The sequence below is a fragment of the Strix uralensis genome, chromosome 4 (genome assembly GCF_047716275.1).
Source record: "Strix uralensis isolate ZFMK-TIS-50842 chromosome 4, bStrUra1, whole genome shotgun sequence".
Lineage (NCBI taxonomy): Eukaryota > Metazoa > Chordata > Aves > Strigiformes > Strigidae > Strix > Strix uralensis.
This window is the reverse complement of record NC_133975.1, coordinates 124,099,382-124,387,739: the sequence shown is the minus strand read 5'-3', so window position 1 is coordinate 124,387,739 and position 288,358 is coordinate 124,099,382. Positions and strand designations below refer to the sequence as shown.

General features: G+C 42.9%; 5 protein-coding genes across 15 annotated transcripts; 3 read left to right on the top strand and 2 right to left on the bottom strand.

The window, feature by feature from the left end:
- Positions 1 to 60,202: 60,202 nt before the first annotated feature.
- On the bottom strand, positions 60,203 to 105,216 carry SLC38A6 (solute carrier family 38 member 6). 6 transcript variants are annotated; one of them, XM_074868996.1, is made up of 16 exons: positions 105,053 to 105,216; positions 104,129 to 104,250; positions 103,280 to 103,353; positions 99,025 to 99,077; positions 96,149 to 96,188; positions 85,112 to 85,190; positions 80,300 to 80,382; positions 79,771 to 79,829; positions 74,969 to 75,034; positions 74,721 to 74,774; positions 73,090 to 73,169; positions 72,328 to 72,428; positions 68,455 to 68,579; positions 67,453 to 67,597; positions 67,236 to 67,330; positions 60,203 to 66,085 (listed from the first exon to the last, which is right to left on the bottom strand). In XM_074868996.1, the coding sequence occupies exons 1-16, from the start codon at positions 105,188 to 105,190 to the stop codon at positions 66,005 to 66,007; spliced, it is 1,395 nt and encodes a 464-aa protein (XP_074725097.1). In that variant the 5' UTR covers positions 105,191 to 105,216; the 3' UTR covers positions 60,203 to 66,004. The 6 variants fall into 6 exon arrangements, with proteins under 6 accessions (XP_074725097.1, XP_074725101.1, XP_074725098.1 ...); XM_074869000.1 differs by lacking the exon at positions 67,453 to 67,597; XM_074868997.1 differs by lacking the exon at positions 74,721 to 74,774.
- Positions 105,217 to 105,311: 95 nt separating this feature from the next.
- On the top strand, positions 105,312 to 111,783 carry TRMT5 (tRNA methyltransferase 5). 4 transcript variants are annotated; one of them, XM_074868994.1, is made up of 6 exons: positions 105,322 to 105,394; positions 105,913 to 106,049; positions 107,113 to 107,762; positions 108,167 to 108,291; positions 109,831 to 110,485; positions 111,465 to 111,783. In XM_074868994.1, coding segments are annotated over exons 2-6 (1,500 nt in total). In that variant the 5' UTR covers positions 105,322 to 105,394; positions 105,913 to 106,047; the 3' UTR covers positions 111,533 to 111,783. The 4 variants fall into 4 exon arrangements, with proteins under 4 accessions (XP_074725092.1, XP_074725095.1, XP_074725094.1 ...); XM_074868991.1 differs by lacking the exon at positions 105,913 to 106,049 and having other exon boundaries at positions 105,312 to 105,394; XM_074868993.1 differs by lacking the exon at positions 105,322 to 105,394 and having other exon boundaries at positions 105,826 to 106,049.
- A 2,724-nt stretch (positions 111,784 to 114,507) lies between these two features.
- On the bottom strand, positions 114,508 to 239,204 carry MNAT1 (MNAT1 component of CDK activating kinase). 3 transcript variants are annotated; one of them, XM_074868989.1, is made up of 9 exons: positions 239,065 to 239,204; positions 204,421 to 204,573; positions 202,943 to 203,016; positions 194,140 to 194,243; positions 189,718 to 189,858; positions 184,025 to 184,150; positions 154,743 to 154,864; positions 139,289 to 139,420; positions 136,479 to 136,502 (listed from the first exon to the last, which is right to left on the bottom strand). In XM_074868989.1, the coding sequence occupies exons 1-8, from the start codon at positions 239,151 to 239,153 to the stop codon at positions 139,300 to 139,302; spliced, it is 930 nt and encodes a 309-aa protein (XP_074725090.1). In that variant the 5' UTR covers positions 239,154 to 239,204; the 3' UTR covers positions 136,479 to 136,502; positions 139,289 to 139,299. The 3 variants fall into 3 exon arrangements, with proteins under 3 accessions (XP_074725089.1, XP_074725090.1, XP_074725091.1); XM_074868988.1 differs by lacking the exons at positions 136,479 to 136,502; positions 139,289 to 139,420 and adding an exon at positions 114,508 to 115,703; XM_074868990.1 differs by lacking the exons at positions 136,479 to 136,502; positions 139,289 to 139,420 and adding an exon at positions 148,635 to 148,704.
- Positions 239,205 to 239,701: 497 nt separating this feature from the next.
- Positions 239,702 to 251,795, top strand: LOC141943517 (homeobox protein SIX4-like). The gene is made up of 3 exons (XM_074868987.1): positions 239,702 to 240,979; positions 242,663 to 243,351; positions 245,818 to 251,795. Exons 1-3 carry the CDS (start codon positions 240,114 to 240,116, stop codon positions 246,609 to 246,611), a joined length of 2,349 nt encoding a protein of 782 aa, XP_074725088.1. The 5' UTR covers positions 239,702 to 240,113; the 3' UTR covers positions 246,612 to 251,795.
- Positions 251,796 to 273,499: 21,704 nt separating this feature from the next.
- SIX1 (SIX homeobox 1) lies at positions 273,500 to 276,539 on the top strand. The gene is made up of 2 exons (XM_074865249.1): positions 273,500 to 274,230; positions 275,249 to 276,539. Exons 1-2 carry the CDS (start codon positions 273,671 to 273,673, stop codon positions 275,535 to 275,537), a joined length of 849 nt encoding a protein of 282 aa, XP_074721350.1. The 5' UTR covers positions 273,500 to 273,670; the 3' UTR covers positions 275,538 to 276,539.
- The last annotated feature ends 11,819 nt before the right edge of the window (positions 276,540 to 288,358 follow it).

Here is a 288,358-nt window from a genome sequence, read left to right as displayed (position 1 = left end):
GGAGTATTCTACCCAGAGGTACACAGACCACAGGCTGAAAAACACTGTTGCAAAGGAAAAAAAGCACAGGTTTAATAACATTGGCTCATTCTCCTGAGGCCTTAAGACTGCTGCCTTTATAATGCATGTTTTGCAGAGCTTGGCTCTGTGAAGACGGAATATGAGACACAATCTAGATGTTCACCTGCCAAGTGAGGAAAATCCTTTCCCTTCCCAATGAGACACAAGTATTGGCACAGGAGGTCACTAAAACCAAGTGTTTGCTGTTGTGGTGATGTGGGTTTGAAAAAGACAGATCTGTGTGAAACAAGATCCTCTGTTCCATAAGATCCCACTGTACTATATAAGAAAGTCATATGGGAACTCTGACACAAGTAGAGACTGTTAAGTTTTGAATTGCAAAAGACATGGCTTCCTCCCCTTGCCCCTCCCTGCAAACAAAACGGAAGGGAAAGAGACATGTCCCTACCTGATGTTGATGGAAAGCACATTTCAGTTAATCTGGAGGCATTTCTGAGCTATGGCTTATGGTAATAATGTCACAGCTACAATACCTGATTGTTAGAATCACCCTAAGATATTCATGATGAGTAGGAGCTCAGCCTGAACATGGTGAAAAAAAAATACAATAACAAAAAATCAGCAAAGTTGCAGACATTCTGACATCTTATTTCTCTAAGGAGTTAGAGTGGATTTTGCACTCAAAGGTCTTATTTGTAATCACTTTATGCTCCCTTTAATCACTAGAGAATGAAGATGAATTAGACCACTTCCAGGCCTAGTTCATCTGAATTGCTTCAGATGTCTACAGTAAGATAAATCACACACTCCATGTGTCTCTCTCTCCATGGACTGTAAAGAAATGCAGAATATTAGCACAGTGTACAGGACTACACTGTAGGCACTTCCATTTGGACAAATGAAACCCACCCCTCGCATTCAACTTGTGCTGATTCAAACTTTCTGGTGGAATAGCAAAAATGCGATGTCTTCAGCAAAGAAAACATCCATTTCTGTAATCACTTTGCAGTCACATTTTTATTTTCCTGTTGGGAGCCTGGGATATTTACCTTTGGTCAATATTCATTTCTGCAGACATGACTCACCAAAATAGGGGCTGCAGGCCAAGTACAAGGCCCTGTAGGTTGCGATACGTAGCTGGACTATGTTTCCTGTGATGGACTGTGGCAGTTTTGGCAACCGGGAGAGAAAAATCCAGCTACTACTTATCTGGAGCTGGAACAAACTCCTGTAATCTGGGCTTGCATATGAAGGGGATTGGGATGAAAATGCTGAAGAGCTGAAAGCCAGATGGCTGAGGAGCAGAGACTGAGCTTATTCAAAAAGAAAGCCTCCTGGAAGCAAGCAGGGAACTGAAGCAGCTCAGGAGTCTAGTGACTGTGGTATAATCAAAACAAAATCCTGCTTCAAATCAATTACTTAAGTACTTTGCCTTGGGCAAAAAAATATAGGCATTTTAATCAATTCCAGTGTATTTCTGCAGCTCATAGACTACAGAAGAGTAATTAAGACCATAATTAAATTTTCAGTAAAAGGCTAAAGCGGGAATATAAGGAATAATGTAGGTATTGGTGGACATTGCATTGCTGTGTTTTTCCACTGCATTGGTTATGGTAGGTGTTTGCCAGCTGGCACCAAGCAGAACAGTGGCCAGTTGTCAGATGATTACCAACCATGACATTGTCGAGTTTCCTAATTTCTAACTCCAGAACAGCTTGCCCAACAGTAATCACAGTTACACTGTCTATGGAAGGGGAAATCTGTGTGCTCATAGTTGGTCATTTTTTTCTACCTGAAGTAACACTTCTTCCCCAAATAGTATTTTGAGTGTAAGTTCTTCCTTAGCTACATCCAATAACATAGTGCAGAGTTAGGAGAATGAAAGTGGTATGCTGATGGCCATAACATGAATATAACATAAAGTGGAAACAACCAGTTCTTTGGGGGAGGGAGCTTGTCCTCCTCTTCTGGGTTTGTGCAACTTCAACAATGGTAGGAATAAGGACAATAACAGACAGTATCAGGGATAGTGAACATGAAATAATAGCAGGGACTTAAGATCTTCCTGGCCATTCAGGATGCAAGTCCTGAAACTCCACAGAGGTCCAGAAACATGACATCCAAACCAGAATCAGAGTGTCATTGTTGCCAGCTGTGGCTCTGAAAAACAATCAGTTGGAACAGAATTGATGATTACCAGTCCATCGCAACAGAAGCAGGAACCAAGGCTGTGTTTCTCAATGCCAAAGAACCACATACAAAATACCTTTGAGAACCAAGAACTTTCCAGCACTTAGAAACCAGGTCTCACAAGCTCCATTTCAACAATAATATGTTTTTTTCAGTAGCCAAAGCCCAGGCAGTGATATATTAACAGATTTTTAGGCCACAAGGAATCATTGTGATAACCAAACTAGGTCTCCTGCATAACACAAGCACATAACTTTTCTCTGACGCTCCCATATCCAGAACAATGACATGCACTTCGCCTAGATCTCGGATGTAATGTCAGTAATGCTATTTCGCCATTTTAAAAAGTGAGACAGGCATACAAATCTAATAAAAACCAAGATTGACACATAGTAAAGCTGTTAAGTGTTCATAGAAACACTACCTCTTCCATGGAACACTATCCAGCACCAACTTTAAGAGTCCAAGTGATGGAGGTTTATGCATCCTTAGGCAATGTTTTTGGTGTGACCTCAGGACCATTGTATTCTTTGCCATGACTTCCCCGCCGCTATTTTTCAAGTGGTAATTTGAATTTTTTGTTAAAATTCTCATGCCTGGCTCCACATTTGAGAGCTTGATGTAGTTGCAAAACCTCTTTGCTCTGTCTGCCTCCTTCACTATTCTTGCAAAGTAAGTTAGGGTTGCTGGAAAAACAAATCTTCATGTTTTTACCACTGGTTTTATATTTATTCTTCTTTTGCTAGGTATCAAACCCATCACCTTTTTTATAGATAATTTTAGCTTTATTTACTTAAGAAAGGAGGGTTGTGCTCTCACGGTGTCTGTGGCTGTAGTTCAGTGTGCATTTAAAGCAGGCACTGCCAGTGTAAAGAAAAAATACTTGCACTCCCTCATCCCACTCCTCCTGGCCACACCCTTCTGCCTCTGCAGGAAGTGTTTGTGCTGCCTTGCAGCAAATGAGATGAGAGAATGGTGCTGGCTGAAAAAAGATAAACCATGCAGTTTTATTAGCCCAAACCTAATATCCAAACCCAATCATTCACACATTTTCACATGCGATCAGTTCACCACCCAGCTGAGTAAATGCTTGTGCCAAAAACACTCAGAGAGGAGCCACGGGCAGCCTGCAGTGAACACAGAGGGAGAGGGGCGCTGCATTTTTTCAGTGGCCAGCTTAAAGGGTCACCAAACTACTCCATGTGTGCATGTGTCTGCATGCACATGTGTTCGTCAGTCTTTGCTTTTCCCTCCCTCTCCCTGTACAGCTCTTAAATCTGTCTGGCAATCTCAACCAAACCTTCGTCAGGGCTGAGGACTCATATACATCAAGTTCCTACTTCTTACATAGACATTGGAAAAGAGGAGAGATTGAAGTCAGAAACTCCTCAGAGAAGAAAAACCACAGTGTGACCTCACCTCTTATCAGCCATCTGAGAATCCACATGTGCAACCACTTCAGAGACACTGATGTTATTAGACACCAAAGCATCCACACTGGAGAGGGACAGGAAGCCTGGCTTCACAAGTTCCACTGCTCACTGAGCAACTTGTTAGATTTACTAGCTTTTATTCAACTGTTTTGGAGTCTCCAAAGAATCTGCAGCGCTGACTGTACAAGAACAAGTCACTCTGGCACTGGCAAGTAATTAGAAGGAAAAGAACCAGAACAGCCATTAAAACAGTCAAGGCAATTTTTGATCCAGGTCCCTTAAAAAAAAAAAAAAAAAAAAAAAAAAAAAAAAACAAAGGGAAGAAAAAAGACTTAAACTAAATTTCAGCATGTAGGAGGAGAAACACTTCCCAATCTGCCACACACGCACGCCCTGTCTCCATCTCATGTTTGGTCTTAGGGGGCTTGGAAAAACGTTAATACCCTTTTCAGTGTTAGGCTGAGCTTCACCACTGTGTGACCTTTCAAATTCATAGCAAAGTGTGGCCTATCCTAGGGCCTGACAACCACTTTGCAAGGAGCTTTTCACCCTGAATAAAACTACTGACAAGAGTTTATTACCCTTCAAAACCATTCTGTGCATCAGTGGGAGCAAATGAAACCCTCTTTGAGGAAGGCCAAAGCTCACACAGAAATTTCACGTGCCCCTTTCTGTAAACATACACTGTGAGTTTGACTCAAGAAAACAGGGAAAGAGGAAAGACTTTCTCCAAGAAATGGGAGAACACTTATTTTTTATCACTATTCCTACAAGCCACAGTCCCATTCAGTCTAGTTTTCCTTAGTCTTGTTTCACTTTGTCCTGCAGAGGTCGGTCTTGCCTGCAACACTCTGCAAAGCAGCAAACCTCCTGCTCTGCAAACAGCAGGTCTGTTCCGCTCTCCTAAAACACTTCAGGGATTAGGAGAATTAGAATTTGGGAAGGTTTCATCCCAGTAAAAAAGCTTTATTGGAGTTTCTCTGTACAAGAGAGATGCATTGTTTTTACAAGAATTCATGTTAAAAAAAAAAAAAAAAAAGTGATTATGATCTTCCTAAATTATATCATCTATTCCAAGAAAACCAAAGAGCAAAGGATAAATCTTCTTTCCCCAAAAACTCTGGTAAATGTAGAACAAACTAGTCACAGCTAATGAGTTTTGATATAAATATGCTTAATCAAGTCTTTTTATTGCCTTTTTCAACCCAACATTTGCATTTGCATTAACCAAGATCTCTGGACATAAGATATGAAGTAGAGCAAGCACCTAATGCAATCAGCTTTTCTTCTCTTGTAATGAACATACGTGTTCTCCATCTTGAGATGCAGCCTTGCTCCTCAAATGATACCAGAACACAATCTCAGAAAGAAAGCGTGCTTTGAATCTCGCTCTAACTCTGCAATTCTCAAATGCATGACTGTAGACATCTTTTCCTGACATTGCACCCCTTGGATATACTGCACAAAACGGACTGTTGTCCTTCAGGAGGAGAAAAAACCCATCCCAGTTCCAAAGCGATGAAGCACTGCAATTTTGCTTATTTACCCTAAACAAGATTTGATGCATCAAGTGCTAAAAGCTCCTTGCCTCTGCACTGTGAGGGGGAGTTTCTTATCTCCTCTATGCCTCTGAAACATGAGCTGAGTGGCAGCTCTCTGCTAAGCTGGTTTCAACGGCGATTTCACTAACATTTTCCAAACCAGTTCAACTTTCCCACCATCTCAGGACCGATCCCCAGCTAGAAGTATTTAGTGTGGCAGCTGCTTCCTGAGACATTTGGCCTCCTGAATGCATTCCTTTGGGACTAGGAAAAGGATTTGAAGGAAGCCGGAGGTAGTTCACTTTTCAGCATTTTGTGGTCAGCCTCCTTTCCTCATCTGTAGCCCTGTCAGTAGGGATCCTCACATTAGAAGGAAAGAGAAATCCCTGTCAGCTTAAGTAACCTGGAAAGAAGCAAGGGCTCAGAAGAGAGATGGATCTTCAGCTTGCATTTGTGTGAGGGTAAATTAAGTCAGGAAACTTGTTTAAGACCCAATTGCTGTCAGAGAGAGGACAGCATCTTTGGATTTTTAGTAGGAAGATTAAGAATTCATGAGTAGGAATGGAGGCAAAAGTTCACCTGAGGAAACAAGGGGTTTGTCTGGAAGGCAGCAGGATCCTTTATTTAGACTTTATCCTGCTTTGTACATTCCTATCTATTGCTTCATATTGTCATGTGCTGGTTTGGATGAACAGCTAATAGCAGCTGGCCTGATTTAACCGACAGCTTGAGATTACCTTCAAACCAAGCAGTAGAAATTTGTGCTACCGTAGACATGGATGTAGACGACCTGACTCCTACCTATGCCTTCTACAAACAGGCAGGATTTCCTTATAACCTCTCAATACTTTCCAGGTGAAATCACTGAATCCCTGCTGGGGATTACACATAGGATGGATCACAGAGAAGTAGATTTTTGTCCATAGTTATTACATCTCATTATTCCTGTCTGGCAAATGTATACTCTCACCTTTATTTGTCACCTTTCCTGCTCTTACACTTGTAAATGCTCCCCACAAGTTAAAAATATTTCTGAAGTGACTAGTCAAATATATAAAACAGATGCACAGTTGCATCTTGGGATGAATTAATTCTGTCTGTGTGTGAGCAAGAGAATAAATGTGTGGGTAGATCAGGGAATACATTGGACTAAGCACACCAGCTGATTTTTAAATCTCTAGATCTTGATCACTGTGTCTTTGTGTCTATTTTTCTCCCCTCTTATGTAGAGGGGGAGTCAAACAAGGACCTTTTAAGAGGTAATCCCATGTCGAGTATCACATTTTAATTTAAATCAAACTACCTTCAGATAAGGCCAAAATGTATCCAACACTTTTAATTTCTGTTTGTCTGTCATTTGAAATATCACTTTAAAACAGCCAAGGCAAGGAGCCAGCTCTGTAGGCTTTCTTTCAGATCAGTTCCTGAAACCCTCACTATCAGCAGGCAGTACAAATACCTACTGGGATTTGTAGGTGTAAATTAGGCTACCACATACACTGTGGTGGACATTCACATGTGGAGATGCAGGTTCCCTCAGTGTATTTTGAACAAATGTCCTTTGTCTGAGAGTTTGACAAGCTGGCCCTGTCTCAAGTGTCAGGGCTACAGTGAGTTTAATGGCTAGGCTCAGATCTCCTCAATTACATACATCATCCTGTATTGAGAGAGACAGTTGGACGTGGCTCTTTTAAGCAGGCAAGCAACACTTGTGTAATTAAATCCTCACCTCTGAAAATCTGCATTACATATTCACATCCTCCAAAGAGAGTACCTCATGACAGAAACATTAACATAGCAACCAACAAAGCTATAATTAATCGCAAAAGGTATGGCTAGCGAAGGAGGTTCTGCATAACCATATGACCATCTAGGAACCTGGATGAGGCATTCGGATCACTGAGTCTAATTTGGGGTACCATGAGGAAACCTGCCATCACCTTTTCCAAAAATTAAAAGCCACATGCCCAGGAGACAGCAGCCACTAGCCACTTTCATTAACAACTGAACATGGCTTGTTTTCACATCATCTGCTTTGTTACCTTCAGCAGGACAAGTGTTAAAATAAATGATGGTTTGTGTGCATGGTATTGGTTTTTACTCTCAAGAGAACTGGATTCATTACCTGATACCTTCTCACACAGCCTTGGGCATGAGAAGCCCAGATCCATTAGATACAGTTAGTCCATTTATGTCAACGAAAATTGTGCACTTGAACTGTTTTGAGGTGATTCAATTTTTTCAGTTTTCAGTGATTCAGTTTTCAACTTATAAAATTCCCTGTTTGTTCATTATCTGTGATCTATTTTCATGGGAGGATTGTGGGGATGAATGTATGTTTTGACATATTTCATGTACACATGTTTTGCTCACATGTTACACTGATGAGGCCAGGACAGACAAACATCTAGAAAAGTAACAATAGCCATACTGAACAGGCAAGATTTGATCCTCTTTGTTTATACTGTTTCTTCTGCATTCTGTGTTAGAAAGGAGATTTGAAGGGGCCAAATCCAGTTTATTTTCTCACAGGCTTATTATATAGTTGTGTGTAAATATCCAGACTCATGCAATCTAAAATAATGCATTAATGCCCTTGTAAAAATTCAGCCCTTCTACTTTTCTAAGGAGCCTGCTAAAAGAAACAGCTACAGGGTCAATCTCAGGTATAATAGATTTTTCTTTTAGGCTTCAACAATAAAATAGTTGGTGGTCTCTAATGCTACTGCCTTTAAAACATTCCTAGGTTTTATTAGGATAACCCATAAGTCTGGAAAGTCCCACCCTAAGAGCAGCAGCAGCTTTTGTTCAGAGAACACAAGTTTCTTCTTGTACAATGTTGGACTCAAGGGTGTCTGAACTATGAATGGGTGGCTAAGGGCATAATAGGCAACAGGTTTCAGGCTTTTATGAGGGGGGGAGAAAGGCAGCCCTGCATTATGGTGCTAATGTATAACACTACCTGAAACATGAAAGGACTTCATCCAGCTCCTGTTATACATGGTCAGATCCTCAACGGGTATAACATAATGAAGCTCCATTGATCTCCAGGGAGCTGTGCTGATTTACATTCCCAGATCTGGCTGTATATCTACACACCATATGCTGTCCTTAAGCAATCAGAGAATGCACAGTTCTCTTCAGCGAACTTTTCTATGAATCCACATGCAAACGAATGTGGTTTCTGAAGTTCATGAAACATACCTGTGCAGAGCTAAAAGACAATTTCTGAGATACAGTCATTTGTTTCACTGCAAATGACCAAATTGTTCTCTTTCTTTCTAAAATGCCTAGAAAATAATGCCATGGCTCACTGTTTTTATGAAACTGCATTTCTTCTTGGTTTATTATTGCTGACTGACCTCATGAGCTAACTTTTCAGAGGAGCACATGTGAATTTATTTACATACGTGCCAATTATATTAATAGAAGTTGCAATGACTCATCATTGCACATCGCTAAAAATCCTCCCTCATCTCATCTTCAGAGAGAGATTTCTGTTCCATGTGAATTTCCTCAGCTTACCTTGCTAGAAGTTCAGACATCCTTACTCTCTTGGGAATAAAAGTGCACTTTTCTTTCTGAGATGGCAGGCACTCAGCCTGAACAGACCTGCAGCACCTTGACTTTGTTGCAAGGGCTACTGTAAACTATAACCCTACTTGGGATTCAAATCCCACCTATCTTCCTGACAGAGAACAGCTGCTCGCTCTACCTCTTCGTCCTTGTTCGGTGATGCATTAAGACCACGCACGCATACAAGCAATAAGAACATATTCAAATTTGAAACTCTTTTGCAGTATTATAACATTTGTATAAGATCTGATATATACCTCATAAGGCTGGAGCTGACTGGGCTGTTACATACTTTATATAGATAATATTTGTTAATTAATAGTTTTTCTCTATCCCCATTTTGGTCTTTCACATAGCTCCCCCACATCTTTGTTTTTTCCCATCTCTCTGCCTTCCTTTTTCTCAATCCCACTTGATTTTTCTCCCTGTTCTTTCTTCTCATGGCCTCACCTTTACAAAATACAAATCCAGCCACAGTCATACTGAACCTGGTAACCTTACAGTGTTTGCATACATACAAGCTTAAGCAAAATGCTCAGTATGTATAAACACCTGCAGGTAAGTGGGCAGCATGACTCAAAGTACTTATGGCAGGCTTTACAAACTGCTCTGTGTTGGCCCAGCACAGCTTCCAAAGAGGACTTTTGAAAATCCCACTGCAATATTTTAAACTCCTGATTTAAAGTCCAGAAAGATTCCTAAAGAATATAGAGGCCAGAGTCTAGATAGGGGGTTCTTCTTCATGAGGTCTATGAACATGTTCACAATTTAGATGGTCAGTCTGTCTGAGTGAAAGACAGAACTGGAATAGCTGAGCTGTTTTGCATGAAACTGTCTTGACAGTCATATTTTAGATATGCACCCACATGGGCAGCTATTTCAGTGCCCTCTTTTTAGTTAAGTATCTGCAGGTAACCTTAGAGGGTAAAAGCAGTAGTTTTCAAGTGAGGTTTGGCAAAAATTCCTTGATTAGAACTAATAGATGTTAACTGTACGGTACATCAATAATCAGATTTGTTGATGTCACTGCTGTTAACAGAAGATTTCAGACAATTTTACTTTCTTGTAGAAGTAATCAAATTAAGAAGTGGTCCCTGCCCCAAAGAACTGTCATTCATGTCAGACCAAAATAACAATTGTTTCCACTTCTGTAGTGGTGCGAATGGGCAGATAAAGGACTTTGTAGCACAAAACTGAAGGAAAGGAAGGGTGTAAGTGTTGCAACCCAGGACTATTGTGGAGCACAGCTATGGAGCCTCACAGAGCGTAAGCAACGTCTCCCAAGAGCTCACAGGTCACATCATGGAGCTGAGCTGAACTGAACCCAAGTCCATCAAGTCCCAAGCCAGTGCTTTAACCATCCTTCCACTTAGGCGGCTTTACCCAGGTAGCCTCAGAGGTCCAAATTCTGCCCTGAGGTACGTGCTGGCCTCATTAACTTGCTCTGAATAAGAGCTTCAAGCAGAACTTAGCCCACAACAAGCAAGATTTATGGACTGAAAATGCCACATACTTTGCTTTTTATTCAGTAAGGAAAAAAAGCTTGAAACAAGCCGAGCAAAGTAAATGAATCAAGACTGCATATTTTTCATTCTGCAAACAAGAAAATATATACATGTGAACATAAAAAATACAGGTGCCCAAATACTGCAGTCGCCTCCTAAATCTGCTATAAAGCACCAATGGCTATGTTATAACTGTCTCCAGACAGATACGCAAATGACTTTTTTTTGGAGGGGGAAAAAAATCATCTTAAATAAGTTTTTTTTTTTTTAATCTTTTCCCCTGAGGCCCTGTAGTGTGTATAGGTGCCATGCTCTTTGAACATTAAACTGCACAACAGTTTATTCTCAACAGGAAAAGGCAAATCTTTGGTTATGCTTCATTCCTAATATTTTTTGCAGTTTATGGAAAACTCCCATAAATGGAGTACAACACAGTAAGCTTTCTCTGCTAATATGCTGTCTAGACTGCTTAAGATATGAGTTCTCCTTGCCTACCATGTATCATGGCTTAAACTTTTGACCTTGTTTCTTTTCCCTTTGACCACTTCATAGGCTTTGACCCTTTTCAAGTATTTAATACCCAAATGGCACATCACCCAAACTGCTGGAGATATAAGAACAAGAACACTTAAAACCTCTCCTTTATTGTGAAGTTGAGAAAACTGACTGCAATCTAACATAAAAAGTTAGAAAATGTCTTCCACCTTCATACAGCACCTTCCCAGGCTGGGTGACACTGATACACTGATAGAAGGGACAGCAGACTATTCTGTAACACCATCACATACGTGCTAGAAGGGGCAGAGGGTTCATCGTGGAACCATACAAACACAGGGGCATTGCTAATGCATGCCTTTGATTTCTGTTTATGGCCCCCAAGTTGAGTGATCTGTCTTGTTGGCACCAACCTGACTATTTTTAAATGATGCAGCAGCTGGCTCAACACATACTTCAAAGATTTATGTTCATGTCGCAAAGGCCTGTTACTGAAAGGGAAACTTTGGAGTAGCTTCTACAAGCTCACCCCATACGCAGATACAGTTTACATACTTTATCCCAGGCCATCGTAGCATACATTTTAACTAAAAGAAAGCAGTGAGATATATAAGGGAAGGCAATTATGGAACAACAACGGCAACAATGAAACATTTGAGGGTTTACAAACCTTGAAGTTGCTGAACTACACGGCATAATGCCAGAGCTCTCATGCTGCAGAGTCAGACAAACTCTTGATGGGCCTTAAGTGCAGGAAACTGGCCCTTCCTGTGAAACGAAATACAGAAATGGAGTTAATTCCTGCACTTGCAGAAGTACATGGATAGACACACATCCACATGACTTAGATGTGCTCGTATTTCAGGAACAGAGCAAAACAGCCACACTGGAGATCATTGTGCTGATTATTATAATCAGATATCAATTCATGGAGAATATCTAGCAACACTCATGTCTGATGCAGAACCACAGAATGTTTCATCTAAGCTTTTCACATGCTAGCACTAACAATTACTAAAGACAGTGTCTTGCACGGAGGCATTTAATATGATATTTGGCCTACAATGCCTCTCCATTACAAATAGTCTGAGCAAAATCCTGTGGTTAACGGTCATTCCAGAAGTGGCTGATCAGCCTTGCCTTCACAGAGGTCTAGAAATCCAAGCATCCATAAGGGAATATTTTTCACTACTGACTAGAAAAATATACGTAATACCTGGCACTATTTTCCTAGCTAACTCAAGGTGGACACTTGTATGAACCAGAGATCTGCAAAAGTCTTAAGCGTCCCTACACAAACATGGGAAACCGCCCCAGTACAATCAGTATATTTAGGTCTGTTGCAGTGGAACAGGCACTTACCAAACAGGCTTGAGATGTGAATCCCATCCTCAGAGACCCATGTTGATGGGGGAGGGTTCTACTGCTGTTAGCTGTCACAAATTGCCCTGAGTTTATTGCAGCTCTGACACTACAAGGGAGGACTTCCCTGCCCCAAAAACCTGACGAAAGAGAAACAACGATTCCATCTGACTTGTGTATGGGTTAGCTTTGATTCAGCTCTGTCTGTTAAAAGTTAGTTTTAACATAAAGTAACAAAATGTGGCTACTTTGAATTGGAGAGCAAAATCTAACTGATTGAATGAAATCGTGACAACCTGACACCTTCCTCCGCATTACCACACAGCTGAACTCGTAACACCGACTTCAAGCAAGCTGCACAGACAATGATGTAAACTCCTGAGCCCAAGAGAGCTTAATCGAGACTGAAGTATGATGTGCAGCCTCTCATCTCATTTCTGAATCCTCCCAGCAGGTGTACACAAGGCAATAAGCTCTCCATTCAGTTTACTTACTAAGAGATTTCAGCCCTTTGGAGCCTGGCATCACCCTGCCTCCTACCCCACCCTCCCAATCCACCTTCCGCACCCACACACCCCAGTCCCTAACAGCTTTGTGCATCCCCAGAGCAGCCCCAGCTCACAGCTCTGAGCTTTGCCCCTGAGCCCACCTGGGCAGCACAGAGGAGACACCAGAGGGAGGCCGAGCGCTGGGGTAGATGCAGCTGGGAACCCTGCTCTCCCTCTCACCAGCTTGGATTGGCTGCTCTCACCCCCTGGAGGCGGGCCTGTGTGCTGGACAGCCAATCAGGGGCGATGTTCCTTGCTTCCTCCCCCCAGCACAGGTGGGCTCTGCTCATGGCGGGCATCCTGCAAGGCACGAAGCTCCCCCAGCACCAGGGGTGGACATCATGGCGCCGGGAGACAGTGACTTTGGGCATCCTGTTAAATCCATGCCATGGCTGCAAAGCTGCCATTAGAAGAACTGGCCAATGGTATCCTGGCTTGCATCAGCGATAGCGTGGCCAGCAGGGACAGGAAAGGGATCTTACCCCTGTACTCGGCACTGGTGAGGCCGCACCTCGATTACTGGGTTCAGTTTTGGGCCCCTCACTACAAAAAGGACATTGAATTACTTGAGTGTGTCCAGAGAAGGGCAACAAAGCTGGTGAAGGGTCTGGAGCACATGTCGTCTGGGGAACAGCTGAGGAAACTGGGGTTGTTTAGTCTGGAGAAGAGGAGGCTGAGGGGAGACCTCATCGCCCCCTACAGCTACCTGAAAGGAGGTTGCAGAGAAATGGGGATGAGTCTCTTTAACCAAGTAATAAGTGATAGGACAAGAGGTAATGGCCTCAAGTTGTGCCAGGGAAGGTTTAGACTAGATATTAGGAAGTATTTCTTTACAGAACGGGTTGTTAGGTGTTGGAATGGGCTGCCCAGGGAGGTGGTGGAGTCCCCATCCCTGGAGGTGTTTAAGAGTTGGGTCGACATAACGCTGAGGGATATGGTGTAGTTGGGAACTGTTAATGTTGGGTTGATGGTTGGACTGGATGATCTTCAAGGTCTTTTCCAACCTAGACAATTCTGTGATTCTGTGAGAAGGAACAGATCTCCAGGACTCTCCTTGGGAGAGTCTTGTCTTTGGCCCTGAAGCCCATCCTCTCCAAAACCCCAAGCTAGACAAGCTGGAGGCCATAGAGCCCTTTTTCTCCTTTAGCCTCTCCATGTCGTTAACCACAGCAGCAGGGTTTAATCCTTTTGGCTTCATTTGAGAACTGAGAGGAGCTGAAAGTGGAGGAGGAGCTCCAGCCATGCCGTGATGGGGAGATCCTGAATTCAGAAATTCCTTCTGCACTGAATCTTGCTACGGAGGTAGCACTATAACTGCATCTAATTTTGCTCGTTCGGCTGCTCTCTAGCTGTTTCCTGTGCTGTCTGGTTCACTATCCTAAAATAAATCACTTTTAAAAGAGATATTTCATAAAAATGTCCAAAATCAACTGGTGTTCAAACACTTGGATTATGGAAAAATTTTAACAGTATAAAAATTTAAACCACAGGGAACAGATACTAGGAGATTTTTCCTCCCTCTCTTAGTCTTATTATATGGTTGGTATTGGACCCGTTTGGACGTTGTGGTGAATTTCTCACCCGAACGATTTCTCAGGCACCTATGCCAGTGGTCATAGCTCAGCATTAGTGGGTGGTGTGTACCTGAGAGGTAACCAGACCCAGCTGTATTCTCTTTCCAGGCTCTTCACCTGCTCCAAAAGCATTTTACTCACAGGAGGTTTCTGTTAGCAGGACGAACACTGAGAGATTCCTACATATATTAGCCGAGCCCTGCCAGTCAACCATAGCTTTCTCTCCTTCGCCAGTACCTAACTAGTATTTCTTCTCCACACTGTTCAAATCTCACAGTCTTAATGACTAACTTTTAGCTTGTGATCTTTGACAATACAAGCAAATAAATCTTTAGTTTCTGTTCTTCTCTGGCTGCAGTTTGTGCCAGGCTTTTCCTGTGGTAGAAAGGGAAATCCATCTCCTTTCCTTTCTCATGAACCATTTTTCAGGGGTTTTATACCTTATATAGGGACTTTTTTTCCCTTTCTTTTACAGTTTAGGAGGTTCCACATCTGAGAAGCTAAACAAGATGTAGCTCCTTATGCTAGTGCCAGCAGTTCAAGCAGTTCTCCTCCCCTCTGCCTAAATGGGCTTTTAGCTCCTTCTCAACAGCCTAGGGACCAGACGTACACCTAGCCCATCACCCTTACTCAGGGCTGGCCACTTGTGAGGCTGGAACATGTTCGTCTCTGGCTTCAGAACAAGGTAATTCCATAAAACCTATGCTAAACATATATATATATGCACATGCATACACACACATTTAGCATCCACATGTCTGTCAGCTTTATTCGAGCCTAAGCAAAAATCCTTCTAATCTGTATCAGGCACTGTGGCTGTCACCCCTGTGATATTTCAGTGCCTCACTGCCTCTAATTTTTTTTAGCTAATATTAGGAAATATTAGCCAAAAGCCTTTGAGAACAATAGGAATCTTTCCATCAGTCCCCTTGGGTTTCAGATCAGGACCTGAATTCCTGGTCTAAGCCAAAATCTGTACATTGTCCTCTCTCTTTTCACTCTGATTTTCCCATGTCTGCCACAATTCCCTGTCTTTCTTACAACATCTGGTAGAGTTTTTTATGCATCTATATCTGAGGGCTGAATTAGACACATGACTTCTGCATTGCTTAAAATATTTTTACATCTTCCAACCTACTCCTAAATCCTACAGATGGGTCAAATTATCTGCTCAGATCTGCTCAGTGGGTCTCACTCTAGTGTTTTCTTGTTCCTAAATGTGTGAAACAATTATGTGAAAAGGAAAAAAGCTTAAATTATAATTAAAGCTTAAATTTATGGTGCCAAGCTGAGGAGATAAGTTCAGCTAAACATTTTGTCAGCATGTAGAAAAACAAATATGAATAAGGAGTTGATATTCTCTGTACGTCTTCTTGGTGCTGTTGTATGCATTTTTACTTGTACAGCTCAAGAGCTAACATTGCAGTGATACAGATTTCAGGCATGTATAGGATATGTGCACAACATAATATTGATACATTTATAATGGTCTTCATATGGAAAATTCTAGCAAGTTCAAATGATTCACTAAATTTTGTTTAGGTATTCATGTCTGAACCAGAAACTCTCCAGAGGGTCATTTGCTTGTTTGATAAATCAGAAAAGAACACATTTTTATACAAGTAGTTTAATACAGGAAATATGAGTCTAGTCAGTATCTTTCCAAATACATGTGTCTGAGTGGTTTTTGATGTGAAATGCTGCTTAATGTCTTTTAAAGTACTATTTAAACAACTTCACATGAACAACTACCAATCAATGTCTCCCATTTTCTAACACTAAAAGACCAATGCTAAATAAATGCTTTTTAGAATCACATATAATGAATAAAACAGAAAGAAAGAACAGGAAGAAAAAACAGCAACAAGGCATTATTTAGAATATGTATTACCCCAAAAATGTAAATGGTCACCCCTAGTTTGGCTCTCTAATGGAAAAGAACTAACATGAAATTGAGCAATTACAGACCTTTTGCTGAGGTATGACTCAGCCTGCTGCGTTTTGTGAGGGCTGGCAGGAATGGCACTGGGAGTACTGAGCAGTGTCCAGGCAGGGCAGAAGCGACTGATTTATGACATAAAGAAGGGTGTAGCCAGAGAATAACTTCTAACAAATGCATCTAAAAATGAGCTGTAAAGAAATGATGGATTGATAGCAAAGAGCAGGCCCCCAGGAAATGCTGGGGTTTGAAAGCTCCCATTTAACTCTGGTTTAATTCTGTTTTGAGTAGAACCAGCAGAGGGAGAGGAGGCTTTTCTCAGAAGCCATATTTTTGTATTGTAAAGCGTAGAGCAATTCAGAGTCCCAATATCTCAACAGAGGAAATGGAAAACAAAGCTGCTTGCTAAACACTGTGTTTGCAGAGCTTTTCTTTCAGAAAAAATAAAATCTAAGCCTTTTGGTAATATGGCTTATCAGAAGGATTTCTGAACAAGCATCCATATGTGGCGTGGGAAGTGTGGTCTATAGTACAGTAAGCCACATGAATGGGAGTAGTCACTCAGTGTTTTGGATGTTGAGTTTTTGTGCACCAAAAATGCTGATCAAAGGCTGGAGAAAATGACAGATAGACACTTAAACAGCTCAGACTGTTTCGCTCATCAAAAACAAATGAACAGAAGACTGAAAAGTTAAACAATGACAGTATATGAGTCTCTCCATCAAAATGCCAAGTACTGAAGGATCTCTAACCCAAAAAGGAATGGCGTCACAAAAACCCATAGGTGGAAGAAAGAGTTTTAACTCTTGGGAGGAAATATTGAACAGACAGTTAGTTGCAGGGTCTCACCACCAAGGAAAGTGAGAGCCTTTCTCTCCCTTTATGTGTTCAGATCAGGACATGATGCCTTTCTGGAAAAGAGGTTTCAGCCAAACCCAGTTTAGTCTTGTGCCAAAATCAAATTACTGGTCTCAAAAGACAGTTACCCTTAGTAAGTGGATTACTCTTTGCTAAACTAGACTACATAATCTAATGGTCCAGTCTGACCCTAAATTATCTCAGTCTTCAAGTCTTTATCTACCCACTTCAGTGAGTGCAGATACAAACGGTAATATTAAATTAACATGCCTATTGAAATTTGTAGCAGTATATGATTTCTGGGTTGGAAAAGCCTCAATCCAGTTTAAGGGAGTATTTAAGCATATATTAAAGTTCCACTGAATCCACCATGACCCAATCTCACACCCTAATGTGCATTCCTGAAGCACACTGTAGAAAATAAAGACAACCATGTAAAGTGAAATACATAATGCCTGGTAACATAGCATCCCTGGTTTCCACTTTTCCAGGGTTCTTAGTGTATACACTTGTTATTTTAAAACTTCTGTCTTCCCAAGTACAGGTAGTTCCAAAATAAGAAAAAAAAAAAAAAAAAAAAAACGACATAATGATATTGATGTTAATTGCAGTACGTGAGACCGGTTGCACTGCCTTTCATTACAATTGTTCAGCATTTGCCACTGTAATGTCCTGATTTTGATTGCTTGTAATTTATGAAAATGCAATTGCATGCACTGAGATTGCTCATATATACCAGAAGCCTCAGGTTGAATGTTTGGGGCTTTTTAATAGATGCATTTATTAAAAAATGGAGTTGTCTCTTTCAAAAAAATAGGGTTGGAAGAAACATACATGTTAAAACAATTCTAGTGCCTTTTCTATGAATAACTGTTGTGCTTCTTACCTTCTGAGCGAAGAACTCGAGAGCTGGCAGGTTGTTGGAGGGTGACTCTTACTGTGCCTATGAAAATGTCCCCATACAGTACAGACAAGAAGCCACTGAAAAACTCACAGTTCCCACATGCTCAGAAAATACTTTTTAGATGTCTGCTAAAAAAAAAACCCAACAGCGCAAAAACCAAACCAACACAAAAAACGCTTTTACTGAGCACGTTCAACTACCTTACAGCTCCTAGTGCTGCTCAGACTGGACTGGGACCTCTCCACAGGGCAGTTATAGATGCCTGTGGGGACTCAGAAGGAGTGTCTCTGCAATTATTGCACGGTCATTTGGGTATGAGGACATGGGCACTGAGAACAGGTCCTTGTCTCTTCTGTGGCTTCTCCCCTGGTGTTCAACCAGCACAAAGTAGAGAGCAGCCTTATTCAAATGTAGAGGGGACGAAAGCTGCTCTGGGCAAGGCCAGAGGAAATGAGATGTGTGGGTTAATTTTGTGAAAAGCACATGTTTGAGTAATTAGACCGTAAAGAACAATAGGGCCAAATTAAGTTTGCACAGGCAACCCTGGTTTGGGTAGTTTCTGTGTTTTGTAGACCCTGTTTTGGGTCTATGATGTTATTCCTCCACTATATTTTTATATGGGATGCGTAATGAATGCCTCAGCACATCCAGTATGCAGTAATGAACTGTCCCAAAGCAGTATTATTCTACTACCCCCAGCATATAGCTGTCTCTCCTTGCCAGACAAACAACAGTCCTTACTTCCCTGAGTATTTTTCCCCTCTCATTTTACTTTATTTTTTTTTTCTATCCAGCAGTTTCCAATCCTGGTGGTCCTCATTCCCACCTGTATGTACCTTTGTGGCTTTCTCCCCTTTTCCTTCACATCTTCTTTGGTCTATGTCCCTGTACCTTCCACATGTATTTTACAACCCTTCTTACATAGCTTGCAAGTGCTAGTAGTCCCTTTCCAGATCAGTTGTTCTGTCTCCCCAGTGTCTTCTCTCATTTCACTTGCCCTTTTCCATTGCTATTCTCCTCCTCTCTAGATATTTTTTCTAATGTTTCTAGTTTTTCTTTTCTCTGGCAGTATTTTCTCTAGTTCCTATCTCCTGATTCCCTAATCTATTAATCTCTTCTAAATTCTCTAGACTAAACCACTAAAGTTCTTGCATCCATAACAACCTCTGGTAGGGATTTCCACAGCTCAGTTACCACCATGTGAAGAAACACTTCCTGTTGTTTTTAACCTTGCTCTTACTAGCTCCATGTCATGCCTACTAGTTCTTGTATTGGAAAAGACAGTGAATGGTTGATCTCTGCTCAACTGTTCCCTACCATTTGTGGTGCTGTAAACCTCTGTCATACCCCCACCCCCAATTTGTCTCTTTTCCAGATTCAATCATGTTTCATATGGAAGTCATTCCAAACCTTTGATCATCCCTTTTGCCCTTTTTTGAACCTTTTCCAGTTTACTATATCCTTTTTTTCAGATGAGGGGACAGAACAACACACATTATTTGAGGTGTGGATGAACTATGGCTGTAGAGAGTGGTGAAGTGATTTTGTTTTGCTTTCTATTCCTTTCCTAACCATTCCTAACATTTGATTTGCTTATTTTCTGCTGGCTTCTGAGCCCTGAGCTGATGTTTCCATTCAAGGTTCACTTCTTAGTGGTAATAGCCAGATCAGAGCCCATCATTTTATAATGAATCTAGGATTGTTTTTCCCCACATGTATCGCTTTATGTTTATATACACTGAATTTCATCTGTCATTTTATTGCCCAGTCACTCAGCCTCGTAAGGACCTTCTGCAATTCTTCACCCTTCACGATCCCCACTGTTAAAAACCAACAGGAAGCCTGTGGCTCCTTTTTCTCAGGAAAGGTTAGCAGGGTCTGAGCAAAGCAGAGGGAGACTCATCTTTGTGCAAAGTAGTCTGGATGAGCCGCTGTTACACTTTTCTCAGGACAAACTGGGCACTCTCAGGGAGGCTGGGCAAGAGCCTGCAGGCAAACAAGAAGACTATCTAGCGCGCCTCCACGAATGCACTGCGGTCTTCGCCTGAACAGGACCTGAAAGCATGGGTATATGAGCACGGGGAGGAGCAAGGCAGGCTTACCCTGTACAGCTGCACATGTTGCTTGGGAGTTAGACTGGCTATGGTACAGCCACACGTCTGCTAATGTCAGCTCATAAAAGAAAAAAAAGAAATCGCCTTTGGTTTAAAGTTTGCCCCCTCTGTGCCCCCCTTTTTTTTCCCCTCTCTGCTTCAAAAGAAAGACAGGTTTGAGTCTGACTCTGAAGCACCCTCTGCTACAGTATGTGCCATTTACTTTAGTAAGGCTGATTAAGTCATGCATTTACAAGTAGACCTTCCATCAGACCTAATTTAAAGCAGATGTTCTGGGTTCCACAGCCAGGGAGGCATCAATCTGAGAATTGCAAGGGTCTCTGTAAGAGCACTGTTTTTACTGCACTTTATAGTGCACTGGGAGGAGGTTAATTGGTGTAAAAGTTTAATTTCAAATAAGGATCCCCTTTTAAAGTTGCATATATGCATATACTTTTTATGGAGCGTTATATTACAAAGTCAAAGTGGGGGAGAAAAATCATCCAAAAACATTTCAGGATCAAAGACACCCAACCTGTCAAATGCTAAGATATTTTTATGAGGAAATAGGACTCACATTTTCTCCAGAAGACGCAGAGAGAAGTAAGGAGTGGAAAAATATTTAACTAGATTCCATGGTATATTAGAAGGAGGAGAAAAAAAACACCCATGCCAATATGTTGGTTTCAGAACCTTCTGGCTTGGCTTCCGCTGCTGAAAATATTGGCAAGAAAATGCTCTGTGCTGGGATTATTTATTAGAAAAGCAATAGATTTGTACAGTTTAACAATAGAGGGAGGATTCAGAATCATCCATTTGCTCCGTGTTCTAACTTTCAACTACTTTTGTTTTTTATTTGAGAGCCAGAATAACTATACTTATCCCTTGAAATGATCATCAGCACTGGCTTAGCATAATTTTATTATATGATTAATTGTATTGCCTATGGAGGGGTTATGGCCTGTTTCTTACACTGAAAACTGCACAGGCTACTCCCAGATGGGAGACCAGTTTTCTTACGAATCTTAAGTTATTTAGATTTACATTTTATACTTATTAGAAGTTATTGGATTTTTGCCTTTAATAGAGACAACAACAAAAGAAACTGTATTTAACTTGAACTTCAATCTAGTTTTGCAGGTAATACAGACTATGGCAGTATTCAACTCTAGAAAGGCTCTCCCTCCCTCCTGAGGAGAGGGATTCTCCCTCCTTCTCCCTCCTGAGTGAGGGAGAATCTCATCAAATTTTGCTGCTGCTCTTCATGCCTTGTATTACAGGAGCACCTATGGGCCTCAGCAAAACTTGCTCAGCACTTTCCAAACCACGGCCTTGACAAAGCACTTCCGAGTCTACCAGGGTAAGATGGATAAAGACAGGCCTACCATTCCTTTCTGCAAATGAGAAAGGAGTGATTTACTCAAGACTGTAAGAAAACTATGCCCGGAGACTTCATACATGCTTCTTACATCCCAGCCTAGAGCCCCAGTCACAGCAGGTTCAGTTCCTGTTTCTGCTGAAGACTTCTCATCAAACAGCAGCAAAACGTGACAGCAAAGCTCTCATCTGTTACTTCTGCTTTCCCACCTGTTCAATGCACAGAGCCATTTCAGACTTCCATAACTGAGTGAGATTTTTGTGGAGTTCAGTCTACAGGGTCATTTCAGACTTTCTGGGCTGTCACCAACAGATTGAACTCAATCAAGTCTTGTGCGCTGAGTGTAAGACACACAGCCCTGGCCCTATCCCATGCTCCTCTCCTCCCTGGCAAGGACTGTATTTCAGGCATCTGTAGTGTTGTGCTACAGCAAGACAGACCTCTGTGGTGATGTTCAGACTCGCGTTTGAATCTGCTACATGGGAACCACATCACATTAGCCAAAGTGCCCAAAGTGAGTTCCTCACTTCTCTCCGTCTGTCCATAAGAGGCTGTTGATATGGGGAGAGGACTGTCTGAACTCTGTGCAGCTCAGGAGCAAGGAATGTGTGACACCTGGGAAGGGAAGTTTACTTTGGAGAATTCCCAACAGGAGCTGAACACTGGGCAAGCTGGAGGTGCAGACATGAAGGACATTTCCCAGACAGCAGAACAGTGCAGATGTTGTAACTGCACTGGCTGAATGGGCACTTTTATCATGGGCAATGTGGTGAAGGAGTTGGCAGGATTTTATTGTTTTTGAAAAATTGTTCTCCCAAGATTAAGGGTAGCTGTGTAGGAGGACTCAATCCTCAGAGCTTTCATGACTGGGCAGGGCACACCAAGCCCATCACTAAATACAGTCTTTCAAAGGGCAACTCAAAAAGGTATTGACATGATCAGTGAAGTTCCTGTGCAGGGTTTGCACCTATTCTTTATAGTCTAGTTTAGTGGTACACAGAGACCTGAGTGGGCTTTGTGCCCAGGGAAGAATATTATCCTTCAGGGGATATGGAACTAACAATCTCATAATGTGCTGGAGCCAAAACAGGCAGAGCACACCAGGCCAAATGCATCCTGACTGGAAATCCCGCAATTTGAGAAGGCTACAACATAGATGAATTTGACCCAATGCGCTTTGAATTTAGAATAGATGCCAAGTAGTAACCATTCCCATGTGAAAACAGCTAACATATCTCTTGGAGACCGGCATGTTCCAATGAAGTGCATGAACTTAAGGATTTTTTTCTTTCCAGGTGAATAATGCAAGAATAAATTAAAAGCAGGAAATCCTGATAAGTGCTACAAGGATGTCCATGCTACAAAAACATCAATCCACATCTTCTCTGGCTCCCTTTTTCAACACCTTCTTCCTCATTAATCTCACTTTCAAAGTTCTGAAACAAGTTGCTGCCAAGCCTGGTATCTGGGGCCAGGAAAAGTTTTTTATACTACAGCCATTTGGAATATGTATTGCAGCTTTGTTAAAATACAGGGAGACTGCCCAAAAAGCAATTACTACCCAGTTTATACAAGACGACAGTGGGGTTCAGGTTCTTTACTTCTGTTTTGTCTTTAAAACTCACCTCTGAAAAGAGAGCTTCCAAATTCCATGCAGTAATTTTCAGCCCCCTAAAATGCAAACTGTGAAGTCTTCCAGTTAGCAAATACTGAAATTTGGAGTCAGCTTTTCCAAAAGGTCTTCTGGAGCACATTAGAGTCCTTCCGACTTTAATGGGTCCTTTTGGTTTAGCCCTTATTGACATCAGTAGGCCCCTAGTAACTTGGGATCTCTTCACCTTTTACACCCCAGACTTGCAGTTCTCCAAATATCTCTTTTCCCAGATTAAATATGAATACTTACCGAGACCTTTGAGAGCTTTAGAAGTTGCATCTGAATCCAAACTTGAGATCCCCAAACTCCTGTTCATACACTTCGCATCCTGCAAGTGCCAAGGATACCTAGTGCCCACCAGCAAAGTTCCCTGGACACCTAAATCCATGCCTCAGATTAGGTGCCACCTCCTCCTTCCAGATGGTGTTAGACATCACCAGCATCACCAAAGGAACACAGTCTGAACCAGAAATGGTAGACAGAGGAAAGTGCTTCTCTGAAGCCAGGTTTAGGGGCCTAATTATCAAATCAGAAGAGAGATTACTGCTGCAGCCTCATCTCAGGTTTTGCTGTTGACCAGTCTGTGCAATTTCCAGCTTGATGAACTCCTTGCTTTCTACATCCCATTTGCAGGTGCATGCATTTCCTCATGAGTTGCCAAGGAAAAAAAGTCAGTAACTAACTATGTTTTGTGGCTTTTTCCAGTCCTTTAAAGTATTGTAATGTCAACCTAAGCTTTACTGCCTCCCTGAAATGGAGGAGAAAAACTGACAAATGTTGATCCATCTTTCAAATATTAATACTATGCTGATAAAGGCCAGAGCCAGTAATTCCTTTGTTAGATGCCTTTGATATGGAATTATCCTGCAGAGGTTATAGACAAGGGTAAGCTAGTACTGTGACTTTCCCAAAAGCATGGAAAACTAAAGATAGGTGTAAGCCAGATATTCTCTCCTCCTTATGCTGCAGTGAAGGCTCCAAGTTGCCAAGAGTTGGGCAGATCTGCCCAACTAGAAGATTTCTCCATCAGAAAGGGGCAAAAGATGATGTCCTGAAACAGCTTTCAACCATGACATTCACTGCTCATTAGAGGCAACTTGTGTTTTCTCCTAATTTTCAGCTGCTCAAATGTCCATGAGGAACTGAAAATACCTGAACTGCTTGTGTCCAAGCCAAAACTTTATGATCCGAATGCAAGAGTGGGGCTGACCCTGGAGGTCTAACATGATCATTTCCATCAGCTACATCTTTTTCCTTTCTTCACGTACCTGTAACTTGTCTCTAACATCGGTGGGAAACTGCTTGCCTAGAAATACCAACATGGGTAAGACTTCACAGATGGTGAGATAATTCTTAAAAACACTCAACTTATATACTGAAACACGCTAAATAACCAGAAATGCCACCATGCTACAGATGTATGTTTTCATCATTGTTTTTCCTTCCTCCGTTTCTAAATACACGTATCAGTTTGATGTTCATAAAAACAGGAAACAAAATGCAAGACAGTGTCCTTGGATGCATCTCTGTAGATCCTGGAGTCTGGCTGCTGGTGCAAAACGGACTCTGTGCACAGCACCCCATTCAGCTCTGCCAACAGATTTCTTGCTCCCCACTAACTTATGATGTCACTTGGAGCAAAACTCATCTCAATATCTTACTTTTATTACAGTAACTGTGTTGCAAAGCTGAAAATAAAAGCAGCGGTACCCTGGCTTCTCAGCTGGTATAAAAAGGAGAGCTGCATCAGTTTATGCCAGCTGGGAATGTGGTTCGAGCTGCTTGGGGAGTTTGGATTTGGGTTTTTTTTCCCTGCAAGCTGTTTGCCATAATCTCAAGGACATTAGAAAGATGTTAACATCAGCCAGTTGGGGGCAGGAGTGAAAAAACCCTGAAAATTTAATATAGTTGCAGAGCACTTTTTGTTTTTTCCATTAGCTGATACTCTCAGGTTACCAGAAAGGAATTCATTGTACTTCTCCACATTCACTGCTAGAGAAACAGGAGATTGAAAGATTTTAGAATAAATGGCCAGGCTGAAAACTAGCAGTGCTTGTGCTGGGGTTTGGGTTAAGGCCTTTACAAATTCAAGGCTGATTAGGCATCTATTTCCTGGTCGTTGGCAATAAGACTAGGAAGTGCAGGAAATTCCTTGTCTTCAGCTTGCCACTGCTGGCTTGCTCCAATAGCTATACATCACACAAAGGACTGACAAGCTCAAAATGTCCATATCAATCTGCAGCTGCCTTTAATCATATACAGATTTATGAGACACCCCCCATACCCCCTGTGGAGATGTAGAAACTGTGCTTTGTTTTGACTTGACATACATTTTTCCATTTAAGATTAAGAAGTATGAGCCCTATTAGACTGCATTGCAGCCACGAAGCAGAAGGGGTAAAGCTCCGTCTGAAATGGAGGAAATGATGATGTAATTTTGAACCGTTAAGGACTGAAGGGATTAAAAGATTTGGAGTAGGATTTGGAAAGTCTCTGGTGTTGCGTACAGTAGGGCTATATTGCCTGCCTCACCACCTGGACAGTGAAGGCCTTTTTCCTATTTACCGGTTTGGGGGTTGTTGTTATAGCTGTGCAGCTCACGAGCACCACTGCACTTAATACTCCATCATCATTTCCATCGTAAACCCTGTTTTCCCTTGAGGGACTACAATGTCACAGTAAATATTTGCTGCAGGGTAAAGCTTGCTACTAAGGTCTAGTCTCAGGCCTAAGAGTAGCAGGGGCATGAGGCAGGATCAGGCTTGGAAGCTTTCCACCTTATAGTAACATTACACTTACCTCATTTTCTAAAATGAACGTTTCTAGCCATTATCAACAACCACGGACCAAAGGCTGATGCTCCTTTTCCATGTGTTTGGACAGCTTGCTGTCCAGCCTGTGCAAGGATTTATAGCCTGACCAGTTTGGTGGTAGGACATGTGCCCTGGGTGATCCTGGCCAGCCACATCTTGCACGAGGGGGTATGTGAAACCTCAGCAGCATGCTGGCTCAGCTGCACGCTGGCTCAGCGGTGCTGGTGACTCCAGGCAGCTGGCCTCTTGATTCACTTCTGTGCTTTCTGATGCACCAAGCAGGAGCTGTATGAAGAGGCAAGTGGCTGTTTTTCCTCAGCCTCCCCTCGGCCATTCTGCTCTTACAAAAGAGGTCCAAGAGAACAGGGATGAAGTCATTGTGCTCTATAGAAATTACACTGATGTTCTGTGCTGCTGAAGTCCTATAGCTGGTCCTTGCAGTGCTATCTTCCAGCAGTACAATAGTATTTGGGATCTTGGGATCTCACTAGGTTTTTTTTCTATTAAGAGAAGAAATTAACTTTCTTTTTTTTTTTTTTGTCTCCATAATTAAAACCTCTTTATGAACTCAAATCCTCCTTATTACCCAAATCTAGTTTCTCTGAGCAGAGCAGGAATCAAACAACATGGGGGGCAACACCTGGTCCTATTGCAAACAACTGCTCACCCATACTCTCTCTCGCCTTCTGTGTTATTTTCTCAAAGTCAGGCTCTAAGCACAGCTCCAGCTGCAGCACAGGTCCCTGGCTACCTTTTCCGTTTGCTCCCTTGCCCACTCTGCTGCTCCTCTCGTGTACAGACATGCAATCACAACTGGAGCTGTACGCTGCCCTGCTTGTATTATCAGAAATGCTTTTGTTAAGTTTTTCATGGAAACCTGAATTTTCCAGTCCATATCAAGTACATGACATAGATATCAAGCTAAGAATAAGTTAACAAATGGCAAGACAATAAATTATTTCTTAGTCTCTAAGAGCAGAAGTGATATTTTGACAAGTGTTCTTGCCAGGCTTTAAAGGATAAGCAAACCCCGTGAATGCTCTAAATACATGGAAAGTAAGTATACATGCAAAAAAGTGGGCATATTCCCTAGCAAAAATCTGCTTGAGAAACTGCATTGCAAATACATTTTCAAAGCCTGTTCTGCAATTACTCTGCTATATGGAAACACAGCATGAATTTGTGGTCTGCTCCCATTAGTTTTAATCACAAAGCAAGCAAATAAAATCAGCTATTCAGACATACTGAAATAACTTTAAGGGCCTGATAAATTTGCAAGACCAATTACAGTTGCAAATCAGAAGTTATTTAAAAACCAAAGTGCATCGGTCTAATTCAAGAGGCTTCCAAAGATCTGCTTTCTTATCTGTCTCCAAAGTCAGAAAAAATTTAGTGTAATATGCTCCCATAACAACTTTCATAAGTTCCTTATCTGAACAGAAATAGCACAGGGACTGTCTCACTAAGGTGACTGTGAGTCAAAAGTGAAACAACAATTTTAGTGGAGCCTCTGGGATTTACATCAGCTGAAGACCGGGCCATACCATTATAGCATACAATCTGGTCATAAAGACAGCATTAAATGAATCTTAAAAACTTTAAAAGAGATCCAATTTACTTTCTGTATTATTTTTATTATTATTTTATTACATAGTTCATCCAGGGTCAGTTGAGACTCCAGAGCTCTCCAAAGATGAGCTGTGCCTGTTGCAGTGGCTAATATGAAACCTGATACTGAGGAAGGGAAGTCATTTCTATCTGTCCCGTACCTGGGCATACATTTATGCTGGGGAGTGGAGTGCTGCTTGGTAGAGAAGACTTCTCTAGAGCACATAGCAACCTTCGTGGGTACCAACAGGAGCATTCTGAGGTTGCCCAAAAAGAGCAGCATAAAACACTCTTAGCAGGTACGTCCTGCTTGGCTCCTGAGGTACTACTGCCTGGTAACAGAAAATAATCCTATGTAAGTGAGAGGACAGCTTGTGGACATTGTCCCACATTTCTGTTTGGATTCATATGAATCTGGTGATGATCTTAATTAAAAAAAGAAGGGCTGGGTGACACAAGTACACACATGGATTTGGTATTCTTATTTGGAAAGGCCAAAAAACCATAATTCCCCAGAAGAAAAATATTGGGCCAAATCCAAAAGTCCTCTTTGCTCAAAAATATTCCACAAAGACAAAGAGAGCGTCTATCGAGGGATCACAAGCTGTATCCCTTAGCAAAGCTGAAATAATATAGGAAACTAGTTTTATAGGCTGCCCCACTGTATGCAGTTAGGGACTATATGTACACAACCAAAACCAATATTGCTTGCCAGTGTCTGAGAACCAGAGAAGATACAGTTTTGACTCATTTTTTCTTCTCTTTCTCTCTCTCTGTGCCATCCTCAGAGCAACTGCAGATAGCCATCCAGTGGAATATTTCAATTCTCAGACTGAGTTCTGCAGCCTTTTTGCAGATGTGTTGTGCTCATTACGGGTACCAGAAAGAATGGTGGAAAAATATCTCAAGATACTTTTAATACTTTGAAAATTATCTCAGGATACCTTGTAATAGGTGATGCTTTCATGATTATAAGCAGCAGTTGACTGGTAGGCTGAAAACAACAAGCAGTTTTACCCACACTAATTTTGACTCACAGCTGTCACCTGGATAGATATACTGCACCATCAGTTAGTCCTTATGCCTGGAAAGAGTTTGGTCCCTCCTTCCCTGAGCCCTGATGGGCAGGTGGACTTTTGCCATCAACCTGGGGGAAGCTCCCCTTCAGTTCCAGATGCATGAAATTAAGTTTGTAAGTTCTGGTCAGTATTGCCATTGCTGGCTTTCACAGGGTTATTTAAAAGGGCTTTTTCCCATTGTTTTTCCAAGGACCTGCCCAAAAATGTTTCCATCCAAACCACCATCACGCAAGACTCCAGCAGAGGAGCTAAGAACAATAGCACACAAGGTTCCAAGTTCAATAGCAATTTCAAGGATTTCAGCTGTCACAGTTAATTAGCAGCAGTTTCTCTCAGGCCTCCTTTGCTTAACCCCTGAAAGACAGGGCTTGGAAAACTGCTGTTTGAGAGGGCAAGAGAGGTCAAAAGACCAGTTTTGTAGCAGCCAGGAATTATTAAGAAAGCAAAACTAAAAAATGGAATGTGTTGTGCAGTGAAAATTTCAGACAAAATGAGATTCAACTTCTATTTCCACTTCTGCTAAAGAAGGAGGTATGAGCCTGGAGGGTGGGGTCCGGAGTCTGGATTTTGGGCAGGGTTATTTTAGAAAGCTGAACACAGTCCAACTGTTGTTCTAGGGCAAGCCCTTCCCAACTTTAGGGTATTTAAAAAAAATCTGGACCCTGATCTGAAATCTGTGGCTTGGGCTTGTTTCTAAACATTTATTTTTCTTGCAAAAAAGAAAAGGCATCATATGGTAAGCCACTGCAGAAAAACACTGGAGCTCTGCTTCCTTACAGGAAACTACCTTGGCATGCCTTCCCTTCCAAAAGGTGTGGTGTGGTTGCTAGATACAAAACTGAAAGCCAGAAAAATTGGGAAATCCAATGTTCCCAAACACTGATGCACAAACCACTTCTAAATGATAGACCAGAGCAGTTCCTGACTCCTCTGTGTGAAGACCCCTGACATCCTGAGCAACCACCTCCACGTAGACCATGTCAGAGGATGCTGTCTGGGCACAGCCTCTTCCCTCGCGGCTCAGGGAAGTAACTGCTCTTTCCCAGCAGTTACCAACCCGCACCATGAGGGCTGTTGGCCTGTTGTGCTCACCACCTCTGAAATAATAAAGCCGAGGCCCACAATACTCTTTCCCCAGTCCATAGCAGGTATCATGACATGGCACAATCCCCATCCTGTGGGCTGACACAGGACAAGCACCACCTGAGCCATCCCAGGTCTCAGAAGACAGCCATGTCCCCTTGGTTGGATCAGGTGGTTGTGGGGATGCTCCTTCTTTCAGGTCTTATCACACATTGCACATGTCAGGATTAAAACTTGTCCCCTGACACAGCCAGGGGACTGTGAGAGCTCCCCAGGCCAGAGCCTGAGAGAGGGGTCAAATGGAAGCAAACATGCCACAGGATTTCAACCTGCAATATGAGAAAGCCCATATTTTATGGGAGGTTAGCAGCCCTGCCAGGCATTGCTTGCTATATACAACCCTCTGAGCTAGTCTGTTACTCCTGCAGCATGGATTAAACCTGTGGGACAGCAGGAGCATCAGAACAAGAGGGACACAGCAAGATGTAGCGCTTCTGTCTCTCCCAACACTGAACTCAGCCTCTTACATCGCTTAATACCCAGACACGCCACTACCCCTGCCCATGGGCTTGTCCAGTCTATGCAGCTACTGGCAGGACCTGCCTCCTCCAGGGCTGTCCCCTTCTTCCCCACACTGACACACACCTCGTGGGCAGAAGCAGCAGCTCAGCTCTGCACGGGGAATCGGTACAGTTCTCCTGCACAGCAAGATTAGAGGCCCGAGTTCTAGTTTGTCACCAGTCCCCTACCAGAGTGGGATCAGGTGAGTCCCTTTGCCCGACTAGTGAAATGGGGGCACCCTGCTGCCATCCTGCTTTGCTGTGTGTGCAGCACAACACAGAGGAGGAACCCCTTAACCCAGACAGCACTGTTTCTCCAAGAGGCAGCCTCAGCTGGCTCTTAGCCTAGCTTGCTTTTATCCTGAACACGCATGAGGGCAGGAGCTGTCCCTTATAACATGTTTCTGCCACACTTTCCTGCACCTCACTGGGGTATCGGGGCCAGCAGTGCCCAGTCTTTGCTGACCCCATCCAACTTTGCTCCCTCCACCTCCATTGTAATGCATTCACATCCTTTGAGTGTGAATGGTGTCACAGATGGGAACAGACCAAAATTAGAGGGTGCCCTGCAGGACACAGCAAAGGTAGCTCAGTAGAAATCAAGGGTCTATTCAGAATATCTGCACTTTGGTGTTACCTGAGATACATAATTTGTAGTTGCTGGTGGTATTCCTAAGCCTTCTGTCCATCTTGCAAACAACAACAGCTGAAGTGTGGGTAAATCCTCCAGTACATCTCCAGAGAAGACAAGAGGCCCTCACATTCACAGGCTCTCTGTGACAGCTCAGCATTTGATATGAATGAGGGGGGAAGCTGACAGCAGGTGGAGATCTTCAGGCTAATTACCTTAAGTAATTTGCCTGCAGGTGCTGTGCAGGTGGTCTGAGTCCTTAGGCATTGACCTAGGAAAAAGGATGGGAATCCTTCATCTGCCACGACTCCTGTCTGAGATGCAGGCCTGAGATGCAGAAAAATCCAGATTCCACATTTTAATCCACAGTAAACAGTTTAGGGTTCTTTCCCTAGATGTTCTGAAAGAGGAGCAAAAGTTTGATTCCATGGAAAAGTTGAACTCTATGCACTTCAGTAACTTGCTACATGTCAGCTTTAAAATAACTCCTAAGTGGAGAACTTTCTTGCAGATTAGAAGATTATGCAGCAGCTAAATGCAGTAGGCATTTAAGAAACAAACCAAAACACACATTCTTTCCTGAGGCTGGCAAGGCAGCTAGTGGGAGTCACACCCTCTTGAACAACTGCCCTCTGATGTTTTAAGATATTCTGGGGTTTTAGTTAGTTAGTGACAAACACTTGTGAAATGTGCTGGAAGCTGATTTGTGGGCTACTGTGACTGCGTTAAGGTTTACAGCTATTTAACAGCTCTTTATTTTATGTGAAATTCTCAAATCCTATGAACAGAGTCAGAGTGGTTTCTAAAGTGAAGTAGTCATTTATACCAGTGAGAGCTAGACTCTTGGATTATCAGAAAAATCTCATTTCTGGAAACAAATTAAAAAACTACACTGGTATTCTATGCTTTGACATACAGGAATATGTTATGAAATAAGGTTACTAGTTTGTACTACATGCTCTATTGGTTTCTAAAATCAGATACAAGTCTGTGATCAAGTCAGACTTTTATCACACATTTTTTAATGTTGCATGTGCAATGCTTGGGTTTTATGCCAAGAAGCAATTATAATCCTTTCCACACCCAGGGAGCACATTGGTCAACTCAGTATAGGCTGATCCCAAATTCACCAAGAAACTAAAGGCTTCGCTCACATTCTTAGGGCCAAACTTCTGGGTGGGGGTAGAAGAATACTTCCTGGCCAGTTCTCATGCAGATTGCAGAAAATTCCCTTAAACCCAGCGTGGATTGAGGACGTGAATGCCCCGCCATGAATTTTAGGGTGAAGAAATTCAAAGTATTCAGAGTCTGCTTCAGAATTAACTTTTTTCACAAAAGTTGTTCTTGGTATCAAAAGTTGAAATGCAACAGAAAAGGATCAAAAGAAATGACTGTTCAAAGAAGGAGAGAGCAGGAGTATTGAAACAAAAGGAATTCCAGACTGTTTGGCATATCTGAAATTCATGTTCCTCCTTTACAACTGGGAACTTTACCATAGAAGAAACTGTTATTTTTGCACTCTTTTTGTGATGTGAGGGGCATCTTGTGCACACAGTGGGCTAGATCAGACCCAAGAGGCAATGGATTTTAAAATTTTTTGGAGAGGAGCTGAAAGCAAATGGGTTTTGGTTTTGGTGCAGTTACAGAACAATTCTGTAGCATATAAATTTTTTAATAATAAATACGTGGAGACCTGTAGCTGCTAGTGTATGTACACATGGGTGTCTTCTCACCTCCCTCGACCCGGATGGTTTCAGAGTGTTTCCACGAGGAGAATACATATGCTGAGTTGTAGTCAGATGCCACTTCACTGCCGTTTTGTTTATTTTTAGGAAATGCAAACTGATCCCCATGTGCCAGGACACAGTGGGATCAAACAGCGGGAGGCCATTTCTTTGCTCACCCTTTAGGCCTTGTGCTCGCTACCACACTGCCCCAAAGCTTTTGTTCTTTGTTCTCTTTCAGGATGTGCCTTATGTTTGCTTTATCCCTTGCTGTTCTTGCCCGCTCTGCTCTATCAAATAGCATCAGCCCCTTTATTATAGGAAATAGAAATGTCCTGGGAATGTCTTGATATCCCTCTAGCCTCAGAACTCTGTTTTTAACCATTTGCCCTGTGTTCTGCTCTGTTTTTTTTCTTTTTTCAGCTGCTGCTAAATAAAGGAGCTGTTTCACAGGAGAAGACAGCAGTTATGCCACCATCATTAACCTGAAACTAAACACACTCTTTGGGAGCCTGATTTCCAGGGGAACAGCATGCTCTGCCCATCTTCTCCCACCTCTTGCTGGGTCCACACCAAGGAGAGAAAAGGACTGTGGACAGATTACAAATGGCACAAGCATAATCAAGCAGCCACTATTTTTGTCATGATGTTTTCATACCACGAGCTCAGTCTGAGCTCTCTCCTATACAAACCTCCTGGGGAATTTTTAATCTTCCTGCTTGTTTTTGTTCCATCTGTCTTTTCAGAGAGTCCCTGAGGAATATTTATTCTTTCTTTGGAATCTGCTGTCTCTTTCATAAGCTCTTTCTCACTTCTCCTATAAAAACATATCCAGGACAGAACTCCTTCCAGTTTCCAATTTAATTTTATTCCTGGGCAGTTTATATCCAGTTGTTTCCATGCTGTGGTTGTGCCTTAAGTAGCTCTTTTCCCTCCCTGGTGTTCTCCCCCACAATGTGTGAAAGGTAAATTATTTCTTTTCGGGGTCCTCACATTTCTTCTTGTTTCAGATGGGCTGCCTTGGCCTTATCACAGACCACTTATAAAGGGTTTATGAGTCCCCCTTCAAAGACTTCAGCATGCGTCAGGATATCAACTAGATACAACACACTGGACAAAAGACACATATCACACGGCAGCCTCTTTATTAGTGGATGGTGCATTTTCAAGCTGAAAGCCATCTCTTTAAATGAGTACAAGCCTTGTCTTGCACTAAGGACAGGGCTTTTCTCTTCCCGTCTTTTGTATCCACCACTATTTTTCCAGATCTAAGAAGGAAAGGCTGGATGAATCCACCACAGCATTCTGAAGGCCATCTCTTCATGAAAACAATAGCCATCTTTTAAAATGGTCAAATTTAACACCTATACCTCTATGAAATCTGGAAAATAAATTCTGTTTCCTTTACAGAAATTGTCCTAAACTGTTGTTTTCCCCCTTGTAGTGGTACTGCCCTGTGCTGTCACTAGTCCAAGGACAATTCTGAGAACTAATTTGCACTCCACCCTTGTCTTCAGGCCTTTGCCCCTCCACACACACATCTATGACAGCCATGTTTTGCAGTCATTCCTCATTTTATAATATTCTGCTGTTTATCAGAAGTGCTCAGCAGGCAAGCGGGAATCCATATGTGCTCCACAAAAGCCCAGATTCCCCAAACCTCTGTGCAGGTCTCAACCATGCTGCTCTTCTCTCTTGGAAACCTATCACAGGAGGAAGTTGTTATGATTGTTTCTGTCCCTGGAGGCGAAAAGAGTCATGCATGGCAAATGAGGTGCATGTACCTGCCCTCCCAATCCTGAACCACATGTTAAAAAGGGAATTTCCACCAGATCGTTGTGAACACCTTTCCTCACTCCGGCCTAATGAAATTCAGAGTGGTCAGTAATTCCTTTGCTACCTTGGCTAATGAGTCTTTGGGCTCAGACCCCAGAGAGTCAGTTTTTAATTCCTGTTTAAGCCCTTTTTGGACAGATTCCCCCATCACTGACACCAATCAAAGACTTGGTTTTGAATCCCTTGTTCTCTACCTGTTTTCACATGCCTACGTCCACTGCCTGTGCGTGCTCCCAACGGTTACGTTCAGTTCCCAGCATACCTCCTCTCCTGCTGTTTGACTGCCATGACATAAACCCCCATGCGCTGACTCTGCAGCTTTGTGTCACCTCCATCTCTAGCTCTTGTTGGGGCAGAAGCTTGTATTGGGCACTTCTCAAATTCTGTTCTGGATTATTTTGTATGGTTAAAGGCTTTTTCTGCAGTTAGGATTTCTTTTTTCTTTAATTGCAAAGTAAAAGACTGTAACAGAACTATTTTTCCTCCTTTTTATGCCAGTGCAATTTTTCTTGTTTTATGGGGATGTTTCAAGTCACAGGGCACCAAGCATCCCCTCTCAGCAGCACTACTCAGAATGTCCTAAGTGCATCTTCTCTGTAAAAGCTGCTGCTGCTTCTAATGAAGAGCTGCAAAGACCAAATCATGTTCTGTAAACCATTTCCACAGCCTCTTGGAGTGGCTTTTTTTCTTTTGCTGATACTGAATGTCAAAGCCCACTTGTGAATTTATAAATAGATCCATTGCCAATTCATCCTGGAAGACCTCACTGTGCCAAGAACACACATTTCCTCTGCTTCTCTACCCTGTTAAGTGGGGCATCTCCCTTCCCTCCACTTCAAGCTTTTGACTCTTCCCAGGTCAGCTTAGGTTAGTGGCTGGTGTCAAACTATATATGAAGGACTTGTACAAAGTCTAGATAATTCAGCTTTTTTTTTTTCTTTTTTTTTTTCAATCTGGCAGTCAATTTCGCAGCAGCATCAAGTTGCGCTACTCAGGTTCATGCTTCCCAGTCAGCCTTTTAAACCATAATGTTGAGTCAAGCCGAAAAACCTTTGAGGAGTCTTCCCCTTCCAGTGCAATTTTGCATTATTTGAGGAAAATAAAACCTCCCTTATTCACACTTCTCAGCATTACTCGTGGGTGCAGAAAAGTGCTACAAATGTCTTGTTTTAGCCAAATTCTCTATCTGGCTGTCCTGGTTTTGGCTGGGACAGAGTTAATTTTCTTTTGAGTAGCTGGTACAGTGCTGTGTTTTGGATTTAGTGTGAGAATAATGTTGATAACACACTGATGTTTTAGTTGTTGCTAAGTAGCGCTTATCCTAAATCAAGGATTTTTCAGTTTCTCGTGCTCTGCCAGCAAGGAGATACACAAAAAGCTGGGAGGGAGCATGGCCAGGACAGCTGACCGGAACTAGCCAAAGGGATATTCCATACCATAGGGTGTCATGCTCAGTATAGAAACTGGGGGGTGTTGCCAGGAGGTGCCAATCGCTGCTCCGGGAGTGGGTGGGCATTGGTCAGTGGGTGGTGAGCAATTACATTGTGCATCAATTATTTTTGCTGTGTTTTATTTCCCTCTGGTTTTGTTATTGTCCTTTCCTTCTTCATTATTATTATGTTTTATGTTTTATTTTATTTCAATTATTAAACTGTTCTTATCTTAACCCATGAGTTTTACTTCTTTCTGATTCTCCTCCCCATCCAACTGGGGCAAGGGAAGGAGTGAGCGAGTGTCTGCGTGGTGCTTAGCTGCTGGCTGGGGTTAAACCACAACACTGGCCCAGCTCCTACATCAAGCAGGCTGACTTTCACTGTCCTCTGTGACCCTTCTGTCACCTTAGTCAGGCAATTTTTCAGCTCCCAAAAAGCAATTACAGAATCAGGAATTAATTTGCTGCATCATCTTCTTCTGCATCATCAAGCAGGATCACTGGAGGGACACAAGAAAATACATCAGTCTTTTTTTAGACTATTTTTTAGGCTTTTTCAGGTTATATCGATCTACTTTTAGACTAAATAACTAACCTCCTCACTCACCTTCTGCTGGTTAGTCATGACAGCAGGAGGATTGTTGAAAGACATGCATGTAGCCTATGTTGAGAGGTGAGTGTACAGGTCAGGCTCTTGTCCTCCATTCCAGCTGCCAGTGCTCCTTGTGCTGAAGTTGTGCACGGGGCAAGGGCATAATGGAAAAAGCATATCTGGCCGTAGCAAAAGAAGGAGAGGACCAGGAACCACCACATTTCCTTCCACATAAAGTTAAAGTGGAAAATGTATCAGATAAGTGAGTTTAAATGTGTGCTGCCATGCACTTGTCCAGAAGGTTCACATAAGAAATGGTAGTTCCTGTAATGCAGCATGACCTGAGATGAGATTGAGTTTTGGTTCAAAGTTTGAGTTTGGTTTTTGGAAAGAATAAAAAAAAACCCAAAACACTCTAAAGAAGTCAGTGATGCAGCTTTGTTATATGGTGTACAATGTCTAGCAGATGAAGTGATGACTTTACCACAGAAAGATAGTACTTTAACATAGAAAAAGCAATAGTGAGAAGCAGGGACTAGACATGAAAGCCCAGCAAATTCACATGAGCAGCTCTGCACACAGGTTTAAGTGAGGGCCCTTACACATCAAAGCAGTCCCCGGAGGGCAGAGGTGGATTGGTTTGTATCTTGTCATCTCTTCAGATGAAGGGATGGAGCTTAGGGTGTGGGAGGGGACAGTTACCTGTTAGGCAAACACAACATAAACTTTAGTCAAATATAAGTTATTTAACTCAGAAAGGAGGTAAAAGTGGATGAAATTTAATATCCAAGACATTGGAGTAGATGTTAAAGTCCCTCTGGACTTCAGTCTCTCTGTTCATATATAGTCCAGGATTTTCTGGGTTAGAGCCAGTTTTTCTGGTGCAGCACCTTGCTCAAAGTCTTTTTGGGTCTTTTACTCCTTTGGGACACAACCCAAACACTGCTTATCTGAACTTGTCCACTTTGTTCTTTTCTTTTTAAGAACCTGACAGGGAACATATGACCCTGTAAAAGCATTGCATTCCTGTCACAGATAGCCTATTACATACCACCACAAAAAAAAAAAAAAAAAAAATCAGTGCAAAGGGGGATGAGCACTTTATAATTAAGACCCCTAGTTTTCCTGGCTCTGTTTTAAAAAATCTGAGTCACCCTGGCTCAAGTTGGGAGAAATCAGTGTTCAAACCTGCAGAGATATTATCTGCCTTTGAAATACTTAGGAAAACTCTCAACCTTATTTGGAAGAATGAAATCTGCCATGATAACCAAGGCCTTGGTTTACTGGGAGGAGAGAAGGGTCCTAAACACCTTCACCCTCCAGATTAACTCCTGCTCTGTCTGTGTGGCACCCTGTGGGGCTGCTGGCACCTCAGATATCTCATACTTGTTTCCAGAGCCCCCCCAACATCCCAGGCAACCTCTCCAAGGACTAAAGCCCTCATTTCCCTATTAATGCAAGACCATGTAACACATCAGTGATATACACATGAATGCACAGCCCTTCTCCCATGCCTCCCCTCTGGGACCAGGGCCACCGGGCTGGGTTCAGGCTGCGGGAGGGAGAGGGGGAGCACAGCTATTCCCCTTGCCAGCCATAGGCTATCACTACCATATAGCCATTCTCTGATGTCTCAGTCTCCAGCACACAGGACAGGATGAGCAGGTCACATGCGGGGATAAAAGGACACTTTGGGTCTTCTAGCAGGGACAGGGCTGGAGTGGAGGAATGTGCCTTCTCCTGGGACACCTTTGGCCATAGTGGTTTTGTTGGTGGCATGTCCTCATCCTCCCTAGCAACACAGTGCCACCACCCTGCTCTTTGCTGGGGACCCCAAACACCGGTGGTCCCTCAGCAGCATGAGATGCTGGCAGGATTATGGTACTGGGTTCATGAGGCAGAATAGACGCCGTGGTGCTGTGCTGTGGCAGCAGGAAAGCCACCCTGGGCAGCCAGCGCTGGGAGCTGGCTGTGCTCACAAGAGTCAGCGGGGTGTGCGTAATGGTTCTGCATCCAGAAGACCGGCAACATATCATTTACATTTACATAGTCACCAGTAACACAAGACCTGGCAGCTCCTCAAAGATGAGCAGAGGTTTGGAAATCAAAGATATTTTTCATTCCCGAGCATTTCCATCATACCCACCGGGTGTCTTTGATTGTATTCTGCAAGCAGAATAAAGCAACCAGAAGTGTGTAAAAATGGTGGAAAAAACCCACCCTCCCCAATTTGACACAAATTTTTTACCATTTGCTAGAGGATGGGTAACCCCCCCCCTTAAATGTGAGTTTCCTTCATTATAGAAATACTTTTTTTTTTTTCCCTTTAAAAGCCAATGGAATGTGGACAATGAACAATTTCACATTTAGAAGCCAACTTTTCATCAGGGTTTATCCTTTTGATTTGGAAACTGGCTCATTTAAGCTGGAAAATTCTGTGAAATGTTGCAATAAAAGAGGCTCTATTTTTGCATTAGCTAAAATATGCACACACAGAAACCCAAGCAATACAAAAGCAAGCAAACAAAGAAGTGCCCAGCCCATAAGCTCCAAGTTGCTTAAAATTTCTTATTTCAAGAACAAATGCCACATAGATCCTTGCCATCTCCAATAATAATGCAAGCTGCCACCCAACAACAGCATAACATTTCCACCAGGCAGTATATTTTTCCCTGTGAAACATAACTTAGCGAATGTGGCTTCAGCTGCCTAAATGTCATCTAAGTAAGTCTGTTGCAATCTGCTGTAAACTTTCAAGATACTAGTCATATGTCATAAACTCACAACAGTTTCTGGATTTGCTTTAGGACTAAAATGTTCCTGGGCAAAACCAATTCACTAAGGAAGAAATCCTATCCTCTGTTTTTTTCCTGATTCCCTAGAAGTAGCTTCTCACTGATTTTTTTTTTTTCCCCCCACTTTCTTTCCTACTTCTGTGCATGCCATTTTACTGTATAAATCAGATCCATCCCAGTTCCAGTGATCAGAAATGGGAGTATCTTGCTTTTCTGTATTGCAAAGTAGAGCAGTAATTACACATACTGTTTGAGAAAAAAAGAGAATCCGAATCCAGGATAGGCTTCTGGCCAAAGCAACTCAGATTTTCCATCTCATCTGCAACTGAAACATGAAAAGTGCAGGTTAGGACTGGGCAGCAGCCTCCAACAGCAGAAGCCCTATTTCTGGCAATCTTCTTTTCAAAGTTTGTGTATGTGACTCAGTTAGACCAACTACAGTAAAACTAAGTGCGAGGAGGGTACATTCAGACACTGAATCAAAGTTTCAGGGATGGGTAGGTTTTTATGTTCATATGAAGCCCACATATACTTGCTGGCAGATATTTATAGAGCATGACTGTATGAACTCTGATCTACAGTCAAGAAGTGGGATAAGTTACATGAATTCGGTGCTGCCAGTTCAACATAATTCCCTTTCAACACCATGACCAAATTGCCTTGATTTTCACACCTGTAAAATGGGGATAATACTTATCCCTTTTACAGGGGATAGTGTTATAAACATCAGTTAAATTATTTGGAGAAGCACCGACTTCATACTGTAAAATAACTTTATCTCTACTAGCTGGTATTACATAGGAGGAGCTGAAATCTAAACCAGGAATGTGAGGGAGAAAGGAAGCATAATTTCCTGTCAGTATGATGTACTCTGCAAGCGCAACTAAGAATATAAAACTGAGGGACCTTGCGAGAAAAGGTTTTTTCAGCCTGATTTCCCCCCTTTCACCAGGTTGTGCTCATGCAATGTCACGGTTCTCAGTAAGAGCATTCCTCAGTTACCCAGTGTGTGAGGAGAATCCAGTCCTTTCACCTAAAATCAATTTTCTTTAGATTCCAGAGCAGCTGTGGTGCTACGTGCCAGTGACTCTCTCCTATCTCGCGTGCCTGTGCTGTGTGCAGTTGTCCCCTCTGGTTGCAGAATAAATTAGAGGAGCCACCACAGTGCAGCTGAGAAAGCAATGGAAAATCCAGTCAGCCAGGAAGCTTTTTCTTCTCGATTTCTGTGAAGTTCTCCACGTTTGGCAAGCTTTGTAAACTCAGTAGTGGGAACTGAAAAGGAAAAACCATCACATACAATTTTTCTGTGGCTTGCAAAAGTGAAATAAATCAAGACATAAAACAGCAAGGCATCTGTGATAAAAGATTTGGTTCATGAATGTTTAAAGCATTTAATTGCTGTCCCTCTGGCTTCCAGTTCTAGTTGCTGGGACTTTATTATTTTACCTATTTTTTGTAAGGTATAATCACTTATATCTCAAGAATTTTCTGGCTGTGTTTCATATTCCTCTTTGCATGATTTGGCTAAATCTCCGTAACACTGTCCCTCTGTCCCTCTTTTCTGCCTTCTGATTTATCATCTGAAAATTTTCCACATGCCACCAGTGAAGTCCCCATTGTCACCAGTGGGGCCAGACGTGCTGCCTTGCTATTTCCACCCCTTTGCTGCCTCGTCAGAGCTGGGCCAGGGGTCTCTATCTGAGCCATGGTCACTCTGCTCAGGCAGATGGGCACCCCCATGTCCCCCCATCCAAGGGGCAGGCACAAGGTGAGCTTATTACCTTACATTGCCACCACAGTCCTGTCCATCCATCCACTGTGCCATAGTACATCCCTTTTTCCATCTCTGCACCCGGAGTGATGACATGTAGCTTAGGCGTGGCTTAGGTTAGTGTGGAAGACCTGGGGAGCCACTGCAACCCCAGCATGAAGCTGAGACTTTACCAACAGCCCCTGGCCCTGGCAGTCTGCACAGAGGAGACAAGCAAAGGGTGAAAGAAGGGTCAGCAAACAGCCCAGCATGTATTTGCAAGTGGGCGGAAGACCTGAAAATAGATCCTGCTGCCTTGTCTTATTCAGTCCCACATGGACTCCCCTCTGTCTCCAAATTCAAGATATCCCAGGGGTCGTGCAGGGACCCCTGCCCCCAGTAGGTCTGTCGTGCCCGTTGTTAGATCTTAGCTATGGCTGCTTAATTCTCATTACATAGAGAAGTTTCTTTTAATCTTCTTCCAAAACAAGGAGCTTAAGCCCTACAACAATATCTCCTAGGAACTTTCAGCTCTTCCTTGGGGAGATATTTCTTTCTATTGAAGGGAAAATTTCCCAATAACACTCTTCTGCTGCCAGGCACCGAGACCACAGGCAGCGCCGTGCCACTCCCTCATCATTTCTTAAGGGACTTACACATCCCAAGCTGTGCCCTCTACCTTTAGTTTCCCATTGTCGTTCCAGCCTGTCTGCTTGAATTCATTCAAAGTTGTAAGAAAAAAAACCTCTTGGGACAGCCTGTCCCACACTGCACCCACCACTGTAAAACCTCCACTGCCATACTACTGGTTCTTATCAGCCATCACACCTTAAAGTATAGAAGGTGTGTCTAATATTAGCCAGGAAACGTCACAGTGAAGACCTGGACTTTTTCAGCTAATCGGTATTAATAACTTCCTATGTTTGAAGACAGCCCATAGGAAATGCGGCCTGACTCATCTACCCTGTAATTAGATGAACTCCTCGAAAAAGTGCAGGTGACTGCACCACAAAGGCACATTAGCCAAGGTGCAGAATATGCTTCTGACCAAAGGGCAGATAATAGTGGCGATAATTTCCTTCCACTGATATAATCCAAAAAAGCAGTATTTCTGGCAGATTTGGCATCTGGATGAGGCTAGAAACTCAGGCAGTCATTTTCTTTCTCTCTCTTATCTCACTTAGGGAAATCTGTAATATGCACAAAGCCTTGATTTATTTTTTTTACACTCTCACAAATTACTAGAAAACAATTATGCAGTGAAATTTCATGAAAAGCAGAAGATATGCAGGCCTATTTGCTATATAGGTTATACCTAGACTGTGATTCTTACCAAAGATATTTGTTTCCTGTGTTCTTTTTCCCTGCCAAGTTCAGCCATATATCACTTTTATGTATCTGAAGGCCACAGTGTAATGCAATATGAAGCTATGAATGGGATAAAGTTACATATTCTCCATTGATTTTCCATTGTATCCATTATCTTTAATGCTGGAATGCAAGTTAGTGCGAGGGCCGGAAGCCTCCGCACCTCAGTGCTGACTGCTGCCTTATGAAAACCATCCCCTGGGGACAGATAAAATCAGCTGCAAGTTGCAGAGAGGAGACAGGAGTTCCCCAAAGTGTCCAGCTTAATGGGGGAAGCGGGTCCGTCTGTAGGAAAGAGAGAGGGAGAAGGTAGACTCAGGGAGGGGGACATGAGAGGGGCTGGGAGAAAACCAGAGAAGGGCTGGAAGAGAAGGCAGGGGAAGGAGAAGAGAGAGGGAGAGGAAGGGTGTACGACAGATCTGCTTCAAGGCTTCTTAGCAGTGGAGAAATGCTTTTTGCTTGTGTAACAAAGGAGGAAAAGAAAGAGATCTGTGGGCCATGATGCTGCTGTGATGCTGTGGTGCAAAGTCCTCCAGGCACCACCAGCATCGGTGCCCGGGAAAGCAGTAGCGCGGCAGCCAAGGGTGCTCAAAAGCCATTGCTCCCCCATCCTGGGTCTTGTGGAAAGCAAGCTGAGGGCTCCCTGCCATTGCTGTGCAGCCCCATGGGTCAGGATGAGCAGGGAGGATGTTTTCAGGCAGCACCCGAGCTTGCCACTATGGCAGCTCAAGCCAGAGGCTGAGCATCAGCGCTTGGGAGCGAGGAAGATGAGCGGGATGGGAGGATGCAGCTGCATGGGGAAAGCAGGGCACTCGGGAGGCTTGCTGCCCAGATGGGCCCAATTGTGCTGGGACTAGATGTTAACACTAGGTCTCTAACAAGCTTCTCAAATCACATTTTTTAAGGCCGTGTGTTAACAGAAAACAACTGTTCAAATTTAGCAAGTTCCAGCACCACTTTCACCCTTGTTGCATCTGGGCCGCTGGAGTAAGAAACACCACTGCCACTTAATTTTTCATTCCTCTCGCAAAGGGTTAGAGCGGTTAGTCATGCGAGTGGTCGCCTTGAACGATCCCACGCAAGCAGTCCCAGCAGGATTTCTCCTTGTGTGACTAATTGCTTCTCCCGGGAGGCCAGAACTTCCCATCAAGAAGGCAAAGAACTCCCCATTTTAGGGGCAGAGCTGTCTGTAATCTTAACTCCGCAGCCACCGCTGCTGCCCCTGTAATGTATTTTTAAGATCAAAATTCTTCTGCAGGACAAGTGACCTGTTCATCTTCATCTGGCCTTTACTGCTCTGGCTGCTCTTGTTGACATCTGTGACTAATTCATGATCTATGAAACCAAGCTGTGACCAATACAAAAAATCTTTATTATAACCCTGTCAGGTTGATCGACAGACATTTCTTGGGAAAGCTTCTCAAGAAGAGCCAGCTCTGAGTAACTCCACGGGACAACACTTCTGGAACGAGCATCTCATCCCAGCTTACCTTGAAGCACATCAGCTCACAGCCATGGACAAGCCACCTTGCTTCACCTGTAACCCTGGGGACAGAGCTTAAGAACCTTCATGCAAATTTTCCTTCAGTTATTTGGTCTGGTAGAAAAGAGGCTCAAGCTGACACAGAGCAAAGCCTTTCCAGCTAGCGCAAGAAAAATCTGGTACCTTGTTTTGCTGTTTTAGCAGGGGGAGAGCATGAGCCAGGCTCCTTCCCGCCTGACCCCCTCACTTTATCTGTGTGTACGTGCCTGTGCTGCGCAGCAGGACCCCTTTTCTCATTTAAACAGCCAATTAAAGCCTACTTTGGCACTTAGCACATGACATCAACTTGCAGTACTTAAGCTGCCTAGCACAGTGTGAATTTAATTTGATAAAGGGGCAACTAATAAAGATCTTGGAAGGCTGGTTAAAGTTCATTAAGCCTTTCCTTTCAAGGTACACTTCCCTCCAGTGCAAAAGCTTGCGTCTATTTTTTTTTTTTTTAAAGCTGTGTTATATCCTGCCACCAGAAAAAGGTGCCTGTGTCACATCCCGACAGGGTATATTTAAAGTCTCGCTGTCAGAGTCATGTCAGGCCTTGGTTCTTTGCCCAGAAATGTGCAGAAAGAAAAATAAAAGCCCCTTTCCCTGAGTACGGGGCGAGGAGCGCAACGCGGGTTGGTGCAGGCAGGCTCCTGAGAGGGGAATTGGGCTTCTGTCACACTGAGCTGCATTCATCCTCCTTCTCTTGAGCCTATCCGTAATTCCAGATGGCTTTCATAAACAGATGAGGAGGCTCCTCTGAGTTCACTGGTTTAATGAAGCCCGTATGGCTGACTCATGTAATAAGTATTTAATCATGCTGATGAAAATCATTTTAAAAACTTCCACCACACACAGCGCTGTTCCCTGCACAGCCATGGAGCTGATAGCCCATCACCACAGCCAAGGAACCTCCATTTTCCAGAGCATCTCCAGGTGCCTGCCTTGACTTTCATCAAGGAATTATAAACATGCGCAAGCGTTTGTGCATTACCACCCTCTAACAAGGAGCTGTTCATCTTTGAAAATACTCATCAAATCACCTACAGAAGTGCCACAAAATGATTTTTTTTAAGTTCCACATTCCCTGTGCAGCTGTTTCAGAGGTCACTCAAGGGTTAACACTTCTGTGTTTATATTTTCTCATTAGTCTCTGTCTGTGCTCTCAAATGCCCATGCCTTAAAAATTTGCAGAGCTTGAGTGGTCTCCATTTGTAAACAGAGAAATGTCACAATACCTTGCAAATACTGAGTGATCTTAGGTGGAAATTGCTCCTCTCACCAACAGAACTCATCAATGCCACGAAGGACATGGGCCTTCATCATTTCCAGAGCATGGACCTAAAAGAACACGTATAAATCCATCACGTGGCAACTGGTAGTCCGCACAATTTCAGTACATTTTAAGCTAGCTCCAAAAAGTCAGTCCTCCTCCTCTCCAGAGAAAACCCAGAGCTGATGGTCCCTTCAGAGCAGGCTGCATGCAGAGGGTGGGGGTGACCCTCCCTGGGGCAAGGCTTGGGGCCTTAGATCTGTTCTCATGTGCTGTTACCACCCAAATAGTCCTATGTGGGCTGGAAGGTTCAATGTCAAAATTTGAACTTATTCCTTGGGGGACAAGGTCCATAAATCACTACCTTGGAGGGTCAGAAAGGTCTGGAAAATTCAATGAGGTCTGAGAACAGGAGAGGCCACCTTGCATGGGCTGTAGCACTAAGAACATTCAAGGTCCTCTGCCAGGTGCTGAGTTTGTTTCCGTGAAAGGCAGAAAGAGGAAACATTAACACCAGGGCTGGATTCATGTTGTCATATTTGTCCTTACCTTTACAACTGATTCATCACCATTTAGCAGGTCCAGTCACTCCTTCTGAGAGCTCTGGGAAAAGGAAGATGATGAATCCCATACTGCTCTGCACAGGCTCCCGGCCACAGATAGAGAGAGGTACCCCTGGTTTTATCTACAGGGAATTTTGTGGATCAGCCCAAATTTTGACAGGCAGATAATTTTTATCATCAGTCAAATTAGTTTTAATTTTAAGTGTTGGGGGCAAGGCCACTTGAAGAGCTTTGATTTGTAAGATCATCTTTTCCAAAGTCTAGAAATGTTGAAAGCTGAAAGCGTGTTTGCAGTATGTTATCAGTTACAAGATTGCTTACATCCTGATGGGAAAAGGCTTATTTTCTGACATTAGACCAAACAAAATCTCCATTCATTTCTTTTGTAAGCAATTTATTGTTCAAATCACTGAAATATAGCACAGTGTTCATGGCTTTAGAAACTGGATTTATCTTCATTTCCCTCACTTGATTTTACAATAGACATTTTTTCACTTCTAAATATGCAAATATGTTGAAAAGATACCAGGATAGGCTGAACAGAAAGATGACTGTGATCGTGTCTCATCCACTTATTAACAGTGTGCCCAGGAATTACCCCATGCTTTCTGATTGACTGAGATGCCCTTCGTGCATAATAGGTGCTGCTATAAATAGTTGTTCCTTGGTGGTTAGCATTTAAGTCTTCAAGATTGGGAAGTCTTCTGGTTAACTTTGTATCAGATTACTGTACGCCTAGATATACACAGCTCCAAATAACTGGAGCATTATGGTCTTTAGAGGCTTGATAACAAAATCCAGAGTTCACTTCATACAAGTGCTTCATTCTCCCATTCATGAACTTATGAATCTTGGAGCTGCAGGATCAAACTCTGCAAGCTCAGGAATTCTGCAGCCCTTCTTGTATCTCACTTCAGAGCACCTAATTAAGATGTCACCATGACTTTTCAGAAGAGCACCTTAAATAGAAAAACACTGGAACAGCAAAGAGGTCTCAATTTCCTTGGTTATGACTAGAAACTCCAGAGCTAAAGACACCAGAAAGAGAGCTTAATGCCTATAAATCTTGCAGTGTGAACTGATTCATGACTCAAAGCGCCCAAGCCCCTAAGACTCAGGAGAAAAACCCTTTAAAATAAAGTTTGCTGCTATCGCTGGAAACTTTAACCCACTGACTTCACACTCAGAAGGTTTAAGCTGCAAATGGCAGGAGAGGATTTATGTGTTCCTCTGAACAAAATACATCAGGGTAGGAAAACTTGACCCGACAGTTTTGAGACATGCCTGCCGTAAATAACCGATTGATTGGCTGACTCACAAAGCCATTAGCAGGCGTGAGGTGCCTGCTGAGATTCAGACACTGCATAAAATGCTGGAGGTGCCAGCAAAATGGACACAGCAATTGGACATGCAGTCGTCTTCCAGCAGACTGCTCAGGAGGGCTCGTGAAAAATGGAGCGGCTTTCGTCTCACTCGTTTGACACCGTAACTCTGGAAGGGGATTGTGTGTGGGATCCAGTCTGTCGTGGGCAAAGGGGAAAGAGATAAAACGACCACCTTGTGCTTGAGGAGTAAATCATGTGGAGGAGTAAAAGTATTTCAAATGAAGTTGGCAATCCTGCCTTGACAGTTACAGATGATGAGTCTTTTCTGCTGTAAATCACCACAGCTGCCAAGTGGCACTAGTAGAGCTGAGCTAATGGGGCTTTCCACCCCCTGAAAAGTGGCAGCAGCAGTTATAGGAGGGAATTTGATGACTCTGATCACAGGCTGTCAAGTGAGAGGACCAGAGGTTATGTTTTACTATCTGAGAACAGGCCATTTTTACCTTTTCCCTCCCAAAGAATGCATGTGATACATCCATCTTCACTCTCCCTGCTGCAGCCAAGGTTTCTGGACTTGGGTTGGTCTTTGTGCACTGTCCCACCCTGATGGCAAGGGAAAAGCTAAGAGCAGTGGAAGGCTCCTGGAGCTCTGCCTACCAAGTCTTTCATTCTGGAGAAGAGCAGGCAGTAGGAAGCAGAGCAGACATGATGCTGGTCTACTCCAGACACTCATTTGTACCAATCTGAGACATATGCACCATGCAATTGAGTAGGAATCTGGGTGTAAATGGCTACATAAACAGCAGCGTAATGATGAACCAGAGCCAGCTCCTCAGGGAGGCTGCGGCTTTGGGCATTAGCCTTGAACAAGAAAAGATGGGGCATTGTTCCAGTATCAAACACAAGATGAGAAGTGGCGGCTGGGAAATAAAAAGGCAGGTAGGAAGAACGTGGGTACGTGAAATTACATTATATCTGATCCTGCTCAGAGTCTCAAGTTCTTTCCAAGCTGTTCCTACTCAAGGAAATAGTGGGCCAGTTCACAAGGACCAGCTCCGTGGGTGGGTATCTCCTCCTGTAGCCAGATTGCCTCTTGTACTGGCTTCTAGCAGAGTGAAAAAGTCCTCAGTTCTGGCACTGCCACCACTCAAAACCAGTTGCTCTTTCAGAACTAGAGGACTCCTCCACTGTGTAGGACTTGGTTCTCCCAGACTGTTTTTGTTTTATGGATCAGATTCAATGGCTTTTTTTTTTTTTTTTCCCCCCCAGGGAGCAAAGGCCCGCAAGGGAAGAATTGGTTCCAAATAATTGCATTTACACAGTATGCAAATATGCACTTGCTGAGTATTGACATGCTGCTTCCCAGGTGGTTTCCTGGTGGCTCCTAAAACATCAGAAATGGTGAACACCAGCAGAGGATTCATCTGCTTATAGGGATATGGCCCTATTCCTACAAACTACAAGACTGTACAAGCATGACTGTGCCTGAAGTCTCACTAGCTAATCTCAGGTTTTATAATAGTACTCTGCTACCCCAGCAATGTCTTTCAAAGAAGCAAAAATATCTTAATCTCCTCATCCAGCTCTGGTCCCCTCATTTTAATGCCACCAAGATACATACTTGCATGCAATGCTATCAGAAGAATCATCTGCTTGAACAAACCTTCCAGCAGAGCAATCTGCAGGACAATGAGCACCACTGCAGCAAAGACCTCATCCATGCTCAAAGCACGGTCCCCAGAACTCATGGCATCGCTTTAGTCAGCACATTCAAAACACTGAGGGTTGGCATCGCCGGAGACTGGTATTCCTGACTGTTCACAATGGTTTGGCCTGTGGTCTCTAAAACTGGAAGCTGAAGTAACAGGTACAGAGAAAGAAAGAAATCAGCTAAGTATTTCCCAGCTGTGTAATATGGAAAGATGGGGGTTCCCAGGTCAGATGGGGTGTCTCTGCTATTAGGAAGAAGAGGGAAGAGCAGGTCAAGGGAGAGAGAGTTTGTATCTGGAAAACACAGAGTAAACTTCTGCCAAATCCTTTGAATTTATTCTCCCTTTCTTGTTGTGCTTCTTTTGAACTGACATCAGCCATAGGCAAGAAATTGGAGGCAAGAAGCTTTGGGGATCTTGATTCTGTTTTGCAGGCAGTATTTCCTTTGAATTCATGGGCTTTTAGGGAGATAAGAATGATCATATGTAATGAGAACAGGAGGTCAGCACCTCATCTCTGACAGTAGTCAGTAAAAAAATGCTTTGGAAACAAGTATCAGAAAGGGAAGAGCAGTTGTCCCACACCCAGCCGGCTTTTAGCCCACAGTAGCTTAGGGTTTCTGAAGACAGATGTTGCATCCATATGGCTTCTGCAGTGAACAGGCACTGTTTGTGCTGTTTTCCATGAGTTTGTTTAATCCTACCCTTTGGAAGTTTTAACCACCACAACATCACCAGTGAGGCATTCTGCAGTGCCATGAAGCCTGTTAGAAAAGTGGTTCCTCCTGCTTGTTTTGAGATTGCTCTTGGGCCATTTCCTTAGGCAATATCTAGTCCTGGTTTTATGGTATAAAGTGAATAACAGCTCCATGTTCACTTCATAACTACCAAGGGCTCAATCCATGTCCCCTCCTTGCTAGCTTCTTTCCAACAAGTGTCTTACTCTCTTTGAGCTGCCCATTTTTTTTTTTTTTTTTGAAACCTAACGCTACATTTTGTGCAAATATTTTGCTACAGAAGAGAAAATACTTGATTTTGGAAGTGTCATTTTAATACACACAGCACAAATGTTTATAAATACATACCTGCACACAGACAGGGCACTTGTCAAAACACATTCAAAGGATACCTAGGTTCTTTCATGTATTACATACTCAGAGTGAAAATAACCAGCTATATTTAACCCAGATCCAAGCCCAGACTAAATTATTTTAAAGGTCAATTAAAGAACAGAAAATCTCACTAGCTAAGAGATAAAAAGCTCCCATTCATCAGCAATTCCAAAAGCTTTAACAGAACTAAAGCACAGAATGAGAAATTGTAATTAAATACAATTTCATATAAAATCATTGACATCTCCAAGTTTCTATACCTGCCAAGACCTGAATTCAGATGACTGCATTTGGCCTACAGCAGTTGATGGAAACTCCATCACTCACCACGCTGATGTAGTTGTTTGGAAAGCAACGGCTCTTGGCAGAGAAAATACATTTCAGCTTCTGTTGAATGACTGCACATATGATGAGCAGAAGACGAGATAGACCAATAGCCAGTGCTCAAATTTGGATTATGTTTTGGCTAGTGCTTAAAGTTCAGGTCTGAGGCCAAGTGAAGGCTAGAATTTAGCCTGCAATGTAATCCTGAAATCACATGGACTCTTCTCCTCAGGTATTGGACTCAGTGGCAGAGACCTGGGGGTATTTTATCCCTTGCAGTTGTGAGTCCATCACTTTGGCGGGCGCCGCTCTGCTTGCTGCATTCCTGTTCTTTGGCCCTATGTGAGTCAGTTCTGGAAAACTCTTATTTGACCACAACTGGAAAAGAAAGAGAGAAAAAAACACAAGCCAAAATCCACAGATCAAATATGTAAGATGGGTTTGAACCACAAAGTCCAGTTTTCTACCCTGACAGAATGCATGATCTCAGCTCAGAGATCCCACTGCAGTCCCCGCAACAGCCACAAACTGCCGAAGGAAGCACTCACAGAGCCAAGACCCCGCTGCAGTCACCCAACCTGAGCCAGGCAGGTGAGAGCAGTCCAACCAGGAGAGCAATGAACACAGCGAGCCGAATCACTGAAGAAACGTTGGGATTTGTTCTCTCTGACTGCTTAGAAAAGCTATTTCCAGAACTTAACACCTTCCTTTAACCTTAGAACACCTCCTTGGGTAAATATAATCACCTTCCAGGTTTGGGCCTTACACAGAAAGAGATCAGTCCACATAGGAATGATATTTAGCACAGGTCACAGTTTAAAATGCCATCAAAAATATCTGGAAGGGCATTCACGTTTCAGCTTTGCCATCAGCCCTAAGGTGAGGACACCTTGGCGTGCCTGCTCAAGGCATGGACTTGTGATGTGCACCAGAACATTTGTGCAATAAGCAGAAACAACAGCCCAGCTCCATTTCTTGTGTTGTCTGCGATTTCTTAACGTGTCCAACACACTGGGAACCCGTTTGAAAAGCAGGGATGGAAAACTTGGAAAGCAAATGGAAGTGAAGAAAAGCCCTTGGTGTAATTTTACAGCGTGTGAAAGACTTAAAGCAAGAAACACAACCAGACGCCACAAGGAAACTACTTTCAATTAGTTCTGCTTTGTGTTATACCTACTGATGAAAAATAAAAACAAATTCATTCTGTCAACAGCTCTATCTATAGCATAATCCTTAAATGAACTCATCCGTCAAACTGGTCTCCTCTGGCAAAACACATTACAATCCCTGTTTCTCAGCTGTGTGAATCAATCATCTGTTTCCCAAACCCATTGGTCAACATCTTGGGAACCCAATATATTTTTATTGCGCTAAACAAGCCAGTTGCAGGGCACCAACTTCACCACACCACCTATGTACAAAGTGTCCATCTATTAGCAAACTGCGATCTCAGGGGAACTATTGCCCCGTCAAGGTTACATGGTAAATGTGCCTGACCTGGAGTAAAAGCAAACCTCAACCTTCCCGCCTCAGCAGTGTATGTTGGATAACCAAGTTACGAGGCTTTAAAGAAAGATCATTTTAGCCACATTTTTAACAATATCAGAGTCTATTGAAAGTCTGGGCTACCAACAGGTTGGAGAAAAGCAAGATATGTCCACAGTGTGGCAACCAGCCTCTTCCAGGATGAAGACTGACCATGGACAAACTCAAGGGAACTGTGTGCCCACTTCAGCAGGTACTAAGCCTCCACTGCAGAGGAACACTGAAGTGGCCTGTTGGTGCATACAGATACCAGTAAATTTCACTGCAGAAAGCAGCAAAGGCAACAGGACTCATACTTTGGTGTGGATTTTGACAGCTCAGATGTATCTGCCCAGGGCTTCCAGACCCAGCCGGTCTCGGCGCCGGGCCTGGCAGCCCAAGGAGGAGGAAGGGAGGAATTCATCTGAGCTGAAACCAAAGTCAGACTTCCCCGAGGAACAAAGCCATGGCTCCCGGACACGCATACACTGGGGGAATCTCAGGGCAGACAGGTGCCTGGCCCGCGTCCGCACGCAGGGACAGACGGGGAGTTTTGTCAGCTAAATGTCTCCAGTGCCGATACCCTTGGGAGGAATGAAAAGTTCCCAGCAGAGCTGGCCAAAAAAACAAAGCAAACAAGGCATGTATCACTGGAGAGTCAAATAATCCCTGTGCAGCGAAGTCAGGTTCGAGGAATGAAACCTCACTGCTCGCAGGTAGTGGCTGCCGAGGGTGTGTGCTGTGGAACCAGCCTCTGGAAAGTCATCTGGTGTTCATCTTCCCTAAACCCACAAATAACCACCCCAAATCCCCTGACATCACCACGGAGAAGCAGCCTCACTCTCTTTCCTCTGTCAGAGGAGCCACACGCACATCAGCACAAGCAGCAGATGGGATGCACTTAGTTCTACCCAGGAGCTCCCTCCCTTTTTTACTGAAGGACCTGCTGTAATTCCCTGCCCTGCACGGTGGGCTGAGCCATCTGCCCTTCTTACCCTCACTGGCTCATTGTTCAAAAGCTCATCTGTAAACAAAGAATAAAGACCTGCTAAGGGCATCACAAGATTCAAATATTCAAGCCTCCGAGTCAGCCCCACATGTCACTCATGAACTGTTGTTGAACACCATGAGGTTTTGGACAATGATGCTTTGAGCACATCTTCGCTTTGCTTTCTATGTCTCAGAGCTGCTCTGCAGTTGCAAGAAGTAAAAGGGTTTTTCTTTTCAAAGATGAAATTCTGTCTGCTGGCACAATCTTAGAGCCTAAAGCCTCTGTACAAGTATCCGGTATTGCTAATTCATACCAAAGTGGTGAAAACCGGTGACGTGGCACAGTTCTGCTGCTTACCCAGGACTCCAGAGTCAGATTTCGGTGTAGACATGGGATCACGTAAAAAAAAAAAAATAAAATCCACATCAGTGCCATTAATGAAGCATCAAGCAGGTACTTGAATTCTGATGGAGATAAACGTAATCTGTTCCACTCAAGGAAAAGTGAAAAATACCTTAAATGTTCATAGCATTTTCAGAAAGAAAAAGTAATTATTTAGATGAGGCAGACAAGAACTAACATCAAAACCAGTCCCTGTTGGTCACTTCCCAAAGTCTCCAGAGGAAGACAGCGGGTGTCTGGGGACAGATGTGGGCCTGGCTGTGTGGCCGAGGCTGCTTTGGGCTTTTCCCACCATGATGACAGTGGGTGCAAGGGCAACATTTTCCTACCTCAGAACAACCTTTGTTTTGCTGAGGATTTTTGGCATAACCAAAGAAGCACGATCCAAGGCAAATCATTAAATCCTCAAGAACAGCTTAGATAAACAAGGGTCAGCTTGCTCAGCATAAAATATCGATGGAGGGGCTGGGGGCTCACAGAGGACTCTGCTGCAGACCCCCAGCTTTACCATCAGGACATTTGTGCTCCTGGTCCCTGCATCCCACTGTCCTCAGGGAGCTGCCCTGAACATTTGTGCCCTTCACATCCCTGGGGTGGCGATCACCCCCCAGGCCCGGCGCTGAGACAAGCTATAAATATTCCTCCCAACCTTCCCTCATCACTCAAACCCCTGGCACCTCGGCAGTGGCTGCAGCCTCTGTGGAGCAACCCACAGCCCCAGGCCAGCATGGGGGCACCACCTGCTTCCCACTCCCAGCGGGATGCCCGCGGATGCTCCAAGCCCCAGGGGAGACGGGACATCCCGGCAGGCTCTCCCAGAGACACTGGCAGATTAGCAGCTCTATTTTTCAAGCTGATCCTCTCCCACCCCCTCCAACTTCATTCAACTTACAAGAATTTAAGATAACTTGGCAGGACAGGCAGGACCTATATATAAACCCCAGTGGCCATTTCGTCAAACAGACCCCAGTGAGCAAATGGCCTCTGTACCTGGAATGTGGGTTTATGCAAGTGACAGGTCAGCAAAGCAGCTGCCCTCTTTCCTCGCAGCACAATGGGGATAGCAGGGATGCCATCAGCACTATTTTTTTCCTACCCTGCTGTGCATAAAAAATTTATTCTTGGGACATTATGGAGCAGGGGAGTAAAAATAGATATGCAGGTTCAGCAAATGGTTCTCTCCACTCCATGTGTTTCAACTTTTTTTGCAGACACTAGAAGCAAAGAGTTGTTAAACTAAACTATTAAACTCTGTGTTTACTCGACAGCTCCTGATAACGACACTGGCTGCTTTCTGGGCTCATTTTAAAAGTGTTTCCAGGAACCTGGGCATTTCTGCAGTTCTGATCAAACCAGAAAAGATGAGTCTTTAAACAGGCTGGCCTGGGTGGGAAACATCAAAACACTTGCTGCAATGGTCCCAGCTGAAGCTGAATTTCACTTATCACTATCAGCAGCAACTAACGTTAATCACATGGTAAAGAAAGTTAGAAGTGAGGTTTACTTTGCTCCAAGACCTCTTGCCTGGAGGTGAGCAGCCTGTAGAGCTGTCCTGGGCACAGGTCCCTGTCCCTCATGCTCCTGCCACCCCAGCCCAGAGCCCCACACGTGTCCCTGCACTGAGGCCAGGTGGGAGGCAGCTCCTGCAGCCACTTTGGTGAAGTTTTGGCTCAGTGAAGCCCAGCAGAGACCAAACCAGCTGGAGCTCCTGGGATGCAGCAATAAACCTTGCGGCTGCTGTGCCCATGCGGTGCCCGTTGCAGAGGGCTGTGATGGCCAACTTTGCCTGGTCCCCAGAGAAGCGACAGTGGTTAAATAATCCCAGCGTTAACGCTGGTGGAGTTGTTTTGGTGAAGCAGCCTGGGAGGTGCCACACTGGCGATGGGAGTGTCTCCCACCCACTGAGCCACCCCCTGTGACTTTTTTAGGCCCTTGGGGACAGACGAGTGTGTTTATGATCAGCTCAGAAGGGGCTGAGTGACAGGCTTTAACCTCAGGCTCTCCTCTGGTTTCCTTGAGGGCAGAGGATGAGGCTACAAGATGGGTCACCACAATAGGACCATCGTGGGGGGTGAGGGCAGACCAGAGAACCATCACAGGGAGGCGCAGGCAGCTGAGACACGGAGGGTGACAGAGCAGCGGGGCTGATGTCTCCATCCCAACCCCACAGACCCCCTGCACAGCAGGGATGGTGCCACATGCCTGTGAACATACACTCTGCTCCAGGTCAGCAAAACAACGCAGTTTCAAGAGACAACCCAGCAAATCCTTCCTCTCCCCTTGCTCTCTCCTCCCTTCCACTCTTGGCTACCTTCCTCCTGCCCCAGGTAGGGGACAGCAGGGCCAGGGAATCCTTTTGCCTTGGTGAGCTTTAGCAACCTACAGCAGTCCCATGGCTGCTCCAGGACCAGCCCAGTTGTGCCAGAGCCCAGTCCGAGCAAAGGGAGCCCCTCTTTAGGGGCTGGATCCAGAAGATTCAGGCTTCATTGAAAGTCTCCAACATTTAGGCTCCTAAACACTTTCCCAGCCTCAGGACAACAGCAGAAAAGGGGACCGATCCTCAGGCACCCATGTCACCCTTTATCATCACTCAAAGCCCCCAGTGAGCGACGGGGTGCTGGGTTGGGACTGGTTTGCCAAAGCTGAGCATTAAGCAAGCCCCGGGGTGAGCAGTGTCAGAAACCATGCAGAAATGGAGGGCAGGCTCAGCTGTGTCCTCCCACCGAGCTGGGTTGGCACAGGACAACAAAGATCTTTTAAATTCACCAAATTACTGAGAAAACCTCACCTGTTTTTACAGGCAATATCCATCAGACTCTGCTTTTTAGGTCTTCCCAGTCAAGCACGTTCCCTCTGCAGTGCAGAAAGGGACTTCAAGCCCCAGATTCCCAAGAGCTCACTTAACAGCAAGCTGTAGGGACTGGAGAGACGACAAGGAATTTTAATAGAAGGCAAATTAAGCACTTTATAACTCACTTCCAAATTGATTTATATGGCCAAGGCTGCTCTGCTACCCTTTCACAGAGGAAAGATCCCTAAAGCAAACACTTTCAAAGGACTGATCCAACTCTCCTTGAAATCAGGAGAGGCAAACCCTGCAAGTCAAAGCTGGGGCTAAAACGTTCATAAAAACCTCAAACCCCTCAAAATCACCACTCAATAGATTGCTTCCACAGTCCCCTGAATCTGAGATGCTGGTGCCTAGTGGATAATGCTGAGCTATCAAAACACTAATGTACGTGGAGTTTCTTTATGCCTAGTGAAATGCTGTGCTTAGCATTACATTTTTAAAAGACTTAATTTCTCGGCATTAAGGTTCATTTCAAAGCAAGGAATTTCACTCAGTCTCTCCTGGGACCCCTAAAGCCCTCGTGTTTGTATTCCACCCCCACAGAAGGAGTGAGGGGTGGCGGGGAAGTGCTCAAGCCAAATATTTCCCCCTTTGCAGCATGCTGGAGAATGTGCGGTGACACCTCCACTCAAAGGGAAAGGCCTTGTTTAGACAAGACGTGGCAAACACGAGGCCCCTGCCCTGGTGGAACAGCTTCAGTGGCTGGAAGAAGGTTGAATATCAACTTCCAGAATTTGTGGGGAAAAAATATCTGTCCATGGTTTCCATGTAGTTCCAGCCTGAGGCTTTGCATCCCCTGGGGAAACGTCATTCCTTGGCTTCTGACCCACCAAATTGAACTGTCAGATTAAGGAATGGCAAGACAGACGTCTTCGACTAACATTTGGCAGCCAGGCCGAGACAACATCTCTCCATAGAATTCTCTGATTCTCTGATTCCACCATCATTCGAGTAATCTCCCCTTGGAAAAGGACCAGACGAATGTTCCCGTTGCTCAGATGGTTCCAGAAGAAATAACTTGTAAACATCAGCGGAAACTGTGCCAGCAAATACCAAAAGGAAAACTGTACCATTTCAACAACTACTTTGGAGCTGGCTCCAGCAGCAACACTCTGACGAGCATTAAAAATGACCGTATCCGCGCAGCTCCCTGTCCCACCACGGCTGCCAGGGAGCATCGCAGCCCTCATGAGGCGCACCTCGTTGTGCAGTGTTGTCCCCCAAGACATTGACCTTTCTCCCTAATCCCATCTGGTGATCACGTTGTGCAAGAGGCCTGGTTGCCCTTGACAGTATCATGGCTCACGTAACAGCTGAGGCTCTTCTTACTCATCCCCACCTCAAACCCTTTCTGACCCTTGGGATGTGCTGCGGTAACAGCCAGCAACCCCAGAGTACCACGGGAATGACTCAGTTGGTCTCAGCACCCACCAAATCCAAAGCACCTCACTTTCGTGAGACAGTTTATATCCATTGATACAATAAAAGGGCTCTTAGCGCTTCACTCTGCCTTTCCTTACTACTAGTGCCTGGCAAGTCGCAGTCCGCAAGCAGGACCGTGCTGTGCTGCATCACTCCTGAGAAGAGCATGTGTCCAGGAGGGGTAAAAGGACTCAAGTCCTGAAGATGCAGCAATATTTGGGGCATAAATTCTACATATCTTCATTGAGAGAAATGCACACAGTGACCCTGTACTCAACCATGTAGATATCAAAAGGCAGCAAAGGCTATAATCCCGCTCTGGAGCCTGGGCAGAGGAACGGACTATGGAAGTGTTGAGTCTCAGACGCTTTCTAGCAACCTAAACTCTCCCCATTTGAGCAAAGTCACCTCCAGACAGACCTTCCATCTGCACCCATTAACCACCACATGCGATTTCACCTATAGCTCTCCGCACCTCTGAACTCCAAGCCCTGAAGAACTGTTCCAGCACCCGGTCAGGGAGCAACAGTGGAAATTCCTCTGCACCCCGACGCAAAGCTCAGGGGTGAGGGGGCCTCCAGACAGGCTCTTGTGACCGCGCAGTGACTGGCAACTAAAACAGACCAAGAGGAGGAGGTCAGTGCTATTTCGGAAGTTCACCCCAATGCCATACAGACACAGGTAAACAGGTTGTCCCTCGGCACAGCTTCCCCCCAGACCATCTCTGTGTCTGCATTTGGTACCCACCAACATGAGCCTGATTCTGTCTCACTGCTCAGGCTCTTCAAAGCTTAGGCCTGAAGGATCAAACATCAATTTATATATTTAGAGAGGTAAACAGTAAAAAGCATGAATTCAGCCATTTCTCCCTTTAGCAGGGATAGAAGTTGTTCATCAAAATTCTGAAACAAAACCCTGAACACACCTCCCATGAGCTATCCCCAGTGCCAGACCTCTAAGAAGTTATGAAACACACGGGCTACTTAAACCCTTCCTACAGGACATTCACAGCCACGAGCTGCACAAATCCAGCTGGGGAAATGCTACGCCAAAGCCCTGCTTCCGGGCCAATGTACAAAATGAAACAGCAGAGCACGACCGGAGGAGGTAAGAATAAGGCCTGAGATTTTCATGGCCCTCGACTCCAGCCCTATGGGTTCTGCGCCATCATAACCACATCCCAAATCTTTTCTCCATCCCTGCGTGTAAAGCCCATTATTGAGCAAAGCTACCTGGGAGGGTGGAGAGACTGGGCTCCTGGGAACACCATCCCACTCCAGTTGATGGAGCAGCAAGACAGGGCAAGAGCCTGTAACAACTGCCCCGAGCTTTCAGGGCTCCTTAACTCACCTCTGTGATGTGCTACATGATGCATGGAGCAATTTCCACCCTCAGTATCCAGAAAAGTAGTTCTCAACCTAGGCTGATTAGCCACCACACCAGGCTCCCCGTTCGTCGTATAAATCTAGTGCCTTCGATTACATCATGCCAGAAAACTGAAATGGAAGTCAGATGGTGAAGGCATTAATGGCAGCACTGTAAAGGCTCAACAATGCAAACCTTCCCAAAATGAACTGTCTTGACCTTTGCCGGGCTGACAATAAAAGTGTGACATCATGTGCAAACGAGCTTTAAATTTAAACCAGGTGCAGAGAGCTGCCTGGTGTCATGCGGCTGCTGTATAAACCACTGACATGCGAGCAGCAATGCCGGAGGCAAGAGAAACGCCAAGCACAGAGAGGACCCACTTGGCAACAAAACCAGGTACCAGCAGCTGGTGTTGTGCACGACCAAATTCTGCATCGCACTTGAAAATGCCGGGCTTTGGGCTATTTGGTACCAGTTCTAGTTGGGGCAAACATTTATTAAGTAAAACATAAATTTGCTGATACTCATTTCCACGTGTGTGAGCATTCATACAGCTCTGGAATCAAGCCAGCAACACAATAATGAGGGGTTTTTTTCCATTTAATACTTGTATTCAGAACTCCCTTAGACCTTGCAAAGCGCTTGGGGCTGTGCTCACAGGTTGTCAGTCCCAGCTATCAGAGCACACTGCGATTTACAGCCAAAAAGCACGTCCCTACCCCAGAGCCCTTCCAGAGCAGCCATCATCCCTGTTGCTACTACCCCACAACAAGATGTTCTGCCTTCCCCAGCTGACCCTAACCTTGTGGCACAAGGTGGCCCTTCCCAAACTGCCCAAAACAGCCGTTTTTCACCCTGCTTTGTGCTGCCAGGCCAGCCGGGCACCCACTGTCAGTGGCCGGGAGGCAGGGCTGGCATGGGGCGGCATGCTGCACAGCTACGGCCTCCGAGATCTCTTCTGCTGCATCTCTGCTTTTACACAGAGGAGCAGAACAGCACAGAAGAGGCAGGTTTGTTGTTGATGAAACCAATACCTGAGAGGACGTCAGCTGCGGTTCTCGCTGGAAAAGTTATTTTCTGCATCCTTTCTGTTTTGGAGAGCATCGTTCAAAGAGTAAAATCAAGCACCGAGAGCAGACAGGTCCAGGAGGAGCAATTCATAACTGCTTCCCAGACGACATCTCGCATCCATTTTGAGCTGGGTGCTGCGAGACATTGCCTGCAGAGTGGAGCAGGGATCATACAGAACTATGTAGATGAACGAGAGCACATGTAAGTGCACAAATACGCTACCACCACCAAACCAGGAATGATTTTTGAGAACACCCTCCTTCCCTGGCAAAAGTGATGCCACCGCCTGAGCTGGGGCTAGCAGGAACACCACTGCGCATCAGAAATGAACCGCAGAGACAACGCTTGGTTATTTCACTAACCAGGCACATTACGCACAAAGCAAAGATGACAGTCGCATGAGTTAAGCAAGTACTGTTCTTTATTTTCTGGTTTATGTGGAACATGCCCTGCCTGTTCCACAGGGAATCTGAGGGAGGGAGAATTCAAAATAGGAAATCTGTTGTACAACATACAGGTTTGACATGAGCTAGGCAATTTTTACACACAGATAATTTTTTTTTAAGAATTCCAATTCCATGAGGCATGGTTGGACGATCACTATTGAAACACAAATACAAAAACCACCACCATAAACTGTAAAAATTAGGCAGCACTTGTAATACTGAAAATTCTCTCCCATCGGCAGTCATTAGGAAGTAGCAGTAAACGTGTCCAAAGGTTTTTCAGTATGCAGAGCACCTACAACTGATGTTCAACATTTTCAACATGAAAGTCAACAGTAAAACCATAGTTTCATGTAAAGTGTTAAATTAAATCTAATTGAGAAAGGAGTTCTACAACAATCAATGTTACTTTAGCTCCTGGACTGATCTGAATTTCAATCTTTAATTAGAGAGCACATTGGGATGCCCACTATAGAACTAAGATTAATTTTCATCTCCTTAAGTAGGGACATTTGGAAACAACTGGATTAATCTTCAAGTACTTTAGTGATGCATTGGTAAGTATGTCCATCCCTATTTTTTATAGAAATATGAGTGTAAGCCACGTGCAGACCCCAGGCTGCTGAATTGGCAGGACTCCGAATTCTGAACCTCCCTTTGGCTCAGGAGGGGCTCAGGAGCTGGCCTGCCAGAGAGGGACACCTCCATGGTAACAGGGACATTGCTGACACTTCTATCCAGAACAGACATACTTCTGTCCCCCCCCCCCACCACATGTAACGCTGAATGTACTCATGCTAATGAAAGCATTTCATATTCTTCACAAATAATCCTCAAAATTAATTTTAGGAATTTATCTGAAATGAGACTGGCCATACTGGGTCAGGCAAAACGCCCACATCAGTCCACAACCCTGCTCTACTTCTGTCCCAAGAGATGCCCACGGAGCCTCCAAAGAGGCAAGCGGGGCCTGACAGCTGCCCTGCGTCCTCGCAGCCCCTGTGGACTACTGCTGCTGGAGCACTGGCTTCCAGAGCCATACCCAAATGGTACTTTGCGCAGCACGAGAAACACACTAATAAAGTACAGGCCTGTATTCTCTCATGCAAACAACGTGCTTGCGAGCTGCTTGAGGATTTAACGTTTACCCTAGCAGCTCCATCAGAGAGATCCCATTGCACCATCGTGTTTTCCTCCTCATTAGGCGGGTTGCAAGGGTAGGAAATACCAGCACCTTGAGCATGACACAAATGATTTAGGAACTCCACATCAGCAGTCTTCCCATGTTGCAAAGTTAAGACTTCTCCACGTTCAAAAAGACAAATACACGAACAGACAAGGTGGGCACACCAAAAAGGTCTGCCTAGGCGTAGCACTGACCTCCTGCGATGAGCAGTGGTGGGCACTTAGGGAAGATAAGCCTGCAGGGCATGGATCCGGCAGTGCTTTCCCTGACCTGTACCCTCTCGCCCAGGCTGCACGCCCCGTAACAATCACTCAGACTGCTCAGCTAAGGGCACACTCCTGCTCAGCACCATGTAACCAACACTGAAGCAAAAACTGAAGTGAAGGGGAAGGTGAAAGGAGGGACAGTGAGAGGATAGGACAGTTTCACAGTGTCTCAATTTTCACTGTATGGGACACATGAGAGAATTTTAAACAAACATTGCCATGAAAATCACTATATTAAGATACAAGCTGCTTAGAAACATGGGAATAAAACATGAGCATTTCCCACAATACAGAGGCAGGTTTATAGTGCTTTTGTTTTGTGGTACTCATTCCTACAATGCTGTTTACAAAAGACACTCTCCACACCCAGCTTACCACTGTTCATCTGAAATCTGAGCAGCCTTCAAATGGACAAGGAATGGAAATAGGAGAAAGAGAGAAAACAAATCAAAGGCAACCAATTAATTATCATCTCTTACATTGTTGTTCTTGTTCAGTTGGGAAAAGGCAACCTTTCTAAGTGAGTTCAGAAATGCTGTGGGCCCCTTCACCCATTCCTGTCAAATCTTCAGAAAAGAAGGTTGGAAAATGCTAGCTACAGGTAATAAAGCAGAACCACTGAAACTTATAAATCTGGAAGTTTGGGGAAAAAAAAAAATATGTACACAAGAATAAATATATTTAGCAACTGTGAGCAGAGAGTTCCAGATTGGGGGCCTGTTTTGCTCAAAAAAATTCATGCTAGTGCACAACTGTAGTGAAACCTTTACACAGACACAATGAACAATCTGTGGCAGATGGGAGGATAAAAACTCTCCTTACTCTGCTTTTTCATTGTGGAAAACACTCATAACTTTTTCTAAATTTGGAAACAGAAGTTCTTTCTGCCCCTCTCCCTCTCTCCATATTTTATGTATCATAGAAACATAAAAGTAGCAGTATTTCTAACTCTTTCTCAGGTGAAAGATACCACACATTCTGTAAGCCCCTGTGCTGCTACCCTTTCTGCACCACAGCAAAATGTAGCAGTAGAGCTCCAGCAGAGGTGTGAATTGCTTCCATTCATCCTCAAGGAGAATTAACTTCACTGGTATTCATCATTCCAAACTCTACCCCTTAGGATAGTTAGTTTCTAACCAGGCTAGTTAGGATAATACTCAGGGATGAAAAATAGTAATGTAGTGATTTCCGTAGCATTACAGGAATCAACTGTAAAATTAACACTGTATTTCAGGTATTTTCTCAGTCACATTTTTTAAGACAAATGCACACAATCCCAAGTGCCTGTGTACAAAGAGAGCGTTACAGTGCAGGGCAAGACTGCTTTTTCAGGGGGACGAGGAAAGGACAAAAGCTGAGCAAAAAAACTTTGCCATCTTTCTGCACCTTCACAGATAATCTAAGTCTTCAGTGTTAAGTCTTGCTGGTTAGAGTTTAAAATAAAGTGACTGCAGTGAATACAAGTATTACTCTCTTGTAGCATACTACTGAGTATGATAAATGAGAAACAATTTCCATAAAATTTCTAATAAATACTCCTCCTAAATTCTAGTGTCTGAAAAAAAACCTATAGTTCATTCACATGAATGTAAGGTCTCCTGCTTTCATAAAAAGTTTTGGTTCAGTCAGAAAATCACTTCCTGATGTACAGCTCTCATTGCTTTCCCAAGGTATGCTTTTATGAGGTAAATATTCAGCTTTTTACACTACTGCCAGAGATATGCCGAGTGGCTGAATCCCTATAGCATAACGAAGCCTGTGAAACACAACTATTCAAGGGGAGCCACAGGCAGGAAAGCAGCTACATCTGGTTATCAGGAGTTAAACAAGCTGGGAGAACTGCAAGAATAAAGGCAAGATGAGGAGCCTCAACCATTAACACTCACAGGATGCTGGGAAAGCCTGATCCATCCCTTGATCAAAGGATGCCAGAGACCTCTCAAGTGAGAGGCATCCCCTGTGAGCACACACACACACACACACACACTTTAACCTGCTGAGGCAAAACTGCTGGGCAAAGTGTGAGGTTTTATGAGAAAAATGTGCTACCTAATGGCTGCTGCTGCTCAAAAAGGTGGTCCCACTCCTACCACACCCCTCACTTTTCTTGTCCCCTAAGTGAGCTCACTCAGTTCCTTTTTTCGGCAGAAAATGTGTCGCACCTTGCGGTCACGTTGGTTTTCTGCCAGTTAAACACGCCGGCCACGAGCCACTGCCAGTGCCACAGTAGTTATGAACTTCTGGCCAAGAGTGGACATGCTGTTTCTGGTACTGACAAACTATTAGATGGCTCACCTTGTGTCGTAAAACCTCTGCTAGAAACTTTATTTTAAAAATAACTGCAGGGATCCTACCAAAACTTCTGAGTTAGTTCCCAGGCCCCACCGCACATCTCTATTTCTATATTAAACTCAGAAGTACAAGAATATTCCCCAGGCAAAAAGGATTCCTGAAGCAGTAGTACCAGGCTGCACCACCTGGGTGCCTTCAGGCCAGCTATCAAAGATGAAAAGTAACTTATGGATCCCGAGAGAGCTGAGTGATCTGCTGGCATCCTAGTTTGACAGCTCAGGAACAGAAAAGATGATTCCCACTCTGCTACTTGCTGTTTCTCCCTATTAGACAGGTGAGGATCAAGCACATTCAATCAGGGTTATGTTAAAGTTGGCACATCAATCAGCATTTCCCAAATCCCATGTGACAATTAAAAAGGTTAATAGCACAGAACCACTGCTGAGAAGTTAGAAATGCCAGGCTCTGAGGCACCGCCCCTATCTCAATTGATAAAATATAAGTCAACATATTAACAGAACTGTCTCAGCAGGACTTTCTAGCACGTCAACTAATTTGCTAACTGTGCACATTACGGACTGAAACATTTATTTAAATGTCGCTTACGAGCTGCTTTCATATTAGATAAATGTATTACTGCGCTCTGATTCACTTGTGACTGATTCCACTTCTCAGATGTAAAAGTGCTAAGCTAAATTAAAAGAAATATTGCATCTGGAAATAATGAAGAACTCTCCCACTCTCTGAGGCTGAGGTCTAATTTCTTAACTTTACACAAGCCATTTCTGTGGGCTTAGCTTCCTTAGGGCATAAAGTCTCTGAAGAGATTAGGCTATTTTAAAGACAGAAGATCCCATCTGACAGAAACAAATTTTAAAAACCTTACCACGCTATCAGCCACTGTTTTCATTCTACTAATATGAGGAACTTTTGTGGTGGGCACTCAATACCATATTTAACAGAGCCCAGTTGGTGTTCAAAACTGCATTCACATTTCATGAAAAAAAAAAAAAAAAAGGAATTATAAAAGGGTACATGGAGGTTTATAGAGATCTGAAGTAAAATTACAGTTCCATAAATGTAAAGTTTCCTTTGTCTTCAACAGAGGCAGAATTTTACCTTTCAAGCCCAAACCTTCTCTGACACACAACAGTACATAAAATACAAAACCACTCTATTTCAAATATGAAAAACTTGTACAAATGGGAATAAGAGAGAAAAAGAAAGAAGTCTTTCACTGGGAGGAATACTGAGGTACACTGGATAATATTCAAAAGTAGATATTAATAGAAAAAATGTCTATTATTAACTGCAAAATGGAAATACTTCCTAATGCTACTAAAAGCTACTATGCTAGATGGGCAAAGCCTTCTAATTTAAAAATTACTTCAGTATGATTCAAGTACACTGAGGTATAAAAACTGTATTTAAAAAAAACAACAAATATTATCATGATGTGCCCATTAAACTGGGCTAAGGTGGCTGGTTTCTGGATCCATGTTAGGATAAGTTAGGGTAAACATTTGGAATCAGAAGTTCTTATTATGAACTGGCTGAAATTTTGGAAATTATTCAAGCAATAGAAGTCTTTCACGGTTTACATGCACACATCATAATATGCACACATCATAATATGCACATTGTGACTGATGTATATCTACCCATCTCATTTGTCTTTAGAAGAGAAGTTATTTCAAGGTTCTGCTTTTGTTCACCATGTGCACTAAACCATTTTTGCATTGCAGAAATTCTCAAGAGACCTTTTTACCTGTCATGATTACATCATTAAAAACTAATATTTTAGAATGGCAAAGACTAATTGTCCAATAACTGAAGAGAATAATTTAAGATTAAAGAAGGAACATCACTAACGCAGTGAAAGAGAGTTATTTCTTCTGTAGGCAGCTTTGGTCAGCGTTTTCTTTAGGATGTCCAGCATGCATTTCAGCAGTTTTGACATGTCTCTGGTTCTTGCTGTCCTTCTGAAGCTCAGTTCAGACAGTGACAATAGGCTGTTATTGATCAATCCAATTGAAAATTATTAGAACTAAACTGAGAAGGCCAACACAAATGCCAAAAATAACCAATGCACATGCCTGTGAAGAAAGAAAAGCAAAAATTAATGTTTTACTGAAGGAAATATTTTACATTTCTAAGGCCTATTACTAATGATGAAAAACCCTGTATGAATAGGCTTAAATAGTGTCTTTAAAAATAATCTTTAATGTTTCAAATTACTCAGTCATCAAACACAAGGTATCTGCTTAGGGGGAAACTAAATGAAGCCTGCTCTGGGATAGTTTCATTGGGAACTCTCAGAGCAGTCTAGTTTGCTTTGCTCACACTATCTGTCAGAAAAAACCCAAACCAAACCAAAAAATCATTTGCCCTTTACAACGCTGAATGAATTAAGAAACTGAATTTGTATTTTACTCAAAATAAAATTAAAGTTACAATGGATTCTTTACATTTTTGAACAGCCAGATGATTAGATGATAATAAAACTGCAGTTCAAGAGACAGTAGCTTGCTGATTTATAACAAGGCCCCAGATCTGTTGGAAGTAGTCAAGACTTTAACTGGTCAGAGAGCACCATTATTAGATTTTTCTTTCAGATTCCTTATTTTGTCAATACAAGAGCAGCCCTATGAATCATAAGAATGCCAGAAGGACTATGTATAAACAGTTTGTCAGCATTTTAGCCACTGTCATGAAGTTGCTGTGCTGAGCAGTGGTTAAAATGAAGACAAACAGTTACAGTGCAAAAAGCAGGCTGCTGCATAAATTCCAGTTAGGACTAAAAAGGAGGGGAAAAAAAAGAAAAAGGAAGAGGAAAAAAAAAAAAAAAAGAGATGTTTTTGAGAAAGCTTACATAGAAAACAAGCATAAACACTGTTTCACTTAAATGCAGTTTGGCTTTGTCCCAGCCGTCCAGACAACATCAGAGTAACGCGTAAAAACTGAGGAGAAATTGGATTAAAAGTCAACATCTGAAAACTATAGGGAAAAGCATGTATTCAGATAAACGGTCCAGCATATGGACATACTGCTAGTCAAAAATCTCTTGTGAAGGAGTTTCAGAAAGACTAGATCTATCATGAAGGATAAAAGAAAATGCTCACAGATTTTGTGAACTGCAATGAAAACAAGAACTTTGCCCCTTGGATTATGTGCTCTACAGTGTATTAAGATGCATCTAAAATGAGACTGTTTAAATACAATTAGCACACGTGAAAAAAAGCATACCCCAAGCTTCTGTGGTGATAAAAAGTCCTCTCTGCTAAGTTTAAGATAAAATAGTCCAGGATATACAAAAAGCAAACATGTTGATGTAGTTGAACCTTTAAAAAACAGAAAGTAAGACTTTACTTAGAGCAAGATTAAAGTATATTAGTTTATCATAATATTGAATTTTTTGAAGAAAATTTAAGAAAAAACGAAACAAACCACCACAACAACTTACCAACTACTCCAAATACATTCTTAATGTCTGGCACGTACATTGCAAACAAAACAACAATTGTATTCAGTGTTAAAGTGACAAGTATATGGCAAATCCATGACACAGGAAGATGGGAGAAAAATACCATCAATACAGCTTTCCTTGCCTGCATAATATGAAGAGAAATATTGCACGGGTAAATACATACATATACATGTATTTTAATCTTATCTCAACTTCATAACCTTAAGAATTACATCATTCCAGATGTGAAAGAACATTTTAAAAATGAAAAGAAATAGTAATAGTTAAATGTTTTGCCTTTCTGTAGCACAGAGTTTACTTTAGTATTAAAGCAGTATTTATCACTCGGCCATTAGTCTTAAGGAGTTATTCCTTTCTTGCAGGGATAAAAGAAGGTCTGGGGGATAATGCTTTGTCTCTTTGAACATGCTTGGTAGCAAATGTCAGCATGTTACCTAACTGATACGTAATCTATATACTAGTTCTATACACGTAGTTTTTCATGCACAAATTTTTTTTGGTCCTAACTGAATTAATTTTCAGTTCTACCACAGTACTGATAAACTAAAGTACGGTTTTTTTTGGTGAAATAGGTCAATATGTGTTTTTAATTTACAATTAAATTGAGTTTTCGAGTGTAAGTGTATTTGTGTGTGGGTGTGTGCATGTAGAAAGGAAAAACCAAGTCAGCAAAACTCAATTTAAGAGGGGAAAAAAACCCCCAAACTAAGAAAACTTTAGAAGTTCTGAATTCTCTAAATTAAAAACAATGCTGTGGGCTAGTTTAATCTGAAATCTGTCTCAAGAGCACAAATTAGCTTAGTGGTTAGTTGTTATTTTGGAGCTCTCATGGAACATATGCAAATATGTGGTCTTTGATCAATCGCTTGACAAGTGAATAAGATACACAAGACTAGATGTGACTCAAATCCTACAGTCTGCAAAGCATTAGCATTACCACTGCTTACTGCCAGCTTCAAAGCGTTTAGGAGTACTCACTGGGAAATGGATGAGAGGGACTGTCAAAAGCACAGCAAACAGGATGGCTACTTTAACAGTCATGATGACAGTATCATGTGGCAGGTACCTGCTGTAACCTTGTAGCAACTCAGAGTCCACTTTTTCTGAAAACAAGAAAAATTAATTGCTTTGTTAATCATTTGAGAAGGAAGATAATTAGCAACGCACATTAAGCTTACATTCAGATTGATCAATTTGCTTGTGACTAATGAGTGGAGGGGAGTTGCAGATACGCATCACTTCGGCATTACTGATACACTAGGATACATAACCTCGAGAAAACTGAAAAAACTTCAGGAGGCAAGTCTCTGTAGAGCTTCTGCTGAAGCCAAAGCTACCTAAAGAGAAGATACAAATACAAAGGAGAAAGCATTAAAAAGAAAGATGATGTGACATGAAGCCAAGTTTGCAGTAAAACTCGTTCTATGTGGTTGAAACAGTCAACACTAGATTCTTTTGGTCAAACTAGAATCCAGAAACAAATTCGTTTTGCTAAATTGGCTGAATTGCATTTCCCTTTTTTGCCCAGCAATGTTAAATGACATGCAAGGTAAGATTTCATGATTTGAAAGAAAAGCTGCAATTCTGATTTCAAGGAAGAAAGAAGTGTGCAAAACTACACTACTATATATGTTTTTACTGGGTATAGTTAGCAATATATTACTGGATGAGGTGGAGAATAACTAGCATTCGTTACACTTCTGAAAGAGATTTCTTATTTAAGAAAAATAAAAATGAACAAAACTATTGACAATTGAAGACTTATTTTTCCCTATGCCAAATGAGCAGACAAGTGCAACACAAGGACACCTAAAGGCTGTCAGTCTGGATTCTTACAGCACCCAGAGAACAACAGAGGACTGCACTGGCAACACATCCAACCAGGCCCAACACTCTCAGATGACAGCTCTGTGTTCTTCAGCACTACGAATCTCATGTGCTCTCCACCACATGCATATTTAGCTTTGCAAAACTGACTCTACTACAGAATTACCACAGTACTGTACACCATGGATATGCCATCATAAGTGTTATTTTTGTACTATCCAAGGTAGAAGTGGGGCAAAAAAAGTGATGAATCAGTGATGAACCCTTCACCTTTGATTTTTGCCCTTTTAATGTGAAATTTTTCACTGTTAACAACAAAAGTCAGAGCCCTGAAAGTGGTCTGCTACCCTGACTACTATTTTTCAGCATACCTTGACACTATGCTTTTCTGGACTTCAGAACAGAGAAAAATTTCCACCAAAGTCCAGTTGCCACATGAAGTTTCAAATTCACAGAAAACAGAACAAGCCATCTGAATCACAGAAAGATGAAGTATGTCTCATTTCAAAGAAGGAACTCTTTTTTTTGTTTTCAATTTAAAATAAAATGGTTTACATTTTCTCAGACTGCTGTTTTAGGAACAGGGAACAGATTCTCTCTATTTAAAGAAGTTAATTAAACAAGACAACCAAAAAGTGAAAAAAGGAGAAGCAGCTTGCAAAGGAAAGGGGGGAATCTCTTACAGACATCCAGTGTTGGTTCCAGCATTTTAGGCTCTCAAGTCTAAGTTACTAAAAGAAATCAGGCTTGCAGAAAACCAGAAACATCCCCAGTGAAACAGACTAAAAGACTAAGGTCAAGACAGGGTCTACTCCCAAAGAAGTTATGACAGTGAATGTAACAGGAACTGGGACGGTTTCTAGGACTGCTACTGGGTTTTTGGGGGATTTTTTTTAACTTCTTGTTGAGATCTCATCTGGAGACAGATGGCTATCCCACACAGCCTGCTGAATCTCTCAGACTCTCACAGTGGTACTCAAAATTGTATTTTCCTACAAACCACACAGAGACAGTAAGTGGCCTATATGCTACTAGGGGTTTCAAGATTCCCCATACAATTTTTCAAAGGATTCTGAGTGTCAAGGGAACATTTGCAGACAGTTATGGGGGGGGAAAGGTGCAAAGCTCCCTAGAAATCTGGAATTATTAGCTGCTGAAAGTCAATATTCTTGATGCCTTGTCAGACGCTATCTCAGCTCTACAAGCAAGAAATATAAAACACTCTGAAACGAGAGGAAATCCTAATTGGAACACTTTTGTCTTACTGCCTCTTACAAGAATTTTTATTTATTCCAATCCACACAGGTTAGCATGTGATCATCTTATAAAAAGGGTGAGTTTTCAGAAGATTAGAAGAATTCTCATAAATGACTGTGATGCATTTATGTGACAGCATTTGTATGAAACTACTCCAGAAGACAGATCACCAAGTAGAGGTGACTCAATTTGACAATGTGCGCTAAGTGAGCAAAACACACCATAACACAAATTTACAGCAGGATACACAGAGCCAAATGACATTTCTTAGAAAAGGCATCAAACTGTGATGTTATATGACAGGACACTAAAATTGCTGTATGAAACAGACACCTACTTTTGCCAAGGTTATGATGGACCTTTAAAAAAAGGCCACTATGTAGATAAGGGTTCTGAACTCTTTCTGTGTACTTGGGAAATGCAAGAATGCCAGACAGACGAAGTCATCTTTCTTTAAACTAAAAAACTGTACCCAGAAGTATTCAAAGTCCAAATGCAGAGTTATTAAACTGGTACTGCAGCACATTACCACATAAACTCTACAGCAAATGAAAATGTAAGATGTCTGTAGAATTTGGTAGGGCAAGTGTCATACCCCACCCACTTTTCTGTTTGGTAAATAAAAAGGTATATTTACTTCATTAAGCACTATGTCAACATCTCTAAGAAATGCGCATTTCTTGGTTCAGTTCATGTATCAAACAGATACCATCTCTGGCTCAGGAATGGCATGCAACACAAATTACTAAAGACCAGAAGCATGTACTATGAAGCCCAACTCAAAGCTTTTCCTTTTAAATTTTTAAATCCTTTCCTAGTCTTTTGTCATTGCCCTCTGCTGAAGTCAAGAAACAAAACTAGATGGGCGCTTTCTCTGATTCAGACCATCTAACTGTCTTAAGTTCCTTGTCAATTTTCTTCAGTAGTCCTCTAGTTTGTCTTTACATTACACATAAACAAAGATATGATGAAGAAGTCACTTTGTGCAATCCTTTAAAATAAAAAAACTTTCATAAATTGGATGATTCCTGGAAAAAGTTTTTTTCCACTTCCAGCAGATTTCTAGTGGAATAGCTAGTGTTAGTTCCAATTAATTTGTAAAAATACAAAACCAAATCAAAGAAGCCATACATGCTTTGTACCCAAGCTGTATTGGACAGGGAAAAACATGCTGCAAACCTTCATGCCCACCTAACATTAGGGCTAGCTTGCTGTGGGTCAAATTCCCCTCAGAAAAGGCAACAGCCTCAGTGTTCTCAGTGCTTAGAGACTACAAATGTGCTGGGATATTACAGGGTTCATAAGTGATAAATGTTGCTAGAAGACATAGCCTCAGAACAGACCTTTCAAATGTATTGGACAAGCAGACTATTATCAGATCTCAAAATTTCTCAGAGACCATGATAGATCTGTGCCCAGCTTTTAAGTGAAGATATTATACAGTCCAACACATAGTGGCAGTGAGTAGTCTAATTACATAGCGTTAGAGAACATCACCAGACCATCAGCTAGTTTAGGGACTAGTATCTTGTCTATATAGCATTTTAGGGCATAAACCCTGCAAAGTTTAGCGACATTACACGTTGATAAATCAATGAGACTGTAATACTTTGCAGTGTTAGGCACATTCTTAAGTCTTCACAGGCACAAGATATCTGAGGATTCAAGTGTATCAAAGCACAAACAAGCCTCAGGTACTCCAGACAGAATACATTTATCATTTATTATTAGCCTTCATTCTAAAGAATACTTGAAGAATATACTTACCATAGAATGTCAGGTACCCAAACAGAGCAGACATAAAGTAAATTAGGAAACTCAGACCAATTCCTGTGACAGTTACGTTCTGCATTCTACTTTTGGATGGACTAAAAGGCAAAAAAACCCAGAAAATTAGTGTTGCTTAATCTGTATTATGGACTATTAAACACGATGCAATCTATATAGCAGCTTGCCTTTCATAAGAAAGCATTGTCTTAATTTATGGCCACAGAGTATTTCCTGAGGTCTGTGCTGTTAGTAATATTTAGGCTTTCTAAAAGTATTTTTAATCTGGTAATTAAAAGGCACTTTTCATGCAGACAACGTTGTTCCCATCTTGTAGGGAATTCAGACATACCAGAGTATCTTTTAAATCAAAACTTTGATTTATACACGATATATTCAGAGCCAGGAACAGAATCTGGGTCAAAAATACCCCACTGAATCAGATGCGGTCAAATGCAGATTCAGTTACAGCAATAAAAATTAACTAGTAAGTACCTTAGCAAATGACTTTTTTTCTCCAGATTGTCCAGGCCAGGACAATGAACTGACATTGATGATGGAACCATATTTGCTACTTTTCTCTCCTGTAAGAGAGGAAAAGCCAGTACAGACTAAAACTGTACATTTCCCAAAAACATACAAGCTACTTAGTTTGCATTGTTCGATGGCACTGACTTGAAAATAAAAATTATTCAAGATTAATTTAGAGAAAATATCACAGAAACACCATATTTTAATATTGCATATGTTTTCATACATTACCTTCGGAGCTCACAATAGATGGGTAAGACCGAGGTATGGCAGAGAAAAGAGAAGGCCATAGTTGGTATCGCATAAGCACTCTAAAATAAAAGAAAAACACCTTGTAGGTTGTTTGTTATTACAGATGGTTGGAAAAATATCTGGATGAATTCAAAATTCAGTTCAAGCATTGGAAGTCAGTGGAAATCTTTCCACATTAATGCTTTGACATAAATCTCCACAACACAGAATGGCATCTCTGAATCATTTCACAAAAAATAGACCTTTTCAACTAGTATCTCTTCAAGTGGTGGTCATAACTTACTGTTTCATGATCAGGAGAGGTCACACTGTCTATAAGCCAGCTACTGAAAGGTTCTTTTTTAGCTATATAGAGGCCAAGTACTTGGGTAAAAAAAGTAGGATTTGCCCCAAAGTCAGTGTATGATTCATGAAATTTTTCTATGAAGTATTCTACATTCTAATACCCCTAGCTACCTGTCAAATTACCAATTCCTTCATCCCGACTTCACGATTTTCTTATTACTCCTTCACAAAAATTTGGATACAGCATCCAGAAAATATACCATGCTTTGGCATCTAAAGTTTTAAGATAGTTATATAATTAAAGTTGCAACCACGCAACTAGTGGTATATTATTCCAAAAACTTGTAATAGAAGAGATGAATCACCTATTATAGCTTACTTCAATTGCCAAGTGGAATAAGCTGAACTATAACAAACACTTTTGTGCTGACATAATCAGGCCCATACTGGTAAAAATATGCCACTTTCTACTGATAAAGTTAAAATTAAAAAAGAAGTAGAGATAAGTCCCAAGATTCTTCAAAGCACAAAAGGCCAGAACCTCACAGTAGATGTTTCTGGTCAAAGCAAAATTTCTTCTTTGATCTACAGATAACATTTGTCTCATGTTTGCATTGCCCAAGCTTCCCCCCCCACCCCCCTTTTTCTTGGGAAGGTGGGGGTGTTTTTTTGTTTTTCAGACAAATGCAACCAACTGTGTCCCTCCTAAATTCCACCATGCTACAGGCCTATCCCAAATTCATTCTTTCCTTCTTCTCCTTCTTCACCCCACAGAGACTAGAGTTCTACCACAACTAGAGTTCTCTCCTGCAAGCCTTGATGGGTAGTGACATGATTTAAATGCCACATTAATTAACAAATACCAAGCTGGAATCCAATGAAATGCACAAGATTGCATTAGGCCTGAAGAATTAGCTTCAGGTAAGAAAAAACTAAGTTTAGGTCCAGGCAGTTTCAGGAAACCTGTTCTACCTCGCCAGGAACTAGAAGTGTCCATATAGCCAAGTAGAGTTGACTTCCAGCTGAGGGCATATTAAGTTGGCTTGATCCGACTGCATCATGAGGCTGACCACTGCTGCATCTGTTATACTTTATACTTCGGTCATATTTGCAAAATGTTTTCATAAATGCTAACTTGGACAGCCAGCCTTCACATAAAAAAGAAAGAGTGAGACTGGATAACACTTGGCAGCAGGTATAGGAAATATTTCAGCAGCCTATAACTAGTTTTACAGAAGAATAGCTTACCCTGCATAGAGTTTAAACCCCAGTTCTTTAAAAACCACCACCCCCCTTTAAGTTTGCATATTGTTAATAGAGATTACCTCTTTTGAAAGATGAAAGAGCTTTGCTTTACAATCCCCAGTAGAATTTGAAACCTGTAAGACATGCATGTAAGAAAATGGCATAATGAAAGAATAAGCCCAAACCACAGACATGAAACTTTTTAGATTCTGTGATGATTACGAAAAGAAGGAATTTAAATTACAAGTAATTCTGAAAGTGCTAATGTAAAAAAAGCATTACAGTTACTAATAAAATTAGAAGAACTTCAAAACAGCATGCACTTTACCTGTAAAGTCTCTATGGCACTACTTAGAGGTAGAGGACAAGGGATCGACCATTTTTTTATCATGATCTGCAAAGACAGCATATTTAATGTATGAATGATACCCTAAAGATCAGTTTAAATTTAGGTATACGTAGCTAAAATATCAGACTGTTGGTATACAAAGCAACACCCATATGGGAGCTACACCCATAGTAAATTAACAGGCTTGACCAATAGTTAGGCCACAAGAAGGAAACTTGACAGAAAAACTTGTCAGTGCCATTCCATCCAGCTGCTCGCTACGCACAGCTGGCAGCCTTATGGTGTGCTTATCTGGAGGTGGTGCACTGAAATGAGCCCTGACATTAACTGAAATACAACCAGTGCTCCGCATTCACTCTCTCTGTGCTCCACACTAACTGCCTCCCGTACAGAATAGCTGCTGTGTTAGCTATCCCAGGCTCTTTTCCCAAGTAGACAAGCTCTTAACAGAGATAGAGCAGAGCCTAGGGCTAATCTTAAAAGGCAGAAACATATGGTTTGGACTAGAAAGCAAAGGAAAAACAATAAATGCAATTATTGTCCCAGAATGTCATTGGGGCTTTAGCTACACCCTGCTGGTTTAGGGACTGCCAAGTAACAGGGCTGAAAATCAAAGGGAAATTAAAATAAGAAATGTTACCTCCTTTTTCAGGAGCCTAGTTTAAAGTGATAGTTGCATTGCTCTCCTCACCCTAATTAATTTCCTATTGTAGTTGCCTGGCTTTAGAGTTTATAATTCTTTTGAAGCCTAGAGCAAATAATTAAAAACTTAATTAAAGACTCAGATTCATGAGAAGAATAACATGGAAGATAGTGCTTCTCCTGGCTCAGAGAACTACTTTTTGCTTGCAGCCAAGTGGTGTTTCCCAGAGGATAAGGATTAGATGCTCCCTCCTGTCACCAGTGCCAGGAGAAGCAAACAAATGCTACCTCCGGACAAAGCGTGGGGAAAGGAAACTGCGGGTACGTGGCATGCCGAGTCCGTTGTGGCAATAACACACGTCTTAAATGGCGTGACTAAAGAACTCACAACTGAAGGTATAGGACTAGGTAGTAGCTTGCTCAACAGCAGTCTGCACACTTTGTGAAAAAGGATTATCAATGGAAATCCTCCAACCACGTTTCTGACACTAAACTGGCACCGCTTTATACCAGGAGATCTGTTCTTACCTGCTTATTTCATTGGCTAAACTGCCTGCCTCCTGCAATGCGAGCTGCAACCTCATCTGAGGAAGGGTGTGAGAAGGGACAAGAACATGCTGGTAGTACATCAAGAAGCTCAACTGAAGAGCGAGAAAAGGAGAAGCAGGAAGGGACCGAACACTAAATATATAACTTGGGCCTCTATCGTACGTAGGCATGACTGTCATGTGGGTCACCCCTGCTCCATCCCTTCCTTGCGTGCACTGAGCAGCAAGAAGCTACGAGCTGAGACACTGATGCAGACCGCTGCTGCTGGAGTGCCACAGCCACACACCCACGGCTGTGCTACCTCCCCAGGAAGCCCAAGCTTGTTGCCTAGCTGAAGACATTCATGAGGCTGAGAAAAAGGCTAAGAGTTTTTTTTTAAGGAGATCTCTGTGTATTTAAAGGCACCCAGATAGCAGAAATAAAGAAGATGCTTTGAAGGCTCCAAAGTAGGCGGCTTTGTGGGAAGTCTGGCTAAGGTTGGAACAGGCTTTCTGAGCGATGAAAAGGGGCATGAAGCTAAAGGGCAAGCTTTGGGGAAAAGAAAGTGTGCCTGGCAGTGGTGGGGGCAGGGTCTCCTGCAAGCTAAAGAGCAAAGACATACATAAACACTGCAGAGGGAGGTCAAGACAAGCCAAACCTAAAACGCTGAAGAACATTTTTCTAAAATTAAATTAATACAGATTAAGAACAGATTGAAATGGAAAGAGAAGGAGGGAAAATAAAATGCACTAGGTGCATTTAAAAATCTGTAATTATATTTGCCCACCTGCTTAATTACTCAAAATCTGTTTGGGTTTCCAATTGTAGTCTAATGAGGTCCTCCCCAACAGGACGAGATTTTTAAGCTGGCAGCACAGCCCAGTTAGCTGAGCAGTCATGCCTGCAGCACAAGCTTCCTCTGGAACTTTAAGCCTATTTCATAGAAACATTTTGAGTATAACAAACATTTGGTTTTAAGTGAAAATAACCTGAAGAGAGATTCTAGTTGAAATAAGGTATTTTAAACCCACACCAAAACCATTGCTAAAAAATAAAGTTAGAGGCTCAAAATGTTCTAATATTCTCAGTCGCGTTGCTTTTTCGGATCCTGCGGAGTGAAAACAGGAATCCCCTTATTCCAGCTGTACTGACAGCACTCAGCAAAGAGGGTCTCTCTCTGTGCATAACATCATTCATTACACGTGGCAGGTTCCCAATCTGCCTTACATTTTGTTCTGGGAACATAAACAAGAGATTTAGAAAAATACCATCAGGAATCATTAACACCTTTGTTGAACAAGCTACCAACAGGGCTGCCTCCATGAAAAAGGAAAAATCTGTCTTTACTCTTCACCAATATTCAATATAGCAAGAGGGGAGGCAATAAAAAAAAAGTTTAACGACTGCATTTAATATCTTTTTGCTTAGGATTCAAGTCAGGGAAGTATTCAACAATCAGAAACAAAAATTGCTCAGGACCTCACAGAATCTGGCTTTGAATTAATAGTTACATATATTTGTTTTCCTCCCAGATCAGTTCATCTCAGTGTTTTCACTTTTTTCCAAGTGAGCACTACAACAAGTATATTAACTTTAAAGGAAAAGATGCTAAAGCACAGAGAGGAGATACGTGACCTGCCAAAGCCCCACAGCAGAGCACAGAGAACAAAGAGTAGTCTCTAGACCTTTTGCTCCATGAACTCACTAGACCATACTGACCAAGACATATGCTGTCTATTGTACCTATCTTTTCTGCAGGCTGTATTAAAACTGTGGCTTGCTGGCAAAAAGCTGAACAGATGGTATGGACTTGAAAATGCACAGAATTATTGTATATGCAAAATATAATTGTATTACTTCCATATGAGTAACACAGTTTTCTTCTGGAACAAATTAAAACATATCTACCATACAGAAATTAACATTGTGCAAACTAAAACACCATTTCAACAGCACATATCACCCACTTCAATTAAATATGAAAACTAAACCACAGTTAATGCATTTGAGTTTCAGTGCCTACAGAAGTCAGAGAGAACATTCTGTGAAGAATACTAGTTTTCTTTAAATATCTGTAATGGCTTTTAAAAATTTTGACCTCAGTTGGATTTACTGTGGCTGTTTCTTTGTCATTTAACAACAAAGAGGAAGCATACAAATTTAACCATTTTGTAAGAAATCCATTAGTCTTTGTACTCCTTCATAGTACTTTCTGCCTACTTTTCTGATAGTCAAAACTAAACCCATTCCAGTTTGACACGTCTGCACACCAGTCTTGCTTACACACTTGCCTTTGAGTACAAAATTGTGTTCGAATGCATCCACCCATTACAACAGCTTTCTTCAGAGATGCATACACACATTCCCACTGAAATCCAGGAGCTGAATTTGTTTTAAAACTCTTGCAACCACCTTCAGCCAAAGGACTATTTCAGCATTATAGTTAGTGCTTGCTTTTTTTTTTTTTTTTTTTTAAGATAAATTTTAGGGGAGAGGTCAAAAGTTAAGGTAATTTATAAATATTACAAATGAATTTCCATTAGCTCTGGAGAGGCTGTGGCTGCTCCTCAGTGCTCAGCTTAGGAAGAATACTTCCCAAGGTCCTACAAACACTGCAATTCTCCAGGGATACCCTAGGGAGATGTTTTGACAGCTTTGAAGTTTGGTTTTATCACATGGTTTAGTTCCTAATGGATTGCCTTGGTCTCCTGGATGGCATGTTTGTTCAACTTGCCTTCAACTCTGTTTATCCCTTTGTAAAACAGGTATTAAATGCAAGTCAATGCAAGCCAGAATGACAGGGGAGAGGGGGAACATTTTTCCAGTCTCCCAAATAAGATCCTTGTTTCTATACCTAGATGACAGAGTGCGAGTTGCTTGGTTGTACTACATATTACACATGCGTAAAAAGAAAAACAGTAAAAAGAAAAATAGTGCAATTTAAAGGCACATTTTCCCTCTTAGATCTGCCTAGCAGGTCTCACTTTTGATATTTGGAAACATCTACCTCACAGGGGCCTTGAGAGGGTGAACATCAGGGTCAAAAAGCCCCACATGGCTCAGAGAAAAGAACTTTTCCTTTCAGCGGGAAAGAAGAATAAGGTCATTGACGTATTAATGAATCTTGTAAACTGCCTTAATGAAGTTCTAGTTTTCTTTGCCTTTTTTTGAACTCTGTCACTCCATTATACATGTAAATTTAATTTATTTGGAGTATATTAAATTTTCTTCTGCACTAGTTGCAGTAAGTAATAGTTAGAAGCTAAGAAAACAGAATTCCATTCCACTACTAGTAGAGAAACAAAAGTATACGTGCCAGCTCCCTTCACTGCACCGTCAGCAAAACAAAAATATTGTTACATTTACCAGTCCAAAATATAATTATTTTAAATCTTTTCACATGCTTGAAAGTTCATATACATTTCCATGTCTCAGCAAAACAAGTGTAATCTGTCCAAGCAAGCACATACTGAACTTGAGGAAAACTCTAAATTTCACACAAAAAGTTAAGGGGGGGAGGGGATGACAATCCATTTCAAACTAGGCTTATGAAAACATTCGAACAATAAGAAAAAAAAAATAGATAAGCTGTGCACAGATTTTTGACTTACCACAAGAGCAAAGTACACCATAAAGAAAAATGATAAACTACTTGTGTAGCCAAGAAAGCCTGTAAAATAACAGTAAAAATAAAAGAGAATTTATAAGGAAAGTGATCCTAATGTACAGCTAAAGCTTTACATTTTAGGCATGTTTTCTATTACAGTGCTTGGTATCTGGGGCTTAGGACTCAGAATAACAACATTCCAACTGCCTGTCACAGATCATTTATGTAGTTTTGTAGGGCAGAATTAGAACTGGCTTACCACTAATGGCATGCTGTAAGTAAATGCAGCTCTTTAATGTTCTGCTGTAAAGATTTTATTTTAGTATTGCAGACAAAATACTACTGCAACCCAAGTAATAGGTTAACTAGGCAGGGCTGGAAGGCAGAACACACTACAACAACTTAAGTAATCCCCACCATCACCAGCCCCCTGCCAGTTAAAATAAATAACTAACCCATTAAGTTTTTAAAGTCTTCAATTGTAATTGCTACTAAAGTAGAATAATATTCGCTTCTCTCCTTTAATTACTCACCAATTTTAGGAAGAAGCGCAAGAGGAAAAACAATGCAGACTGAAGTAATCAGTAGCAGCAGTCTCCCATCAAGGTACCAAGACCTGTTGGAAAATCTATTTACGATTGATATAAAGCTTGAGTCTTAAAGAAATATGTTCTACTTTAAAACTGTTATCTTAGACAAAATAACTACTAAGACAAGAAAAATAAGTAATTTCCAGTCTCACATGCTATTTACATGAATTTGTATTCCTAGTTTCTATATTGCGATACAAAGCAGAGCTCCCAGGTAACGAGAAAGCACAGCACCACCCCGTAACGAACCAGTGCTGCAGGCAATGCTCCACAGGCAAGTGGCTGTGTGGATCAGGGGGCTGATGTGTGTAAAGTTATTTCTCAGCAGCATAATATGCAAATCTGCCTTTACTCAAAGCAATGATCAGAGTGCAAGGGTATTTCTTACTCTACAGATTTCCAACAGCAGTGCTTATGTAGTACACTACATAGATCCTGGATTACACCAAGATGCATATTTACACAACTGGAGGAAACGGCAATATTAATTCTCACTTACTGCTGAAAACTTCCCTTCCGGTTTATTACTCCTACACAGCTTTAGCTACTGGCCGTTTCCAAGAGGTGTGAAATAGAAAGCTCAGCTACCCAACCTATTTGTTTGAAAATTCAGTTATGTTTTCTAAACATACCAATTTTCTCTTCTGTCCAAGTTTCATTACACCTATCATCACAGCATTTAAATAATCTAAGAAAACAAGTAAATCAACTTTCCATTAATTTGAAATTATGTTTGCTGTTCAGAGGTGATATAAGAAAGAAAAGCAATAACAAGGACTTTCTTATCTTTAACGTTGCACAGTGATCACTCCTTCTTTACATACATCCACACAGGAATTAAAGGACAGAAGGGATGGAAATTATGATAATGAAATTTGCTATAATGTTTAAACATAAAACTAAACATATAAAAAAGCATCGTAGAGGCATACAAAGTCTTAATGCATTTAAAATCTATTCAAAGTAACAAAATCTCATCTCCAAACTGAGGAAAGTACATATGGGTAAATTGTTAAGAAACAGAAACATCTTGAGGGTGGCTCCCCCTAACTTGGTAATAACCATATCCTGTACTGATAAACATCTTGCACATCAGCCTCTGACTTTACTACCTATAAACACCCTGGCCTTTGACCGTCAAGTTTATTTAGTCCAGGATATGGTTAGCACCTAATAAACAGGCAGCACCTCAAGTTATCATAAGGAAAGTAGCATAACACCTGTGTTAAAGAAAAATTACCACAGACATATATTAGCTACTGTCATACATTGTGGACAGCCTCTGGTGTCACTCATTTGAAAAAATATGTAATATAAATGAACAGAGAAGTTTCAAGGTTGAGGCCATCTTCACTGTATCAAAATCAAAGTAACCCTCGAGTGACAATGTCTACATCAAAAATTACTCAAAGCACATCATTCTTCAAAAATATGTATTACTAGCCTAGGTCTGCTTCTCCTGCAGTGAAAAAACAACTTTGCCAAGATCAGCTCCCTGCTGTAGCGTTCTTCACATTGTTATCACTTAGTGTTCACATATTTTTAAACATTTTCTTTCTTTCTAGTATGGTGGATGTTCAGATTCAGAGGAGCAGTATCATAGCAGTAGGCAAAAGTATACTGAATGCTGCGCTGTATGTACATGTGGGACGTCTCTTTTAAGTCTCCCAATTCTAAGTGTGCAGCAAATCCACAGTTGCCATTGTAGCTCAGAAGCTCAGCAGGACAGAGAAAAAATTATTTTGGTTACTTTATGGTAAATGAAAACATTTGGAGGGGGAAGATATAGGAAAACTGCAATGAGGTGATGGGAAGGAGCAAAAATATTTTTGTAAACAGCTTAGTTTTGGAATACCAATTCTTTTATTTAAAAATATCTCAAAAAACTGAATAGTGGACCATTTACTGGTTATCAAAAAACGTGTCTACTGCTTTCCTCAAAATACTGTTGTAGAAATACACTTACTGTCCAAAGGCAGAATAAATGTTTTGATATTGCCTTGAGAATCAGTTTGATCTGCAAATTTAATCCTATATGATAAAAGCATTCCAAATCTGAAATATGGAATATAAATCCTTGACTCTACTGAAAATGCTTTGGCATGCAGATGTTCCTCCTCCCTCCCCCCTATTTTAACTAAAAGCAGACATTTATAAATTGCTTTAATTTCATTCCTGAATGCAATGGGACAAGAGATTCATGTGTTCTAAATTAGGATCCTACTCTCAGTCCATACCAATTATATAACACACAAGCAAGACAACTTAATTGCATCAATCATATCCTCCTGACAGGGTCATTAAATGTTAACAGAGGGCTCACGAATTACAACTTTTAAACACAATCCTCATTTGAAACTATGCTCATGACATCAAAACTATGTGGCAATCTTGTAATGCAGACAGACTGAAACATCTCAACTCACAGTTAACAAGTGCTCATATTGTATGTTTTTGTTTTTTAATAAAGACACGAAGATGTATTACACACTGGCTCTGAGCCTTTCAAACACATGCACACCTGCTAACCTTGATCTATAAAAATAATTCAGTGCACAAACTATTCTTTAAATGGCTTTCCCAAATGTATGGCTTGGGAGGGTTTATGCATATAAAATGTTTTCACAGATAGTTTAAATGACACTTGATACATTCTAACTTCAGTTAAAGATAAATTCTGCACCCAAATGAACGTGTATCAGACGCTATAATGACGTAGAACAGTTGTGCAACCACATCTGAAAACAAGTCGTCCAGTTAAAGGAGTTTGATTAAACTAGTCAATATTTATGCCCTTTGCATAAATAAGTTGCTACTTAGGCTTGATATTTGATTATCTATTTTTATGGAACAATTTGCTACAATTTAAAAACTCAGTAAAAAAACTACTCAACATCTCCAAACAAATACACAAAAACAAGATTATGATCTACCATGGCAATTAGTATGGCAAAATATATGAAATATCGATGTGGGTATACAGAGAAGGTCAGCTGTGTGCAGGCACCTGGAATACTACTTGACCACAGCATTTGAAACATTTGCTTGGGCAAAGAATAGAGGAGTCAAATTGTGTCAAGTAGACATCTACCAGTGGAAGAACTCCCAATAACAAGAGGCAGAAAGGCTGAGACCTGGGCTGACAATCAGCTTACCACTTGAGTTGTGGTTAGTATTCCTATGGGCAATTTCAGATATTTCTAAAAGCACCGAGAATTACAATGGCTCAAGATGAGCTCTAATAACCACTTCAACCATATTAACCTGTCTGCCTGTTCACCAATGTTCTCATCCAGAAGATCTGCACTGGGACCTTGACAAAGAAAGCTGGTTGGAGTGTTCTCAAATAGGCACCTTAATAAAGAAGTTGTTTATAGTGCCTTTTTTAGGCAGAACAATCCTTTGAGCAGTATGCATGCACACATAGATTCTACCTATTACGAGTTTTCATAAGCTGTTTGTTTAAAAGTGTATCTTTGTTGGGAAAAGTCACTTTTCATAAGCAGAGCTGACATAAAATTAAGAACAGTAGTAAGTGATGTTATATGCTAAATCTGGGGACAGACAGACTGGAACACACATGCAGCAGATACAGCAGCAGGCTCAACACCACTGCAGATGAAGACTGGAGTTAGAAGTATGATCTTGAAGGAAAAGGTGATAGCACCCAAGTGAAAAGCTGATGACTGCCACAGCTGCAAGAGATACAGTAGCAGACTAAAAATGACAAATACACAGAAAACATAATAGTTAAAAAAAAAACAAACCACGAAAAAGCCTGTTACTAAAAATGTATTATTGCAAGGGCCAGGAGGGCAGAACAACAGAGCACAAGATTACCACCACACTTCATTTCTCAAAATGTTCTTTATAAAATGGAAAATTTATAAATGACAAAATATAAAATGAACTAAAGTACCTTTTAAAAAATAATTTCAAACTTAAAATTCACCCACAACATTCAGGAATAATACATGCATCACACGGCCTTGAGACAATTTCACCACATTTCAATCCAGATAAAGTGTTGAGCTCAAAACATCTGAAAACAGCAGTTTGGAAAAACAGCCGTAACACAATCTAAGACACACTGTTATGAATGACAGCAGCACTGGAACAACTCGAACAAGATACTTCGGTGCTGAAGCTGCAATGTTTGTCTTAGCACAGGCAGAGATTTCTTGTGACAATTCTGATAGAATTCTGAGGCACTCACTCCTTACACACAGCTTTATAGCTCAATTGCGAAGAACAATTTCTTTACTGGGAGCCAAGTTAAGGAATTACAAACCAAGTCTGGAAACCTGGCATTTTTCCCAAGACAAGTCCAATTACTGAAGCAAGACAACAAAATGTTTAAATTTAAATATCTGCCAGTTTTTGTACTGTGGTTTTGAAATATGTGAAGTGATAACATGACAGCAGTTTAAATGTTTCTCCTCCTCTCCCTCCTGTCCCCTCCTGCTTCCCCTTTTAAATTTTTACAGAAGGGAGATTTCTGTAGATGGAGTTTTGCCACTGATTTTAAGGTCGTCTGATGGGAAATTGCTATGAGGAAAGAATCACGCTCTGTGTGTGTGCTGCAGAAGGCTTGCACATGCCAAACACATTTCATATTCCAAGAACTCCTGTAAATAACTAATTTTTTTAGCATGTGAGATCGGAGGGAAGTGTCAGTACCCATCTCCTTCAGCTGTCCTGAACCACTTTCTTCTTCAAGAGGAATACAGAATAATATGAAGCATTTTTCCTTACCCACTCTCGTCTCCACTTAAGAATCCCGCAACAGCACCAGGAAGTTCAGACTTAACAATTAAAAGATAAGATGACATAGCTGCAAACAGAAGCAGAACAGATTTAGTAGACGAACACCAGTATCTCTGGTTGTAACAATTAGCACGGCTTAACCAGAGTGGTTATGACTGGAACATCTCAGCTATATATCAGACACCATGGCACCAGAATCAGAATTTATTTTCTCATATACTTCCTTTAAAATTAGCTGCAAATCCCTGAGTATTGTACTGATGTTAGCTAATGCCTCCAAAGAGGCGGTTACGATGTGAGTCTTGAAACAAGGAAAACATAATCCAAAGGACTAAAAGGCAAAACAATATGAAAATATAGGCCTGACCTTTTACCTGGGAATACGGACCTACAGCCTAGAGACAAACTACAAGGCTGCAGCACTACTCCTTCCTCTTTACTCTTTATAAGACATTGCTAATGATGAGTGTAAATAATATGATTTGTTTCTATCCATACAACCAGTTTTTTTAAAGACTCAGTTTTTAATGTTGTTCAATAGCCGTTGTACTAAATAAATACATGACAGAAATTTAAAGACAGGAATTGGACTTGAAAGGTTTTTTATATACTGCATGGTTTGGCCCTTGGAAGTAAGAGGATTATCAGTGACAGATCTCCGCTTCTCATGCTAAACCCACCACCAAGATGATCCCAACAACAACACCAAGCACAAAACTATACAGGAACTGCAAATCAGAAGAGAAATTGTTAGTTAGTCTTATAAGGAGTGTCAAACTGAAATTAAGCATTTATAATTCTATTCAGAAGAAAGCAATGATGCATACACATAAATCCAAAAGCTACTTCACTGTATCACTTTTCTCCTTTACTATATAAAATGATCAAAGGCATAAACAAAAGGGTTTTTAAATTACAACTTATACTAACCTAATACCTTCACATACTGTTCATGTCACCTTTTTCTTTTACATAAGCAGCAAGTATTTGTATGAATCAAAGAAACATCAGAGAAGTACTCAAAAAAAAAATCAAGCTTTACAGCTTCAAGCAATATCAAAACCTATATGAAACTAATTTTCATCCTTCAGCAGCAATTTTAATAATGTGCTGACAAAAGTTTAGTTACATTTAAAACTTCACAAAAATTCATCTGTTCTGTTCAAATTTTACTGTTCTATATTTAGTAATTATTTAGAATTTTACCACGCTGTACTTGTTAATGTTTTAAAATTAAAACATAGATTTTAAAAATGTAAACTAGCAAACTTCCACAAGCTGAATTTTTAATAAGTTTGTGGGGGTTTTTTCAAAAGGAACGTTTTGAACCATAAAAAAAACATGTGGACTCAGACATTGTTGTACTAACAGCAGTTAATGCTAAATTTTGAAGAAAGGTAATGTGGTCTCTATGTAAAGAAAGCGAATTCTATTAATACAAAGTGACATCTACCTACCGCAAGGTTAAATTAAAACCATTTGGTAGGTCACTAAATAAGGAAATACTCACTTCTTATAATTAAAAGCTCTGTTTTTTCCAATATTCAAGTATATTTCCCTGTTGACATGTAGCTGTTGATTGTGGCTGGCGAGGTATTTATCTGCTGTCCTGATTTTACTCTATTTGCATACAACAGAATGAAGATTCAACCACAGAGAACCTTACAGAATGCATATTTCTAAATCACCAGAATTTGTAAGTAAATTAACATAATTTCTCATACTAAGCTACAGGCAGATGCATATTTCACCCTAAGCAAAGACAGATTTTTAAAAAATTAAGTGGGAGGAGGGGAAGAAGGAAAATTCCTCTAAATTATAATTCAACTCTACCCATTAGCCTTCTTTCTTGTATTATACAATACTTTATACACAAGCAAGTCAAGATTTTCATATATTTATGTCCTTCAGAAAGATTTAAAAATTAGTTCTTTTGCAGCCTCAGCTGCAGAAAGCTTCAAATTAATTTCCAGATCAGATTTCCTCCTAATATGCAATCTGTCACTCTTCCCTTGCATTCCTATTAGCCTCTGGCTAATCATTTGATCACTTATCCTTTGTTGTGTGCTTACTCTTTGTTTTTAAAAGAGGAGTCCTATTTCACTGAATTCCACTCCTAAGTAGGGAACCAATCATGCACCAAGAAACTTGCACATGCTAAACATTTGTATGCATCTTTCTTCCTTTCTCTGGACATATGGGAAACAATCTCACATAGTAGGATTTTTTTTCCTCAGTTTATATTCTTTTATTTGTTCTCAGAAGATGAAAAAAAGAATTTTATTTATATCCTGATGGTTAGATAAAACATGAATTTCACACATAAACCTGAGCAGCACACCCCTGCTAAATACAGTTTTAAAAGTCAAATCCTGATTTTTCTTCACTTACAAACACAGTTGTAATTCTCCTCACGAGCAACAGCTCCTCGTGGCTTTACTCAGCATGAAAGAAGAGACACTAACCACTGTATAACTCTCTGAAACACACTACAAATGAGCAAAGAACATTGTTTGTTTTTTAAAGCTGAAACCAAAACAGCAAAGCATCTTCGAAAAGGGCAGAGTAACCTGAAAAAAATTCTCTCAAGTAAGAATAAAGTGCATACAGTATGATATACAAGAAGTCATATATCCTTTGCTCCAAATAAGAAATTTTACTTAACTTCCCTGGTGCCTGTCACGATCGAAGCCATGTCAAGTTATATTGTAAAAATTAAACATCAGCTATCCTTGGCAGTCTTAATGTATAACGGAAGGAAGAGATTACACCGTCACAAGGCTCAACTGTGACATAAGTGAACACAACAAAAAGCATGCTTTGATTTATTCCACTGTGAAATACTGACTTCCTCTGTCATTTAGAAAATAATTTCAATGTTTTAATGGCTAACTTTTAAGGCCCCTTTTATCACATGCAATAATTACAATGAACATACATTGAACTTTAGAAGCCAAGCGTTCAAAAAAAAAAAAAAATAGCAAATGTCAGAAGCAACATTCCCGTCAGAGTTCACCCCCCTTGCATGCACATAGTATGAGAGAGCAGAACTTAGTGCTCTTGCAACCCAGTCTCACTCCCTAAATTAAAAGTGTTATGTTTTCTTGCTCTCAGCTTCTCTTTGCAACACGAGATATCTATCTTTAGCACCGCATGAGACAGATTTCCTGCAGAACGAATGGTGTACAACGATGTAGTTGGAGGCTTTATAGCAATATGCCGATGCAACAAGTGCTGAACTACATGAGCAACCTTCATATAGTCGCTTTTTAATTTTCATGTCCTGAATTTGCATTATTATGTTATTTTTAAATAATTTTCAGTATGCACTAAGAGCTACTTGATGGAGAACCAAGCAGGTCTGAACTTCTCAACAGGCCTTGACACAAAAATGCCATAAACCAGTATTTAGCAGAAATTAAAATTATATTACTACTTTATTATCCAACAGGCTTACCACTGTCTTGAAAGCAGCAAGAAATTATAATCTTAAAATACAAATCACTTTGCCATGTTCTAAAAACTTGGTATTAGCTCTTTGACAGAAAAAAAAAAAAAGACGTTTGTTACAATATGAAATAGGGTACTTGCTTTACACTTTCATTATTATAACTTGTAGTGCCAACATGAGATATGACTCTCTATAAATAAATATACCATGCATATGTTATTCAGAATGTCCTTACTGTGCTGAGCATATGTGCCCCTGCCTGAGAAAACGTTAGTTACTGGAAAAAATGGGAAGCCAAGGTTATGTTTTTAAAATAGCCCCGAAGTACCTTTTCTGAGGTAGTCCAATCTTGAAAATCAAGTATGTGAGTGGCTTTTTGGTTACCAGGAAAAGAAGTGTAACTTTTTCTTATTATCCTACCCAAAAAAAGATCAATTGCATCCACAGCAATGATGCAAGAGAATATGTACATTAAACTTATGTGTAAACATATAATTTATTCCTTCCTTAGAAAATGGTTGGTGATAAATCCCTTCAAATCATTTAATTGAAGGGACTGAATCTAACTCTTTGGTTAGTTTTGCCTTATCTACCACAGTAGCTGATCATATCAGAGCGCTATTAAGACATCTTACATTATTAAGCACTATGCAAAAATGGAACCAAGCTACCCTCCAAACTTCACACAGGAAGAGACAGGGGGCTGGGGAAATCCAGAATCTATCAATATAGCCACACTGGCACTTCAGCTCCCACTTAAAAGAGGGGTGCTGATCTGGGAGTCAGGACAAGTAGATAGAGCAATATTGATCCTCATCTGGGGAATACCAGATAAGACAGAGATTCCTCAACAAATGCCTATAGATAATTAAAGCACATGAAAATGCTTGTAACTCTCATCCTCTAAAGAGTCCAGTCAGTAAGATCCCCGTTTTTCCCAAAATACTGAGAAGATTAGAGGCTGAAAGACAGAAATAGCAGAATAAACACTGCCGGTCAACTGCACACTCCAGCCTAACTGAGCTGGATCTTTCATAGCAACTGCACGTGACAAACCCCTCTGGGCTTGTGTCTCCCTGTGCTGGTATGGAGGTTGTTTAAAATTGAATCTGTCCTAATCCAAACAACTTGACAGAGTTAAAAAGGCAAGCAGGGAAGGATTTCAAGAAAGAAAATGAAACTAGAGAGGATTTTGGGCAAGCTCCCATTTTTCCCGTCAAAGAATTAGAATGGAATAGCAAGATAGGAAGTACTTCAGTGTGGCACTGAGCTCCTCCTAAGTAATTCGAACTGTGGAAACATCAGGAATGATGCATGGATGCCACTGAAAACCATCAACTATTTTAGCCCTCACATCATAGGGCCTTAAGAGCATGCTCTTTCATTTTCATTTTGCAATCAATCCCCCACACACTCGATTTTAAGAAGTCTCCCAATTATTGCATGTATTGTTTTTAATATTTCCTCTTAGTGGAAGCTTAAAAACTGAAAAAATTTGTTGGGATCATCTGGATTTTTTTAAATGCAGATGTAGACTGGAAATGTAACACTTGTCCATATGGAGAAGTTCCAAGAACAGAAATAAATTGTCAACTTTTTTGCTAGTCTTCACGTTATGGACACACCTAGTGATGAATTTCTGCTCCCCTGCTTCCCTTTTCTTCTAACTTTAGCTTTTATCTGAATTATTCTGGAACTTACCTATGGCAAGCTTAAAAAAAAGTCCTTCTTATTCTACTGGGAACACATGTGCAGCAGATTTATTTTGGTGTAACTTCACTAGTTTACAGTTATGGTAATAAAACTGAATAAAACTGTTTTCTACATAGCTCATCATATATTCCATTTTGAAGTACAGCGGTAGGTTGGGATTTTTGTTGGTTTTTTTATTTAAAGCAAGCTTAATATTCTTTACAATATCAAACCTTCCAACAACCATGCACTGCCATATGAAAACACAAGAGCATGGGTCATCAATTGTTAAATTAGTACAGGAGCTGACAAACCTGCCCTTAATTAAGGCAGCTCTGCACTGGAAATCCTCACTTTGAATTGGTAAGGATAATTAGTCTTTCAGGTCAAAAGCAAACTGCACTGTGAAAACAAACATTCAAGTTTGTTTGAAAACAGAATTAGATTTCCCATGCTTAAAGGAAACTCAGTAATTTCTTAAGGTATTAACAAAGCAGGTCTCAGCATGTAGCAAGCTGTATTTTATTCCTCCATGATTTGCACCATCATTTATTTTCAAAGTTGGTAGTGTACTCCAATTACAAAAAGATTACTCCTGCCCACCCCCCACATTCTTAAAAACTATTTGGTCCATTTAAATTTGAGAGAAATTTTGTAAATATTTTTAAAACTAAATTTCAGAATGGATGAACTCTAGGAGAAAAAACCCACACAAAATAATTTGCAAAGCAAGAATGCCCAATTAACTTGATAAAACAAGGGGTTTTTTTTTAATCCATGCACAGCATTGAGAAGTACTGACACACAGAGAGCGCACATATAACTCCTTCCCCTGCAAATCCGTAAGTTAAATATTTCATTGTTTACCTCACACACACAAAAACAGGCGGATATGGGATGTGGAATAATGGCTGGAGGTTCCCGAGGCGGCCGGCAGCTCTGCCGGGAAGGCAGCCCCGGGTGTGTGCGGCCGGGCCAGGCCAGCAGATGGTGGTGCGAGAGCTGTTATTTAAATACATGCTTTTTCCCGTGGTTACGCCTCTTGATTTACTTCGGGAAGCTTGAAAAATATGAACTATGTAAATACATATTTAGCACGTATGACATTTACAGCATGGTTTCTGTGTATTGTCCATCACGTCGACTGTATTAACAGGCCATAAAATCCAGCTCAAGAACTGAATCTCCCATCAGAACTAATCCTGTAACTTCTATTTACTGCCTATAGCATTCAGGTAGAACCAAGGATAAAACAGCGCTCCAGGGATACAGAACAATCTTTTTTCCTCATTCCTTATTCTTACAAGGAAAAAAAATGTGTACCTTTGAGGACATGTTAATTGCAGAACACTGAAACAAAATCCACAAGTACCAGTTACAGAAATTACACCCAATTAAACTGTATTTATACTAGAAAACAAGTAATTCTTTGCAAAATTAAGATAGTTGTCTGGAAAGCTTAGTTCCAAAGAGTGACTGCAATGATCATTTGGGTACAAGCCAAGACAGGCTAGTTACTCATACTGATCCACAGCACGAGAATTCCCCTGTGTATCTCAGCCTATCGAAATAAATTGGAAAAAAAAAAGGTCTGTTGCAAAAAATCCTCACACAGACCACCTATGCTACATGGCTGTACTGCAGGTTCTACTGTTGCACTTAATCCCACTGCTAATAAATTTTAAATAATTAAACTCATGTTCTCAGCAGTTTCAATTTATGTCTCTGTGTATCACAGCTACCAGGCCCTCTGGGCCCGGCCGTATCTCCCTACAGCAGTGACCTTCAGCTGATACCAGCCCGCAGCCCAGAGCTGTACGCTGTAAAACTCTCCGCATACTTCCTGCTAGACCTCAATGCTGAAGATTTGTTAGTGTTGGCAACAGCCTGGGAGCTGCTCTTGTGCAATGCTTTATTGTGTTTGTCTCCATTTTTCCACCAGCCTTGCTAAAATAATTCCTTCTGTAACTTCATTACATGTGCTTTAAGGTTCCTACTGATCTTCTCTTGCCCACATGGCTGTGGAGTGTCCTCCTTTTCGGTCACGTCCACTGACAGGACAATTCCAGGAGGAAGAATTCCTGTCTTCCTTTCCCTCTTCGAAAAAGATCTAGGAAGCTCCCAGAACTTCCCTGGCAGAAGAGGGGGAAGGGCTGCATGATGCCGAGCCACAGCTTTGGCCCACTGTGCCTCATCCATCACTTCCTAGAAGCACAACACTATTAAAACAATAGCAGGGACTCCATCCAACTCCAGCCGCTCCTGGGAAGGATTACAAAAAGAGCCAGCAGAGCCATGTAACAGCGTTTTCAATAGCAGCCTGCCTCACTCCTTCTACGCCTTCAGGCGTACAACGTCCCCAAGGGACCTCTCTCATCTCAGAGGGCACGTGACAAGATCTGACAACCTTCAAGATCATCTTCTGCATGGCAGGCAAGAAATGGACATGTGGAAGATCACTCCACTTACAGACATGGGAGGGAAAGGAAAGGAAAGGGTCGGGAGGAGTGGATGAACAGAACAGCAGTCTGGCACATGCAATTTGACAGTTTCCTTTCTAGTGTCTAGTTTGCAACCCCACAAACACACTAACTAGCTCTTTACAAACAAGGTAGTTCACATGTAACTAATCATTAGTTATTTAGATTAAAGGCCTGCTGGATTGGGCTAAAATACTGACAAATAGAACAATCTAAAAATTAGTAGCGCTGGCCAACCCATTCAACCTTTTGGTTTCACTTTAGTAACAAACATCTGTATTGCAAGACCAAGTACATATTGATATAAGGAAAGCTAAGCAAATATTCTCAGTTTAATCACTCTAAGCTAAGAATTCATATATGTTCTATAAAGTCTTTAAGTCACAGTATTTAAGATGACCTTAATTTACATTGGGCTATTGCAAAATTAACGCATTATCCTGATGCATCCTTAGTTAATCCTTGGTACTTAAATGGAATTTGGTATTTGATTTGTGTTACTTGCATTAACATAACACAAAGTGTTCCAAGAGGTGATTAAAACTCTGCAGGAAAGTTGAGCACTCATGTTAAGAAATGGATGTTAAAATTCCAAGCAATGTACTTGAAATCAATTTTTTTTAACCTTTTAAATTCCAAATTTGACCAACCAGTGCTTTCCTGGAGCTGTAGAACAATCTTTTTTTTTCCCCTTTGGGTATCCTGCTAGCGAAAAATCAACTCCCCCATCTACACAAATCCATAAGCATATGCAATTAGGATACCAAATTCAAATTTGCACTTTAAGGTCTCTTTTTAAAAAAACACAAGATGACAAATTGGAAAGCACAACTATATTAAAATGATTACTAAAAAGCTCTCTCCACCCCAAATGAATGTGAATCACTTATGCATTTAAATTATTTTTAGAAGTGATCAGACCAAACTTTAAAAAAGCCCAGACTAGATGCTGATAGTGACAATAACCCTAGTAAAGTTGCTTATTTTAATCACAAACCATCATTCATTATCTCATGCTCTCCAATCACTTTTGAAATAAGATACTGTATGATGCAATATATGCAGGACTGATGATGGAGTAGGTAACAGAAAACAATGTTATTTTTAGCCTTACTCTGAAATTAAAGATGTTGACAGAGCCTGGACATCTGCCCAACAGGCACAGTGCTGCTGGTTCCTTCAAACAGACAGAAAAGCAGAAAGAGGGGAACACCTACCAAACTGCACCAAGGGCAGAACCTAAGTTTTACACTTAATTCCAGCACGGTTCCCATTCAGGACAAACTATGCTCCACAGTTTCACCACTCCCATGTAAAATCTGCAGAAGGACCAGAAAGAGAAGAAATGCATAGAAAGAAAAGAATTTTTCTTGAAGAGTCAAGGTTCTGTGAGAGGTGAAGAGAACTCTTCATCCCTCTTTTTTTTTTTTTCCTAAAGAGCCTGTTAGCCTACAGTATAGTCATCTTCTAAGATGATTCCTGACACAGTGCTGCTCTGCTGACTTGGACTGCAGCATCACAGGACTCTGCCAAAGGCAGTTGTTAAGGAGAGAAATAACACAGCTGGGAGCTCTGTTCCCAAACAGAAATCTAAATACTAAACAGAAGCTGTGATAGCTCCTTGCAATGACACTACAATACATCTTCTGTATGGCAGAAGCTGCCAAGGAGGCCCAACTTGCAACCCGTGTTTTCACAGACCTCCCTTCCTCACAGACTGGGGTACCACTAACAGATTCAGAGAAGGAAAGTCAGCTTTCTCTTTTCAGTGCATTTGAAACTAAGGAATCTTTGCAAGCAAACATACTGGATGCATGAACCATCTCAATGAAAGATATATTGCCCTTGCAACCAGAAGGACCAAAACAGAGTTCTGAAAACTTCCATCAAAACGAGGTCATTACAAATACTTGAAAGAGGAGTTTCAACTTGCAAAAATCTACTTTTAACTAGTTAAACAGAAAACCACTGGTTGGCAAACCAGGCCTGACTTGTTGGCAGAGAAGGGCACTGCAGAAGGCAGTTTGATAATATCCAGCATGCACCAGTTAGGGGCTCTACAGTTACTGAGCTGAATTTTATTAAAAATGACACAGAGAAGGTTATGAACTGCTATGAGGAAGAAATGAGAGTCATATTTCCTTTGACCACAGAGTCTTGTACACAATCCCAGAGTCTCCAGAACCTGCACAGTGTAACCCTCCTTTCTCTAGTACTGTTTATTTAGAGGTCCACTCAAACAGGAAAGGAAATGAAAAAATTTGTTCATTGCTATAGAACATCCTCTAAAACTGTATGAATAAATAATCCTTAATCATGGAATTAGTATGTTCATTCCTGCCTTAAATTAATGCTTGGGTTTTTATAGCCATTTCAATTAGGCAGTTTTTATTACTGGAGCTTTTAGTGTAAGAAGAGATTCCAATTTTATAAAAGCAGTTACTCAGTCTAGTTCTAGGTCTCTACATAGTGACAAAAAACAGCAATCACTGAATTATCTGGACTCAACAGGTAATCCTAAAGGCAAGAACAGCAGCACTGGAATGCTGTTTCCTTCTGTCAATGTATGTGAACGTGTATCTTCTTGGGGGTCAGAGACGGAGAGGAGGGAGCTTTCACGTAATTCCCTCATCTAAAAGAAATTATCTAAAACATTTACAGCCAAAAAAAATTAAAATTGTTCTGTTAAACACTGTCTACTTTCAGACAATTAATTTCTAAGGGCACTACTTAGTAACTGTAAAATATTTGAACAAACTGAGCAAGACTTTAAATGCTTCGGCAATTTTTTTAATACAAAGACAGCTAGTGTTATTTTATTATGTCATGCACCAAGGAAGGCAAAATAAGAGTAATGTAACTGGACAGCCCAGCATATGACAACATAGACTATCAGCCCACATGATTGAAGTCAGCAAACTAAACACCACCCTCAAAAACCAAGGTATTGAGCTAACAGAAAGCTACCATTAATAACAAACATATGAAACTTCGTGGCTAAGTAAACATTGTTACACAAATCACTAAAACGCATAAGCAAGTTCCAACAGCAGAAGGCAAAACACATGATATGATAAAACGTAGCTACCAGATGCAAATGTATGGAACAGTGGAGAGGAGATTATGCTTTGTCAGCCCCTCCTAATTAGCCATGCCAGCTACAGTGGGTGTGCTCCACATCCTGTGATGCAGTATGAGGCATACAATCCGACCCCCCGTAAGTCCCCCCATCTACCCCACAACTACCACAATCACCTAAGCCTTTTCTTTAAGTTTTCTGTCCTTTTAATCAGTCTCTTAAGAACACTTTCATTTAATTACTGCCTTTGGTGTTTGTGGAGCTTTGTAGACTGTAGAGGTTATACTCCACTCAGTTAATAGTGAGCATATGAAGTTTCTTACCTCCAATATTCTGGATAATTATTGTAGTTGCAACAAGGACCTATAAAAAAAATTGATTTCTTTAGAAAGAGTAAGGATAACTAAAATCGTATGTCTATAGCAGTCATGAACCACATATGTATTATCTTAAACAGACCAGATGTAGAAGCGATAACTAGTACTGAAAGGAAAGGCATCTTCTCTTTCCTGAAGAGTTTAACACATGGAAACCAACACAATCGAAAATGAATACAAAAGCAAAAAATCTCCCTGGAAGTACTGCATTTTCATTCTCAGATTACAAAACAAGTGAAGCCTGTTCTGCAGAAGATGAGTTTTTTAAAAATCACTGAAAACATGTAAGTGCACTCTGACAGACATTAGGAGAGTACAAATGAAAACGATCATTCACCTCTGAAAAGACAATCAGACAGCAGGGATTTGTACAAGCTACCACCTCACTCACTCCAAAAAACCTGAATATTTTTAACTGTCATGAATGTCATTACTTTTTTAAACTTGTAAACCAGATAGACTTTTCTTTAGCATTTGTGATTATTCATACTGGACTGATACAAAAGTAGAAATAATCACAGACTATTAAAATATTTGTCTGAATCCAAAGAATTAACTAACTGAAAAAAAACCTAAAAGCGTTTAAAGTTTTCCCAGTGTTTTCTTCTCAGATCACTTCTATAATAGTACAATCATTTAGTACAGTTTTTCTTTTTACCCACTGCTCTTCTTGATGTAGCAGGACCTTCCACATGATTGCTACCATTAAGTCAACTTGGAAAAAATTAAGCCACAGTTATGAGAATAAAACAAAATTTGTACTTTTGAATAAAATCTGAAAACACAGTTGCCATTTTTTTCAGTTGATCAGCTAGAAAATCATGTCATTTTTTGAACAACTTCAACATCAGTTCAAAAGTCACCAGGTGAAAGAAAAAATAAGAAAGAAAAAAAGGATGGTATCTTGGAATTTGCCATAGATGGAAACACATACTTCATGCCTTTGGAAAGGGAGAATCAGCAGTCTTCCAGTAGCAGAAAATCTCCATTCTCACAAATCTCAGAAAAGTATGTTTGACAGGAAATCACTATAAGGTTGAATAACCGCTCTACTTCAAAAGCAGTTAACCAGTAGTTTACTGCCAACCTAAGATGCCAGTTCAAGTAAGATCCTACAGCAGTCTGTCTGTACCATTAGCAAATGACTTGGGTGAGGGAAATGTACTACTTTAAAGAAAAAAAAAAGCCACCTGTGCCTGACTGAAGTGAAGAACATAGTACCAGCCACGTTCTATCTAAAATATAGGTAATAATTGCATTTCTTGTCACTGCCAAGTTCTCAGCCAGCTTACTGTGTTCCGTTTTGCAGGCAGGTTTTAAGAAAGGTGTATAAATATCAAAGATACTTCAAGAGGGAAAGATAAGTTTTCCAGAAAACATCAGTTCATCAGGAAAGCTTGGTGAACTTTGGTTAATTATTTTATCAAAACAACAGCTTCCCAAGCTAGAAGTATTCCAGTGCTCTCCATGCACACTGAAAATACAAGATCAGATGATTTTTTGCCCAAATTATTTAAAATTATGAAAAAGTATATTAGGGAGAATAAAACAACTACTGATGTTGACTACACAGTGAAGCTGTGAAATCTCCATTTAAGCTTTTAAATAACAGATTAGACAAACATCTGCCAAGATGTACGCGTGTTTCCCCCTGCTTTCAGAGCAAAGGCATACTAAGTCACATTTTACTATCTCCTTAAGCTCTAACATTTCTATGACTTCTGCCTCTAATGGCTTGTGGTTAATGTGTACAGAACAGCTCCTGTAAGAAATTATTTCATACTTTGCTAATATCAAGTTTTATTATCTCTTGAGGTTGATCACTTCTTAACTTTGATCAATAAATATTGATCCTCACTGACTATGCTTGTATCTGCTTATTAATGCTAATGGAAGTCCTATCTAATAGCTCAGATTTAATTCCCAGTTACATTAAAACAGAAGAAATTGACCCAAGTCTGTTAAGCAGAACACATTTTTTAAAAGTTTACATCGTTTCAGTAAACCATTAAAATCACACTTCTGTGTGGTAAAATCTGCTTTTAGTATTGTGTAACACAGAGCATCGAAGTCCTAACGTTAAGCAGTATTCACAAGTAGTATCTCCTGTGCACACAGTATTAGGGGACAACGTTGTCTATTAGGAGAAACAGATTCAGTACACACTACTAAAAATGATGGTTTACATGTCGATTATGCTTATATCAAAAATGGTTAGTTTGTTGGTGGTTTCTGTATTTTGGGGTTTTTTTGTTTGGTTTTTTTGTAAATCATGAGATAAAACAAGAAGAAACATTCATCCGAACACTTTATTAAACAAAAGAAAAAATTAACATGCATTAAACATACTCATATTTGTTCCTACCGTGGAAACTGCATGAAAGGCAAACACTTACCTTAGATCTCTATTAAATGCTAGAACACCAACAGTAAATCACTTACCTGTCTCTTAAAAGTTTACAGCAGAGGTACAACAGGACTGTAACAAACCTGAAACGCATCACTGAGCCAACGTGACACCACCACCAGTGAGCATGTATTTGTACATACAACTAAAAAGTGAACACACTGACAAGAAAGTAGCACAAAATCTTGCATTTACAGAATGTCTGTTTTACAGTTACCTAAAGTTAGGGCTTCCACAAACCAGACACACTAACTGAAATGTAGCAAAAAGCTTCAGAACGTAATGGCTTTTTCAGTATACTACCACGTCAGTAATTATACTACTTGTTTCTTTTATATCTCTTTACTATGCAAAAAACAGTTGTTTATCAGAAGCGTGAGACCAAGAAGAAAAATACACAGGTAGAAATACTCACCTTTCCAGTTGATCCAAATGCAAACAGGCCAAGGTCTTCATAAGAAGTGACGGCTGTTAGTAAGAAAAAACAAAGCTAAAATATTTCTAACTTCAAAATCACTTGAAAGGTCAAGTTTAGCTTTTTTTCCCTTTTTAATTTAACATAATTCAGGACAGAATTAAAAGAGTATTTATAGTATTTCTTATTTACAAAATAGCTTTTATATACACCTGTACTCCTGCTACAAAATACAGCTGTGCTCAGCCATTCAGAGACTCTCCAAAAAATCAATATTTAAAATAGTAATATCTTTAAAATAATAATACATTAATGGCAAATTGCTTTCTCTCAAATATTTTTCCAAGTGATGCCATAAGTGCAGAATTCTGAAATTAGCCTCAACAATAAGATATTCCCATATTTTATTTGTTAAAAGAGTACACTTTTTTTTAAATGAAAACAACATCAGAGGATCCATTTCTATGACTGTAAACATCAATCACCACCTTGCCAGCTTTTAAAAACTTGCACTGTTTATTTTCAAGTGAGCTGAAGGTAAACACCTTCCTTGGTTGAAATCTATTATTAAAACAACAAAACAAAACACACCAAAGCAAAACCAAAAACAAAACAAAAATCCTGCCCTCACCTGCACCTGACTTACATAATCACATTAAAATAGCTTGTGGTTTCCTGTATGCTTTTGTTGAGTTTTAGCTGAAGCCCACTTCTAATATTGCTGGTAACTCAAACCAATCCCTTCTCAGAAAGAAGGAAGTCATATTAAAGTCTTTCATTGTTGCTCTGTATTTTGTTATTAGAAACTCAAGCGATATCAAAAAGATGAAAGTTTTCTGAGAAATACCACTCACTTTCTCAGTATATAATAAAACAGTCTGCAGTTGTAAATGCCTCAAAGGGTAAAATTAATCTTAAACCCACATAATTTTATTGTTACAACACTTGCCTTCTCTCCCTTAGTTCTACTTAGTACACTGCTGCTTCTACTCCTGTCACATCTTAATTTAGGGCCCAGCCCTGCAATTTGAGCTGCTGGGGGCAGACCTTCACACCTGAGTGAAGTCCCACTGAAGTAAATGAAACAAGACATGGGAGACACAGGCGGTTCACGGGGATCAGATGACGGGACTGGAGCCTCAGACTGCCAACTGCTCAGGCTTAGGTGTTTTTATTTCACTGAAGTTCTGCACACAATCAGATCAATGCTCCAAAGGAAAAAAAAAAAAAACAAACCAAACACCAAACTTCATTAATTTTCTCATATGATTTTCTCAAGGACAATGTTTCACATTCTGCTCTACTACTCACACCAATAAGTTATGACAAAATTAAATGAGCCAGTCAGCTCTCAGCATAAACCTGGAATGATCTCTTACATCTGCTGTTACACTGATACAAGTTATAAAGAGATATAATTAAAGAAGAAGAATGTCTTACTAGATTTTACCCTGTATTTTTCTTAGATTTCTATTTATAAAAGTTGTTGATTACAAGAAAAAAAAATAGCATTTTACAAGGCCATCTCCAATGGTGTCAAATAAAGCAGCAAAATGTTAAACATATTTAGGAGATAGCTGTTTCTACCACATGGGAACAAATACACACACACACACACACGAGGAGTTACCAAGAAAGAGAATAAAATCTTCCACACAATACCAAAAGAACAGTATGAAACCTTGGAATATTTTCTATCGTAACCCTGTTTCTCTAATCAATTTAGTCCTGTGAACACTGGGAAGCCCTAATACTTAATCACAATACTTTTGTGATGTCAAGAATATATGGAACAAAATATTAAGCACAATTGATATAAACAAGTTCTGCCTGATTGGCATGATTTCTTTTACATTATTAACACCAAATGGAAACTATTCATTTAAACGCAAAGTGAAATTGGCAAGTATAGTATGAGCCACACTCATGACTAACTCGTAAAAGAAAAAAACCCAAGAAACTTTAAAGTACATCCCACTTAAATTCCCAATTCCTCTGCTTTCCAGAGTAAGCTTAGCCTTTGTCAGCCTAAACCCCAAAACGACAAAGGTGGTACTGAATTAACACTGGGAGAAAACGCTCACTAAACTAATCCAAATCTAACACTTGACACTTGGGAATATTTTTTTTGCTAAGCCTTTTAGTCTACACAAGCAATTTGATTTTGTCAACGTCCAGACCAACATAATTTAAAAGTGGAAGGTACTTCTTTATTTTTAAACTACAACTAAAATGCCTGTGCTTAATAAATCCTGGTCTCTGTTTAAAATGGAATATTAGAGCTTCCTTTTCAGAAGGTATTTTATAGGTCAGCTCTTTCCTAGGATTACTTTTATGATTTGAATACCTGAATGGTTTACAAACACTTTCAAAGGTTTTTCTTCTCCACCCTTTAAATTTTTCTAGTTCATTTTTTAATATAAAACTACTAAAATTTCTTTCCAATTCCTTGCCATGGATTAAGCTTAATACTATAACATTGTTCACAAACGCATGTAGGTTTTATAATGAAAAATGTTCAATTATCTACTTTGGAAGCAAACACATACACAGATTTTACTTTGTCAAGGCACTGCAGGTCGTATTTCTCACTTTTTAAACACAACGTTCCAAGGAAAAAAAATTCAGAATCCTATCTAGCATTTTATTATTTCAATAGTTTACAGGAGTTACAGTAAATATAATCTGAGAGAAATCTTATTTAAAAAAAAAAAAATTAAAAAAAATCAAAACACCGAAGGCTGTAAATCCAGCAAATTTATCTAGACATAGTTTTAGTGCTAGTATTACCTATGAACATTAACTAATTATTAACTGTAAAGTGCTAGTTTCAGACAAGAGAAATACTTCAACCTGTCATTTCAGTGGTATTTCTTGCTTTCAGTTGTGTGCATTTCAAAAATTCTTTCTTGAGGTGGAATGTTGCTTTTGGACAATAACCGAGGAGTTAAACCATCCTTGTATATTATGTCTCTCAGTTCATAACATAGAAACTTCTCTTACTTCAAAAAGCTTAAATCCTTAGCTTTCCCCTCTCACCAGTAGTTCTTTTGCAAGGGTCTCTTTAATTATTATTTTACCAGACAATAACGTAATACCCCTTAGTGCCTATATTATACAGAACTTTTCAGCCTCAAATAAGAGGTAAACAAAGATCATAAAAATTACTTCAAAGTTTCCCCTTTTTTTGCTTCTTATGTATCTTTCTAGCCACTTCAGGTTCTGATTCCTTTCTAATAAGCAGAGCTCAAAGAGTAAAAAAAAAATTACCAAAGACTTTGCCCCAAATCATCAAGCAGCCAACAATATCAACCATAAAAGCAACCCTACCTCTGAAGAATTTTTTTAAGAATGTATGAAGATCACTCAACAGGTGAAGACAGGAGCAGCAGATCTAAGCAGAATCAGGAAGCGATCGTTTGAAAGACCAGAGCTAGCTAGAGAAAACAAAGCCAATAAGGAAAGAAACAGACGCTTTCTCCCACCACCTTTGAAAAGAGAGGAAAACAGATGAGAGGGAAACAATAACCAGGTGACTGAAAGAGATGGAGAAAGTCTCCTGCTATAATGTGATCTTTGCATACAAGAACTCAAGGAACTAGTCAGTTGTTTCAGTAACAATTAAAAGAAGCAAGAATTAAAAAAACATTAGCAGATCTGACTGCAGATACTAGAATCTACCGTTTGAACATACTCAAAGCAGTATAATTTCTAAGGACTGCAGTGCAACTTCTCATTCAGTATCAAAAATGCTGTAAAAAACTATAAAGTGCCATGAGAATTACGATAATCCAGTATAATTACAAAACCTGAAAGGTATCCATTTCAAACCATAAACAAAATATATATTACAAGTAGAAGAATGGAAGTCTGCTATTTTATTGCTCTTAAGCCTTCACTAATAGCAACAGTACACACTGAAGTAACAGGGTTCAGCCAGCACCAAAATAATTTTCCTAGAGAAATACAGAATCTATCTTTTTGGAAAGATAAGAGTGGCATTTTGAAAAAACTGAAATTGAAAATCTAAAAACCAGTCAGTTGGGCATTGACTTTTCATGAGCAGCTTCAAAATTGTATTTTTAAATGGCAAACAGTAATCGTTAAAAATGTTAAATATTTCAACACCAGTGAATCAGACACAGCTATCTGCTAACGTGCTGTTAATTATAATAATTATACTGGGTCAGGTCTTTGAGATATAGGTGAGGAAGTATTTTAGAGATCCCTGTTTGATAAATCCTTTTTCACTTACCAGTCTGAATGCACATACTGAGCAGAAGAAATACAGAGTAAGCAGCAAGGCTGGCAACAATCAGCAGCAAGATACTAAAAAACACAAAATATTCACAATTGCAGCACTTTCACAGGACAATGCGCTTTCTGTCTTTAAGAATGCTACTTCTGCAAGAAGTAAGCTACCACAAGACCAGATTTCCTCATTTTAGGGCATATATCTGCTGACTGTGGTTCATATGGTCTCTGACGTTCCCAATACTTGCTGAGTTCCACTGCTTCTTATATTGTTCACCAAAGCACATCACAAACTATAGAGGGTAAAGGCCTAATATATGAATCACAAAGATGACATAAATGTAGGAGTTTGTGTTTATACATATACACAGACAAATATGTATCTTCTAATGAAGCGACTTTAATGCTTCAAAGATAGTAAAAGCAACAATTCTGGTGACTTTGGCCCATAGGTTAGTATGTACAACAAGCACAAGTGCAAACAAAAGCATAAGCTGATACACATTTTTCAGATACGCAGCCATCCTGCTTCAGAAGGCCCATTTCTGGAACTAAAGATAATAGCAGCTTTAAAACATAAACATCAATCTATTAGGAGTAATGGCCAAGAAATTGCCACCATGTGGCAATTTAATGCAATGTCTGGGCAGTACTTACATTAGGCCAGATTTGAATGACTAAACCAAAGAGGAAAAATCTTATTCAATAATGCTGAAAAGCACAAACTATTTATTTCTTCCTCAGTTTTTGCACAGGAGTCTTAGTAATCAAGTTTTGTTCCATTTAAAACTACTGCTGAAAGTTGAAAGCTGAGTTTCAAAGTAAGTACATGTAAAAACTGAAAACTTACCTAAACCCCATGATCCCTGTGTTGGCCATAGCGTAGGATAAGCCAAGTATCCCACTTCCCATGATCGCATTCATTAAATTAAATACTGAGAAACCAAAGGAAGAGCCACGATCTGGCGGATTCTGTGAAAAGGGCAGAACAAAGTACGGTTAGGGCGAGAGGTGTTTTGGTCTTTCATAGGAAGAAATTTAAGGAAGGGCAAGAGACGGTCAACTTCTCCTTCCCTAATCTAAATCAGAAAATCTCTTTTTTCACTCTAAGACCACCCTTGTGCATATACACTAACACGATGCAGTCCCATAAGGATCTCACGACGCCTACAACCTTTGAGTACAGCGATAGTAGAGAGCAGCAAGATTTATGCTTAAAAGCCGGCTACCCCTGGCGCCTCCAACAAGCGCGAGGGGCAGAGCACACGGCAGCACTCCCACAACCAAAGAACCCAACGGACCAGAAGAAGCGCCAGGACCAGACGTTCAGGACCACAGGCCCGACACTGCCCCGTGCTCCCGCGCCCCGGCCCGGCCCTTCCCGCTGCCCTCGCCGGGTGTCACCCCCCGGGGGCCGCCCTGCACAGCCCCGTCCCCCCGCCGCCAAGCTGCATCCATCGGTCCGAACTTTGAGCCTCAGGTCCCCCATCCCCCCCCGCCCGGGCCACACTCCCACGAACTCCTCCTCAACACCCAGCGCGGCCGCGGACAGCCGCCCCCGCCGCCTCCCGCTCCGGGAGCCGCGGAGCTGCAGGGCCTGGGACCGCCCTGACGGACACACCGCTACGGGAAAGCGAAGTAAAGACGAGCCGAGCCGAGCCGAGCCGAGCCACCGCCCGCCGCCCCCAGACGGAGCGGGCCCGGGCAGCCCCACGGCCACAGCCCCCTCAGGGCACTGCCCTCCCCACCGCCGAGCCGCCCCCCTCACACGCACGCTGCCCGACGGCGGTAGCAGCGGGGCGGACTCTCCATCCTCGTCGTCCGTCGCCTCCTCCTCTCGCTGCTCGCGGGCAGACAGGTACCAGCCCGGCTCGGCCAGGAGCCGCCCGGCCCCCCGCGGCGCCGCCGCCATAGCACCCCGCGCCCCGCCGCCTCGCCTCTGAGGGGAGCGCCGCCGGGGGGCGGGGCGGGGGCGGGGCCTCGACGGGGAGGCGGGACCGCCGCTCCGGCCCCGCCCTCCCGGCGCGGCCATAGGGAGCGGCGCGGCCGTTGTGACATCACGACGGCGTCGATGACGCGCGGGGGCGCCGGCGCGCGCGGAGGGGCTCGGCATGAGGTGAGGGTGGAAGGGGGGGGTGTCGCCGTGGCAACGGCGCGGCCCCGGCTGCGGTCTGTGAGCGGGGGGACCGGCGGCCGCCCCGGCCCCGCCGCCCCCGGCCCGGCCCGCACCCCTCGGCCAGCGGCGGGCGGCCCAGGCCGCGGGGGGCCTAAGGCGGCGGCTGCCAGCGGGGCTCCCCTCAGGGAGGGACGGTGACCCCGAGGAGGCCCCCGCCCTGGCGAGGGTCCCTTTCCCCGGTGAGGCCCGGCCGCCGCTCCCCGGCCCGCCCCGGGGGTCTCGGTGCGCGGTGTTGCTCACTCGTGGAGCTTGGGCCGGGCGGAGCGGGCAGCAGCCCTCCAGCAGCACCCGCCGGCCCCGATTCACCTCATCGCTCAGAGGGAAGAATGGGGCAAAGGGGGATCTTGGCGGGACCTTGCAGGTGTTCCCACGGGCGGCCTCGGGAAGATGTCAGTCCTGCGACAGCACGGCTGCAGGGACCTCCGGCCAGGCGCAGCGGGGGGGCTTTTATCTTGCAGGCTGATCTCACATCGAGGAGCCCATGCAAACCAGGCCAGCAGTTTCCAGCTAGGGAGAAGGGCAATGCCTAAGGAAAACACTGGGATGCTCAGGCCTCTGGATGAAGCCTTTCTCCTCTGTAGCAGACGTGAAGAATGTAAATGTTTATTTTTGAGTCAACGGGGAAAGGAGGTGTGCTTTGCCAAAAACTTGGTTTAGGGAAATGAGCTGGCTTGAAGATGTAGGGAGTCCCAGCGAGGGGCTGGGTTTTGTGGGGGAGGGAGGATGGGAGCAGGGCCAGCTTTGCTAAGGGTCGGTCGCAGCTCCTTTTTTGAAGAATAGACTGCGTGGCTTGTTACCCAGAAGGAGGGCAGCAGCCCTCTGTCAGGGTGTAGATGTCTGAGGCAGGCAAGAGAACCGGTTTCCCTTCAGAGCTAGTTTGCATCTCTCCTATCAACTCCCTATCTTAAACTTCCCAAGAAGTCAGGAGAAGTGCCAGCCTCTCACACTACCTAAACCTTCCTGCCTAGGAGCAGCTGATGCAGAGTCAGAAAAGTTGGGCCTCTGGACTGGCTCTAGCGGAGGAAACTATTTAAAGAAGTGTAAAACTACTTTTCAAGTCCCCATCCTGTGAGTGAACTGTGGAGAGGGGTTCATTCGCTTGAACAGACATTACTAATGCTCCCCTGTACCTTCAGGGGAATTCTGCATTTAATTCATGGTCTTTCTGGCATGCAGCTTGCAGAGCAAAGACACTACAGACTGTGTAACCCCTTATCACTGGGGTGTAGGAGGCAGAAATTGCTGAAACGTGATTATGACTGCTATTGCTAATAACTGTTTTCTAGCAACCACTGCTTGGTAATGAATTTTATCAGAGTCAGAAGGGATCCAACAGTAGGATCGAGACAGTAGAAGTTTTTCCATTTGGCTTATTGGGATTAATATCATGCTTATTAGAACAGAAAGGTCATTGGTTTTTGGCAGGAGGGGATTATCTCACTGCTTAAAGTTAGTTAACATTTCAGTCTAACAATACATTTGCAAAAGGACAGAAATTTATAGTATATAATTCATAATAAAGAGCTTTACAAAACTATTGTGAATTGTTTGGTATAGATGGAAATTCTAGTTTAAGAGAACAGCAAATCCATGTGATTTGCAGCATTTTTAATGGAATGATTACATAATGTCTATAAAATGAATAATTTCTCTTCTAGGACTTTATGGAGAATTGGATACTCTGCCAGACTACTGAAATCTAACTGTTTTAGGACAGCTGCATCAAATACATCATTTCCAGCAGTTTGGATGCTATTGGTGCAATATTCTGGCAGAGTACCTGGGCTGTTTGTAGTAGTTAAAAAAAATAACTTTTTTACAATGCCTGAAACTGTGGAGGATAAAGCTAATCTAGAACTGTATTTGCCACATCCTGAAGTGCGTGGGATGACACGACTCAACAGAGAAGCTTTTAAAAGGACAGTTGTTGTTCCAGTTCTTAAAGTCAAGAAAGAAATTGTGAATACTTTGCTAAAGTCCCTAAAACATACGGTACTACAACGCCCTGGTCTAAAGCGAGTGGTTGAGGATCCAGAAGATGAGGACAGTAGACTTGTTATTCTGGATCCTCATAAAATATCAGAATTCTCATTGGGAGAATCGGATCAAGAGGTATTAAAGCAGCTTAATGTTCATCCTGAGGTGTCTAAGTATAACTTGGAGCTGACTTATGAGAATTTCAAGTCGGAGGAGATCCTACGAGCAGTCCTTCCCGAAGGTCAAGAAGTCACCTCTGGATTTAGCCGTGTTGGTCACATAGCTCATTTGAATCTTAGAGATCATCAGCTACCGTACAGACATTTGATTGGTAGGTAAAACAACTCTCAAAAAAGTAATTTGTATGTTTTGTATATAGATTTTTTAACAGATATCTATTGATAAATTATTACTTGTACAAAGAAAACTTTTGAGTGCTTTTCATTGCTTTATATTTTGACTTTAAACAGCCTGTGCTGGTACTGTAGCTGTGCACGGAAGCACAGTTCTCTCCTCTTGCAGTAACTCTGGTCTCACTTCACTGAACACTGGGCCAGGGTACAGTATGTGCCTTAGGAAGATGTCACATCTGCAACCCTGAGTCATTAGAGGAAGGTTGTTCTAGTACATGCTTACTTTAGTTAATTTAACTGTAAACAGCAGTGTTCGTATCTCTTGTAGAACATTGAAAAGTTATAGTCCCTTAACCGGAATATGTTTTGCCCTCTCTTTCAGGTCAGGTTATAATTGACAAGAATCCAGGAATCACCTGTGTAGTGAATAAAACCAATATTATTGACAGCACATACAGAAATTTTCAAATGGAAGTGCTCGCCGGAGAGAGCAACCTAGTAACCAAGGTATAGGGGTTTTTTTCCCCTGTTATTTTAAATTTAATATGCTAAAACCCAAAGGCACCTACTGGAAATATGTGATGAAGAGATGCTATTAAGACCATCCCTTTGCACAGTGCCCCTTTTTAGAGTGTAAGAGTTGGCAGTTACTTCTACATTCATCTGTCCTGGTCTGCCAAGAGCAAACTCACATCCACAGGGATCATGAACATAAGTATTCTTTCAAGTTCACAGCCTAGGTTTTAATGATATGTAAAAGCAGCTGAAGTAAAGATTTCTTACAGAGATACTAATTGCAGACTTGCAGTGGGGAGTGTTTCTTACTCTAAAGCCAGAATATTTAGTGAATTTGATCTAAGAAAATGCTGTTACTTAATTTCATCAAGCCTGCAGTGGCTGGTATAGAACGTAAGACTGTGTTTTTAAATCTCCCTGGCTTTGCAACTTAGGCAAGATTTTGCCTGTGCCTTTTTCCTTTTCTGTCAGCAGCAAGACAAACCTCATCTGTCCTCTATTTTGACATTTTTCAGGTGTAAAGCACTATGTAACTGCCAAGTATTATTCATGTAGGGTTTCTTGTCTTTAGCTGGAAACTTGGCCACTGGTTCAACCAAAAAATATTTTTCCTAGGTATTAGCAGTTTTATACTTTTAGAAGAGAAAACATTAGATTACCAAATAAAAAAGTTGAATAGCTTGGTATAACATCCTGTATGTGCACAGAGAAGGCATTTGAATTGTCAAGGCAGAAGTGACAATCAAATATTATGCAGGTGATATTAGCTCACAGAGCAGCCATCTAGCGTAGCACGGAGCTGCACACTGAGGAGCGCAGATACACTTCAGTATGTTTCTTGCTGGCAAAGCAAATGATGCATTTGGATCCAAAGTTACTGTACTTCAGTCACACAATTCAAGTCTGGTGGTGCAAAGTGAGTGTTATCTTGCATCCCGTTCTCATCTCAGTAAATACTGTTTCATTTTAGGTCTGTTCTTAAGACAGTGGTCATCCCAGAGTTTGGGTTTGGATCAGTTTCCAGACTGTCACCTTGAGAGAGAAAATACAGTATTTTTTCAAATTGCAGAATTGGCTCCCAGTGGCTTTGAATTTGGCTGACTCTTGCCATTCTTGTGCTGTATCATTCTCAGATGCTTATTTACTATGTGGACTCTGCTAAGGAGGGCTTGAGGCATCTTCCCAAGGTCTGCTTTCAATAAAGGAGTTGTCAGCCAGCCACAAAACTCTTGAAAAGCCTCAGATTATTTTTTTTATGGTCATTTTAAGTTGCTGCTTTATTTCCACCTGGTGATTGAGACGTGCATAAGCCAGCCATCTGGATTGACAGTTGGAACATTCCTCATGGCTATTTCTGATGAGTAGATCTGTTTATGCAAGATTGATGTGTACTACTAATGAGACGAATGTCAATGTACACATTACCTTTTGATAAAGCACCGTGTTTTTTAGCTGTCTTAATTACTCATAATGCTTAAACATGCCTGGAATTCGAACACAGAGGCTTAAGAAAATGTTTTGGACTTTCAGGTCAAAGAAAATAATATCACATATGAGTTGGACTTTTCTAAAGTCTACTGGAACCCACGTCTTTCCACAGAACATGGCCGTATCGTTGAGCTTTTAAAGCCCAGTGATGTCCTTTTTGATGTCTTTGCTGGGATTGGACCTTTTGCTATTCCAGCAGCAAAGAAAAAGTGCCGTGTATTTGCAAACGATCTCAATCCTGAATCCTACAGCTGGCTCCTGCACAACTGCAAACTAAACAAGGTAGACAACAAAATAAAAGCGTTCAACATGGATGGCAGGGACTTCCTCCTGGGGCCAGTAAGAGAAGAACTAAGTAGAGAGCTCCCACTTCTGAAAGAAGAACAGAAAATCTCTTTTCATATAGTCATGAATTTGCCAGCCTTGGCTATTGAATTTCTAGACGTTTTCCAGCATCTCTTAGCCGGAGAGCCATGCAGCGCTGCCGGCCTTCCCACAGTGCACTGCTACGGTTTCTCCAAACATGACGACCCTGCCAAAGATGTTCGAGAACGCGCTGAGGCTTCACTGGGAACCTCCTTGGATGGCCGCTGTTCTACTTACCTGGTTAGAAACGTTGCCCCGAACAAGGAGATGCTGTGCATTAGTTTCCAGATTCCAGCCGAGGTGCTGTACAAGAGGCCCTGCCCTGATGGAGGTAAGGAAGCTCTGGGGCACTTGGATTTTGGGCTACACCTTTTGCTGTTCCAGGCTCGTCCCACCTTGCTGGCCCTGTGGACCACCCCAGCCGTGTGGCAGTGACGCTGTGCTCCGGCGTGAGCACGGAGGGGGCCGGCAGGAGCGAGCGCCTGCACGTGTGGAGCAGCTGCAGGGCTTCGTGCGCTGCCGGTAACGGCGCTCCTGCTCCTCTGATCCCAGCGTGAGCCTCCACAGGAAAAATGGTGGACTGGAGAGGATCATCCCACAGGCCATAAACCAGACCCTTATGCCTTAGATTGCGTGCTGGAGGAGGGTGGGGTATCTAACGCCAAGCAGGCTTTTCTATTCGCTAAATACTTAAGAACTGGAGCTCCCTTTTCACCCAGGGTAGAAAGGTGTACTTCCACAGGGCTGGGCCCAGTTCTGACCTTCTCCCTACGCTTGCACGGACGCAGTTTAGGTCTGGGGTCACTACAGCAGCAGAATCGGGTTCTGTACATTGTAATTGCAAAGTAGATATCCTTGGAGATCTTTAATGTTGAATTTGATTATTTTTTTTAATATAACTGGTTGTTTGTTTCTTGAAGTACTTGTAGGAGCTAGTTGGTTTCAGTGATCTTGGGCTTTGCACTACGTGACAAGGAGGGGGAGGGGGGAGGCTTTTGGTCTGCAGTTACATGAACTGGAGGAAGGGAGGTTTTGATAAAGCTTTAATGCCATTAAACTTACTTTTATGCAGTTGTTGGGTAGCACTGAGATTTAGGTCAAAATGTAGCTCTACAGGTTTTTTGAAAGTCCTTTTTGGCATTTAGTAAAGACCCCCCATTATTACTATAACAGTTTTCATTTGTGACTGTTCATCCTAATTTTAACTCTCATCTCTTCCCGTTAAATCCCTTAAGTGCTACATGGCTTGTGGTTTAGTTCAGTCTGTTTACTGTGCATGAAATAACTTACTTTTTCTAACCTTCTTCCAGCAATACCAGCCTCTAAACGTCTGTGTAGCAGCAGAGATTTTTCTGAAGAAAAGTTGAAGAAGAGTTGAAGACTAAAGTTGTGGTAACTACCTTAGTGGTTTGTGTAAGGTATACCTAGGTTACCTCTGGTTTACCCCTCGAATTATTTGAAGCCTACCTGTGTTACCCATCCCAGGTGCTGAGATGCGTAATGCATGTGGCAGCTTTCCTCTGTGAGCCTTGCTTCCTGCATTTACCTGTCTTTTAATTGTGGAATCAATAAGCAGATTGAAATTGTTGTTACTACAAAAAAATAAAACTTTTGCTTCTTTGTAATAAATGTGTTTGGGTACTTTTCTGCTCTCTGTTGTTTCATGCCCTATGATAATTCAGGGACCCAGAGTGGGATCATTTTTTGCTGTGTCATTTTGATAATGTGCAGTTTGTGGCAAAACCAGATTTTTATATTTTTTCAGGTCTAGCAAGATGACTTGTATAACCCTTGCAGCAGGTTCTCTCTGACAAATGGGTTTGGTGTTTAAGAATATTAGATTACTGTTAGCAGATGCACAAACAGCTCTTGTCTAAGCAAGATAACCTTTCAGAAACTTAACCCAAGATACAAAATGGCCCAAATAGCCACATATACTTGTTCCTAGGCCTTTGAGTAATAAATGCTTTTTAACCCTGAGATTTAGTTAGGGATTAGTTGACTCCTAACTTAGTGTTTGCCCACTGTTAAAGCAGCAAAGACTCTAATGCCATTTGCACATTTGCAGATGTAAGTACGCGCTCGCATTGAAGCGCTAGACTGAAACCAGTACCTGGCTGAACTCCTCTCATCTTGAAACCTCCTGGGGCTTTAGTGCCTCCGCCGCCTCTCAGCTCTCCCCCTACCTCCTGCCTGCTCCTCTGCTGCAGGCCCTGGATGATCTCTCTGCCTGCCTGTATTCTGCAGGGATTCAAAAAGCCTCTGTCTTTGATTTCCTTTTCTTACCCATCCAAACTATTGTTGGGCAATGTCAACCACAAGTAGTTTGTTTGGACAGAGGACGCGGATCCCCCCCGGGCTTCAGCTATTTTCCCTCAGCGCAGGCTTGGTGCTCAGGCCGAGCAGCTCAGTTACCAGGCGGCCGTCGCCCTCCCTGGCTCTGCTGCTGTGGCTCTGGCTCCATCCCTGGGGCCTGCAACCTGATGGCTTGGGTCTCGCCCAAACAACTGCTGAGGCCCGTGGATTTGTTTTGCTCCATGGCTCTGTGCTCCAGCCTTTCCCCTGGCTACGCAGCCAGTGCTTTTGAGCAAGTCTTCACAGCTTGGTTACCGCTGGATTGCATTTATCAAACCAGGGGAAAAAAATCAGCATAACTCACTTACACTGTCTTGAAAGCTGCTGTGCAGATTACTTCCCTGGCCTGCCACTCCGGCCTGAGCATTCTCTGCTGGCCTTTAAAATGGTATCGCAACAGCTTTAACCTGTTTGTCCTTGCTGTTGGTGACTGACACGTCGTATCCGTTCCCCATCAGTCGCTGCTCCCCTAGGAGCAAGTGCCGGACTCCTGCCTCCAGCCTGCCATGCTGCTGTGTCACATCTCTGATTGTGAGAAAATGGCCTCAAGTTGTGCCAGGGGAGGTTTAGGTTGGGTATTAGGAAAAATTTCTTCACCGAAAGAGTTGTCAAGCATTGGAACAGGCTGCCCAGGGAGGTGGTTGAGTCACCATCCCTGGAGGTGTTTAAAAGACGTGTAGATGTGGTGCTTGGGGACATGGTTCAGTGGTGGGCTTGGCAGTGTTAAGTTTACGGTTGGACTTGATGATCTTAAAGGTCTTTTCCAACCTAAATGATTCTATGATTCTGTGCTTTCCTGTGCTGCCCTCTGGGCTTCCCAGAGACATCCGAAAGCTGCTCTCATTCTGCAGAGCCTGCCCTCAGCACCGCTGTCACGATAAGGCCCTCGGTCCTTCTGGAACGATGCAGTCACCCTGTGATCTATGTCTGCAGCGCCAGACACCGCAGGTCCCTGTGACTGTGTTGCGCTGCCTCACAGTCCAAATTTAGGGCTTCTTGCCACTACTGCACTCAGAAACCTGGCTTTGATCACCATTTTTGTGTTAAGTCAACTACGTAACTCTCATTTTCAGCATGTGACTATCCCAAGGCAGGGAAGGATTTTAGTTGCTAAAAGTTCTGTTGACTTAAGGATTAAATGCCATTGTTATTTTAGCAGCATGGCTTTAGTTTAGATGCAAGTCAATAGACTACATGTAGCTATACTCGTAACCAGGGTTTGCCCATATTTCTGTGCAGTTGCCACTTCTGTGTACACCCCTTCCACCTGAGACAGCAAGCGACAGCCGCTGTACATCCGAGTTGCAAGAGTGTATGTCAGTGATACATATTAATATGCATATGCAGTTCTGTGTTTGTCAGGGCAATGACTTTACAAGCTGCATATAAAGCAGATCATCGGTGGGGTGTCTCCTTACCAGCCTGGGTGAGCCTGGAATAATACAGACTGCCCCTGGTTGCTGCTACTCCCAGCCAGGGTCCCGAGCTGAATCCCAGAAGGACAGCTGCTACCTCGTACCTGGGAACAGGAGAGGGGCTGTCAGGCATCTGTGACAGAGGGAACCAACTCCCACAGCTTCTGGCTGCTAGGAAAACAATCAGCCAGGCCCAGCGGCAGCCATCTCCCACGAGCAAGGGAGTGGACAAATAAAGGACACATCAACTTCGAAGCCCTACGGCTGCGAGGAGGGGAGGAAGGAGCCCCGGAGGAACGCAGCACCCAGCCTGGGGCTAGAAGACACCACAAGTGCACACATGTGTGCTGCATGGCTGAGTACACCACCACCCAACCACAGGCTTTCTGTCTGAGGCCGGGGAGCTGCCCCTGGCAGGGAGCAGTACCCCACAGGCTATGGTCTTTTCTACACCTCTGCCTTGTGTGTAACGTTACCTGTTGGCAACTATTCTGGGCACAAAGAACAGGATTTCGGAGAAAGGGCAATGGAAATTTTGGCACCTCCCTCCCCTTTCCTTAATAAAGGCAGCACCAGTCTGGAATAGAACTTATTCTTCTCTTTATTACAATATAGAAAAAATACATTCATTTAGTACACTCCTCAGAGCAGTATTCGACAGCTATTAACAGATGACCCACAAAACAGGGTCCAGGCTTCACTCTAGAGGCTCTCGCTGTCCTGAGCAGTTCCGGTCTCCTGCAGTTTATACACACTGATGGCAAAGAGCAATCCCGCCCCAGAAGCCCAGCTCTGCTGTAATTAGTCTACATTCTGCTGCAAGGAGTAGGGAAGGAATACATAAAAGCAGCAGATCAAGTAGCAAGGGTCATCCCAAAAGCCAGACAAAGGGATGTTCCTGCCAAAAGAAGCTCCTGAACACGTGACAGGAAAGTTGCACCAGAGCTAAACAGGAAAAAAACAAACCCAATTTTGACTACTTTAGTGACCTAGCCTCGTGTCAAGGCTTCTTAGATTGTTTCTAGAGGAACTCGGAAGATTTTCAGACAAAGGTAAGAACCAAGTGACATCAGGAAGGATCCTGCATAAAAGTTGTGTCAGCATAGTTCCAGGGTTTCTCATCTCATCCAGCTGGCAGGAGGAAAAACCCACTTGTCTGAACTGGGGAAACTAGTTTTATGGGAAGAGAATGTAGGCTTCAATATTGACACTAAATGTTATAATCAAAATGGCATTTAAATGCTTGTGCAAATAAAACCCTGCAATAAGAGTAAAACCACAAACTTTAATAAAAAAGTCTGGCTTTATTTAAAAAAAATTTACAAGTGTATTTCTTTAAACCTCAAACATACACAGCTGAGTTATTCACATCTTCCATTAGATGTGGCTTATTGCTTCAGCCTCCCTCAGCAAAGTGCCACATGACTAACAAGTTTCCCCCTCCACAAAAATGTATCTACCATTTTACAAAGCTCTCGTGCAGACTTTTTTTTTTTTTTCCCCCTCCCCTTTAACACTTAAACACACCTGGTTTTACACAGGAAAGTGACTGCAGCTTAGCCGTTGTGCAGATGGCAGCAATTTTACCCAACCTTTGTTGGCATGATTTGCTTCTCGCTCCCTTCGGTGTCCCTTGATCACAGGCTGATGCCCATTGGCTAACTGGGGTGCCAGAAAAGACCACTGAAAGCATCCTGTAAGGCTCGGTAACAAGCAAGAGAAGAAGTGTATCCCCCAGCGATATCCTGCAGAGAAGCAGCTCGTACGTGTTTGAGATACCTAAAAAAAAGACAAGCATTATTTTAGAGCAGAAATAAACACAAACACCTGTGTAGTTCACAGTGCAGTGAGGTTGAAGCTGCTTTTTGGGAGGAAGCAAGGAGACGCAAGCTGCCTGCTGCTGGCCACCTCTGAACATGTCAGCATGAAACTTCCATCCGTTAAACACTGACGATGCTGATGCACCTTCAGACAAGCTGCCCAGCCAGCGCGCTGAAAAACCTTGGCGCTCTGCAACAGGTTGCACAGGGTTGAACACGCTCACTGGTTTGTGTTTTCTTGTGCTTGCTCTGGGGGGAGGGCTGCATTTTCCCCCTTCGGTAGTTCCTTCTAAGATGGTGAGGACAACGACACCCCAAGCTGTCCTGCACTCCCACAGGAATCGGGGGCTTCAGCTCCATCCAGTTAATGCTGGGCGCTCCCAAGGGCCGACTGTGCCAGCTGCTCTGATGACAACAGGGCTGAACTTTCTGCTCTTGGGCCTATCTGTACCTGGAGTAAGTCTGCTGACATCGAGGAATCAGATCTGTAGGAGTCTGTCATCAACATTTTGGCTAAAGAAGCCTCTAAACTTCACCATTAATTAAGCATCATCACCCATTTGCAGAGCCATCTAATTTTACACCAAACCAGCCAGGCGGATGAGCTGACATTGAAACACGCTACCCACGCTGGCACTGCTGCAAGCTCTTGGCTCCCCTTAGCTCTTTCCAAGGGCTCAAACCCAGCTGTGCACGCCAGGAGAGCTCCCATTAAAGGTGTCTGCTCAGGGGGCTTGAATGGTTTCATTCAATGCTGTAACCCTATAGCTCTTGCACCCACACAGGACAGATACAAGATCAGACTCTGAGCTAGTTTCGCACCAAAACCCCACCACATACAAAGACAGACGCAGGCTGTAGCCTAGCACGCTCAGCACAATGCCCATCTCAAATTCTGAATACCAGATAAAATACCATAAACGAGAACTGCTTTTCACAGTGGCCGTGTAAGCCACTGAGCTTCAGCTAGCTGTTTTGATTCATCACTTGGTACATGTTGCTCCTGGGAAGGTTGAGTCATTCCACCTCTGGCTTGGCAATTCAAGCATAAACTTGCAAAACGCATACAGCCTTTTATAATGTTATCCCGAGAAACCTAAAACAGCTGCACTTTTGGCAGGAAAATACAGGACCACCAGTAAAATATCCAAAACAGTTGCATCTTTTAATTTATGACTGTACACTGTTTCCATAAAGAGTATATAAAACAGGTCAGATTTTATAGGTAAGACATAATAAATAGTCATACCCATTGATGCCATAAATGTGTAGAAAAAGAGGTTACTTAGAAATGATTAATTACAGTTTTTAAAACTGTATTTCTTGCACCTAATAACCACAATGCACAGACATGAGCAACATTTCTGAGTGATTGCTGGTGAGATGCTGAAGCTGAGAGACTGAATTTGCCTCCTGTGGCCACGCTGAGGTGAGCTCCGCTGCTTTGTACCACCTTGCGATGGGAGTCCAGTCCTCACTGCTGGACACTGGTTCCCATCAGCACAGGCACAAACCCTTTTAATACTGTTTAGTCCAAAGGGCATCTACAAACACAGCAGCAAAGCTGGTCCTGTCTCTAATTCGCAAGGGAAGACGGTCTGCCGAGAGCTCCTGTTTGGTGCGAGAATGCATTTAATAGATTTTTAATTTTTTTTTTAACATTCTTGTTACTCATCCCTTAATATTTTAAGACAAAAATCTCATCCTTCCCAAAGGCCTTTTACAACTGCTGTGGGAAACTGGAGCTCCTTCGCCCAGCCAGGAATGATGAAGGGATACTGACAACAAATAATTTCCTTCAGAATACCAGTGTGAAACTACCTCCACCCTCCAAAGTGAAGAGTCTTATAAAAATCAGTTCCCATCTCAGATTTCGCTTCTGTCATGTTTATCTCATCGCATAAATTTCATTTTCCACTTATGCATGGAACAGTCCAGAGAAAACAGGGGATTACTTGACATTTTTATATTAACAAAGGTTGGTTGTGTGTTTTTCATTATTTTTCTTATCTTTTGTTACTTATATATCCCTAAAAGGAGAGAGGCAGAGTCTATGGTTTCCCTTTTTTTAGGTCATCTGAAATTGGGGCATTAGTTTCATAAGAGGGCCTGATTTACAGCTATTACAGCATTTATAGTTAATTGGTATGTGATCTCTGAAGCAATACAAATCATTGCCAAAAAGGCTCAAATCAACTTTTACTACGGCAACCTGCGTTAATTCTCCTTACTCCTGTGAAACAAGCAGGACGCACTGCTGGCTGTCAAGTGAGGTCTTTATTTTCTTGTTAAGTATCTAAACTTACTGCTCTTGACCCATTTAATTACTGTGGTACACCAGGCAATTGCAAAGAATCTGCCACGCTGAAGCCACACAATGAGAAGTGAATGTTTCGCCAGCTCTTCCACACCGATCCCCATCTGTGCTGCTTGAATCCAGCCGTGCCCTTCGCAGGAGAATCTCTCTGAACTGGATTCCTGGGGTTTCTGGCAGAGGTCAGCACATCTTTTCATGTACACCTTTACAACAGCAGCAGGAAGAAGCGCTTGCCAAGTTTTATTTCCAAAAAGTCAAGCTCCGTTAGGTCTTGGGACCTGGAGGTAATTGCTCTCACTAGTTAGCAAATTCCAGCACACTAGGTCTGTTTTTCATAGGTTTATTTTAAGTACCTGTAAATCTTATAAGCAGAAACCAGGAAAAAGAGGTTTGCTTTTTTTGGTGCACAGTTTTTTAATGTAACTTGTTTTTACTGAGGGCAGACTAAACTCTGAAGTTAAAAAAAGCCTGCACTATTATTTTTAAGCAGGGCTAAAGGGCTGTGTGTTCTCTGCCCCACGGTTTCACACTTCCCATTCACTGCAATGCCTACGCTTTGCTTCAGGCTCTGCCCAAACAAGCCCTCTTTCCTTAGCTGCAGCCATTGGATGTTGATCTTCCCCATTAACCTTTCACGTCAGTTAAAACACATCGTATTTTGTTCTTCATGAGCCTTTAGGGGACTCATTCCTGACCTTTAGTTTCTCATCACCACAAAAAAAAAAAGCCTCCTGTTTTGAAGGAAAGAGGTGTAATTCACACTTGGTGCAGAGGTTCAGAATCAAGCTGGTCATTCCTGGGGGTGGGTTTCCTTCACATTTTCTCTCTTCCGAAGGCCGTGTCACCATCACTTCATCGGGAATGACTGAGACAGCTGGAGAACTACACAGCGGCGCTCGGCATGGCAGTGGGTGCATCCCCGTGCCTTTCCACCCACTGCCCAGCCAGCCTCAGCACTGCTCAGCATTGCCGTTGGAGAGCCAGAGGACCCGCTCGTCAGACAGTAACACCCAAGACCACTGACAAATGTCCCCTCACCACTCAACAGGGTGGTCTCGTTTCAGAGAAATTCAGGAAAGACTTCAGAAACAATCAGAGAGGATGGAGAAGCAGCACAATCAAACAAACAATGAAAAAAGAAAAAAACAAAACCACAAACCAAAAAACCAACCAAAACATCCAACCAACAAGCCAAAAACACCCCACAGCACCTCCCTCCATCCACCCAACAAAAGTATCCATGCTTTGGATTATTTCACACAATCTTCCCCGTCTACCCAAGATAAATACACTCCCACTGGTGTCTCTGCAGATGCATCACTGGAAGTACATGTGGAATACTGTGTATTTGGCATACAGATTTTACTTTTTTTGATCTATTAGGTATTTTATGAGGGTGAAGAAAAGAAAAATCATTCACAAGTTGTTTGACAGGGGAAAAAAAAAAAAAGATAATGTAATTCTATTCCACAGAATAGATTTACTGCTCATCTGATTATCTGCAGTATCCAAGACAGAAAGTAATGGGGCAGACATTAGATCTGGGAAATTTTCCAGATTCATCATTTAAATAATAAATAGTGATTGCATGAAAGCAAGAAAACTACTCTAGTCTGGAAAATTGTGTAAAGCATTAGTAACACAGTAGCATACACCGCATTCCTGAATCTTTCTGGAGACAGTATTTTAATTAGATTTACCAAGTCTCTAAAATGAGCTATCAATGCATTATTCAGAGTATCCTTGCAGAGACTGGCAGATGAGAGAAGCACGTAAGAAAGTGGATTTTCTCTGGCCTGTTTTTTGTTGAGAAATGTGTGGCCTGGGTTACTCTATAGCCCCTGAGCTGGTAAAAAGAGCTCCTCCAAGCAACTGTGTTTTTGTTTGAACCAGTTCTACCACACAGTTAGTCCATGCAGCCAAAGCAGAATTTGCTTATAAAATGAGTTCAGTTCATTGCTGTTCTTCATTAAATAGCCCTGGGAAATTCATTTGGGAACAGGTCTTCGCTAGGTGTTATTCAGATAGAGTGTGGCTCTCCCCTTCTCAGAGACTGTAATGTCTGAGTTAGGATAAAGACAGCACACACAGAAGTCATCCAGAACAGCAATTCATCCCTCCATGGACTAGCTACAAGCCCAACCCCAGGTCCTCAAAAGCCAAAAAGCAATCTTTCATCTACTTTAACAGACACTCTTTGGGCACTATCATCATATTCAGATCTTAACAAACAAACCAGCTATTATTGGTGGCAGAAATTCCTGCTGAACACCAGCCAGCACAGCCTGTTCCAACATAAAATAGAACTTTAACAGAACCATGAACTCAGCAAAGGCTCCTCACAAGCCCAACTCAACACCTCCTGCAGGCCTTGCACTATGCCTGAGGTCACGCTTCCAGCCCTGACAGCAGTGAGGCACCTACCATCAGCCACTCATCTCCTCTGCCCTCCAGGTCAAGAAGAACTAAATGGGAGAAATCTATTTAATAGCTTAATAGGGAATATCGTTCCCTGGAAAGGAATAGGTCCATGGCTGCCTCAAGAAACAAGACATCATTTGGCTGATAAATACAGCGTAACAGTTTTAATTAATCTGAATGTGACCAGGAAGTCAATAAAACAGACAACAAAATTATCACAAGAGTGGGATTTGCTGCAAGCACCAGCAAACAGGCAGGCAGCTACCCACTGCAATAGCTGAGGGGGGTTGGTTGCTGTTTTGCTGCTGGTGTTTTGGTTTTTTTTTTTAAAGCCTCTGTGTATACAATTGCAACAATCAGTGTGAACGTCAAAAAACTGCTAAGCATGATGAGGTCTCAATACGACAGGTCCCAAGGCAGACAGAAAAATACTACATTTTTAACCTGATTATGTCACCTGTTAGTCTTGCAGCAGGACAAGACCAAATACAGCCTAAAGTGCAGGGGTACAAGGAAAAGTCAACTGAAATACCACAATACAGTTTTGGCTGCAGAAGAATCCTGCAGAGGACAAGAGAGCCTATGCTAACCAGCACCCTTGAAAGCCCTGCGATCCCCCTTGCAGGCAGCATTTCCACCAGTTTAGATTCAGCTTAGTGAGCCAGTCTATTATTAACAATACCGTTTAGCTAAGCTAGTTTTCTGAGAGCTTAGTGAGCAGAAACAGCTCACCAAGGTGTCAGATGAGTGCCAGACCCCAGCACAAAGGAAGGAAGACTACAGACATTGCCTTTTCTTTGCCACAAACTTGCTCAGCCCATTTCACATACCCATGCCCCAAGAGACTGCTGCAGAGCTGCCACATCCTGGTCACGATTTGCAGAGCTGTGCTCACAGTTCCTCTCATTCAAACCAGCATGTGGTCAGGTGTAGAAGCTTACAGCATGCTTGTAAAACCACCACCTATGCCTTCAACGCAGGGCACACAGTAGTGATCCTCTTATTTAGGGGCTGAAGCTGCCAGAGCTGACTGCTGAATGCACAGTTGGCATTACGAGCAAACCTTCTGGTTCCAACCGACTTTACCTTTGATGACATTTCTAGGGGCTTGCTTGGATTGCTTGGAAATAAACATATCTATACTTCGATGATGTTTGAGTAATTTTCTCCCCCTTACTTCAGAGGGAAATTTCAACCAACTTTCCAATAAGGAAAAGTTAAAGTCTTCATCTTGCAGTAAGTTCTTTAAAATCAAATGCCTACTGACTCTAATGGGTCTCTACTTAGTACAGGGAAGATTTAGGAAAAGCTTCTTAATTGGGAGTTTGAGTTCATGGCTCCTAGAACTTTTATTTCTCGGTTTTAGGTCTTCTAAGTGAAGAACTCTGTTCTACCAGAAATTACTTTTCCCAGAAGAGAAGCCAAGAAAACCCCGACCCACCAAATCATTAAAAGAAATCTAGGACCTCTAGTGATTGTTTTTAGCCTCTACCATCTGCTTTTTCTAAATAGCAATTTGTTTCAAATGCTGTCAGAGTGTCTCTGGGCAGGAGTACACATCAACTGCATGTGGTGAGACAAAAGTTCTTTAAAATTAAAACAGGTCTACCATAGCATACATCAGCTAAGATGGAACAGCACAGAGGTCTGCTACTGGACACTGAAATAGGAAAAAAAAAAAAGCCTAGAAAAGTAGTATTAGCCATGAAACAGTTGTCTACCGATAAAGCCAGTTCTGACTCCAAAGGTAGAAATCAGTAATGAGTTATTCCTCCCTCTCTTCCCTCATTCCTCTTCTCCGTTATATCAGAGGGCAAACATTTCAGATCCTGGCAGCCCAAGGCCACACATGCCCTGCTGCAACAGCAACCCGGCAGCACCTCGGGGCTCAGTGTTCCTGCTCCAAAAGCGGCGGCTTCACTCCTTACCATTCAGCTACTGCAGTGACCAATGAAAGAATCTCCAGCATGTGTAAGATGAAAACTAAGGCACTTTTAGGTGATGTTTCACATAAACGGTTTCCTCTTTTAATGGTGAAACGCATACATAAACTCTAAGATATATCTGATTACCTGTATCAGAGATTTTATTAGAAATTACCTATGACATCGGTGAGTACAGTTGTGAACTTTTCAGCAGAAAAATTGTTAAATGCAAAAGACACAAAGGCAAAGAAGCCATCCTTGGTGGGGGGAAGAGAACAGAATCAAATTTTCCCATACTACTTTCCCTGAAAACTTCCTCTTTTTGTGATGAAATCCAGACACCAAACATTTCCACTGAAAAGCTAATACACCAGGGGATGGAATCATAAAACAGTTTGGGTCACCCAGCCCAACCCCCCTGCAGTGAGCAGGGACATCTTCAACTAGATCAGGCTGCTCAGAGCCCCATCCAACCTGACCTCGAATGTTTCCAGGGATGGGGCATCTACTGCCTCTCTGGGCAACTTGTTCCAGTGTTTTACCACCCTCATTGTAAAAAATTTCTTCCATATATCTAGTCTGAATCTATCCTCTTTCACTTTAAAACCATTACTTCTTGTCCTATTGCTAAAAAGTACCTTCCTATCTTTCTTATAAGCCCCCTTCAGGTACTGGAAGGCTGCAATAAGGTGTCCCCAGAGCCTTCTCTTCTCCAGGCTGAACAATCCCAACTCTCTCAGCCTGTACTCACAGGGGAGGTGCTCCAGCCCCCTGATCATCTTTGTGGCCTCTTCTGGACCTGCTCGAGCAGATCCATGTCCTTCTTATGTTGGGGAGCCCAAGAGCTGAACACAGCACTGCAGGTGGGGTCTAATGAGAATCCCCTCCCTCGACCTGCCGGCCACACTTCTCTTGATGCAGCCCAGGACACAGTTGGCTTTCTGGGCTGTGAGCGCACATTGCTGGCTCATGCCCAGCTTTTCATCCACCAGTACCTTCAAGTCCTTCTCCTCAGGGCTGCTCTCAATCCACTCACTGCCCAGCCTGTATTTGTGCTTGGGATTGCCCTGACCCATGGGCAGGACCTTGCACTTGGCCTTGTTGAACTTCATGAGGTTCGCACAGGCCCACCTCTCCAGCCTGTCCAGGTCCCTCTGGATGGCACATCCCTTCCCTCCAGCGTGTCGACCGCACCACACAGCTTGGGGTCGTCAGCAAACTTGCTGAGGGTGCCTCGATCCCACTGTCCGTGTCACTGATGAAGATATGAAACAGTACTGGAGGAGGGAAATTTTCTTGTGACAGCTATCTCAAAACATATTTTCAGTGCTCCTGAATGCAGTGAATGCATCATAAAAAACTCTCCTACTGGTAAAAAAAAGTTTAAAGGATGAAAAGTTTTAGAGAGCACCTGGTTCTTCAGCATTTTCTTAGCACTGCAGTTCTGCTGCTGCTCTAGATTTTAAATAGACATGAGATCAGAATCAGGTACCCACATTTATTTAACACACAGATAAACATTTGCCTTTGGAGTAACTGAGAAGCCAATGCTACTGCCTAAAGCTAAGATGAAAAGTGAAGATCAAAGAACAAAGATAAATGCCTTCTGACCCACAGAAACTGTCTGATATGATTTTAAAAGAACTAGATGTTTTAAAGTGTAAAGACAGGAAACGAATGATGAAAAAGATTTTACAGAATAAAGGAAGCTTTGTATTACTCTGACCTAATACGCATTTTCTACATTTTCTATGCCACGGGCTGAATGACAGTCCTGGGATACCACTTGCAGGCTGTGCATACAGGTTTCTGCACGTACTGCTGTAACAACGATTTTTAAACAACTCCAGTCTCACTGAAGGGTCTTACCCAAGAAGGCACCAGACTTGATACTATTATTTTATGTGGAGAAAGACTATAGACTCAAAGACTATTCACTTAAAGCACTATAGACTACAGACTTAAAGACTACAGACCTAAAGCACTCTGAAATGGGACATAAACCTCTTAAAATGGTGCAAGCTGACCTATATCCATCTTCAAAGGAACTGCAAAACCAATTACACCTGTAGACAATATGTTAAAAATGTTAACAAATTAAATAAACCTCTTTTTACACTGAGGAATTATGTGCACTATAGATTTACATTAAGAATTCAGGTGTGTAAATCCAGTGCATGCCTGATAAACACACTTTGCGCCTCATGTGAGCCCAGAATTCACAATGGGTGTCTGCATATTTACTTTGATAATAATCAAATGCCACATTTAATCAGGCTCTATTAACATCTGACCAGGCAGCATCACTTCAGATGAGATGTAGCAGTGTCAACCTTAGAAAATGTAAACACCAATGCAAGAGAAGCCATTCCTGTCTTTGCAGTAGATTCATCAATTTGAGCTGATGCAGGAGATCTTGAATGCATTGTCAAAAGTTAAAGCAATCACAGAGGTCATATTGTTTTGTTGGGGTTTTTTAGCCAAAAAAAAAAAAAAAAAAAAAGGGAAAAAAAGGGAGAGAACCCTAAACCTGCTAGAGTGCACCATAATCCTCAAGAGTCAAACTTCAGAGAAAGGAGGCGTATTCTCAGCTGGTGTAAGTCAACACGTACAGATTCCTGTGCTGTTACAGGGCAGATTCAAGACAATGATTATCTGAAAGTTCTCCTCATTTTAGCAGGTGACTGCCTGTTTTAAAATAGAAATGGGAAATGGAAAGCAGAACCTGCAAACACATTAATCCTTTGCAAGCAAGGAAAAACTCAAGGCTACCCAATTTCTTTTTGTTCACGTGTTACAACTCTATAAAGGATATTTTGTACACGTTCTATGCCGACTTTTCTTTCTTCAATTGTTGGGGGGCTTCCTCACATCCCACTTTCCACCCAGTAATATATTTAGTCACTTTAATGGCTCCATACATGTCAGTCATGAACCATCATCGATTATGCTGTGTAAACAGTTTGCTTCTTGTTGCTCACCACACCTCTCAGCACCACACATTCCCGCTGGCGTTCCGGGTGCCATCTCCAAAATACGCACAACCACTACCATATGGATTTTTTTTTTTTCCTTCAAACCGAAAGGATTTCTGCTTAAACTCTTGCCCAAGTAGCTACTTAAATTCATTATCCCCATGTACTTAGCCGGTAACAAAAGGTTAATGTTTATTTCTAGAAACCTTGCTCACAGGAAGCCTTCCTTCAGTGCAAGCGACTTCCGTAACTCGCACCTCTGCGAGCAGAGGGCTTGGGAGCGCTCTTGGATGAGCAGGAGCACCTGGTCCCCCATTTGTCATCTTCCTGAGGTCACCCGCCAGCTGTCTGTCCTCTCAACACCCAGCCTCGCCACCGCGGCGAAGGCATTCTCCCTCGCTCAGGTTTCCAGGTCTGAACTTCCAGATACAGTAAATCAATCAGCCATCGCAGAAACTGCTCAAACAACTGCAAGTAAGCATTTTAACACCCTTGAGCAGCCTCGCTGCGTAACAAGGACACTGCAGTCCTAGCTGGAATCCAGCAAAGCACTCACTCTGCATGACTAGTATAGATTACATTTCAGGGGACTGCAGAACTGCAGCTACATTTAGTCTATGACTAAATCAGGCTCCACTCGTACTTGACCCTGAGAAGAATGTCATTGAACACAAGGGCCTTTTCTCAGCTATGATCTTGTATTTTTTCTTTTCAATAGCTAAAAAGACCATTAAGCCATCATGTCTGTAAATGCAAAGTAGCTCTCTCTTTAACATGTTTTGGCATGGCTTGATCTTCAAATTCTTCATCTTTCCCCCTGCCCTCCAACTCCACTCTTCTTCCCGCATGCTACATTTAGGGCAAAGGTCACCAGAAGAACTTGGGATATGTTTAAATTATTATTATTATTCTGAGGAAGTTAATCATCATTTTGTAACTTACCACCTAAGTCAGGATTGTTTTCATAGGCTTATTTTATGATTTTTTTTAACAATAGGGCAAGTTCAGATTTAAAGACATCACTGCGTCTTTCCCCACAGCTGGGAGAACATTTCCCTGGGTTCAGCTCCGGGAATACAGCATCTCTTCTGCAGCCACAGGGAGCACCAAACTTTTATTCTGAAAGACAGTTCATTTGGACACACAAATTCTTCTTTTAGGATAAAAATTCCCTACTGTTCCTCACTCTGCCTTTTTCTCCGACTTCTGCACACCCCACCGTGTACCATAAATTCCCCAGCACACGGCAAACAATCCATATTGATGAACTAGGGCTTTGAGTGAGCTACATGAAAGAGATTCCTCCTGGACCAGCTTCCATGTAAATTATGCAGCTGTGAAGCAAATGGAGCCCTTTCTGAACAGAGCACTCACTCAGGAACACCTACAGAAAGAGGATGGAGATGCACAGAGACCTCCCCACTTCCCAACACCTTTTTCAGTACATTGTTTGATGCGCAGTTCTGTGGCAGCAGATCACAAGGATGGTCATGGTTGTACCACAACTGCAGAGTAGAGGATGGCCTGCCACAGTAGAGAGGAGATACTTTTGCCCCAGGAGCTCTGGTAAGGACCTTGACTTTGGGCTCGAGGCTGGAAATGGACTGGCCAGCACACTTCTAGAGGTGTTTTTTTCCCCGCATTGAAGGGCTGTGTTTTAGTCCCAGCAGGGGAGGATAGAGCCCCTGGGTGACTCAGCTGTCAGGCATGGTCACAGCCAGGCTGAAGACTAATGGCGGTCAACAGCCTCCTTTGCCCCTACGCATCTCCCCCAGTTTGCCTCCTCCATCTACCTGCTCTGTCGCACAGCTCTGCAATGTCACTGCAGGGCACTGTTCTCAGTGAGAATGATGAGGCTGGACCTAAGGGGAAAACAACATCACCTTCTCCCCCCTGCCAGCATAAAGGACTGAGAGCAGGAAAATAACACCAGAAATACATTTACCACAGCCACAGGCTTTGCCCCCAAATCACTGCTGATGGAAAAAACATCATCTGAACAAAGAAAAAGCTGTATATAACCTCAGCTTTGAAAATACTGTCTCCCCAGGTCAGCCAGTCTACTTTGTTTTCACTGTGACACAGCATCCTCTGCTCTGACAGAGTAGCAATGAATTCATGTTGTATGGTAATTCTGGTTTAATATGACTCAAAATAGCACAAGATGCAAAAGAATTTCTAGAGGGTTTTTAACCTCTGATACTGATCAGATAAGTAAGCCGCCAAACCTAATAATTATCTCAAATGAATAACTACGAGCACAGAGCTGCTCTGTGCTCGCAGTTACTCATTTGAGATAGTAAGAACCCAAAGTTATTTTCTTTAGGCATCTGAAAAACATAATGGTTGAAAGCAAAAAGACTGCGGTTTGAATGACACTATTTAAAGAAGATGAGACCATTCAGGTCAAAACAAGGTGAAAAAAACAGCCTGCCCTGTATTGCAGCTGACTAATGCTCTAATACATTAGACCCTCCACTTCTTCAGGTTCTGGTTGCTGCTGATCAGGTCAGCATTTCAGCCTGATGTTGAGGATCAAGTTTACAGCTCTCAGCCATGCTGGCATCTGCTCCTCAGGAAGGCCTGGAAGAGGTGGGAGGGAGAAAAGAGAGGAGGGCAGGAGCTAGGAGTGAGGGCTTCTCCTCAAAACCACGGCTGGGCTAAGAATTAGAAGCATCTGCCCAAATCATGTGCAGTCTTTTGGCTGAGCTCTCAAACATCAACCTGCAAAGGAACCATGTATCACAGAGCAGTCAAAGACAGCTAACAAAGGTGGAGGGAGAAGGGAAAAGAGTGGCTCTGTTCTCTTGAAAATATTTCTATAGAGGAATGAAAGAAAAAACCCACTCCTTCAATCCTAAGAAGTTTCCTATCTGTCAACATATGGTAGGAGCTATTATTATTTGGCTTAAAGTATCATTTGAAGCTTATTTTTCTATTTTAACAGTTTGACATTTCTATTGTGAAATCTGGGTGCAATTCTCTGGATTTTATTGTCCTTCTCTATTGTGCCCTGGTGAAATTTCTAGAGGGGAAAATGCAGTGATGATGGGAGATGTCCATTCCACTCTTCTAAAAATACAATGAGTTAAGTGTCTAAATGGTATCATTCTTTATTTTATATAATTTCTGTTGAATTAATTTTTATTCTCTGCTGCTTTCAGGCTAATACAATTTCCTGAACCAGCAGGAGCACAGATATCAAAGCAGAAGTGTGCTGAGCTAGGCAGAATCCCTTAGTTTCACCTGGGAGAGAAAAGTGCTAACAGAGTTGTTACAGAGGAGTGACATTCACAATTCCTGAAATTCTCCATGGATTATTTGTATAACAACTTGACCTACCTTGCAAACTGCATCCTCAATAAACGTATCCAAAGAAGCTGTGCATGAGGATTGAATTGATTCTGAAACCCTCTGGTGCAGAAACCGCATTTTTAAACCTTCACAGAGAGTGCCTAGCAATTGTGGGGGGATTATTAATAAATAATGACATTTAATAAATTATCTGGTGATACCCTGCTGAGGAGAGAACTCACATTAACACTAGGTGGCAGAAGGCTCTGTCACATTGAAGACACCTGCAAACAGATAGACTCATAGACCTAGACTTAAGCATGATAGCCGATTTTAGAAAAGCTAAGGGCAAAACAGTTGAAAGCAAAATAACTATAAAGTACCATTTTCCATCCACTCTTCCAGTTCTAATTCTGGCTCTGATATCTTTAGCACACATCATTTCACTGTTTAAAAGATCATTGGCTATCCCTGAGTCTGAATACACCTTCTAAACTTGAACCTTAAATCAAGTCTTACTCAATTCACATGAAATTCTGTATGTGACAGATTATTCTATTAAGTTTTTATTTAAGTAAAAGAGGCATTCACAGTTTAAATAAATAAGCGGTCATCAGGGCAAGTACACAAAAACATACACTGCTAGTTAACCTTGAAAGATACTTGAAAGCGAGCTAAGAGTGCTACAGCAAGCACACTTCTGCTACTGAAAGAAAACCAACAACCTACAAGCAAACTAATTCAAAACTGCTCAAGACTCACTGTGGAAGAGGTCTCCAATAAATGGCAGCTGCTCCCTCATGGAGATGCATTTTCAGAAGATACTTTTGTAATTACATATAAAATTCCATGGTGTCAACCGGTTTCTTCTAGTTTTACAGATTTAACCCTTTTAAAAGCATTTATGCTTGATTTTCCTTTATTCTGGCCACTCTCTTTTAAACTACTTGTTTAAGTTTCTCTCTCATCTAGTCTAAATACAATATATATAAGGAAACAAAAATTTTAATTTCCAGTAAAAAAGGGAGGTGAAGAAATACCAGCAATCACAACTCAAAGGCTGTATACGAAAAAGAATTTGCTGTGTGGGCTCTAACAACCTGGATAGAAAAGAAAGCAAACAGCAATGTCAGATGTAAGGAGGAAGCCATAAACACAGAGAGGAAAAGTGTAAGACAACCAATGTCTAGATGTTGAAAAATGCAAGGGGGTGGGGGGAGAACAACATGCTACTTCCTTAGACAACTAAGTTGACAGCAAAGATTTCTTCTAGATTACTGTGGCTCCACTGCTTTTACACTTGCCAACCAGTAATGTCCCACATTGTAGAACCCAACCCTCTGGTGGTTTGGTTCTACAAGTGTAGCTGGTGCCAATGAAGAGCTCAGTAGCCTTGTGTTGGGTTATTTTGCACCTCTAGACATGGAGACTCTTTGTGTTTAAATATAGTATATTTTATCATTCACAGTTGTCAGCAGTGGAAATTGTCATCTAAGCAGTAAAAGATGCTGTTGAAGAAACAGGAGGGATTGGTTAGAAAGGAAAAATTATTTTGGCCGTGACAACTCATCTCACTGCCCATTTTGAGGGTAAGGGATCAAGCCACCCATTGCAAATTGCTGCCTGAGAGTCAGAAAAATCAATAGTGGGTAGGAAAGCCTACTTGCCAAGGCTACAGCCACTGCCAGCAGATTATTAATGCATCTGTCTGCATTCTTTAATGTTTCCTAAGAAGCAACTATGTTAACTGAAAAGGTGCGATGTGTCACCAGCCCTTCTCTTCTCTCCTCTTCATTTTCTCTCTATATTAAAACCTTGGCTACCAAAGAAAACAATCAAGTTTCACCTCATCTTTTCCCAGCTTTTCTGAAGTTCAGTTCCTGCTCTATAGCAATATATACAGCCTAAGTACTATCCCTGACAAGCTGTTTGACAACCCTAAGTTGCACATCTATTTTACTTCCAGAGCTTTGGAGTTGGTAGGGCTTAGATGGGAAATGGAGGCCAATTAAAATAAACACAGACAATATCAATGAATTCTTCAGAAACACACAAGACAAGCAAAATGAAACACTACTGGCTTTTGCCCACAATTAGAATTCAGCCTATCCTGCACACTGAACGCTCTGGCTGAGGTCCAGAAAGACACTTAAGCACATGTCTTATTTTAAGCATGTGAGTAGTCTCATTGATTTTTCACTCATGCCAGTAAGAATATTCAATGCGCTTAAAGTTAAGCACATTGTTAAGTGCCTTCCTGGATCAAGGCCAGGCTATTTAGCCCTTGCGAGAGCTAGGCTACAGAATATTTACCATTATTTTAAGTTCTCAAGACTGTCTTCGAGATAAAGTTTTATGGCGTATGGAAATATTTCATTCATCGAGTATCATACCAGCAATGACTGGTTTACAGCAACCTTCAGGGAACACGTATTCTTCCCCTTCCCACATCTTCTAAAGCAGTAACTGGAAGGATTATCAAGACACATAAGCAAATACAACCAATAAAGAAAATTAGTTCTGAAAGGGAAGCCGTCAGTCTTACTGATCTAAAAAGCAAAACTAGCACCCCAGTGAAAAGCTGACAGACATATTAATTTTCAGTGAAAACTAATAAAGTCATTTGCCAATATCCCATTCCAATACCAAGTTCCGTACAGCAACTTTGAAAAACAAGCTAATTATTGACTGAAATGAATTATCACAATAAGCACATATTCAAGTCCATTTTTCCTTCTTCCTTTTTACACAGAGTTGAATACAAAATTCAAGGAAAGATCTGTTAGTGCTTCCTCAAGATGATCTCACCACATCAGAGCACTTTATAGAGATCAAAGGCACAACAAACATGACTGCTTTTTGCTACAACAAAGCAAAGCAAATGCCATTTGCTTTGCTACAGACAATTGGATTATTATCTGGTTGGCACTACCCAAGTTCAGTATTGTACCCTGAATAAGAACTAGAGAAAGGCGTTTAATGTAAAGAAAGCTGTACTGGGTCACACCAATGCTCCCCCCACCCCAGCCGTCCTCTCCAGCAGCAAAAAAGGGAGCGCACAGGAGCCTGACCACTCCAGTGGGACCAGCAAGACAGCATGACAATTTGGTCCTATTTTATAAGCAGATATGGCTTTTTATTTCAGTACTCGTTTCTTCCTGGAAAGTTTAAACTCGGTAGTGAAAGTATGTCAATTATACATGAACAGAAAGCCAATTTAAATCTAGATCACCTCTTCGAAACCTCAGGTTGATTCACAGCTGTATTACTCACCATGTCTTACACCAATACAATCCCCCTGATTTCATGTTACCAAACCCACACCTGATGGTGACTCAAGCTTCAGCATCTAAGACTTTGTCATAGTTTAAACCCAGCCAGCAGCCAAGCACCACACAGTCACCCACCCATCCTCACCCACCCAGGGGATGGGGGATGGAATTGGAGGAGTAAAGGTAAGGAGACACGTAGGTCGAGATAAAAACAGTTTAATAATTGAAATAAAATAGACTAATAATAATAAATCATAATAGAAAATATAAACAGGTAATGCATAACAGTTGCTTACCACCTGCTGACCAATGCCCAGCCCGTTCCCAGCTAACAATCCCAGAGCAGATCCCGAAAACCACAATCCCAGAAGCGAGCGCCCACGCTTCCCGGCCAACCCTCATTCTCATACTGAGCGTGTCGTTACACGATATGGGATATTTCATTGGCCAGTTTGGGTCCATTGCTCTGGCTGTGCTCCCTCCCAGCTTCTTGTGTACCTGCACACTAGCAGGACATGGGAAGTTGAGAAGTCCTTGATTTCTTAGCAACAACTGAAAACATCAGTACATTATCAGCATTCTTCTCATACCAAATCCCATACTGAATCCAAAACACAGCACTATTCTAGCCACTAAGAAGAAAAATTAGCTCTATCCCAGCCAAAACCAGGACAGACATCACTTTAGAAACTGGTGGACTACCCCCACAGACAACCTCTGAGACCTCTGCAAAAAGTAACTAAGAAGATAGAGGTAGCCTGCTGACAAAGAGACACTTTCTAGTGGATTCTGGTTTAGAAGTCCTCAATTGGAAACAAATTTTTTTTTATATATATACATCTAGAATTATTTTACATATCTTGATGCTGAGATTACTTGATGAAATTTTCTCATCTTGTCATGCAGACTCAGAACAGATGGACATAAAGGCCATAAGGCAGAGAAGCATTGTGGCTGCAAGGCACATGTGGAGGCCATTCAGTCCAGCCCCCTGCTCAAAGCAGGGTCAGCTCAAACAGGTTGCTCAGGGCTGTGTCCAGTCAAGCTCTGAACATCTCCAAGGAGGAAGACTTCACAAACTCTCTGGTCAACCTGTTTCAGTGTTTGACTTCCCTCACAGTTAAACCTGTTTTAATGGAATTCCCAGTATTTCAATTTGTGCCCATTGACTCGTCCTCTCGCTGGGCACCACTGAGAAGAGTCTGGCTCTGTCCCCTTTACTCCCTGCCTTCCATCAGGTATTTACACACATTGACAAGATCCTTCCGAGCCTTCCCTTCTCCAGAGTAAACAATTCCAGCTCCTTCAATCTTACCTCACACAACATATACCCCGAGTCCTTACTCACTCCAGTGTGTCCATGTCTCTTTGCACTGGGAAGCCCAGGATTGGACCAACACTCCAGATGTGTGTCTCACCACTGTGGAGCAGAAAGGATCATCTCCCTTGACCTGCTGGTCGCTCTCTCTGCCTAATGCAGCCCAGGAGGCTGTTGGCCTTCTTTCCCACAAGGACACACTGCTGGCTCATGGTCAACATGGTGTGCTCCAAGGCCGCCTGTGCAAAGCTGCTTTCCAGCTGATTGGTCCCCAGCCTGTACTGGTGCATGGGGTTATTCCTCCCCAGGTGCAGGACTTGGCATTTCTCTTTGCTGAACTTCACAAGATTGCTGTCAGACCATTTCTCCAGCCTGTCAAGGTCCCTTTGAAGGGCAGCACAACCATCTGGTGCACGAGCTGCTCTTTTGAACTTTATATCGCCTGCGAACTTGCTGAGAGTGCACTCTTTCCCCTCAGCCAGGCAGTAATGAAGAGGCTAAGCAGTCCTAGTCCCAGTATTGACCCCTGGGGTATACCACTAGGTCCTGTTTTGCTTTGAAATCCACAACACGTAACAGGTATATTAATGTCACTAGACTGTATTGGTTTAACTAATTCCCATTTTTAAATTAAGATGGTTAAATGAGCGCAGTATTTTAATATATGCAAGGATCAAGTCTGTTTCTGAACAGTATCTGCTGGCTTAGCTCACTGTTAAAAGTTAATTTCCTTTAAGAAAAGTTCAAAAATCATTTATGACTTCAGAGGGAAAGAGATTTTTCTTCTTGAGCTGCTTTAGTATGTAGCTAACCCAAATGGTGGACTTTATTAAGAAATCATTTCTGTGGACAAAATTGCACCATCACTTGAAGAAACGAGAGCAACAAGAAAGCTGTATTCCAGAACTGGGATTACAGCCAGCTTATGATGGAAAAACATTGAATGCTTATGGCATAATTATAACGTTACAGCATTTGCTGCCAGAATTACAAAAATTATTCTTAAAATTATGCCCTAAATAGAGTGTTGTTTAGCTAAACTGAAAGCACATTCCAAGAAATGTGAAAAAACAAACTTACCATGATTCCAAATCTAAATTACGCATACTAAGGGCTTGTTTTAATAAAAGTGTATTTAATGGCTGAATAAAGTTTCTCAAAAAATTATTTTAAAGATAATGAATGCCTGATGTCCAAAAGACTGTCACATGAAACTTCATCACTGACTCATGTAAACTAACCTCAAATTTAACCAAATGCAACTGTGATCAATATTGTGTCAATTTGAAAATATCTGGGGTTTAAGGCAACAAAACCAGATGCAAGGATGAGTAAAAGTTGGACTCCACAAACAGAATGGAGTTCTTTGCCACTGAAAGGTCTGGAACAGTTATGCTGACAGGGAGAAGCCATAAGAATGAAAAGTTTTGATAGTATTGCCACATTTAGCGAGAAGACAGAGTCAAGTGCAGGAGAAATAAAAGTTTGTCACTGCTGCATGTTATCTAATTTTTTTCTTTTAACAATGATATTCTCCACTTTTAGGCAGTTTGGGCCATGGACTGTTACTCCACACACCTCTAAATCGCTGCAATATGATGGACTTGCATTATATGTTCCTGGGCACTTTTGTAAAGCAAAAACCAGCAAAAAATAACAAAAAACCCAACCACATAAAATATAAACACTGTGAAATTTACTGACATACTCTTGAAGAAGCCATAAGAGTTACTGAACAGTAAGATACAAAAAGGCAGGCTATATATAGTATAGTTGTGCTAGAAAAGAAAATTACATTGGAAACAGTCTACCTTCACTGTGAAAGAACCCTGAAGACAGGGTTGTGATTTCTTTTGTTCTTTTTTCCCCAGAAAATGCGGATCACCTTGCAGCCTTAATTAACAGCAACCATCCTCAGCCTTGATGACTTAAAGGACTCATCCAGTGAGAAACCCACCCATCCAGTGGACAGAAACCTAACATTTGCCAGCCAGGCAGATCGTCCAACCTGTAAAAACTAACTCCTACAACAGTTTTATCTTTGTTGTGCTGCAACATGCAACCACCTGTAGTGATTACCAGAGAGAGGGAATGCAGTCTGGTTACCCAGTCTGAACTCTGATTACCCAGATGAACTTAAATAGATCACACATAGACCCTTTTAATCACGATACAGATACCCTGTTGGGCATGCTAAATGTTTGTATAAACGTGTGCATGCAAACATGCATGTGCATGCACTGCCCACCACTGTGCTGTCATGCATCGCCATCTCAAAAGCAGGTGACAGAGAATAAAAAGTTGCCTACACCAATCCTTTTTTATTTATTTTATTTATCATTTCTTGGCAATAATATTTACCATGAGTTGCAGTGGAAAAACTCACGAGCTAGAAACAAAAACTCAGCTGAGGGAGGAAGAAGTGTCAGAGCGGAGAAAAAGGAGTTTTATTCCTCAAAACAATAACCCCTACCATGACAGCCTCGCTGGCTCCTTCTCCACTGACAGGAAATTTTTGTAAAAGAATCATGTGGTGCTGGAACATGAAACTGCAGAGCTTCATATATGAGACAAGGCTACAGTCCTGACCAGGGATTAAAGAACAAAGTAAAAAGCCCAGTCCTCTCCTTTGTCTTCCAAATACTAAAAACTTAGAATGTGACAGAAACCTGTTGTCTTTGACAGGGTTTAAATTATACCAATATAAAGTAAAAGCAGCAGAACAGCTAAAACTGGCAGAAAAATTAAAAGTCCAGGACTTCATAGCTTCATAGAGTCTCCTGAAAGCTTGTGTCTTCACAAAAACAGGCAGAAAATCCTAGAGGACCACAGAAGGGCAATGGATTTATGAAGTCTGAGAATCCCAAAACAAAAATGCAATTGAGCTAGCTGATTTTATTCTTTTATCCCTGAAAGCTTAAATAATTAAAAAATTAAAAATAAAAATAAAGCACAGAAATCACCTAATAGAAAAGCACGGTGTCAGTATTGTCCTTTAGGCATGATTCTCTCCCCACCTCTGAAAAGTTTTTTGGCATTTGACATAATTGGGGGGAAGAATTTTCTCCCCGGCGAAGTCAATTAACTTCACTGTATTTGCATCATCTGTGAGAGCTGAATCTGCTATATTATTCATGTATGACATAAGCTTCTACACCTACTTGACAGATCAAACAGGTTTTAAAGAAATTACTGTGCTTTAAAGGGAAGTTCCATGGCTCTGTCAAGTCAAAAAGCTGCAAGACAAGAGGCGAGTGATTATTATATCAGTGATACACTGTATTTTAATATTCTAAGCGAGTGTATCTTTGTACTGAAGTTTAACTTTCCATGTAATTTGCTACTTCATTAAGAAACTCCTTTAGCCTTCAATCATTATAAACAAGATAATTAAAGAAGAAATTTAAAGAATAGAAAATTAACGAAGGCCATTTTTCTGCTTTGTGCTCTTGAGCTGCTTAATTTCTCATATTATTAAGATATAAAACCTCCTTGCTATAACAAGAAATTTAAGAAACAGTGTGGGCCGCTGCTTTAACATATAGCCATAAATAGGTGTATGCATGTTTGTGGACAAAGGTGCACTGAACGTTATAACCAAGCTTTTTTCTCTTTTTAAGACTACATGAAATACTAGTGCTTTATTCAACACCATACAACATGATGTCACTAGATTACATGTCATGCCACTCTCTGGCATCATTAAACCAAGTGCCAGATCTCATCACATTTTGTGGTCACTATAACTCAAGGCCAAACTCATTTCCCATTAGCCCCAAATTAATATTTGTGTTTGTTGTGCATCAATGTATAAACCTCCTAACTGAAGGCAGCAGAGGAGAGAAAGATAACACATACAATGTGCTTAATGCAGTTCTTCAGTTAAAACATAGATGATTACATAGCAGTATGGTGGGTAATGCAGGTGTTGAAAAAAACTTCTCTATCAAAATGCTTTTCCTCATAATCGACTGTTAAAAGCAACTGAACTAGTACTCCAGCTCTCCCAGATGGCAGCCAGGAACTGGGAGCACTCACTGGATGCATAATTGGGAAACAACGTCAGGGTCTCTGTGGACCTATACTTCTCAGTTTTTAAGTCCCTGAGCTGCACAGAAAAGCCTATCACAGAAGAAAAACAGTCACTTTTATATGGGCATGGACTTATTCTTAAGTAAAAAGCTATATTCTACTCACCAAAGGCACTCTGACATTCTGGTGAGAAAGAGGGTTTGGTTAAATAAAATTACAAAGAAAATAAAGCTAAATTTCTAGTGAGTTGCTAATAATTTCTAGTGAGTTGCTAATAATTTCTAGTGAGTTTGTGAAGCACAGTGCATCACATCTGACAGGTTGCTGATATGATTTAAGGGAAGAGAGGAAACGACCATATTGATTTCTCCCACCAGTAGGACAAGCACTCTAATAAGCTGACTTTAAAGTAGCTACATACAAGTATTGCATTACCTGCCACACAAGTGATAAGGAGGTTTTCAAAGACTTAAATAATATTTTGGCACATAAATCTACTACGGGCTAATGAGATGCCCTTTGTGACCAAGAACTTCTTGTACTACAAAGGTGCTATCAGCTGGAGCCATGGAAGAGCAAATACCACAGGAGAAGCAGAGCCGGCTCTTCCCAGCCCACCTCTGTGCTATTCCACCACACGCTGGAGCACGTGCAAGCCCAAGCTGCCCTGGAAGCCGTCTCAAACATAGCCCCCACACACACACTTTACCACGAGCAGTTTTATGCAATTTCCCTATAACTCTTTACGAGGTTAAAGCTGTATCAATGCAAATTCCAGACTTTTTGTACAAAAAGTACATTCCGTTTTTTCAAGGAAAAAAAGATTTCCACAGGAAAGCTATGGGTCTTCTTCCTGAATTATTTATCTTTTTGCATCAGAGTCATCCTTTAATCCCAGTAGAGTGCAAAAGCTCCCACTAAATGCTCTGTCCATTTAATGCACTGCTCCTGAAAATATTCCACACTGACTTACGGATTTGTTTAACCAACACTAGCCTCAAATTTCTTTACCCCAAGAACTAACACATCCCTCAGTGGTTCACCTCAATGAAAAGGAAAAATCAAGTGCACCTTTAGGTTTATAACAAAAACAGGCAGCAATTTTTTTTCTTAAAGTGTCACATTCAAATTAGTTTCATAGGTGCTACACCAAAAAATCTTTAAGCACGATTTACACTGATAGATCTCAAGAACTAAGCGTAAATGAGGATTCATCATCCGATGAGGTATTTTCCCTGCAGGGATCTCATTTTTTGCAGTGATACTCAACAACTTTCATCTATGATTTAAAAGACAATATAAAAGTCACTCCTTGTAAAATGCACAGCTGTCAAAAAATCTGAGGGGGCTAGGAAAATAGATAAACTATTCAGGCTAATCTGTAGCACTTACTAACAGACTTCTTCCAACTAGAGACAGCTTAATAGCAAAGGTCATGCAGCCAGGAGCAAAGAACACAGGTCACACAAGACACAGGACTACACAGATTAATTAATACTGGAAAAAACATAAGAGATAATGGTGGCCAATTAACAAAACGTGAGCTCTGGTTACTTCTGTAACCAGAAGCAGATACATACACAAAGTAATAGCAAGCAGGGGAATGGGGAGGGAGGAGAAAAAAAAAAGATTTATATATGGACTGAAGCCAAACTCCAAAGGTATTCATTCTGGTGCTTAACTGCCTTTGAGGATTTTAGTCTACCTGATTTAGCAAAGGCTACAGATGAATCTGCAACAGGATCAGATCTAATCTATCTCTCTGCACGGTCAGTCTCTTCCTCTGCAGCTCTGCAAGCACCTTTCCAAACAGCACACACTGCCCCACACGCAGATACATCCTTTTACACTAACGCCGTGTTTCCAACACCTTTCCTCCTCTTGTATGATTATCCTAAACTAGTATGTGTTTTTAATTAATTCAGAGCCTAGTTCATTAAAAGTAGCAAGACAGACTCTTCATTCAATTAGTTGCTCTAGAAAATGTTACCTTTTGTCTATTCAGTATTCAACCTGGTTTTCTGCAGCAAGTTCTCTGAGCCTTCTGCCTTCTGGGGCAAAACACCTATCCTCAGCTGTAGTTGTTATAACAATCAATGCATTGATATGCCTACAGAAACACCTAATAATACGACAGCAATAACAACAAGGAGTTATTACATTGTAAATCTAAAATTATATATAATGATATATGCATATACACATATGCACACACACAAACATATATATCAATAAAACTATTCCAGTAGAAATTACAGCTTTTCTGGGTGCACAGAGCATGCTCTCAAAGCAGTTATTCTTGATGCCCTAAATCCTACCCTCTTCTTGGAAGAATTAATGGTACTGCTGCAGTTTCTTCATCACTTCACGAGGAAGTAGAGAGTTTTTGGGAGCTCTCCTTCCCCCCTATATTTACCCCCACCATGTGGCAGCTACCCTGCTGGGAGCATCCAAACCTTTTACCGAAGGAAAAGCAAAATTTTTTGGAAATAGCTCATTAACAGAAAACGTAATCAACAAGTTCATGTTGGGGAGGGGGGGAAAGAAGGTGAAGGGAATCAAGGAGCACACATGCTTATTTAGATGTCACTTTCCTATTTACTTCCAGAAATTTTGCTAAATTTAGCATATCTTCTGAACCTTTTTTGTTTAGGTGTTTTGGGGTTTGTTTTTTTTTACATCAGAAGGATTTTAAAGCCTCTCCTTTATTTGTATTTCTTGCTTTTCATATTGTTTTTGCTTTCTTAAGGAAACTGGCAGCTGAAATGCTGTTCTAAAAACAAGTCACAAACATTTAGCAGTGTTGCCATTTCAAACACCAGACTCAGCTGAAACTGCCGTGTGGCAAAACGATGCTGTTTCAGCTGTTGGAGCCCTCAGAAAGGGAAAAAAAATGCTGAATAAAACCAAAATATAAGTCATGAGTCAACAAAAACTCTGGGATTTGTTGCAAATACCCATCCTTCAAAGCAGCCCAAAATAGAGGATTCACTATGCTTTGAAAACACCAGTAGCCTGTATTATCACCTCCACCCAGCCATTCCAGCTTATGTGGTCCTCTCTACTTTAAGTACTGCAAGTACTTCCCAGAGCCTAATGCTGATATTTTGATATTTCACAACAGGTATTCCCATTTTGCAGATAATGAACCAAAGCACCAAGGGGAGAGGGGAGGGGCACGGTGAGAGGGGAAGAATTAAAAAAAAAAAAAAAAAACCAACACAACAGGACAGGCTCATAAGGAGCTTAGATGTATAACTACTACAGATTTCTTAAATTTTATCTTACTAGGTTTTCCAAGCTCGCCCAAAGACAGCAATGTAGTGATGAAACCAGCTCCCTCTCTGGAGGTCTAGACTAGAGCCCCTGCTGCACTTACCTGTCGCCCCTCAGCAGGGCTGCTGGGCAGAGGCCGACACTTTAAAACTCTATTACTGCTCTTCTACTGCCACAGAAACAAGAGATGTGCACATGCATGAGGAAGGCACGAAATGGACCCATACATGACTACTGCAATCTCATAGATTTGCTAGCCCCATTCACAAAGTATTTTTCTAAGGGGATAAAAATAGCATTAAAAGACATTGATTTTCTTTTCTGATTTTAAATTCCCAGGGCAGACAACCTGTAAAACCTGCTACTGTAGTACATACGGGCAGTGATCTTAGCAGACAGCTCCAGACAGTTTTTCAGCATTTCTGTTTTGAAATACAGGAAAGTCAACTAGCAGCCAAGAGCTCCAGTAAAGCCAAATATCTATTAACTCGGCCGATGAACACGGCGCTCTGTCATACAGGTAGCCGCATTCCTTTGCTCCATTTGCAAACACCCCTGAGCCATGTGGAGCACACTCCTCAATTGTATGAAAGTGCCTGTGAGCACACACAGTTCATCCACTGTGTCGCAAAAGAAAGTGGTATCCACACATACTGCCCAAGGGTAGGAATGTTAAAGGCACTTTCGAAGGCCTAATCCTGTTCCCACCGAAGCCACTACAAATCCCCTCTGCCAGGGCCAGGAGCAGAACTGGACCTATGTTGAGCTTTTATTTATTTTTAAACCTGTCGTCTGTAACACCCAAGGAAGTTCAATGGGAGTTTTTCAGAATAGTGTTGACACTAGAGCCAAAAACAAGTCAGGGAACACATGAACTTCCTACAGCTCTTAGGAGAAGGCAGGGAAGGAGTCTGCCAGCGTTAGCTGTGAGAACTCACAGAAATGGTGAGGAGGGCGGTTGCACTGAATTATCATTGGTGTCATCTCCAGGGTCAGTAACAGCTGTTACAATACAATCGATTGCTCAGATGTTTGTAGAAGTGGACAACACCATTTTTATATGTTCTTCTGCTAGTCCATGTTTTTCCAAGCATATTTAAGGGCTGGATAAACTGAGCAAATACAGCAGACCTAAAATGTCTATAGATCACTTCTGGGTGAGAGAAAACGAAAGAGAAGTTTCACAAAAACAGTACTTCAGTGACTGCTCTTAAGACAAAATCCAAAAGATCAAGAAGAAAGATACTATGGCCTGCACTACTCAAGGCAGAGTACTACTCATTCACACCAGACTCTTGGAAGTGAACTCCCCTGTTGTACTCACATCTTCCCAACAATACTTGCTTCTCTTCTGGTGAGAAAAAAAGCAGGATGCACCTACATCATGGAATAAGGAAAAAGAAAAGGCAAAATTTTCTTTCCATACTTCAGATTGTTTGCAGACTCTGTATCTGTGGGACTTTTCATTCCAAAATTAACTGTGTGCTGAAGAGTCTGGAACTGCAGAGCCTTTATGCTTCCAAGATTTGAGATGGTCTCAGAGCGCAGATCTCTTCTCTCTCATTTCTGGAATACTTTTTGACAATTAACAGAATCAATGACCACAGAGCAAGAAGTCTGCCCAATCCATCAGGGTCTAAATGTGAAAAAGAGGAGGAGGAGAGAGAGAAACTTCTAATGACAGGAAGGGGAGAAGAGGTGTAGATTTTTTTTGGCTTTATTCGTGAGCATTTCCTCATGATTTCTGGAAGAGAGTCAGCAAATCAAGATAGCAGCCAGAACTCACCTTCTGCATCTTTTTAAGGGAGAACTAGACAAAGGCAGCAGTAGCAAATAAAGAAAATGCACAAGTAACCTTCTCTATGGAAGGCAGATGCTACCCCAGTACAGAGAGTTGGCATAAAACCAAGGTATAGAGTCAGTCTGTGAAATTCTCAATAAATATTAAAAACACAAGTATGCTGACATCTGCATTTTTCCCAAAGCTGATGTAAACATTAAAGCATGGGTTGATGCTCCTGAGAACAGAGGAGTCAGTAAGATTCCCAGGTTTAGGGGAAAGAAGAGATGGAGAAACTACCTGTTATCCTGAACCTCAACTAATGTCAACAGACTCCAGAGAAGAGTGCCTGCACTGGAGCCAGGACCACCGCACCTTTTCTACCTTTCCAGAAAGGCTCACCTGACTTTTTGAAATGAGAGAGCAGAGGTGCCTGGAGTTTTGTCTAATAGACTAATGCCAGCAATACCCAAGACATGGGACCTCTTTTTTCTACAGGATTCACCCTTTTCTCCTCTCTCATCACAGGTATATTCATTGCTACTATCTAGCCTACAAGGACAGAGGAGAAGGAAAGAAAAGAGACTACTTTGTTTTCAACAGAAGGTAGCCCTCGTGCTCTGTCATTATTTATATATATTCCTCTGCAGAGGAATAGTAGAGACCAAGTGTGCAACAACCACCTGATATTAGTAGGGCGTTAAGAGCACGGAGAATATGCTCACCTTAAGCAGCATCTTAGAAGAAAGACCAACCCTGATGTAGAATCCCTAAGCAAAAAAGGTATCCCTGCAACAAATCTGGATTGATGGGTCATTAAAACAGTGACTAAATTAGACTTTTTTTTTTTGTAGAAAAAATATAGAAAAACACAACTACTTCCAGTACAACAGTAACCAAGCATGTAGCAAGTGTATTACATCAACTTAAATAATAAATCTAAACTGCTAATACTTTCAACACTATACTTTGTTCTCGCACACTTTTGAATTACTCTAACACTATTTTTAAAGAAATCCTTTCACTGAAGAAAACATCAATATATCAAAACTGTTTTTTAAACTAATGAGTTTCTTCTTTTTCAAAGCAAATATTTTAAGTACTGAAAAGGTTTCCGTAGCACCTTCCACTTCCAAATGACAAGAATCAGCAATAGCTGGATTTAAAACAAACAAACTGAAAACCCCAAATCAGCAACATTTGACTCAAGGAAAAACATTAAATATTTTCAAGCAGAAGAACTGAAAAACTTATTCTTACTGAAAGAAAAAAGTATGTACGCACACCTGCTGTTCTATCAATCTAAGCAGGAAACCCATTTCACTGCTGCATCATAAGTAGAAGAAAAGTGCTTATTAAAACATTAATCACAGTCCATTATATTCTGACTCCATGCCAGAAGTTCCCATTACATCACTGAAAATATCTATTAACCAAAACCTGATTCTGACAAGTTACAGAAGTGTAGTGTTTAGGATTTAGTAATGTCAAAGCCAGTTTTAGAAGAACAGTTACACAATTGATTTTGCAGTGGCAAGCAAGTATAATTAATTGTTTTTGTGACATTTATTACTGCAATGGGGTTGATTTAACTGGTGTTTCTACTGTAAAATTATTCAAAAATTATTTCAAACTTCATCTACTTTTATTAAACACATTTATTGTGAAGGTATTTAATACCCGGGGCTGGCTAAACAATTTTAAAATGTGCTGGATATACTAGTACATGTAAAACTGTATTGTCTTGTGTAAATATGGGCCTTGTTTAGAAATACGTCTCACAGGAAATTATGCCAAATGAAAACCATCTCCCTTCTCCTCTCCCACTGAAAAGGATTTATGTTTTTACATTTAATACCAGTTAGGTAAAGAAACAAAAATATGGTGGCGTTACCTTCAAGCCTGAGCAATAGTTCATCTGTGAAGTCCGATTATGTTCAAATCCCTATTTTGTTATTAGAAATGTGGTCTAACTCAAATGCCTCAATTTGGAAGAGAGAGAAGTGAACAACTCAGTTCTTTCTGGAAGCCTGGCCCTACATGGCTTGCTTACCTAAAACAGTTTTCAACTAACTATTAGCAAGGCTTTAAAACCAAAGCCATGAAAATCAGTTCCTAAATCTGTCTATATGATCTCCAGCCAACCAACTTAATTGCAGGTACTTTCCTCACCCCCCTGTAAGCAGCCTCACTAAAAAAAAAATAAATATCAAAACTATAGAGAATGATAGGAATATTATGTCCCTAACCCAGGGGATGGAAAAAAAAAGGGCATATTTAAAAAATACTGTATTAATAATCGCCTCTGTAGCTGTACGTTTAGTGCCACCAATCTTCACGAGACCACTGTCCGTTCAGTGGTCAGTCCTCCCCTTCTCAGCTCAAGCGGGTGTTGCCGCACGCTCTGCGTGTGTAAACGGACAAGTTCAGTGGCCTTGCTGTGGGCTGTACTGGCTGAGGCAAAGCACTGTGCAGACAGCACCACAAGCCAGCTTCAGCATCGCCACTGATCTTATTGTGGGTGTCAAGCAACCAGGTAACATCTCAATCATTTGATACAGAGGCTGATTTGGAATGAAAGCAGTGGATGCTTATAAACAACTAGTATTTAGAGAATTCATTGACAATACCCCCATCCTGCAAATACTAGCATTTAAGAGACTCCGAATTAAAAGCACCTCATGTCGTTAGTGTTCTTGGTGAATAAAAGGGGTCCAGAACACACAAAGCTAAGAACAGCTGTGCGGTTTTGGGTTTTGTTTGTTTGCAGAAGGCTTGGGTTCCTCTTTTGCCCTCTTGATCCAACATACATGAGTCTAACTACAGAAGTCACCTGAGCTAATAACTTTTTACCAGTCCTTGGACACTGTCAAATTTAAAAGATCCAAAGAGCTTCAGTTTTCCTCTCCTTTCTTTTTAAGTAGTGCCATGACACCAGAACTAATGCAGTCCGGACTTGGTGTTGTGGGTGCTTACAAGCTCCGACTGAGCAGTTAGGACATCTATGAGGTATCTCACTCCATGCAGCTTCTCTGGTGGCTAATAAGCTTACTAGGAGACTTTTGACAGACAAGGTACATTTAGGGTTCCCCTCCATATCCTCCAACCATTCCTTTTCATGTAGCTGTTACAGTCTTAGTTACCCCTAAAATCTCTATTGCTCCACTGCTGGAATGGAAGGAGCTATAAACTCCAGTTCTTATGGGTGTGTAAGACTTGGATATTTTATTTTTTTAAAAAAGGAAACTAGGAAAAGTAAGAGAACACATGTGATCAGATACCATTAACTCTAAGGGAAGTTCTCCAGTTCCACTTTTCAAAACATTTCCTCCAGTGTGATATAATCTGGGGGACATCAGGGTCATTATCAAAATAAGAAAACAGAGACCACCAGCCCAACCCTCAAAAATCTTGCCATCCATCATATCATGTGTGATATCAGTTACATACATAAAATCAAGTTTATGAATGGAATTACTGACTTTGGCAAATGGCATGCTCCTCCAAGAAGAGATCCCTCACTCCTACCACTTAGCACTCTTCAGAGAAGGTTTAAACATTGTTGATTCCTGATCACTGTGAGAAATACTACTCATCAAGAATAAAGCTGCAACAAAGCTACCTGAAGGGGATTAAAGAATCACGAGCAACAGCTTGAAAAGCTGCATAAAGCTTCAAGCAAGACACTCCAATGCTTCCCTCTGCTGTTTCAGGAAATTTGTAATTCACCTTTTCAGCTATTTGATACCCAAAGAAACAATTTTCATTTGGAAGGCTGCTTTACAACTATGTTTATCAGTGTCAGAGTCAAGAAGATGCATAATTTCTGGCTTTATTTTCCTCTTTAGGGGTCTATTTTGCTGGCTGTCCCACTCAGTCTAAGTATTTTCATTATACATAACTCCCTCTTCCTGAAACAAGTGTGGAAGGGTTTAGGAAGCCCCTCTCTCTTTCAGACTTCCTTCTTGCATTTTTAGTACAATAAGGCATTTGTAAAATCCAGAGAGCAAACTCAAAAACAGGATGCTCCTCACCTTTCTACTTCAACTACACCCAAGACTAAATAATTAATTTAAAAGACTAGCCCATCCAAACAGACCCTTCAGAAAACCACAACAGTGTTTGCCTAGACTGCCCCAGAGCAACTCCTTGTCATGACATCTCTCTGCCGTTCCTTACAGCCAAGTACAAAGCACGAGTGATGCTCAGATGTTAATCATGAGAAGCTCTCCCTCTCAGCAGTGGTCCTCAGTGAGCTCCCATATTCTCCATGACCATCACTGGACAGACTTTGCTCCTCACTGCTGAGGTATTCATGGCTCTGTAGTCAAAAAGCACCTGGGGGCTCTGTCCCGGGAAGAACAACAAAAGCTGAGGACACAGAGGCCCTTCTGTTGCTGAAGTGAGAGATAAGCAGGAAAGATCACTCCTGCACATGCAAAATGTACCGTTTTTCTTGTGCAACTACACAGTTCCAAATGCAATTATACATCTGGCTGAGGACTCAGAGGAGGAGTCAAAAAGGGCAATACAATGGAATGCCGGAGAAGCAAGGAAGGAAAAAAGTAAAGGAAAACACTGATCACAAAAGCTACTGATCTCAAACTTACCAAGTAATTTCAGACAAGCAACAAAAGATCTAAAACTTAACTTCTACAAAAATATATTTGTCTAAGCTGATGGAGGACAACTAAGGAGTAAAGCCTGTGGACATACCAAGTCACAGGAGAACCATCCATCAGTAGTGATACCAACGCAGGGGATGCAGGGAAGGATGAAAACAAAGAAGGGCTTTCAGTAACAGATCAGACCTATCACAGATGATCGTATATTTTTGAGTGGCTGATAGTAACAAGGCTTTGATTTGGTGAGACACAAGGAGTGCAGAAAATAGGGTATTTGGCCCACACAGTGGCTGGATGCCTCCTGCCACATTACAATCCATCAGCAGACAGCTCTGCCTGACACTGTTTCAGCTGCCTACTTAGCAGCATTGCCTCTACACCTGCAGAGACAGTTCAGGGCTCACCTCCTACCAATTTTCAAGAATAAAGCCAATATTACCATCCTGATTTTTTTAAGCAATTTTAAATATTTACTGGTTAATCCTGTAGTGCAGTTTGCCAGACAATCCTCCATTCCTTATGTTAAGACTCTGAATTTTTTTTCTTCATATTCTATGTATTTTAATAAATGCATGATTTAGTATTCTGCAAGCCCACACTACAAAAAGACTATTCTGGAATAAATGGTATAATTACATTTCCTACAGTGACCTTGTAATCTCTCGAGTATTTATTCTAGACTAAACAGCCTTACTCAGCTGCCCTATGTCTGATTGTCGATGAAAGAAGCTTGTTTGACAACTGCTTCGAGCAGAAACATATTTTTTCCATGATTGCATGAAAAAGTAAAAAAACATTACCAGACCAGTATTCTGAGTACAGAGACTCATGTTAGATCGATGAGTTAATTTTGAAGCCAAACGCCAACAAAAACAATTACTATGGACATTCTGCTGTCATGGCCAGCTTTTGAGGTTAATTTAGTGGTATATATACAACTACAGCCAACTTTACATATAAGAAACTACACGGTGTATGCAAGCTTCCTTCTTTGTTTCTTTATATATTTTCCATATTCTCTGCTTTTATAACCCTCCCGAGACCTTTTACAGCTACAGAACCCACACTATACCCACAGGTGGGCGGGCAGGAAGCAAAACTCTCCATTTCATAAGCAGTCCACTTTTAATATATTCAATTGCTAATGACCTTGACAGAAGAGTTCCATGCAAAACACCATATACTACAGGGTGTCGTTTGAAACGTTCATAGACATTTCTGCCAGAAAGCTGATTTCTTAAACAGTAAGATTTCAGACTTACTAGAGGCTGTGCTCCTTTTCTTGATTTCCATTCAGTTGGAAAAATTGGTGCTAATCTACCTCCTCTATATTAAATTTGCATCCTTCCAAAATCCTATGATGAAACCTGTAGGATTTCTGTAGTATGCTAAAGCAATACGAGACAGTTTCTACATCAAACCAAAATTAAGGTGGTTTACACACAGTTCTGTTTTCTTGTTCCATCCTCTCTTGAAAAAGACTGCACACTTTGCCACATTCACTATTTCAAAAAAGTGTACTCATATAGTACTTCTATTGTCATTCATAGGGTTTTATTCAATTCTTCATGATAAAACGAACAAAAAATACTTTAAAAGGCTGTATGCAAATATAGCTGTGTCTTTAAAACAATTACCACTTCTTACCTGCCAGTTCTCACTCATTAGGTGCCTTATTCAAAATGTATTGCAGCCAACAGAAATCTTCCTACTGAGGATCAGGCCCTGCAACAGGAGACACTGGGAAATTCAGACCATATGCCTTGGTAGCCAAGAGAATTCCTGCAAGGAGTGCAGCCGTTTACATGCTCTCCAAAGCAAGACAAGCTTTCCTTGCTCTTACTCAATCTTTGACTCTGACTACTGAGCTTATTGATCAACTATATTCTATGCAGAGGAGCAGAATGAATTCAGTGTTCAAAATCAATGGGCCAAAGCAGATCAAATAAGCCCTTCATTTGCAGCTTTTCTCCATTTCCAAGATTCAAGAAATATCTGCATACCCCAATGACAAAGAGAGCAGATGTGAAAAATCACCTGCTACAACTTTTTAAGCCCAGCAGTCCTGTCACCCATTCAAAATCAATTCTCAGTTATTTAGCTGCCTTGAACTCAACACAGACACTGACAGGGTTTTAACAAAAACTAATCTGGCCAAAGACCAGATCAGCTATGGTTTAAGAATAGTTTGGAGAGCATCCTTACTATTGCTTCACTTAAAAAAAAAAAAAAAAAAAAAATCACAATGACTGACAGCAAAGAAGTTACACGAGTCATTTCTAGATTAAGTGCCAGAACTCTACATATGTTTCAAATTACAACACTGTACAACAAAGAAATATGCAGAAATTTTCCACTCGAAGGTTAAAAATTAAACGCTAACAAAGCTCCAACAGATATGAAATCCAACCTCCTCATCTTAATTTGAAATTTAAAATGACTGTGCTGTCCTACACTAGGAAAAAAACAAAATTAATTAATCAGTCCAGTTGTTTGTTATAAAAAGCACGGGGGGCTAAAACACGTTTGTTCTATGTACAGACTTCCACAGCACTCTGATTTTGCTTCAGTACTTACCCTCAACTCTTAAAATGACATTTTGCTTAGATTTAACTTTTAAATTATCGAAGTATATTACCTATCCTCATTAGTGTTCACCACTGAACTTCATTTTTGCACCATATTTAAACAAAACACTAATTAACTGGAGTGCTCCTAACAATGTGGTTATACATGAAAACAAGTTGATAGATCAAAGGGAAGTCACATTTTTCCCTAAAGAAAACCAAGATTTTTGGAGCAAACTCAATTTTTTTTTATATACACATGTATATATTCAGGATGTATCTCTCCAAACTTAAGTAGGCAAACACAATTTTATTTTAAGCAGCCCAGGCCTGACTTGATTACAAGGTCTGCATAAAAATCCTCTATTAAGGCAGAGGATTCTTCCAGTGGAGTGCAAACAAATTTTTAATCTTACTTGTAAACTACCTCTATTTTGTGAGAATAGGACTGGTGCTGACTTAAGAGTACAATCCACTTTGGGTTACAAGAGACTGTTTCTAAACTTTGAGACATGAAGTTCACACATCTTTACCCAAAATATTAATCACATAAAAACTTGACTATAAATCAAAAATATGCTTAAGTAGCTTGTGTATGGCTCTTCCACAGCTGTAAATACTTGGTGTGAGAATGCTGTGTGGCCACTCCTGCTAGCCGTACGTACTTACAATTAACACCAAGAATGTCTTTACATTTTTCAGGACCTCAAACAAACATCATTTTGATCCTCATGGGGGGTGGGGGGGGGTGGTGTGTTTGTTTTTTAATCAAAATTACATAACAAACATACATTTTTTTAAAAATAAACTAATTTCCATCCCCATCCTGTTTTGGTCTTTCACTACTTGGCATGTCAGAGTTTGTTATATTTTTAATTTCTTTTGTTTTGCAGTAAGAAAAATCCAGACCTCCAATCACATAAATTCAGTGTGCTCAGCTAAAATATTAGCAAAAAAAAAGAAAAAAAAGAAAAAAAAAGAAAAAAAAAGAAAGAGGCCTTTTTTGCTCCTCTTAGAAAACCCTGAAGTAAACTAATGGCAGTGAGTGCCCAAGCATCCAGGTGCTCATGCTCCCTCTCTCAACCACACACCTCTTCCTCTCCCAGAAAGCCATGGTAGGTCACACAGCCTTGCAATGACTTTGGCAGTTCAACAGATTTGGACCAATTTGAACCAGAAGATGGTTCAAAAAACACTCCCCACTTTATTCAAGCTACACCAACTTAACTGTTTCTGGTGACGGCAGAGTGTAAGTAGGACCTTTGATAAGACATGGCTCAACCATCAGCAGGTTGCCTTCAACCCCACCCAGAAACCAACAATTTCCCAATGCATGTCACTGAACACTTCTGTAATTTAGAGTAGTGACCAAGTCACACAGAGCCAGGACTATCAGTCATCATGGAGGGACAGGCAGCTGTAGAGCCCGCCTCCAGGATGGGGATCTTACAGTGATCCAAGACCCCACTTTTCTCCAAGGACAGTACCTCAGATTTGGGAGATGTTCTCATACATGTCTTTGCCCCTTCTTCAAGTCACATTTCCATTTGACAGCTGAGACAGGCATGAGCTGGTCCTCACAGCCTGGACACCCAAAGTGACCTTTAACACCCATATCAAATGGGATCTCTATCAGAGGCTGGCTCTGAGGAAGCTTCACTCCCCCTGCCATAAGGTTAAATACTGCCTACAAGTCAGTGTAACACACATTGCTCCCAGAAAGCCATGTAATTCAGGATTATTGCCTATATTTCATCACTTCCAGAAAATCTTCCTCTATTAAAAAAAATTGCAGAGGGGCCCTGAAGGACAAACACCCCTACACATTATACCAATCTTTTGTGTTTAAAAAAATTAAATCTATTCCTTCATTATTCTCAGACTTCCAACACAATAGCAAAAATGCATCATAAAGATGTTAATGCTTTTCTGCAGTACACAGAAAAAAAGAAAATTTACAGCCCCAAGAGAAACTGAAAACAAATTTCTAAGAACAGTTTGAACATAAATTTCCTTTTCTGCATAACATGCAAAATCCACTCAGAAGAGCAGCGGAAGGATGCAGAATCAAGTTTATTGGACTGCACACAAAGTTTTTTGTAAAGCCTAATGAGCAAGTAATACAAGTAATCTTAAAAGCAATTTTTTTTTAATTATAAAGATCCCTAACAAATGTTCTAAATGATCCCTCAAGGATTGACCATTTTTCTTGCTCTTTGCTTGAAACCTTCTTGCCATCTGTCTCCTTCACTGAAGCAGTTTACCAAGAAAAGTAATGCTGATGCTGAAACCTGAAGTGCATCTTGCAGAAGGTAAGAGGTTAAGATGTCAATATTCAAAAAGCCCATTCTGCTGAGTGTTTTGAAGGTAATAAACTGTATCTTTAAAAAAAATAAGCCAATAAATTACACTACCAGAAGTGAATTCAAAGTCTCCAGGTTGGCAGTGTCTACAATAATTCTAGCTCCAGAAACTCAGATGATAACAGCCTGCAAACTTGAGGGAACTATTTAGAGGCAATAAATAGCAGAACTAAATAGCCAGACTGCAAAGTTATTAACAAGAACATGAAAAGAGGGAAAAACAACAAAAAAAACCCACTAAATAAATTTAGATTTAACCTGTTCTTATATGTGTCCAAACAAAGAGGAAACTAAAACTCTTTAGCAGGAGTGGTTAACATTGTGCCCAGCTCTTCTGCCTCACCCAGGCAGCTGTATGCAGCTGCCTGAAAAAACCCAAAGTAGGGACGGAGGCACATTAGTTAAGCATTCATCATCAACAGGAAATGCGCATGAGTTCATATAAACACAGAAACACAAATACATAAACGAATAGCCTTGCATGGTTTAAGGTATTTCAGACACCCCATGGAATAGGGTTAGAGTTGTACTGGCTGGGAACCCACAGCATTGATATATTTGTTTTGGAATTGCAGACAGCCTCAGGACTGCACAGAACTCTTCTGGTGGGCACCACCGACCCACCCACTCATTGCCACAGCCACCCAGCACCCCTGCTGCTCTTAACTATTTCATCACCTCCAGAGCCACACCGAACCACCCTGGCTGTTCATGCTTGGAGAAGTAAAATGACACATCTGCTAAAGTGTCTCCAAGAAAAGACTGTGAGCATTGTTTGCAAACCCTGCTCCAAATACACTCACACACAGACATTGCAACGTAACTGCAGTATTTACAGTATTTTCACACAGAATCATCTAGGTTGGAAGGGACCTTGAAGATCATCCAGTCCAACCATCAACCCAACATTAACAGTTCCCAACTACACCATATCCCTAAGTGCTATGTCAACCCTTCTCTTGAACACCTCCAGGGATGGGGACTCCACCACTGCCCTGGGCAGCCCATTCCAATGCCTAACAACCTGTTCTGTAAAGAAATACTTCCTAATATCCAGTCTAAACCTTCCCTGGCACAACTTGAGGCCATTATCTCTTATCCTATCGCTTATTACTTGATTAAAGAGACTCATCCCCAGCTTTCTGCAACCTCCTTTCAGGTAGTTGTAGAGGGCAATGAGGTCTCCCCTCAGCCTCCTCTTCTCCAGACTAAACAACCCCAGTTCCCTCAGCTGCTCCTCATACGACATGTGCTCCAGACCCTGCACCAGCTTCGTTGCCCTTCTCTGGACTCACTCGAGTCACTCAATGTCCTTTTTGTAGTGAGGGGCCCAAAACTGAACACAGTCATCGAGGTGCAGCCTTACCAGTGCCGAGTACAGGGGTAAGATCACTTCCCTGTCCCTGCTGGAAGTTTTTGTTTTGCAAGGTGTTGGGTTGCCTTCGAACCAGTGTCACAAGCAATTAGACGGGACAGACATAGATCACACAGGATTCCTGCTGGATCTGGACACCAGCATTTACCTTACAGGGGCACAGGTGAAGCGACAGGGACTGGGAACCCTCCCTGCACAAGTCATCTATTTTTCCCCCCAAGCATTTTCATTTCTGATGAGTCTTAGAGTTGAGAGGGCTTCGAAGCTCCCCTTGCACTGGAGGTCCCTCATAACTGTGCTCCATCCAAACAGGTGGTGAAAGCTGAATCTGGCTCAGCCCAAGTTTAAACTGCTAATTAATATTTAGTCTCAGAAGCTTGATATCAGATAATAAAAATTACAGGCATCAGGAGGACACAGAAGCAATAAAAACGGAGACAACCTCAATTCCAGACAGCCTTGAATTTTCTGAAGCACCATCACGTTGCTTATTTACTTAAAAAAGTCTGTCTACCTCTATCATTTTCTGGATGAGATACAATTTCTCCTGTGCCAGTGAACTAGATGGGACCTCTGTTTGGATTTCAGTGGTCTCTGAAACTACATACTAAATTGTCCCAACTTTGTTCAGCACTTTGTGGCTTCAGTTTTCCCATATTGCACAGTCAAACGTAAACTGTTATTTTTTAAACTCTTTCTTGCCTTGCCAGTCTGCACGTTCACTCTGCCACATAGTTTTCCAGGCACTGTAAGTGCTGTTGACCTTGAAGCTTAGGCCATGAAGAGTTGGGTGACACTCACTGTCCCAGTAGCTACATGTTTTCAGGTGGTGTTTAAGCTACGAACATTTCTCTAAAGAGCAGACACGTCACTTTTGGACTTCCCAGCCTCCATTACCCAGGCACAGCAGGCTCCCAAACTCCCTTCCAAACATGGCTGCACACCACTATGCCGCCAAGCTGCTGGACCAGCCCTGCATTATATTTTTGACAAAGTTAAGCTCTGTGCTTCATTTCTCACAAACGCAGTTTGACTGTAGACAGCAGTCGACAAGTAAATCTACCCTTTTCCATGGCAAACAGCCCAACTTTAATATTTTTACTGGCTTACAGCTGGGTAAATTAAGCCCCAGATTTTTATTTATTTATTTTTTAATACCGTGCAACTGAAAATGAACAGCTACTTCACTACGACTGCCAAGGACAACCTTAAAAACACTAATGCAATCCAGTCCAGCTCTCAATAGATCTATAAAGGCTAGAGAACCAAAAATTTCAGCTTATCCACCCAAACAAAATGTTGGTTGGGCAGGAAGTCTACTATTTCTTTAAGATCCTTTAAAAAAAAAAAAAAAAAACCAAGAGAAAAAAAAAACCCTACATGTTGGCAAACTGAAGATGGTAACAGTCCCAGCTATAATGCTATGAAATGGGAATTAAAACTTGCTGTATTACTTACCCCAGCTCTTCAAGCATTTCAAGCTCTGGAACTGGTGGTCCATATGTCTCCACTTGCAGAGGCTGATACTCATACAGAGTTTCCTCTAGTTTCTGAATTGGAGCTAGTGAAATCTGCTGACCCTGTTAGAAAAAAAAAAAAAGGCAAAACATTTCTACTACTGGGTCAAGGTTTTGACTTTTTTTAAAAGCAATGCAAGAACAAGCTGACCCCATTAACCTAGTCTGGACAAAGCCCATCCCATTAAGAAAATACTGTCTACTGTATCACTCATTTCTTCATGATTTGGACTTTTTAATGGGATCTACAGTTTGGAAGTAATGTTTCATTAGCTATGACTGTTTGGACAAGGTAAGAGGAAAGGGGAAAGTTTTATTGACGGCAGGCTTACCATTAGAGAGTGCAGCTGCTTCCAGTGTCACTAGTAAAATTATTATTAGGTAAAAATTTCATTTATCAGAAGTAATATCAAACAAATGTCTCTGAGCAACCCTATTTGATTCTGTAATCAATGATTTCCTGAAAGCCCTAATTAGAAAGGGAAGCTGCTTCCACTTCTCTCTGCAGGCTTTGTAAGCTCCCACATATAATGGCTCTCAAGATAGACTTTTACAGCGCAATACAATTAATTCATTCAGCAAATTCCCATTTGTTTCATAACTAAAAATATAGAAACACACAAACATAAAACTTCCATTCCAGATGGTACTTTTGCAAGCCCTTCAGACCACTGAGAAACAGCTAGACATTTCAAACACCACCACCACCCTCTCAAGTCCCTATCACTCTGAGCTCTCACAAAACAGGAGACTTGCGGCTGGAAAGGAGGGGTCAGGGGATATGAGATAGAGCCAAAGTTAACAGATGTTGCTGCGTGACATTCTACACTGATTTGTTGATCTTTCACACAGTTTCAATTTTCTACTGTATTCTATGGTGCTCACAAAAATTAGCAGCAGCAGCAAAAAGACAGAGCACTATGCGCTCCCCCAAAACAGCCTGGCTTCCCCTGTAGAAATTGAGCTTCGCATCTGCAAAATGCAGGAATTCAGGAAAGTAGTAGTATTGTTTTTGTAGACATTTTGTCTGCAACAGGAGATCGGAAGCTTTCCACGGTGTAATGCTGTGTATAACCCTGGCTCCCACTGGTGATCACTTACTGAGCTTCACTTCCCTGGGGCCACTCATGGAAGCATCAAGTAGAAACTAAAGGCTCCTAACGTGGGACACTGGGTTAAAATTAACTAAAGAAAAAAAAAAAAAGTCAGCAGAAGGGGAAAGCTGTTAATTAAATTTGTGGTTGAGGACAGTGACCTTTCTGAATTTGGAGCATGGTTATTTTTGTTTAGAGTTGCAGAAAATAGCTAAGAAAATTGAAGACGCAAGTCTTCAAGAAGTACTACCATGGACCTTGTCCGATCTCTATGGAAATGCCAGCAGCTCAAGTTTTCCACTGAAACGGCTCTGTGTGTGTGATGAGAACAGATAGTTCTGGCCTTTTTCTGCACTGCTCAGGAGCCTGGCAGGGCAGCTGCTCACACTGTTATGGTGACAGTCTCCTGAAGGCAAAACGTGATGAAGAAAGTTCTCGAGTCAGCCCTGAGTCACTCCAACTTTCATAGTTAGCATACTGTTATTTCTGGGCCACAAACTACTGCTGCAACATTAAAAGCAGGCAACCACACATTTAAAAAAAAAAAAAAATAGGAAAAGAAAGGTTAAAAATTCAGCTCTAATGCTACTTCATTATATTTTAAGATACAAATGCAGGGTCTTTTCATATTGCTAGAAGTTGTCAATTTACAAACTATTCTAATTCATGAAAATATTACCCTTCATAACTACATTTATGTGGGCAGCTTAAACTCATTATAAGAGATTAATGTTTAAATAAGACTTTTAGATTTTATATTTTAACAATATTTGTTCATCTAACCAAACTCAAGGGAAAGACATGCCAACATTCTACATGTGTACAACCTCTTCTGCTGAGTGAAAAGTAGTCTTTCCAACCCAGAGCACTGTCATTCCAGCCATAGAAAAGAAAATTCAGTTTCAGGCAAAGATCAAAACCATGATAAATATTTTGGGAAATTACTTGTGTATGGAAAAAGGGAGCAGCTCAGATTGCAGGAGCCACATCTCTGGAGGGCATCACCAGAACAGCTGCTCGCTGTTAGTGAAGTTGCCACTGGTGCATTCCTAACACTTTTTTAACGAGAGCAACTTCTGCAGACGTTGGCCAAGAGACACGGGAAGGCTCCTGACAAATGAACCAGGCTCATCACAAGCCTCTTTGCAGAGGCCCAGAGAGCAGAACGTCGAAGAGGAGCAGCATATAGAAACTGTTGATCCTTGAGCTGGTCTGACCTTGTGTCCAGCACAGGCCGGGACATTTTGTGTTCTTGTATGAAGCCCAAGGACTGGCAGTTCAGCCAAGGCACCTTCTTTTGAAAGGTGTCCAATCTAGACTTAAAGACTTACGATTATAAAGGTCCAGGCACATCCCCCAGTAAACTGGTCCAATAGTTGTCTTCATTGTTAAATACTGGCAGATCATTTCTGGTTCATCAAGATCAGTTTCAAAGCACTGGTTCTCTCCTACAACTTCCTCACCTATATACTGGGCCAAAGGGCAAGCATTAGGAACCAGTACGTACTGCACTGGTTTGTGTCCAGCCAGCAGATCTGCACCTCAAGGAGACTGTGCAGCTGTATGAAACAGCTCATTTGTTTTCATTCCCCAAAATCACAACTTTAGCTGATGGGCTTTGGCAACATGGATTACATTCCACTTAGCAACGGGGTGCGGGAGAGGGAAGGAATAACAAAAAAAACCACCCAGTGACCGGCTGTTGTTCCTGCCCTACAGCTGTCTGGCCTTTAGGTAAAGACTTTGTCCTATAAACTGGATTTTAGTCTGCCTTGGTTTGGGAAAGGGTTAGATGGAAGCATGAGTTACAATACATTCCCACCTAAAAGAGGCTGAAGCCTGGTCAAGCCCTGCAACCACATCAACTTCATAGATGTTTTGGATATGAACAGGCTGTGTCTACACCACTGACTCCTTGCGGTTCGAGTACAGCGGTGTGGCCATGCAGGCTCCTGAGCTCACAGGCTTCCAGTTTGTTCAGCCCTGCGCAGATTACACTGAGGTCACAACACTGGCTATAGCACAGACGTGAAAAAAGGCTGGGATGGAAACCAATGAAAACTTGAAAGAGTTTTGCCTTTCCTCTCTTCACTGATCTTGTGATAAGGTACATTTACAAAAAATCTTGTTGAAGTTAAACAGCTCCATTTGATGAATATTATCTCAGTTAAAAGCCATTTGACCAGTAGCATCTCAATTTTGTGTCCCTGTCCTGAGTGGTCCCTAGCCATTTCATAAAAGACTGGTATAAAAAAGGAAGCTGTTGTATAACTTCAGAGACATCACAAGAGACAATAACTGTTACTTAGGACTTACACAGCACTTTTACAGATCCAGAAACCATTTCACATCTATGAGGTAAGATTTTTAAATTTCCTGTATTCCACCTAGACAGCCAGCCTTACCTCTTTCCAACATTAGGAGGCATTTATCAGCATGCTAAAACCAAAATGAAAGCAGCGGGTCCAAGATCCTGCTTTTGCATTGCTTTTTCCTGACAAACCTATGATCTGACGTTGTGGTCATGCGTAAGTATTTCTAATTCCCCTTGGATGCTGTAATGTTTGTGTAAAAGAAGCTGACAGTATCCAAATGGAGATAGAAAAGGCTTCCAAGAACACAGGCAACAGATTTTCCTGCCTGCTCTCTCTCCCACTCCTATCTTCGTGGCATACAAGTTTTTTCTCTGGAATTATTTTAGGCACCCTAGCTGTCTATTACATTTTGGAATGTATGGAACCACAAAACACACTGCTAATTAGAAGGAAGGCATTTGCTTATCCTTATGACTTTGTTTATGTAAAAGACTGCACAGCAATGGATTTGTGAGCAACTGACTTTCCATTCATGTACTGTATGGCTTTAGATGAGAGAAATATAAGATTAAATTGGGAGGGGAGTTAAATAATGTCTTTGCGTTACAAATAAAACTGACTGGCTGATTTACTTTTCACTATCCCAGATACAGTGTTTGAGGCATCTCTCAGTTTAAATAATAAAAGAAACAAAAGCAGTAGTTAATTTTTGTTTCAGACTGTGATACAACATGGCATTAAGAAAAAACAAAAAAACCATGGATTATATACAGAGAAGAGCTGCCCTTGCAGTGCCAAGGAGTTTATTTTAAACAAAAAACAATGTCCTCTTAAGAAAGGTCGCAGATATAAGAGCATCAAAATTATAGTGTATTAGTGCACCTTTCACAGAGGGGTTTGGGGAGGGCCTCTCGGCAAATGCCAGGTATATCAGTATTTGTCTGCTAGCAGAAAGAGGTTATTTTAGCAAACAGAGTCCAGAAATAACAGCTCAAGGTGGAGCATTCACACTTGTTCCCATCCTGTCATCTCTCTCCTTCCCTGTCTCCAAAACGACATTGCCTTCCTTCACCTCCTTCCCTCAGCAGCAAAAAGTAGTAACAACTGACAGTCTTCTCAAAGTGCCAAGTGCCAAGGAGGAGGAGAAAGGAGACTGACACCAAAAATGCACTAGTAGGGGAAAGAGGAGGAACAGCTATGCCACGAAAACATCCCCAGGCAAGAGACAGAAGCCAGAGACGGGGGTCAGTAAAACTTGTCCAGACAAAGCATGTTTCTGTACTAGAAGCAGCTGGACTAGACGATGTAACCAAACTTTTTGCTTTTTTAATTTTTCTCTGCATAGGAGCTTACTCCGGTCTGCTATCACCACACTACCAGAACACAGCACACCTCAGATAACAGAAATAGTAATAGTTCTGTGCCACAACTCATTAAGTCAGTTTGCAGCAATGTTATTTTTATTTAACTCTTTCACCATCAGGTCCCTCTCCCCAGCCTGGCGTAAGAAGCACATGGCCAGCTGAAAAGAAACGGAGCACTGTGGGATGCCAGGGCATGACGCTGCTAAAACACATCCTGAGCATCGCTTCGATTGTATGCAGCACAACGGAAAGGTTAACAAAGACCCTTTTTGATACACCATCATAGGAGTATGTAATTATCCAAATGCTTTCAAGTGAATGTTAAAACAAAACTATAAATTCCTTGGATTTTTCAGTATAAGCAGTCTTAGGAAACTATTTTACTGTTAAGCTCACAACAGAATTTAGGTTTTGGAAAGATTTCACATTAACAGAATTTCTTGCAGAACAATATTAATGCAAATATCTTATGCAATGTGGTCTAAACCAAAAGCTGTTGGTTTGTTTGGTTTGGTTTGTTTTTTTTTTTTTTCCCCAGTTTGCACCCTCCCAATTCACTACTGACAAATCCATGTCAGCAATGCTAATACAGCTTTCTGATTCTGATTAACTACTTACTTTGACTACAGTAATACTCAGGAAAAGGAGAATGAAACTGATAGATTTGGAGGGCTCAGTTAATATTATTTTAACCTTTACCCTCCCTGTCTTCCACAGCTTTTTAAAATAAACACAAAGAATGTCAAACTAAAAAGCGTAATTCCATTCCTTAGCCTAAAATTCCTACTCCAGTGAGGCTTTTCCAAAGGCTTAAATATCTGAAACCAACTGGTCTTTCTTCTGCTCTTGAAAACCAACAATAAATCTAATTTCTTTACTCAATTACGAAAAGTGCTATGGGGATATCCTAGTAGCGAAACAGAAAGAGAACAAATGATCTGACAGAAACCAGCAAAATCAATGTAAGTTTTCCTGTTGATCTCAAAACCAGAATCTGACCACACAAGGCAGGACAAGAGATATAAGACTGTCACACTCCCTCCTTCTCTCTGGGGTAGATCATTGCAGATGCCTAGTAACATTCTGACTAAATTTAGACTATTTTTCCCTCCACAGTAACTTAATTTCAGTTTTGAATACCAAAACATATTTAAAAGATGTGCTTTCTTTAGGAATGGCAGAAATACAGCAAGAGACCAACAGCACCAAAGAAGCTATTAACAAAGATGGTCACATATATGTGATTCGTTACACACAAGCAGGTGCCTGGGAAATTAATCACACAGGGACATGGACTAAATCACACCATCAGTTCCATTTGCCTCCAAAATCTTCCTTTACAACTTTCTGACATAAGTAAACCTGACCAGACTTATCTTTAAGTTCCTGCCAAAAAGCCCCAGTTCTTTAATCTCTCAGAAGAAAACCTGCATCCATCTAACATGCCGAAATACAATTCTTCTGGGTCCATACCAGTACCAGGATTTAGTGACTAACTCTCTTCACAGAAAAGCCTGGTGCCCTTCCTTCACGTCAATGGACTGTAGCTCCTGTTTGGTAATGTCCTCTCCAGCGCTGGCTGCTGGAGCCCAGTTAGGATTCAGGGGACAGTCTGGATGTTTGCTACAAGTCACTCGTTTTCACTGGAGACTCCAGAGTTCTTGCAGGAATTGCCAAGCTTTCCTCAAAATCTCCAACACTCTTCAAAGGACGGCCTTGTACACAAGACAGCATCGTTTTTGGAAAACAATTGAAACACAAGAGCATTTTCATGTAACGGATAAGACCACAGGTCACCCTCCTGGGTTTTAGCACTCATTTCTCAGTCTTGCTCCCAACTCGGTCTCAGCTCCTAAGCGCTTACTCGCTTTTGTGCAGTCCACCATGCTGTACACCGAAGTTCAACTGCCTCTGCACCGTTTGCTCTGGTTCCCAGGACCTCTATGCTGCACACAGTATCTGTTTGGCCACTGTCAGCTAGACTGAAGAGCCACGCCATGAACTGGCTGCTGTGTGGCATTCAAACACCCTGAAAGGGCCAATTACATTTGCAAACCTCACTACCAGCTCTCGAATTCTTTTTCCTGCTGTGGCCCTTTTCCCAGGTGACAACTGCAGGTTCTGCCCAGTTTTCAGAGACAACGTTTCATTACAGGTGACTCAAAGTCAATGTGCTGTTCAGTTTGTTATGCCAACTCCCAACGTGCTATGTTAGTAATACAGCATTAAGCAGAATTAAGCAAACTTTTGTTGCATCTCTACCATCAGACTTCTGGAGCCTTGATCATTTTGATTTGGCTATCAACAAAGCACAAGCTCTGCAGCAGCCACTCTAATTACAGGATTAAAGGCTTTAATATAATATTATTTTAAATACCCACATTAAGGGCCTAATTTTTCAAGGAATGTGAAGTAGAAATCAATTTGACAAATGCCACTTTGTGTATCATGACGCATAACATTAAGAGAGGGACAGACACACCAGCTGAGGTCAGAGCACAGCAATAGCTGCGCGTCGCTCACCAACCAGCGACAATTGTTTGAGTCTTGGTACAGCTCAATCTACTGGTGTTTCTATTTTGTTGCGGTAAAGCCAAGTGTTACGCTGATATGATCCCTCCATGATGCAAGAAAATTATTTAGGATTTCCTGGAGAACAATGGAACCCTCAAAAATTAGCTGCTTTATTAGTAGAACAGAAGCTCATAAAGATCCACTTTCCTGGGATCCTCTACAGCAGCTTTCCCCCATCCAAACAGTCACAACTATACAGTATCATTTTTAAGGAATGTAGAGACTGATGGATGATTTAAAAAGAAAGACTGCTTAAAATAACAAAACTGAACAGAGAGCTGACCTCGGTCTGTAAAAGATGAGACACTGTGTGTGTGCATGTGAAAGTCAAGAGATAGATTCCCTGTTTTACTGAGCATACAGCTAGACCCAGATAAATGTTGATAAAGATGCAGAACATCACATTCAGCATGGCTTATGTCTGCCTGATAAAGAGAAGAAATAAAGTGAGATTCCTTGAATAGCTAGATTTTAAGGAGGGACTGCTAAAGGTTGATAACCGTCTGGCAAAAAAAGCAGGGAAGTTTTTATAGCAACAGGGACCAAAAAATGGAATAAAATATGAAGAAACGGACAATAAAGGCAGATGAAAGGAAAGCATTAATAGAATAGAAAAAACAGGAAGAGTGAATTATTAGAAACAGGCAAAAAGAAGATAAAAAGGAGGAATTTAGAAAAACTGAAGTCTGAAGTAAAAAAATTAAGGAAGTGTCAGCAGACATTAGTAGTACGTGATACATCTTCACAATATTTGTGGACTACATTTACTGCAAGTTTTAAATGAAAACTGAAACCTGTTAGCAATACATTTAGAAATTACTATTTTTAACATAAAGTGAAAAGTAGTTTATTTCTAGCCTTTTCTCCTCATTTGCATGCAGAGCATGTAAGTAGACATTAGCTGATTATTCTGGGGACAGGGAAAGACATGCTGCAAACGTAACACACAGTTCATGGCACTGCTTTGAAAATGCACATTAGTTTTGTCAAACTAAACAAAAAAACTCCCTGGGGCATAAGCAACCGCATTTTTAATCTGCACAAAACATACTCTTTTGTCCTTCCAGAGAGGTTCAGTTTCTTTCTGTGCAAGCTTCATCCATGTTTTAAGTGGCTATATGAAAAAATGCTTAAATCTGAACTACACACACATGACAGCTTTTAAAGTTCTATATACTTCCACCTGAATTTCAGCAGTACTTTGGACAGGATTCATAGAACTTCACAGGATCAGAAAATCTCTTTGTAAGCCCTGGCTGATCCCGATAGCATTGCAGAAAGTCCCTCCATGTACCCAAGAACTGCCATGGCCTACTGCATTACTCTGGTTTCAGTGGCTAGAGCTTTAGTAACTCCTTGAAGTACAATAACCAGAAACATCTAAGGCATCCTTAGTACAAAGCAAAAGGAATGGTTCCTGCCATGAAAAGCCTACAATCTCACTTCAAGAAAATAGAAGCTGGCAGCAAAACAGTGATACAATCACACGGTAATTTCACTTAGTCCCAAAAAAATCCTATTTATCTATTTAAAAAAATAAAGAGATGCCTCATCTGTTTTATCTTGTTCACTGGCTCCTTTGTGAACCCTTTTGCTAAAACACTTGTATTCAAATAAAAAACAGCAAGTGTCGCCACAGATTCTGAAAGAGGAGACTGCTGTGAAAGCAACTGCAGCACAAACATCAGATTTCAAGCAAGTTAGAGAAGCTGCCTGAGTATTTCCTGCTATAGGCTTATAACAAGTTTTGCTGTAAAAACAACACTTCCATTGTAAAAAGTAAGATTACTGTATGCTCTGACATAAGAACTGGATGAACCCACATCAGCAGAATGCACTGAAATTTAATAATACACAACACAGGGAGAGAAATCACTCAAACACAGCGTGCTGAAGATCAGGGCTTACACTGACATCTCATACTACTTACTGCTTCTTGGGAAACAACACAAACAAGCTGTAATCCAAGAAAAAGGAAGCCCCAAGAACAAGTATTAAGAACATTTGTTAATCAAAGAACTAAACATATAGGAAGGTTTTGATTTCTTTTAATTTTATATATTATTTCCATACAGTAAAATATGTACTAAACTCTCCACAGATGATGCAAATGTCTTGCCCTGGCTCAGGGCAGCTGCTGTTCTGAGAAACAAACCAGAATGAGCTGATCATTTGAATTCCCTTAAAACTCATAATACTGGACCAAATAAAGCAAAGTAGACCTTACTATACAGTTTAGCAAGCCATGCCTAACATCTTTGTGCACTTAAAAATTGTCATTTAATTAACTTTACCTGTAAGCTTTGGGGGAACGTGAAGGAGAGGAAAAAAAAAAAAACCATATATATACAAACTAATTTTCTCCTCAACTTTGAAAATAGTTCAGAGTCCAAACCCCTATACAAGAAGTAATAAAAATAGTTTGGTTTCTGGTAGCAATAACAAAAACGAGGGCAAGATTAATTCTTACACTTTTATGGCAAACAATCTAAAGCAGATGTTCGAGAATAAAAGCGAGATGTCAAAGTAGTTAATAAGTGCTTTTCAAAACCAAACACAACAAGACAACTTGCAGCTTTATGTGCTTATAGAAAACTCTAAATCATCTCAGTCAGCTTCCACCCTTAGCCCATCTCTATTCTATGAGGCTCCACAATTCCCAAAAATGTTGCATTCAAGTCTAAACCACCACAGATCAGTGTCTCCTGAACATGCAAGTGAGCTTGCTAAATTAGAGATCAGCTGCTGAATCTGGGCCCTTATGAACAGAAATATTTTTCCGTGGTTTGACTATCCAGGATCTCTGGAATAAAGTCCCTGTCTGTAAGAGAGAGACCATATTTTAAAGATATCTAAAAAAAGTTCAGACTGTATTTACATTTCCGCTATAATACTGCAGTTTGGAGACGGAGATCAAACTTCACATTTTAAGGTCAAAACCAAACATAAGCATTCCTTAGAATCAGACTTCAAATAGATATTTGAAGTTATCCACACTTTCTCGTTTGTGAGTTCAAAGAATTGCTGATCATAAAGCAAACTTGAAGATATTAAATCTAAGTACAAATTTCACAAAAGACAATGTGTGCATGCAAGAGAATTGAGTCCTTCCACGTTTAATATGGCAAAAGTTTGTAGAAGGTAACCATAAGCACACCCTTTTCAAATGAAACTAGCTTTTATTGTGAACACGAAAGACACTGTGTTAACTTAAAACACCGTTCACTTAGATGTGCTTTCCAAAAGGCCTTAAGCAGGATTATATTGATTTAAATAAAGTAAATTAGGTGAGTTTTGCACTCGAGCTTCCCACACAAATAGCACTTGCCAAGCCTTTTGAGTCTAACAATCATACAGGTATCTAAGAGACTGACTCAGCGCACGCACACACACTTCTAGACTCACCAGCAAGAGCTGATTTTTGGCTGACCACCAAAAATTGCCTCCTACGCCAGTCAGCCCAAGTCTCCATCTACCTGGAAGCCCTTCATCCAGCAACACTGGGCTACCGTGCATCTGCACTGCCGTTCCAACTTCATTACATGAAACACAAACCCGTCGCAACAGGCATCGGGGTAACTGATACTGTATCACTGAAGTCAACAGGAGCAAATCAGAAACTCTAGAGTACATATGAATAATAATAGGTTTTTGTGTTTTCTTTCCCAAGTGCTGACAGTTTGGAGGGGTATTTCCCCCACCACCACCATTGCTGGACTATAATCACATTAATTTCACTGTGCCAAGGCAAGCTGTCAGAGAACCTTTCACGGAAAGTTTGGCTTAATAGTCCAGGGTGGGGTTTTTGGGTTTTGAACTGTCCAAGATTTAACAAGAAAATGAAGGTAAGATCTGTGACTCTCAGGAAAATTGTATTTTCAGCAAAAGATGGCAAGGCCATATCAAAAAGCTTTAACAAACAACCAAACCCTTTAAATCACCGGCGGCCTAAATTACTTTGCCCTAGCTCTGGACATAAATGTTTATTAACCAGTGATATACTGAGAAAGACATGTTTTCTCCTTTGGTTTCACGTTAATCTTGGGTCACAGCTAAAACACGACATTGCATCAACTTTTCTCTCCCTCATGTCCTTTTCAAAGCTGTTGCTGTGTCGGCTGAAACCTTCACTGCTAGGACTGAGCATTGATAGCCGGTGTGTCTAAGAGACCTACAGGCAAAAAGCCTGCCAGAGCCTAAAAGCAATCAAACCTTACGAAATCACCTAAGCCTCAGTCTCAGTTACTCCAATGGCTATGCTGGTCTGCTCCAGGGCACTAGTGAAAGTAGGGAGTTGCAGTGACTGTTTGCTGCTATCGAGGCAAAGAAATTCAGTCTTTGTTTAATCTTTCGTATCTTAGATTTAGACCAATACTAAAAGGCAACCCTTAAGTGCTAAAAAGAGCACTAATTCTTACAAGTAGACAAGTCACAGCAAACCAGCAGCCCAGCCAGGATAATGCATCACTGAATGTACCTACATTTGTTTCTGTCAAGGGCTACAATTTGCTTTTAATTATTCATAATGCTTTGTAATGTACTAGGATGAGTATATTGTACATACACACAGCAGATTTAGTTTTAAGAAAATAATCAAGTCTAGTAATTAGAGTGCTGATCGCAGAGCTCAGATACTGCTTTTTTAAAAGGAGATGCTTTTTGTCTGCATGAGTGTTTCTGTTATACATGTATACACACAGATACACACACACACACAAATAATCAAAGGGCATGAGTTAAACAGTTTTTAACAAATACTATCTTTGAACATTTTGCAAGACCCTGTAATGCCCCAATCCTGAGCAGATTTACACACAGGATTCATTTAAAGGCACAACAAGCTAACAAATCTATTTGCTATCAGGAAATTTTATCATATACTTACTTGGGGTTCAGACCCAGATTCTGCAACACTGATTCAGTTTAGAAAACTACAAATTATTCAGCTTTAAGTGCGCGAGGAGCCTCGCAAAGTCAAAGCGTGAGTCGCATACCAATTATTTTGTCTGAATTGTGGCCTACAAGTCCAGTCCAACAAAACCAAGCAAGCCTAAACCTGATTGAGTAAACTGAGCCCATCCGCTTCGCTGCAATTACCTATGGCAATAAACACAATGGTCTAGGAAGCAGAGGCTTGCAGAAACAGGCCTCCAGAGAAACAACCAGCACCCTGACAACTCCGGTCTCTGCTCCTCGTCCTTTCATAGACCATTCCAACAGCTCAGAAGCTGAGCAGCTCACAGCCAGGTATTGGAGGCCATCATCTGCTATTGTCTGGTCCATAGGTTCGCCGCAATGCCTCAGTGGGCCTGAGGGACTGAAATGCAATGAGTACAAAGTAACAGAACTGAGAATTAAGCTAAGTACATGCTTGCTTAATTTTAAAGCACATGCTTAAGGGTTTTCTGGGGCAAAGCCAGAATGATCCGTAACTTATGAGATCAAGCACCTCCACCAGTTTTAGATCAAATATTTTATATGACTGTTTTAGTGATACCATTAACTAGTCCACAAGGGCAGACTTTTGCTCCATACTCCGGATACAGATAGTAAGACAAATTTTACCAGGCTAGTCAAGTTGCATGGGCCATTTTTTAAGCAAAGACCCACTGGTATTGGCATGAGTTTTCTTACTGATTTAAACGGATGCTTGACCATGCCTCTTGAACTGAAGGTGGGCATCACGAGACTAATACAATAATATTGAAAGATTTTAAGTATATAGGGCTTCCAAGTAGTCTCTCAAGAATAGTTGTTTATTACATAAATCATCCTAATTTTATTATCTGGGCCTCAATCCCATGGCCTACACAAATTGAGAAAATAGTCCCACTAGGGACTATGTGTAATGGGGTCCATTACTCATACTAAACAGATCAAGCACCCTTAGAAAGCTAATTTACAGAGAAAGTTTCCAAATTTCTCTAAGCATGTATTTAAAACCTTAAAAGAAAGACAGTAAGCAATTATAAATCATGCAAACACACATACTCAGTAATCCGTATCATTTTAAAAAGTAGACTAGAGTTCTAAGAAATGATTTACTGCAACAGCCATTGAATTAATCATGTTTACTTCAGTGTCTTTTTCAAATAATTCCTATCTCTATACCCTTAATATTTGTCTTCCTAGTTAAACAAATTACAAAACGCACTGCAGACAAACCACAATATTCTGTAAACCGATATTCAGGGGCGTCACTGTTTATTGATGGGGTGTACCTATTCGCATCAAAACAACAAAAGAAAACTTGATTTCTTTCCAAATGCACATCAGATTTCTTTAATCTGTGCATTTACTAAGACGCATAAATAGAAAACTGGTGGTTTGATGCAACCAGCACAGTGCCATTTAAAGCACAGCACATCACAGCACTCTTAAGTCTTTTTGGAAATACCTCTGCTGCTCAGCAGCACTAGCTTTCCACCAGTTGCTGCTCCACATGCTATTGCCAATCAGCTGCATTTGCTGTAGCGCATTCCAAAGTTTACTAATTAATCTCTGCACTAAACCCCACGGATGGCCGGTTGCCATTTGAAATGATCATCATCTTTTATTTAAAGACATACTGACCCTGTGGTCAAACTCAGACCTTATTTGTAAAAAAAATGGTGTGCCAAATTTCAGGTAATTAAATCCACTTCAATACCAATAAGGGTGTTTTTTTAAACTGGACAGAGGCAATTGTTAATGGTTTGAGGGTATTGGATATACTAAGGTATTTCAATGTTAATTGTCAGGAACGGAGCAAACTCTTGCATTCTGACCTAGGAGCTACATTCAGCAGAGGGTATGAGATGCAAACTTCTGGAAAAGAGGCCATTCATTTCTTGCAAAACAGCATACATGCTTTGAAGTCATGTGTTTTAACGATTCCAGCTTATTGCTACATTTCATATGAGGTTTTAAATATTGATTTCACCCAGTCCAACCTCTCACACCATTGTTACAGGCTGCTCTCATTCAGTGGTGCATACTGGCTCCGTGACCTTCACAATGACCTCTACAAAAGCAGTTGTGCATTTTACTGTGGTGTAAATCCTCACAGACAAGTCGAACCTGTTCTTTTTGGCATCCAGCCCTTTAGATGAATACTCTGCGGAGATTTATTATGAAAGGGGAATGAAGGGGCATTATTGCACAACATTCATCCCTTGTATACAGCAAAGTTCCATCTCTTACAAGTTCTGAAGGCTTTTAAATAAACAGATCTTCTTAATTACACAAATAATTCTCGCTTCTCACCAATTTTCTGTAATTAAAATTCACTGTTGTTTATGAAAAGGTAGACATGCCCAGAAAAAAGCATGTGTGCAAAGGTGTTTTATATTATTATTAATAAGTAATATTCATACTTCCTGTTACTATACACAAGGGATTAGTGTTTCCTAGCACACCATTCACTTACAACACTGAAGTATTATTCCACATTGTAGCAACACACACTGCCCTAAAAGGGTCCATTAATTATTTTTGTAATGCCATGAAGTTGCTGCAGGATATTAGACTGTCTCCATAAGAAATACACTCCCATGGTAAAATGATGAATGATGAACTTTGCAGGTTTTTAATTAGATTTCAGAACAGTATGAAAGTATTTACAAAATTATCTTCCATGGCCTTAGCTTAATACTTTGCATGCCCTTATGCAAATAATAAAAAAAATTTCAAGCTTAATTGAATCAAAAAATATAAAATGATAAAAGAATTATAAAATCTGCCCCTTTTACAAATTCAGCAAATCTACCAGAGTGGTCAGAGTGGTAACCCCATCATTCACATCACCCACATTCCTTCAGGTTTTCTAACTGATCCTTCAGCAAAATAGGCCCTGCTAGGGAACGTGGTGAAAGCAAAACAAAAAACACCCAAACTAAGTTGCATTGATACTCCAGTACAGAAAATCATGTTCAAACTGGCTTCATCTGATAGTCACTTGGTATTAACCGGAAATGAAGCATTTTGATTCAAGTTAGTATTCCCTGATCTAAATCTCTGAATTCCCCTAAAAAGCTCCCTCCCTCCAACATCAGCTGTCACGGACAATTGACAATGCACACACACATACCTCCGACTGCCAAAATAAAGAACTGCTCTGTGTGTGTCTCCCTGTCACCCAGGGGCGACATCAGGTATGGGTTCTCTCTCCCCTTCCTAAAAGCCTCAGCTGGCCATTCCTTAGCTTTCTGCTCCTCCTTTTCTGCCAGCAAAATGAAAGGCAACAGAATGCACAATAGCAAAAACTTCCCTGTACAAAAATATAAGAAAATACACTCTCCTCCCACCTTTCTTAGGTCCATACTGCACTTTCACAGCTTCAGAGCTGCAGACATAAGCTTCCCCAAACAGAATATGCAGCAGTGGTTTTTACTGTCTAAATTCACTTCTCACCTGTAGGTTCAATTCTCCTACCTCCAGCACAGCCCACTCCTTCATTTCTAAGCCTGATGCTACCAGTGAGATGGAGCAGAGATGGGCTGAAGATAACAGAAGGTAAACCAGCATGCTCATGTAGTGTTGTATTTAACAGCAAAGATAAAGTATCCCGAGTTCTAAAGGGGGGTTCTTCCTGCATGAGAAATTTCACATTTTGAAAAGGTGCAGTTGTACTTTGCCTCCTCATAAATAAAAATAAACTAAGTAAAAATTAAAGTGCAGCCACATTTATACTTTGTTCTTCATGACAAACAAAACCCAGATACCACCAATATTTTATTTAGGGTCCTTTTTTTAAAAAAATCCAAAGGTTTTCTATCAGGTGATAAACAGACTTCATGCCAAAGTCATACCTGGCACCTCAGCTACAGCTGAAGTTAGTTACACAGCTTAGAAGCAACCAACAGTTAAATGCGTACAGGATTCAAGAATATTTCTGTTACTTTAAAAGCAACACATCTGTTCAATTTTGTATTTCAAATTCACTTAATTAACCAGACACAAAACAGGTTAAAAATGAGCATAAAGCAGATGCTGTATACAACATCATCAATGAAACTAAACTGATACAACATTAAGCTTTAGTATAAACTGCACCTTAAGGGGTAGGGGATTTTTTTACCCCTTATTCCAAACAGATTTTAGAATTGCCTGATTTGATATAAATTCTTGGCCTAATCCTGTTTAGGTTTCAGATCCTACATAAATTAAAATGGGAATTCAAGTTCAAGGCATTATCACACGAAGTGGCAGATTAAGGTGAATAAATGAAAACAGAATGAGTGAAGACAACGGAAGTATGAAGTTCCCACTGCAATTCCTTCTACAGCCTCCCATCAGCTCTCAAGCCAAGACCTCTTCTCCACCTACACGCAAAGAAAACCCTAACCATGTTTCACTGGGAGCAACCAAAGAGGGGAACCCTTGGTGTGCAGGCACAGCCAAGGTAGTGCCAACAGATCTTGTGCACCAGGATCTAGATGTCGAAATATCTATGCCAAGATCTCTCCTCTGTCAGGCAGACAACACTGAAGCCCTCCAGTTCTATCCATATTAGAGTTTGTGGAAAATCCAACAATAAAATCCCCCAGGTTATCCCTTCTCTGAGCTTGTAGTCATGATCTGGCTCAAATCCCACTCCAAATGAAAGTGGAGAAAACACTGCCACTCCCAGTGTCACTATCATCACGCTCTTACAGAAACTGCCCCCTTTTTGGAAAGGCAAAAAATTCTTCAAATATGTGCTAATTCATTATTCAAACTTTGCTTGTCTGAACTCAAAGAGCCTATCACAGGGAAGCATTACAAGCTGGCCATCTTTATATATAGCCTTGAATGTATGTGGGCTTTTTTTTTTTTCTCCAATGCTAGCCATGTACACATGCCCACAGGTACACAAACATAGGCAGCCCTAAGCCCCCATGCCAAAGACTGCCTAATGATGGCAAGGATCAGATGCCTACACTGATCCCTTTTAGATCTGTCACCACGTCTACACAGCACAGACCAGCAGCTCTTGTTCACTTGAGCACTGCCTGACAGTCTTGCAGAGGATCACATTTCTGTGATTTTCTTTCTATGCTTTGGAGAGCAGTGCTCTATTTACTTATGCCTCTCTTTCAAGGGATGAAACAGGAGAATGGACCTCAGACCTAAAAATATATGCTGCTTTCCTCCTGTGCACAGCCCTCAGTTTTAAATTGTTCCTCCCTCCAACCTACTTACCTTTCCACTGTCTTCCAATTCCACATGCACCTTAAACTTAAACATACTGTCTGTCTCCTGAAGGATCTACCTCACTGTCCCAGAATAATAAAAGAATCATTATTCTTACATGAAGCCATCATTTCATTTTCTACTAATCATTGAAAATGTTGTAAATTCCAGTTTCCTGGCCCCCATCCAGCTAATTTAGATAGATGGTTCCACATGTGCTCTCTGTCCTTCCATTTCCTGCCCATACCACTACACACATTTATCTAAGTGAGTCAAAGCAGGTTTTCTTTGTAGTCACAATATTCTTACATATTTTATAATTTTAAAAAAAGAGCCTGCATAAAATACAACCTATCACCATGCTATTATCTGCTTTGCAAGAGGCAGAGGATTTTACTGCTCTGCAACACATTCTGCTGAACTATAACACGTCACAAACTACACCTGAGCCTCACATTTCCTCAAAATACAAGTTACCTGTGTAGCAACTATGTTCTGGCAAAGCAGACCAATAAACTAAAATAATCAATTCTCCTCTTTGATATACTCCATTATCCAGGTTTTTCTTCTTAAAAGAAGAAATCAGAACATTTGAGAGGAATAAAGCCAAACTTTCAGAGACCAAGGTGCTTCTTCATGAGGATAATTTCTCTTTCATTATTAGCCAATGCTGTCAATATTCCTTTCGAGCGACACCTTGACTGACACACTGAGTCCAGACTAGGTATATATGGGGAAATTCACCTTTTGATGTCCGCTGATTGCCTAAAACAATATTCCTTTCTCCCACCCTCTGCACCTGAACAAACATTCTTGAGGAAAATTACTTTTGAAGTCTCCTTGGTACAGAACATTGTCTCTTTGATCCAAAATATCTTTTGCTGCAAGTACCCTAGCACAATACGAATGCATCTTGGATGAGTACTGACTATTGAAAACTAGGGCCCCCAACAGCTCTTTTGAAATACATCTTTGTAAATGTATTTTTAATTTACAAATGTGCTATTTTAAAGCTCAAAAGTTGATTCCTCTGAGACCCTGTAGCAAACATTCATTTAGCTGCTGTGTTCACTTACGCATGCGTTAAGGTGCAGAAAGGTGCTACACGCACACACTCAGCATGGCCTCAGTCAACACGCTGACAATTTTTTCCTTGTAAGGAATTACTATATATTAGTAAGGCTGGTGTACCTTGTAACAGAGATTAACGCAAAACAAAAGGTGCTGTGGGAAACACAAGTCCTGCATGTACACACCCCTGCCCTCAGCCAGAAAACCTGTTAACAAGTGGCGGGGGGGGTCACACTTGAAACCACCCAAGTGTGCACACACCATCCCCTGCTGCCGTCTGAGACCAGACTTCTTACATGGGAACTGATCCAGACAGATGAGTACCAGAACCCCCCAATTTCCCAAATCCTTCTGTCCCAGAGCTCTCTTATAACTCCCAGTCCTGTGCACGAGTCCCTCAGCCCTTCTTCCTAAAAACTTCCTTGTCCCACTCAGTCCCACCTTTCTGTCAAACTCTGATCCAAATCTCTCTCCTCAGAGCAATAGCCCCATGTCCCCTCCATGTTCTCTTCAAAGCACCTCACATCCAAGTCCTCACCTGCTCCTCCATCCATCTCACCTGCTGCCCTATGCTTCCCCATCCCCACAAGCCCTGACCCCATGCTCTACCATCACACCACTGCTGCTGCCACTGCCACTTAGTATCGACTTCTCTGCCATATTTCTTCCAGCAACTGCCTCCCACTACAGCCATCCCTCTCATCCTGCTCCTGGGTCCCCGTACATAACTTTAAGTCTGGCAAGAATTTCAGAAGAGCCAGATGTAGGCTGTGCTTACCCAAAATTTGTGTGAAGAACAGGCAAGGAAAAAAATACAGGCATATGGGAAATCTTTTAACTATGCTGCAAGGTCAATATACTCTACATCAGCAGCAAATAGACCCCACTTCATTGAGAAATGGAATAACCAGGAATAAAACTAGTCTGTGAGATAAGTCTGCACACGCATACCTAATCAGCAAACCTCTCAAAACCAGACAAACAGACGTAACCCAATTGACCGCTGACTCAGAGGAATCTATGAAGCCATTAGCCCAACTCTGCCATTCCAAGTCACCAGCCCTCCTCCAGGTACACAATAGAGAAGATAAAGGAATGACACAATACTACTTTGATCAACAGCAACAGAAGAAAGGATTAGAAGAAAACATGTTCTCACAAATGCAGACAAGTGTTAAGAAAAAAGGATCATGACAGAAAGATCACACATTCTTCCGTGCACACATACAGATGTACTGCTTTAGCTTGTGTAAATGGCTTCAAATCCTTCATTGCTCTTACTACAATTCTTTAAATGTTCTTACTGTTCTCTCAAATAATTTTCCTCTTTAGAGAGTCCTCTTCTAAGCTGATGAATGTCATTTCACATCTAGTCTGCAGAGTGGAGACAGTCTATAAACCATTTGCAGGAGAAATCAATGCTTTTATTGTTAAGTAACAATTAAGGCCTCTGCACTTTTTTTAAAGATCTAATTTCTAAAATATTTAGTTCTGTGAAGTCCCCTTTACATAGTCATCTTCAAGTACAGAAAAAGTTCCTACAAAAAGGCAGAGAACAACCTGCTTCTGGCACGTACCTAGACAGAAAATGAACTTGCATTGGGTGAAGGAAACTTAGTAACTCTGTGTCTCCCCTAAAATGCAAAAGCAGGGGCAGTCAGTGCTACCAGAGGCTGCCCAGGAGACTGCAGAGTCTCCCTCTCCAGGTCTTTAAGAACAGGTTAGTCAGGTACCTGTCATGAAGTACCCCCAACTCTGCCTCACAGTGGGGGGAAGGACCCCATGACCTCTCGAGACCCCCACCTAGCACTATGATTACACAATTCCACAAATACCCACTGCAATTCAGGCACCAAAGCTTCCAATTTTATTACTTTTTCTTTCCTGACTTAAAATTTCACCCTTACAGAGGAACTTTGTCTGCTTTCATTTTTTTATATCATCTCTATCAAGACATAATGAGACTGCTTATACTCACACTTTTAGACAAGCTATTTATTTGTGTTTCACCCCAGCACTACTTTCTGGTATGTTTACTTTTAAACAGTGCATCAAGCAGCACTATTTAACAACTTTTTGCATTAAAAATGTGGTTCAATACCTTTGCACTGCTCATTTAGTACAAACTCTAATATTTAACATTTATGATGTTTGCAACTCTTGGCCAAAGTATAGCATCAAAAGAGTATATATGCACTAAATTGTATCTAGTTAAAAAGAACAGCAGCACTGAAAAAAGTTATATTGGAACAATCTATAAATGTGTTTACATTATATGAATGATTTGCTGTTCCTTCACAAGGCATGTAGGAAGTCAGCACTTCTCAAATGTGTAAAGTATTTCCATGTGCTTAAAGCATGATCTTTCCAAAACAAACAATGATTGAGAAATTTTTTATTATTCTTTATTTCCCTGCCAGCTGTTTTTTTGGACTCTCCTCTCAGCCACCTTCTTTCTTTCAGTCAGATCTCTCCTTATTGCTCACAGTAACACCTACTCAAGCAATAGCATATTCAGAGCTATAAGACTCAAAAATAGGAAGATCTCAGGCTGATTTAAACAGCATTTTCCTTAGATCACTTTGCAGCGTGTCTTTGTGCTATCGTAGCTAGTGGCAGGTCTGGCTGTTGCTTAGGATGGAATCTGGGCATCCTACATTAGGACCTAAAGCCCAGTTCCTGCTGCTCTGTCCCAGTGACGGCTCCCATACAGGCAGGGGAGCAGACGACAGCCTGGCTGAACCCTTCCCAGTAGTCTTCTCCCTACGAGCCTCATCCTACGCAGCATCTTTTCAAGGGATCAAAACAACATGCTGCCTGACACACAGACGTACTTCTGAAATTTGATGGTGAAGAGTCAGGCAAGCAAGCCCTTGGGCAACTCCATAAATCAAACAGGAGATTAAAAAAACCCAAACAAACAAAAAAAATCAAAAAATTAAAAAAAAAAATTTAAAAAACCAAAACCCTAAGAACAGTTCCATTCCAAAGTGACAGCTGAAGAGCTGATCTGCTCCACTGCTGGCTAAAGCCGCTTTACTAACAAGTACATTGGTCTTGCTGTTCACTCCTGTACAATTAACAGTGTTGGCACTATTTCATTTACTAAATTCCAGTCATTACAGCTGTGCAAACTTATGGGCCTAATTTGTATTTATACTAATATGTGTATATAAACATGTGCTGCTTTAGCCACGTAAAGGAGCCTTAAAGCAAATGAACAAATATTTATTCTAACAGCGCAGCATAAGAGAGCCCAACCATAAAACAGAATCAGGTCAAGCAGCTCTGATTATGTCTGTCCACCAAACAGCTTAATTTCCACTATGGCATCTTTCCTAAGGCATTCCAAACAGGAATCCTGCAAAGACAGACAGGACATGTAGGACTGAATTTTCAAAATCCAGTCTCCTTTTCCAAAGCCAGCATTGTGTAAATGAGGGGAGAGGAAATAACAAATACTATCATTTACTTTGCCTTTTTTCCCCAAAAAACATTTCTTACCTATATTAGGAAAAAAATTAATGAAGTCAACATAATGCACTTAATGTTTATGCACTTTGATATAACAGTAATTACTTAGTAAGGCCAGAACCCAATTAAATGCTTTAGACTTCAGTCTGTGGGCTGGAGTGCACAGGAAGCGTTCAGATGATAGATTGCTTAAATAAAGTTTATCTGGCATACACTTCAAAACCAAAGTTCAAAAACTTTAAGCACAGTTCAGCATGTATGTGCTTGACTCTTAACAAAACATTTTTATTTAAATAGAGGGCTAGAGATTTAGTATGACACATATATTTACTACTGCTAATCATTCTCCATCATGCTACTCTGAAGTTGCAGACCTATTGTATATATAATCTCATGTGATTTAAGCAAGCAGTATGTGGATCACAGGACTCTAGATCAATGTTTAAATCCAGCATGTTAGCCCTAACCTGAATTCTATCATTCAGCATTTTTGGTGTGACACAGTTCATATATTTGAATTCCATATCCAGGTATTGTCAGAGATGGTGGAGATCCAAGCAGACACCGTTTCTTTCCTCTTTTTTCTTTTCAGGAATAGGTATCCTTCTCAGCAGATCAGTGCAATGTTCATTGTTAAAAACAAGACACTGCTATTGATGACAAAAATTCAAAGCTAAAGCAACATGCAATATATATTCTTACTAAGAATTATGAGAAGGTGCTTAGCAACTCCAGAATCCCATTAGTAAGAGTTGGTGTTACAGGGCTATGTGCACCTGCTCTCCAAATGTGCACCTCCTGTGAATCTCTCCTCCAGGGAGGCCGCTTGGCCAGAATGCTGGTTCTCTGAGCACCTTCACCTGCTGGAAAGTGCTGTGGTTCCCCTCTCACCAGCACATTTGGGCTTCCTGTGCAATGGGGATCTGCTTCACTGGACTGATGCCCAGCCCAGTGTGTCTGAGCACTGAGCTGGGACACAGCCATCGTGCAAGGCAGACACCAAGGCTGCAAGGGCAATGCATCAGCCTTGTAGTATATATTCAGCCAGACTCCTGCTGGAGGTTGAGATAATAGTGCCACTGAAAATCTTACCTTTACATGCATGCTCCCTAACACAGGTAAGTCTATTCCAAGAGGATCTGTACACCTGAACACACTACTTCCTCTTGAAAATAAGTGTGGTGATTTTGTTGTGATTCTAAACTACAAAGTGTTGTGAAAAGGGAAATATTCCACCCAGCCGCAAAAAAGAAACGTGCGTAGTATGAGCCAAATGAAGATTAAAAACAAAACACCAATCTCAAAGAAATCAATTCCATCTGAAGTGTTGCCGCCTGAAGATAGACCAGCTGAGCTAACAGTGAAGGAAGGAAACAGGCTTGATTTTATTTATTTATTTTTTAAACTTTAGGCAAATACTAAAAGCACTTTAAAACAAACACACACAACCAACCAAACACGCCACACCAACAAACCAACCAACCAAACCAGAGCAGTAAGAATTGACAAAGCAAGGCTGGAAGGCTGAAACGGTTCCCGATCACACAGACAGGGTGGCAAAGCACTCTCGGGAGCTGCAGAATAGTTGTAGTCTAAATTTTAGTGCAACATGCACTTCACTTACCTCAGAGCACCTGGCATATGTCTAAGCAACTTTGAAGGAGCACAATTGATTAAAAAGGTATTTTGACAGACTTTTTTGTGTTTGGAACAGGATTTTGGATAATTGCTCCACAAGCTATAAAAGAAACAGACTGAAAACCAGGAGCAGCCGCTGAGCAGTTGTTTGCACAGGAAGCAATATTGTAGGAAAAGGCAATAATGAAGAACAGTTAATTTGACCTGAGCTGATGAGGTCAATGTTTTAAAAGAAATAGCTTCGCATAACGTAAAATAAGAATGTTATTTCCCCTTAGAATAATACTGTAAGTGTAATGCTGCACGAAAGCTACTCCCTAACACTTGTTATGCTCAGTGTGGTGGTAACATGCATTCCTGAGGTGTCCGAGACATCCTGCGTCTGACACAGATCCATTCCTCTGAAATACTGATTCAACTGCTCCCTTCTGCAAGCTCTAGCTGCTTCAGACTGCACATTGCTCTGCCCAGCATTCAGCTACTAATAGCCTGAAACTGCAAGAACGGGAATAAAATCCTGGTAATACTCAGACACGCAGAAAGTTAAACGTAACATCACTGCTGTGATTTGGACAGGGAAGCAGAAGTTGAAGCAGGTATTTCACTCTTAATTCACTGTCATTCAGGGGTGCTGTTGACAGGAGATGGAGCCCGGCTCAACGGAAGAGACATGAGGTTAGGAATTTAGTAGGGCTGGATCCTATTCCTCCTTCCGCCTCTGCTCTGCTGTCTAATTCTGGGCAAGTACATCCCCTCCGGGCATCTGGTTCCCCTCCCTCCCTGACACATCTATTTAAACTGCAAATTCAGAGGGGTAGCGACCATCTTGGTAATGACGAAGCATGTACCACACACTGCACTATTATTTCTATTAATAAATATTCCCACTGCTAATAAGTAATAAAACAAAAACCATGAATGGTTTTGTGAATTGAATGGTCAATGATGCATTATATTAATTTTACGGTACTCAGGTATAAAATATAAAAAGGCAAACTCTCCCAAGTGGTAGCAGGTGAGAGGACACCTATGCTGCTTTCCTGAATATTTGGGTAATCCAATTAGAGGTAATTGAGTTTTTAACTACATGAAATTACTTCAAGAATACCAACACTAGAGGCTAAGTCTCCCAGGAGGCTGGGGGAAGGGAGCAAAAATTATAAAACTGGAAGGAACAGAAAAGGGACAGGGCATGTAGCTTGAAACATGCTGAAGAGAGCATGAAGCTGAGCTAGTCTAAGGCAGTCATATTTTTTACAAACATGTAAACGGATGGGCCACAGACTCAAAGACTTGAATGTTCCCAGTTCAATGAATTAAAGACAAGCTAAATACATCCACACTTCTATGCATTTTTAACCAGTGGTAATGTAAAGCACAGATCTACAAACACCAAAAGGCTCCTACACTCCTGTAAACACCAAAGACATAAAAAATCCTAAATTACTGTAATGAAAATAATTCCTGCTGCATTTCCAAATTGCCATTTGTGTGCAATGCATATGAGCACCTCTTTCACACATTAAAATTAGTTTCACATTAAAGCCACTTCCCAAACAGAAACGGTCACTATATTCACCAAGAAACAGAAGAACGGTTCTATTGCCAGACCTTAGATTTGTTTTGCACACCGATAAACCCTAGAAATGCTAGAAACAACATTAATTTCTGACAACCTTTGCTCTTTGACAGCTACTAAAATCTAAAGTACAAGCATTGACAGGAAAGAGTATTTTTAGCACTGCTGCCACAATTAAGATTGCTACGGTTTCTTTTGTAGCTTTACACTGATTTGAGATTAGATTCAATAAGACTGTTTTAAATATTCAGCTATGCTGAAGGCATGTTTCTTAATATGATGAGCATGATAAGCAGAAAGCTCTGAAGCACTTTCTCCCCCCACCTACACAGGTAAATCAAACTGATCGATTAACAAGCTATGCTTCGTGCACAGAAGATATAATTTACTGAAACAAAATTTAAAAGTTAATGAGCAGACTGGAAGAAAAAACAGCTTCCATTTGAATGGAGCAAAAAACCCGAATTGAACAAAAAGAAAAGTGAAGGAGACCCTATCCCTATGAGCTAATTGTCTGCCTCGTGCTATAGGGGATGCTCTTGCTTAGCTTACAAGTGAAAGACACTCCCTCCTCCCCCTGAAAGCACAGGAACTCCACAGCACTAATATGACACCTTAAATGAGCCAACTTCCTTGAGCATTGCCCAGGAGACTAGAATGGGCATGCCTCTTAATTCAGAAACCGAGAAACATGTCTGATTATCAGTCAGGCTGAAGAACATCTCTGACCAAGACCATCCCAGGAAAAACAGTCATGTTTAAGCTGAAAAAAAACAAGTGGATTGCCACAACTGGCATATTTTTATAGCCTTTGTGTAAACACAAGCTCCAGATTAGCCAGCATCTCAGTTAGCTCTATCTGAATTCCCTTTTTTGAAACAAAATTAAGGAAAAACACCCACCAGAAAAGGTTAGTGGCCAAACTATTAAAAAAAACCAAACAAACCCAAAAGCACAGGGGCTGAACATACATAGTGATTCATTAAAGTTGTGCTGCTGAAACTCACGAGCACAAACCAGACTTTTCACGGAAACTATAGTTAATTTGCAGAATTGTTGGGCCAAAAAGAGCATTAATTGGAACTGTATTTTTTAATAAATCCTCAGTACTCCCCTAGAGCTGTCCCCACCCATAAAAGTGGTGTGAACCCCGTAGCTTAGAGAGGAGCAAAGCTAAAGCAACTATCAAGAATGCTGTGCAACAAATGCTCTTCCTATTTCAAGTGTACACCTATGCCAAACAAATGGACTGAGCATCTTGGTTTTTTAGAAAAACACTCAACCTGGAACATAAGCATATCATAAGGGGAGTGGCTAGGAGGGAATTCACCTTATGCTGTCACTAGAATACACTGTCACGGATCATCAACCACACTGAATCATGTACAGTAAGCAGTATTGCTTTTTACAAAAGCAACTCTGTTCTGAGTAGGACAATTTTGACTACAGTAACTTTCCAAGATGCATCCCAGTCCTAATCTGAAAACATGAAGAATTAGAGATTTCATTGCATTCCAGAGTCAACTTTAACAGTAGGGCAAATTAACTAGTGGAACATTGTGAACTTTAGGTCTTATTTGTTCCTTCAGTTCCTATTTAGATACTATTTGTTTAACTAAGGTTACTGGTTCTTGCTAGAGTTTCAGATTTGGCAGGTTCTGTGTTAAGGAGGTACTTACTGTAAATTGAGTCATATCTTAACCTTCCCTTAAACTAGAAGCAGAAAGCAGTACAAAGCGTATCTTTCTCCCTTTGAAAGGACCTTTGTGGCTCCTCTTTGCATTCTTTCTGGTTTTTGCATTCAAAATGCAGTCAGCAGAACTCTTCAGTCCATGAGTCTTCCTAACGCTGCATTCAGAAGGAAAAGTCCTTCCTATTTATTGCTGTACTATTCACATACCCAAGGCCCCCACACACACACATGCTGTGGCTAAGAGTCAAATTGCTGTATTTGCTTAGCTAAACTTCCAAATCCTCTTCACAGAGCCTGTTATTTACTCCTCTATTTATAATTTTGCATTTAGCCATATTAAAACACATTTCATTCAAACGAGGCCAGCTTGTCAAAGCAGTCTATAAGCTGCCAACTTGCATGTCATCCATAGAAATTCAACATCTGCTTCCAAACACTGAACTGTGTCCTAGCAGAACACCCACAGAAATATTCCCATGTTGTGGTATCCAGTAACTACTTCAGAAATTACAAGTTAGCCAGTTAATTCATCTATTGTGCAGAATCTCAATATTGTTATTATTGTGTAATGTAATTTCTATATTATTCTAAAAATCAAAGTCATGTAATAACTAAATCAAGCACCCTATGAAGAAAATATGGAAACATTCATCTTTCTCAAGAAAACCTGTAATTTGATCGGTGTAAAATCTGTTCTGCTTGATATGTAATCCATTTTCTATAAATAGTAGTCACCAACTTCAAATCCTTAACTTTATTGTTAACTGTACTTATTCCTAACTTTTTTTTTTTTTAAGTTGTTCTTTTTTAATCTAGGACTAAGGTCAGTCAGGGTGAGTTTTTTTAGTTTGTTGGTTTGGGACTAAAATTAAATTAGTCATCTACTCACGCTTTCTGAACACTGATAAAGTATCAATCAGTTATCTGGAGTCTCCCTTATTATTCCAGATGTTAAGATTTAAATGTCATGATGCTAGAAATCTCCTCACCCAAGTTTTTCAGCATTACTGGATGAAGTTTACTTAGGGCTGCAGATTTGAAATGCCCACTACCACATACTGCATTTAATATCCATTTACAAATGCATTAGAAAGTACTTCCATTGTCCTCATCATGTAGCATAAGCTTATCTTCTTCCTCTTCCCAGAAGGAAGGCCAGCAGCTTTAAGAAATTCTGACAACATATTTTAACAGCAGGAAAAATAGAGGCATTCAGTTAGAACATTTTTTAAACAGAACAAACATTTTCTATTAGCTTTTCTACACAAACAGAAAACATCTCACAAAGCCTATCAATCTTCCCCAAACTCTTAGATTGTGAAAGAAAAAGGAGTAAGAGTTTATACTACAGGAAAACAAGAAAACAATCTGCACAACTTTGCCAAAGCTGACACTACTTTTGGAAAAATAAGCGGTGAATGCTTCTACACTGTAAACTCTTTGGGGAATAATGAACACAGCACAGATATCCCTGACAAAATAAATTGATTAATTGACAGGAGACTAGCTTGATGAAAAGGTTTTTGCTTTGCTGACTTCTTGGTTTGTTGAGGAGGTAGAGAATGTTGGTTATTTTCAAGACATCATTTACCATTATGAATTCTAAAATACAAAGTCTAAAAAAAGTGCAAACATTTAACAAAAAAAAAGGAAAAGCAGTCAGGTACAAAAAAGATCAGTAACTCATGCTCCCAGCCCTAAACCACTCCCTCCCAACTACATTTCTACACACAGGCTGATGCGTACTTGTACCATTTCGTGATAAAGAACAGGAATGCTGACAGATCTTTAACTGTGACCATAGCAGTAACACATTTGCAAAAATACATGCTGCTTCCTAGAGTCCAATAACAATGAAAATAGCATCCTTAACCACTCAGTATCATTTTCTAAACTGTCTATCTCATACTCACAGATTATTCCAGTGCTTAAAGTATATCTGAAGAAAGTGCAGGCTATTCTTGAACTTCCAAAATTTCAACTTCCAGAATTGGTACACAAATGAGACAGTAATAATTCAAGGACACCACAAGTTTGCAGGGAAAGAGGTATAACTTGGTTTTTTTGACAACTACGCAATGAAAATATTCCATATATTCCAAGCAGCAGAATGATTAAATTCTTTGATTAATTCCTAATTACTTAATTGGAAGAGAACAGTCTGCTTCATATAATATGCAACTCGGGTTTAAATAACCTCTAAATTTCATATGAGGAAATCCTCAGTCTTTTGAAAGGCATTAAAAAAAAAGAAACAAACAAGTCTTACCATTTTGATGCCAGTGGAAAACGTGACTGGTTTGACAGGTTTGGGTTTTTCCAGTTGCATTTCTAGGTGAGTAGATCTGTCCTTATGCTGAGCTAAAAGCAGTGAAGCAGGAAGACTGGAGCTCTCCTGTAAACATATGAGGCACAAATTTGAATGCTGAACCAAAACAAACGTTAATTAACACTGCATATTCTTCAAAACCGCAAGCTGTGTCTGAAAGGCCATCACTAGCAGAGCAGCATAATGCTAAAGTATCCTCTCTATGAGAAACAGTTTACAGAAAACGATCATTTTCAGTAATAAGAAAAAGCTGCAGCAACCCCATAAATCAGAGTAACCTGCAAACAACCATTTTTATAGAATCCACATTAAAGACAATATAACAGGCTCCTTATTCCAACTGGTCAATGCAACTATATTTATTAAAATAAAAAAAATTAGAACTTAATCAGAGAAGGAATAATACCAAGTAGTATAACTTGGATCAGATGTTTATCTAAGACACATTCTTTCTACCAGTGAACTCAGACCGGTTTGAAATTGTTTCCCATTAGATTTCACCTGAGGCCGTTTGGAAACGATCCTTGCTCTGCTTTGCACAATGGCACTATTGTGAGTGCAACCAACAGCATATTTATTTTCTCCTTCACCAACTTATTTTTAGGGAAGCCAGCCAATTTTTAAAAATATATATAACAAGTAGTAAAATGAACAGTTAAGCAAATGAACTACTTAAACTCTCAGAACAGACTGATTATTAACATATATGTATGTAACTGCATTCTTGAGAGAGTCAGAAAACTATTGGCCAAGGAATTTTCTAATAAACTAATGAGACTATCCACATGCACACCAACATCCTTGAGACTTTCTAGCTAGAATGACCGTAAAGTTGAGAGCAGGGATGAAGTTCAGATGGATTCTTCCCCAACTGCTCTAGCGCAGTGTTTTATTCCCAAGGCCCTCAAACGTCACGTACACTTCTGTTTCACAGAACCAAGCAAATACCGAATTATGAACCATATTTGTTACTCACAAAACCAAACAAACTTTAATAAGCTGGACTGTGATTTTTCACTTATTCAGTTCAGGGTAAGAAGTTGGAAGTTTTTAACGCCATGAGATGCCTTACTGTTTATGGTATCCTAGAGAAATCTTCTGAAGTGATCATGAACAACAGTCACGTTGTACACTGACTTTTCACATCACTCTCCAATCCCCTTTTCTCTATTTTTTGTTACACTCCCTTTGTCTTACAACTAGATTGCAAGTGCTAAAAGCAGAAAAATCTCACCATGACGAGATCTGGTCCAGAGTCACAAATACAACAACTAAGGCACAGGATCCTACTCGCATTTCTCTGATTAACTGGGAGGAGGGGAGAGAAGAGGTTAAAAACCTAAATTATAATAGTAAGAGACATCCCATTTCTGTACAGCTGGGAGAAAATGTGGACCATGAATGCACTAGTTTACAGTCTGCAGCTTCAAAGTGTTCTACAGGTCCATAGCCACCATGCAGCAGCATGTGCTGCTAGCTGTTAGCACAGCTTAAGGATGTTGGATTCTTTTAATCATCAGATTTAACGCACCAGGGGAGAAGGGAAGAGTGGGAAGCATTCTCTGGTTTATTTTGTCCTCTCATATTCCTTAAACTTTCACTGCATTTCTAATACAATAACTGAGAAAGCCAATTTTTGTACCAACTTCTCAAGAGTTCACACAATGACCGGTAACTAGATTACACAACTGTGGGAAACCCACACCATGCCAGCAATCCACCACGCTGTCATTGTTTGTCCTTTTGAATATGCACATAGCCCTTCTGTTAACTATTAACACACATGAAAGGTCCAATCCTGTAAGCATTTATCCATACTAGCAGTTTTCTGTACAGGAAAACAAACTGTCCAACAGTATGAACAAAGCTAGTTATATGCAAAAATTTCTGAAAGACTTGTCTCTAAAAACCCTGAGGTTCTAGTAAAAGTGGGGACGCTTGATGGCTTTAAGGTACCTTGCCCTTTGCTTGACTCCGAGCTATGCCACAGCGGAAAACCTCTTTGCCATGTGCTGCAATGCCATTTTACTCATACCTGGGAAGTATGGGCTCTTGAAGAGGTAAGGGCAAGTCCCACAACACAGAAGACGTCTAAGAGCAGATCTGTAATCCTCTGTATACAGGTGAGAGAGTTTATACAGTAAATAAGGGAAGTGCTTTAATATTTTACTCAGCCCCAATTATTCAAGTCTAGGTTAAAAACAAAACACACACATAACTCTTCCAATACTATATAAATGCATTAAAATGCATTTGAGACTACAAGTCTAAGTTACAACAAGGTGCTTTTAAAAGTGAGAGGTTTTATTGTAAAAGAATGTATAATTAAGGTAATACAAAATCTGCCTAATTTAGTACTAGGAGGCAAACCAGGCAACAAGTAACAGTCCAAGCAAAGCACCTGATTGCTCTTCCAGTAGCCTGCAGAGCCTGAGCCGCCTGCGATGCCTTGCTCACCTCTCCAGCAAGTGACTCTGGCCTTCTCCTCCCCGCTCCCAGCCCAGGACAGGTTTGTGGAGCTTTGGCCCCAGGTCCAGTCCGTCCTGCATGAGCCACTGCACTCCCCAGGCTGACCAGGAACCAGAGCCTGCTGCACACCATTTTAAATACCTAACATTTCTGTGCCTTCTTCCCTGCCTCTCAACTATCTAAATTATAAGCTCTTTGAAGATGGGACAATATTCTCAAAAACTTTTGTAAAGAACTTTACTCAATATGATATAATACATATAAGAAACTGTGAATCTCCTCAGTCATTAGGGTTTAAGCACCAAAGGTAGAATTCTCTTCTTGAAAGAGGAAAGACCCAACACCTCTATCTGCACCACACAAAACATTTGTTTTCAATTTTTTCTTGCTGCCCAGTGTGGAGGGCACAGAAATTTTGAAAAAAGCGACCAGGTCACATGGGCTGCAGGTTCCCAATGCCAGGTGATGTATCCAAGAGACAATTCAAAACCAACGGGTGACATGTCAGCTTCCCACCTTCCTCTACACTCACAATCTTGCTGAGTCAGTAGTTTTGCCACTGGTATCACTGTAGCCAGAACTCAACCCTTGTTGTTTTAGCACAGTACCAGCAACCACAGATAAAAGATTTTTTTTTAAATGTAATTCTTTACACTGCTACTGCTTATGCTTGGCTTTTGCTGCATTTCTCAATTAAGTTTTACTTATCAGCTTCATTTTCAGATTTGCAGCGCAGCATTAGAGGGACTTCAGAAACCATAGGAAATGTTTATTTGTTTAACAACTGCTGGTTTTCCAGAGACTTTGTAAGTCATTATACAAACACTTCAGTTCTGGTTTTATAAACCTTTAGTATTACAAAACAAGTTCTGGCTCAAATTTAAGTTGACAGTGCCCCTTCATAAGCAGACACACAACTTAAAATCGCCCAGTTTCCTTCCTCAGCCTTTAAAAATCACCTTTCTGTTGTTTTTAGAATATTAAGATATGTTTTAATAGCAATATATATGCAATCACAGCTAAAACTACCTATTTTGGTCATGTTTTAAGGATTATTTATAACCATTCTTTCCACAAGCCATCTGGTAAAGTAGGTTTCCAGTAAAACCAACTGCTGTGAAAAAAAGAAACAACACACACACCACCACTGGTCTCTAGTAAGTTAAGAGTATGTTCTAGAACAGGATTGAAGTAAGTCGGAAACCAGTTCAAAATACCTATTCTGTGTCATTAAATTCAAGTTTATAGTGGAGTTTTTATTGATTGATCCACTACTCAAATCTATTTGTGTGGCCTGTAAGCACTTTTACCTTTAAAGTGAAAAGAGAATGCTGGATGCAAAGGGAAAATGCCTCAAGCCTGTAAAAGAACCTTTCTGCTCATCTCTGCTTTTGTCCACGAAAAATGAAAAACCAGCTCCTTTCAGCAAAACCAATGACAGGTTGCCAGGACTCCTAGCTTAGAAAAAGGCAACTCTTCAGGAGGCCCTGAAGCTCCTAAACTGCGCATCAATATACTCTCTTCATGTCAGAGTCTTCTGCACTGGTTCAAAGCGGAACTCTACTTTTCCAGGAAAAGTAGAAAAGCATCTGTATCTTGAATAAGAACTAAGAATACAAAGCAGGAATTAACATTATATTTATGTGAGATAAACTGAAATAAGAAACTGATTTAAATCTGCCAGGCAGCTTTAAACCACATTGATGTAGACATAGCATGCATACATACTTCTTTTTTCTGGTTTCCTTCACGGTTACACACAGACTGTTCTCAAGGCTGTTCGAGCATGTGAATGTGTGTGCATGCATGTCTGTACAAACGCATGCATTAAAAAAATGGATATGTGAATCTTGGTTCAGTAAACACATTTATTGAGCTTCTCTATGCCCACATATCATCACTGCATTTCAGATGCAGAATCAGTAGTAAATTCAGCCAAAGACAAGATTAATACAATTTCTAGAAGTAGCCTGAGTTTTTCTTCAATTGTCAATACACCCCTCAAATGAATCCAAGATTTGTTCACTTCAAAAGGAGCAACTCATACACAAGAAGTTTGCAGTAAGAGAACATGACACACTCAAGGCAAGAGATCTTCTTTTAGTAGTTTTTGAATACAAAGGGATCACTTATCATTTAGGTGCTCTGACTCAAAAAGGGTTGACTAATGCTTGAACAACTCATGAGGTCAGTGTCCCCTGTTCTCCACCATCTTCCCATTGTAGAGGTGGCTGAGCTCATGAAATAGCTCCTGATTACCATTTTGCTTCAACAGACCTGATTATCAACCACTGTTCAGGACTGCTTAACAAGCCAACAGCATTAAGCGTTCACATCATGGCCAAAACAACCTAGTAGCTTCTCTCTACCCCCCTCACAAGTTGCATGATCAGCCATGCACCAAAGCAGATGCAGCTGTCATCAGCTGAAGGCAAAACAAGCAAGCTTCAGACATGACAGAACCTCACCCACCATACATCAGGTTCAAGGCAGAGTAGTCACTATACTAATGCAAGCCATCCTTGGTCACAGTCCAAGCCTGTGGCTATTCATACTGTCAACGAATTAAGTAGAAATCTAGACTTCTATACTAGCTCTTCTTCATGAATGCAGTCAAACGTCAACTAATAAGTAAACTGGTAAAGTGGCTGGACTCATTACAGCAATTTCTGAAATATACCTCCACATGTCAATTAGTGACAAGAAAAGAGCTTTCAATGGAAGCTCACTAGGAAAATAAACGAAGCCCAAAAAGAAACAAAACAGGTAGAACCAGGAAAACAGCCTCCTTCAAATACCAAAAAACCCTCCTGCATTTTTCTTTGCTAGAATCTTATCCAAGATTAATTTTGTGTTGAAACAGCCAAGAATGCTTTCCTAGAATTAATTTCTAACCAGCACTGGACATTCTAAACACTGAGTCCAATTAAGTCTATGAATCCCCAAAACACTCTTCGTCCAGTCCTTAGCCTACCAAAACCAGAGTTGTTTGCAACACTGAAACAAATAATAGGTGAGAGAACAGTAACACAAAACATCCAAGACAGGAAACAAAGGGGCAGATGCGTTAATTCCACACAGTTAACCGTGATGGAAATGAATGTCAGTGTACTTACTGCTTGCTCTGCTAAGGAGCATTCACAGCCTCTGGTTGTGTTACTCACCAGATCATCCAAGAGTGCCTGCTTATTCTTCCTTTTTATCATCTGCTGTAATTGTTCTTCTTTCTGTATGAAGAGTCGCCTTTGTTCGTTTTCCTGTCGCTCTACCTCTAAAGCTTCCTCCAGCTCTTCCTGCTCACGCGTCTGAAATGGAAATTAGAAATAGACTCGTAGCAATCTTCCACCTTGGGTGGACAGAGCTTGCCCACAGCTCTACTTCCTACCAAAGGACCTAGGAACAGAACAAGCAATAAGAAAGCAGCCAAATTCTACCTTTTCAGGTAGAATTTTAGGTATTAATAAGGTGGTATTTTAAATAAAATTAAGGCACTTATGGATAATGATTCTACCTCCTCTTACTGTCCAGTGCAAAGTTAGATTTTTTTCTTTACTGCTCTCTGTAGTAGGAAGTAACCATCTGGATCTTGGCTCCTTCAATGTTACAGGATGACAATGGATTTTCCTTACAACTTCACTCTACAATGAACCCCTCTTTGCTCCCACACATCCTACATCTCAAGTGATGTAAGTGGGATGACCAAAAATATAATTCCACAATAGTGTTCACAGAAGATGCAGCTGATGGGATGATCAGGAAAAGTACACTGTGTGCTTATCAGTGGTGTAGAAGAAAAATAAGACATTACAAATCTGTGAATATTAATAGAGAAGCTTGTAAGGTAAAACATATTTCAGCATGAACTGTAAAAATGTCACATTCCCAGAAAATGCAGAATTTTTCCTATAACCTGGATTGTAGCCGCATTACATGGGATGAAAAGAAAGAGATTACTAGTATGAAGTGACTAGTTTTTGTTTCAGAACTTACTTCTTGAGAAGTCTTTTTTAACCTGTAAGCTATTAAGTAATCTGTATTTGAAAATCACAGTGAAAGAATAAGAAGAAGAGGGTTCAAACACAGGAGAAAAATAAAAGGATTAAACAATTTTATACAGAAGAGGGAATCAAAAGAATGTCAGTGTGGCTGTAACAAGGTATAGGACAAAAAGATGGGAAACATTTTCCAAATCTTCCCCATCAAAAATACTAAAGCAAAGGGAGATTCAGTAAAAACAGAGAGATAATTAAAATTTTATAAAAAGCTTAAATGAACTATTTATCGATGGAAACACTTTCAGCAAAACATCACTGCAGCCAAGAGCTTAGTAAAAGTTGTTCTTATCATAAAGTTTTGTCATAGAGCATATCTATCTGATATAGGCCAGAATATGATGAAAAGCATCCCTTTACCAGGCAGATCAAACCAATGGATGCCAGTGAGGCCCAGTTACTCCTGGATGCAAGAGCTGACAGATCTCATCACCTGACACTGAGCCAACAGAAGCTGCTTTCATTTTGTAACCAGCAGTGACACGGGTAAAAAGCTGGTCACCAACCAGTGACCACCTGAAGCTGGATTCTGTTTGCATTTAATGAAAGGAAGAAAACAAGAAAATCCCCAAGTTGCTAATTGACGTTATTTCTGAGAATTAAGGGATCTAGTTAGTTCAGTCAACAGAATCGAAGAGCTCAGGGTCTTTTAAGACATTCCAAACCTCTTCTACATTTATGTCTAAAGACAGCCTGGAATTTGCACTGAAACAGAAGAAAACTTGTAGGGAAGTCCTGACAGACCTAGTCTGAGGAACCAGCCCAGAAAAATTATAGTCAGAAATAAGTAAACTGATATACAAACCTAAACCAGATCAGACAACAGGAAAAAGGAAGAATTGTCACAAGTCAGATCAAATTCTTTCTGAAAGGAAGGCCAAACAAAACAGTAAAACAGAAGTTCAGTAGGCAGCAAGGGTTGTATCAAGTTTAAAGATAATCTAGACACAGTCCCAACTTCTAAAGAAATAAAGATGATCACAGTGAAGCCTGGACTAATCTCAAGATGACAAGCAGAAGTAGTAAATAGAAAGTGTAATAATGTTTCACCACATTCAAGAAAGGACAATCAAGAAAACAAACACATTCACATCACAGAGTTCAAACAAAACTATTTCAAGATTGAACAAAGCAGCAAGTGAAATTAAACATCTAGTGACAAAGTAGGAAGTAACAAGTTACCCTGTGACTGGAGAATAGCAGATATTTAAGGGAGAAGGCAATTTTGGGAAAACTGTAGTCCGCTCAGAGTGCAAGGCTTTATATATATATATAAATAGCATATATAAATATATATATATAAAAAAACGCAATTTATAATGACAAGAACCCCTTCTCCAAGAGTTCTTCACCTTTTTATCCAGACTTGTCTCAACTTTTTCTCTGCATGGTCCTGCATCAGACCTACATACAGATCTAACAGATGGGTTAGTACATGAGCAGCAAAGGTCATTAGGAACTGGCTACAAATATGAAAAATATGGCTTGTATTGACAGCAGAAGAGGCAGTTATTCAAATCCTGTGGCAAATTTACAGTAAATTTATAAGACTGGTTCAGTAACTTAATATTTTGATTTGTAAGAAAGAATGACACACTCACAAGGACAGAAGTAGCAGAAGTGAGATCAAAATAACTTACAAGGCCACAGATTTGGAGACATTAATTCATCAGTAACCAAAGAGGAGAAAATATGACGTACTACTTGACCACTTCTGATTTTGAACCTCCCATATGACAGTGCTACAAGAGAAGAACACTCTTAGGATCACATCAACGTACTTCCAGTAGAGATGGGAAAACAGTGGTCTTTCATAAGAAGCTGTTAATATCTCAGCTACAATACTGCATTCAATTCTGGTCCCTTTTGCTTGCCAAACACAAATTCAAACTGGAACAGTCAAAGGGTAATAAAAACACCAAGAGGGACAAGGAGTATCTATATTCCTCAGAAGCAAACTATTACAGTGGACAGAAAAATTTATGTGAGTCCAAGAATGAAGGGACAATGGCCATAAGAAGGTTAGGTGAGAAATCAGGACACCTTTTACCATTTATGGAGTAAAGACATTCTAAAACCTGCCAAAAAGAGCTAGAGAGAGAAAGCACCCTTTCAGCTTTTGGGAGAGGGGTAAGTTTATGGGCAAGATCATGCAGTTTTTGTAATAGCATCTGCGTCAAGTCTATTATTATGTTTCAATTGTTGAAAAAGAAATGTTGAATGTTTCAAATGTTGAAATAAAAAAGAAATGTCTCCAGATCTCCAGTAAGTCTGGATTCACGCAGGCTTGCCCAGCTTCCACTAGACAGCACAGCAAGACCATCCAGTACAGAAAACAGAAGGCCCAGGGGGCTTGGGTGGGTTCAGAGTATTGCTGTGCTGCTTGATATAATCACACAGGCTGTCTGCGGGTCACGTACATGAACAGAAGGTGGGCTGCAGGCAAAGCACACTATTCTCAAGGTGACCCCAGAAGTTGCACCTACATTGTAAAATAAGACATGTAGCCAAAGATTTGGCAGGTCTCTTCAAGCTCTGAAGCATAGGATATTGCACAGTATCAGAGACAGGACAACAGATCAGAGATGGACCCCTAGGGAAGTTTCCTTGCCTTTAAAAGGAAGAGGTTCAAACAAACATTTTTCAGATTCCAATCTCCTCCTGTGAAATCCTAGAGCTAAAGAAATCGCTGGGAGTTTTGCCACAGACTTCAGGGGAGTGAGGATTTCACCCCTACTGATTTGAAAGCAAGTCCTTAGTGCAACTGGAATACAAACACAAAACCTTGTTATGTCACACTCTGGGCAGACATTTTCCTTCAAGAACTGATAACAATGTGTATTTTTATACTGAAAAAATATTTAACAGATTAAACTTTTCTTACAGAAAGAAATGCTTGCGAGTTTATTTTGAAAGAACAAAATGATATCTGAGCTGCATTTTAATGAATGAATCTTCAAAGAACCATGTGTTTTGCACACACATCATGTATACAATAGTCCTGACGTTATTGTTATCAGCTCTTGAACAAAAGTTTTAATGTTTGTTTCAACATCTTTCATTTTAGATTTTGCATAAACCAGACCTGTGCTTTGCCTCAATTTTACAACTCTCTCCTGGGAGCTTCATAATGTCTGTGTCTGGATTTCTTTTTTCCTTTGGATGAGAAAGGAATGATTGTCCTGGTATAGGAATGAACTTGGTCTCTCCTGGATATTGTCCAACAACACTGCCAGCACGCATGCGGTGGTGATGTATTAGATGCAGACTTTACTAACTGTCCCTCCTTTCAAGCCCTTCCCAAAATAAAGCATAACTACATTTCAACTATCAATTTACTCTCTTTACACAGCACTAAGTATCAATATCACAGAACATTAGCATATTACAGTTTTTGAATACAAAGTGAAATCTAGACAGTGCCTTCAGGTTTGACTTGTTTTTAAGACATTACATGAAGCACTCCACTTTGAAAATCCTTCAATTCTTTACCTAATGAATAAAAATTGTAGGAGAGAGGAGAAGTTAACTAACCAGTTTTATCTTATTTTTCTGAATGACTTCTTTATTATCCTTCTGGTACAGCTCCATTTTCTTTTTGGTGTTCTCCAAATCCACATTGTTGGTCAAGTTAAATACTGCATAAATATTAGAAAGACAGAAAGCAAAAGTATTAGGTTGGCATACATGACTACAACAAAGAAATACTACTCTTATGTTTTCTGTCCCTTCTAGCACCAGATATAAACATCACAATAACAGAATTTATTTAAATATACCCTGTAAAGCAAGACACAATCTGCTAAATCACTGCAAACTTCAACGGAAGCAAGCAGAGTTCCTTCAGGTTTATATATCTGTAGGAGATGAAAATTTGAGCCTTGCATCCTATTTTGTGATACTGATAGATACACATGAATAATCATAACATTATTTGTAAAACATTGACCTTTTCAGGTAGCAGTTACAGCTAAGAACACAGTGATTCCTGTAAAATTAGACTAAACACATACATATTAAGACAAGGTTAGAAATTAAGTCATTCCATTTCATAAGATTATCCAACGCACAGACTGCAGAGACTGTTCAAATTCTCAGGTACACAAAAAATTTTCACGTTACCTGGTAACTTAAAAGACACCAATGTACAATTACTTTTATTATAAGGAATCTGCAGATGCATCCAGATTAATAGTTTAAATGACATTCTTTTAATTTCTCTCAATAGTGACAGACTATATCTCACATAATTATGAGCAAGCAGGGTTGGCCAGCAAGCTCCACAGTTTAGCACAACACTCCCAATTGTCTACACATGGCACAGAAGATACCTCAAGAAATCGATCAGCTTCTATATCAACAGCTTGAAAGGTGTAGATGGTTTGGATGATTAGTAATTTGATACAATGCCTGAGCCTTTCACCTTTAAGTCACTGGTTCAATTGTGAGTCAAGTAAATTCCAACTGAAAGCCATTATCACTGGGAAGTCACTTGGTGATCACCATCCAGAGTGGATGCTGGGCTCATGGCCATGGCCTTAGAGCTACTGAAGACTGCCAATGCACAGCACTCAAAGCCTCAAAGAGTTTTTTCATGCAGCTACAGTAAATTTACAAGAGCAGCAGAGAAATTTGCACTGCCATTGATAAAACCTTCGCAAGAAAACAACAGCACTGCAACTGTGCTAAGTCAAACCCTAAGGAAGGGAAGGAGGTTCTAGTGGAAATGCCAACACAAAACTTGGAAGGTTTTGGATCAGTTCCCTCTTCCTAGGTTCTTAAGTGACTGGGCCAAATAAACCCTGGGCACATGCATCACTGCCAAGTCATTTGTATAAGGCTGCTAGAGAGGAATGGAAGGAAGCATGAGGTCTGTGTTGTTACTCATAAGAACATCACACATCTCAGTTTGGTAGAGAGTATATCCCTTCTTTCAACCTCTCCACAGGTAACATGGCAGAAATGAGCTTTTAGGAGGGGTCTAGGTAAACCAAACCATGAATAGCCTAGACTGGCAAAACAGTTGAAAGCAGCAAAGGAAACAGCAAGAAATCAAAGCAGGGAGCAAATGGTGGCAGGGGGGAGAAGACAGGGAAGGTCCAAAATGCTCAAGTTGTGGGATACAGCTCAGTTCTACAAACTCAGCTATACAGCAGCTCATTACTGCCAAAAAAAGGGCAGGCCTGCTCTTACGTCCCTCTTTCCATGCACAGGTCTCGCCTTTTCCCCTGCTCTGACTCCCTGGATGCTTTGCAGTATCAACAGAAACCTTCCAGTAACCTGAACTGGCTCAACAAAGGGGTCAGGCAAGTGCCAGAGACGGTGCAAGGGAAGTAATAAAAGTGTACAGATGGGAACAGAAATACTGTATTTCCAGGAGTACTAAACCACCACATTTTATTCTTATCAAAAGTATTCAGTGAAATCTAGCAAAAAGGGCTAGGCAAGATACAGCTAAAGAAATTCCTAACCTTAAACAAGCAAACAAAATGTTGTATTTAATTTTTTTCTCCTCTTTTCCAAATAATGAGAAATATCAAGAGGACTGACTGGCTCCTAAATCAGCTGAACTCTTCCACCCTGACCCCATCATCTTCACTTCAGAAGTGATCTGAGATGCAGGCTGGTTTTGTGGTTTAAGCATTTGTTGAACTCCTGCAAAACCTGAGTTCAACTTCCAACTTTGCTACTGTTCTCGGGCAGATCTCTGGGCCTCTATACTGGATGTCTCCCACCTGTAAGAACCAGGGGCACGGGAATAAAGCTTCATTTCTCCTATGCATAGTCTGCTGTGTCTCCTTTACTATAGCTACATGCAAGACCTATCTCTGTAGACTTGATCTCACCTCGGGAGGAACTCCAGGGCACTGCTATAATCCAGAAAAGCCCTTCAAAGTTCAGCTCTAGGTTTCTGGAGGCAACTTACCCATTTCAAATGTATTTATTTTCTCTCCAAAAAGCATAACAACATTTTCCAATTTCATATTGCAACAAACACACACTTTCTGGTCATAGCAGCATTTCCTTAATAAAACACATTATTTTAGTCTATATTTTTAGCATTTCAATGAAGATTTGACCTCCAACTTCCCAGTCTACAGTTCCCTGCTGACAAGCAGCTTAATATTTGAGTATTATGGCAGAGAAGAATTGTCATGTGAAAATGCTGGCATACAATCAGACCAGGGCTCTGCAATGACAGCAGCTGCATGGGAGTGTCAGCACTTCCTACAACTTAAATCCACACACCAGCTCTCTAAACTCTTCAATGACAACACAAGAAAGAAATAGCGTATGAGACATGTTGTGCTAGCAGGATGCCCAGATGTCACCTTCAGGTGCAAGAAGAGCGAGATGAGATGCCAAATGCCTTTGGGCTCCTGAACATCTTGGGTATTTCTCTAAAAATAATCCAGCAATAAGTTGATGACCTAGGTTTTGCAACTATTGCTGCTTGAACCATTCAGGGTTTTTTTCTTTTCCTCCTTTCTCAGTTATCGGTGATAGGTTCAGCTAGTCGCAACCTAGGTTTGTAAAACAAAAACCACAGTACTTAAAACTCATACTGGGGAAAGCAGGCAAATTTTAGACATATGCAGATGTCTGCCTTTATTTAGAACTACTTACAAAAGCGGGTTTATTTTGCTACTTGATATGAAGTAACATTTCAATGTTAGAGATATGTTTCTGCATCAATGTTTAAGAAATCTTCAATATCCACCTGCATAGCCGCCTTCAATGCCCACTGCTCTGCTTGCAGCAAGGTGAAAGATGGTTTATTTCCTCTTCCGTTTTCCTGCTGTGGCTGGAACCAAATCACAGGTAAAACCCTCTCAATGGTCAGATCTGCTCATACCATGATGATTCTGCTCCATCAGTCTTTCTCCGCCCTGTCACTTGAGGATGTGGTAGAACACCAACAATCAGAAAGATTCTTACTTCCAGCACCCTCAAAGACCAGAGCAGATCTCTCCCAGTGAATATTAATTCACAGTCACTCAAGAGGGACATCATCTCGGTCCTAAGCACCTGCTTTTCAACACTAAGTTTACCACATCAAGACTCAAAATACCGAAGAGCTAAATTTTGTTGCAACAATGTTAAGACCTGAAAGTCTCTATATCAACATCAGCGTCAATAGTTGTCCTTTAATAACTGAAAATAATATCTTCCCTCCTACAATAAACACCCTAGCAGCAAAACAATGTTCTTTGACACTGCACGGTTATCAGTGGCCAACCAGCCAGCCAAAACATCTTTCAGCATATTTTCTAATATATTTTTCATGAGCTTCAAACATCTTTTCATCAATATTCAGAAAATACAAATTCTTGCCATTGTATCCTCAGAATTACAGCTGACACGTCCATTTTGCAAGGGGCACTACGCCACAAAAAGTAAAGTTATTATTTCCTTCTCTTCTCCCTTGACCCCTCCACAAGTTACCTAGCATTTAAAAACCAACAAGTATCAAATCAAAGAACACAGTCACTAATACTCAACATCTTACCTTTTACATAGCTAGGACTATGTAGTATTTGGGGGTTTTTTGTCTGCTTTTGGTTGTGCCAGAAATTTATTTTAAATAAAATTCTTCCAAATGTTCCCTTTCTAAAAAAAGACAACAGAACAAGTTATAAACCAAGAAGAACTAGAAAGAGTTAAAAACTCATATGCTACACCTACCCTGAAAAAATATTGGTATAGATCTGAGTATGACTGGCAAAGCAGATGGCTAGTTTGAAAAGGTTTCAAAGAGAAGCCAGACTTATTTTTGTCCATGTTGAAATATAGCATAAGCCAATATAAGAGGCCTGAAACCCTTCAGGGAAAAGAAACAGAAGCTGTTTTGTATGCAACAATTATTTATCTACTTATCCATCTCACATTGGTTGGTTTATAAAATGACTTGCCTTGAGACATCTGTTGAAGTATAACAGGAAGACTATTGTGTTTTTCTGAAACATTTCATTCTATTTAGGTACAACCCCCTACTTCTGAAATTCAGCCTCTACAGGGAGACTTTCGCTGCTTTTCAGAACAACATTCATTATGCAATTCTACAACAAAGGGAAAAATATTTTTCTAGTTATAAAAGAAAAAAGAAAATGAGGCAAAAATGTTAATTATATGGCACAATAATTTGTCCAGAGATGCAGCAGTATGAATGAATGTCACTTCACTGCAGGACTTTAAGTCCATCAATCTCCCCATTTTAGTCTGAGGCACTGCAAATTTTCTGAGATTTCTCATACTTCCTTAAGAGACAGTAATGTTACCATATAAAAAATATTTGCTATTCGAATAGTAGGCACATTCCCTCTCTGGCAAGATAGCAGATGACTGACAGTGTTTGATCTGCATTGCTGGTAAGCCAGCTGAAAACTTTAAAATTTGTAGTATTAGTTTGTTATAAAGAATATTCCTCCCACCCTACTACAAATAACTCATTAATTATCATCTTTATAAATCAGCAGCTGGATATTGGGAATGGCAGAAGAGCAACTGCTTTGGGCAGAGCGCTATGAAGGGAGACACAACCACGTCCTCAGTCTGCCTGGGGAGTCCAAAGCTTCTGTGGCACCTTCTGTTGGTGCTTTCAACGCCTGGTCCCTGCACTTTTAAGAAGGGTAGGAGAGGGGTGAGGGGGAGAAAAGATAAAATAGATTTTAACAGGTCTCTTCCAACCAACATTTCTGTGATTATAACAAAATAATTATCAGAAACAAAAGAAAACCCACAGCTAAGCCAGAAAAAGCTAGTTAGGTATTAATGATTATTTCTGTTTATCCTCAGTTGTCTTTTATTGGGTCAATAATTTTCCAGAAAAAAATACCTTAGCATAGTAATAAATTATTGAAATCACTCAGCCCCGTCAGTCTAAGAATGATCTTTTTTGGCTGCAACAGTGTGGTACCAAAATCTTTGTTCAGATGAGATGACCGAAACGTATCTTTGATAAAGCTGCCCAATTTCCAGTTGTGTTATTCCCATTGTCAGGACCAGCAATACCATCCTTGTGCACACACACAGAGGAAAGAAAACCACAAAACAATAAACAACACAACCCACAAGTGATCATAGATACCAAAATCCTTTCTATCCAAGGATCACTTGTGAGATAAATGTTCTGTGCGAGACAATTCACTAGGCAGCTGGTATTGCATAAAGTCTTAGAGGAGTAATGAGATACAGGAATCCAAAGGGCACAAATACAGTAGCCTCCTTCCAAGTTGAATGTACTGAATGTTTTTAAAAAGCAGTAATTACTATTAACAATTGTGTTGCGGTAATGCCTTGAGGCCTCAATTCAGGTATCAGGAGAAGGTGCCAGGCAGTGTGTACACACATGCGAGGAGGCGGGCCCTGCTCTGGAGCACTTACACACCAGGTTTTGAAACATTGGCTATGGAGATACTCTGGGGAAGAAGAAAACCTTGTAGAAAAAGTAAGCAAAATTTGCATGATGTGCAGAGATTGCCACTTGTAGCAACACTCCAAGGTTTAACTTGCCCTGCTCCTCATATGGGCATAGACCTAACTTGCTCCAATAGATGTTGTCCACACCTTTCCCAAAGGCAGGTTTTAACCCTTTCACTTAATTTTTCTTCCTAGTGTTAATGACAACAAACTGTGTTTACAATGTTCTCAAATTATCCAACTGATTTTTCTTCTGGGGAAAACTTGCATTAAAATGTGGTTTCTATTTAAAGCCGTGTATAACACATTTTAGCCCAAAGCATTATTTAGTGGCTACATTCTAAACCACTTCAAAAATGTGTTTTTTATAATAGAATTCTTAAGAGGTGACTACCCTAATGTTTGTTTGACCTTCCCCTCTCACACTTTTGCTATACCACCCAACTCTTTTCTTTAAATAGAAAAAGTCTGTAGGTATAACATGCCTGATATGAAGGGGGAAAATGTGTTTCAAGTGAGGTCATATATCACATCAATGGAATAAGACAGTGCAATTGCTACAAGTGTTGGAGCTGACCTACCTGAAACATCTGGAAAAACTATCAGAACTGTGCCAGGATCACATGAAATATACAGGATGCTTACATTTTGTCTTTGCCAAGCAACTACTTCATTTAATCACCCACAGCAACTTAGAAAACAAAACTTACCTGCAAAAAGAAAACAGGGTAAAGCTGCACTTCAACCCTCCCACAGAAAAACTGAAAGGTTTGGGGGAGAGGGGAGAAAGGGGAAATCCAGGTCTCTGGCTCCCTAGCATCCGAACCTGGCAACTTGATCAACCACCACCAGCTACTACCAACCTGCAGTACACGGGCTCCACAAGGCAAAACTTTGCGCTTGCATGACTACACCCTTTCTTTCCCATCTTGCAGCCTAGTTTTTCACATGCACAAACAAGCAGGGAATTCACATACACAAAAAAATGAAATAAATACTCTCAGCAGTAAAATGTGAAACAACCATACAGAGTCAAAGATACCTTTAAGACAACGTTCAGCCATATCACACACAACACGCACAGCAAAAACACTGGAAGAGGTCACACTATCGCTCACTACGTACCAGACAACTGTCAGGTGCAGAACTCTGCCCGAGAGCGCAGGCAGGGAAGGGCTTAGGGGGAACAAGATGTGCACAATGATCTTGGTCACCAGGGAGAGAACAGGGCTTGAATTCTTACCCAAGATAGTGTTCTTGAATCTAACCTGTCCTCCAGCTTCTGGATCTGCTTGAAGTTAGTAGATCATAAATGACCCCTCTGACAGCGAAAATTAAGAGCCCTCTGACTGCACCCCTTCTTTCACCTCAACACCCTGGCTGCTATACAAAGAAACAAGGAGGTAGTCAGACTTTCTATTCCTTTTAGTATTTTAGGTGTTCCTTTCAGGAAACTAACTCCAATTCATAACAACGCTATCTTTTGAGCTTCTTCGTTATGCATTTGCAGGGCCAGCACAATTATTGACAAATTCACTCTTCTTCACAAGGTTACGAAGACCAGCCACGATTTCTCTGCTTCTAAACCAAGTTACCAGCACAGGGTCTGGAAACCATTTGAAATTTAACAACGTAATCCCAAGAGCTGGAGAATCCTAACATTCTGCACAAACTGATGATGTTAAGGCAATTTCAGGCAAAACTTTAACTCCCTTGCTGCAGACGCTGAAAACCCCTGCAACAGCAGTAAGTGGGAAATCTGTATTTCATGCTACATAAATAAAAAGCAGTTTTCCTTTCTGTGAGCACACAGATTCTTCCAGGATCCTCTGGCTAAGATGCAACCATTCTTTCTACTCATTCCCTCCTTCTCCCACACCATCCAAGAAAATATACAAACAGAACTACACCCACATTGTCTCCTCCAGTTATTTGGACCTGTGTGAGTGCGCCTGGTATTTCCCAGCCACACGATTTAGCTCTCCAGCCTCAGCCTTTGGATGCCAACAAAAACATGATACATTACTCACAGCAGTAAGCGTATTGGATACATTTGTACAAAACATCACAGTGCAAAGAGGAGCAAGGGCTCCTTTGAGAAACCAAAGAGGAGTGGCATCTCCATGTTTTCTTTCAAATCACATTCATTGATCCCCCTGCATGTTCTAAACTACCTCTTCCTCCAGGACAAAAAAAAAAAGAAAAGCCTCAGAAGCTCATAAAATACAAGAAACAAACCATTTAGGAGTCACTCCTTTGAACACATCCTTGTTTTTCTAAGCAAAATCCATCACTCCACCATAAATCACAAGTCACCCTAACTAAGAAGAAAATAAACTCTGTTGGTAACATAGTCCCTTCCCCAGAGGGCAAAGTTCTGCTTCAACTAATCCAAAGAGAAAGAAATCAATGTCTGTTCCTAAACCTTCTCCTCCTGCACAGCAACTTAAAATGCTACCACAGTGGTATATAAGGTCATCAGCTTCAAAGCAGCTTCAACTACTGTACTTGCAGATGCAAAGATGATGAAAGACACCATATGGCTTCTGTCATGGTAGATAAAGCTAATGGAGGCATATAATGAAAATTTCAATTTCTCCTCTCTTTGTTTAATCTTTCCCAGTGCAGCACTGACAGTGCCCCTGCAAGCCTTTCTTTTCCAGCTGTAAAGCACTATTCCCTCTTTGAATGATGTTTTTTTCTATGGCAGATAAAATGTTTTACTTAACGATGTCCTTCAGTTCAGCAAATATGATTAAAAATGTACAGAAAAAAGTAATTAGATAAACATCTGATAGTATGATAAATCCTATTACAGAAACTCAGCTTAGACATTCTCATAGGCAGCTGAGTCAGAAGATAAAAGCCTATGGTCTCATGAGCACAGCACATCAAAAACGCAAGCGTTAAGACTTACCAATTTCTTCTATTTCTTCCAGGAAATCATTATATTCATTTAGACTGGGAAAGTCATCCTCTCTTTTATTGTATCTTTGAAGGAAGAGAAACAAGCGTTTATATAACACACAAAGATGCACTTTCAATTCAGAAAGGCTCTTGATGCAAGCGTATTAAGTATTGACCTAGTTTTATCAACTATGTGCTTTGTGGCTCCCACAACTGACCAATGTACAGAATCTTTAAAAGGAGACAGAAGTGCTCGTTTCAAAGGAAAGGAGCCAGCCTGGCATAAATTGGTGCTATCTTTGCCTACTGTTCGCCAATTCCTTTCACAGGGTTACAGGTGAACAGGAGCACAAAGGCTAGGATATACTGATTCCAAGCCAGCCCTTCAGCATGAGAAACCTGTTAACAAAGGCAGAGAACACTAACAGCCACAAGAAAAGCTTTTCTAGAAGGATCAGAAAAGGGAGTTTCTTGGGCCAAATTCCAATTTGGGGACATTTTTTCTGCCTACTAAAAACAAATCCAAGTGGGCCAAGCATTTTACAACATCTTCTGTTCTAAGTACACTTCATTCTGTGTTTAGTCAACTAAGCTGACTTCATTCCAGTTTGACTTTTGTTAACTTCAGTAGACTTCATAATCAAACATCAAAACTATTACTACTGTCCACATTGGCATCTTGGTATTCAATGACACAATTTCCCCACATCTCAGCAATATCATATGATTCATTTAGTATTATACTAAGTCTTAGATAAAGGGTGCCAAGCTTACAATTTACCTGTACATTCATTTTTGCATACACAACTCTCTCCAGATTTGTTACGTTCCATCAGACCCTCTTCTACCAAAACATTAACTGGCTGGCTTCTTTTCCTTATAAAAATGTTTGTTGTCCACAAGGAGTGAGATGAAATTTTAGACCTCACTTATCTCAATTCCAAGAGCTCTCAAATCTACATGACAAACTAGTAACACAAGGCTTGTAAGGAAGCATTTCCACTAACAATTGCTGTGTGAAGTAGAAAACAATGCGAACATAGCTTCTCTTTTGTCCATTTTCATTTTGAAGGGAACTAGCCTTCCAACTCTCAGAACAGGTCCCCAGGGAACAAAACTATCAAGGTCCTGCTTCGTGCCCCACTCCCATGTTCACCCCCTCAAAGGGAAAGCAGCTGTAGTCCTCAGTATCTAATAATCTCCATTTAGGAGGCAAGTTTTTGCCAAAGGAGGCCACACAGAAACACCCAACTTTTTCTAATGCTAAGCAGGAATCCCTGAAGGCGAAATTGAAAATTCAGCCCTCAGTTGTTGCATAAAATCAGATTCTCTGAAATCCCTCCACTTTAAATGGAGTCAAGTTTTACAGGCTGTCACTTTAAAAAAAAGAATTATCTCCTCTGTACTACTGGAGGAGTAACTAAATTTTTTAAAATGCTGATCCATTAAATATATCTACCTTCTGTTCTTTTAACTGGTGACACTCACATTTTCAGCACTTTCTTCCGAATTTCCACTTCCTTGTCGACAGCAGGATCCTCAAAGAGCTGTACCCTGAAGTTACTCTTCCGCAGGGGGGTATCGCACTCCTGGCAATTCCCAGCCCCTCTCACAAACAGCAGTTCCACACAGCTCTCGCATCTGTGGAAGAACAGAAAGGGTATAAAGGCATGTACATGTTAAACAGTAACTGAAAACACAGGATTGTCCCCGTTTTGTTGTTTACACGCATACTGTAAGTACATGGTGCATCGCCCCTTGATTTCACTATTTCTTCAGCAACCAACAGTGGCAAGAAGGCAAGGGCTCTCCACCACGGCTAAAAGGAAACAATCTCAGCAGCACAAATGTACTTATTCTCCCTGTCCAAACAAGTCAGCCTCTTTGCTGAGACTGAAAGTTAATCCAAACACAATGATGGGGTTTGGGTCAAGGGGAAGCTTCTTTATTGACACCATCAAACTCATTTTGCCTGGACCAGACTGCAATATCCTTATTTACTCAGAGCACTACCCTGCTGCACATAAAGACCTGTTTATTTTCTTGATGCCATTCACAGCACAAGATACTATACAGCACAAGCAGGGATACAAATCTTGCCCACAGCCTTTCAAACATCTACCAGTACTACCACAGTGCAACTGCTATAACAAACCTGAGCTAAATTCCAGCCCAACACTGCTAAAAGAATCGAAATGCCATTTTAACCAGCAACCAGCATGATGCAGCTCTCCTGTGCCTTCTGTTAATACTTTTAAAATTGCACATAAAATATACTCAACACAGAGGCTGCACAGAAATAAACTGAAAATACCTTTCTGGTTTTATTTCTTTTGCCTTAATGAAGGTTTCAGATTTTAACAAGATACTTGCTGACCAGTCAGTTGGCATTTAATAAAGGAAGAACACACAACAAGAAAACCAACTTTTTAAAAAGTACTTGGGCACTAATAATGTGCAAATTTCTAGCAGAGAACAACACCTGCTGCAGTCATTTCCTACTGCTGGGGAGGCAAGGGGGTGTCTATTTATAGTTTTGCTACATTGAAGCCAAAACAGTTGTATATTAAGAGCTAAACCTTATTGTACCTTCACAAATCCAGCACAAAAGTTAAACAAAAGAAATGATACTGACATGATTGTGAAGGATCTCAAATAGAACTTTCACTTTGCTGACCTACCCCCAACAAAACTGGTTCCAGTACTTAGAGGCAGAGCTAGCTAGAACCTACCAGTTCTACCCAGCTTCTGTTTCCAAGATTAGAAAGTGCAAAACAAACGCAATTGTATCTTACAATTGAAAAAAAAAAAATTAGAGCAATTTTTTTTTTGTTAACACAAGTAGAACTACAGTTTCAAAATGCATCTTGCACAGCAGCTGCCAATGTTAAAGAGCAAACCTTCAATTTACTTGAACATTTTCCTGCTCCAGAATTCCTTCAGTTAGAAAGCCAAGCACATATAAATACACTTTACCTGGAAAGGGAAAGATCAAACCCTTTAGCACATTAGGCCTGAAATTCAGAAGTTACTGGGACATCAATTCAAGAAGTATGCTTCTGTACGAAAATAATTTAGCTCACCACTATGAGAGAAGCAACACTAAATGCAAGAGAGAAGGCAAGGCAGGGAACGGGCTTTCTCCTTCCTCCCCCAACCTGTCTGTGCATGCAACAGCCCGGTACATAAGGACAGTTTCAACGTCTCCTTCATTTTGGCAGCTCATGCTGTTTATATGTCTCTCTCAACACAGCAGCCAAAGCACAGCAAAAAAACCCCTGCCTCCTCTTTTTAAGGTATAGAAAGGGAGTGTAAAGCTACAGAACTTGGCAGGTGGATCCAGGTGTTTGTACTGGTTTTTTTAATCACAGTATTGCCTAAGGACCAACAGAACAGGGTCTCCATGTGCAAGATATTATGCACAGACATTAGCACCTGAAACGACTTCACCCCCCCACCCCTAAATCGAAGACATTTCAAGTTTACACAGGACATGACTATGGAAAAACATCCTTCCTTGGAAAAGCACTTCATACAAGTGTTTCAATGCCTTCCCAAACTGGAACCAGTGTTTTTAAGGCTGGAAAATAGCTTTCCATACAAAAAAAAGATGAGTCAACCCCTCACTATGAGAATCCCACATCAGGTGATCACATTCTCATCCACTCATGCACATCCCCCCTTATATTTATTCAAAAGGTGTTATATGGGACAAGTCAATCCTGCCTCCTCTCCACCTCCAGATAGATTTAGTATACACAGTTAGATCCCCAGCTTACTACCTAGCAGGTCTGTCACTCTTGCCCCCACAAACTGTAGGTGCCTTCCCAGTGATGGCAAACAAGTTTGACCACACATTTCCACCTGATTTTTGAGGAAGGAAAAAAGCCATCTCTTGAATCCCTCTCAAACAAGTTCCTTTTGATTTTGCTGCAGACCACTAAAGTCAGAGCATATGCAAACACCAAGAAGGCATATTTCAATAAAGATTGATTTCATAAATTACTTCATGTCTTGAAATAAAAATTTCAAAACGTGAGTTAAAAAAAATTTATCTCACACTGTAAAATTTAAAAATAGAGCATGACTTTTTTTTTTTAGAGATGCAACATTTTATGCAACTTCAGCAAAGGTACCCAACCCATGCAACAGCCAGACATCCCAGGCAGCACAGGGGGACACCCCAACACCACAGCCAGCATTCCAGGGCTCTCTCCTGGCACACAGACAACATCAACTCAGGGGATCCTTCCATTTCTTTGCAAGCCCAACTCTTTGCCATTTGCCTTAGTGTAAGGACAGGCTGACCATGGAGGCATCATTCAGTGCAACTTTTATTGGCCAACACATCATACTGGCCTTCCCCAAATGAGCAAAGCACTGAAACACCTTTTTAACTCCCCTTCAAACCATGGCCAAAACAGGTGGCCACATGTCATCTTAAATTATGAGCCTTAAGTTAGTGATTTTTAATATGCATATATGTATTATGTATACATATGTGCTACATACATAAACAATAACAAATGTTCATGCTTAAAAATCCGGTCTATTAATTTGTTCAAAACTGAGTATGACTGAAGACAACAGCTTCACATGAGGTCTAAACACACACTCAGAGTGTGATACTGCCGCTTCTCTTCACACTGAGGTTGTACGGCCTCTGTGATCTGTATTCTATTTCACACATTCACTAAAATTTTTCATTACTTTTAGATTTAAATTAGTATCCTGAGAATGGGTAATCTGGATGAAAATATCAATAGAAAATGTCCAGGGAGTTACACATGCATGGATGACAGGGGAAGACTGTTAGTAATTTCACCAACAAAAGCAATCACAACACCTCCAGGAACAATAAACTCTGCTGGTCTTCCACACCAGGATAATATACACCAGTATGCTCATTTTCATTTCCACAGACACTGGTTTGATCTGTCTTGTTCTTCTCCTTCATCGTCATGAAATATTAAACAACTGGCTCAGTCTCTAAGCGGTCTAGAACGATGAGACATTTTTGAGGAAAGCAAATAATAAAACATCTAGATGGTTTGGCACCATCAGCGCACAAACAGCACTACATGCCCTCATGTCAGTGTTCAAGGACTTCAGGATCAGGATTGTACTAAAAATGCTTTTGGTACATGCAGAAAACAAACAGAGGTTCCTCTCCAGAAAACTGTTAGATATTTATCAACTAAATTACACTTACTGGAACTGAGCGTTTATTTTGGACAAACTGTCTTCAAAGGGTACAAGACTTGTGCCCAAGCCTGCACTCCCCACACATGCACTTCATGGAGGGATGATGGCAGATAAGGAATCAAGCCTTTTGGACACTAAACAGATGAAAATGGCTCACAACATTAGCATAGCCTGACAGTGCTGCTTACTTTTCTAGCTTGGCTGGCAAGGGAGCAAACAAAAACAGAATAAAGGAAGAGCTATTTTCACAAACAAGAATACAATATATTCTTTATTTTAAAATTTTACATTCTGCTGAGCATAGCAAAAGTTTGCAGGACTTCAGATATGCAGCCATTAATCATTTCAGAAAAAAATCTTTATGGCTTTTGCTGTTGACTAGGAATATTACAGAATGAGTTACTACCCTTCTTTACAAAGGCTATTTTTAGTAGATATACTTATTAAACAGTATCAAATATTTAGAATCTCTAAGCCCCTCTTCTTCAGCTTTTATAACCAAGATGTTTCTGTTATTTAAAGTAACACACAGAACAAATGATCCTCTCTACTATAGAAAAAACAGTTTAGATTAAAAAATAATAATACAGCCTTCAACATATAGCCAAGACCTGAACCACAAACAAATGGAATGGAAAGAATCAGCAAAAAAGATGTGTTTTCACTTGTTCCTCAACTGATGTCAGAGGGAAATTTACCTACAGAAATGGAATGACTCTTGATTTATGGCGAGGGAACATAAAAAAACAATGGAAAAAGCACACACGTGAGAAAGCTTATAGAAAGACATCTAGATTTTTAAATCAAAGATGCTTCTAGAAACATTCACAGGCTTTTTGCTTAGCTTGGGTCAGACAATTTTGTGTTCCTGTACCAAGATTCTTGAACCGAGACAAGAACAGCCCAATTTGGAGTGAGCAGCTGTCAAACCTGTTTATTTCACAACCTTCAGTACATTTAGCAAGTCCTCATAACCCACAGTGGTTTCTGCCACATAGCCAAGAGTTCACCTGCTATTTGCAGTTCGCCATTGCAGGTTTATTTTCTAGACTGATGGACTAATAGGCGTAGCCTAGAAGGCAGGTTCTTCCTAGAGTTTGCAGAAACGATGATCTCTGTGATCCAAAAAGCTAAGGGAACTGCGCGAAAGCAAGTTGTTTTTTCCCACGTTACAGGTTAGGGATCAAAAGCTGAGGAAAGAGAAAGAAGCAATGTCACCAAATGCTTCTGAGAGCCTTGGAATAAAGGAGCTTAGGAGATCAGTAGCTCCCAGATGAGTAGGGACTTGGGTACAAAAAAAAAAAAAGTTTTTTTCTTTTCACATCTCAGTGCTTCGAGAACTCGGAAGTCTTTATTCAAATACTTGCAGAAGCAGCTGCTTATGTGTTTTGTGCCATCTCTTCCCGGTCTGCCAACTAGAAGAGGGAGTTGGGAGAAGAAGATACCAATTACTCTCTCCCTCGTCCTCTGTTCAGATTCTGTGAAGTCCTACCAATGGAGATTTTGCTGTACTCACTTTGTAAGGAGACAACTTGAGAATTCTCTCAAAACCTTATTTGGCAGAAAAACCCACGATGGGTCTTGTCTTCAACTAGTAAATAAACAGGTCTCACAGGCAGCTCACACACCACATAAAAGAGTACAGCTCCTTATGGCAAAAAGGCACATCTCAGGCTTTCAGGCAGAAATCACAATTCTATCAATCAGATGAGAATTTTTGTTTTTTAAACACTGTTGGTAAGTATCTTCAGTTGTCTGCAGCTCCCCTCTGTTCAGGCCATAGTAACATTAGCTGCAAGACAAAAATCTCAGAGATTACTTTGCTAACATTTAGGGTTTTTTCAAAAGTATCAAGACTCAGAGAGCTGATCTTAACCTCTCCTTTAAAGAACAAAGCAAAACCAAAAAAAAGACTCCAGTACTCTGCCTACATCTGTATTATGTCAATTCTCAGCATCATCTGCCAAGATGCTGGGCATACAATCCTGCTTTTAGACAAGTTGTATCTTTTGGGAGAAGGATGCATGCACACATTTTTGTTTCATTTTTGTTCCATCAGATGAGTTCTGCTCCGTATTGCAGAAGGGAGGTTAAATGAGCCCAGAGACCTCAAAAATTTAGGAGACACTCAGCCACAGTTAACCCTATTTTCCACTCATATACATACCCTGATACACAGACCAGTTCATCTCAACTGCACTCACCAGAAAGAAAGCAGACCAGGTAGTGGTTGAACTACAGCCTTGAATGACTGGCATTTTAAGCAAAAAACCACATACTGAGTCAATTAATAATAAACAGAAACATTTCCACCACCCATTGTGTTTCAACATCTCCATTACAAAACCATTTCAAGTGGCTTGGACCTGACAAGAGAGTTTACAACAAACTGAAACTTAACTCACATTTATCCAGTACAGATGAGCCTTTTCGTTTTTCCTAGGAAAAAAATAGAGAAGAACCTTTTATGGTATTAACTCGGGATAGTATAGAGAAAATATTTCCACAGGTATTTAAAGAAAAGTGGTTCTTTACAAGATACAGCTACCTAGTCAATTAAGCACACAACCATAAAAAACATGTCTTATAGCACAATTATGTCAATTTGGTCAAACAACAGGCCAATACTTGACAGGCCAATTCTTGACACTTCAAGAGCAGCTGTGTGGCATTGAGAAATAAGTGTTTTCACAATGAGTAGGCATACCAAAATTGACCGAGAATTTACTCAATGTACCAGAACAACTACTTCAAAGCCATTACAGTCTACTGGGCAAACACATGCACTGAAGTAATAATTCAGCTATGTCAATAACCCTTTTATTATGCTTTATTTTCTTTGAATAAGAACCTTTGCAAGTTTTCAGGGTTCTCAAACATCAAATTGGCTAGCTATTGGGATTAGCAGCTGCCCACAGCACACCTGAATTTAAGAAACAATTACGTAACTTCTCATGTCTGTCTGAAATGCAGTAACTGCACTTTTTTAGACATAATCCAGCTCAACATTGCCCATTGTCTCACAAGACAAATATACTTATCATTTACAAGTTTAAGAACACACACCAAACTCTACACAAGACACGTTGCTCCCTTCTCCTTCCATATCTATTTGTTACCTTGTGAGAAAGTCCTACACCATGGTGTGGGTTGAACTGCCCCCAGCGCTGACCAGTCTTACTAACACTCAAGTATTCTGAGCATTTATTTACTCAGTCTTACAAAACACCTACATATGCCAGAAATCACACTGGAAAAAACTAAAATACACACAACAGAAAATAAATGCTTTGGGGACCCCAAAACAATCATGACAAAGTTCTTACTTGATCTAAAACAAGGCTTCTACCTTCTGTTCTGTACTTTCAACACATTTTACAGTGCAACAACAGCATGTGGAAGCAAGACAAGGAAATGCAGCTATATGGTAAAAGGGAAAAAAAAAAATTAAAAAGTATTTGTGGCATGATGGGTTATCCTGACCACATTACTGAGGGCTTGTCACAAGATACTCCTGTATTCCATGTCTAATCTCAGAAAGTAAGAAGTTGATAAGATACACATCCGTAAGAGAACCAGGCATATGACCAAGGTTTTCCATAAAAACAACAGTGGTTTGGGGTCTCAATGGGAAACATGCAAGCGTTAAAAACTCTCTCAAAAATCAAAACCTTTTCCAATCTCTTGCAAACATACCTGTTGAATGATCTGCATATGTTGGCCTATCTCTCCCAGCTTTTGGGAGGAACTAAGCCAAATTTCTCCCGAGAGCATAGGCTTGTATTTCACTCTAAAAAGTACACAGTCCATTTCCTTAAGCTATTCAAACAGAGAGAGACAGTGTGAGTGTATGTACGCACAATTAAAAACTGAAAAAAACAGCCTGTTGGAGTAATAACTGCATTGTCCATGTTCTGGGTAGCTCTGAAAACACTGTCAGTACTCAAAAAGCAATGTGTAATGAAGAGCTGTCCTCTCTACCACTAAGCTTACTTGGTTTGAAAAGACTGAAAGAACAGTCTGCCATGACAAAGTGCTACATGGGAGCTCGTACATAAATCTTGTTTTATGATACAATAAAAACAACTGTTTCTTTTTATGTAATTTGTCAGAAATGAGTGACCAAACTCAAAGGTTAAGATACCAACTTCCATTCTCATGAGTAGCAAAAATCCTAACAACCTTGAGTTTAAATATGCAGCCTAGGAACACCAAAATTATATTTCTACATGTAAAGTCAGCACCAGTGCCAAAGAAGCTGTTGTAATCTGCCTTCACACTGCCATACACTGTCCTTCCCCTGCTGTCCTCTCCCACAGGCCAGAAAAACATTTGTGCAGCCACACAGTTACTTCTGGGTTATTTTTCAGCCAGATGAACTCTTCCATTTGGTTCACCACACAGCTAACAAATGCTTGTACCAGCACATAGCAATGGGCAAAGTAAAGGTAGGAATGAGCAATCAGGATGAGAAAGCTGAAGTGGGAGGTTGTGAAACATAAAATCCCAGGTAAAGCAAGCATATCACACCACTATTGTGAAAGTCTTGAAAGCCGGACATGTTTAAAACTCATCCATTAGGGAAGCTGAAGCATGAAGAGAACAGGGACCAGGAACTGTGTTTAGTACCAGACAATGCAGTTAGGTGCCCAGCAGCATGGGTAGGCACTTTTGTAAACACCACTACATACCTACACAGCTTTGCAGATCTGCTCTCAAAGCGGAACTAGGAGAACCCTCAAGTGAACTCCAGGTCCCAACAAGTTGAGCAGCCCAACTTGCCGCAGATTTCAGACAGGTTAGGGCACCCCACAAACAATGCTCCCATTCAGGCAGCTTCCACCCATGTATTGACACTGAGAGGGCTTTGACAAAGGGAGATGCCCCAACTGCCACCATGTCTGCAAGACGAGCACCAGCACAGCCCAGCTGCAAAGCAAGGGAAGAGAATGGCACCACAGCAGGCAACCTCTGAACAGCTTAGACTTATGTAGGATCACATCCTCAAAAACTCTGGCAAGAAAAGACCCTCCCCAGCATTCAGCACACTCCTTACAAACTGTGTCATAACATCTCAGGCAAGACAACTCAACTTTAGCAGAAATACTTCTCCTGGAAGAGAGCTCCTCACTACTGTCAATGGAAGTAACCACTGTAAATCCAACCCGTGCAGATGTCCAGCATGGCCAGGGGCCCCCAAAAAGCTCCTTTCAATCTGAACAAGACCCCAGAACTGAAGTTATTAGGGATAGCCACTGGGTGGGAGAGCATAAAATTCCTCTCCTCCCAAGCTCTGAATTCAACAGCATCCAATGCCATTTATTAAAATTTGTCCTTCCCTCCCCTCTTACAAAGTTTTCGTGGCATACCCGGCTATTTCAGCTTGATCCAAAAGTATAAGAGAGAACACAACCCAAAAAGTGTCCATCATTATTTCAGTCATTCCCTGCATTTCTACAGAGCCATGCACTACACTGTCCAGAGAAATCTGCAGAACATTTGCCCCTGAATGTGCCACAGGCCACACAGAGCTCTGCAACCCAGCACTAAGGTTTTGACAAATCTACCTGTTTTGTAACCTAAAAAAGTTAAAGATGGGTTTGGGCTCATTCTTTACAAGTAAGGCATCTCTTGTTGCAATAGATTGCTTATTTAGGAGTGTCCATGCTAGCCTTGAGCCTAAAGCTCATTTGCATTATATACTTCCCAGAGCCAGCACTTTCGATCCACTAATTATCTTCAGCATCACAGGCACCTTATCACACACTGTGGCTGCAGTCTCTGAAACTGCAGCACTAATAAAGGCAAGTTACTAGAGTTACAAGTTTTGTTTCTCTAACCCAACAGAATTTTATTGCGTTTTCTTGAAAAGCTTCTTTATCTCACCAATCTCATTTTCACCAGTATAAGTGCAAAGGAGATATTCATTAGAAAATCCCAACAGTAGCAATTCAAACAGTTTCCCCGCCTCCCTAGTCTCATTTGGGAATCTCCTACTTCCTACCAATTTTTAAGGGTCATTCCTCACTCCATTTTCACATAATCCCTAAACAACCATTATCACATCTTTTCTCAGCATGAGATAAAATATAGACTGTGCTTCATAAACAGTGGAGACCTTAAGATTACATTCTTGGTGGGACACAGCATGATAAATATTTCAGGGATGTCTTGAAATACCCTACAACATACAACATGTGGCCAATGAAACAATCTCAAAAACAAATATGTTTTGACTTATTGAAAAAAGGAAAAACACACCAAAACCTCTTCCCCCCCATCTCACACTGGCCGTTGAGCAGGACAGATTGCAATTTCCTTTTTAAGGGTGGCAGAGATCCTGACATACTTAAAGCCTGGTAGGGAACTTTCTTTTGCATTGTAAATTTAATAATGTAAAAAACCACTTTTTTCTCAAGCTTAAAAATAAACAGCAATTGCTATTTTAGTACATTAAACCAGTTGGTGAACATAACACAAACTTTTTGATGTTAAAATTGTGAGGTCACATTCAATGCAACTACTTTTAGAGGAAGGTATTAAAAATAAGGAGGACGTGTCAGACCTTCATTAGCTATGCTGGCATCTCAACCATTTCCTACAGATTGTAGGGAATAAAAACCCAGCCCTATTTCAGTAAAGTTGAAGGTAGCCTCACAGGTTATCACACAGAAGTAAGCAAATACATTACTCACCATACCAAAGACACAACACAAACTGCTCTCTCAAAGTTGTAGCACATTTCAAACAATTTTTATCATGATGAAAATTTGAGATGCATATTCTGTCTTTTAATATTTGTCAGTAGGAGAGACAATGAGGAGAATCAGTTGCACAATGTGGGAGCAAGAAGCAAGACAACATGTATTAATGGAGGAGCAAAAAGACAAAAGCAAAAAAAAAATTCTAGCAAAATAAATTATATTCTTGTCTGTATTTATATCAGTACTTGTTATGCCACAAACCACAGAAAACAGAATACCCCAGTGTAGTTACTCAGCAGTGGATGCAGACACTGGGACAAGAGACCGCAGAGGATACAGGGGGCAGGGGATGACACAGCTGCCTCCCCACATTGGCAAGATGATCACAATCGAATTGTTGTCAAACAATTTGAAGTCAGATAAATATCCACAAATCTGTTATTCATTATGTGGAGTCCCTTCCATGCATAAACACCAAACTCAGAGTGCAGATTTGTTGGGCATTTGTGTGTGGCTCATTATTTGTGTGTGGAAATAGCTTGGAAGAAGGATTTTTGAATGTCTGTTTTAGTATAAACTACACCTTCCACCCTCTGTAGAACTGGTAAAATTTATTTGTTTTGCAGAAAAGTTCGCTCCGATCTCTGCATAAAGTTAAGTGGAAAAAAAGTTCTCAAAATTTCCATTCACTACTTCAGCTGTAAATATCATGCAGACAACCAAAACCGACCAGTATCACCAGCTACAGTCTTATGCTGCACGGCACCATAGCCCACTAGTCCCGCTGTTTATGTAAAGAGCCATTGAAAACAAGCAAGGAAATGGAAATCTGGCCCAAGATTCAGATGCTCAGTTCCAGACAATATTTGAGCTTATCTGTTTTATCCAAACATCAGCTGAGGAGCCTTCAACAATGCTGCAGGTTCTCTCATAAACACCACTCTGCTCTATAATTATACGGGATCTGTGCATGTATTCAAAAGTGGCATTTGTTTAGGCTCACAACAGCTGTATTGAAGCCATGTGTAAAGCACATTATTCACTGTTTCTCAGACCAGGAACAGTGTTTTCCTTATCCATATAAATCACACACAATAAACACCTGATATTATCTAGTGCCACTAAAGCAGTCAAATTAAAACAAATCGGGAGAATATATCCTTGAGTACATATTTATAGGAAGACTGAAAACCTTTGAACACAGAATTTTATCCTTTTTGTACGCTCCTAGTCTCATTCAAATAATAAGCTTATACACGATAATGACAGGATTTCTTCTTCAACCCCCACTCCCCAATATCTATTTTACAAGGGAATTTTTGATTCTGCAGACCCTCCATGAAAGCAATAGCCACTAGAAAACTTCTGGATGACCAGACTGGGGGACACAGTAAAGAAACCCAAAAAAGCAAAGGATTAGTTTTTCAGAAAACAGAGTCCCCTCTAATTGCTGACATTTTGGAGGTGCCCACTTGACACCAACCACCTTTAACCTTCTTGGCCAAAGCAAACTTCATATGCACAAAAGATAAAATTCTCTCTACGCAAAAATTAATCTCTAAGGAGATCCCAGACTCTGAATTATCTACTCTGACCATTTTATGGAATTAGGTATTAGTAGGAATTACTGAGCTCAATCTTGCAAGCCGAATGCACAAACTGTCCTTGATGTCCAATGGGGATAACCTGGGCAAAAAGGATCCTTCCACTAGAGCTTAGGGACTAGTTTTCAGAACAGTTGTGTGAAATTTGAATTTTTCAGACTTAAAAGCACAAGCTCAGTGCTGTGGCACACATTTGGGTAGGTGGTTACTTGTGTGCTGAGGACCATGACTGTTCTGTAATGTGCTTACACAGATAACTTTTCCCATGTAAGGGTGCACTCCCCCCTTTATAGATAAAACAAGCATCTAAAAAAATGAAGGTCCTTCTCTGATTCAGCTACTCATGAGTGCAGCAAAGACCTTTTTGCCACAGTCTGTCCTTGCAAGATAAAGTCCTTCAACCTATCACCAATACCTACAATTAGCAGTCTACTTAATTTAAATCTACACTCCTGCAATTTTAGTAAATTCTCTAAAGCTCAGATCCCCATGAACTTAAGCCACTTATCTAATTTTGCAACTTTTATCTAAAGGGCAATCCAAGCTGCTTCCATCCCCTAAAACCACATGCAACATTTTGGATATAGGTATAAGGTGTTCTACTGTTTACCAGCATTTTCTCCAAGAAACATTATGATGCTACAGAAAAGTGATCATCTCACCTACTTCCACAAAGGATGCAAGCCAAATTTACTGGTCAAAAATAAAAAAAGGATCCAAAGATGAGGAAGAGATGGGTTGCTTGTAGATACTGAAGATTGCACCCTGGCTATTGCAACTATCACGCACTCAACAATTAAACCCTGAAGAGAGTCCATGAACAGCCTGCAATGCCATTGGGCAACAGAAGTATTTGAAAAGCAACTACAGCCTTTTGCATTTACAGCCTATCAGCCTACCCAGGGCAGAAAACACCATACTGGGTGTTTTCCTTGGAAAACACTGTAAAACAAGTTTGGTGACACCTACTGCAGCATGACCTGAATCCAATGTACAAAGTTAACCAGTCTAACAGAATTCCTCAGTAAAAAACATGCTGCAGTTGGTCATGAAAGTCACAAAGATCAGGCCACATTCCCAAGATGACTGAACCCAACATAGAAGAAAACACACCTCTGTCTGTACTGGTGAAGCGTAACCATTACCTGCTGCCCTACTATTACCATCCTCCCTCAACAATCTAGTTAACTGGGACAGGGGGTATGTCAGCCCCAAAACTAGAACCATCACCCTACCCTATTTAGCTTGCCAACAGGGGTTGACAGGGTCATTAGCAATAAATAAATGTGTAAATTAATTCAGTGATCCTAGAGATGTAGTAAGAGTCTCACTTCTCCCTCCTTTTAGGCCTTTACATGTCACCTTATGCTTTGTGCCATACCACCACCACCACAAGATGCTGAGTCTTTAAAACCATTTTGTATTAAAAAATAGAATACATGAGTCAGATGGTTTAAAGATGTATATGCTTACTCAAAAAAATACTCCACCCAAAAATATCACCTCTAATATCAATTTATAGTACAGTTTCCAGAACTGCCAAGTACTTGGCTGCAAAACTTTCAAGCGATGGAACTGAGGCACCTGTGAAATACTGGGTTTTCTTTAACAACTGCAGAAATCAGCATTATTAAACACCCCAAGGGAACTTCCTTGCTGATCAGCCCTCCTGTAGATTTAATGCAACCAAATACTAAGATGTCAGCTTTCACCTTTTACCTGAAAGTGCTCCCATGAAAGAAAGACTCTCTCCCCTATACAGGGGTATTTCCCACTGGTCATTCCTCTTATTCAGTTGCTGAAGACCTTGACAATACTGCTTTGAACACAGTCACTTATCAGGTCAACCGCCCTCAACTACCCAGATACAATCACACTCAACTACTACCCAGGCTGTATATGCGGAATTAAATCTCAGTGAAATTCTCATAGGCTTTAAATGATAAAGTGTTGAAACTGTGGGAAGGTGAACAGTAGAGGCAGCTGAAATATAATGCTGTTTAATTGCATAAAGATGTGAATGCACTAATAAGATAATAGTATGTTTTCGTTCTGCTAACTAGGCAGCACTTGTCACTCTGGGCAGAATGATAAACAGTCCAAACTGTCACCAGCACCTGCACCATACCCCCACCTACACAGAAAACAGTTGACAGTGAAAGACTAACCCATGTGATCTCTGCTCAGCAGCATTTAGCAAAACCAGATTCAGGTGAAGCTAAATGGTCCATCAAACGGCCATGCCAAAAGAAGTTCTTTGGTTTTGACGATATACAATTAAGTCACTTTTTCCATCCCCAAGACACCCATTTAAGAGGCATGTTAAAACTCAATACTTCATCATAGGTAAGTTAAAAATGTGTAAGCTGTAAACTGTTGCGTAGCCGTTCTCAGACATAACGTGTCAAAATGTGAATATGTTTAGGTCTTTTTTACTATGAAACAATTGTGGCCCAATCCTTCAGGCAGCTACTACTGGAGAGACAAGCTGGCTTCATGGCCCTCTGGGAATAGAAGTCTCAAGGAAGGAGGGGGAACAAAACCTCAGAATTCGGTGGGCTTCAAGGAGGTCTTGGATTCAGCTACATATACTTATTTGAATAGTCCCACAGGTATCACCAGTAAATAAAAACTCTGTTCATTACTGTTTGCAAGATCAGTCCCCTCAAGATAATGGCCTACTGAAAGCAAGCAAACAAAAAAACACAACACAGAAAGGAGAAAGAAAATTAAAAGACATATCCAGACACTTGAGAAAATGCTTAATTCCCATGTAACTTTTTGCTTTCCCTAGCAACACAGTGTGGATCTAGGACTGCCCAACGTTCCTCTGCAAGCAGTCCTAGCAGCGAGGCCGTGGAAAACTCATCAGGAACTACTTTTCACTTGTTCTTTGCTACAGACAAATACTCTCAAGTCATTGTTCAAAAACAAAGGCTATAAAGGAGTAATGGATTATTAAAGGGAAACTTGAATGCTCTTTCAGAAAAGTGAGAGCCTAAACTTGACATAAAGCTCAGCACAACAAACCACAGTCCTGATCTGTTCCATTCAGCAATAGCAGCAATGATCTTTCCACCACTAAAAAAAATTTATCTTTTTCCTGTTCTGCAGGAATGACTCATCAACCAACAAATTCACATACAGCAGAAAAACGAGGACATGAACTGCATTGCCCAAAGGACTGGTCCAAGACATGGAGACTTCCATTCCCTGTTCTGGAGCCGAAAGCATACATATTTGGGCAAAGTATCAAAAATACAAAGACACTCATTCTTGGTTGTCCTTTGTGCAGATCACCCTGCTGTAAAGGTCACACAGCAGAAATGCTTCCTCTATATTTCATAGGCTGCTGATGACACTTGGGGAAAATGCATCAAGACAGTCACTCCCAGAGCATTAAGGAAAACCGGTTACAAGACAAAAGCCTTCCTCAGCTTTGAGGAGTGTTTACAAAGGTGATGAATGCCAGTGTGTCCTACCATGCCAGCTTGAAAATAAGTCAAGCACCTGGCCCTCAGCACAAAAGGCTGATTCACCTGTATGGCATCTATTACTCTTTGAAAAGACCCCAAGTTTAGCACTCCAGGGACACAAAGTACTTTCAGGAGGCTAATGGGAGCATGACTTTTCCTCATCCTTCTCTCCACCTGCACATGCCGCAGATCAAAGTTGTGGGATGGCTTCCCAAGCCAGGGGACAAAGATGACTTGCATACACACAATCACTCTCTGATGCTGCACAAACATCCCCTGACACCAGCCCATGTACTCTACTGCAAGGGGGGAAAGAAAAACAGCATAGAGATTAAGAGACACAAATACAATCACTGACTGCTTAAACCTACATTCCATGAAGCTCTAACATTAGTGTTACTCCCTACCCCATCCTGCAACTCCACTGAAAAATACTGCATAAAACTGAGCAAGCACTTTAGCACAAGACACTCTGTATCAACTAAGGAGGAAATTCTGCTTTTCTTGTTCCCAGTGTATCTTCACCTCCCCAGCTCAAATTTGTTCACTTTTTAGACTGCAGCTAAGTCAAGGATTTTTCCTTTCCCTGCACAGAACTCATAGTTGGGACTCCTGAAAGATCTTCTGGTTAGTACCAATATATACACTGCTAAAAAAAAAAAAAAAAAAGAGAGAGAAAAGAAAAAGCAGCTCAGTGATGACAGTTGTGATGCATCAAATATCAAACTTGCTTCGTTGTCACTCCCACTACCGTCCAAACAGATTTTGCTTTGTATTATCTTCACTTTCATTTCTGTAGAGAAGAAAAATAAGCAAAATGAGAAACATCACTCTTCCCAAGTACCATATTGCGCAGTGATCGTCCTCCTGAGTAGTATCTTGTACCAGCTTCTCATTCACACTGGTGACAATGTAGAAGGCCACGGTAAACCAAATCCCTCTGCCCAAGCTTTGGAAGATGAAAAGATCTAAATGAGAACAGATCTGAGAACTCTCCCCACTCAATGGGAAGGTTGTATCCTCCTCAGCATAGCTCTTTTCAAATTGCAACACTTCCAGTAATCCACAAGTGATCCTTTTATTCTCAGGAACATAAACTTTACATAACATGAAGAGCCAGTTCCTTGCAATTTGTTTAAGCTAAATCCAAATCCAAGCTATACAGTGTTTGAGCAAAAGAAAAACGGAGCCTCTGCATGCTCAGGCTGTCAACTAAAACAAACATCTTAACTCCCATAGTATGTATTGGGAAGTTGCATTGGATCATCTGAGATCAAAGGGGTTTTTCTGCACGGCTGCCACACACCTACATGGCCACTTCATGCTGGAGTAACGCTACCAAGACAGTGCTCTCCTGGCACATCATTGAAGCTATCAACAAAGACACATACAAGTACCTAATACAGAGATTTATGTATTTATTTTCACTGACATCACATATGGCTACTACAAGTACAAGGTAGAGTCTAGTCCTAAAGTAGCTTATTCTACTTTTAAATCTAGGCTGCCATAATTTCCCACCCCATATTCAAGTCCTAGTACCTGTACACCAGCAGACATGCCCAGGAGCATACAAGGAGCTAATTCAGCTCATAACTTGTCTAAAACCCCAAAATGGATCACCTCCCTGAACTGGTTCACCATTCAGTGCCAAAAAAACGGTAGGACCACAAGGATGGGACACGTATGTGACACGGGAAACATCTGGACTTCAATTAGCTGGAATGACCATGGAGACTCAAGTGGAAGTCACCACACACGGGTAGCTGGCAATTTTTTTTTTTTTTTTAAGCACACCACTGCTCATCTTTTCTTCCTCTCGCCTTTATACATAAAAGGCACAACCAATGATGTCTGATGTCTTCATGAACAAAGCAAAAAAAATATTTTACACCAATAAGGCCAGTCACAAAGTTTGTATGTGCTAGAAGCAGAATGTGGGAAGAGTCATAACGTTTGAGCACAAGCAGTAACAATACCACTGAAAGGGCACGATCACAGATGCTTGGCAAAGAGCAACCCTTTTGTTCATGATTCAGCTTAAAAACACATAGACAAAACCTGCACGCAAAGGCACATGGCTGCCAAAGTGCCTCAGAAAACACGAAGAGGACGCAAGGAAAAGACACAGAGGGGCAGTTTGCACAATAGGCTTTCTCTGGTGGCAAAAGAGGCCTTGCTGCTGCATATCCCCAACTCCTCCCTGCACCTGCACTGGCATCACAGCTTGATGCCCCTCAGATGTGCCGATACAACTCTGTGTAAGGCTGGACAATAAAGCATAACAGAAAAATTAATCAAGAGGGGCAAAACCAACAAAGCAAAAAAACTCCATGCCCCTAATAACACCACTCCTTTTCAGTTTCTTTTTATACCCAGTTTCCTTTTCCCCAGGACAAAAACTTCAGTTTTAATCTTGCTCAGTAGCACAGAGATGATCCAGTGGATCACCTGCCCAAACACTAGGTTGCAGAAATAACCAGTCATCTATGAGCTCAAAGTTGTAACACAAAATAAAACCTCTAAAAAAACTTGAAAACTATACTGCAGAGCAAAGCTGAAATATAATTAGCTTAACTAACACAAATGCCCTTTTCTGGTATGCCTGACAGCTATTCATAGGATTGGCACAGTCTAAGTTTAACACTTTTCATTATGAGGCTCTCAAAAGTCTATTTTTATTTGCTGTAGAAGCAGGTTGTGTGTTTGAAGATGAAGGGTAAATGGGAAAGAAGTTCTAATGTTCCCCTTATAGCACACTTCAAAATTTAGAGATCCCTGTAAAATCATGACGATTTTTCTCATCAGTAAGCTAGAGATAGCAGTTCTTTTATATCACAGGAGAAATACGCAGGCATAAAAGGTTTTATATCCAGAGACAATGAGCACTACGGAAAAGGAAGAAATCAGTGATCCTCTTATTCATTACATATGCTTGATAATGTCCAGAAAATAACTTAATATTCTCTGAATATGGTACAAAACAGGTCCTGCAAGATGAAAACCAGCATTCTACGTCAGTAATAGTATGCTACCGTATATACAGAGGAAGCAAGCTAAGACTGAACAAGGAATCCTTTTTTTGGCATTTTCTAACTTCTGGGTGCTAAATCCAAAACAAAGCTCAGAATGTAGCTTTCATGTGCAATTTATACATGCCTCAAGAGACTCCAGGTAAAAATACTCAAATTATCTTTAAAGAATCTGAAAAAAATAAATCTGCAGAAATTGGGAAAGGAAAATAATCAAAGTTTTATTTAAAATAGTCCCTCCAAACTTGCACAAAAAATGCTCTCTCATCATGAAATGAAGTTGGACTGGTATACTTATTACAATTCCTAGTCAAAAGCTGACCCAGTCAAAAGAGGTCAATGCTTATGACTGGCAAGTAAAAGATCTGATGTCCCTCGGGAGAAGATGAGGGACAACCATTTAAGGCCTCTGAACTGGTAATATTTAAAGGGAAAAAAAACCCACACCAAAAAACCACACACACTTCTCCCTCATCTCAACCACCTTCAGCTTCTAAATACGAAAAGTAACTGCATTAGGACAAACTCCGAGTCTACTGCCATCAACTTATCTTGAATAAACTGTGTTAACTGTTTGACAGAAAAACAACTGTCAGAAAAAACTGATGTACGTTTTTTAGAAGTGAAAATAAATAGTATGGTTTTGATCCTAAAAATAATTGTCACATGAGGAGTCTGTTTCTGTGGGCTACTTGCATGAGTGAGGCTACGCTGGTATTCAAGCACCTGATGAACTGAGCTAGTCTTTTGAAACAATAGTCTTGTTAAACCTGCTCTTTCATCTGTTCCACTGTTGTACTGCTCTGCATCCCAAATGGCTAGGAAACAAGAATTTTAATTAGAAATTTGTATTTTTTTTAATTAGCCATCATAAATTCAGTAAATATTGAAATCAGTACACAGCAGAAGTGTCTATCACTGATACATATCTGACATTGCCCAGCACAAAATGCCTAGAACAGACTAGTACGGCAAATGAATTTACTTTCCTACTTCTGGAGTTGTCAGATTTACTTGCCCACACCAGATCTTTTCTAGTAAGGAAGGAGTCTCTGAAAGCCTTAAAAATGAGGTAGGGAAGAATTCAGAAGGTAGGAAAGCACTGTTCTTGCAGGGACATGCGCTAGGGACTGGGGAACCATCAGGATCAGGGATTACAACGCAGCCTGCCAAAGGGACTGCAGGCTGCACTGCATTTGCTACAGGTTCCCCTGGGCAAGGGCTCAAATCACAGCAGAGCAGAGCTGACTGTGGAGACCAAAGGCAGATCCCTCCTGCCCCATCCTAGCTGGCTGCCTACGACTGCTCTCAGACTCCCTGCAAGCCTGTGGCACTCGGAGGGCTGCACGCTGGCAAGAGCTGCACCTCCCAGGAGATGCCAGTCCAACAACTTCTCTTGCTCTGCTCTGAGAGGAGACCATGATGGTCAAGCACTGAGTCTTGCTAAAGACCGAATAAAATTCTGGGGCTGCTACACATACCTGAAACAGTAAGAATATCCATATAATATGCTCAGCATACAGCGTTCCACTTGTGAGACTGCTAAAACGTGCATAAAAAGTTGGATTAGAAAAATATGTGAGAAAACATCCTGATTAGCCCTGCTAGTGTAATGCTCCAAGTAAATTAATGCAAGAAAACAAGAACAGTCAAAAGCAATCAGCATACTAACACGTGCTATGCCAGTGTAGCTTTCTCTTGGTACTATATTAAGATTTCTTTTTAAAAGAACTTTTTAATAGGTGAAATAGAAAATTGCATACTGCCAAGAAAGGGGGTGGAGTGAATACCATTCTCTACATTGCATTGCTTTTTGTATTATTACAAAGGCAATACTATGTGTAGTAGAGAATGTTTCTGGTTATTAAATTTTATGTTTCTATATTCAATGGCATCACATTATATATGGGCTTTTTTTGCAATTAACCTCCAAAACACAAATTAAATATTAATGGATAAATGTCAATTATGATTATGAGAAACAATAAAAGGACCATAAATTAAATAATGCAGATAGAACAATAAAGTATTTTCACATGATCAAAACAATGTTTCAGGGTGAATGTTTTCTTATTCTAATTGAAAATGTAATTATGTACTCATAGGTGGTGTTATTGCATAAAATTTGGTAAACAGTACCATCTTTTCAGCATTATGATTCGCTCCCAGTAAGAAAGAGCAAAACAAGCCTTGTTGCTTCTTCCAGTCAAGCCTAGCAGTGCAACATTATTTGATGCTTCAGAGAAATCTTCAGTTTGAGACTGTCCAGAGCATAGCAGGATATTTTCACAGTTATTCCTACCCTATTTCCATCTTCTGTAATTAATTATACACAATTCTATATTTTGTTCAGTATTATTACCAGCTCTCCCACACATCCAAAATATTTTCCCACTATTGTACTTTTTAACTAAGGAACTAACCTTAGGCTTGCTAAGAATTAAAAAAAAAAAAAGGCCCCGAAACAGAGATACTCAAATATGACACTCGGACAACAACCTCGTTGCTTTAAGGTCATTGCTTGTTTCCTGAGGCTGATTTTTATGGGAAAAAAAAAGGTCTGAGACAAAACACTTTTAACAAACTACCAAATGCAGTCAAAAGCTGATTTAAATAGCAGCTGCTTGATGCTCAGATGTACAACTCTCCCCCTGCTTTACCACACTTGTCATCAATGACGACTTTACGAACTGTAAATGACATGGGACACACTGTTCACAAACAAATCAGATTTATGGTTATATTCAGTTGTTCCTGTTACCTGAAATTAGAATTAGAAGCTCATTAAATATGAATACGTTTCAGAGAATGTAGAGGCACAGCATTATATTGATGAAAGCTTCATTAAATTTTCAATGGTATAGCTGCTTCTATATTGGTGAAGGAAGGACACAGAATAGAAAGAAGTTGGGGCAATTCTCCTTCAGGCAACTTTGCATCTTGCTACTATCCCTAAAAAACACAGGGATTTTAAAACAAAATCTTGAAGTAATTAGGTGAAAGAGAAAGTGTTTGTGGTCCATTACATTCAGTAAATGATTACTTTCAGATCATCATTTTTCTTGTATACGTTTGCCAATTGTACAACTGATGTTCAAGAAGAGGGGAACTGGTAGAAAGCCAGAAATCAGGTTCGAATGATCAAGCTCATATAAAATACAGACTCTGTACAGGTTCTGAACTCACTTAATGGCAGTGAGTGTACTCACTGAATGGCACTTAATCTTTTTAAAATATTCACTTAAAAAGTCATAACAAGAATATTGGAAATGAAGTCTTACCTACCAAACAATAAGACAAAACTCCTTGTGCAAGTAAAATTTAAAACTATCTATAAAAGTCATGCAGTAATACAGCCTTATTTTTACTGCAGAAACTGAAACCAAGAAAAAGACCTGTGATGGAAAACAAACAAACTAGACACAAGCCCACTATTCAACTAGATGTCTACTATTATTATCGGCAAGTCGGACAATTAAAATCTCTGTATGTAAAACACCCATAATCAAGCTATGTGAAAGAACGCAGAATCAAAAACACAAAAGGAAAAATTCAAGTGGTCCGATCCGTCTTGTGGTCATGCACTACAATATAAATTTATATTACGTTAGCCCAGTTTCCTTTGGAAAAAAGGCTTATGCAATCCAGCTATTACTCAGCTCCTCCTCATCCACTCCCCTCGATATCCATTACCTTATGTCAACTAAGCTGGGCAGCGGGGTAGAGGCCTCAATGTCATGTTATTCCTCTAACAAGGCTGCACAATATACAGCCCAGGCATTACATGTTTTCGTTACAGTTAATGTGCATGGCCTGCCAGGAACCGAGATGTAGGGTTGCTCCTCCCAACTTGTTAGGACTGCCACCTCTTTCAGTCTTCTGGATAGGCAATGCTCAACCAACGTGCATGCAGACAACACCAGTTTATCCTCAAACATTGTTTATTCTGCCCTGTTCAAATCCTGCGTCGACGTGTTTACTTTCCCCCCCCCACACTCGAGTTTTCTTTGGCATGTATAGTTAGCATTAAATAACTGACCTTCTCAAAACCACCATGAGGTAGTATTATCCCCACATTACCAGATAAGGAAATTAAGCCACTATAATTAATGCTTGAAGCATGCCCAAATTTCACATTCCTGATTGAGAGTGATTAGCATTAGCGCTATACAGGATTTCCTCTCCTCAAAGCACAGCTCCTGGGGAGCGCAGGAGCTATTGCACACAGCCTGCCCTCCTGCAGGGAAGTCTGATGGGCACAGCCGGAGCCCCTGTGAAACGCTGGGCTCCAGGAACTTGGCCAACTCCACCCCAGGGCTCTGTAAAGGAACTCAAACACCCCAGGTGCTGCTCCAGCCTAATGAGGGAAGGCAAGATATCAGAGTGCAAACCTTCTTCTGCATTCTTCCTTCTTCCCTTGACCAAGACTTTTGGATCCAGGCACAGACTCCTTGCTCAGCTAACTTCCATTTAGACACCTACATCCTCCACCACACATGCAAGCACACACACACAGAGATGCTCACTACCCTTACCTTTGATCTTCTGAAAGCCACTGGCTCTCCATGCATTCATCCTCCTAGAACCTCACATCTTCCTCTATGGCTCTTCAGCTCCAGTTTTTCCTCAGTCTTCCCAGGTAGTCCTAAATGCTTCTCCAGCCCAGTCATCACTCCTCCTCTCAAGTCCTCATGCAGTCATATCCCCTTCTCCAAGCAGGTCCCCCTCATGATCTTTGCTGCTTCATTTACTGCTACACAATGAGGCTGGGAGTCAACCTCTCCTTTCGACTCCACTACAGCATTTCAGAGTTTCCCCAGAGCCACGAGATGTTTCCCAGTCACAGTTCCTTGCAAAAGAGAAGGCTCCTTTCCAAGATCTGTCAGCTGGCAGCAAAGGTTCCCACACAGACCCCATGCAATTTGCGTTCCCTAACCTCGTCCCAAGGAACAAACCTCTAAGGGGCTGTTCCACTCATACATCACTGAGACAGCTAATTCTGGCCATGTCTGCTGTTCCATCCTGTATTACCTTTCCCCCAAACCAGGCAGATAGAACAGAAATCAAGGATTTGTTTAGGAAAATTAAGCCAGGCTTTGTTGCAAGAGTGGAAACAAAAAGGTTCAAACAGATACAGTAACTCTAGACTAAGCTCAACAGGTAAGTATCTCTCCAGCTCCTAAATTCCTCCAAGCCTGCTTGGCTGATGACATTCGCAGCAACATCACATCAACCTGACGCTGCCCTCAGTCCTGTTAACCTCCCTCTCCCCCTTTACAAAATACAGCCATATCGCAAAACTAAAGATAACTTTTCATTTTTTCCCTGGAACAAGGGGATCGTGAGGATTTAAAGGCAGCCTCCCATCTCCAGTTCACAGCACATCAGTCACAGGCTTATCAAACTACACAACTGCCACTGACAGTCCTTCCTGACGCCATCCAGGGCAAGGACTATTTTTTCCAGTGTTTTTAAGCCTGCAGACAGCTACTCCCAGAAGAATCGGAACTCTTCTATTTACACAAGGCTATTCATATACTCACACTAAAGATTATCTAGTCGCTTGTTACACCTACAAATTGTTCAGCTCCTAATCCCCATGAAGATTTTTTTTTTTTTTTTAAACAGAAGACACACAACACATTGCAAGTAAGGATGACAAAGACATTAAACGTTTGTCTGCCTGTACTTGTCCAGGACCAGAGGTCTTCCTTCTTCACCCCAGCTCTGCCAGCAGCTCTTGCGATACATCTAGCCCCCAGTGCCAAACTTTCCTGCCCAATTAGACCAAACACTTCCCATTCTGGCTCAGCAGCCTGAAGGTTTCAACATTATTCAAACCACTCCCTTGCCCTTTGCTGTCTAGGAATATCAGTCCTTCTTTGTCACCCTGGCAGAGAGACTGACAGCCTGGTCACACTGCTTGGCATTAATAAAAACAGTGGAGCGAAACATTCTTAGGGCTTGGGAACTTCCACCTCAACATCGCTTCTTAAAAAAAACTAACCAAAATAACACCTGCTCATCTGTCCCATCCCACTGTTTCCTAACTCTCAGCAGAACCACTTCTCTTCCTCTATAATGTTAAAGAAGTTGCCACGCTCTTATTAAGACCAGGATTCTGCAAATACTTTGACGTATAATTTAACCTGAGAGCCAAACATTGAGGCAGGACTGTGGAAACAGCAAAAATCATTATCTACAAGTTTCCCAATTCAGAGCCAAAATATTTATCAGACCAGATGACTTGTTCATTGTTCCTTTCTGGCAGGGGCATTTTGTTCTTGCTTCTTTGAACTTACCTGCATTCCAGATGAAAAAACCTGCAAGAATTTGCTATACATTCTCTCCCCCACTATGTGTTATATTCAAACGAAGAACAGCTTAGAATATCATTTTCAGAGCATCAAAAAATGTTCTTAACTACGACAATTAAAGTCTAATTTTCTCATACATAGCAGCAGTTCCTGCTAAGCTCTTTTCTCATGTCTGGTCTTGTCAAACACAATTCTTGCAAAACATTTTTTAAAAAAGAAAAACCAAGTGGATGTCATTGCAAAACTCAGTTCACTCTTAAGACTACTACTTAGGACTTCTATTACAGACAGAGTGGCCTTTCTGTGAAGAAACATCCACTGTTTTGTGCATATCATTAAACCAAAGAGGGAACCAGCAACATGAAACTTAAAAGTGTCCACAACACAAGCTCTGCACCCTGCCTGTCCTGTATCCTGTTACTATCAGGGAAAATTTTTTTTTATTTCTTAATTTGCTAACCAGATCTGAACACTGGAGTACTCAATTGAATTTCCAAAATGCTGACCTAGCTTTTTTTCAAGCTTCACCTTCAACTGTCCTGGGCAAAAAAATCCAAACAACCAGTGCCCCAAACAACAAGCATGCACACAAGTGCAACTTCTGAGCACTCCAAGAGGGCACTTTCAGATCAGCTCTGCTGTGAATTTACAGTTACTGAGATATGCTTTTCAAAATTACTCAGGAATATATTTGCTCAATTTCATAAATATTAAACCTATGCATATCACTCATTAACATTTGGCAGCTAATGCAACCACACAGAAGCGAGTCAAATGTCCTTCTTTCTCACAAACCCACAGAACTACTGGCTTCAATTATAATGCAGTAGATGCAATTAAAAAAGAAAAACCCACCTAATACCAAATTGTTTAAAAGGTTATTGTGTTTGCCTTCTTTTTGAGAAGCACTTATTTTAGCCATAGAGATTTACCAACCTGTGTTGGACCATTACCATGCTGGACATTCACCGTATTCAACCTTACCATGGTAAGCACTTACCCAACAGAAAGGGTTGGGCATGTTTGAAGACACCTCAAGCTGGGCACCCAAACCCATTAGCCATTTTCAGGATCCCAGGCTTTTTTAGCCAGAGTGGATTTTCAGCACCAAGGAAAAAGAATTTACTTTTCCATTTACTGACTGAAAATCCAAGATATAAACAATAGCTTTCCTTTTGCCAAGCTTGTATCTCAGAGCAGAACTGCAACTTAAAATTTCCGAAAAGTACTAATGAGGAATGAAGAGTAGAGCTCTACAAGCTTTGCTAAGCAGACAAGAAGTGTTACTAAGCAGACGTGCCAATGGATAGCTCAACAGAGTAAAGATTTCCTAAATGTATTATTCTTTTGTTTAAAACTGACATAACTGAAGCATTAACACCGCTTCAGCAGAAGTAATAAGACCAAGATTCAGAGCCAAATTTAAAAGCAAATATTCACTGTCAAAACTGGACGGCAGAAGGAAATAACCTCTTGGGTATTTCAGCAATGATTTAATCACCTCCCATGACTAACTCAGAGAGACTTTGGAAGAGTAATGGGATGGAACAGAGTCCAAAGACCATCTAATCCCAATTAATAAAAACAGGAATAACTCCAAAAAGACAAAGAATAAAGATGACCTAGATTTTTATTCCCTGAGAAGTCAGGAAAAAGCTTTCTTTCTGAGGGAATACATTCCACTTTAAAAAAAAGTAATTTTGCTTTATCCTTTGTGGATGCAGACAGGCTGTGATTGTGCAACTATTTCAAACAAGCACCAGTTAACCTAACTTCCCATGGTAGATCTGACAAATCTGAGTAAAAACCTCCCTGATGTGTCTCTCAACTCACCCAGAAGAAACAAAGAGAATGTAAATCGTTGGGAATTAAATATATTACATAGTTTTCATTACTTATCTGCCCAAAGCAAAGTAGGTATTTTTTAGGACCACACAAAGTTCCTGTTCTGGTTGGGACTTTAGCTATATATTTTAGTTCCAATCTGCTTTAGTCCACCAAGAGGACTTACACTTTTCATACAAGTAAGGATCTACCACCTCAGGAATCTATTTTGAGATATAACATGGCAAGAGCAGCAAGAAAACAAGCCTAAGAAACAAAATAGAACACTTGCTCTCCCAGACAAGACAGCTTTTTAAGCATGCAGCTTCACAAAATGGTGCAAGCTAAATTAACATTGTGCCATGGGAAGGTCCTTCCTTCAACCCTGTTCCTACCTTACTTGCGGACACACGTTCCTACAGATTACCTTGCACCACCTCTGATGCCTGTCTAAGCATTCACAAGCCACTTCAACTCACTAGTCCTGTACAAGCACTACCACACTAACTTATTGAAAAAGTTTCTCATTTTCTGCCAGGTTAGCAAACTAGATCAGCTCCTGCAAGGGTCCAATACGTACCCAAGTATGGTGACTCTCCTCATGCCTGCTGCCTACTCATGAGTCCTGCATCCACATGCACATTTCTATGGTTCAACCAGCACTACTCATACCATTTGCACTTATGAGCCTGCACCCACTTCTGTATTAATACAAATCTGGTGGCCTAAACATCACAGCCAACCTTTACGGTACAAATGACAGCCCTGAATACAGTATCACCATGCTTGTATATCTTGCATTTAAGGTATTTTCTTTAGGGAAAAAGCTTGCCGAATAAAATTCAAATATGTATTTAAGAACCTAATTCCCTAATTAAGCACATGTTCAAGTTAAAAGTCACAGATCTGACAGATCCTCACTGCCTACCTGTACTTAGACTTCTTTACTCAAACTCAACTTGGCTGAAATATAGTTCTATGTTATTTTCCACAATCTCCCGGGCTCCCCCCCCCGCCCCCCATCTTAGAAGAAAGGCATTTTCTTGAACCACACTGCAGAGAAGAATGCAGCAGGAAGCCAAGCGATCCTTTCACTTGGAAGGAGTTTAAACAAGAAGATTCCAAACTTTTTTCTGGCGACTCCAGCCCCACGCACTGGCATGAAACCCCACTCCCCCAAATTCACCAGGGATGTTCCTACTTCCAACTCCTGGGGAATTCGACAGCCGCAAAACTCCAAATGCTCCTAACATTGAAATAAATACACAAATAATGAAACCTCTGTTTCTTCATTTTAGCAGCCGTTAGCACCGCAATTACAGTTCTCGGAGGATGCACTTACCCCTAATGAATCCCTGGAACAGCCATAACAGGGTGCAGGGCAGATTACTGAATCCCCACAACACAACTCGGTGAATTGATGTTTCCCCTGAGCAACACAAAGCCAGGCCTAGAGATAGTAAGCATTTTTATGCTATCCTCATTTTGAAGCCTTATTAACAAATTAAACGAGAAATAAACACATCTCCCTCTGGGAAAAGGAGAAAAAAAAAAAAAGACATTTTAATAAGGAGCCTAGACACCTTTCCATAAGTCTCGTGTGGACAGGAAAAAGACACCAGAAAAGCTTGTAATAGAGCAAGTTCATTAATTACCATCTAAGATTGCAACAGTACACAAACCAACCTGAAGTCACCACACTGGCAGCAGCTGATCAGTTTTCTGTGGAGGCTGCTCTCATACCTGTGCCCCTGTCTCCCAGGGCTGTCAAGCGTGGGAAAGACACTTTGCAGAGACAGCACAACAGCTGGCACGACACTGGGGAGGAAAGGAAGTTTCTTTGCTTTTGTTGGTCTGCAGACATCCACGTTTCCTCTCTCTACAAGTCAGGATGGGTCACAGGTAGCCGGAGCAGCAGGACTGACGCCTAAGAGCTTTACATACCAGTTTCCCTCCTCCTCCCTATAGCAGGCAGCGGGACAACAAAGCTGAACCGGCAGCCCCAATTAACCACCTTTTTTTACTTTCAGACTTTTGTGTCTGATTGTTGGAGACCATATGGTCCAAGTTTACAGCCAACAGTAAATTTCTTTACCCAGTCCTGTTTGCAGTAACAACCTTAACATTCTTTTAATGCAGTTTTCAGTGGATGCATTTCCTTTCCTCTTTATGTAAGTAAATCAGTGGGATATGCCTAGCCTGCCTACTAAAACTCAACACAGGCCATGAAATCCAAGCAGGCAGAGTAAAAGATAATTCATGGTCTCAAATGAAGCCAGGTGGATTACAACTCCACTGGCAAGCACGCACCCAGCATCTGTACACTCAGAAAAGACATTAGGAGCCATCCAAATAATCAAAAATTGTCATGCATGCACAAAGGCTTTTGAATATAATTCTTGAGAGTGAACTTTTAAAAGAAGGTAAAGCCACCAGTGCACCTTAGAAACTAATGCATTACAGAACTTTAATCAGGCATTGCTCCATAATTAGACACACCTTCCCCTGCACAAAAGCATCTTTAAAGCCAAGTATCTGATGCCTTGAACCTCTGTTATACTTAAGAACATAAACTTAAAAAGACATTCATTATTCTCGAACTATTTCCATACTAAGTCCCATCCTAGAACAACTTTTAACTGCTAATTTATCATTCTCCCTCCCGGTGACAGGGAAGATTTATAGTGGAAAACACTTATTTAACATTACTCTAATGCCAAAACCACATGGTATTACACTTTTGGTGATATTGGTCAAGAAGCAATAACCAAAGAAAACAAAATAATAAGAAGAAATAACCCCCCCAAAAAAACATTCCCATAATTGTAAGGCTTGGCACGGGTCCACTGGAATAAACTGCAATGGAAGCCCAACTCGAAGGATGTTTACAGCCGAGACCCAATGTCTGAGTTCATCCCCTCGCACTCATCTGCCTATCCCTTATCTCCACCGCAGCACTGCCGTGCTTATCAGCACACTGACCCCTGCTCTGCCACAAGCGAACACATTCCAGAGCCCCACTGACCACAGGGAAGCTGAACACGGCAAACACACAGCGTTAGGAGAAAGCCACTAAGAGTTCTAACATAGGGTCAAGCACACTGACACAGGAAGATATGCAAAGGGTGAGGGAGGAGAAATGCTATTTGCATATGTTGGCGCTAAAATCCAGAATGAATTTGTTGGCAGGATCAAGGTCACAGTAAAAGAGAGATGGAAGGCCAATGCAGGTACTCTATTAGTTAACGAAGTGGAGAAGAAGAGACGAATGAACAGCCAAACCTCCAAAGCACAGAACTTCATAGCAAGAAGAACCTTCACTGCAGGCATCTGTCAAAAAAAGAAGGAACAAACAGGACACACATCGCCCAACAAGTTCTCAAATATTTTGAGATTAACTTTGTTTATACAGGACGTGAGAAAAAAAAAATCAAAACAAAAAAACCCAACCCACAATAAAAGAAAGGCCCTTCTAGTTTCACTCTAACCAAAGGCGAGGAACTGGCTAAGAACATGAAAGTGGAAACAACTTGGCTGACAGAAGGCGTAAGATGGCAACTCTCGCAATTCTTCAGAAGGTTAAAACAGAGAGCCATAAGATAATTAACTAATGGTAAAACCACAAGAGCTATCTGAAATCCAGGAGAAAGATCTGAAGCTTACTGACAAATCACCTCAGCCAAGTATAGGCTCTTTAATGATTTGAAATTCAAGAGATTTTGCACAAGTGCAAATCAAACCACTGAAGGTCACTTTATTAAGTGAACAGCACAGTTAAAATAGGAAAGATCAAAGCATTAGGAAAGAAACTACTGAGAGTCCACACTGAAGGTAAACATGAAAATATTCCTTCAGAACGTCTTCAGTGAACGAAAGAGCAGTTAAAGTAGGAGCGCATTAACCCACTATTCAACGGGAAGGAAAATCTCTAACAGATGATGTCAAAGCACTTGGGGCGATTTCTGCATCGATCTTCATTCACTAAGACGGATTAACTGGCTAATGTAACTCATATCGCAGCAAAAGGAGGAAGAACACAAGCTAGAACCGGGAAATGCATTAGAGCAATTGCTCCAAACCTCCTGGGCCAACAAAGTCAAGACTCTGAATTGCCCATGCATATTTACTGGCAAACTTCAAAGAGAAAGCATGATAAAGGCAATATCCTTCTGCAGACAACTTAATAAGCTTCCATAAACCTATGGACTTGTAGTCCATAAACCTATGGACTACATTCAGGGGTTACAGCATTAAAGGAGTACTTTAAGGTTTTCAAATCTGGTAGAGATAATATTTACCCTTTGAAAACTGACAAAGGCAGTCATGAAAGATCATCTCTGCTCTCTGCATTAAGTTCCAGCAGCCTGAAGAAGGGCAAAAGCACCTGCCTCTAAGGAGCAGGAAACCAAATACACAGAAAAACACAGACCAGTCAGGGTTACCGTCAGTCCCTGGGAAGATGCTGAAATAAATAATCAAACAACCTATCTCCTGCATATTTCAGATAACAAAGCAGATAAGATCCAACACACAATTTGTAAAGAACAAATCATATCAAACAAATATCATTTCCTCCAATGACACAGTAACAATGTAGGTAGCAAAACAGCAACTAAAGGCAATATAGTTATGGTTTAACTGGACTTTTGACACTCTTAAATTGACAGTCATATAATATAAACAAATACAGTACATACTGAAGTACGGAGAGGTGATTAGAAACCCATACCCAGAGACAAATTCATTATTTCAGCCAGAAAGAAAATAGGTAGCAAGCCCATTCACATGGCTTTAATCTGTTGGCATTCTCCACTGCTACAAAAAGGAACTTGGGTGGGGGAGGGTGCCAGCAGGGGAAGGCTATTTAGCGAAAACTTACTGCAGGCAACTCTGTATTCTGGCCTGCCTCAGTTTGATTTCTTATGGTCACAAGCAGCAACTCCAAAGATCTCCCAGACAACACCTTGTTCACAAATTACACATTGGAAAATATCAGGACAGAAAGGTCATTTTCTTAAATTAACAGAAGATAATCTGGGACAGTAACAAGTACTTGGATGGAGTGACTCAGAATCCAAGGTCACTTGAAGCAAGCGTAAAAGTCACCTGAAGTAATATGTAGCTTGACAGAGCAAAAAGGTAAGAACAACATGGAAGGCATGGTTAAATACTGTTCTGCCCAGAGGTATGTTTGGGTGGTAAAGTGCTAAAGAACCTGGAGTTTATGCTGAACATAAATCAAACATCACTGCAAAAAATAAAAAAATACGTAAAGACTCAGCATCCTACTGAGAAGTATGAAATGCGGGTATCATATGAAAAGCACATGAAATAGTTTTGACTCTGCCTGTTGTACTAAGGACTCAGATAGAGCACCGGGTCCAGTTCCAGAAAAACGCAAACCAACTGGAAAAAGTCTCAAGAAAAGCAGTTAGACTAGCCCACAGATATATAAAAAGAAAAAAAAATTAAAAATAACTGAAGAGACAAGACTGGGAATGGGATTTCTTAAGTGTGGAAAACACTAAAGAGAAAGCCCACAAAACGTGTGACACATTCCTGCAGAGATGTGATAAAGAGTTCACAAGGTGCATAAAATCCATCTTAGAATTCTTAAATGCTTAAATTATGGCAAATAAATTTAGATTACAAATTACGATAAATATTTGCAATGGTAAGAACAGCAAAATATTGGAATAGATTGCTTTAGAAGGGTAAATCTCCATCAGAAACTTATGTTAGCTCATTTGCTTTGAGAACTAGTTAAACGCTCCTTCCTTGTGCCTGAAACACAGGGAATTTATGAAAGAACAAATGTCAATTACCGCACTTTCTTCCCCTCATACTTCATTCACAGGTGCCTCATCTGAGCTTCCAGCTTTTATATTAGCTATTACGAGAATTTATTAACCATTACTGAGAAACAACTTCCAGCATGAAGGCTTTGTAACATCGTATGGAAATAATAATAAAAACACAACCTTAAAGGAGTTATTGGAAGGATATTACAGAGGAAGAGTGACCCACTTGAACCACATCAAGGTGAAGAGTCCTTAATTACAAAAACAAAGAAATCCAGAGATCCTACTTACACAGTGACTTTAACTTTACCCTCATACACATATGCTTTAAAGCAGTGGTGCCCAGCTGCACAGACACCCTTTGCTGGGAAGGGAAAGGAGGGACTAACAGACCTTGCTGGGTCCAGGTAAGGTGAGCCTGGGTGAGTCTGCATAGACCTCTCCCAGCAAGCACCCTGCAAAGACACCCAGCTGGCTCAACCTAGGGCTGCACAGATCCAGACTACTGATCTGGTCTTGGATAAAACACTTGCCAAATGCAGAAGTGCAAACAACAAGAGCTTGGGGATGCAGAGGCAGTCCTTGTGCAGCTGGGAAGAAACAAAGAAGGCAAGACAAGGACATCAACTCCAAACACAGTGTCAGCAGTTGGACCCAGTAAAGCACAAAACATGACTAATTTTCTCAAGCGAAGCTCAGCTAGAAAAAAAAACCCACTGGGAACCAAAGCAGGAGAGCAAACTGAAACATGCTGTCCTCTGCTGGAAGTGGCTCTGGAGGAGCTTGAGAGCAGAGGAGCATCAAGACCACTAGTCCTTTGATCTTCACTGGAATACATGATAGAAACATCATTTGAAAGCTGCACGGCCTTGCCTAAATGGGGCTGTTACCTTCTGAACTCCAGGTAAAGCTGCACTTCTACACAGCCAGCACCACTGCCACCAAAGGGGCACTCCTGATGCCACCCCCTCCTACATCACCACTACCAGGTGATCATCTGCTGCTCTCCCACACGCCTTCCCTCCTGACAACAAAAGTGTTGGTGTGGCCGTAGAGAACAGGATTGGGGAACCAGATGGAAGTAATGCTTTTTTCCAAGAAAATAATATAAATCATTTGTTGCAATCCAGTTCCTTCAACCTGTTCACTTACAACACTGTATTAAGCTTTCAGACTATGTCTTTTGAATGTAATTCACATGTAGTTTAAACATATAAACAGCTCAATATACACATCACAGGAAAGATGCAAAGACACAAAACCCAACCAACCAAACAAACCAACCAGAAGGGGCGGCTACTGCAGTATGAGGCTTCTATCGTGTGTATCTAGAAAGAATTTAGAGTAGAGCCTTTAACACTTCCACACCAACTATGGAAGATCTCCAGATCCAAAAGTGACTGAGTTTGGACTGTGTATGACTTATATCAGGTGGAGCCAGTGGTGGGAATTATCGAAGTATTCATCTTTAGGAAAAAAAGAAAAAAGTCACGAGTCTTGTTGGAAAAAATACCAAATGAGCACACAACACCATCCGCACAGGCTCACAAGAGGGTTTTCCATCATTTAAACCAGCATCAAACCTTCAAACAAAGCATTCCTCATTCAGAAGAATTAAAAGGCAACAAAAATAAAACAAATCACTTTTTTTTTCCCCTTAACTATCCACGCACAGTGTTAAATACAAGTAGTGGGTGTTTAAGTTGACGACAAATGTGTTTTTCTTTACGACCCTCCGTTTCACACCCCGAAGCCTCACACCCCTTCGGGAAGGAGCCGGTACCGTCCATCACACCGAACACGTCCCGTCCCGCGGGTCTCCCCCGAGAATGAGCCGAGAGCAGAGCTTTGGACCCGCACCGCGATCCGGCCCCCGGCCCGAAACGGAACCGCTGGCTGCAGCGCTGCTGCCGGGAGAGCCAAACGGGGCCACGACAGGGCCCGGAGCCGCCTCGCAAACGTCCGCACGGGTCTGGCGGAGCCCCCCCGGGCCGGGCCGGGCTGCCGGGGCCGCCGTCACCCCCGGACCGGCCAGGGGAGCGACAGTTTCCCTGAGGCCCCGCCGCCCTCCACCCCCGCCGAGGAGCAGCCCCGGGCCGGGCCGCCTCTTCCCTCTCCGCGTCCGTTCCCCCCCCGGCCCCCTCCGGGCGGGGCGGCGGCCCCACTCACAGCGTGTGCCCGCAGACGTTGACCATCAGCTTCAGTGAGGGGTTGCGGTACTTGGTGGTCTTGCACCGCGGGCAGCCCTGGTCATCCATGGCCGCTGCCGCCTCCCCCTCCCTCTCTCCTTCCCTCTCTCCCTCCCTCCGCGCCTTCCGCCTTCCGCCGCGCGGTGCCGCCGCCAAAGGGCCCCGCCGGCGCCGCCCGCCGCCCCGCGCGTTCCGCCCGCCGCGGGGCCCGGCCCGGCCCGCTCCGCACCCCTCCCGGCCCCGACCGCCGCCAGGCAGAGCCAGCCGGCGGCGGGGAGGGCCGGGGCGGCCGGGTCAAGCAGGTACGAGCTGCCCCGGGCAGCACCTGCCTGGCGTTGGGGAGGGGGGTGTGGGGAGCAAGGCTGTGGGGAGCAGACTGCCGCGGGCCGAGAGCTCCGGTTGTAACGGGGGGGGAGAGGGGGGGGGCAGGGGGCACTCCCGCCTAATGAATAACCAACAGGAGGCCGCTGTGGGGCGGCAGCTCCCTCACGGGACGTCCCGCTCCCACCCTGAGGAAGTTTTTAATTCTTCCCATGGCGGCGGCGCAGGTGAGGGGGAGCCGCCGCCGCTGCCGCCCGCCGGGGGTGGGGGGGTCCCAGCGACGGGCGCCGCGCTCCAGGTGGAGGTGGGGAGGGAGGGAGAGAGGCGGGGGAGAGGAGAGGGGCCGCTTTGATTGACGGTTGCCCTGGAGACGCGGGAGCCCCCGCCCCCCCGGCGCGGCGCAGCCAATGGGCGGGCGCGGCCGGGCCAGCAGGCTGCGGTGCCATATAGTATTGCAGCGGGGCTGGGAGTCACGTTGGGGGGAGCCGCGGAGAGGAGCCCGTTTACACTACTTTGCTATAGCAGCTATCTTTAATGGTTATTGCGTGGCCGGGAGGAAACCTGATCGGCTAGGAGCCGGCCGAGAGCAGCAGGAGGAGGAGGAGCGGACTTTCCAGAGAGATAGGAAGGGGGGAGAGGAGGAGAAGGGGACGGGGGGAAGGGAAAAAAAAAAAAAGAAAAAAAAAAAAAAGGAAAACAAACCGAAACATGTCTTCTGCCTCCCCCACGGACAAGATCACGAGCGCGGTGGAGATCAAGCAGGAAAATGTGATGGAAATCCTCTCTGAAGCCAGCAAGGTGCCCCCCGACGGGGCCGCGGCGGGAGCCCTCAACCCCGCGCCGCCGCCCCCTCCCGCCGCCGCCCCGTTCCCCATGGAGCACGCAGGCTCCACCGCCGCCGCGGAGGAGGGAGCCGCGGACCAGGTACTGCTCCACACGGAACTCCTGGCTAGGAATCACCACGCTGCGTCCTCTCCCTCCTCCACCTCTTCTTCTTCCTCCTCCTCCTCCTCCTCGCAGACCCCCCTGGCTTTCTCCCCGGACCACGTCGCCTGCGTGTGCGAGGCGCTGCAGCAAGGTGGGAACCTGGACCGCCTGGCCAGGTTCCTCTGGTCTTTGCCCCCGAGCGATCTGCTACGTGGCAACGAGAGCCTGATGAAAGCCCGGGCGCTGGTGGCTTTCCACCAGGGCATCTACGCCGAGCTCTACAGCATCCTGGAGAGCCACAACTTCGACTCCTCCAACCACCCGCTGCTGCAGGAGCTCTGGTACAAGGCTCGCTACACCGAGGCGGAGCGAGCCCGGGGCAGACCCCTGGGGGCGGTGGACAAGTACAGGCTGCGGAGGAAATATCCTCTGCCCAGGACGATCTGGGACGGCGAGGAGACGGTCTACTGCTTCAAGGAGAAGTCCCGCAACGCGCTGAAGGAGTTTTACAAGCTGAACCGGTACCCCTCGCCGGCCGCGAAGCGCAACCTGGCCAAGATCACCGGACTGTCCCTCACCCAGGTCAGCAACTGGTTCAAGAACCGCAGGCAGCGGGACCGCAACCCTTCCGAGACCCAGTCCAAAAGGTGAGGGCAAACTTTCCTCCCCGCCCCCTCTCCCGCCTGCCTGCCTTCCCTCTCCCGGCTCTTTCTTCCCTTGCAAACATGGCGCTTACCTTCGGTGCGCCTCGTCCTCCCCTCCTTCCCCCTCCCCGCCTGCTCGCTCCCAACACACCCACCCGGCCCGGGCACGCAGGCATGCGAGCAGCGCGGGGAAACTTCCCGGCCCCCGCCGCCGCCCCGGCCCCCGCCGCCCCGCTCTCCCCACTCCCGCCGCGCCCGGCCCGCGCCGCCACCCCTTCCCCCCCCCGGGCCGGGGGAGCCGCCGGGCTCCGGGAAAGGGACGGGACGGGAGGCCGGGGGGTGGGGGTGTTTGTTTCGCCCCCCACCCCCTTGTTTTTAATTGTCGCGCCTGACAGAGTTAATCATTGACGGAGGACGCGCGGGGGTGTGGGGTCCCGCCGCTCGCCTTGTTTTGAAACCTGACTCGGGAGCGGGCCGGGCTCGGGTTTCAACGGGGGAGCGGGGCCGGCCGCGCCGGGCCTCAGCAGCGGCACCGCCGGGCTCGGCCCGCCGCAGGCCTCCGCCTCCAGCCCCCGCGGCCGTTCGCTCCCCGCGGGGCGGGAGAGCCTCCCCCGCCCGGCCCCGCGCCGCCCGCGCCCGGCCCGGGGCTCTGCCTCGGCCTCCCCCCCGCCTTCCCCGCGGGCGGAGGGGCCGCGGCGGGGGCTCGGCGCCGTGAGGCGGGCAGGTGGAGGTGACCTCCCCGCTCCCGCCCCCCTCCTTCCTCCCGGGGCAGGGACGGGAAGGGAGGGGAGAGACGAGGGAGGGAGGAAGGGAGAAGGGAGGGAAGGGGGGGGGGGGAATCGGCGGCCGGCGGAGGGCCCCAAGGCATTTCTCAACCAAGGGCGCGATTGTGCCGCCGCGGCCCCCTCTCCGCGGGACACATCAAAGGGCGAGCGGCCGAGGGGGGAGGGAGGGAGGGAGGGAGCGACCGAAAAATGCAGTCGAGGGCGGATCAGTCAGCAAAAAAAAAAAAAAAAAAACCGGCGTAGCTCCGGGCGGAGGGGCTCGGCGGGGCCGGGGCGGCGGCCCGGGGCGGCCCCGCGGGGCGCGGCACAAAGGCCGCCCCCCCTTTCCCCCCCCTCCGCCGAGCACAGCCTGAGGTGCCTCCGGAGGCACCTGGGGGCAGCGCGGGCCCGGCCCCCGGCGGGGCCTCCCCCTTCCCCGGGGCCGGGGGTGGCGGGGGGCCTGGGGCCGGCCCTGGCCGGGGTCGGGCGGCGCTTCCCGGCCTGCTCTCACCTCCCGCAGCTGCCGCCCAGCGATTTACCAAATGGCTGCGGCCGGTCTCACAGCCGTGGGCACCCTGGGACCGCCGGGGAGACGGGGGGGGGTCCCGGGCAACCCCCTTCGGTCGGCCGGGTCGGATGGCCAGGGAGGGGGGTTTATTTGCACGTCCATAACCCAGTTTGTAAAGTTTCTCCTCAGGAAGCGTTTGATTTGATGTGCCCTTTTCTAAGGATTTCTAAGATTCACCCCCTTGATTTGAAGTTCGTTTAAAGTGCCTTGTAAAGGCAAAACACTGGGAAAGATTACTTAGGAAAACTCTCACAAACTGTCTCACAAACTGTATCAAAGCAAAGAGTCCCCCTTGGTGCAGAGCTCGCTGGCACGCCATGGTAATGCAATGTCATCTCTCCGTCTTTTCCCTAGCGAGTCAGATGGCAACCCTAGCACAGAAGATGAATCCAGTAAGGGACAGGAGGATTTATCTCCCCACCCGCTCCCCAGCTCATCCGACAGCGTTACCAGCCTCAGCCTTCCCGGCCACACGGAACCCGTCTACATGCAGCAGCTCGGAAACACTAAAATAGCCTTGAGTTCATCTGGCGTCTTGTTGAATGGAAACCTCGTGCCTGCCAGTACCTCTCCCGTCTTTCTCAATGGTAGCTCTTTTCTTCAGGGACCCAACGGTGTCATTCTCAATGGACTCAGCGTGGGGGCTTCGCAGACGGTTACCTTAAATTCGCCCAAAACCACGTCAAGCGTTGTGAGCAACGGGGTGTCCATTACTGACATACTGTCGTCTTCGTCAGAAGATGTTAAGGACTTCAAACTCCTTCAGGCTTCGGTCCCCAATGCCACGGCAGCCACCTTCAGCCCCAGTAACATCCCGGTCTCGTTCCCGGGATTGATACCAAGCTCAGAGGTGAAAAGGGAAAGCGTACAAACTGCTGCTTCCCAAGATGGAGGCTCTGTAGTTACTTTTACTGCTCCTGTCCAAATAAACCAGTATGGCATTGTCCAGATCCCCAATTCAGGAACAAATGGCCAGCTGCTGAACGGAAGCATTGGTTTTTCTTCTCTGCAGCTGCCTCCTGTTTCTGTGGCAGCTTCACAAGGTAAAAGTTTTGTCTTGTACTGTAAGAGGTGTGAGAAAAAGTTGGAATCAGGCATGCTTAGCATTTTAGAAACTGTGGTCCTTTTCCTCCAAGATACCAGGATTGTACCTCGGCCATGGCCACACACGGTACATCAAATAATACCTTTTGCCTTCCTTTATGGTGGGTTATGCTTGTGGCCAGACTGTTACACGAGGCTGAGCTCCTCTACTAAAAGCAGAGAAGGAGGTCTGGCATTTTACACCCCTTTCAGCTCATGCTGTTCTCAGAAGTCTGTGATACCAGTCTTCACAAATATCTGTAAATTTTACATATTTCAGTAATTCAAAATATTCTGCATTTGCCCTTGAATTCTTTTAATGAGAAGGTTCATAAAAATGAAAATTACGGCAGCTGGAAATTGTTACAGTTGTTGTTCTTGTGGTGGTTGTTTTGGTTTTTTGTTGTTTTAACCAAAGCATTTCATAAAAATAAATTTTAAATTACCATAGACACAACAAGACCAAGCAGTTATGCTCATACATTTTCTGTCCTGTAATTAAGAAAGATTAAACTGCAGGGAAACAATAGAAATACGCAATAGCTCGTAGATATAAAATGCGAGGGTATTTGGATAAAACTGCCCTCAGTCCAAGGGAAATATGTCATCACAGGTTCATGTGCCAAGTGTTCAGGCTCCTCCCCAAGTTTGCTTTAGAGTTTGTCTTAACATACCATAGACTGAAACTTGCGGCCGGCCAGGAAGAATCCCAGGGAGCACAAGCCTAGTTCTGGATCTTTGTTTTGAAGCAGGTCAGTTACAAAGCACAACTGAACAGCTTTGTTACTCATTAGCCACTGTATCTTTGGTTATGAAAATAATTAAACTTGAATGAATCTCTCTAGTTTCAGGACCTGTGAGTACTATAATGAAAATCAAACTGTGCTCATGTTAACTTATTTGAATTAAATGTGTATAAGGAATTAATCAATCTTGCTTTGTTATGGGGAGGAACACTGAAGCTGTACAAACCCATTTTAAATGGGTGCATAATTATAAGATCCTAAAATGTGGCACTCGCAGTCACTGGAAGTTATTGGTACATAGCTTAACCAAGACAAAAAAGAGAAGACATTCAGTCTGAATACCACCTGTAATTACAAAAGCCATTTAATCCGCATGCTCCAAGGCATAAACTGACAGCCAGAAAAGGTGAGAAAGAAAGTTCTGTCCCTTAAGTAGTGTGGGAGTATTGTATTTGAAAGTCCTAAGATTCATAATAAGCTCCTCACTGAACATTGTCCCCATTGTTAAAAATACTGATTCCCACTGGAGAGTGATCCACCATATGTCTAGTCCAGTGCAGAGAAAAGATCTGTATTTGCTGCTTTGATTTCTTTTTATTTTTCTTAACACAAGACGGATGGATATCTGGCTGCCTATTCCAAGTGAAATGTGCTGCAGGCTATTTTCAGTAAGCTACAGTAGATGGTACCTTATTGATGGGTAACTTCAGGTTGCCTTGCTTTATTCTTCTAGTTTATGCATGTGAGTAAGATCTTCCAAAAAATCATCACTGATTAACAGAAATGAATAGGGAGCTAAAATATTCCCCAGGTGAGAAATTCAGTTTCAGTGTTGTAAAAAATTCAGGTGTCTCCAACTGTAGCCTCTTAAAATGATAATTAAACTGCTTTTGAGAAAGAGGGGTGTTTGAAGTGGGACCCAGTCCCAAGAGCCAGTATATCTTATTTTAGGAATGATTATAACGGCAATTTACATGGCACATCCAGTAAAACCAACTTCAGGTTATCTCTGGCCACCTCTTCTTGCCTTGGCTAGCTACAACATCACGTGAGCAGTGCCATGGCTTTCAGCAAGGGTAGGCAGTCGCTGGGTGACTACGCAGTGTGGTGGATGTGGCAGGGTTAAGCTTTTAGAAATATGTGATAAAGCGAGGTGAAAGGCAATATATGAGAATCCTTAACGGACTACCTAGTTAACCCAAGTTACTGTTTTTTGATGTTTTCTCTACAGGTTGACTCGGGTGGTTTCTGCCCAGCGGATTTCATGTGACGTCTCTCCAGTTCCCACACACAAGCTGTAGTCTGTCACTGAACTATCTTTAATAGCTTTTCATGTTTCTATTCTTAGATAGAAATTGAGTGGTGGCAACTAGTGAAGGCCAAAGCACGTTCATTTTAATCACATGGCTGGAGACTGTTTGCCCCTTAATGAGAGTCTAAAAGATACCTAATATACCAGAACATTTTTTTTTCTTTCTAGAAGCGGTTTCTCTTAAAAGCTTTTATTTCTTCATACCAAATTTTCTCTCACCTGTTATAAACAACGCTGTTCTATGTTGCATGAAATATTAGCCTATGTATGTACCGCAAACATAAAAAAGACCAAAATGTCTTAACAAAATGCCTGCGCAACTCTCTGCCAACTGTAATCTGTGTTTTCTTTTGCTTCCCTTTCTCTAGGTAATGTTTCAGTAAATCCCAGCACATCTGATGGAGGAACTTTTACGACTGAATCTTCAACAGTGCAGCAAGGAAAAGTTTTCTTCAGCCCCCTCGCTCCAAGTGCAGTCGTTTATACGGTTCCCAATTCAGGCCAGGCAGTAGGCTCTGTCAAGCAAGAAGGACTGGAAAGAAGCCTTGTGTTTTCTCAGTTGATGCCAGTCAGTCAGAACACACAACTAAATGTAAACATGTCTTCTGAAAATATATCCAGCGGAGGACTCCAGTCCCTGGCCTCCTCGTTAGTGAATGTAACACCCTCACATAATTTTTGCCTCACACCAACTCTTTTAAATGCTGCAGAACTGAACTCTGGTATCTCGGAGAGCCAGTCTATGTCATCACCTGTGACCAGTACCTCTACCGTGATATCTATCAGCAACACTAACTATGCAACCCTTCAGAACTGCTCCCTCATTACCAGTCAAGATCTGTTGTCCATTTCTACAGCACAGCCCGCGCTTGGAGAAATAATTTCTACAAGTGGAGACCGTGTCAGCCACCCCTCTGCACAAGTACATCAAGATTTTGTCAGAGAGCACAGGTTAGTTCTGCAAGCCGTACCTGACGTCAAAGAGAATTTCTTACCTAATTCTGAGAGTAAGTCAACTGGCAATTTAATGATGCTGGATTCGAAATCCAAGTATGTTATGAGTAACATGGTTGACACGGTTTGTGAAGAACTGGAAACGGACAAAAAAGAACTTGCCAAACTGCAGACAGTTCAGATGGATGAAGATATGCAAGACTTGTAACTTTTTTTTCTTGCTTTCTGTTTTAATAGATAAGTCTCCTGTTGAGGCCCTAACAAGCACCAAGTGGGGTTTTTTTTTTTTTTTGTTTGGTGGGTTTTTTTCATTTAAAGAAAACAGAAGAACATGTAAATGGTCTGAATCGATGTACAGAGGAATCTCTGGCAATGGAATTAGGTTGCCACACTTGGTTTGCATGGAGTATTCTCTTTTAAGCAGATTAAAGGAGAAGGGAAATGCCAGGGCAAGTACCGAGCGAATGGGTACAGGTTTGGCTAAGAGATACTACCCTGATAATTTAACTAGACTCTCCATAGTACAACGTACTCTCAACAGTAAGTATACACTCCTAACTTTAGATAGAAAACAAAAATCTCGCTCCAAAAAGGTAGAAACAATGCAGTCACTTTTGCTGTTTACTTCTAGTCCATGGGCATTGAGAAATTTTTAAGGAACTCTAGACGATACCTCACCGACTACTTTTATGTTGTTTGAGGTTAAGCAACTAAACAAAATCATAAATGTTGTTACTGGTGTGTTTGCTGTTTTCCAGCAGACTTGCATTCAAACCAAAAATCTCACATCAAACATTTACAGATTTCTAAATGCTACAGCTAGCATTTTGTCAATGCACCAGAAAAAGCATCATTTGAAACTCTAATTATGCAACTCAGAAGCTTTCTCTCCAGTATGAATGTAAATATTGTTTCAGTTCTTATAAAGGAGACTTTTTTAAATTAGTACAATGGATTTTATTTATGGTTTATGTTCCCTTTCACTTTAGACACAATGCATTGAAAAGGAAAACGTTTTCTGGCTGTTTAATTTATTTTTATTGTTTGAGCAGGAAGTAAACGTAGTTATTTCTGACAAGGTTTTACTTTTTTGTAGTTTTTCAAGCAATAGACTGTAAAAGTAAAATGTTAATCACACTGAAACTAGAAAATGAACTCCCAGTCTCACAAACCCAGGAGGTCCCTGTCTCTACCCCCTCTGTCTTTGTGTTCAGGGGTTTTTTGTTTGTTTTGTTAGTAATTTGCGAATTAGTTGAACCTTTTTGTGTATTTTTTACAGAATTCCACGTGCCTTTCTTCCTAGTGGCCTTATCTTTGTTACTAAAGCACAGTGGCAGGAGGAATAAAAACACTGATTTGCAAATATCCGTCCTCAGGGCCAAATCCTGATGCCTTACTTCTGCAGGTAGACCCGCTGACTTCGGTGCCCCTACTTGCACAAGTAAGAAGAGTTTTAAGTCTGTTGGTCATTGTGGGTGACATTTACTAGCGGTGCAGAGCACCAAAGTTAGGTCCTTCTGCACCACGTCAGCAGGGCAGGAGGAGTCCAGAGAGGGACCACGGGCAGAGCTGGCATGCTGAGGGAAAGGTCTTGGCTCCAGCCTCAGGCAGATGAGCAAGAGAGGTCGGGTGGGCAGGCCAGGGAAGGGAGCCCCATGTTTACATGGACCCATTGGCCAAGGAGCTTGTGTGGGAGGGCTTCAGCTGCTGTTCAAGCAAGCAGGCCCCCATCCAGAAGTGCACAGAAGTGTGTATTTATATGTCCTTCCAGAATAAGCAGCATGGGGGCTGATGGTGGGAACTGCAGCTGCCCAAAGGGCTTGTGGGAGCAGCCGTGGTCTCTGCCTGGCTGGGAATGGGTCTCCTCTCCCTTTGCCCTTTGTGCTGTGCCAGGGACAGCAGAAGCAGGCAGGCTCTGGGCAGGTGGAACAGATCTTACCTTTCCTCCAGAGGAGTTTTTGTAGCATGGAAAAGCACATCCTTAAGCTTTAAAATAATAAGAGGAATGCAGATGTATAAAAATGACATGCTGTTAATCTTTGTGGTTTTGTTTTGTTAATTTTTATTCTAATGTGAATATATGCAGTAGCTGAAGCATGTGGTCATCCTCATCAGGGGCCTGGTCCACAGCCTTTGGAAGGCAATGGGAAATGTTTTCATAAGCTTCTGTAGGCTCCAAATCAGGCTCAGGACAAAACAAGATCATTTGTAAAGGACAAAAAAATGGAAAGGAAAGAGAATAGGGGTAGCACATCCCAGTCTGTTTCTGTCTTGGTTGTTAACTGGTTCTGTGGAAAGCTTTTGAGGAATGAAGGTCTTTTCTGTGCACCGTGCGCATGGCGTAGGCATCCTTTCTGTTGTTTTGCACTATATTGAATACAGCGTGTTTTGCAGCGTATTCTGTGGAACCTCGAAGCTGAGCTCTGTCAGTAAGCACTGGAGTCCACACTGCGAGCCAGAGTCTCTAGGGCTGCAGGGAAAAGTGCAGGGAAAGGGAAGAGCGAGTGTGCAAGGCGCACACTTCACAGCTGTGCCGAGTCACCGATGCTCTGCAGACAGAAGCAGCCCATAAGCCGTTGGCTGTCCCCACGTGCTCCCAAGCAGAAAGGGTATTTAAGGCAAGCACTTTAAAGTGGAGACTATCACAAGCAGAACATGGAGCTATATGTTCCCCTGGCACAACTTCCCTTGACATTCAGGGGATCTCCATGTGAGCAGGGAATCGGATAGTCCAGAGTTCTCCTCTCTGCTCTGCCTGTTTATCTGTTTGCTGGGTTCCAGCGTGAGCAATCCGCTTCCCACCTCTTCTTTGCCCATAAAATGAAGACGATGATGACGATAACAGTAGCTGTATCTGCTTTGCATAAATTTGTTCAACCATTTGGAAAATTAAAAGGACCCTGTATCATTGTCATATTAATGGAGAATGTGTGTATGGCTCTGAAGGAGTTGGTTGGGGCTTAACATTTCATTTGTGAAGCTCAGGCTATATTTGGAGGCGAGCTAGAGAGTATTTCAGAGCACTCTCTCAGTTGTTGACGCGATCAGGTCTCATAACTGAAAAGACTGTGGTGTTATGCCAGTACCTGTTACTTTTTTAAAATTTTTCCTCCTTTGCATTTGTTGTGTTACTGAGGCTCTGAATTCTGTGGCTTTGCAGCACAGTTGAGGTGAAAACTGTGTATGTTGTTACAGTGGCACGTATCTTGGAGTGTCTGGTACTTCTAACAGGAGACTTCCCATTCTTCAGTGGGAGCGGAGGATGTACATAAAACCAGTGGTTTGGGACAAAGTAAGATTAATCTATTCTAGTCTTCCAGATATCAAGTAACTTATGTTTTACTCTTTTTTTTCTCCCATTGAAAATAAGTGTCATTCCCTCCAGATAACGTAGTTATAACCTCATGTTTTCTGCAGGTACATATGCACAATATAAAGATTCATTGCACGGTACAGTGTTTTTAAAATAGATATTTAAATAGTAGTTTTACTCCTACTGTAAAATAAGGGTCAGTTTTTATTACATGACCCTCAAGCAAGCAGGCTAACTGCTCTAAATAGACAGTACACAAAGTCCCGAAAAGCGCCTGGGGGCCAGATCTTCGGCTGCTGTAAATAAGGCATTGCTCCACTGATTCCCTAGCTAAGGATTTTACACAGTGTTTAGGGGATATGGATGCTCGTGTCCCACACACGTGAATGGCAGTGAGTGTCCAAGCCCCACAGACAGTCCTTATTATCACATTCTGTTGTTTAAATGGAAGGTATGTCTCTCTGGCATACATGTTCCTTCTCCCTCCCTCTCTGTTACGGATGAGAATAAAGGATCGTTTCAACTTCACATATGTTTGTAACTTGTAAGTCCACTGGAAATCTTACAGGAAACATTGCCAAATTCTACTACTTTTCTGGTCCCAGACTCAGCTTTGAAAAATACGCTTAAAGTTTAAGCAAATTCCTACAAAGCATGATGTTAAAAAACCCTTTGTTCTTTACTACTTTTAATTAAAGTTGCCTCTGTTTCACCCAGAATTTTGCAGAGAACCAGAAATACATTAAAATGAATGCTCTGTCTGGACTATTTGCAGCATTATTCCTGTGGTCTTACCTAAAAGGACATTTCAGTCACATAAATCAATCTATTGGCCAGGTCCTGGGCTGGGCTGAACTAGCTCAGTTCCATTGGCTTTAATGTCCTTTCACACCAGCCGAGAATATGGTCCATTCATTTCACTGGAGTTGGGTCAGGGATGGATTTGGCCCGGTGTACGGTGGCAGTATGAACCGGTGCACAAGGCTGACACTCGGACAGTTGTAACCGAATGGTCACAGTCTATCTATTGAAGCATATACCTCTTTCCACTTACTGCTTTACCCTACCTGTGGATTCAGGAAGACGCATTCAGAAAGCTACTTTACCCAGAAGTAAGGCTGGAACCATCTTTATTGTTATTACTATCAATCCGACATTAATGACAATAATGAACAGATTCTGACTTCAAATCCTGCAAAATCACCTCAATAGCTATTTTCAGTTAAATTAAGCAGGGCAAAATTCAGCCCTGTGTGCACAGGAGCTTTTCCCGTCTGTAGATTTGATAGAATCATAGAATGGTTTGGGTTGGAAGGGACCTTACATCTAGCTCCAACCCCACTGCCATGGGCAGGGATACCTTCCACTAGATCAGATTTCCAGTGCCTGTGCACTTTTCTTAGCGAGGGCAGATGAACAACCAAGAGGGTGCATCCCTCCCGGTTCATACGAAATACGTGTGCAGGACTCCCAGGGGCATGAATCGCCTAGTGCTTGTGGTCAAGAAGCATCTCAAATCATAAAAAGAATAGTAATTTTATAAATCTGGAAACAAAAGTAATGACATTTTGCAAGCAAGGAGACCTGAAGTCTTCCTGTATCTCCTAGCAATTATTATCTTGAAGGATATTTTATACCTTACTTGTATGTTTCATATAATTTAAAACTAGCTTCTTAAATTTCTGAACTCAAGGAGGGAGTGAATCTTCTGACTTTCAGGATTCACATTCAGAGGATGTTTGTTCTTTTGCTGCATGTACTGTTTGTCCAGAACTAACCAGTTATTTCTGCGATATGGGTTTATTGTGCCTTACAACAAATATGAAACTTAAGCGGAATGTACGCATTAGAGGAGGGAATAATCAGAAGACTTTACTGCACTGTTAGGTGATGCCGCCCCAGAGTGTATCATCAAACATATCTGTGCTTAATTACCCAACCAAAGAGATCTAAAGTATGTATGTTTGTTGTACTGTAATAGGGGTTTGTGCCTGGACAATTAAGTGTTTTATTTGTATTCTGAGATGATGTGAACTTATTTTTCTAAACACTATACTGAATAAACTTTATATTTATACACATCTTGTGTAAATATTTCCATTTGGATATAATGTGAGGACTTTGAATTTTGTATTAGAAAAGCAATCCAAAGTAGAAACTCAGCTTTTAATGACTCATCGTGAGGGTGATGGCAACTAGGAACTCTTGTGCTCACCAGGGAATTGGTCTAAAGCCTACTTAAGCTAGAGCGAGACTCTCTGTTGACTTGAGTGGGTTTTGTCAGACCCTAACTTTGCTTCTAAAATACTAAATTAAAAACCATAAATCTTCTATTTCATCTCAAACCTAGCTATTAAATCTGTGTCTCAAATGAAATTTATACTGTAATTAGATAGATACTATTGAAATATATTTCCACCTACTAGTTAGGACTAGTCAGTATTTACTCGTGGCTCCCGTGGCATTGGGATGCTTTCTACGTCAGGGGTTCTTTTTGGGTAGGTAAATTCCCATTTGCTAAATCCATGTTTGTCAAAATTTTTCTTTAAAATGTTGTGCTTGGTATCAGACCTGGTTTGAGCAGACTTTTGAGAACAGCCTGAAATTTATGTTCCCTTGATATTAAAGGATTTAAACACATTACCATATTACTTAAGATCTGTGCTCCAAATACAAGGATTGCCTAGTTACGGTTTTGATGCCAAAATGAATGACAGTAAGTTGAAGCAGGCTAACCTGTACAGGTGAAATAGTTTCCCTCGCTGAAGCTATATGTACATTAGAGATACTTGACAGCCTGCACATGCCAGCAGGAAAACACCCTTTCACCTCATAAATTGCATTTAGGCCATAGGAAGCAAGATGAGGTCTGAGAGATTTAAGTTTTGTAGCAGTCAGACCCAGTTGTATATACCTATTATATTTTTCATCACTAAGATGTTACCTTTCCTTACCATTATTCAGCATTCCTCCATCTTTCCCGCTGGCTCCACGCAGCGCTGCTGACGGCGGTCCCGGTGGCAAAGCGCCGCGAGCCGCCTCCCGGCCCTGGGAGCATCTCTCCCCTCTCTGCCTGGGGTTGACCCGCCTCACACTCTGCAGCTGCCGAAGTAAATCCAGTTACCCGGGAACAGCCCTAAGGTAGAGAGAAACAATTGCCTTGTTGCCCAACGCCTTTTCCTTCCCAGAAGCAGCGTGCGTGACTCAGTCCTGCTGTTTGTAGTGCTTCCCTTTGCCATGCTTTGGTTTCGCCTGAGCAGTAGGACTGTGATAATATTTTCCTGCCCTGCAGATACCAAATTCCTGATCGATCCCTGGACGGCAGCTCCATCCAGCTTTGCTTGGAGCAGGGGCTGAGAGTCTAAAGGCGTCCTTCAACGTAGCTGTGAGCAGCTTCTCCTCTCATTTCTGCCATGTGACGGAGCCAGGAGGGGAACCACCACAGCTGGGTTGGCTCCAGCCAGGGAAGGTCCCCTCCAGGAGGGGGTTTCTGGCTGCACAGCCCCTGCACACTCGAGCAGACAAAGTACGGGGGGTTTGAGGGCAACTGAGAAGCGGAAAGTCTCAGCATATGCAAATGTCAAAATTCTCCCTGAGCAGCCACCCATGCGGTATGCAGGATGAATCATGTCCTAACGGAGCGCATTCCTGCTACTTTGGAGGGCTTTGCAGATGTGTTCCAGGTCACCCTGGGCGAGAAAACCACACACAGCCATGGTTACTTCTTCCCTGGCAGCTTGTGTGCAGATGGAGAAAAGGGGGACAGCACCTTCGGAAGGGTGGGCAGCTGGCTCCCCAAGCCCCCACCTTTCACACGGGGCCTGGGGATGACCGAGGGAGGACCGGGGCTGCCAGGGCAGTAGCTGGGATACGGTTGATAGCAGGCTTGGCGAGACGGGCGGTTGCTCTTGATCTAGCGGGGAGACAAACTGGGAAGGCAGGCAACGTTGGAAGACAGCACTTTTTATCCTCTGTTTCTGGCTGGATTTTCCCCGGTGCCAGATCAGAAGGGAATTTTCCTGCTCCAAGAGGCAGAGGTTGGGTCAGTAAAACAAGATCTTAATATAAATAGTCTTGGCTTGGAAAGCAGAGGTCTCCTTGCAGGGCTTGCATCCCCTGTTGTGGTGATCTCTGGCTGCAGAAAGCTTTGGACTGGAGTCTCAGGACAGTATATCTCAGTTATGGATACAGATCACATTTTTAATATAAAAATACATTTTAGAAGGAAAATTATTCCCAGAAATAGGAATTCATCTGCCAAACAATGTGCACATAACTGACTTTACACTTAGAGGTGCCAGAAAGTTCAGGAATGAGACCAACAATAAAAAACCAACACACGTGTGAAAAATCTACTACATTAAAGCCAGATTCAATAAAAATAGCACCTAGTTTATATGCTGCAGAAGCTGGCACACGCCTGTGAAAACCCAAGGAAAAAGATAAAATGCTCAGAAGTTGCACGCAGTCCAGAGGAACTGAGCAGCGCTGGAGTAGAGCTGATGGTTACTTAATAACTCATGTACAATATTCTCATGTGTAAGTACTTTAATTCTTCATCCTGCTACTTCTCGGGCAGAAAGACCCAATTTGGAATACTTTGGGCTAATCAATAAGCTTTGTTGTTGCAGCCAAAGTGCTTTGCAATAGTTCTTATGTTACCCAAAAGGACTCCAGAATGTTACACCGCACCATTTTCTTTTCTACTCTGCAAACTGACAGCCAATTATTTCGGTGTTAGTGGTATCCCTTATACCGCTCGCAGCTGTAAAATGCAGCCCCTCCCCTGAGGAGCTTACAGTATACAGAAATAAAAGCAACCCGAGCTGGGAAGGGAGAGGAGCAGAGGGAGAAGAGGTGGTTTGCCCGGGGCGGTGCTGGCAGTGGGTGGCAGAGGCAGGTTGCAAAGCCAGGTCTCTGACTCCCCCTGTTGCTTTGCCCACTGGCTCATGCTGCCTCCCCAGGAGCCCAATCCGGCTCGGATGCAATGCCCCCTGACAGCAGCAGGAGGACTTGCTGCTTACACCAAAGCTACGTTTGCTTCATTCATTTATTTACTACGTTTACAGCCACCTTCTGATGCCGACCGATAGCCACATAAGCCTCCAGCAAAGCCCTGTCGATGACTAGACTGGCTCTGGACTGGGATCACTGACCCTGCAAACACTCGGGCTCCAGAAAAAACACTCCTAAAACGCTCCTGCATGAATCACCCCATCAGGGTGATGCACATGCAAGCCCTGAAAGACTCCAAAGCCACCCACTTCCAGATCAAGGCAATTTGAGAGAGGTTTGACTCATCTCCCACCAAGTCCAAGGAGCGAGGGAGACATGTGCTCACGGGAGGTGAGAATGGGTTAGTCCAGAGCCTGAGCTGTGCATGCTTTTGCATGTCCTAAGCCAGTAGTTTCTTAAAATAATAAATCAAGAAAAAAATGACAGCTAAGAGCCTACCCATGTCCTAGAAAGATGCTGGGGATTTTGCTGTTTACTGCTGCCGAAGCAAACAAAGGCAGGCAGAGGATCAGAAGGCGGTGCTGGAAGGCAACACTTTCTATACCAACCCAAGCACATTTGCAACAGACATACAAATATATAGGTTGTCTCTGTTAAAAAACATTATCTGTTGTGCTGTATGCATGCAGGTGGAAGTGAGCACTGACCAAAGACTCTCAAAAAAAAAAAAAATTCTTTATTTTGAGGTTCACTATGAACTTGCAGAAGCAGAAGCCTCCACTCCCGCTTGCAGGCAACATATAATAGAGTTCAGTCCCAAAGCTCAAAGAGTGAACCAGGCTGAGGCCCAAGACCCCCAAGCTAGTGCAGATTCCTGACCTGCTGCTGAACAGTGTGTTGTCCCCTTGCTCAAAAGTTGTGACAGAACAGCAGCAGAGGCAGTAGGGGTTAACTGCCCTGTTAGGGCTGTGCTGGGAGGAGAAGCATGCTGGAGCAATATCAGTAGGAGAGCTGCAAACTCTAGAGGCGTGATATCATCTGCATGTGGAGGGATTTACGCACATAACACCCCTATGTAGGGAATGACATTAGCTTTCTGAAGGCTGCTGTAGCCCTTCTCCTCCTCTTGCCTATAAATGTAATCATGTTCTCACCAGAGCTTCAAAACATTGTTCGCAGTACTTCTGCTTCTTACGTTGCCTGCAGGGCTTGGTCTCCCCCAGATTTGCCAGGAAAGCAGCCAACACCAGGCCAGAGAAGTAAAGCACACTTTTACACGTCTGCCCATGAGGACAAGGGCTGGATAAGAGACCACAGCACATCCAGCCTCCAGATCAGCGAGCACTGAGGTGCTTCAGCTGAGCCCCCACAGCATCTTCCCCACGCTTCCTTTTGCTTGGGATGCCTCAGGAGCCCCAGCTAAATTCCTAGGGGGGTGTTTAGGGACTGCTCTCATTTGCCATCTTCCCCATAGCCTCTCAGCCCCACAGACCTCTGTGATAAGAGGGAGATAGGACCCAGGACTCCCAAAAACAACAGTACCTGAAAGCAGGCTGCTGACAGCAGCCTATTTCCAGGTATCGCTTTATCAAGCAGAGCCCAGCCGGGCTGGAAGCGCTCCTGGGAGCGTGGGGCATGCTGCACATATTGGGCAAGGTTGCCTTGCACCGGTCGGCAGCACTGCAGGATGCCTAGTCCCAGGACAGAGATCAGGCTGTGCCAGCCAGCCCTCCCTGGGCTCGGCCAGGGCGACACTGACAATTTACTGCCCTGGTAGAGGGTTGCCAGGCGGACATTTGGCACCTCCTGCTATGCACAGCATCAGGGCTGGTGGTCTTGGTAAAACCACTTCTGGCCTTAGTTTCTGGGAACAGCTTTGTATAGCTACTGGGAGAGGGATGCGCAAACCAAAGGCAGAGCTAACCTGAATATCAAACCAGGAGAGCTTCATCCCATTCCTTTGGAAATGTCACTCCCAGCAAATAAGGCTACTTGACCAGTTGCTCTTGGTTTGTGTTTGTTACCCAGTAATGGCAGCAAGTATTGCTAACACATACACGGCTCAGAAGTGCTCCTGTTCCTTCCAAATTTCCCCGCAAAGATATGAATCTTTACAGTTTGGGTTGCAAAAGCAACTTGTTCAGGTGAACGATGCTCACAATGAACCAGGAATAGTCATTTGCCAATTAAAGTACAGTGTAGAGCCTATTTCTGTTCATTTCTTAACTATTCTCAATTCTTAGTATTTTTTTACAAACCATTATAAATTAAATATCCCTGTGAAATAAGCAGCTGCTATTAACATAGACTCACAAGACTGGAAGACAATAGGAGAGCCATACCTAAACCCAAAACTAGACAACACTCCTGCTTAGGTTGTACCAGAGCCAGGTCCAGTGGAAGAAAAGCCTCCTGCCTTGCAAGCTCCACTTCCATTATAGACACCACAGCCTGTGTTTCGGGAGCCAGGACTTCACCCTGTGAAACTTGTGCAGAATCATTGACTTGTCTTCCAGTTTTTTTCTCACGTTGGTGTAATTCCTGTATTTAATAAGCACACCCTCTTCCAACATCCAGGAAGTTCCTGAAAATAACAGACTAGCACCGTGCTGAGTAGAAACTCAAGAGATTGTGGTATTTTGACCTGGAACCACAAGATAATCACTGTTTCAGAACAATTTCCCACTCATCCTGCAGGGGCTTTGCCCAGATCACATTTCCTCATTTCATCAGGGCATGGAACAGCATCAAAAGGCTGACGGATGCCAAGTTGTGTCACATCTAATGGCTCTTCCCTTTCCAAATGGCATATCATGTCATCAAAGGCAACTAGGCTGGCATGATATAATTTGAGAATCCCACTTTATAGCTGGTAGAAACTGAAACCCAGCGGGTCTGTCAGTAATGATATATTCCAGGTAATACAGGATTGAAATCTCCTGGCCCCAGGTCTCAGTCTTAAACTTAAGCAATGATCTGATTTGCCAACTTTCACAATTTATGAGCTTTGCAATATTTAGTAGCTGATGAGAGAGGGGAAGTAGGCAGGAGGGATACGGCCACAGCTTCCTGCTCAACTTCATTCTTAAGTTCTTGGAGTTAAAAAATATAGATAAATTTGGAGGTGCTGAAGGTCTCCAAACCAAAGTACATATCAATATGGGTATATCACATTTATCGAACTGTATATAAGTATCTCAAAGCTGGTGTCACCTCATGCTTTCTGAACCTTTGGTTCTGATAACACTGTATGCAACAAGACACTTCAAGAGAATAAACCAGGTATCAAAAAGGTACCACTATAGAAATAGAATTAATAAATGCTCTACAAATACAGGAGAATAGTTGTCAGAGCTGCCTGTGGATCCAAATTTCCATAAACTTAAAATTAGTCTTCTGGGTCAATTTACTAGACTATTGCAGTCTTACCAGTAAACATTAATAACTGATTTTTGGAAAACCTCTGTATAACTCAAGTTAAGGAAACATTTCACTGACCTAAAATCAATCCCCCCAAAATAAGGGAATTAAGAAATGCATTTCTTAAAATCAGCACTTGTAAGACCAGTTTTGGTTTTAAGGACTTCAGGAAAATTCATTCCCTGTATAACTCAGATGGGATTTCTGGAGCATCCTGTGCCTGGCAGCTCCCACCAAGACTGGCAGCAGAAGCAGTCCCATGCCAGGTTACTCAGAGCCCCAGTTCAACACCACCCCTAAACACACACCTACATACAAACCTGCATTTCAGTGTAGCCATAGTTATCATAAGCAAATGGTTCCCAGTTGTCACAAATGGTCATCAGCTGAGTTATCACCGATAGTGAAGACAAGACAAACCTGAACCTCAAGGGCTGTGGGAAAGGTGTCAGGCAGAGAGGGAAACATTCATTACGTGTTTTGTACTAGTTACCACCTTCAACCCTGGTCCAGGAAAACTCTGAAGCATTTGTTCTCCCAGACAAATCAAATTGACTTTGGGATTTTTGTTTTCTGCAACATAACAAGATGAGGCAAGAAGAAAAATCACTGACTGCTCAGCTCACTCTGAGTTGTAAAGCTTCAGCCTAAACCAGTAATTTGAAAGGGTAATGATGTTTTTCCTCTGGCCCTGACTATAATGGGGGTTGAAATGTTCCAAATGCTTGTATTTTTGTGAAATAAGAGTAAACACAAAGAGAAAGATGGGTCATCCTTTATTTTTCAAGCTTGACTGAGGGGCAACTTGAACTGTAGCTATCTCCCAAGATTAGCTGATGTTAACCACTGGGAACCAAAAGTCCAGTTCCTAAACGTCTGGATTTCTATCTCCCCATCAGTACAACAGCAGTAACAGTACTTCCTCGTGGAGAGAGGTACAGCCAGGCTAAGATTCACCCAGATGGGTGGCACAGTCAAAATACTGAGGCTAGACCCTCTGATGGAACAGATAATATATAATTGGCCCAGGTGCTTGTTCACTCCATAAACTGTAGGTCTCACCTCCCCATTCCTGCCCATCTTCCACCTCCTGTACACTGGCACCAGGAGGAGCGTGAGCAGGGCACAGCAATAGCACTCTGCCCCTCCCCTTTGAAGAGGCCTTTTCCTTCCCACTTCACTAACATTTGCCCAATTCTGCTCCTCTCCAGGCCACGTGCAGAGAAGGAAAAGTTATTTATGAGCCTTTTTTCTTCACATCTCTCTTCCCTATTCATTTTATCTGAGTCAGGAGGACCACTCTGCACAAGTGGTGATGGAGCCAAGCCTGGACACTGCTTTACCACCTGGTAGTGCATTTTAAGAGCCATTGCTTAAACGGACTGTGGTGCTGTTCCTTTCATTGTCTGCTTCCCAAATCCTCCAGCACAGCTCTGCACCCTATAACACGCTCTCCCCTTCTGGGTTCACAGTGGGTGTCACTGACCAACCCAGTGAAGCTGCCACAACTTTTCTGAGCAGCAACTTCTACCAGCAAATAGATCACACTCGCAAATCACTGCCTGGAAAGTCTGCATGGTATGTGGCTTAATTTTCTTTTCCATAATATGAAATCCAATCTGAAATGCACAGATTAGTTTACTAATCTGTGTAAATCCTATTAATAGCACTTACGCTGCTGCGCTCCCATTCACACTCTAACAAATCTGTTTAGACTGGCTTGGTTCTCCCTCATCTTCTGCAAGATCTTCACACCTGGTTACAGTCACGTCTTCACAAAACAGCTGGCTATGAATGGAAACTTGTGCTTTACGGTCATCTCTCATATTTTAATTCATGTCCCATGGTCCAACATGTTCTGGATCAAAGCATTAGTGCTGTAAATCACCATGGTGCCATCGAAGCTAAAGGGATTATATAAAGGGTCACACAGCTTCGGTGGGGAAGGGCAGAGCCCATACCCCTCCTCTCCCCCAGTATCACTGGCCCCTGCGCCTGCTCCTGCTGCAACGTGCCCCGCACAGCTCCCATCTCATTGCAGTGACTCCATCCTGTCCTGGGCACCTTGCTTAAAACTGAGCCCAAACACTAGCAAAGGACCTGCTGGCAGGAAGGAGGTGATGGACAGTCTCTGGAACTACTGGACATGTTCACACCAGCCTCACACACATCCCCCCTGTCACCTGCGGGTTTAAGGTGGCATGCCTGGCACCAGGGTTTGTGACTATCAGAAAGAGCAGCCTTGCTGGCAGATGTGTGGGCTACAGTCCCCCCCGAGCTCAGTGTGGCCTCTCAAAGAGAAGGCACCCTCTGTTCTGCTACAGAATAAACCATTCTCTATTTGAAATGACAATATTTACTTTTCCTATAGTGGACTCCAGCGGCTTCCTACATCGCAGTCATGGCAAGAGGGGTCAGCACTGGGAACGGGAGAGCAGAAGAGCGAGGCTCGCATGTCTGGCTCCAACTTCCTAATCAAGCTGTGCATTAATTAGCTAATCCCCCTCCACGCTGCTGTCCCCCTGCGCTTCATTTCACCACCGCCCCAGAGTCCTTGTAACCGAGGACCTTTCAGCACAGCCGCAGTGCAGTCTCAGCCCCTCCATGCCGAGCCGTCTTCATGCAGCCAGGACCACGCCATTCCCTTGGGGTGAGAAGTCCTCTGTGCCCTTGGGCCAGGCTGGCAGTTGTCAAAACCAGCCCTTGGGAAGGGCTCTGTGCTGTGGGCACTCCTGACCTCCCCTAGGACCTTCCAGCACCTGCTAATGCATCTGACCCCATGTGCCAGGCAGGAGAGGATGGATTCAGGAGGGAAAAGACTCCCTGTCAGGACAGCAGCTCCCCAGACTTACCAGCTGGAAAGCTTTAAGGGAGAATGGGAGAACATGGGAACTGTGCCCTCCCAAAATCCTCTCAGGTGAGGGAGGGGAAAAAAAAAAATCTACTCTAAATCACCAAAATGAAGGGGATCAAGTTAAAACTTCATTTAAAAAAGTCCACAGTAGGGCAAGATCACTCCTGACCTCCCTGCTAAGGGATCCTGACTCCTTGCATGAGTCTGTTGGCTGTGCAAACATGACCATCCAACTTCTCCCATCTTCCCAGTGCCAAGCAAGTCTCTGAAGTGCTTTCACAAAGCTCAATAAAAAGTCTGGAACTGTGGTGCCGAGCCAGTTCCAGCACAGCCACAACTACATTGCAAATGGCTTTTCTACCAGAGGGTTAAATGAATGAATAGCATAAAGGGTCTGGGGCTCCTCTCTTTCCTTCCCCATAGCTGAACTGCATCCACTCCCCATCCAAAAGCATATGGATTTTCTCTCATCGCTGTAGAAACTTTTCGAGGACAATACAGCTTCACTGTCTCCTAGTTTCTCCTAAAATGATTTTCAGTCTTTAATTACCTGAATAATTCCTGCTGGTTTGTATGAATGTTAGCTCAGGAATTGTTTGTAATTCCTCAGTGTTGTGGAAGAAATGTTTAGTGTTACCCACACTCAAGAAATTCTCCCCAAATTCTCTTTTACAAGGCCTCTTACTTGTTACCTGTGTTAAAGCCTGCCTATGAAACAGCTGTTGATTTCTAGACCTTTAATCTCTTTGTAAAGGTGCCTGTTGTGAGATATTAAAATGCCACAGAGGAAAAAAAAATAAAAGTGGAAAAAAAAAAAAAGAGGAATTTTTAGAGAGAGCCAACCAGCCAAATACAATATGTGGCCAGACAGAATCAGAAGTGCTGGCTGCAGTACAAACCCAAGAGGCATCAGAAAAACCACCTCAGCCACAATGGTAACAGTTCACCAGCAAAAGGAATGTAGAAAACAAAACAGGGGGAAGACCCCCACCCTTCCTCCTCTGCCTTCTCCCCAAAAGACTCTCTGACATGGCTGAGGCCTCTGGTCCATGCAAATGTGCTACTTCTGGAAGGGCAAATAAGGACTTGCTGGCCAGGCAGTTCTGCCTCTGGTGTCATGCCTACCTGACCCTGTGCAGGCAGACATCATCAAAAGTGATGCTTAAATATTAAGGGTTAGAGCAGGGGAACACCCCATCTCAGCCCTTTCATAGAATCATAGCATGGTTTGGATTGGAAGGGTCCTTAAAGATCATCTAGTTCCAACCCCCTGCCATGGGCAGGGACACCTTCCACTAGACCAAGTTGCTCAAAGTCCCATCCAACCTGGCCTTGAACACTGCCGGGGGGGGCAGCCACAACTTCTCTGGGCAACCTGTGCCAGTGTCTTGCAACCCTCAGAGTAAAGAATTTCTTCCTTGTATGTAATCTAAATCTACCCTCTGTCAGTTTAAAACTGTTACCCCTCATCCTATCACTACATGCCCTTGTAAAAAGTCCCTCTCCAGCTTTCTTGCAGGCCCCCTTGAAGTACCGGAAGGCCGCTATAAGGTCTCCCTGGAGCCTTCTCTTCTCCAGGCTGAACAACCCCAACTCTCTCAGCCTGTCCTCTTAAGGGAGGTGCTCCAGCCCTCTGATCATCTTTGTGGCCTCCTCTAGACCCACTTGAGCAGGTCCCTGTCCTTCTTATCAACATAAGTGGCCCTAGAGCTGGATGCAGTACTCCAGGTGGGGTCTCAGGAGAGTGCAGTGGAAGGGAAAAATCATGTGCTGGCCACACTTCTCTTGGTGTAGCCCAGGACACAATTGGCTTTTAGGGCTGCGAGCGCACAATGTTGGCTCATATTCAGTTTTCCATCTACCAATACCCCCAAGCCCTGCTCTCAATCCACTCGCTGCCCAGTCTGTATTTGTGCTTGGGATTGCCCTGACCCATGGGCAGGACCTTGCACTTGGCCTTGTTGAACTTCATGAGGTTCGCACAGTCCCACCTCTCCAGCCTGTCCAGGTCCCTCTGGATGGCACATCCCTTCCCTCCAGCGTGTCGACCGCACCACACAGCTTGGGGTTGTCAGCAAACTTGCTGAGGGTGCCTCGATCCCACTGTCCGTGTTGCCAACAAAGATGTTAAACAGCGCCGGTCCCAACATCAGCCCCTGAGGATGCCACTCATCACTGCTCTCCACTTGGACATTGAGCCGTTGACCGCAACTCTTCGAGTGCAACCATCCAGATCAAAAGAGTTTTGCAGCCTGGCTCATCCCAGCATTTGGCTTCAGAAATTCAGGGTTCAATTTCTGCTACAAATGTTGGTGTTGATTCCTGCAACTCACTGCAGCATCTTGTGCTTCCATCCGACACTCGCCAGGGAGGTGCAGTGGTGCTTCCTGGTCCAGGACCACAGCTTCTGGGAGGTGGAGGTGTTGCAGGGAATATCAGCATCGCGGGGTGTAGGTGTGCTCTGGGGATAGTGACAGAGGAATTACTATACAGTTTACTCCACAACAGCCCTACAAAACCCTTTTTCACCTACCTGGAGTATAAGCTTTCTATCATGGAGCAGCCTCTCCTCTACCGCCAATGCTGAGTTGCACAGGACCCTGTCTTTAGGGCAGCTTCCATGTGTCACAGTGATAAAACTTGCTTTCAAATGAATTTCAATAGAAGTATTTAATATTGGCTCCTGTGTAAAGGAACGCAATTCCTGTCCCTTGGTAACTCCCTGTCCTCCATGTAAAACACAAGTAAGCTGCCAACACACTCCTCAAAGGCAGCCTGCAGCCCCAGCGGTCCTGCTGAGGTTCACATGCTTGGAAAGAAGTTATAGGGGTGCCAGCAGCAGATGCAACCATGTTGCCTTTAAAGCACGGGGATGCTTTGGAAAGCAATTGTGTACAAAAATAATGATTAAAAAACCCCAAAATCTTTCAGGTGGTCCTTTTGCTCAGCCAAAGAGCTTCTCCAGGCACCCATCTACCGCATCGAGTGATAAAGATGTTTCTGCTGTCATGACCTTACCTCAAGATGTGTAACCCCAAGTGGGCTCACAGATGCACTTTGGGAGTAAGTGGAATCGCCGAAAGGCTCCCAGAACCAAAGAGACTTCACTTGGTATGAAAAGAGCTGAAGAAAAGAGGAGGGGAGAAAAATACAGCTGGTAGATTAGACACTGTGATCTGATCCACTTGAGCCACAAAGGACATTAAATGGAACTGAAACTCGAATTTAATGAAACTGAGAGACAGCAAACCTATGTGTAATTAGCCCACAAGATTCACTGCCGCAAAATATCACAGAGGCCAAGAACTTGTCCCTGAAAGTGGGGAAATATATACATATACACACACACACATATATACCTACACACATGTACACGTATATATGCATATACCTATGGTCTCTCAGGGCTGGAAAGGACTTGACAACACCGTTCAGTCTTTTCGCTGGCTCCAAGACAAGATCAAATAGAAGTCGGTATTTTCTGACAGATGTTTGTCTAGACCTGTTTTTAACAGAGAATCTCCCACCTCCCCAGGCAATTTATTCCAACGCTTCCTCTTCTTCTTCAGCTTTATACACACACGCTCCCGTATATTTATCACAGAAGGTGAGCGGAGCAGTCTCTGATGACTTGCACATCAAAAGGCTTGTTAACTCATTTCTCATGGCAAGATCTTTACTGCGAATGATGTACGAGCATGAAAGATCCCAACCTGACCTGAGATGACAGGCTGAGCTTGGGGGACCTGCAGATGGGGTAAGGGGGGCAAATGGGAAGGAGGAGGAAATTCATTCCTTTCCTTATTAACCCATCAAATTTGGTCTGCTGATAAAAGAGAGACCAACTTTTGTATACTCCATTTTTAGACTTAAATATTAAGCTCCTCTAGTTTTGGTAAAATAAATATACTTTTGGCTTCCTCAGCAGCCACCTCAGAAGAGATGCGGTCCTGTCCAACTTAAGTAAGGCAAAAGAGGGGATGAGGAATGAGGCTGCGCAGCTGGAATATGCAAATGGCAGGATGGAGAGTAGCACTTTTCCAGCCACCGTGGCTATCTATTACCTCCACTTTTGGACTGACAATGCACCAAATGTTTCATTGCCTGGGGCCTTACAAAGCTGACCGGCTTTTTTAGCTGAAAGCACTAATGTAGAAAGGCAATTGGGAATTAATTATTTAATGTGGTTCTCATTGGTAGAAAGCTTCCACCCCTCCTGCATCTCAGCTACCATTATACATATGTTGCTTTCTTCAGACTACAGTGATTAGACAGCAGTGGAAAATAATGGCTAAATCCCATTCCCACTTGCAACAAACTCCATTTAAATCGACAGATTTGCACTCAATAACTAAGAGAGCAGTTTAGCCCCATGCTAGGAAAACATCATTTGTGACAAAAACCATAGACCGATCTCAGCATCTCCATTTCTGAAAATAAGCCATCTCATACCTACGCTCCCAATCCCTCTCTTTGACAGGCAACGGAAGACTATTCCTATTTAAAAATTAAAATCCATGAAAGTAACCCTATTAGTAGGAAATCAGAACAAGCTCCCTTTAATGTGGCTGTTCAGATGCCTCTCTGGAGCAGGCAGAAAGGTGTATCCTGAATCCACACTGCATGTTGGTTCAGCTCCAGCTTCTCCGGGTTTCTCAAGATAAGCATCTATTTCATTTAGAGCCTTTTTAGTGATGACCTGCGTAGAAGCAAATGTCCTTTTGAAGATCTCTCTGCCACAGCTGCATGCCAGAAACTCCCGTCCTAGCTTTAAGAGGTTAAGAATCAGGCCCCGTATATTTAAAAAATAAAGTTTGTAAAATAAGATTCTGCAGCGGGGCTGAGAAGGGACGTGAACTTACGCTGTCAGCCATCATATGTGGGAAAACGGTAACTTCTTCCTTGCAGTCACCACCTCTGGAATCGTTCCGGATGAAGCCCCGACAGGATCCTACTGAAATTCAACACAGTGAACTACACCAGGAATTAATTTAACATAATGTGTTGTATATTTCCAAACACAAAATAGATTGTTTGCTTTTTTCCAGCTCTTCAGATGAAAGAAATACAACTGTACAGATGTGCTTTTCTAAGATCCAGTGGCATGAAACCTGAAATACCCCAGCAAGATACAGGAGCGAGAAGTTTTAATCACCATGGAAGCACAACACTTTTGAAGGTCTATGAAATTAGATACCCAGGTCTGAGAAGGGTAAACTTATCCGTCTGGGCAGATCTGCTGATAAAGAGACACAACTCATTTTCTCCTGGAAAGCTGCGTTATATGTTGTTTGAAAAAATAATCAGTCGTTAAAGACAGGTTTGTGCTAGGAAGAGAAAGGGAAAAAAAAAAGAAACAGTTCTGGGAGAGACTTTCTGTAAGGGAAAAGGAAAGGCAGCGTGAAAGTATTCCCTTCATTTAAGTGATTCCCTTCAAATTCAGGAGGCAGAAGACGGGCTGAGCATCTCCCAGGGCCAGACGGAGCAAGGCTGGCGACGGTGGAGGCATATGGAGACCCACCCAGGGCGCAGACAGAGCGGAGGACCCCCAGACCTCGGCTTACGCAAGGTGACCTTTCCCCTCTCTAAAATTTCAAAGCTGGCGTTGCCGGCGCTGAACAGACTGTGTGCCATATGTAACATGACCTCAGCTCGGCTCTGCCAAGCTACTGATGGCATCACTAATGAGAGGTGAAAGGTCCCTTTCTTGCAGCTCGCTCAGAAACCCACCGAGGCAGCGGGTGCGGGACAGGCCCCCCGACCCCTTATCCCTGCAGGCAGGCACCCGCTGCAGGACCCAGCCGCCCTCCCGAAACCACAGGCACCCCAACGCGAGCGGTTGACGGTACCTTTCTCCTTGGCCCAACCACAACCAGCACGGCGCCCCGGCAATGAAAATATTTGCTCAGTGCCCGAATGCAAAGCGTGTAGGCAAAGAGAGCCCTGTATGTAAATCCTGTCCCCGCTGCCACCCTGCCAACCGCCGGACGGGATTACACCGGTTGCATCGGCCAGGTGGAGGAGATGGATTTGGCCCTGAAGATGGTGCAGAAGGTGGGGGGACACGATCACCAAAACTGGCCGGGTTTGCACCCACCCCATCACACCGCAGCTGTGGGGATGAGGTGGCCAGGCCTCAGCAGGGCCACTGCGGGCCGGGCCGATGGGGTCACCTCAGTCCCCCCCAAGGCAGCACCGTCCCCCGGCTGCCCCCCTCGACGCAGGGGGGTCCTTCTCAGGCTGGGCAGCACTGGCAGGAGCAAGCCTGGCAGCCCCCTTCCCAATCGTTTCCCTCCCCCCAATTTTTTTTTTTTTTTCAGCATTTTACACAAAAATCATTGCAATGTCTCACAGAAAAAAGTCAACCACTGTGCTCCCCTTTCTAATTTTTGCAAAAATAGGGGGGTTGGGGGGGGGGCAGTTGGGGGTTTCCTGGTGTCCAGCACCCCACTGCCCCAGCCATCACCTCAGGAAGGGATGGAGGGGACCCGCTCACATGCCACTCCCAAGCAACCTGGCTTCTTGTCCCGGACACGAGTGGGGGAGGCCCGTGTGTGCGTGGATGGGTGTCACTGGTCTGTGTGGGTGGTGCAGCCGTGGGTGGGTCTGTGCACACCGGTTCCGTGGGAGCGTTCCCGCGGGGGTACGTCCACGCGTGAGTGGGGGTGTGTGTGCACACGGGTGGGTGCGCGCCTACGCCAGGGACTGCGCACACGGGTGTCTGTGGGCACTCGTGTGTGAGTGCGCGAAAGCGGGGGGGGGGGGGGGGATGCCTGTGGGAGTGGCAGCGCGCAGGCTTCCGCAGGCGGCCCCTGCGCGCCTGCGCTTTGTCCCACGCGGGGCTGCGCGGTGCCTCCGCGCCCGGTTCCCGCTGTGCTGGCACCGTCGTCCCCCCCGTCCCACCCCCCGCCGCTGCCGGGCTGCGGCCGCCACCGCGAGTGCGGACGGGGCGCTCAGCGGCCCCGCGGGGCAGCCTCGCCCGGGCGCTTTTGGTTTGTTTCGGTTTTGCGAGTGACTCATTCAGGGCGAGATGTGGCACTGCTGAGGTAGAGCGAGGACCCACCCCCACGCTCAGTCCATATATCCCACCCGCGGCCGCGCTCCTGCCTCCCCACGCAGCGCCAGACCCCGCGGGGGAAGGGGCTGTCTTTCACCCTCGCTGCTTTTCTGCCGGGGATTTATTTTTACATCGCACTCCGGCGCAGAGAAAACAAATTATTCGTTTAAAATACTTATTCCGCCCCCCACACCCCCCGCCTCCGGGATACCCTCAATTTCATGGGCGCGCAAACGAAGCTGCCCACGCGTGTTGGTTTGCGCGGGGGCATATTCTGCTGCCGGCCGCGGAGTGGCTGCGAGAGGGGCAGCCGGGGCGTGTTTTTCTCCCACGGAGGAGCCGCACCTCGGGGAAACCTCCCGCCGTTGTGCTCCGAGGAAGCGGCGATCGGTCCCGCGTCAGCCCAGCGCCCAGTTTTTCCGCAGCCCAATTCGAGCCGCAATATTTTTTTTTAAAAAAAAAAAGAAAAAAAAAAAAAAAGGGCCAGAAATTGCAATTATTATTGTCTCGGGTTACGGCAAATGCCATTATGCTGAGAAATGGGAGGAAAACAATGCCGCGAAAATGCGAATCGCCTTGTTAGTAACGTGCTGCTGCGCGGTGCCTGCGCACCCGCGGGGGGCTCCCACCCCCCGGCGTGGGGCAGAACCCACGGAGCGGGGGGAGCGGACCCGCCCGCAGCACTGGGGGGGTTGGGGGAGGTGTAAGCGGCTGGGGATGGGGGGAAGGGGTTCCCCCTTTGCGTGGGAGAACCTCAACTGACGGGGGGAGCTGCACACTCCGGAGGGGTGCGGGCACCCGGGTGTCGTGTCACGGACACGAACACGCAGGAGAGATGTGGCGTAGGCGGTGCCGGCTGGAAGGCAAGCCGGCAGGCTGCCGTGCAGAAAAGGAGTTAAACCCCGCCGTTGTCCTTTGATTTAGGAAACGGCTCATCCAATTCAGTTCCAGATTATTCAGGGGCAGACTGCCTCGCTCGCTCCCTCTCTCCCCACACCAGCCCAAACATCTTGAAGTAATCAGCAGCTGAGAAGGGAGACGTCCCCCTGGCATCTCAGGTTAAAGAAGGAGGTCCAGGAAAATGTGGTAGAGCCATTACAAGAAACCTGAGATGCATTCATCAGAGACTCCAATTGCCATCGCATTAGGATTGATTAGAGACCAGCAGTACCGTAATGACCCGGAAAGAGGGGCATACGGGGATTATTAATATCAGACTCCTTAAAAAAAAAAAAAAAAAAAAAAAAAAAAAAGAGAGAGAGAGAAAAAGAAGGAAGGAGGAGGGAAAATTTAAAAAACAGAAGCGCATCGCCGGGCTGCTGCTTGTATGCAGACTTACCTGAGGAGCACAGGCACCGGCGAGCTGCACAGCCGATAACTTACCTACCTTCTGGGGAAGAAAAAGCAAACAAACGTCGAAAAATCCACCTCTGGACCCCCTGAAAGCGCCCGCTCCCAGGCACCGAGACTGCCCAGCGCCGCGGCCCCGGAGCTGGGCGGGCGGCGGGAGGGGGCAGCTGGGGGCCCCGGCCCGTTACCGGGCCAAAGGAAGCTGGTCCCCGGGCCGGCGACAGCAAGGACAAGTTAAGGAGCCTCCAAGGAGGAGCAAGGAGACCTCGGTGGCTCGTCTCCTTCTCAGTTCCCTGCGCCAAAACAAATCAGCCCCTCCTGGTCTCGGTTTAAATGTAGCTCACTGGATAATTAACTCCATCTTGCCAGCCCTGCTTTAACTGTTTATTTAGTGTCACCCCGTATTACCATCACTAGCACTTTCCTCTGAACAGGAGGAGCTGGAGGGTTTCACCTCCCAAAAGGAAATTCTTCGTAGCTTAAAAGAATCGGCATCCAGGAGGTACATTAGCGAGCAGGAAAGGGGGGAGGACAGCGCGGGGGGGGGGGGGTGTCCCACGGCAAAAGCAGGACAAAATAAGGTTGGGGGGGGACACAGGGACAGAAAGACGTATCTGCCCTCGGAGGGGGGGAAAAAAAAAAAAAACAAAAAAAAAAAAACCAAAACCAACAACGCGTGATCACTCTAATCCTTTGAAAAATGTCCCGGTAAGTGCACGAAGAAAGAGCCCTTTGTGCCCTGGGGATCGCCCCCGCCGGGAAGGCCTTACCCTGCCCCCCCCGGCCCGGCCTGACCCCCTTGGGTGCGGGGGGACCCCCGCCGCCGGGCACCCCCCGGGGCGTGGGGGGGGCAGGCAGGGACACGGCCCCCGCCCCGCGGACACCGGCTTTGTTTTTACAGGTGTCTGGAGGGCAATTTACTAACAAGTAATTAAAGGTTGCACCGGTTTGCAGGCGCGTCGGGCCAAAGGCTCCCGCAAGAGAAGAGCGATGCATATGGAGAGGAGTTTGTCCTTCCTCATTAAAAAATAGAATAATAAAGGGGGGGGAAGAGAGGGAGAGAAAGCAAATACAAATCCTTTATTGTTTGGGAATAAGCCGGTGAAGCTGGCTGTCTCCCCTGCGCATTCGGCAGGGAAGGCAGCGCGGATCCGGTATCACGTTGCAGATCCTCACTCGAGATAACGAAACGCGATCTATTTTTCAGAACAGCAAGTGGATGGGAAAGGAGCCCTCTACAACACAAACCTCATTGACTTAATGGACCGGTTTTGGATTTCGCCTTCGAAGGGATCGGAAAGCGGCAGCGTTGTGTTACTGCCCCGTCGGCCCCCAGCCTCCAGCCCCGCTTATCATCACGCCGAGACGGGGCTCCGAAAAAAAACGCCGCTGATTTTATTTTGTCGCGCTATTTGTTTTCTCCAGACCCTCACACTTAAAGAAAAAAAAAATTAAATTTATTTTCGGTTGGGGAAGAGCTTTATTTCTAACGTCGGGGTGGAGATGGGAGTCGTGTTGGGGTTATTTTCTCTGCTTTGTTTTGGTTTTCTGGCGAAATCGAGGAAAACCCGCAGAGCGTTGCGTGGGATCCCTCTTCATCCCCGCTCTGCGCTGTACGACGCTGCATCGAATAAATAAGCGAATAAATTAATTTCCCGCACAAAGGGAGCGGAGTGGTGCCCCGGCAAGCGGGGAGAGATGCGGAGGCCCCCGCGGCCGGCCGCCTTCTCCTCTCCGCGGGCGCGGAGGTGCCAGGCCCCGGGTTGGGGGGGGCAAAGCCAAGCGCAGTGCCCGGGGTGGGAAGCGGGGTGATCCCACCGGGCTGCTCCTTCTCTGCCGAAAAACAAACGACGGAGCAGCGGCCGGCGGCAGCTCCGCGCCGTTGTGTTGTTATTTAGTTTATTTAGTTATTTAGTTATTCACATCTACCTCTTTTTATTTTTTTTTTTTTTTTGGAGCGGCTCGAAACCGTTTTTTCCTGGGTGATTTTCGAGGGCTAAATGGGATGGGGTGGTTTGGGAATTCATTTACCTCTTTCCGTGGTTTAAAGTGAAAGGTTTCCAATTTTTAGGAAAACCAGCCCCGGGCAATAATTAACATCGATGCTGACCGGTTCTCGTCTGCAGTGCGTAACTCCCAGGTAGACCCCGGCGAGTCTGTCCCCTCCTTGGGTGAATTTTGGTGACACGGAAGAATAAAGTCCCGCTCGGAAATCGCGGGGAAGCCTCGGCTCAGCCCTCGCCCGTCCCTGTCAGCTCCGCCGCCGGCTGCATCGGGATAATTTGCTTATTCTCAAGCAAGAGCGGTGTTTGATTCGGTCGGCCTTTTAAAGGGAAAAAATAAATTTTAAAAAAGGGGAAAAATGTGAGGGCAAGAGAAAACCGCTCTCGTTAAAATGGCAAGGAACTTCCTCAGCTCCGCTTTGCATTTCTCTCCTCCTCATCCTGAAGGTATAAGCCCTCAGGTCCGTGCTTTTCCCGAACTGAGCACCTTAATAGAAATTAAAGCAAACAAACAAACAAGCAAACCAAAACCAAAATACTAAAAATTAATAGCAATAAAAAGGAGGGATGGGGGAGCCCATCTCCCAGGCTGGGCAGGGCACGGCTCCTCCAGGACGCGGCCGCGGGCGGCGGCGAGCCCAGGCGTTGTAATTCTGCGCACTTGCTCCAGACTTTAGGGTATTAGTTGATTTTAGAGCCGGGTTTAAGGCTCCGTTCCGGTCCCCACACAGCTGCCTTGTCAATAAGGATCTGTTCCAAGCAGACATTCCTTCTGGGAGGACATTGCAGCTCTTTAAGACTTCATCTGCAACATCATAAGTACTAAAATAAAATGGCAAGGGAAAATTACCAGACACATGGTCATGGGATATAGAAGCGCCCTGACTCCAGCCTACATAGTAAAGTCACTGTACAGACTGGGTGGCAGGGGCTTATTTTAAACAGCCCCGAGACGCGAAGTACATGGGAAAAACAACAATCCGGATTTAGGAAATATCGGGACCGGCCTTTCCCATCCCGTACCGCGGGCAGGGAGCGGGCAGGGAGCGGGCAGCGGGAGCGCCGCCGGCCCCGGCTCGGAGCCCTTCTCCGCCTCAGCCACAAACGGGCTGCTCGTCACTTTGAGCATTTAAAGTCAAATAAATCCCAACGCCTTCAGTGAAGACAAACAGGTTTTAAAGAGCCCCGCGATGGTTATTAGCACCCTCGGAGCGAACCCATTCTTGAATCAAAAGCATCCTGGGGTGTGCTTAAAATACTAGTTTCGACTTATCTAATCAAAGATAAATACAGTCCTAAAGACACCCTCTTCCCACCGCTCCCCTGCCCTTATCTCCGCGCATTGTCCTCATCTCCCAGCCCGTCCTCGCTACTGACAATAGATTATCTTTGTTTAGGGAGCCTAATTGTTTTCTAATTTTTTTAAAAATAATTGCTTTCGAGCGAGGTGTGCAAATGAGGATTAGGCTAATTAAAGCGCCGCCGGTCGGTGCAGTGTTGCTGCCCGTCGCCTGCACGGCTTCCGTGGGGGTTCCGTGGGGCTGCCCCCGACCTGCCGTGCCGCCCCCGCCGGGACACCCCCCCCCCTCCGTGGATGAACGGGGGGCAGGAGGGGGCGCACGGCTCCCGCGTGTTATTTAGTTATTCACTAAAGCATTATTTATTCATCCCCAGCATTAAGGTAATTAAAGACGGGCTGTCTTGGCAGGGGACGGGAGCGGGCGGGGAGGGGGGGCGGGGGGGGCAGCAGTTTTGGGGAATTAAAAAAAAGGAAAGTGGAAGAAAGACAAAGTCCTCGGGGAGCGGCTTCCCCAGGGATGCGCCCGGGGGGCGGCGGGGCTCCCCCCGCAGCGGCAGGGGCCGGGGCCGCACCCGCGCAGAGGCGGCGGCGGGAAGCGCAGCCGCGGCGGCCAGGGCCGGGGCCGGGTCCCCGCCGCCAGGCCCCGCCCGCCCGTGCCGAGGCTCTGCCCGCCGGGCCGGGCTGGGCTGGGCCGGGCTGGGCTGGGCTGGGCCGGGCCGGGCCGGGGCCGAGCCGCGGGCGCCCAATCAGCGCGGCGCGGGGGCTCGGGCGCTTTAAGCGCGGCGGCGGCCGAGCGGGGACAAAGTCCCCCCGGCGCCGCGACGAGCATCCCCGCTCGCCCTCCTGCTCGCCCCCGGCTGCCGCCGCGCCTCCCCGCTCTGGGGCCGGGATCGGGACCGGGCCCGGGCCCGGCGGGCGGCTCCCCCCCGCCCCTCCGCCGCCGCGCTCCCGCGGGGTGCCCGCCGCCTCCTCCTCCTCTTCCTCCTCCTCCTCCTGCCGCCGCCGCGCTCGGCCATGTCGATGCTGCCGTCGTTTGGCTTCACGCAGGAGCAGGTCGCCTGCGTCTGCGAGGTGCTGCAGCAAGGGGGGAACCTGGAGAGGTTGGGCCGGTTCCTCTGGTCGCTGCCGGCCTGCGACCACCTGCACAAGAACGAGAGCGTCCTGAAGGCCAAGGCGGTGGTGGCCTTCCACCGCGGCAACTTCCGCGAGCTCTACAAGATCCTGGAGAGCCACCAGTTCTCCCCCCACAACCACCCCAAGCTGCAGCAGCTCTGGCTGAAGGCACACTACGTGGAAGCCGAGAAACTGCGGGGCAGACCCTTGGGCGCCGTCGGCAAATACCGCGTCCGCCGAAAATTCCCTTTGCCCCGCACCATCTGGGACGGCGAGGAGACGAGTTACTGCTTCAAGGAGAAATCCCGGGGCGTCCTGCGGGAATGGTACGCCCACAACCCCTACCCTTCTCCCCGGGAAAAGCGGGAGCTGGCGGAAGCCACCGGTCTCACCACCACCCAGGTCAGCAACTGGTTCAAGAACCGGAGGCAGCGGGACCGAGCGGCGGAGGCGAAGGAAAGGTACGTGCCACCCCCCCATCCCTTCCTTCACCCCCTTTTCTCCCCGCTCCCCCGTGCGGGGAAGCGGCGGATGGGATGAGAGCGGCGAAAATACCTCGCTCTCCTCCAAATCCCCTTTTTTTTTTTTTTTTCTTCCCAAAATCGCGTTGCGTTTTACCCCTCCGTGGAAACCCAAGTGGGTTTTCCACCCGAGATCCACCGCAACCCCTCTCTCTGCTGCCCGACCCCACCTGCCTGGGGTGGGGGTGGGGGTGGGGGGGAACAACGAGCCCCTCACCGGCCTCTCCAGGCCGCTCCGCCGCCTTTGTTTGCTGCCTGCCGTCCCGAATAAAACCGGGAGCGACGCCGTCACGGAGCCTCCGGGGAAGCGCTCGGGATGCCGGGTTTGGGAGCTCCGAAGGCTGGAGGAGGAGGGAGATGAAACCCCGGGAGGGAAAGGGTATAAACCAGAGGGAAACCGGGATGGGGACGCGATGGCCGGGCCGAGCCCCCGTCCCGTCCCGAGGCCACCCCGGGCGGCGCCGGCGGCGCCGCCCGGGGTGGCCTCGGTGCGGGACGGCGGCTCGGCCCGGCGAAGCAGACAAGCACGGAAGAACATCCCCCCCACTTTTTATCGCCTCCAGCAAGCTCCCCACCGAGCCTGCTAGAGAAAACCCCGCACCCTGCTCGTCCCCGGGCCGCGCTTTCATTTTTAATTAAAAAGAGAAAAATCCCCCCTCCTCCTCCTTCAATTTTTCCTCCTCACCTAAATTACCGGGCTGCGCGGTGTACGCCTATTTATAGGAGGGTAAGAAGAAACGGGGACGATCCGTTATGAAAATATTAGGGGCGCTTTTATTTTTTTTTTTTTTTTCTGTCGGGGAGAGGCGTCTGCTCCCACGATGAAATAAAACGCGAAGGATTTACCGGGAGCATTAGCACAGCGCCCATCCCCGGCGCCTCCTGCCCGCCGTAACATCCCCGTTGTGGGGTTTGTTTTTGTTTTTGTTTTTTTGTTTTGTTTTGTTTTTTTCCGCAGGGAGAACACGGAAAACAACAACGCGGCCACCAACAAACCGAACCAACTCTCGCCTTTGGATGGGAGCAAACCCCTCATGTCCAGCTCCGAGGAAGAGTTTTCTCCTCCCCAAAGCCCGGATCAGAACTCGGTCCTGCTCTTGCAGGGAAACCTCAGCCACGCCAGGAGCTCCGGCTACTCCCTGAGCGGTTTAGCCGCATCCCAGACCCCTCACAGCCTCCAAGGTCACCAGCTCCAGGACTCGCTGCTGGGACCCCTCACGTCCAGCCTGGTGGATCTGGGATCCTAAAGGCCCACGGTGGGCGGCCGGAGGATCGGGAGAGGAGGTTTTGCTCGGGGACAGAGGCTCTGGGTTGTACATAGAGGACAGCATCCCGTTTTACAGCTCACCCGCCGATGCTTGACGGGACTCTCAGCTCTTTTCACACAACCCCACATCGGCTCCTGGTCCAGTTCCCCCCCAGCGTCTCCCACTATCACCGTGATTTTTATTATTTTTATTTTTTTTTTCCACGTAGCCAAACGCAGAGAGCGGCAGAAACCCTCAGCTCTTCGAGCTGGTCCCAACGGGAATTACAAAAAAAAAAAAAAAAAAAAAAAAAAAGGAAATTAAAACAAAAAAACCCAACCAACCCCAGCTGGATCCGCTTCCACCCAAATAACTGCCAGCCCCGCAGGGGCGGTGGGGCAGGGGCGGCCGGCACAGCCCGGCCGGGTCCCCGCAGGGCCGGCGAGGAGCTGGGATGGAGGCAGAGGGAGTGGAGCGCTGTACCGAGCCCTGGGCTGTGGCAGCAGAAGGGAGGGGAAGTTACGTTTACATTTTTCATATTTAGCCTTACCAGAAAGATTTCGATGTAGTTTAAATTAAAAAAAAAAAAAAAAAAGAGAAAAAAAAAAAAGAAAAAGGCAAAAGCTGCAGTATTAGAGTTTTAACAAGTGCCTATGTCTTACCGCGGCTGTGCGAGGCAGTGAGCGAGCGAGCTCCCGTGGGCCTGCGCCCCCCGGCTTCCTTCTCCTCAGTGCATCGATGTGGCTAAAAATTAGGAGAATATTAATAATAATAAAAAGTCGACGGCCGTTTCCTCCTGAGCGAGTGTCCTCGGGCTGCCCCGCCAGCTCCACGTTGCCTTCTCCCGTCTGTCCCCGCTCAGCGCCTTCCTCCTCCGGCTTGCAGGGAGCCCGCGGACGACGCTGCCTGTCTCGAGTATTTGTTACCAAAAATCGCATGTGCTTTCAGGTTTATTTTCTATTGTACCTAGACAGTCTAAATTAAACAACGCTGATGGCGGAACACCCAGGCTGCGCTTCTCTTTTCAGGGGCGAGCCCGTGCCCCTCTGCCCATCCGTAACCCCCCACCCCACGGGCTGCATCGCAGGGGCTGCGGGGGGAGCCGGTCCCTTCGAAACCGAGGAAGGAGAAGGAGAGGGGACCTGCCGGAGCGGCTCGCATGGGCTCCACCCGTGGGAGTCGGTCGCCCGGCCCAGAGGGAGCGACTAGTCCCCCGCCCCGTCGGGGCCTCGTTGCGGCCGGGCCGCTGGTGCTGTTGTCCCCCCCCCATGCCCCCGCCCCGCGTTAGCGTTTTGCATCATTAAGCGCGTGTTTATTTAAGTCGCTGCCGTGTTTGTTCTCGGGGTCTTGGGCCGTGGAGAAATGTCACCCTCTGCAGGAGGGTCTTGCGCGGCCGCAGCGCTCTGCGTCCTTCCCGCTCAGTCCCGCCGTCCCCGGCACACGGACACGCTCCAGAGCCCCCCGCGGACCCCCCACTCGCGCCGGGACGGAGTGGAGGATCCCCCCCCCCCCCCCCCCCACCTCGACTCCGGCTGCGGGGCAGCGGGGGCCCGGGGCCCGGCTGCACTGACGGTTTCCCTCCACCCTCCGGTCTGGCACCGGCCGCCCCCTCGGGGCGCCCAGCCCAGATCCCGCCGGGCTTCTGCGCCCTCCACTATTTGGGGGGCACGGCCGGGGCAGTGGGGGATCCCCCCCCCCCCCTCCCTCCCCGGCAGCATCCAACTCGACTCCGTGGGAGCAGGGCGGAAGGCGCAAATACCGCGCTTGGGCGCGCATCTGCGTGTCTGCGCGCATCCACGGCCGCGGGTGGAGCCGGGGCAAAACCCGACGTCGTAGGGGGGAGCACGAAGCCCCTCCCCGTCCGTGCGCAGCGACCACGGCCCGTGGGGGGGCCTGGAGCCTGGCCCCGCTGCTCGCCCCGCGGGAACTGGGGGGACGGTTCGTGCCCCCCTGTCCAGCCTCACCCTTTGCCCCACCCGGGGCCCCTCATGGCCCTTCCCGGGGGCTTATCCAGCCCGGCCGTGATCCGCCACCAAGCAGCGCAGCGGCTCCCAGCCCCTCGGGCAGAAAAGGGGGGAACCCCCAGGGAAACGAGGAAGGTTTTTAGGGTGAGCAGCCGCGGGCTCTGTGCCCCCAGGATGGATAAGCTCCAGCTCCGTTTTTTTTTTTTTTTTTTTTTTCCCAAGCCACGGGCTCGGTGAAGAGAAAGGATAAATATTGCCCGGGGCTCCAGCCCTGCGGGGCGGGAAAGCCAAGCCGGGACTCGCAAACCGGGGGTTATTTTCAAAGCAGACAGCGCAGAGGCGCTTCCTGCGCGCAGGCAGCGGCAGGGCTGAATTTCGAGGGGGGAAAGAGCTACCAGGGGGTGTCCCCCTGGCCTAAACACCCCTTCCCCAGCGCAGTCCTGCGGGCCGGGGCTGCTGTCAGGCCCGACGGCTGCGGAGTGGGACCGGGCAGCTCTGCGCAGGGCTGCGCAAGTTGCGCCCCGCCGCCCCCCCGGCCACCCGTCCCTAACAGGGCGAGGGACGAGGCTGTCAACAGGCGGATAGTGGCAAGGAGGGATGGAGGATACTGAGGGCCCCACCCTTGGAAGTACCCCCCCTCCTTCCCCCCCAAACTGAGGAAGGGGCCGGCGGGCAGGTAGGACCAGGGAGGCCTTGGAACTGAGCCAGGCGCAGGTTGCTGAGCTCTCCTCGATTAGGCTTGACCTCGCAGCAAGCTTTTCACAGCAAAGTCAGCCCGGGGAGGCAGCCTGCGGCTGTTTCTCACCTCGCTCTGCTTTGTATTTCCACCGGCAGGAAGGAGTTAATTTGCTCCCCCCCAGCCCCGCTCCCGCTCACCCCCCAGGACAGATTTCACACTGCGGCCAGGTCAGCCAAAAAAGGGGAGGAAATGGAGAACAGCGGAATGATTAATTCTACCTGCTTTTCCCATGAGTGATCACCTGCTTTCAGGGTCATGAATAGCAGGTAGCTCTCTCCGTCTCCAGCTCTGAGAGGCTCATTTGTCTGGTGACAGCTGAGTGACAAGACCTGAAATCTGAGCCCTCAACTTTGCCTGATGTGTGGATAAAACCCTGGATGTTCCCTCAAACATTTCAGGAAATGAAAGTTGTAACGCGATCCCTTGTGCGCCCACATCTCCCCCAGCAACACACAAAAGCTCAAAGGAACCTTCTCGGATTAAATTCAGCCTGGAGAGGATGGAAGGAAAATGGAGAGCAGGCTGAGAAAGCTGGAACTGGCAGGATTTTTTTCAGCACTTATTGGAAATGTCTGTCCAAAGCAGGGATTTAGAAAGGTCACCTCTACCGTAAGCACCTCTTCCTCCAGCGGAGTCAGACGGGCAGCCCGCTTCTCCCCAACCTACGTCCGTGCTGGGGGTAGCCCAGAGCGGGGGGGGTTACACTTAAGATTCCCGAGCAGGAAATTCAGTGTATAAAAACAAACGCCCAAGAAGAAAGCCAACCCCCCTCTTCTCTCTTCACTTAATTTCCTGGGTCATGGTGAGCCAGCGTTGTCCCATGCATGAGCCGCACGCCCGCTCTGCCTCTGCCCTGCTGCCAGCCCCTGCCTGGCTCCCCAGCCCCGTTGCCCCCCAGCCCCACAGAGGGGCAGGTACAGTCCCGCTCTCAGCCCCCACAGCCCTGGGCCACGTGCTGGCAAATCCTCCAGAGGGGCCCATGGTGAGGAACGAATGCTCGCTCAGCCGATGGATTTAAATGCAACATTTCCAGGCCTGGCTCCTGAAACCTCCATCATCCCTATCTGCAATGCCAGGAGCCCGGAGCCACGATGTGGTCAGGAGACCTTTGTGCTCTGTGTCTTTGCAAGCCAGGCCAGCTCAGCCAGATGTCGGAGCTTCGTTTTGAGCACACAGGTTTGGCAGCTGGAAGGAGACAGGGTGTGCAGTACAGGCAGGATTGGGCCAAGGCATCCGGCCTCCCTCCCTCCTGGGTAGATGGTTTTATTGAGCTGCCTGTCACTAGGCAGCCAGCGGCTGCTTGTGCTGTTATCCAGCCTGAAGATAAAGTACTATTTAACAATTGTTTAGCTATTATTAAAGTGCTTTGGACTCTGCAGACCTGTAAAGAAAACAGCACACACCCCGAGATAGCTCTTCACCTCTGAGCTTCTCCCTTACTCCTACTTTTCTCCATAGAGCAGCTTATGGACACTCCACAGCCACTGGTGGAAACCTCCCTGTCTGCCTACCTGGTGCGCTTCACTGTCGGTAATTTTGTGTCTGAGGACGAGCTCACTATGGGGTGACACTGCTGGGTCTCTGCATATGCTACCTTCAGAGGCAGGTGCTTTAACCTGCCTGACGCACGCGGATCCCATTAACAGCATCTGAAACAGTGAAGGAACAGTGAAGGTACAGTGCTTGGCCGACCTGGCTGTGGCAATCCATTTTCATGGGTGGATTTTCCTGTTCCTGCTGTGGCTGAAGCCATCAGGCTTTCTGAGGGCACCAGGTGCTGTGTGGGGACAGCAGAGGTGGCAGAGGCCGGATCTACAGGAGCTTTGGTTCAGCTCAAGTGTACAAAGTAACCTGAGACACCACCATATTTCCCAACTGGACGTGGACACAATTTTAAATATGGAAACAGAGGAAAAATAGCTTTAATCTTCAGGCAGAGAGAGAAAATTACCAGGCTCCCCAGAGATTATCAGCTCTCGCCCCAAAAGCAGCTTGATGCTGTCTGGAAAGAGGGCACTGGGCTGAACCCCCATCTCATGCCACCTTGTCTTTCCTTCCAGCTGGACTTGTCACCAAGTGCAGGAACATTTCCTCTCTCCCTGTGGTTTCTAGCATTTGCTTCCACCTCCCCAAATTTTAAACAAAAGTTGAACTTTCTCTGAGGCATATAATCCCAATCCTAATAATGAGGTTAAAGAGGCAGATTTAGTTCAATTACGATTTCCTGTTTTCATTTGTCCAACACCTCTGGAAAATGCCTCCATGAGCAGAGCGGCTCCTTCCCATCTCTGCCTCCGCTTCTCACCCACAGCCCAGTTCTGCAGGGGTCAGGCTTGCTTTGGTACAGTGCTGTACCTGCTCAGACTCCAATGGCTTTCAGCCGTGATAGAAGAGGTATAGAAAATCCTCACTTCTGCTTCTCAGGATGGAAGAAAGGGCAAAAGCTCATCCTTTTCCTGACTTAAGGATGGAAAAGCTTTTAAGCTAACAGCTGGAGCATGTATCAGCCCTGTTTTACAGGAGGGGAAACTGAGACCCAGTGAAACAACAGACCTGCTGAAGGTCAGAGCAAGGGCAGATGACGAGGCGGGGAGGGCGGCTGCTCCGCGCTGGCGGCTGGTGCTCCACACGCCCACGCTGCCTCCTTTATAGTCCCCATAATAAGTCGCCGCGGCTTATCATTATGTAATACAATATTCCTAATAATACAAGACAAAACCAATTGACTAAAAAACAATGCCAAATGAGGCTTGTGGCTAACACTCCCTGAAGAAATTGTCTCTTTTCTAGAATTGAAAAAAAAAACCCCAAGCAAATTAGAAACAATTGAAAAATGAAATCACATCTGCAAACCATCAGGGCTCTTCTCCTGAGCCCCAAAGGATGCCTGTCCACCCCTTGCTGCTCCCGCTGCCCTGTATGGGGTGGTGGGTGTCACGGGGACCCGCAGCGCTGCCCGTGCAGGCTCGGGAGGGATTTTGCAGCAGTGCCAGGGCTGCAGACAGGAATGGCCTCGGCATGTGCTTCGTTCAACAGAAGGGCTGTGTCACACTAGAACAAATCAGAGATGTATTTAGGGAATTAAGATCTTCGTATGCCTAATCTCCTGGAGGCGGCGGGGAAGCAGGGAGAGAAGGAGCGCAAGAGGGAGGGAGCACCAACTCTAAAACTGCTGTTCCCTTCCTGGGAGCCCTCCAGGGCTGAGGAGAGGCACTGGGATGAAGAAACTGCAGAACTTGCCCAAGTGCTTGGCCGCAGGCTGCTTGGTTCCCCATAGCCAGAGGCTGCCTTCTGCCCGCCTGGGCAGGGCTTCGCCTGCATCTCTCCTCGGCACGAGCAGTGCTGAAGCGAGCAGGAGCCCGGCATGGTGTGAGGGCTCAGCAGCGCTCGGCTGCAGGGGACACGTCTGTCCCCTGGCGTGGTGGCTTCCAACCCTGTCAGCACAGAAGACCGTTGGTGTCTTGTGTCACATGCCCTTTGCAGTGGAGCTGAGGTGGGGGTGCCCATGCTCCCCTGGGCGTTTGACAGCTGTTGGGTGCACAGTGGGGGAAAGCACACAGTGGTTTTACACTGCTGGGATGGCCCAGGCTGGACCACACATCACTGCTGCCCCCATGGGAGGGGAAGATGCTGAGGCCTGAGCTGGGAGGCCTCTCTGTTGGCAAGAGTGCCCCTCAAGTCAGCATCCCCAAAAGCCCAGGAGGGGCTTGATGGGGAGGTGGGAGTATTTCTTGGAAGGAATAGTACAGGCAAAGGACACGGGGACGCTGGAGCTGTGCTGTCCCCAGGAGACACAGTGCCTGACGAAGCAGAGAGGTGCTCTTAGTGCAACATGTTGGCCAAGAAGCTGATGCCACCCTGGGCTGTACCAGCCCCATCTCTTACCTCTGTGTGTGGGATCTACTTCTGAAGGGTAACCAGGTCTGAAGGGTAACCTGGATAAGGTTCAAAGACCCCCCTGGGGGCAAAGGCAAATCGGGGTGTGAGGAGAAGGAGCTGCAGGCTGCTTGTCCAGAGACCCAACTTCTGCTCTGTCTCTAAGATCCCCACCTATGGGCAGGGCCTGCGCTGGAGGAGACCTTCAGCAAGGGGGCTTTGGGTCTCTGCTGCTGACCTGCTTGGCCGTCACAAGCCCATGGGAACTCAGTACCAGGGTGGTGGGGGACAGTGGTGCAGCCAAAGCCCGTGACAGCAGACATGATGATCATGGTAAGGATGGTCACCCTCACTACTCCACTCTGGCCTGCATTCAGATCACTCTGCATGTCCTGATTCAAGCCTAAAAGATAGGTGTACGTTTTAGCAGAGAGGAGTATCAACCCCCTACACTGTGATGACTTTTTGGGAGATGTTTAGTAGGCTTGATCTGGGCTCATGGCACACCAGACATCCAACCAGCTTGTCACAGTGGTCCCTTCTGGTTTATGGATGTGTCAGATTTGGTAATCTATCCTAGAGAAGGAAAAGAGGTGATGTTAAATGATCTGAAGGCATCAGTACAAAGGAGATTTCTTAAAATTCCCTAAACTGGGAGGAAAAGAGACAAAAGGAGCAAAAGCCGTGAATAGGACCAAGACATAAGGTTTTCCCACAGCAAAGGGGAGTTCAACGTGCACACGATGGCTCCCGTGCCACTGCAGGGTTAACTTCAAACAAATGTTTTCCAAAAGACACACTCTGACTTGCACGGTGACTTTTCGTGCCAGGTCCCAGTGACGTCCCAGCTCCCCAGCATGGAGGTCACATGGGTGCATTCAGGCCCTGCCGCCCCATCCCCTTGGGTGGCACATGAGGGGACTGCCCTGGGAGCATCACATCGCATGGTGTAGGAGGAGACCCCCATGTCAGCACCAGCTGCAGCATGTGTTGTCCTCAGACACGCGAGTGTCCGAGTCTGCACCCTCCAGTGCTCCTTTGGGTGATGTTTTGGGGCATTTGCTTTGCTCAGGATGCCTCTCTGTCCTCACTCCCCTCTTCTGCCAGAGTTACGTAGCCACAGCTATTTGCTGATGGCCTCCGCAGAAACTGTATATCCTGCCTTTGCAATCGGAGACAAGGTGCCCACTCAGTGCCAGATTTGAAAGAGGAGCTGACAGGATGGGAAGAGGCCAAAACGGCTGTGCCGAGGGAGGGGGGAATCACATCCATCCCAAATTGGGGCCCATCCCACCCTCGCCCAGAGAAGAACCATAGTGGGGTGGGGAAAAAACACCCTATTTGCAAGAAATCTCTCAAGGCAACATGCAAGTGGCCGAGGGCTGAGGACGGATTTAAATTGAACCTCCTGCCCAGTGATCCATGAGGAAGGCTCGGCTGCTCAAACAATGAGCGGGGAAAAAAAGCTGAAATGATGGTCACCAGGAGAACCTGAAACCTGCAGTGGGGAAAACAAATAAATACAGCGAGAGCAGAGCCTTCCCCATCCCAGCTGAGGCAATCTGTGCTTATGCAACCCTACCCCAAGGCTCCCTATCTCTGTGTACAATCTGGGCTGATAAGATTGTTCTCCACTGAAAATCAAAACCGCAGGGATTCCAGGCAGCTCAGCCGGAGTCAGATTGTCCACCTGGACGCCGTGGCACTTTCATGTGGAAAAATAATCGCATGGTTATTTTGCTGAAATAAGGAGAGAGAGGGAGAGAGGCGGGGGGGGGCCCTTGGCTGGTTTGGAGAAGAGCGCTGCCCTGGTGCTGAATCCGTGCAGCACGGCGGTGCTGGATGCATGCAGCACGGCGGGAGATGCTAGCAAAGGGCACCATCCCAAGGCCAAGATGTCCCCATAGGGTGACGATTGTTGTCTGAAGCCCTGCTGTAGAAAAGCAGTGGGCTTTTGCCCAAAGCTGACTGGTTTTTAGTAAAAACTTCTTTTAGGGCCCAGGGACTTGCAATTGGCAGCTCTGGTGCAGTAAGCCTGCAAATGAGAGTCAGGCAAGTGATGGTGGAAGAAATCATCACCAGCGAGACATAGGCCACTTTTAACATCATTTGGGTGGAACAGAATATGATTAATATCTACACTGAATGGGAGACAGAATACAAAAACGTATCATATATGTATACATGTACATATAGAGATAAATGCACCGGATAGAGCCATCCTGTAGAACAACTCTCCTGGTAAGCCATTCCCATGAGCAAGGTGTGCAGGATTAGATCCCTGTTTGCAGTTATAAAGTAGACATTGGGGTTTTGTGCCTATTACAGTTTAAAAAGCCATGGTTTTGGGCATGTGCCTCAGCACCTGGCTGGTCAGATCCCTTCTGCTCTGAATGTCAGATTAGTCCTTCTCTCAAGACAAAACTTGTTCTCAAATCCTGTCCAGAAGAAGTTGTTATCTGGGAAAAATAGCAGTGAGGGATTGCTTGGTGATGCTGGAGGTAGAACATCCTTCCTCTGAGATGGGAATGGGATGGTCGGATCCTGCACCCTGCAGCAGAAGAAGGAGCATAAATGCTCACCTGACACAGCATCTGTATTTATTTTGTGCATTTAGCACCCAGTACCAACTGTTTGTGAGTTTTAAATGCTGCTGAGCGAATATGTACAGTGGAGATGTCCACTGGGGTGTTGAATGAGACAGAGCTGTGGTCCCAACCCCCTGCCAGGTCCCTAAACCAGGGACAAACAGAGACCCTAGTGAAAAGCAGTTTTGAGTGCTACGTCTACTGTGGCTCTTGCTCAGTTGTTGCAGCTTCACAATTGGCATTTTCCTCAGAAATTTGTGGCTGGTTTTCTGCCTCTCTGTGCTGCAGGAAAAACCATGTGAGTGAGAAGGGGATTAGCTCAAGTGGGGTCCAACAGCCCGGGTGGGCTGGTCTGGATACATGGCATTGTCACCTCAGCAGATCAGCTTAGTTAAAAAAGAGCAAGAGACAGCGCTCCCCCTGCTCTAACAGTCCTCTGCATCCCTCATGTCTCTCCAGTTATAGCAATCCTGCTAAAAGAAATCCGTGTAAAACTCTGTCTGCAGATGGAATATATTCCTTTAATCTTGCAGAGGTACTGTGTTCCCACAGCCACCGCCGGCCCATGGACTGCTGGGCTGGCAATGCTGTTATTGTGCACACACACAAAGATACACACAGACACAGACACACACACATACAGAGCTATTTGGGTGACTATGATGAGAAACAAAGGCTTTTAGTCCTGGCCATGGGCAACGCATTCTGCAGTGGCTGTCCTTGTCCAGAGTTTGGTGTTCCTGGCAAAGCTTATGTGAAATGAAAATGCCTATAATTTTCTAAAATTCCTTAATCCTGCTTATCTTCTCCCTTTCCCCGAGAGATCGGAAGCCACAGTGGTCTCCTCAAGCCCACCCACTAATTACAAGACATGAGCTCAACCAACTGCTGGCCAGAAACAACATCACGGGACCAAACACCACTAACCAACACTGCTCATATTTTTGACTGAACGCTCAGAGCAAACTGCTTGAAAGCAAGTCACAAAGAGCTTGGCAATAATACACCAGCCAAATCAAAGAAAGAAAGAAGGAAAATATCCTTTTTTCCTTTCTCCAGCAGCAATCCCGACTTCCCTTGAGCCACTGACCAGCTACTCTGATGTCTGAGTCCTGCTTGTCTGTCTCATCCTGGGATGCTCTTTTAGGTCTCTCTCTTCTCTATTTGGCTGCCAGTTTTTTCCGAATTTGACCCAATTATCTTTCAAATTTGTTTGAAAAGGTCAACCCCTTCAGCAGTGCCAGGGAGAATGGGAGTTTCTAGCAGGAGGGCGGCATTTAGAAGAAAAAATCTCTCTGGAGAAATCAGATCAGACAGAGCCCATAGGAAGCCAGGCTAAAAATAAAGCCTGAACTCACAGAGCGGTTATAGGATGGGAACAGCGGCTATGGTGCACCCCTGGTTATATTCTTAGCAGGCACAACTGGAGAGAATGGTATAAATTTACTGGCATAGATCAGCATAGTTCATGGAAGGGTGTTGTTGGGGTTTTTTTTTTTGTTTGTTTTTTTTTTTTTTTTAATTCTGTGTTCACATTCATGGTTTTGCAGCAACTCAGGTTCCTTCCCTAAATCCCCCTGGTTTGCGGCAGCTGGTGGTCGCCCTTTGTCTGGGCTACCTTGATTTCTCGGACTGCTTGCCTCCTCCTGCTTTCCCCGTTTGCAAGCAACAGGCATGTTAAGACTCTTGCACCCCAAAAAGCGAGCGGCAAGTCCCACCGCCCCCGGAGTGAGGAGGGGAGCTTCTCTGCTCCAGGTTTTATCCTTGTGCTCACCCAGCACACGATTGCCCCCCCAAAGTCCTGCTCTGGCGTGGGTTAGGAATATCCCAAGCCCTTCTGCCCAGCGGTGCATGAAATCATGAGCGTTGGTGGGGTCCCAGGCGGGGGACGCGCCCCGGGGTGCAGGGGGTGGGGGCTGCTCTGCCTGAGCCCTGAGCTGTGGGAGTGGCAGTGGGGATGCTCAAGACAGCATCTCCCCGGGCGGCTGCGGCGGTTTCTGGGGCTGCAGTGCCACCTGCTGTCACCGTCGCCTTGTGCCGGGGACCCCGCTGGCTCCTTGGGCACATGCCGGGGGACACGCCTGGGAGAAACCCTTGTCTCTGCCTCCCCCCGCCCCACCCCGTCCCAAGGATGGGCGCAGATTTGCTTGAAAAAATCAAGTAAATGAAAAACAGAGGGAGAAAGGCAGCGTTGGGTCAAAGGGATGGAGTGAGACGTGCCCACGGGGCTGAGCTGGGCTCCTTGGGCAGAGGGACATCCTCACGCTGTCACAGCACTCCAGGGGCACCCAAACACCCTGCAGGCACCCTCTCTTAGCTCCTTCTGCACAGTTGGGACATGGTCTCTTGCTTCCTTCTGTGCTTAAATGTGTCCTTTAGGAGCTTTAGCCAGTGTTACCCCAAATTACCGCTGCTCCTCACTGGCTCTGTGAAAAACCTGGATTTTCCCCCACGTCCATGTGCTCATGTGGCCCAGAGCAGGTTGCCCAGTCCCACCTCTCCAATTCAAGCTCTTCTCAGCCTAAAAAGCCAAGTGTCCCTTCCTGGGTGACCCATCATTATCACTAACCTCTCAGCGAGGAGGAGTTTGTGTGCTGCAGAAAAGCCCAAAGGAGATGCCACCTCTTCCATTTATGTTGAAAAAAGGATGGAAACCTAAAGAAGAAGTAAAAAACCAAAAAAGAGCAGGGAGATCCTAGCTGTTGAAAATTAGGCATTAGGGGAAAAAAATGCTTGTGAAAGCCAGATCCAGACCGGCCAGGCAGCTTTCAGAAACAACAACAAAAAAGTTTGGAGGAAACCAGATACTCGCCATGAAAATTTGCAATTCTTTGTTGAACAAATGTTTCCATGGAAAAGCTCTGTTTACCCGTCACTCATCCCGTCAGCTCGCTGGGATGCTGTGCAGCTGGGCAGGCAATGCCCAGAGGACAGGAGGGGAGGGGATACAGCCCCAGCAAATCTGGACACAGCCAGGAGGCCTTGGGAGAGAGCAGTGAGCCCCTGTTTGCCTTTTAATCTTCTACCCATGTGGGTTAGTGTATGAAATGCATTTATTTCTCACAGGCAACGTGCTTTTGGGAAGAAGGGCTGCAAAGGGCCTGATCCTGAGCAGGTTGCAGGGTGAAGTGTGCAGCTACAGCAGTGTATGACCAGGGGATTGGGATGCACAGGGGCTGGTGGAGAAGCCTGACGAGGTTTTTAGGAGAAACCTGTTGGAAAATCTCGGCGGGTCCAGCCCTGGGGAGGCTGCGCATCCGGAAGTGTGTGGACAGAAATGGGGGACTTTTGGGAGGAAAAACCCCATCTTTGAAAGCTCAGACCTGCACATTGAACAATCTAATTACCTTTTTTCCCCAGGAGAGACGTGAAGTAGTGGTGCATTTCCATCAGTTCTCTGTGAGCCCATCCCAGGATCCGGCCAGGATCCCACCGGGCACAGCTTTCAGAGCCAGGGAGGTGCTGGCTGCCTCCGACTTAACGTTTTCTTACAGCACTGCTGGGACCGTCGGGGGAGAGCTGCAAAAGGGAAAGGCTGGATTCAAAACCCACCATTTGGACCCAGACAAAATGAAATGGGGAAAGTAAAAACAAGGGGAAACTTGGCCGTGTCTGCTCCTTTCACAGGCTCCTTGCGTTGGGTCATAAGAAACC

Excerpts from the sequence above, each read along its gene's own strand:
- SLC38A6 (XM_074868996.1), bottom strand. The coding sequence starts at position 105,190 with ATGGCGGCGGCGCCGCGGGGGGCCGGGCGGCTCCTGGCCGAGCCGGGC. Across the intron at positions 103,354-104,128 it reads ACAGGGATCATGGGGTTTAG|TATCTTGCTGCTGATTGTTG; the intron begins GTAAGTTTTCAG and ends TGTGTTTTTTAG. Across the intron at positions 85,191-96,148 it reads AATTATCCAGAATATTGGAG|CTATGTCATCTTATCTTTTA; the intron begins GTAAGAAACTTC and ends TTCTGTTTGCAG.
- TRMT5 (XM_074868991.1), top strand. Across the intron at positions 107,763-108,166 it reads ACCGTACAGACATTTGATTG|GTCAGGTTATAATTGACAAG; the intron begins GTAGGTAAAACA and ends CCTCTCTTTCAG. Across the intron at positions 110,486-111,464 it reads GAGGCCCTGCCCTGATGGAG|CAATACCAGCCTCTAAACGT; the intron begins GTAAGGAAGCTC and ends ACCTTCTTCCAG.
- MNAT1 (XM_074868988.1), bottom strand. The coding sequence starts at position 239,153 with ATGGATGACCAGGGCTGCCCGCGGTGCAAGACCACCAAGTACCGCAAC. Across the intron at positions 189,859-194,139 it reads AGAAAAATAAGATAAAACTG|ACGCGTGAGCAGGAAGAGCT; the intron begins GTTAGTTAACTT and ends TTTCCATTTCAG. Across the intron at positions 184,151-189,717 it reads AGGCACTCTTGGATGATCTG|GAGAGCTCCAGTCTTCCTGC; the intron begins GTGAGTAACACA and ends ATATGTTTACAG.
- LOC141943517 (XM_074868987.1), top strand. The coding sequence starts at position 240,114 with ATGTCTTCTGCCTCCCCCACGGACAAGATCACGAGCGCGGTGGAGATC. Across the intron at positions 240,980-242,662 it reads TCCGAGACCCAGTCCAAAAG|CGAGTCAGATGGCAACCCTA; the intron begins GTGAGGGCAAAC and ends TCTTTTCCCTAG. Across the intron at positions 243,352-245,817 it reads TTCTGTGGCAGCTTCACAAG|GTAATGTTTCAGTAAATCCC; the intron begins GTAAAAGTTTTG and ends CCCTTTCTCTAG.
- SIX1 (XM_074865249.1), top strand. The coding sequence starts at position 273,671 with ATGTCGATGCTGCCGTCGTTTGGCTTCACGCAGGAGCAGGTCGCCTGC. Across the intron at positions 274,231-275,248 it reads GCGGCGGAGGCGAAGGAAAG|GGAGAACACGGAAAACAACA; the intron begins GTACGTGCCACC and ends TTTTTTCCGCAG.